Source organism: Pongo pygmaeus, chromosome 5, assembly GCF_028885625.2.
Source record: "Pongo pygmaeus isolate AG05252 chromosome 5, NHGRI_mPonPyg2-v2.0_pri, whole genome shotgun sequence".
In the NCBI taxonomy this organism is placed as follows: Eukaryota; Metazoa; Chordata; class Mammalia; order Primates; family Hominidae; genus Pongo; species Pongo pygmaeus.
The window spans coordinates 76,253,435-76,541,792 of record NC_072378.2 but is presented as its reverse complement, the minus strand read 5'-3'; positions in this window follow the sequence as shown (position 1 = coordinate 76,541,792).

The window sequence follows — 288,358 nt, the reverse complement described above, 5'->3', positions numbered from 1 at the left end:
TACCCTTTCTGTCTGGTAAAATTGTATTCATAAAGGCATGCTTGGCCCTAATTTTCTCTGTGAAGCTTTCACCAACATTTACCTAAGAATAACACTGTTTTCAATTAACATAAGTCCAAATTCAGAAAAATAATATTGCCTCGAATGTGCAACCTTAGTACCACTGACCAAGACAGCTTTAATTTCCCTTCAGCTTGCCTGAACTTCAGAGAGATTTCTTCCTGACACTAGTCCCCGATTTCCCTTTTGTTAGAGCTACTTTAGAAAACTTGTAATTTGAATTTTTTTCTCCATCTCTTTTGTAATGTACATAAATCTTCCAGCCTCTTGTTAATTTTAGAACCCAAGAGTGTCTTTCTCAAGGACCTGGGAGTCATCTTGTTGAAACATAATCATGAAGGCAAACGTGCTTCTGTTGCCTAGTCTCTGTGGGAAGGTATGAACATAACTTCCATGGACACAAATTAGCAAACACAGATGGTTTAATTACAGAATGAAATATTCACAAACTCAGAGATAATTCCATATACTCCACATATCCTATTGATCAACCTCACCACACCCAATATCCTTCAGCACTTTTCCACTAGCTCACTCCAGAGCTTAAAAAGCCTTCTGCCTTTTGTTTCAGTGGAGTTATATTTAATCTCTCTCCTCTATTGTAATGTTGTAATAGTCTTGAATAAGTCTTTCTTGTCTAACTTTGTCCAGTGCAATTGTTCTTTGACACTGAAAGAGAATAACATAGAGGAGAGTAATGGTATTATCCTGGGTTATCATTGAAGAGGGACTTATTACTTGAGCACCTATTATGTACAAAGAGCTACACTAAATACTTTTATTCATAATCTTATTTAGCTGTTATACTATTTAATCCTGTTAGGAAGCTGTAGTCATCCTATTTTTTTGCAAATGAGAAATGAGCTGAAGATAAATTAATTTATTAGGTAGATAGGTACAGATATAGATTAATATGTAGGAGGTTTAGGATTCTAATCCTGGTTTCTTCCCCAAAAACATGTTCTTTTGTACATTTTTGCATACTACTTTGCAAAGTATTTTTGCATATCTTAACTAAATATTCCTTTTCTAAATCTTATAAAATAGATGTTATCACTCTCATTTCATAGAAAAATATATCAGAGATAAACTGGTAAATATTTTGTGCATGGTACATGGTGATGGTCAAAACAGAAACTTATAAGCTATATTTTGAAAAATTTATATCTTGGGGATAAATGAGAATGAAACAGAAGTTACAGGTCTCAGCCAAGCGAAAGAAAATATGAGTATGTAGGCTTAGGAGCATTGAAAAGACAAGCACTTAGCTAAGCATTGAATCTTGCCAGAGATAGTAAGTTAGCAAATATTTACATGCCTATTACCATAAAGTTAAATATATACTATTGTCTACTTTATTATCATAAAGTTGTGTTTCTAAGCCTGTTTGAGTAACAGATAAGAGAGCTATTCTTTACTATTAAGTGATTGTTTTACCTGTTTTAAGGCTTACTGACTTGTAATCTTAAACTGGAAAATATTCGGTGTAGAAAACTGCATTTGTATGAATGTTTGCTGAAGGAATCTATTCACTTAAAGTTGTAAACTATCTTTGTCACAGAGGTTAAGTTTGCCTACCAATCTTGATAATGAGCTCATTATGACCTAACTAAAATTGTTCCAATTAACTATATTGATATAAAAGAACTGTGCAGAAACTGTTAACATTAGGGATATTAGCTGAAGGAAAATTCTTCCTGATAAAAATGTATTTTACAAGTAAAAATAATGTGATTAACTGTTCCAGTAAAAAAAACATGGTGAATTCAAGGGAGGAAATTTGAGAAATTTGAATGGAACCAAGAAGTGAACAGGATTAGGGAAAACTAACCAAGGGTGGTGAAGCTCTCTGGTGCTGGAAAGGGGCACTTACTCGACTATTTCAGAATGATTAAGAAATAGGAACAGTTACAAGCATTCAGAAAGTAGTTGTAGCTGTGTGTGGTGCTACTCATAGGAGCTAAGGTTTTTAGTAGATACATTCAGCTTATCATGTAGGCTTATCATGAAAAAAGATGGTGAAATAAATATCCTAACACTCTTCCAGCTCTCTGATCTTCTGCTGGTGACTTCCATAAACCCAATCCAACAAGAAGCTAGAGGGCAAGGTATCATATTGATTCATCAGGAAAGGTCTGCATCCCAGGGCACAGACTTGGCACAGGAGGTGGAGAGTAGATATGGAGCAGCAGTTCAAAGTCTTTTACTCCTGTCCCTCCATAGCCACACTTATCCGTTGCCCAGATTAAAAATCTCACTTCAGGAAGTATGCAAGTCTTATCAGCTACAATTTCATCATGAGGTGAAGTCAATTCAGTAAAAAAAGTCACACCTAAAATGTAGTCAATGAACAAAAATGGATGGAGGAACTAATTAACACAATTCATTGTTGCTATAGGTCCCACTTATGTAGATAGTCAAAATGCTTTAACAAGCACAGCTTCACTCTTCCACACCCATGCCATGTTCTCTTTATGTTCTGTTTGCTAGTATCATAGTTGGACAAGCTGGGGAGACCAAATATTTTATTGCTGTATGATCTGAGTCCTTGCTGCTCTTTCTTTATTGGCTCACTGCAGTTCTTCACTAAGAAAAAGAGTCCTAAGAAAGTCATTCAAGTTAATTTCCATGGCTGGTGACCCTCTCTCTGCCTGTTGGTTCAGTGGCAGGAACATCCTACTCACAAATTACCAAGAGAAATCATCAAATTTCAAATTAATACAATAAGTATGATTCCTGGTGGAAACAATTCCTTCCTCGTGCACCCTCCAAATGAACCAAGCCCCAAATTTCAGGAAAGGGAAGTTTCAAAAAATGAATCTCTTATATGGGATCTACTGCTACCTATAACAGAGGCTGCTAGTTTAAGAAATACATCCTTTTCTATAGGATAGTGCCCCAACTGTACAGTGTTCTCTCCCATCTGGTTCTTTAAGTGAACATTCATTATATTATTCCACCACTCTATCTGGTAACTTCTTTTGGGTGATGGCACACATATAAGTCTTTATTTCACAGGTGGGAACCCTCTAAACACTTTATTTGCCATAAATGAGTTCTCTGTTCGGGGCAATTTTGTATTGGTATAAAACTTTTCCATGGAAATAAAAAAGAATGTTGTAAATTGTATTAGTCAGGGTTCTCTAGGGGGACAGAGGGGAGTTTATTTAGTATTAACTTACACGATCACAAGGTCCCACAATAGGCTGTCTGAAAGCTGAGGAGCAAGAAGAGCCAGTCTGGGGAGCATCCATCACGAGAGAAAGATGTAGGCTGGGAGGCTAGGCCGGTCTCTCCTTTTCACATTTTTCTGTCTGCTTTATATTCACTGGCAGCTGATTAGATTGTGCCCACCAGATTAAGGGTGGATCTGCCTTCCCCAGCCCAATGACTCAAATGTTGATCTTTTTTTGGCAACACCCTCATAGACACACCCAGGATCAATACTTTGTATTCCTCAGTCCAATCAAGTTGACACTCAATATTAACCATCACATAAGTCAATAAATTCTGACATTAGCAGAAGTGTTGTGAGCAGTGAAGGCAAGTCAGTATCTACTTCTTTAATTCTTTTAGCTCATAAGCTATCTGCTTCTGGGCCAAGTCTTGTACCTCTACATCTGCCTATATTTAACTCTTCCCAGTTCTCACTATAAGCCTGGGAGCAATGAGGTCCTAAGGAAAAAACCATCTCTTTGTGAGGCAGTTGTGAAATCATTGAAAGGCCTTCATCTGGTAGAAAACATGTTCTCTCAGCTTAGGGCAGCAGGAACGAGACTTCACTCACAGTAAGAAAGAATTTTGGAATACAGCATTCTTAACTTTCTTGGGTATATTCATCTATCCCTGTCTCACACTTCAGGCTCAATTTCTTCCCCACTAGTGTCTTTGCCTTATTATGAAAGACTCGGCATTGTTCTTCAGGCAATTGTAGCTGAAATTAAAACTTAAAGTATAATTTAAAAAAAAAAGAAACACATAAAAAAAAAAAGAAATTATACCTTTACAATCAGACCCTAAACTTCAACCTCAACTATGTCTATCCTTGGGCTATAGGAAATAAATCATTCCTTCAAACCTAGCATAAATATATATATTTGCTATTCTACTCATGGTCTGAATTGGGCATTCAGGTTATTAGTTTGTCATTTTATTCTCCATATAATTTCTAGAGCCATCAAAAGCAGCAATCCATTGCAATAATTTGTTTTAGTGACTGCTGTTGCAATAGTGACTAAGAATCACAGCTACTTGCTCTACCAATGTCTGCCCTTCCACTTGTACATCATATCATACTACTACCTGTGATAATCCATGATCATCTGTGATATCTCACTTTATGCTAAGTATTAACACTTTCTTATTTTCCCCTGGCAAGGGAGTTATCCATGTACTTCTCAAATATGTGCACAGTCAAAGCTGGGCTTCCAATCTTTGCAAGGGAAAGCCTTGCCAGTGCCAACCCAAGACCTGGAAGGAAGGAAATTTAGCCTCTTTTTCTGAACCTGCTCTTTTCCTGACTTCCAAATTTATGCTTGTGATTTTAATGGCCCAGGTCCAAATTGAAGTTGTGTGGCAAGGAGCCTGTTGATGTAGTTTACATGTCTGGAACATATAGCAAAGTAAGATCGACTACAGCAGATATAAGAACTAGGCAAAGAGAATATTCAGCACATTTACAGAATACTTTAAAAAACAATGCAAAATCTTCCTTAGAAATGATGGTTATAGGAATTAAACTCAGGTTGTTTGACCATGTCAATCTTTTTCTCATTGCCTATGTTATAAATACCCATTTTGATAACTTTCTTACCTCATTCTCAAATCTCTCTGCAGACCTTTAAAATGAAATAATTAAATAACCACTAAGCAGGACAAGATGAGCTAGAAGTCAGCAATATCATAGCTTTCTCTAGTTCTCAGCATTCACTATCAAATCCATCTTGTATATTTTGCATACCATATTTAACTCAGGAATATAAATGGAGATAAAAATAAAAGAGTGTGAGTAGCTTCTTAAAAAGGAGATGGTATAGGAAAGTAGATAGACTTCTATTCTCATTAGCACTTTTCTGATCCTGTGAGATTTGGGAATTATCATCCATTTGAAGCTATTAAAATTGTCAAATAATACCTTGCTAAATAAATAACTCAGTGTTTTTCTCTCCAACCCCCTGGAATGCCTGATGCATCCAATTCCCCTGAGAAGCCTGAGTTGGCATCCAGGCCTCCACATGGGATTTGTAGGCCTTGATGGAACAGGTGTGGGCAGAATTGAATCTTTAAACATGTTAACTGTTTATGCTCATCTCCTTTGTCCCTTCATAGTGGAAATTTGAGAAATGGTGATTCACCATTTCTCTATGTGTCCCACTTCTCTGTGTTCTCGACTCTTCCTTTATTATCACTAGACAGATGTTTTTAAATGATCCGCATTAAAACTTTGATGAACTTCTCTGAAATGCTACTTTAGGGATATATACTGAATATATTATTAGTATTATATACCACTAGACGATGAAAAAAATCTAGAATCTCCATTGCTCTGTTATTAAGAGCAACAAAAAAACATGAGTTCTTTCCAAATAAAGTCCTCAGCAAAATAATTTTGTAGCTCTTCATGAACTTATACTGTTAAATTATTAAAAGCCTTCTTGAGGATTTTGTACTTGAATTCACTAATAAAAAAGGGCTTGCAAGCAATAGAGTGACAGCACTATTTTGTACTTTAACTAATATACACAAATATATATGTATGTATATATACATATATGTATATCTATATTTAAAATAAAGTCCATTTTACCTCTTGAAGATTTCTTTTTCTACTTAGTATGGAAATTGTCCAAGAACCTTATCATTGACCCATGTCAACCCTACAAAGCCTATCCACTGATTTCATGCTCACTCCCAGCTGTGTGGCTGTGCTATTATTTTTGTTTTCCTCTCCTGCCTACACATTTAGATTGTACTCATCCTTGTCTTTGTGTATCAAAATATTCCATTTCTTTCAAAATACCTCAAATCCTTCCCCATGAAACTTTTCCAAAGGCTTCATCTCCTTCTGAAGTGGAAGTTTTTATATTATTGTTGCAGAACTTTCTCCTTAGTTCAGCAAAAACCGGGCTCCTGTCACACAGCTAGGAAAGATTAGGCTAACAGACACCTAGAAGTGTGAGGAAAATAGAAGTTATTGGGTGTGAAGAAAATAGAAAAAATAACTCACAGCAAAGTGAAAGAGAGGTCTGCTAGCAGATTTCCAGCCTCATAGACTGAAGCCCAGGTCATCACACAGGAACAGGAGAGGTTAGGCTTCTCCCCACTGCAAACAGCATGAACTCCCCAAGCTCCACCCCTTCCAGTGCACAGGTGGGCATTATTCAGAAAGAATCAGTCAGAAAAGGGCAGGCATCATCTGGGACCAGAAATCCAGCTTTTCAGCCTTCAGGGTGTTTTAGGCTTGAAGGCAGGGTTTCACCAGGGACCCTTGGCTGTCTCCTGTCTCTATCATTTCCCCCTCTAAAAAGTACACCTGATGCCATTAGAATAAAGATAAGGAAAAGGATGAAGACTGATCTTAACTGCTTCCTGCTGACAGGTAGCACTGTTTTGGGAAAAGAGCAATCAGATCTCTCTTAGAGGCCTATCTAAGGTTTCCCAGCAAAAGGAACCATTGTCCCAGGCTCCAGTTGCATGACCATTTGGAGTTTGATGGCCAGAAGGCAAGAAGAGACAAACTGGGTTATTAGAAAACAAGTCTTAAGACAAAACAAAGTGGTGGGGTAGGTTAATGACAGCTCAAAAATCCCAAGACTTTTTACTAATTTGCACGGGTAGAGGAAGTCCAAAAGTGTGGTTGGAAAAAAAAAACAACAACAAAAAAACTTTTACTGTTCTTTCGGCATGCCAGTCTTCTGGTTTCCCTTTCCTTGAGCCCAATCCTAAGCCAACCAGTCTAAGGTTTGGCAAATTAACTCTTTCCAGTTTGAAGGATGCATCCTAGGGGAGTGTGCTGTAGTATAAAGACATAATTACCTATCCATGAAAGGAGGACAGAGGAGAAAAAAGGGGGAAAAAGGCATTTTTTTTTCAAAGGAGTCCTGGGGTGCAGGATGAATTCAAAAGGTGTACATACTGAAGACAAATGGTTACTCATCTAGAAAGAGAGGAGCAGGCCTCCCTGGTTCCCTTCTTTTCCTAGCAAATACCCGGCGTACATGAGGGAGAGAAATCAAGGCATCTCTCATTCTTTACTCCGTCCTTATATCACCGAGTCCTAATGACTGTGACAAGGTGCCACCCAGTAGTGTCAAAATGACGTTAACGGGGGCTTAGGTGGTAAGAATATCTGCTCTTACCCACATATGTCCTATCTTCCCTGCTCAGTACCTTTGAATTCCCTGGACCTCATTTATGCCATGGTTACTAGCATGATCTTTATCCATGAAATGGGAAACTTGGCTTAATTGAGAGGAATCAGTCATGCTCACCTGCACTATGCCTTTTAACTCTCATTATCATCTACCTCTGAATCTCTCAGATCCAGTTTTTTTGGATGCAAAGCATGGAATTAAGTTTGAGACAAAAAAATGTGTCTCAGGGATTGCAAGAACTCCTTATCATAAACCAAACGCTAAGGTGAAGCTGTGGAATTGAGTCCTCCTCCAACAGGAGAGAGAAAAGGATGTCTTGTGATATGCCCAGATAACTGGTGGCTATAGTCATACTTGCTAAGATTTTGGTGCATGGGGCTTGGCTTTCGTTGGGTCCCTTGGTCTTACTTTTGCAAAAAGGCATCCTCCAGGTGATGGGCATCCTATTTATTCCCATTACCCAGCAGGATTTGCAGGACAATTGCTCAGAACTAGAATAATTGATCCAGAGTTTTATATCACCCATCCCTGTTTTTCCTTCTGAGCTGCAGTCAGAGATTGCTGGTTGGTTCACAGGAAAAAGCAGGGTTAGTCTAATGTGTGCAAAAGCTTAAAAACAGCTAATGAGTCTAGAATCAAATGGCAAATGTATAATACATTTTGAAACAAAATTTCTCTCTTTCCAGTCCTCATTTTTGTTAAAAAAATCATAATAGGACTGAATGTTTGCAAAATAAATTTTAGTCTTATAATTGACCTGATTATTTGCATAAAATGCAGCAGAAATAATTATTTACACATAAGCCTTTTAGATTGGCTTTGATGAAACTGTGTTCCACAAGGAATCTCAGATAAGACCATTTAAATCCAAGCCCAGCCATGGGTTTGTAGCCTCAAATACCTATGAGTTGCATAATCCTCTCCTATTAAGGTCCCAAAATAAACTTGGAGCTCCTGTGCCTGTCAGAAAGTGACACTCTTTACTAACCATAGGTCAGGAACCCTGTACAAGACCACATAGACAAGAGTATGAGGCCAGTTTTCTCAAGAACCTTTTATTGGCTCTGCAAGTCAAAATTGACTCCTTAAAGGGAGGCACCCCCTTCTAGTCAAAGCCCTGATAAAACAACCAGTTTCTCCAATTGTGCCCTGTTGCAAAACAAAATGGATCTTATTTCACTGATGCAAACAACTATATTGCTATAAGTTAAGAATACTCACTAGTTTCCAAATTCTGGAAAAGCCAGGCAGAGACAAATATGCTTCAAATTTTGTTCACAGGAGTATACATTACTCAATAATTAAAGGCCATAAATAGTTCAAAATAAATTTTATTGACTCTAAAAAACAAAACAAGAATCAGCAATATTCCAAACAAAAGTAAAAAAGATGGCTTCATTTTTCTGTGAGTTTAGTCATTTAGTTAACCCTTGTTTAGCTTGATAGTCATGAACATTTAAGCTCTTCATGAGTCCTATACATTTTTCCTTTATTCCAATGTCCCAATCTCCAAAGTTGTCAGAAACCTGTATTTGAGAGCACCTGTCAGAGTTCTGTGGCTGATTATAAACCATCTTTTGAAAAGGATCAAAACAAGGCAACAATTGTCTGTGAACAACAAAATGTCCAAGGCAGTTACTGTTAGAAACACAATTGACAAATAAGTTTGGTTATCTTTGTGGTTTACAATAACTTAGCATAACAGTCTTAATTGTGATTGATACCATATATTTTAGACATTAAAATTCTAGAAATCTCCTACAGTTTTAGAACATATATTAATATTATTCACCAAAATATAACCTAAAGAATATTGAACACCACTTTGGCAAGTCTATGTAACTAAACATGTCAAATAATCCTGTTTACCTCTCTTGTGAATACTACAGGGGCCCTCTGTAGCATCCAAAGCTAGGCATCAGGAAAGACAATTTTGAAACTGAAGTTTGATTTTGGGAAGCCTGATAGATGTGTTAGAGGTTTAAAACACTTCATGTTATTAAATAGAATTTCAGATTACCGTAAGTTATTTATTTTGCCAAAATGATGACTCAGAAATTTTAAAAAGCAAAAACCTTTTATAACCCCTTACAAATTTTGCTGAAAAGCAGATTAGCACCTTAAGAATACCTTGTTGTGCTTTTATTTCAATGCTCAATGTACAGAAAAACCCTATTGAATTTAGTCAATATGCTCATACATGGAATTTATTTTGCAATATTAATTTTTACAATGTTTCCACCAGTTGTTTGAATTTATAGCTTTATCTTATCTAATTTAAAACAATTATTTAACTCTAGGCAAGAATTTATTTTTTTGCCTTTTGATAATCTTTCATTAAAAACAAATTTTACTGTTTTTACACACCTTGTATGTAAATATATTTCCAGTAGTTTCTATTACATGTTATAATGGCAACTGTTAGCAATTTGTAACTTTAATGTAAAGCCTGGTAAGTTGTTTTAATTGTGTGCTAGGTGCAGCCACGTTTTGAAGGTTTGACTCCTTTCAGCATAATTAGGGGTGTTATTAGTTCCATATGTTCCCAGGCCTTACCAATTGTTAGGCAGGAAGTCAAACAGTTCTCAAAAACCAAAAAAGCAGTTTATAACCCCAAAACATTTAGCAAACCTAGTACCTGACCTGCATAATTTAGTTCACCTATTTACATTGATGACCTCTGCATTTTACTAATAATTTTTAAGGCTGTTTTTATTTTTCAAAGATTAAAGTCACATGAACTATAAGGCACCACGGCTTTTATCTTCCCTTAAAAAATATTTGATCCAAGCACTTATTTTTCTTTATGCCAATTAATTAGAGATCTCTTTTATAGACATCACACACAACCCATATATAACTACATAGACTGGCAGAAGAAAATCCAATGGCTATAAGATTTGTCATTTGCTAATCTCCTAATTGGATTATTATCCTCTCATCCACACATTAAGAGTGGCAAGACAAGGCGGAGAAAAAGAATTCAGTCAACTGAAAAAGAATCAGTCAACTGGAAAAAACTTGTTCCAACAAAACAAGATCCCAGAAGTGAAAAACAAAAAGGCCTTTTAAATATACCTATAACTTGAATATTTACTTGCAATTAAGCTGAACACTGTCTAAGAAAATCCTTTTAACTCTCTTACTACCCAACTTTAACTGCACCTGGAAGCCAATATTTGTGTCTTTTAAACTTTACTAATGGTAACCTCACAGGTAAAACCAACAAGCCTCAATTAAGGTTATGATTTAACTGTGAGTATATGAGGTATTTCCAAAGGGTGTAAGCAGTTCTTACAAAATTTAGAACCTTTCAAGATAACCCAGAGAAAAGAAGATTTATGAAAAAGGCTAGAAGTTGTTCATAGAGGTGAAGAGAATCAGCAAATGGCAATAGTTATACAGATATCAACCTAAAGTACTCATTCTCTAAGCCGGAATTGAACCTAGGTGCCATTGTAAAATGGTGGAGGCTAGAACAAAACATTGCTATGTGGTTACAGATCACAGTAAAATAAGATGGAGGCCTGCAGGAAAGTTTGCTACTGAACATACAGAAAGTTAGGCAAAGCACACTGGATTTTCTACAGCTGAAGACCAACCCTACAAATCCTTTTTCATAATTAAAATTTTACAGAAAATATAAACAGTGATAGCTGGGGTCCTGCAGTGTAAAATGTTTTCTAAAAAGAAGAAAAAAAAGCCTCTCACATAAAAGTTAACTTCTGACAGGTAGAGAAAAGGAAAAAATAGTTAAAGTGCAGGGTTGGAAAGATGCTTGGAGGAAGAACCTCTAATTCTTATGCCAATGGGTTCCTAAAGTTAAGAGGGGTTGCTGGGGAACCAGCAGTTCACCAGTCCATCCTGAAAAGAGAAAGAAACGGCCAACATTTCTGACCCCCAGGAGTAATGTGGTCTGGTGAGGCATAATTTCCTCTACCCTTGGAAGAAAGGTGAGGACAAAAACAGCTTAGAAGTCAAAGAAAAAAAGATGTTTTCGTTTATATGTTACCATCCTTCTTCAAGCCCCATGTCTGGATGCCAAAAGTATTGCAGAACTTTCTCCTTAGTTCAGCTAAACTAGGGCTCTTGTCACATGACCAGGAAAGGTTAGGCTCACAGACACATAGAAAGGTGAGGAAAATGGAATTTACTGCATGAAAAGGGAAAAGAAAAAATAACTCTCAGCAAAGCAAGAGAGAGTCCTGTTAGAAGGTTTCTGCCTCACAGATTGAATCCCAGGTCACCGCACAGGAACAGGAGAGGCCAGGCTCCTCTCCACTCCCCTGCCCCGCAAAACGGTGCAAACTTCCTGAACTCTACCCCATCCTCCTAGTGTACAGTTGGGCATTATTCAGAAAGAATCAATTGGGAAAGGGCAGGCTTCATTTGCGACCAGCAGTCCAGTTTTTCGGCCTTCAGACTGTTTTAGGCTTGAAGGCAGGGTTTCACTGGGGACCCTTGGCTGTCTGCTGTCTCTCTCATTATCATTAGTATTTCATTGTACATTGGAAATTTTTCTGTGATTTAATTATCTGAGCCACACAGTGTAGTATTTTATTAAATAACGATGCAAAGTAGTTTCATAAAATTTAGCAATTTTAAAAATCAGACTACAATTTAATGCTTAATTTAGTGTTTCCCAGGCTGGGAAGCCTTGAAAAAGAAAAAATAAAATAAAGTTGGAGATATTATTGCATGTGATTGGGACTACAGGGACTACAGCACATTACAATGAGCATCTCTGAAATGCATAAACTTTCTAAAGCATCTAAATCATCAATATAGAGCTACAGAGAAATACGCAGGATAATCTAAAAATGACCCTGGGAACTTACTAGGGTTTTCTGGACAAGATAGCTTGGACTGTAAGGTCCAATTTTCCTCAGAGACAGGATATACCCCCAGGTTCAGGCTTTCATCAAACTAATGACTCTATCCCTATGACAGAGCCTTGCAATATTCCATAGGCCTTCAGGTCTTTGGATGCTGGGTAGCCTATATTGCAGATAATGCCTACAAAGAGCTGGCACACTGATCCAGGCTCTTTTGCTTTGACAGCCTCTAATCTCCTCATTGGCAAGTCTACTTTCCCCCAGCTGACCTTTATAAAGGGGGAAAAGCTGGGAGGAGGAAATAGGTGTCCACACTGTAGGCGCTGTAGCATCTGGGTCGCAGCACTCACCTCTGGGGGACAATAAGGGAATTAAAGATTGTGTAACTGTATCATCCCTACACTTGCTTATCCTTGGGTTTTGTAAAATTTCCAAACAAGGTCTACCCCTAAATCTTGCTATATGACTTTGTGGCATTTGTCTAGAATTCCTTTTCGTGACAGGAAATCTAGAGGGAATCCACCATTTAGGACAGAAAATTTAAAAAAAAATGTTAAATGTAGAGTTTATGTCGTAAAACCTGGAAAAGCCTTACTCTGAGAGGAGCATCCTACAAATACCTTGTGTTTGTATGACAGAATGTTCTAAAAAGAAACTGATCCTCCAAACAAATTTATGGGGAAGTAGAGTAGATGATCACCTTTTTCCTGTCCTGGGCAGTATAACTTGTTCAGTGTTGCTGGACAAAGGGGTCTTGATCCAGACCCTGAGATAGGGTTCTTTGATCTTGCACAGGAAGGAATGCAAGGCAAGTCACAGAGTTCAGTGAGAAAGATAGTTTATTGAAAGCTACTCAGCTACAGAGCAGGGTGTTCTCAGAAAGCCAGAGGAGGAACACGTCATCTTTGTTTTAAACTCTTCTTACATAGGGGCCTCATCTGTGTAAAAGCTAAGCTAAATTAGCTCTACTTGTGGGTGAGCTGACAACATGACAAAATTTAGTACTTTGTTAATTTAAAGAAAGTTATATTTGGTATTATAGTGCCTAAGTACATCAAACATGACTATTACTATCTTAAAAGCATGAGTTGTTATGTGATATCAGGACATCTGAACATTCCACTGTCGTAGGAATTTGTCCTTGTGGGAAAGCATTACTAAACTGCTTCAGTAGTTGTGAACATCTCATGACCATTGCTCATGACTATCAAGGAATATGCTTTGCTAGTTTTAAGATGATGTTGATTTTAAAATGATGTTGCTCTGGCTCTCCTATGGTCCTGTTTCCCTAACAAAAGCATATGTATGCTCAGGTCACCACACTGCTGAAACCCTGTAAACTTCCCTCCTGCCTGGGTAAAATAAGTTCGAGTTTCTTAGCTTATGAGTGAGAGTTTCCATGATGTGGCCTTTGCCTATCATGGAAAAATCCATGATACCCATGGTTTCCAAAACTTGCCATACTCTTCCTCATTACCATACCTTTGCAGAGGCTGATTCTCCTGCCTTAGCTAAGTTCCTTTTCAATGCCCTGACACTAATTACAGAATGCCAATTTCTTAGTAACAACTCTGTTACATTTGTATTTTGGTCCATATTTTTTCTCACTATTTTATGTTGTCTTTTTAAAAATTATGTTTATTTCCCCCTACTAGATTGCTGCAAACTTTGGAGTTCATTGTTTTATGTACCTGCCATGTAGCATAAGGCCTGGACCATTGTAAATTCTCAGTAATGAATATTGAGTGTCATTAAATTGTATTACTATTATTTTTCCTTTGAAGGATGACATAGAAACTCTGCTGGACCAATATCCTAGCCGATAAAAGTCATAGTTGACACTTGAATTTGCCTTTTTACCTTAGCTCAAAGTTCTGTCTACTATAATGATAATATGAATAGTAATAATAAAGTTATTCTTTAAAATTTTACTTTTAAAAGATGGAATTAGAACAAAAAAATTAGGAAAGGGTTTCCTTTTTAGCTTGAGTCAGTCAATTTAACAGGTTTAACATTGAAAATCTTATCAAAATTCAATTTGTTCTCTGGTGGATATTTTAAACTTCCATTTTTTTTAACAACAAAGGATAGTAGTACTGACATCTGAATGTACTTATGTACCCTTCCTAATGTTGTAAACAAATTTTTCTTAGAATTCTGACATTTTAATTATCATTTAATCGGGAAATTAAAAAAACTAAAGGTATATTTTAAAAGGAATATTTATATTACTGGTCCTTTAAGATAGAATTTTTTAAATTATTCTTTCATAGTAGTCTAAAATACTCACTAGTTTAAATAATTCTGGAAATTATACTATATCACCTTTTATAGATTCATCAAGCATATGAATAAAACAAAACAAAATAGAAGACTGAAATTAAACCATTAATTTGACTTAAGCCAAGATTTCCCAAACATGTTTGTCCACAGAACTTACTGTGGCATTACATCTATTAAAATCCTATTTGTATTTTTGAAAAAAAATTTGTTTAACACTGATCAGGGAGTTTGTGACTTAAAAATAATGGCAAGAGCAAATTGTGGGTTGCTGATTAATCCAAATAAAATATTTCTGCCAAATTACTACTCAAGAGACAGATTCTAAAATTCTAATGTGAAATAGAATCAGTCTATGTCACAAATAAAGTGAAACATTCCTGTCAATAAATCCTAAAAGAAGAAACCTAAAATTAAATTGAGCTAAATTGAAAGAAATTGTATCTCAGGGAAAAATCCTGATGGAGTAAACTCTGGAGGATTCCAGTAGGGAGAGGAGTGGAATGGATGGGGAGGGAGCCTACCCAAGAATCCCCAAGCCTAGCCCCCTAATGGTTGACATCAGAGTGGGGATGAAGATGACGGTGATGAGGGATGGGAAGAGAACAATCAATATCAAACTGCATTGACCTGACTGAAATCTATTAATTGCACTGATGATTGTTCAGTTGGTCACTCTAATTCTCCCCTTATGAAAGTAATTACTTAGGACTCATTTTATGGCTGTGACAAAGAGTTTGTGCAATTTTGTGGAGTTCGCTATACTATACTTTACTGTAAAAGCCTAGTTGGGCTGCAGTGACTAGATAAACATATTTAGTGTAGAAGTTTTCCCTGATTAGCTTCAAATCTAAAGGAACTAAATTTAAGTCTGTGAGAGAAGTAACCATATACTTGAAGTGTTTCTCATGTAATCACAAACTTGTTATCAGAGACACTATCTTACAATGTTGAGGCCTGCTTAGAAAGCACCCACTGATAAGAGCTCATCTATTGCTATACAGAATGAAAATGTAGTCTCATAGAATAAAAGCTACCTGATCCTCTTCATTTTTGTTAACACTTAATTTTTTCACTAAACCTTGTGAAGCTTCTAGAACTCCTGAAAACAACCAGAACAAGTTTGTTTCATTTACATTCTCAGATAAAATATTTTGGCCTCTTTAAAAAATTTTCCCTCTCAGTCAAGAGGATTTTGAACAAATCCACAAAGCAATGATATATTTTCAATGCCTACAGAATTCCTAAGCGTTAAAATATTTTCTTTTTCTGATTCTCAGAGACTATTTTGAAAGTGCTATTATCTTAGTGGTGAATCAATATACTCAGTTATGAGAATCTCTTACATTTCCACAAGAATGCTCTGAAATAAAAATGAATTTGTTGGATGGAAAATTGGTGTTTTTTAATGAAGAATGAGACCACTGGCTTCTCAATGGTAGTATAAGGAACAATTCCACTTGGGGTGCTGTTTTTCAAAGGGAATGCTTCCCTGCTATAGCCAAAAAATGTAGCAGAACAGGGGATATGGCTGGGTTGATCTGGTTTACATCTCTCTAAAAATGCTTGAAGTATGCTCTTGGATCTCTGTAAAAATTTCCTTTAGAGATCCGAGATTGAAAAAGAAAAAGTAACTACAGCATAATAAGGAGGATGTTAACTAAAGGATGTTGTCATTTTAAATAGGGTGGGGAGGGTAAAACTTATTGAAAAGGTGACATTTGAACAAAAGTTGGAAGAAGGTACAGGAGGCAACCACATTGACTCTGGGGGAAGAAAATTCCAGGCAGAGGAAACAGCTCTTACAAAGTCTCCAAGGAAGGACCATGACTCAGGTATTAAGAAATAGCAAGGACGACTGGAACAGAATGAGCAAAGATGAGAATAATTGGAGATGGGGCTGGAGAGCAAAGGGAGTGGAGGTGGAGATCAAGTCAGGCCTTGTAATTCTCATAAGAACTTTGAATTTTATCCTGAGTGAAATAGAATGCCAATGGAGGATTTTGAACTGAGGAGCAAATGAGTTGGATTCTCTGTGAAGAACAGTAGGTAAGGGCAAGAATGTAAGCAAATGACCATTAGGAGGCTATTGAAACATTCAAGTGAGAAATAATGGTGGCTTAAAACACAGTGGTAGCTGTGAAGATGATGTGAAAAGGCAAGACTCTGGATATATTTTGAAGGTAGAGACAAAATGATTTCCAGAGAAATTGAACAAAAGGTGTGAGAGAAAGAGAATTGTCGATCATAATTCCAAGGTCTGTGGCCTGAGAAACTGAAATACTATTTGCATGGTGGAGTTTTGTATTCCTGAATTCCCAGTTAATGTGATATCCAATTAAGGAGGTTGTGCTTTGGTGACAACTAGCATGAACTGCTTTAATCCAATTTTGTAACAGTTTAGAAAACCTGATTCAAGTTGTATAATCTTTTGGTTAAATTTCACCCAAAGACCCAAAGCCATTCTATAGCACCTAGAAAAATGACCCACTAACATCCTAATGTGACACCTGTAACTATAATATAGGTGTGCATATTTGCCAGAATCCATCTACATTAACACTGGGCTGAGGACACCATCCAGGAACGGCTAGAGCAGCATCTTGCTCTGACTGGTGTGCAGAGGCAGATAATTCTAAAAGCCAAACACTGGCTTTGGAATGAGGCCCAGGTAAGTTTCAATTTTAGTTCTGGCCCTTCTAAACTCATCTTGAGGCTTTCATCTGTAAGATAAGAAATATAATATTACTCCCTCTGTTTTTTAAAAATTATAATTTAATGAAATACATACACACTTTAATAACTGCTGGTTCTCATTCTCTCCTCTTCTTTCTCCTAACTTCTGATCCCTGATCATGTGCTAGTACTGGTAGTCTGGATGGTTACCATGTTTCACTGTCTACCAAAAAACTCATTAAAGCCTGCATCCCTTTGTATTCCACTTAAACTGTCCTTTTTTGGATACCTTTTGTGACGTACAAAAAGTCTTCTTACTCAGGCTTAGTAAAAATCCTATTTTAAAAAAGTAGGTTTTCTAGTTATGTTACCAAAGCTTTTCATTTTTGATTTTACTACCTTTATGGTTTATATAGTTGTTCCTGTATGGCTCATGGCAAGAACTTACTAAATATTATCTGTTTTTAATAATAGTAACATTATTATTTGACAATTACAGGTGATGGAAATCAAAGTCTCTGGTGTGGCTCCCTTTAAAAAAGCTTATGGCTACCCATGAGTTTATGGAAACCTTTTTTTCACAAAAAGCCTCCATTCCCATTGTTGTTTTCTACTGTCAATTGGAAATGCCCTTGTTGCCTGTCTCAGGTCTAAGCCAACCCAACTTGGGATTTGCTGCTTACCTGCTTTGTGTTCTTCTTCATGGGCTCCACAGAGGTGTGGATCTGAGAATTTTTCAGGTGAATAAAATAAAACAGAGAAGGATCTGGTAAAGATAATAAGAGAAGAAACTGAGTATGGGAATGGAATTCAGGTTCTGTGTAAAACCAGCAGTTGAAAGACGTACATTAAAAAATCAATTCAGATTTTTCTTCTCTCAAGGGACAATTTGCTGAGGAAAATGTTTTATTTAGATATGCGAAGTCAGCCTTGTTCACGATAAACTCACTAAGTAAATTAAATTAAATGCTAATTTCAAAAGCATTAATTAAAACTTTTGATTAAACCCTTCTGCCCTAAAGAGAAAAAAAATTGTTTTTTTTTTCATAAAAATGCTTTTTTTGTGCATTTTTCATGGTTGAATCTAGTACTCATCACTGTCTATATTCACACAAGGCTTCTGTGGATTTCAACAAGTAACTGTAATGTTTTAAAAATTAATTAATAAATGATAGATACACATATCTTCTGGGTACAGGTGATAATTTAATACACTCTTAAAATGTATAAAGATCAAATTAGTGTAATTTGGATTCTACCACTTAAATATTTGTCTTTTATTTATGCTACATCCATTCAAATTATTCTCCTCTAGCTCTTTTAAAATAGACAAGAGATTATTGTAAACTGTAGTCACCCTATTGATCTATCAAATTCTAGGTCTTATTTCTTCAGTCAAACTGTGTATTTATAGCCATTAATCAGCCTCTCCTCATCATCCCTCACCATTGTCCTTCACAGCCTCTGGTAATCACCACTAGTCTCTGTTTTTATTAGATAACTTCTTTAACTTTTGCATGTGAATGAGAACATATGATATTTGTCTTTCTGTGCTTGGCCTGTTTTATTTAATGACTTCCATTTCTATCCATGTTGCTGGAAATGACAGAATTTCATTCTTTTTATGGCTAAAAAATATTCCATTGTGTATATATACCACATTTTATTTACCCATTCATACATTCACGGACACTTAGGTTGATTACATATGTTGGCCATTGTGAAAAGTGCTGAAATAAACATGAGAGAGCAGGTATCTCCTTGATATACAATTTTCTTTTTCTTTTTGTATATATACCCAGTGGTGGAATTACTGGATCATATGGGAGTTCTATTTTTAGTTTTTTGAGGAAGCTTCATATGATTTTCCTTAATGGCTGTACTAATTTACATTTCCATCAACAGTATGCAAGGGTTTTCCTTTCTCCGCATCCTCACCAGCATCCGTTATTACTTGTATTTTTTAAGCCATTTTAACCAATATGAGATGACATTTTATGTGGTAATCATTTCTCTGATGACTGGTGATATTGAACATTTTTTCATATATTTGATGGTTACTTGTGTGTCTTCTATTGAGAACTGTCTACTCAGATTCTTAGCCTAATTTTAATTGGATTTTTTTTTCCCAAATAGAGTTGTTTTTGCTCCTTATATATTCTGGTTACTAATCCTTTGTCAGATGAATAATTTGCAAATATTTTCTCCCATTCTGTGGGTTGTCACTTCACTTTGTTGACTGTTTTCTTTGCTGTGAAGAAGCTTGTTAACTTGATATAATATTATTTATCTTTTTTGCTTTGGTGGCCTATGCTTATAGGGTCTTATATAAAAATTCCTTGCCCAGACCAATCTCATAAGCATTTCTCAATGTTTTATTCTAAGAGTTACATAGATTTGGGTCATAGATTTAAGTTTTTAATTCATCTTGATTCAATTTTTGTATATGGTGAGAGATAAGAGTATAGTTTCATTCTTCTGTACATGATTATTCAGTTTTCCCAGCACCATTTATTAAAGAAACTGTCTTTTCCCCAATGTTTGTTTTTGGTTCTTTTCTCAAAAAAATGAGTTGGCCATAAGTGCATAGGTTTATATCTGGGCTCTCTATCCTTTACCATTGGTTTGTGTGTCTATTTTTATGCTTGCACCATGCTGATTTAGTTACTATAGCTTTGTAGTGTATTTTGAAGTCAGGCAGTATGATGTCTCCAGCTTTGTTCTTTTTATTTAGCATTGTCTATATGAGGTGTTTTGTGGTTCTATATAATTTTTAGAATTGTTTTCATATTTCTATGAGGAAGGACATTGGTATTTTGATAGAAATTGTATTGAATCTATAAATTGCTTAGGGCAGTGTTTTCTTTTTAATAATATTAATTCTTTCAATCCACGGGCATGGAATATTTTTTCAATTTTTTGTGTCCTCTTCAATGTCTTTCATTAGTGTTTTATTGTTTTTCTTACATAGCTCTTTCACTTCTTTGGTTAAATTGATTCATAAATATTTTATATTCTTTGTAGCTATTGCAAATAGGATTGCTTTTCTGATTTCTTGTTCAGATTGTTTGCTGTTGATGTATATAAATTGTACTGATTTCTGGATGTTCATTTTGTATCCTGAACTTTACTGAATTTGCTTATCATATTTAACAGTATTTTTGGTGGAAGGTATTTCTAAGTATTACATTTTGTTATCTGAGTAAAAGGCTAATCTGACTCCTTCCTTTTCAATTTGTATGCCTTTTCTTTCTTTCTCTTGTCTAATTGCTCTGGCCAGGGCTTCCAGTATCATATTGAATAAAACGATGACAAGGCCATCCTTGTCTTGTTCCTCATCTTTGAGGAAAGACTTTTGTTTTTTACCCTGTTCAGTCCAATGTTCATCATGGGTTTGTCATATATAGCCTGTATTATTTTTAGGTATTTTCCTTCTATACCCAGTTTGTTGAAGGGTTTTAATCATAAAGGAATGTTGAATTTTATTGAATGCCTTCAGCATCTATTGAGATGATAGTATGATTTTTGTTCTTGCTTCTGTTAACATAATGCATCATGTTTATTGATTTGCATGTGTTGCATTCATCACTTGCTTTCCTGGGATGAATCCCACTGTTTCATGGTGAATGATCTTTTTAATGTGTTGTTAAATCATGTTTGCTCCTATTTTGTTGAGGATTTTGGAACTATAGTCATCAAGGATATTGGCCTGTAGTTTTCTTTTTTGGTTATGTCTTTGTCTGGTTTTGGATCAGGAAAATGCTAACTTTGCATATCAAGTTTGAAAGCATTTCCTTCTCTTAATTTTTTGAAGAGTTTGAGAAGAATTGTTGTTAATTCTCCTTTAAATGTTTGGTAGAATTAAACAGTGAAGCCATCATGTCTTGGGTTTTTCTTTGATGAGAGATTTTTATTACAGCTTTAATCTTATTACACATTATTTATTTGCTGAGGTTTTCTATTTTGTCATGGTTCAATCTTGGTAGGTTGTACATGTCCAGCAATTTACCCATCTCTTCAGGTTTTCCGATTTGTTGACATGCAGATGTTCATAATGGTATCTACCGATCTTTGTGTTCTGTGGTCTGAGTTATCTTCTTTTTCATTATTGATTTTATTTATTTGGATTTTCCCTCTTTTTTCCTTAGTCTAGCTAAAGGTTTATTGATTTTGTTTATCTTTTCAAAAAACCAAGTTACTTAGTTGGTCTTGTTTCTGTTTTATTTTCTAAGGTACCACTTTTAGCTATTTCTGCTCTTATCTTTATTATTTGTCTCCTTCTGCTAATGTTTAATTTGCTTTGTTCTTGCTTTTCTAGTTTCTTGAGGTGAGTCATTCAGTTGTTTATTTGAAGTCTTTTCACTTTTTTCTTGTAAACTCTGATATAAACTTTTTTGAAGTGTGTTTCTATAAACTTGTCTCTTAGTACTGTCTTTGCTCTATTGTGTACACTTTGCTATATTGTATTTCCATTTCGATTTGTTTAATTTTTTTTTAATTACCTTATTAATGTCTTCAATGACCCATTGTTAGTTTTGGAGCATGTTGTTTAACTTCTAGGTGTTTGTATATTTTCCAAGTTCCTCTTGTTAATGATTTCTAAATTTATTCACTTGTGGTCAGAAAAGATAATCGACATGATTTCTACCTTTTTAAATTTGTCAAGACTTATTTTGTGGCTGACAATATGGTCTATTCAAGAAAATGTTTCATGTCCTGATTAAAAGAATGTGTATTGTGCAGCAGTTGACTGAAATGTTCTATATATGTCCACTAGGCCTATTTGATCTAGTGTGTAGTTTAATTCTGATGTTTCTTTGTTGATTTTTTGTCTGCGTTACCTTCCCATTACTGAGAGTGGAGTGTTGAAGTTTCCTATAATTATAATATTGTAATCTATCTCTTCTTTTAGATTTATTAATGTTTGCTTTATATACTTGGGCACTCTGGTTTTGGGCATATGAATGCTTAAAATTCTTGTGTCCTCTTGATAAACTGAGCCCTTTATCATTTTATAGTGATCTTTTTGTGTGTTTTTAAAGTTATTGATTTGTATTCTATATTATGTGATATAAGAATACACTTATAGTAGCTACTCCTACTATTTTTTGGTTTCCGGATGCATGGAATATTTTTTCCACCCCTTCAATTTCAGTCTAAATGTATCTTTATATGTGAAGTGTTGCTTTGTTTCTTTTTTTTTTTTTTTTGGAATATGCATCATATAGTTGAGTCTTGTTTCTTTATTCATTCAGCCACTTTATGCCTTTTAATTGAAGAATTGAATCCATTTACATTCAGTGTTATTAATGATAAGTAAGGGCTTACTACTGCCATATTGTTTTTTGTTTACTGGTTGTTTTGTAACTCCTCTCTTCCTTTCTTCTTTGCTTACTGTGTTCCTGTGGCTAGGTGATTTTCTCTGGTAGTATGTCTTAATGTGTTGCTTTTGATTTTTAATGAATCTATTACAAGTTTTGCACTGCAGTTACCATGTGGCTTACAAGAAACATCGTATAGATATTATAGGTATGACAAGTTATTTTAAATAAAGATGCCATCTTAGATCACAAAAAGAAAAATAATGGAAAGAAATACGCTACACCAACTTTATTTTTAACTACACCTTGACTTTACATTGTCTCAATTCACGTCTTTTAATGTTGCCTATCTCTTCACAGGTTGCTACTGCTATTATTATTCTTGATAGAGTTGTCTTTGGGCTTTATACTACAGTTACAAGTGAATTGCACAACACAATTACAATATTACAGTATTCTGGGTTAGTTCATGTACTTAGTTTTACCAATGTGTTTTATACCTTCTAATGTTTTCTTTTCAATGTTGGTGGGGTTTTTTTTCTTCAGATTTTTTTTCAGATGGAAGAACTCCCTTTTGCAATTCTTATAAAAGGGTCTGGTGTTGGCAGTTTTTTTCAGCTTTTGTTTGTCCAGGAAAGACTTTCTCTTTCATATGTAAAAGATAGCTTTGTGGGATAAAATATTCTTAAATGGCAGTTACTTCCTTCAGTACATTGAAAATGCCTTCCCACACCTTGTTGGTCTTTGTGGTATTCATTAAGATGTCAGCTCCCTGATGAATTGGAGCTCTTTTACAACTTGTTTTCTTCTTTCTCTTACTCCTTTTAGAACCCTCTCCTTGTTTTGACCTTTGAAAGTTGATTAATTCCTGCCTTGAGGTAGTCTTATTTGGGTCAAGTTATGTAGTGTTCTCTAACCTTCCTGTACTTAAATATTTGTCCGTTTTTCAAAGTTTGGAAAGTTTTCTGTTTGAGTAAGTTTTCTACCCCTTGTTTTTGCTCAGCTCCTTCTTAAAAAGCAATAATTCTTAGATTTGATCTTTTGAGGTAGTTTCCTATATCTTGTAGGTAAGCTTTCCTTTTAATTTTTTTCTCATCTTATATATATTATTGAATAGCTCACCGATCATTTTCACACTTGATCCATTCTGCTCGTGAGAGCCTGTAATGTATTTCTCAGTTCAACAAATGTTTTTCTTAGTTAGAAGATTTTTGTTTGATTTTTAAAATTATTTCAATCTCTTTGTTAAATGTGTCTAATAAATGTCTGGACTGCTTTTCTGTGTTATCTTGGAAATCACTGAGGTTCCTTAAAACTACTATTTAGAATTTTATTAAGAGCATTCACATGTCATCGTCCCAGTGGAGTCAGTCACTGGTTCCTTGCTTTGTTCATTTGAGGAGTTCATGATTCCATTTTTTTTTCCTTGTAGATGTATGTCTATATATTTGCATTGAAGAATTAGTTACTTATTCTAGTGTTTGCCATCTGTTTTGTTTTTTATAGGATATGTTTGCTTAGACTTTTTTTTTTTTTGTAATTTGCCTGTTGATGTTTTTATTTTTACCCCAACAAGGTCACTGTCTCCTTTTCAGCACTTGATGGCCTTTAAGCCTAGGTTTGGCTCAGTTCTAGTAAACAATCAGAATGCTGAAGATCAGAATGGGAAGGTCCCTAAGCGGGTATTCCATTAGTGTGGGAAGGCTGGCTACAGATGTGTGTTCAGGGGACCTGTGGAACAAACTTTCTACAATGTGATGCTTCTGAACAGCCACTCTGATTTGGCAAGTCCTTTAGCAGAGTTATAGAGCAGAGTTTCCAGAGCAGGGGATGGTAGTCCTACCTCCCTCCTTTGTTTAGGGTGATTCTCAGGGATATTCCTCCCTTCAGACACTGTTGGTGATTTTTGTGGGTTGAAGTAAGGACAGGTCTCCTGCCAGGGAATCTAAAATGATGGGGAAGCTGGTAGTCCATCTTAATTTCATTTTTCCCTCTCTAGAAATCATGAGTCATAAAATTCTCATGCACTTGATGTGGGGCATTTTCGGGGCAGGGGCATCATGGATATAGAGGTTTGATTCTCTTTACATGTGCTTCGAGGCTTTTCACTTCCCTTTGGCTCTGGGAACTGTCTTATCCTCTTATTTGAATTCTGGGATATTGCTGGTGATAATCTCAGTGCTACAAATTTGTTTTTGGTTTTCTGTGGGGGAGAGTTAAGCCAGCTTGCTTCTTTGTCACTATTTTGGAACCAGAAGTCTTTCCAACAAGTAACTGTTTGATGTCATTTTTATATGCCTATTAGGTCAAGTTCTGATTTGAGTTAAATGTGGGATATGCAGTAAATATATAGTTTTCTAGAGAAAGTAAGTTAATTTATAACTTCGAATGGAGAACAAGAATGCTCAATTCAGTGTTATTGCCAAATGTGTTCATATTCTATCTATAGTTTTCTCAGTGAATAATGATAATGCAGTTCTGAGGCCTGAAAAATTCTTACAGTCTCTTACCAAGTCTTTGATCTATCTTGGGATTTCATTTGTTTCCTTACTGCTAGGAGAAAGGTGTTACTATATACCTTGAAGAGATGCTATAAGAATCTGTCTCAAATCATTATTTAAACACTTAGAAAACATGCCCATTTGTTGTTCTACAAGAGACAAGTAAGATGATAAATGCTGTGTGTTATATAAATTCTGTCCTAAAATAGAGGTTCATGAATACATTGAATACGTATCTGCGAAATTGTGTTAGGATAGTTGTGACTCATGCAATACTAAGGAAAATTTTATCCTGTGATTTTAACTTTTGGAATAATTTAAAACAGAATGTAATCCATACTTATAATTACTTAGGTAGGAATATTTCTCAAAACTGTAAATGCATATTTGCTTACATAATTAGAAGTGAGAAAATTACTAGTGATTTCTGTGTTACTCTCCTCCAGACAACGATGGAGGATGAAGATAGTCATTAATACTTTTGGGAATCAAAGTAAATTAATTACACATTTATTTTCGAGTACCTGAAGAAACAGTTAAACTTCAGTGGCTAGCCAGTCGGTTCTTTTGGTAATTCTGCTCTTTGTTAATGATCTTTTAAATGAGTATTTTCTACACAGTTTCTTTAACAGGGTGAAAGTAAAAGAAAGCTCCTTCATAGTAAATACACTTTCACTTCCCTAAAGTAAATAGTAGCTTTCATCAAAATGCTTGAGACAGGACGGTGCAGACATTTTTCACTGAATATTTAAGCAAAAGACAATAGATTTGTCATTATCAGTAGTGTATTAGTCTCTTTTCACACTGCTGATAAAGACATACATGAAACTGGGAACAAAAAAAGGTTTTATTGGACTTACAGTTCCGCATGTCAGGGGAGGCCTCAGAATCATGGTAGGAAGTGAAAGACACTTAGATGGCAAAGGCAAAAGAAAATGAGAAAGAAGCAAAAGCAGAAAAGCAGAAAACCCTGATAAACCCATTAGAGACTTACTATCATGAAAATAGCACGAGAAAGACAGGCCCCCATGATTCAATTACTTCCCCATAGGTCCCTCCTGAAACACGTGGGAACTCTGGGAAGTATAATTCAAGTTGAGATTTTGGTGAGGACACAGCCAAATCATATCGACTATCACCATATTTTTTTTTTGGCCATAGTCATTTTCTCTTAGCTTTTGTGCTTATTTCACTATCGTTATTTTTTCCAAGTGAGTTTTAGAAAAATAACTTAAGAAAAGAGGAATAAAAGCTCTGGTTACTTAACTTTAGGTTAATATAATTTGGTAATTTACTAGTAGTTAACCCTCATGCAATCCGTGAAGATTATCTGATGTGAACATATAAATGGCATACTTGCAAGAGTTCTTGTAAAACAAAGTGAACAAGATCTACCCCACTCTTATCCCTGAAGAAGCGAGTCTATCTAGGAAACATAAATCCAACCTTGAAAGTGGAAAATGTATTTACTGATTGTTACCAAATAAATTTGTCACTCTTTTCCTTTTTTTAACATCCCATTTAGTGTACAATTTGAAGGTCATTTAACTGATGAGTTTCACTAAAAATACGAATTATGTTTGGTTTAAAATATTGGACTTGGAAAGTTACTGGTGTCCAGGTATTCTGATTTTTCATCTTTCAGTTCCCAGTTCTGAGTGATTATCTAATCAGTGAATTTCATGAAGCCTAAAATTCTCATCTCATAAAGTCTAAAATGCTCACAAAACAGGAAAAGAACCTAGGATTACCTCTTTCCTGCCTTAGCTGCCACTCAGCTCCTCCATTTCTTAACAATGGCTCAGCATATATTCATTTTATAAATTGAAATTCTTGTGAAGAAGTAATTCTGCTGATTCCAAAATTCTGAAAACTGCAGTTATAAACTATTGGGAGATTACTTACTCAGCAGTTTTGATGTTCTGCCAGAATCCAAAGGCCAGAACTTGCGGACCTTGTTGACAGGTGTGACTACCAGGTCGGAACAGAAGGGGATCAGGAACTCACATAGGAAATCCTTTGCTACAGAGAAAGCAGGCATAAAATGTTAGAGCGGAATAAAGTTCTACATTCTAGGCAGAGAGGTAAAGTTTCATTAGTTGGAACACCATGAAATGGATTGACTTTGTTCTGTATGTTCCAATTAGATTGGTCCCAGGGTGTGGGTTTTTTGATTTTGTAAGCACAAACTGATTAAGGTCTGTTCTTGGTTGCAGAGCTGATGAGAATGTGCTCTTATTTGACAAACAAGTTCTCCTAATGTGCTTTGCCGTTTTGTTAAGTATTTAAACATATTATGAGTTGCAGCGTATGGTTTAGATTGGTGGTACTCCAACTGTTGTGTACATTGGAATCAGCTGGAGGACTTGTTAAAAGGCAGACTGCTGGTTTCCACCTCCAGTTTCTGATTCAGAGACTGGCTTTGGAAGTGTGGTCCAAGACTGCATTTCTGAGTTACCAGTGATGCTTCTGTTGCTGTTCTAGGAAACACACTTTAAGAATGCATCTCTGGTTTAGAAATGACTATAGTTCACTTTTTAGTTAAATGATTTCTATATACCAGGGTAAAGTATTTTTCTTTCCTAAATGACTTTTTTTTTCTGCCTTAATTCCCATTCCCCCATCCTTTTTCTGTGGAAATTCTTAACACAATATGTGAAATTTTTGCCAAGAAGATCAAAATTTAATCTTATAAAAAGGTATCTAAAAAACCCTACAACTAACAATGATGATACAATGAATTATTTTTCTCTAAAGTCAGAATAAGGCAAGTCTGTCCACTGTCACCACTCCTATTTACACTATACTGGAAGTCTTAGCCACCAAAATCGGCTATGAAAAATAAAAATGAAAGATGAAGATTGGTGAAAAATCAACATATTTTCTCTTTTTGCAGGAAACATGGCTGTATAAGTAGAAAACTTTGAAGAATTTGCTGTAGGTAACAAATATGTTTAGAAAGGTTACAGACTACAATATCTAATTTAAAAGTCCTTTGTATTTCTACATATTAGTAATAAATAATTAGAATTTAAATTTTATAAAAAGTACTATTATAATAGTACTATCTAAAATGAAATACTTCAATATAATCTAACAAACATTTTAAGGATCTATATAATGAAAAGGAAAAAATATTGATTAAAAAATGAAAGTCATATATAAAAGGAGATATTATTCAATTACCAGATTGGAAGTCTTATATTGTCAGTACTCCTCAAAAGAATTCATAGATTTTGGTACCAGTACCACGCTGTTTTTGTTACTGTAGCCTTGTAGTATAGTTTGAAGTCAGGTAGCGTGATGCCTCCAGCTTTGTTCTTTTGGCTTAGGATTGACTTGGCGATGTGGGCTCTTTTTTGGTTCCATATGAACTTTAAAGTAGTTTTTTCCAATTCTGTGAAGAAAGTCATTGGTAGCTTGATGAGGATGGCATTGAATCTATAAGTTACCTTGGGCAGTATGAGCATTTTCACGATATTGATTCTTCCTACCCATGAGCATGGAATGTTCTTCCATTTGTTTGTATCCTCTTTTATTTCATTGAGCAGTGGTTTGTAGTTCTCCTTGAAGAGGTCCTTCACATCCCTTATAAGCTGGATTCCTAGGTGTTTTACTCTCTTTGAAGCAATTGTGAATGGGAGTTCACTCATGATTTGGCTCTCTGTTTGTCTCTTATTGGTGTATAAGAATGCTTGTGATTTTCGTACATTGATTTTGTATCCTGAGACTTTGCTGAAGTTGCTTATCAGCTTAAGGAGATTTTGGGCTGAGACAATGGGGTTTTCTAGACATACAATCATGTCATCTGCAAACAGGGACAATTTGACTTCCTCTTTTCCTAAAGAGATGTAGATCAATGGAACAGAACCGAGCCCCTCAGAAATAACATCGCATATCTACAACTATCTGATCTTTGACAAACCTGAGAAAAACAAGCAATGGGGAAAGGATTCCCTATTTAATAAATGGTGCTGGTAAAACTGGCTAGCCATATGGAGAAAGCTGAAACTGGATCCCTTCCTTACACCTTATACAAAAATTAATTCAAGATGGATTAAAGACTTAAACATTAGACCTAAAACCATAAAAACCCTAGAAGAAAACCTAGGCATTACCATTCAGGACATAGGCATGGGTAAGGACCTCATGTCTAAAACACCAAAAGCAATGGCAACAAAAGCCAAAATTGACAAATGAGATCTAATTAAACTAAAGAGCTTCTGCACAGCAAAAGAAACTACCATCAGAGTGAACAGGCAACCTACAAAATGGGAGAAAATTTTTGCAACCTACTCATCTGACAAAGGGCTAATATCCAGAATCTACAATGAACTCCAACAAATTTACAAGAAAAAAACAACCCCATCAAAAAGTGGGCGAAGGACATGAACAGACACCTCTCAAAAGAAGACATTTATGCAGCCAAAAACACATGAAAAAATGCTCACCATCACTGGCCATCAGAGAAATGCAAATCAAAACCGCAATGAGATACCATCTCACACCAGTTAGAATGGCAATCATTAAAAAGTCAGGAAACAACAGATGCTGGAGAGGATATGGAGAAATGGGAACACTTTTACACTGTTGGTGGGACTGTAAACTAGTTCAACCATTGTGGAAGTCAGTGTGGCGATTCCTCAGGAATCTAGAACTAGAAATACCATTTGACCCAGCCATCCCATTACTGGGTATATACCTAAAGGACTATAAATCATGCTGCTATAAAGACACATGCACACGTATGTTTATTGCGGCACTATTCACAATAGCAAAGACTTGGAACCAACCCAAATGTCCAACAATGATGGACTGGATTAAGAAAATGTGGCACATATACACCATGGAATACTATGCAGCCATAAAAAATGATGAGTTCATGTCCTTTGTAGGAACATGGATGAAATTGGAAATCATCATTCTCAGTAAACTATCACAAGGACAAAAAACCAAACACCGTGTGTTCTCACTCATAGGTGGGAATTGAACAATGAGAACACATGGACACAGGAAGGGGAACATCACACTCTGGGGACTGTTATGGGGTAGCAGGGGGAGGGATAGCATTAGGAGATATACCTAATGCTAAATGACGAGTTAATGGGTGCAGCACACCAGCATGGCATGTGTATACATATGTAACTAACCTGCACATTGTGAACATGTACCCTAAAACTTAAAGTATAATAAAATAAAATAAAATAAAAAAATAAAAAAAAGAATTCATAGATTTAACGCAATCACAATCAAATTTCTAGAATTATTTTAGTAGATGTTGATAAACTATTTCTAATACATATGTATATATAGAAAGAGCAAGGGGATTAGAAAAATGACAAGGAATGAGAGTAGAAAAAATAATTTTGAGAAAAAACCCACAAAATTGGAGGACTCACATTACCCAATTTCATGACTTATCATAAAAATATAGTAATCATGGCAGTAGATATTGGCTAAAGCATGTACGCACTGAGCCAAACATGGTGGCTTGAACATATAATCCCAGCTACTCAGGATGCTGAGGTTAGAGAATCCCTTGAGCCCAGGAGTTTAAGACTGGCCTGGACAACATAGCACTATCCCATATGAAAAAATAGTAAATAAAAACTAAAAAGAATAGACACATCAGTCAGTGGAACTGAATACAGAAACAAAAACCTGCCGTATACCAATATAGCAAGCTCACATGAACAAACATGAAAAGGCAATTCAATGAAGAAAAAATGAATAATTCATAATCTCAATGCCAATAAAGAGAATCTTAGCCTATACCTGTCATCTTAGAAAAAAGCCTTAAAATAGATTATAAAACTAAATATAAAATCTAAAACTATAAAACTTCTAGAAAAAAAGATAGAAATATATGTGTGTGACTTCGGGCCAGGCATGGTGGCTTGCGCCTGTAATCCTAGCACTTTGGGAGGCCGAGGCGAGTGGATCACGAGGTCAGGAGATCAAGACTGTCTTGGCCAACATGGTAAAACCCTGTCTCTACTAAAATACAAAAAAATTAGCCAGGTGTGGTGGCTCATGCCTGTAATCCCAGCTACTTGGGAGGCTGAGGCAGTGGAATCACATGAAGTCGGGAGGCGGCGGTTGCTGTGAGCTGAGATTGTGCCACTGCACTCCAGCCTGGTGACAGAGCAAGACTCCATCTCAAAAAATATCTATATCTATATCTGTATCTAGATACAGATATATCTGTGTGACTTTAGTTGGGCAAAGAGTTTTAGATATGACACCAAAAGCATGATGAATAAAAGAAAAAAACTGATTGGATTTCATTAAAATTACAAATTTTGGCATAGTGAAAGATAACTGTTGAGAGAAAGAAAAGGCAAAACACACTCTGATAAAAATATTTGGAAATTATAGTTGATATGGTTAGGCTTTGTGTCCCCACCCAAATCTCATCTTGATAAATTGTTATCCCCGGTTGTTGAGGGAGAGACCTGGTGGGAGGTGATTGGAACATGAAAGTGGTTTTTCCCATGCTGTTCTCATGATAGTGCGTGAATTCTCATGAGATCTGATGGTTTTATCCGTGGCAATTTTTCCTCCCTTGCTCTCATTCTCTCCTGTGGCCTTTTGAAGAAGGTGCCTGCTTCCCCCTCAGCTTCTGCCATGATTCTAATTTTCCTGAGGCTTCCCCCAGCCATTCAGAACTGGGAGTTAATTAAACCTCTTTCCTTTATAAATTGCACAGTCTCAGGTATTTCTTTATAGCAGTGCAAAAGCTAATTAATACATTAAATTGGTACTACAGAGAGTGGGGTATTGCTATAAAGATACACAAAAATGTGAAAGTGATTTTGGCTCTGAGTAGTGGGCAGAGGTTGGAACAGTTTGGAAGGCTCAGAAGGCAAGAAAATTTGGGAAAGCTTGGAACTTCCTAGAGATTTGTTGAATGCTTTTGACCAAGATGCTGATAGCATGGACAATGAAGTCTGGGGTGAGGTGGTCTCAGATGGAGATGAGAAACTTATTGGAAATTGGAGCAAAGGACACTCTTGCTATGCTTTAGCAAGGAGACTGGTGACATTTTGCCCCTGCCCTAGAGATCTGTGTAACTTTAAATTTGAGAGAGATCATTTAGGGTATCTGGCAGAAGAAATACCTCAGTGGCAAAGCATTCAAGAGGAAGCAGAGAATAGAAGTTTGGAAAATATGCAGTCCAATCATGATGTTTTAAAGAAAAACCCATTTTCTAGGGAGAAATTCAAGTTGGCTGCAAAAATTTCAATAAGTAATAAGGAGCCAAATGTTAATTTTCAAGGCAATGTGAAAAATATCTCCAGGGTATGTCAGAGACCTTCACAGCATCCCTCCTCTCATCACAGGCCCGGAGGCCTAGGAGGGAAGAAAGATTTCATGGGCCAGGCCCAGGGACTTCCACTTTGTGCAGCCTCAGGACTTGGTGCTCTCTGTCCAAGCTGCTCCACGTCCAGCCATGGCTAAAAGAGGCCAAGGTACAGCTCTTGCCATTGCTGCAGAGCGTGCAAGCCCCAAGTCTTTGTGGCTTCCACATGGTGTTGGGCCTGTGGGTGCACAGAACTCAAGAATAGAGATTGGGAAACTTCAGCCTAGATTTCAGAGGATGTGTGGAAATGCCTAGATGTCCAGGCAGAAGTCTACTGCTGATATGATCGTGGATAACCTCTGTCAGGGCAGTGCAGAAAATGAATGTGGGGTTGGAGCACCCATATACAGTTCCCATTGAGGCACTGCCTAGTGGAACAGTGAGAAGAGGGCCACCATCCTCCAGACCCCAGAATGGTAGATCCACTGACAGCTTGCACTGTGCATCTGGAAAAGCCACAGGCACTCAATGCCAGCCTGTGAAGAAATTGCACAAGGCCATGGGAGCCCAACACTTGCATCAGCATGCCCCTGAATTTCTGAAGTGGAGTCAAAGGAGATCATTTTGGAGCTTTAAATTTTAATGATTGCCCCACTGGATTTTGGATTTGCATGGGGCCTGTAGCTCCTTTGTTTGGTCAATTTCTCCTATTTGGAATAGAAGAATTTACCCGGTGCCCGTACCCCCATTGTATGTAGGAAGCAACTAACTTGTTTTTGATTTTACATCCTCATAGGTGGCAAGGACTTGCCTTCTCTCAGATGAGACTTTGGACTGTGGACTTTTGTGTTAATGCTGGAATGAATTGAGACGTTGGGGGACTGTTGGGAAGGCATGATTGGTTTTGAAATGTTAAAGGGACATGAGATTTTGGGAGGGCCCAGGGGTGAAATGATATTGTTAGGCTTTGTGTTGCCACCCAAATCTCACCTTAAATTATAATCCCCAGGTATTGAGGGAGAGAACTGGTGGGAGGTAATTGGATCATGTGGGTGATTTTCCTCATGCTTTTCTCATGAGAGTGAGTGAGTTCTCACGAGATCTGATAGTTTTCTACATGGCAGTTTTTATTCCTTTGCTCTCACTCCCTCCTGCCACCTTTTGAAAAAGGTGCCTGCTTCCCCTTCACCTTCCTCCATGATTGTAAGTTTCCTGAGGCCTCCCAGCCATGTGGAACTGTGAGTCAATTAAATCTCTTCCCTTTATAAATTACCCAGTCTCAGGTATTTCGTTATAGCAGTGCAAAAATGTACTAATACAATATTTCTGACAAAGGACTTGTATCTAAACTATAGAAATAATTATCAAAGCACATCAATAAGAAAAATAAACAATGGACCAAATATGTGAACAGACACTGCATCAGGAAGATATGTGATGGCAAATAATTACATGAGTAGATGATCTACATTATAATCTATTAGAGAAATGCAAATCAAAACCACAATGAGATACCAAAGTATACATTTCAGACTGCCTTGAAAAGCTAGAACAGAGGTAAAGAAATTGAGTTAGTAACCAAAAAACTTCCGACCAAGAAAAACTCAGGCCAAGGTGGTTTCACTAGCAAACTTTAGCAAACATCTAAAGAAGAAATAATGCAATACTCCACACATTGCAATACTTCACAATCTCTTTCAGAATAAAAATGAGATACACTTCTCAGTTAATTCAATGACAACAGTATTACCCTTATACAAAAAGCAGATAAACGTTACAATAAAAAAAGACAAATAACTCCATCAAATGTAGACAAAAAAAATTCAACAAAATTTCTGTGAACAAAATTTAATGATATACAAAAAGGATTATCAGTATGACTAAGTAGAACTTATCCCAGAAATGTAAGATTAGTTTAACATCAGAAAATGAGTTATGTAGTATACCATATTAATATAGTAAAGAAAAAAATGGCTTTAATCATCTCAATAGATACAGAGAAAGCATTTGACAAAATGAAATATCAATTCTTGATTTAAAAACAAACAAAATTTTTTTAAAAACATTCTTGACAAAGTTGGAATAGAAGAGAACTTCCTTGACATAAACGGCTCTTACAAAAAAAAAAAAAAAAAAAAGCAAATATACTCAATGGTGAAAGATTGAATGCCTTTCCCATAAATCAGAATAAAGGTGAAGATATTTGCTGTCTGCATTCCTATTAAACTTTGTACTGGAAGACTCACTGCATGCAATAAGAGAAGCAAAAGAGGCCAGGCGCGGTGACTCATGCCTGTAATCCCAGCACTTTGAGAGGCTGAGGCAGGCGGATCATGAGGTCAGGAGATCGAGAGAATCCTGGCTAACACGGTGAAACCCCGTCTCTACTAAAAATACAAAAAATTAGCCGGGCGTGGTGGCGAGTGCCTGTAGTCCCAGCTACTCGGGCGGCTGAGGCGGGAGAATGGTGTGAACCCGGGAGGCGGAGCTTGCAGTGAGCCAGATAGCGCCACTGCACTCCAACCAGCCTGGGCGACAGAGCGAGACTCCGTCTCAAAAAAAAAAAAAAAAAGAAAGAAAGAAGCAAAAGAGATAAAAGGCACCCAGAATGAATGAGAATTAAGAAGTAAAACAGTATTCACTGGCAAATGACATGATCTTGTTTGTAACTATTTTTTAAAAATCCACAAAAAGTTATTAGGATTAATAAGCAACTACAACAAGGTGGCAGAAGATAAGTAAACAAAACAATTATCTTTTACAAATGAGCAATGAATAATCTGAAAATGAAATAAAGAATATAATTCATAATGAAAATGGGAATAAGATTCAATTAGAAATACATATTAAAATTTGTGAACTTCAACTGAAGCAGTGCCAAGAGATAAATTTATAGAAACAAATACATTAGATAAGAAGAAAAGTATAAAATCAATAACGTAAGCTTCTTCCTCCTAGAACTAAAATTAGAGTGGCAAAGCAATATTAAGATAAGCAGAAGTAAAATTAAAAGAGCAGAAATTTAAAAAATTAAAAACCAGAACACAACAGAAAATAACAAAAACTTCATTCTTTGAAAAGAATAACATAAACTTCCAAGTCACCTGAGAAATAAAAATACATAAAATATAGATTACCAACAACAAGAATAAAATGAGGACAATACTATAGGCCCAGCAGACATCAAAATAATATGAAAATACTACAGATGACACTACACATGAATTTTAAATGACCAATTTTCAAAACCACAAACCACCAAAACTCATCCATTACAAAATAAATATCTATTTACAAAACTTCAAATAGTTTTATAACCAATAAGGACATTGAATTTTTAACTTTAAATCTCTTAAATGATAAATATCTGGGCACTGTTGATTTTACTGGAAAATTCTACTATATATTTAAAGAAGAATTAACATTTCTACACAATCTCCTGAAGAAAACAAAAGAGGAAGAAAGATTTCTCAATAGGTTTTATGAAGTAAATATTACCCTGATACTAAAACCACATAAAGATGGTATGAAAAAAATGTAGATACATACCTGTCATAAATATAATTTCAAGATTCTCAAAAGAAGACTAGCAAATGGAATTTAGTAATATATAACAATAATTATACACCACGAGTAAGTGGTGTTTATTACAAGGATGCAACATTGGTTTGACATTTGAAAATCAATCAAAGTAATCTACCATTTGACAGTTGAAAGAAACAATATATGATTATATTAATGCAGAAAAATTTGAATTAATTCATCATTGCTTTATTTAAAAAACTCAGATAAACATATACAAACTGATTTTATTACTATATACTAGCTTTAAACACACATATACAAAACATTAAAAATAGAGTTTACAATCACTGAAAAAAATATGTATAAATCTAACAAAAAATGTACATAACTGACCTTCAGAAAAGAAAAATACTACAAAAAGCTGGTGAAATAAATCAAGGAAAGTCACACTGTATTTATATTTTCGAAAACTCGACATAGTAAAGACTTCAATTCTCCCCTAGCTGGTATACCTATTTAAAAAAATCCAAGAAAAATCGCTGTCAAAATGACAGCATTATTTTTAGGTATAAATAAGATTATTCTAAAATTCATATAAAAAAGATAACAAGAAAAACTCCTAGAATAGTCAAACAATTTTGAAAATGAAGAATGCAGTGGGAGAAATGATTCTCCAGTTTTAAAAAATTTATTATATAACGACAGTAGTCAATATTGTATGGTATTGGTGGAAATTTAGATATAATAGATCAATGAAACAGTTTCAAATTCTGACACGTAGGAATTCATTGAGTGAAACACAAAATATATTTATAAACTTCAACAATAGACTAGATCAAACGGTGTAAAGAATCTCAGAGCTTGAATACCAATACTTTTGAAAGAAGAAGCCAAAAATTGTCCCATGCAGGTATAGCAAGATGAAAAAGCAACTCAGTGGAACTTTGAAAAGTTGCTTTTTCATCAGATTGTGAGGGAACAATTGGACATTCATAAGCAACAACAATAACAACAAAAATTAAACTTGACCTACATCTCACACCTTGAATAAAAATTAATGCAAAATGAATTGAACACGTAAATTTAAACTAAAAATCTTTTAGAAAAAATTAGAACACTTTCAGAATCTAGGACTAAGCAAAGAATTGTTGACTTGACACCAAAAGCAAAATTCATAAAAGGAAAAAATTGATTAATTGAACTTCATCAAAATTAAAAATTTTGCTCTGTAAAAGATCTTGTTAAGAGAATGAAAACATAAGCTACAGACTTGGAGAGAGTATTTGCAAACCAGATATATGAAGAACTACGATCTATCTCTCTATCTTCTATCTATCTATCTGTCTATCTATCTATCTATCTACCTATCCATCTATCTTCTAATCTATCTATCTTGTAAAGACATAAAATGATGGCACAATACCATTATTAGAGAAATCCAAACCAAAACCATAATGAGATATCATTGTACACCTATCAGAATGGCTAAAGCAAAAAATACTGGCAATACCAAGTGCTGGTGGAGATGAAGAGAAACTGGATCATCTATACATTGCTGTGAGGAAGTCAAATACATCTATTCTGGAAAACAATTTGGCAAATTCAAATTCTAAAGAAAAACATGCAATTATCCTTTGATACAGTCATTGAACTCCCGAGCTTAATCTGGAGAAACAAAGATTATGTTTATACAAAAACCTGTAATAGTCAAAAACTAAAAACAAATAAGAAATGCTTAAACAAATTATAGTACATCTATAACATTAAATACAATTCAGCAACAAGAAGGAAGAAACTATTGATAAACACAAAAAAATAGGTTGAATCTCCAGAGAATTATGATGAATAATAAAAGTCAATAACAACAAATTATGTATAATCCAATTCAATTTATATAATATAATTGAAATAAAAAAACTATGAAAATGATAAGGTCTTTAAGATGGCTGACTAAATGTATCTGGTACTTGCCTCTTCCAGAGAGGAACCAAAACAGTAAGTAGATAATCACACTTCAAATAGATCATCTAAGAGAGAACATTGAAATTCAACAGAGAAATGATGGGAAGCACCACAAACAAGGAAGGAGAGGGAAGGGAGGAAGGCTGTTTGGCTAGGATTGACTGGAACTCTGGACAGGATCCCTAATGCAGGAAAAGGGTGAGTGAAAGACACCCAGTGATCCACATTCCAACTATGAGTCCTACAATCCTAGCCATGAGAGAGCCCCTCGACCTTCATGGGACCTGAGACTAACATAGCAAGCTGCCTGGAGACCAAAAGAAGGTATTGCTGCAGAGGTAGCTCATACTGGGTCCCACAAACTCCCAAGTCCTAAGCGGTATGGTGCCACTTTGAAAGCCCATCCTACACTAGACTGCATCCTGCCCTGGGGTACAACAGCCTCTGAATCTCTACATCCCTAGAGCCCCATTGACATTCCCTTACCACAGCTGCCACCACTGGGGCCAACTGCCAGTAACCTAGCCCACCTACAGCATAAGGGCAGCTATGCATTTTCAAATGCCTTGAGGACAAATTCCACTGCCTATGACATCCACTGCTACAGACTTCTGTGAAGCTGAGGCATGAATGAAGCATGTGCCCCATTGACATCTGCTGATGGCTGCTCCCACTGCAAGCAACTCTGCCTTCCTCAGTAATAGAACCACAGAACAGTGGCTGCTGCCCCCAACTGAGCACTCCACTGGGGGCCTGGCACTACCCTGTTCCTGCCTATAAAAGCCAGTCCCTACACGCACCACTGGGAGGCTTGAGGGTAAGTCTCTTCAGCCCAGCTCCACCCCCACCAGGTACCTGAACATGCCAACTAAGGAACTGGGGATCACCTAGCCCAGCCCACAATTTGCACCTGAGCATTCCTTTCAGCATTTGAGGTCAGGTCCACGCCACCTTTCGCTACCACCACAGCTTGCAAACCACTCACATGCAGCACCTGTGGGCCTGAGGACTGGTGCACCTAGCCCTCTGTAGACACCACCACCACCAGTGCAGACCACCTGGGTCTCAGAGGGTTTTCTTGTCACTGCTACTACTGTTGTCCACACCATGCCTGCTGACCAGGGGCTGGAGAACTTGCCCACCTGCCTGGCCCAAGAATTAGCCTGGCTGTACCCACTAAAACCAGTGCCATCATATGCTACCCTGGGACCCAAGAACAGGCACTCTCAGCTCACTGCTGACACCACTGGGGCCTGAAGACTGGTCCACCAGGCATCAAAGTCCTCAGCAAAACTTCAACACACCCTCCACTAAAAATGACACCCTAAGCCACTGAGGAAATTACAGACACCACCGATTAAATTTACAGGTGAAGAAATCATACAAAGACTACAGCACTGCATGCGCTAAGAATCAAAGCCAAAATGCCCTACCTAATCAAAACCATATATATATATATCTTCAAGAAAACATCCTCCTCTACAAAAGCAAATTCAGAAAACTGGAAAACCTGACCATTTTACCAGATATACGTATATCAACATAAGCACACAAGAAATATTAATAAGCAAGGAAATATGACACCTTCAAAGGAACATAATAATTCTCAAGAAACAGATCTCAGAAAAAGAATTTAAAATATTGATTTTAAAGAAGCTCAGTGAGATACAAAAGAATCCTGAAAAAAGTACAAAGAAAACATAAAAACAATTCAGTTTATGAATAATAAATTTACCAAGGAGATCGACATCATAAAAAAGAAGCAAACAGAAATTCAGAAACTGAAGAATTCATTGAATTAAAAAAATATATATTTAAAAGCTTCAACAATAGACTAGATCAAGGACAATAAAGAATCTCCGAACTTGAAGACCGAGCCTTTTGAAATAACCCAATCAGAAAAAAAATTTAACAAGGAACAAAAGTAAAAAAGAATGAGCAAGACTCTGTAACATATGACACACCATAAAGTCACCAAATATTAAAATTTTTACCCTCCCAGAAGGCAAAAAAAATAAAATTATTAGAAGAATCATTTAAAATAGTAATACACAAAACACTTTCAAGTATAGCAAAAGATTTAGGCATCCAGATATAGGAGTTTCAAAGATATCTAATGAGATACAATTCAAAAAAAATATTGTTAACAGCACATTTTAGCTAAACTGTCAGAAACTAAAGACGAGATAATTTTAAACACAACAAGCAAGATGCATATAGTCACTTATGAAGAAAAACCAATCAGATTAACACTGAATTCCTCAGCAGAAACCCTATAGGCCAGGAAGGAATTGAATGACATACTCAAATACTGAAAGAAAACAACTACCTGTCAAGAATGTTAAAAATTATTCTTCATAAATGAAGGGAAAACAAAACTTTCCCAGACAAAAGCTGAGGGAGTTTATTACTAATAGACTGACCCTACCAGAAATGCTTAAGAGAACACTACTCCCAGAAATAAAAAAAACAATAACTACCATCATATTAAAAAAAACCCATGAAAACATAAAAGCCAGTGGTTGGTCAAACACACAAGTAAGAAAGAAAAAAAAAAAAAGTCATGTTACCACTATAGAATACCACAAAACCACAATGATAAGCAATGACAGAAAGAAAAGAACAAATGATATGCAAAACAACCAGAAATCATTTTTTAATGGCGGAAGTAAGCCCTCACATACTAATAATAACCTTGAATGTAAATGGTTTTGACTTTCCGCTTAAAAGAGACAGACTAACTGAATAGATTGTTAAAAAGTGCCCAGCCTATGCTATCAACAAGAAACTCATCTCATCTGTAAAGACACATACAGGCTGAAAGTAAAGGGATAGAAAAAAATATTCTACACAAATGGAAACCAAAAGTGAGCAGGAGTAGCCATATTTATAACAGATACAACAGCTTTTAAGTCAAAAACAGTAAAAGGATGAGAGAATGTCACTATATAATGATAAAAGGATCAATTCAGTAAGAGGATATAACAATTTTAAACATATATGTATCCAACACTAGAGCACTCCTATATGTAAAGCAAATATATCGAAAGAGAGAAATATACTGCAATAAAATAACAGTTGAGGAGTTCAACATCCCCACTCATAGCATTAGACAGATCATCTAGATAGAAAGTTAACAAAGAAAAAAATGGATTTAAACTGAACATTAGATCAAATGGACCTAATAGATATTTATAGAACATTTAATCTAACAGCTACAGAATTCGCATTCACATTCTTCTCATCAACACATAAAAAATTCTCCAGGATAAACCATATGTTACGTTACAAAACAAGTCTCACAAATTTTTATTTTTATTATTTTTAACTTTTAAGTTCAGGGGTACATGTGCAGGTTTGTTACATAGGTAAACTTGTGTTATCAGGGTTTGTTATACAGATTATTTTTGTCACCCAGGTATTAAGCCTAGTAACTATTGGCTGTTTTTCCTGATCCTCTCCCCTCCGGCCACCCTGTAGCCTCCACCCTTTGATAGGCCCTAGTGTCTGATGTTTACCTCTATGTGTTCTCATCATTTAGTTCTAACTTATAAATGAGAGCATGCAGTATTTTGTTTTTGGTTCCTGCACTTAGTTTGCTAAAAATAGTGGCCTTCAGCTCCATCCGTGCTCATGCAAAGCACATGATCTCATTCTTTTTTATGGATGCATAGTATTCACATGACTTTATACAGTCTGTCATTGATGGGCATTTAGGATAATTTCATGCCTTTGCTATTGTGAATTGTGCTGCAATGAACATATGTGTGCATGTGTCTTTATGGTAGAACAGTTCATATTCTTTTGGGTATATACTCAGTAATGGGATTGCTGGAACGAATGGTAGTTCTGTTTTTAGGTCTTTGAGGAATCACCACACCGTTTTCCACAGTGACTGAAATAATTTACATTCCCATCAACAGTGTATAAGCCATCCTTTTTCTCTGCAGTCTCACCAGAACATGTTATTTTTTGACTTTTTAGTAATAGCGATTTTAACTGATGTGAGATGGTATCTCATTATGGCTTTGATTTGCATTTCTCTAATGATCGGTGATATTAAACTTTTTTATATGATTATTGGCTGCATGTATGTCTTTTTTGATCCAGAATTTATAAACGACTTACACCAATTTACAAGAAAAAAAAAATCTCCATTTAAAAGTGGGCAAGGGACATGGACAAATACTTAAAAATTGAAATCATATTAAATATCTTCTCAAACTACAATGGAATAAAGCTAGAGATCAATAACAAGAACTTTGCAAACTGTACAAGTACATGGAAATTAAACAACATGCTGTTGAATATCCATTAGGTCAAGGAAAAAAATTAAGAAGTAAATAAAAAATTTTCTTGAAAAAAACTAAAATAAAAACACAACATACAGAAAACCTATGGGATATTGCAAAGCAGTACAAAGAGGGAAGTTTATAGCAATAAACACCTACATCAAAAAAGTAGAAATATTTCAAATACACAATTTAATGATGCACCTCAAGGAACTAGCAAAGCAAGAACAAATCAAAGCCAAAATTAGTAGATAGAAGGAAATAATAAAAATCAGAGTAGAACTAAATAAAATACAGACAAAACACAAAATAAAGGATCAATGAAATTAAATGTTGGTGTTTGAAAAAAATGAAAAAAATGGATAAATCATTTGCTAAACTAACAAAAAAGAGAGAGAAAAGACCCACATAAAATCAGAAATGAAGTAGGAGGTGTTACAACTGATAACACAGACTGATACATCTGAGACTGTGATGAACAATTATATACTTAACAAACTGGAAAACCTAGAATAAATTTATAAATTCCTGGAAATATACAATCTGCTAAGATTGAATCAGAAAGGAGCAGAAAACCTGCACAGATCAATAATGAGTAATGTGATTGAATCAGTAATTAAAAGTCTTCCAACAAATAAAAATCCAGGATCAGAGAGCTTCACTACTGATTTGTGCCAAACTTTCAATGTAGGACTAACACAAAATGTCCTCAAATTGTTCCAAAAAAAAATGAAGAGGAGAGAATTATCCCTAACTCAATTTATGAGGCCGGAATTACCTTAACACCAAAACAAAATAAAGACGTAACAAAAACAAAAACTGCAAGCCAATATCCTTGATGAATATAGATGCAAAATTCTCAACAAAATACTAGAAAAATGAATCCAGCAGCACACTAAAACATAATACCCCATGATCAAATGGGATTTATTCAAGTTTCATACTCTAATCAATAAATGTGATACATAACATCAACAGAATGAAGAAAAAAAACACGAGCATCTCAGCAGACATGTAAAAAGCACTTGATAAAATTTAACATCCCTTCATTATAAAACTCTCAACAAACTAGTCAAAGAAGCAACATAGCTCAACATAATGAAGTCTATATGGGACAAATCCACTGTTAACATGATACCAAATGAGGAAGAGCTGAAAGTCTTTATCCTGAGAATGGAACAAGACAGGATACCCACTTTCAGTACTTTAATTCAACAAAGTACTGGAAGTCCTAGCCAAAGCAATCAGGCAAAAGAAAGAAAATAAATGGCATTGTATTTAGAAAATAAGTCAAACTTTCCCTTTTTACTGATAATATGGTCTTATATCTGCAAAAAAACCTAATGACTCAGTAAAGTTGCAATAGATGCAAAGTCAACATACAAAAATTGTTGATATAGAGAGTAAATAGATATCTGAGGCAGGTAAGAGTATGTGCCAGGGTGAGGGTATGAAGGAAGGTTTATCGATAGGTACAAACATACAGTTAGATAGAAGAAAAAAGTTTCAATGTGCGGTAGCAGAGTTGGGTGACTATAGTTAGCAACAACATATTATGTGTTTCAAAGTAGCTGGAGAAGATAACTTGAAATGTTCTGAACATATAAAAATAAAAAGTACTGAAGGTGATGCATACCCCAAATACCCTGATTTGATCATTCCAATGCTATGCATGTAACAAAAATCACATGTAGCACATAAACATGCAAAATATTATGTATTTAAAAATCTTCCAAAAAGTTACAGCAATAGAAAACAATTAGTAGTTGCTAGTGGCTAAGGAGGAAGAGAAGGGAAGTGGACGTGGCTAAAATTGGGCAACATGAGTTACCTTTTGGTGATGAAACTCTTCTGTACCTTTACTGTATCAGTGTATGTTGATGGTAATAGTATAGTATAATTTGCAAAATGAAACCATTTGGGAAACGATTTGGGGCAAAACAACTCTCTGTACTACATCTTACAATCGTATGTGAATATGCAATTATCTCAAAATGAAACGATTAATTGAAGCTAGCAGTTGTGTTTCTATACACAATTAACAATCCCAAAACAATACAAAATACAATTTAATTCACAACAGAATGAAAAGAGTAAAATATGTAGCAACAAAATTAACACAAAGTACAAATGAAATTTATTGCTTATACACTGAAAGTGACAGAATATTGTCATGGTAAATAAATGAATGCTTACATAAATGAAGGAATATTTTGTATTCATGGGTTGGAGGACTCGTTACTGTCAAGAATGCAATTGTCCCCAAATTTATCTATAAATTCAACATAATACCTATCAAAATTCCAGCAGACATTTTTATAGAAATTACAAGCTGATCCAAATACTTATATGAAGATACATAATAATCTAGAATAACCAATTTTTAAAAATTAAAGTTGGAGGGCTTCCACTCCACACCAAACACTTTAAAACTGTAGTTATCTAGACAGTATGGTACTAGCATAAGACTAGACATGTAGATCAAGATATCTATACTGATTAAATTGAGAGTCCAAAAATAAATCACCATATTTAAGGTCTACTGATTTTCAACATAGGATATATGTCAACTTATTGGGAAATCATACACTTTTCAAGTAAAGTTGCTGGAACAATTAGATATTCATGCACAAATAATAAATGGTATACAACAACTGTGTAATTTACAATGTTTTCAATCATACAGATAACTTTTAAAAATTGATTTTGTATTGAATAATAAAAATACATTTCAATAGCTTTGTATCATAAATATATTTTTTGGCTGTAACATAATTAAAATAGAACAAAATTTATGTATGTTTACATGTTAAGAAACATTATTTCCAAATAATCTCTGAATAAATTAGAAAGGGAAAATGATCAAAACTGAGTGATAAAAATGCTACTTATAGAAAATTGGATCCAGTTAAGTTAGTATCTTGAGTGGAAGGCTGGAGACTTAAAATCTTATTTAAAAAAAGAAAATCAGTGACTGAATTATCTATTTTGAGTCAGAAAAAGACCAAAAGAAACATGGATAAAATAGAAGGAATAAAATGTTTAAAACTGAAAAGGTTAATTACATAGAAAACAAATGTATAACAGTGAAAATTTTAAAAAAGTAGGTTGGTTAAAAAGCTTCATAAATTATCAATTTTCCTAAAAATTGACTAAGAAAATAAAAGAGAGGGCTTGAGATAAAATACAATTAAAAATTATACATGAATACAGATGTGGCAAACATTAAAAAAATAGTAAAAAATTGCTTCAATAGATTTGAATATTTATGTGGAATTAACAAATAAAAGAGATACAACTAACATATATAACAAAGAACTACCATAAGAAAACAAAATATGGATAGACATAGTTATTGAAAAAATTAAATTATTAAACTCTTTCCACAAAGAGAACTCTAGGCACAGAGTAATATTAAACAATTATTAGTAAATTCCATTCTGGCAAATGATTCTACTCTCATAAAACTACTCTTGAATGTAGAAAAAGAATGAAAACTCATTAACTCATTAACTCATTTTTTTTAAGACTTGCATAACTTTTATTCCAAAAACTTGATGAGGAGAATTCTAAAAGGAAATTCACTGGGAAATCTCACTCATGGATTCAGATACAAATATACTGAACAACATTTTAATCAACTGAATGCAACAATATATAACAAACATAATTTACCATTATCAATATATTAATAGTATAACATGAAAGTTATTTAATGATAAATTGAGTAAAACTATAATTTATATATCTTATTAGCTTCAGTAAAAGCAATTGAAAAAAGTTCTATATCCTCTTATAATAAAATCTGTAGCAAAATATTAATAAAATATTTATAAAAACATTATTAACCTATTTAAAGGTACTCACAAAAACCTGCAGCAAATATCTTGTTTAAAGATTAAATGTGAAAAAATAATTCTGAAATCAGAAATGAAACAAAGGGTGCCTCCTTTAACCACTTTTCTCTATAATTATACTGAAGGTCCTAGGCAGCTTTGTTGGGCAAGGAGTATAAAAAAAAGTCATTGCTTACAGATTCTTAGTTCAAAATAATTGTAAAACATGCTCTAAAATATTCCAGAATATGTTAATATACTGATAATATTAACAAAACAATGAAAATTAACAGTAACCTTTGAGATAGATTAATGTATCAAACCCACCATGTATTTGTATGGTGGTAGAATCAGACCATCTTTGATTGCAGACCTGGCTTTAATACTCACTGGCTCTACAGGCTCGCTCTCGTATCTTTCCCTTCCTCAGCTGTAAATTATAGATAACATGTTTGCCTTGAAAATTTGTTTCAAGGATAAAATAATATAATGCATACTATGCACCTTATTCATAATATGTAATTATTTATTTTACTAATATTATTAGTATTAATTGCAGGTTTTTCTCGGTTTCCTTTGCCACAGTTCAACCACCTGCGTAAAATATTTTATTTAAATGTAAATGTCCATATTGTAATTTTCATGTTTGTAAATCTCAGAAATAAAACCAATTTTAAAGTAAAATAAATATTTGTTTTTCTTCATCTATGAATTTAATTCAGCAAGTTATGATTGAGTTTTACCATTTCAGAAAACTTGTAATTGGCTACAAAAATGCTAATTTTTATATTGCTTCAATATTGGGTGGAAAGTGCAACTGTAAATGTAAAAAGATAGATGGCTTATTTCCTATCCTGTCTGCCCTTCTTCGTGCCTACCTAAGAGATTGGTCTAGTTTCAGTCTGCTAGTGCAGCTGTGCAGCTCTTCAGCTGGCCAAATTCCTTAGTTTACAGATGGGCATTTGGAACCTAATCCAGGCATCCCTTAAACTGCCACCAGTACATATTTTTCTTTTGCAGCCAAGTTTCTAAACAGCTCAACTCGCACCCCCTCCTTCACTCTCATCTGTCTTCATCATTGCATTTGCTATAATAGCCCTGCTGTATCATCTTTTAACCTCCACACTGCTCATAGCTGATTATCTTCTGCGTTCACTCCATCACAGTTATATATACCCCTGTCCTATGGCCATAACCTCCAACCATACTTGGAGTGTTCCTCCTGGCTTGACAAAGACTCTGGGACCTTTTCTGCCTTCTTCTGTAGGAGAGACTCTCACTTGGCTTTATAATCCAAGGTAATACTGGAGAGATGAAATCAATTTTGCAAAATTTACAGTGAACTAAATCATACCAAAGTGTCTTGTTCTTGGGCATAAATGTAGGTTATGGATGGCCCTCAATCAAATGTATGCACAGGTTGGTGCATCCCAGAATCAGCGTCCCTAAAAATCTAACCAAGACTTCCCCCTACAGCCATCGTCATTGTAGTCTGTAACTGACTTTGACATCTTCTCCCTTACCTTACCCTTTAGGGAAAGGGAGGTAAGATGAATAAATAAAGATGGCCAATTAAATGACTCATTTATTCTAAAGCCTATATTCCTGTGCTACTTTAGGAGATGGTTGCATGTGCAGTGCCAGATCTATTTTTGAAGAGAAATCTGCTACTATATGTGAAATATCCTAATATTTTAATATTTACAAGTAATTAAGAGTCTTTGAGTCTTGCTGCAAGCCCAACAAAAAGACAGAGAAGGACTATGTCTGATCAGTGGACCACCAATTTGAAGCCTGTATTTCACGAGTTGACCTAGAGGCAAAGTCTGTTTTCTACCCTCCCATCTCAAGGGACATTTAAGCTTCCATGATTGAGTTTTTGTTTTTATTTGAAGTGCAGAAATACAAAAATGTAACAGTTATAGCTCCATATTTCCTGTAAAAGGTTTAAGAATGGGTGAGATTACTTTTGTTTAGGCTGGTGTATGACTCCTTAAGATTTATCAGTAGTTTATACTAAAAATCCTTGGAATGCTGTTTGCAGCATTAACATTTTATATATGTTTGAAAAATGATCCATTTCTGGTTGCTAGGTTTTACCACTAGTATTGTTGTTTTCTGGTATAACTCAGTTTGTCCCTGAAACATAGCTCCTTTTGCTAAGCACTTGGAGATGTGACAGCAGTACAAATTATATTATTATCATGCTTTAAGGCATTCCAAACCTGTGTAATGAGAAAAAATGTCCTGGCAAGAAGGAACAAATATAAAGGAAGCAGTATATATTCACTGATTTCACAGATTCATACATATTTCCTCACTGCACAAAAGAAGGGCTCACAGTTTCTAAATTCAAATATATTCTAAATCAAACTGTTATACCTAAGGCAAAATAGCAGCTACTGATAAAATTCATGAAAAAGACATTGAGGAAATTCATTGATTGGCAGATGTAGAACTTTTGATGGGTCTCCCAATTCATTGAGTTCAAAAAAGAAGGAACTCAGTGTGACTAAATAAAAACCTAATATTAGTCAATCGTGGGAGTTTGAAATATGCGGTGAATTAGAATAAGCCAAGTCTGATAGGCCACTTTTATTATTATTTTTTAAAATTCAAGAAAGATTTTATTCTTTAGAATATAATAACCAAAATAAAATCTTAGACGAAGATGTTAACTTTATGGTTAATGCCTTTGGGGGGTTTTTATGCTACTTTCTTATGACCACCATTCATGTAGACTTACAATTTAAAAAGTCCATTATCATCTCTACCTCTAAGACTTTGACTAGTACAAAACCTTCATAGCAATTCTTCTCTGAAAGCTTCGTTTTTTTTTATTATACTTTAAGTTATAGGGTACATGTGGACAACGTGCAGGTTTGTTACATATGTATACATGTGCCATGTTTGTGTGTGCACCCATTAACTCATCATTTACATTAGGTGTATCTCCTAATGCTATCCCTGCCCCCGCCCCTCACCCCATGACAGGCCCTGGTGTGTGATATTCCCCTTCCTGTGTCCAAGTGTTCTCATTGTTCAATTCCCACCTATGAGTGACAACATATGGTGCTTGGTTTTTTGTACCTGTGATAGTTTGCTGAGAACGATGGTTTCCAGCTTCATCCATGTCCCTACAAAGGACATGAACTCATCCTTTTTTATGGCTGCATAGTATCCCATGGTGTATATGTGCCACATTTTCTTAATCCAGTCTATCATTGATGGACATTTGGGTTGGTTCCATGTCTTTGCTATTGTGAATAGTGCCACAATAACAATCCTAAGCCAAAAGAACAAAGCTGAGGGCATCACACTACCTGACTTCAAACTATACTACAAGGCTACAGTAACCAAAACAGCATGGCACTGCTACCAAAATAGAGATGTAGACCAATGGAACAGAACAGAGCCCTTAGAAATAATACCGCACCTCTACAACCATCTGATCTTTGACAAACCTGACAAAATCAAGAAACGGGGAAAGGATTCCCTATTTAATAAATGGTGCTGGGAAAACTGGCTAGCCAAATGTAGAAAGCTGAAACTGGATCCCTTCCTTACACCTTATACAAAAATTAATTCAAGATGGATTAAAGATTTAAATTTTAGACCTAAAACCATAAAAACCCTAGATGACAGCTTCTTATTGAAATGTTCACTTTTGAAGTTTTAGAGGATTCTGAGTTCAGTGCACATCTCCCATTTCTTTATTTTGAATAATTACACTGAAGACCTGGAATACATATCAAATGTTGTCTGTAGATTACGGATCTGAGCTGCACATAAACAATTAAATTCCACAAAATAAATCCAGTTCAGCCAACAGCTTTCATACATGTATAACAATAATAAATTATAATGCACTCCCTTCTTTACTTCCAAAATACATATATTGAATAATAGACAAAATGAAAATGAATGCAATGAAGTTTTAATGCTATAGAAATATGTCAATCTCAGGCTGGGGGCAGTGGCTCACGCCTGTAATCCCAACACTTTGGGAGGCCGAGGTGGGCAGATCACGAGGTCAGGAGTTCGAGACCAGTCTGGTCAGCATGATGAAACTCCGTCTCTACTAAAAATACAAAAAATTATCCAGGCATGGTGGAGCACGCATGTAATCACAGCTAGCTACATGGGAGGCTGAGGCAGGAGAATTGCTTGAACCCAAGAGGTGGAGGTTGCAGTGAGCCGAGATCACGTCACTGCAATCCAACCTGGGTGATAGAGTGAGACTCAAAAAAAAAAAAAAAAAGAAAAGAAAGAAAAAAATATGTCAATCTCATGTTCAGTTAAAATGTTCAAGAGAACATAATGTTGGGTTCAATGTTCTACTCAGCCTGGGAATGGTTCTATATTTAGAAAACAAACCAACGAAGTAAAATTTGTTGCCCAACATGGAGAAGGGTACAGAAGGCATGTTCTTTGGTGGAAGGTTCTAGCAGTGAGTGACTGGGAGGAGAGAAGGTTTCCCTCTTCAGAACATTACAGCTGTCTTCAAATATTGATATGATGCTTGCGATGGGATACACCTGATTCTTAATTGCTCTAGCAAGCAGAACTAGTACCAAAGAATACCAGGAAACATACCTTGACTTCTTTAAGGGAAAAATTTCTAATAATTAGAAGTGGTTAGCAACAAAATGGACCATTTTATGAAAAGGCAATTTCTTTTTATTTTATTTATTTATTTATTTATTTTATTATACTTTAAGTTCTGGGATACATGTGCAGAACATGCAGTTTTGTTACATAGATATACACGTGCCATGGTGGTTTGCTGCACCCATCAAACTGTCACCTACATTAGGTATTTCTCCTAATGCTATCCCTCTCCTAGCCCCCCACCCCACAACAGGCCCCAGTGTGTGATGTTCCCCTCTCTATGTCCACGTGTTCTCATTGTTCAACTTCCACTTATGAGTGAGAACATGTGGTGTTTTGTTGTCTTTTCTTGTGATAGTTTGATGAGAGCAATGGTTTCCAGCTTCATCCATGTCCCTACAAAGGACATGAACTCATCCCTTTTTCATGGCTGCATAGTATTCCATGGTGTATATGTGCCACATTTTCTTTATCTAGTCTATTATTGATGGATATTTGGGTTGGTTCCAAGTCTTTGATATTGTGAATAGTGCCACAATAAACATATGTGTGCATGTGTCTTTATAGTAGAATGATTTATAATCCTTTAGGTATATATCCAGTAATGGGATAGTTGGGTCAAATAGTATTTTTAGCTCTAGATCCTTGAGGAATCTCCACACTGTCTTCCACAATGGTTGAATTGATTTACACTCCCATCAATAGTCTAAAAGCATTCCTATTTCTTCACATCCTCTCCAGCATCTGTTGTTTCCTGAGTTTTTAAGGATCGCCATTCTAACTGATGTGAGATGGCATCGCATTGTGGTTTTGATTTGCATTTCTCTAATGACCAGTGATGATGAGCATTTTTTCATATGTCTGTTGGCTGCTTAAATGTCTTCTTTTGAGAAGTGTCTGTTCATATCCTTTGCTCACTTTTTGATGGGGTTGCTTGTTTTTTTTCTTGTAAATTTTTTTAAGTTCTTTGTAGATTCTGCATATTAGCCCTTTGTCAGATGGATAGATTGCAAAAAATTTCTCCCGTTCTGTAGGTTGCCTGTTCACTCTGATGATAGTTTCTTTTGCTGTGCAGAAGCTCTTTAGTTTAATTAGATCCTATTTGTCAATTATGACTTTTGTTGCCATTGCTTTTGGTGTTTTAGACATGAAGTCTTTGCCCATGCCTATGTCCTGAATGGTATTGCCCAGGTTTTCTTCTAGGATTTTTATGGTCCTAGGTCTTACGTTTAAGTCTTTGATCTATCTTGAGTTTATTTTTGTATAAGGTGTAAGGAAGGGGTCCAGTCTCAGTTTTCTGCATATGGCTAGCCAGTTTTCCCAACATTTATTAAATAGGGAAACTTTTACCCATTGCTTGTTTGTGTCAGGTTTGTCAAAGATCAGATGGTTGTAGATGTATGGTGTTATTTCTGAGGTCTCTGTTCTGTTCCATTGGTCTACACATCTGTTTTGGTACAAGTACCATGCTGTTTTGGCTACTGTAGCCTTGTAGTATAATTTGAAGTCAGGTAGTGTGATGCCTCCAGCTTTATTCTTCTTGCCCAGGTTTTTCTTGGCTATGCAGGCTCCTTTTTTTTTGGGGGGGGGGGGCTCCATATGAATGTTAAAGTAATTTTTTTCTAATTCAGTGAAGAAAGTCAGTGGTAGCTTGATGGGGATAACACTGAATCTATAAATTACTTTGGTCAGTATGGCCATTTTCATGATATTGATTCTCCCTATCAATGAGCATGGAATATTTTTCCATTTGTTTGTGTCCTCTCTTATTTCCTCCAGCAGTGGTTTGTAGTTCTCTTTGAAGAGGTCCTTCACATCCATTGTAAGTTGTATTCCTAGGCATTTTAAGGCATTTTATTCTGTTTGTAGCAATTGTGGATGGGAGTTCACTCATGATTTGGCTGTTTGTCTGTTATTTGTGTATAGGAATGCTTGTGATTTTCGCACATTGATTTTGTATCCTGAGACTTTGCTGAAGTTGCTTATCAGCTTAAGGAGATTTTGGGCTGAGACGATGGGGTTTTCTAAATATACAATCATGTCATCTGCAAACAGAGACAATTTGACATCCTCTCTTCCTATTTGAATACACTTTATTTCTTTCTCTTGCCTGATTGCCCTGGCCAGAACTTCCAATACTATGTTGAATAGGAATGGTGAGAGATGGCATCCTTGTCTTTTGCCAGTTTTCAAAGGGAATGCTTCCAGTTTTTGCCTATTCAGTATACCAGGAAGAAGTGGAATCCCTGAATAGACCAATAACAAGTTCTGAAATTGAGGCAATAATTAATAGCCTACCAACCAAAAAAGTCCAGGACCAGATGAATTAACAGCCGAATTCTACCAGAGGTACAAAGAGGAGCTGGTATCATTCCTTCAAAAACTACTCCAAACAATAGAAAAAGAGGGAATCCTCCCTAACTCATTTTATGAGACCAGCATCATCCTGATACCAAAATCTTGCAGAGACAGAACAACAACAAAAAAATTTCAGGCCAATATCCCTGATGAACATCTATGTGAAAATCCTCAATAAAATACTGGCAAACCAAATCCAGCAGCACATCAAAAAGCTTATCCACCACGATCAAGTCAGCTTCATCCCTGGGATGCAAGGCTGGTTCAACATACACAAATCAATAAACATAATCCATCACATAAACAGACCCAATGACAAGAACTACCTAATTATCTCAATAGATGCAGAAAAGGCCTTCGACAAAATTCAACACCCCTCCATGCTAAAACTCTCAATAAACTTGGTATCGATGGAACGTATCTCAAAATAATAAGAGCTACTTATGAAATAGGCAATTTCAAATTTCAAAATGTTCTGAAAAACTGGACAATCATCTGGATTGCAGGTATTATTCTATCAAAAAAGAAAAAATATACAGTGCCTTTCTCTTCTAACTTACTGTGAAATTTTTCTTCTAAAGTCATGTTTACTAGTATCTAGTCTCTCTGTCATCTTTTCTAAGAGAAGTATCCTTTGCCCATGGCCATATCCTTCCAACCTGGTAACCATCACTAATAAATTTCAGTGCAAATTAGGTACAACTATAATTCCCTGGAGTCCATTATGCTAATGTACTTACTCCCTAAGATTACCAACATCTGAGTACTTTACAGAACACCGATTCCTTAGACTAGAATGATTCAAAACTTAGCTTGGCAAAGTGGCTCACTCCTATAATACCAGCACTTTGGGAGTCTGAGGCAGGCTGATCACTTGAGGTCAGGAGTTCGAGACCAGCCTGACCAACAGGGTGAAACCCCATCTCTACCAAAAAATTCAAACAAACAAAATTAGCTGGGTATGGTGGTGTGTGCCTGTATTTACAGCTACTCGGGGGGCTGAGGCAGGAGAATCACTTGAACCTGGAAGGTGGAGGTTGCAGTGAGCCGAGATTGCACTACTGCATTCCAGCCTGTGTGACAAAGCAAGACTCTGTCTCCAAAAAACACACACACGAACAAACAAAACTCATTGAATAGCTATTTAACTACCTTTAAAAGCTTAGTTATTGAACGTTTATAATTTTCCAGGCACCAGGCCCAATGTCTTGATAAATAGGATGAACACCATCTTCACAGACTATTAAAGAGGTGTTAAGTGACTTCTTATCCCTTTTAAAGTATACAAACTCCAAAGTGACTGATTTCCTTATACTAACTGTCTAGGCAAATATTTAGATGCAATTTATTTAATTGTACTTTGTATAGGTTTCTACAGATGAATGCTTAAATTCTAAGCATCCCTAAATTTTGGGATTTTGTGTAGTTGCCACAATTGTACTTGATTGAAGTAAAGTTGATAAAAGTCACAGATAAATTATATTAATTCTTATAATTAGCTTTTACAACCATAAAGTCAGCATTATTCTTATTTGAAATAGATCCCCAATCTCTATAACCACTTCATTAGAGTAATAGTACTGTTCAGTTTTTTTTGAGAAGTTTAATCTATTTTGTTTTATGGAGGAGTGGTTATTTTTTATATTTCTGAGGCCATTCTTGGGTGTTTGGAGAGGTACTTGGCAATCCCGTTCATGTATATTTCTGTGGGCCTGGTTCAGAAAGGTACAAACAATTAATCCACTGGATTAGGTTATTAGTGCATTTTGCCATGGTATTATTCATACCTATGCCTCTTATTAACATACGGCTTCTGGAAGCCATTATAACACATCTTTGAACTTGTTCATTTGCCAGGTTGAAGCAGAAGCCAATGCTAGCTGTTGCTAGATTCTGACAATCTCTCTTGAGATCAGATTTCAAATATATGTAAAACCCTATCCCTATAAATTGGACAGTTCTTTCTCAATATATCATTGTTTATGTATTTTGGAATCTTATTTCAATCTATATGTATTAGGTTTGATGGATTATGCCAAGCAAATTATTGACATGTATAAGCAAATGATGCTGGCTATAGGCGGTGGCTCATGTCTATAATCCCAGCATTTCGGGAGGCCAAGGTGGGCAGATCACTTGAGCCCAGGAGTTCAAGACCAGCCTAGGCAAAATAGTGAAACCTGTGTCTCTACAAAAAAATAGAAAAAATTAGTTTGGCATGGTGGCATGTGCCTGTAGTCCCAGTTACTTGGGAGGCTGAAGTAAAAGGATCCCTTAATCTCAGGAAGTTAAGGCTGCAGTGAGCCTAATGTGCCACTGCACTCCAGGCTGGGAGACAAAGTGAGATCCCATCTCAAAAAAAAAAAAAAAATAGAGCCGGGCTCGGTGGCTCATGCCTGTAATCTCAGCACTTTGGGAGTTCAAGGAGGGTGGATCACGAGGTCAGGAGTTCAAGACTAGCCTGGGCAACATGGGGAAACCGCGCCTCTACTAAAAATACAAAAATTAGTTGGGCATGGTGGCGGGTGCCTGTAATCTCAGCTACTGGGGAGGCTGAGGCAGGAGAATCACTTGAAACTGAAAGATGGAGGTTGCAGTAGGCCGAGATTGCGCCACTGCACTCCAGCCTGGGCAACAAGAGTGAAACTTCCATCAAAAAAAAAAAAAAAAAAGAAAGAAAAGAAAAAGAAAGAAAGAAAGTAAATGCTGCTGATGTTTCAAATCATTGTTGTATCAAATGTAGCAGGTTAAGACAGGCAGTCAGTGGATTTTTTTTTTTTTCAGTTTTCAAATTATATCCTTTCCTAAAACACTCATCCACTCACCAACACATTCCAACCAGAACATAAAAAGCAAGTGTTAGGTCAGAATGACTCCTGTTTCTCAGTTGGTATGGATTTATCTTAAAATATGAAGATGTTCCTCAAGGTGCCCATATTGTTCTCATGACAGGGTATCTGTACGGAGAATAGCTATTTCATTTAAAGCATTTATTAGTATTACATCTTTAATTAATCTCTTCATTTACAAATGTTCAGTGTTCACATGTACCATTTGAATTATATGAAAATACCATATATTAAAAATTTTCACAAGTCTCCCTGCCATTCTACTTCATCAGATTGTGACACATGGACCAACAATATCAGCATCACCTGGGAGCTTTTTAGACATTCAGAATATCAAGGCCCTTCCCACATCTCCACCAGTCAACGTCCAGTCAGGAAGAAAAAGATAAAACTGTCATTTTAACAGATAAAATGTAAGATTAAGAATTAGGTAGAATTAAAGATGCTACATAGATACATTTTTAAGGGCAAAAAGAAAATGCTAGGGTATTATAGATGTAACAACTGTAAGAAGTGGCTCCACTCCAAGGGCTAAATTATTAAATCTTAGGAGCATGAAGAGAGTCCATGGAGATAACCAGACCAATAGAAGAGGGATGCTGGTAGCTGATATTGGTGACACTGAACATAGAGAACGGACTCCACTGGCCTGGGACCCTTCATAAGAGCCAACTGGCACTGGCATCTCAGCTCAAAGAAGCAGCCTCCATGAATCTGATGATCAAGTTTTTGAGTGGGGAACTCTTATGGACTAGTGCTGGTTTGCTGTGATGGAGGGGAAATGCAGTGAGACTAGTTCCACAAATGTTAGAAAATATAAACCAAATTCATCTGTTGCTACAGGAAGGAACTGTACTGTCAGTATGAAACAATATTGTTAAAATGACATTCACAGGCACATGAAGCAGGCAGGAAGCCCAGAGAAAACAAACAGGAAGGAACAGATTTCCTCTTCCTTCATCTAGTGCTCAACTGTTAGAGTCTAACACAGATCAACTTGGCAAAATGGAAATGTTAACTGAAAAGTCCTAGCTTCAACCATCAAAGCAGACTATAGAAGGGAGGCTATGGAGACAAAAGTGATGCCATCTTGGATGCTAGTCTGCTATTTGGACTTCTGATTAACTTCAGTCCCATGAATGCCTCCTGATTCCTATTTTATTTACTGTCTTTAGTGTAATAACATGTATTTACTATAAATCCTGCCTTTAGATAGAAGAAATCTTGATGATATCACAGAAAATATAGGCTATGAATCACATAGTTTTCTTACCTGTTCTGGAGGGTTGCCTTTAATTGTCTCACGTATAGACCCCATAGATTCATGGTATATAGGCCCTGGGTCTAGAGAGTAACGGTACTGAGACCTACCTGTCTTGCTACTGCCCGAGACCATGCTTCTGTCTGTAAATTCCCCCAATAAATCACCCTTTGTCAATAAACAATTTTTCTGACTTATTATTTGGTTTCTAGACTCCTTCTGTGTTTGGGGATCAGTTTGCATATTATGGCCTTTTGACAAAACAGTGGCTTTGGAGCTCACAGTCTCTAGCTCACCCACAGAATAAAAATCTTCAATTTGATGACATTCTTCCCCTCATCCTCCATACCCCACAATTCACAAGCACATTCAAATATTAGCAGCTCTCTTTCAGAGTTTTTTTGTAAGTGATAGAATATCTGATTTGTAATGTTTACTTTAAATTCTTCCAAAAAGATTAGCAATTATTCTAACCTAATGCTGTTGGTCTTTACTTACGTGTCTGAAGCAACATTAGTTTTTAGTAAATATTAATCTTAGTTTCCATTTTTTGAAACAATAAAGCTGATAGAATATTATCTATCTGTGACATCACATAGCAAATTTATGAGGATCTGGTTGGTTTGTACAGATAGCCCGATACTTCAATAATAAGAATAATTGTTAACTTGTGATCTCTGACTCTCTGAAGAATTTAAGCAGAATTTCATGCATGAGTACTTGCAGCTTCTGTTGTAAGAATCCGGCATATTTTGTAGACGTATATTGAGGCTGTGTTTGTGGTTTCATCATTACCTTTATTATCCTTTTTGCAGTGAGTTCTTTAACTTGTGCCACCACATAAATGGAAATGTGACTTGCCAGCTCTGTTCCTCAAAATTGTATAAATATATGTTGGGCTTTCAAGTTATGCACCTCAGGAGAAATAATGCATGTATGAAAGTGAAGTGCAGGTATAAAGAAGTAGTATTTGCTTGGGGCAAAAATTCTATCATTTACCTACTAATTTCAAAATTATCACCCTGGAGGGCTATAATGTTTGTATATTCCTAACTGGAACTTCTTCCTGGGATTATACTTACAGAATTAGATTTAGTTTTAGAGATAAATGTTTCTGAATATTCTGTGTTGTAGCACATAATCCTTTTGAGTGGGATTTATTTTAGAAATACACCCTTTCAACACTCTTATTAGCCCATCCCACTAAGGAAAAAAAAAATCTCTATCTTGATTTTTATAATTCTAGTGCTAAATTTGGGCATGACATGTAGAAGACTGCACCAAGGTTTGTTGAATAAGAGAACAAATGAATGGCTAAGTAAAAGAATACGGGCGAACAATGTAATTTAACTTTTTGCTGAGCTATAACAGTAAAATTGTTATAAATACAGCTAGAAAATAGATATAAAAAGTATTTACCAAAAGGAAAATCCAAAAAGAAAAGTATATTAAGCAATGAAATAAGCATAGAATTGCAAATGAAAGAGAACATATTGACCTTACAAGATAATTTCTTGTTAGGTTTACACTACTCTAATTATAATAATACATATATTTTATAATATGCTTCTATATTTACAAAGATGATTAAAAGTTATGTTTATTATATTTGTAAGTGTATCTCTCCATGAATTATTTTCCAAAACTCCCCCAGTGCTGAGAATCAACTCAGATACACTAAATCCTCAGTAGTAATATTAGCCTTTTTAGTGTAAATTGCTAATATTTGTGTAAAGCCAGGATTGGTCAAGTCAATAACTGAGTTTCTGATCAGCAGCTGAGAATTCTATTTAACTGCAGTGATCCACAAAATGTCATGCCACTCCACGATGCAATAGCTCTCGAGATCTTTGCAGCTGCAGGCTGACCTATTCAGAAAAGATGACATTTGGCTGGCTAAGACTGTATGTCTGGAAATGGTTTAGGTTGGAAGAAAGGTCTACCATTAGATTGAAATATTGAAGCATTCTACATGGAAACCCTAGAGAGTAGTAGCGAGTAGTACTAGACCCATATGGCAAAGACAGAGCAGTGGCTGGAAGCTCTGGAGCCAGGGCCCTTCCTTGTATGTCTCTTATCCACACAAGGCCTAGAATGCCAGTACGGTTATTTTGACACAAAATGATCAACAAATGGTGCAAATTCCCTGAGAGAACACAAATATAAACAAATCTGAAGATGTAGAAATTGTAATATTTCTTTATCTGGTGACTTAAAAAATGTATAATGTATTAGTGTTCATTTGATAGATGCCCAGAACCACTTGTCATCAGACTCATGATCAATTATTATGTGACAAAACATTTCCCATTTTGATTAAATGTACAATAGAGCAGCAAAAATTTTAAAATAACTGTGACAATTGTTGTCATAATTATTATCATCTTTCAGGGAAAAAAAAAAAAAAACATTCTTTCCAGGCCGGCCTTAGGCAATATTGTGAAATGAGATTACTCTTCCTTCTGCTTTTCTCTGTCTTCAAAGAATAAATTCAATGGCATAAAGTTGTGTGAATTATGATAGAACAGCTATAGAGCAGTTACTGGGTACCAGGCACTCTACTTTCAGTGTATGACACCTTTAATACTTAATCAACCCTGACTGACACATTCTATCTTTTCTGTATTTTACAGATGAAGTACTCAGACAGAAACAAGTTAAACAACTTGCCCAAATGCCCTAGGCCACAAAAAAAAAAATAACTCCAGAGTCAACGTGCACAAGCACTAGCATTTATAGGAAAATATCCTTGAATAAAGGCATTTGCAGTTTAAGAGATTTAGTTCAAAGAAATATCTTAGTAAACAGCCTAAGCGGTTTCATCAGTGGAGTTCATGAACTGAGTCTGAACTGAGTCACAGGCTGTATTCATTGAGAAAAAGACTTGTTAATGTTCCTGGAACAGACACTTATGGGGAGCTAACCCCTCTGACTAATTCAGGTTTTGCCAAATTTGGGGCCATATAAAGGGAATCAGGGATGCAGGCTGTGAATGTGATGAAAATGTAATCTTCTATGCAGTCTGTTAAACCTTTTATTTTGTGGACCTTCATATGTCCTTGACTTGGGACAGATGTTTGCTCTTGCTGCAGCATCCCAGGACTTCCTCCTCTACCTTCTAGAAAAAGTTAATTGCTTCTTCTCTGAGTCCCCAAGACATTTTCCCTCATTCTGTCCAGCACTCCCTATGCTGTAATGATGCCATGTGTTTGGTGCCTGCTTCTTATTAGAGGTGAATGAGTTCCTGCAGTAGAGGGACCATGCCACTCTTCCCTAGATTCTCAACCCCTAACACAGTCCCATAAATGCCAGGTTTTAGGACTCAAGATCTTTATGATGCTGGTGTTTGTCAACAAAATTTAAACAAAACATGCTCCTGATTTGAGGTCTCAAATACAACTGAGTTCACAAGTGGAACTGAGCTTAGAGGAGAAGAATAGCATTAGATACATTGTGCCAGTGCAGGTCAGTCAAGATCTCTCTAGCTTGGGACTCTAAGAAACCCTATGTAAGGGTGATAATGAAGGTGAAGACTGAAGAAGTTAAAGGAAGAATATTGCAATAAACAATGGCATGCTTCCTTTTGAGGTTTAAGTCTATCTCAGTAAGTATCCCCCGGAGGCGATAATTTTTATTTCTGTCATTGTCTTTTGTAAGGAAATATTGTAATGTTCTTTATACAGTAGATATCAAATAAATTATTGGACTTTACATTTTTTCACCCTGAAATTGTACAAAATCTGGTGTAGAATGTCAACGTAGTCTCTCCTATCTAAAGTACTCATACATTTGTAGATTTAGGCTTTGTGCTGCTGATATTCCATGTTTCTGGTTCCTTCATCTATGGCAAGGTTACATATTTTGTCTCTCAAACCCATGAGAGCATCATATATTCATATTTAAATGTTATCACTCACAAGTCACCTAAATATGTAATAATAGAAGTTAACATTTATTGCAGGCTAATTACATATTGCAGGCCTTTAGCCTAGCACTATATGATGACTAATTTTGTCCTCGCAAGAATCCCGTAAAGCAGTTTTACAAATAGAGAAACAGAGATGAGGTAACTTGCCTGAAGTTGCTCATCTAATAAATGATGGAGCCAGCATTTATTCTTGGGCACTCTGAACTCAGGGAAGTTACACTACACATCTTTATTATAAACTGATGAGGACACCCAGGAAGAGCAATCTCACATACTGGGAAAACATTTAGCTATAACTAAAACATATAAACCCACATGAATACAGCTCAGAAAGCAGGACTGTGCCACAACCCTTCCTTTCTTATGCTGACTCCAAAGCAGACAGCCCGGTGGCATGCTACATGATGTCAATCAGGATCAAGCCTTGAGGTGACACATGGGAAATGGTGTGAAGCCAGATTTAAGGCTACATGTTCCATTTTCCTGAATCTCATTTGAAGGCAGTGTGTTACCATAAGAAAACTGTGAAAGAATGACTAGCCCATTCCTCCAAGTTCTGATTGGCCTTATAACTTTAAGTATAAAGAAACAAGGTATTTGAAAAGAGTATTTCAATATTTCACATAATTCATGGAATTTGGCCTATTCTAGAGTCTGTGGAGTGTCAGATTTCTCTGTATCCAGTGAAATACTGTGACTCACACTCACAAAATCCTACAAACTCAAGCTGAAGCATCCAAATCCGAGAGAGGAAGGGCTGTGACACAGTCCTGCTTTCTGAGTGGCATTGAGTGCCTGTGGCTTTTCTAGGTGCCTGGTGCAAGCTGTCTACCATCCTGGGGTCTGGAGGATGGTGGCCTCTTCTCATAGCTCCTCTAGGCAGTGCCCCAGTGGGGACTCCATGTAGGGGCTCCAACCTCATATTTCCCATCCAGACTGCTCTGGAAGTTCTCTATGAGAGCTCTGTCCCCACCTCAGACTTCTGCCTGGACATCCAGGCATTTCTATATATCTTCTGAAATCTAGGTGGAGGCTCTCAAGCTTTAACTCTTGCCTTCTGTATACCTGCAGGCCCAACACCACATGGAAGCTTCCAAGGCTTCTTATAGCTTGCATCCTCTGGAGCAGTGGACTGAGATGTATCTGTGGACTTTTAATCATGGCTGGAAATGGAGTGGCTGAGATTTGGGGTGCCATAACCTGAGGCTGCACAGAGAAGTGAGGCCCTGGGCCTGGCCCATGAAACCACTTTTTTCCTCCTAGGTCTCCAGGCCTGTGATGGGAGAAGCTGCCACAAAGGTCTCTGAAATGCACTGGAGGCATTTTCCCCATCATCCTGGCTATTAACATTTGACTCTTCTTTACTTATGCAAAGTTCTGCAGCCCTGAATTCCTCCCCAGAAAATGTGTTTTTCTTTTCTACCACATGGTCAGGCTGAAAATTTTCCAAACTTTTATGCTCTCCTTCCCTTTTAAATATAAATTCTAGTTTCAGGTCATTTATTTGCTTTTGCAAATGAGAATAGGCTTTTAGAAGAAGCCAGGCCACATCTTGAATGCTTTGCTGCTTAGAAACTTCTTCCACCAGATACCCTAAATCATCAATCTCAAGTTCAAAGTTCTACAGATGTCTAGAGCAGGGGCACAATGCTTCCAGTCTCTTTGTTAAAGTATAGAAAGAGTGACATTTACTCCAGTTCCCAATAAGTTTCTCATCTCCATCTGAGACCAGCTCAGCCTGGACTTCACTGTCCATATCACTATCAGTATTTTCTTACATTCGGTATATAAAACCATTCAACAAGTCTCTAGGAGTTCCAAATTTTCCCACATCTTCCTGTCTTCTTTTGAGCCCTTCAAGCTGTTCCAAACTCTGCCTGTTACCCAGTTCCAAAGTCACTTCCACATTTTCAGTATCTTTGTAGTAATGTCTTACCTCTCTGGTACCAATTTTCTATATTAGTCCATTCTCAAACTGCTACAAAGAACTACCTGAGACTGAGTAAGCTATGAAGAAAAGAGGTTTCATTGACTCACATTTCTGCATGCTTAACAGGAAGCATGACTGGGCAAGCCTCAGGACATTTACCATCATGGCAGAAGGGTGAAGGGGAAGTAAGGACCTTCTTCATATGACATAGTGGGAATGAGAGAGAGTGAAGGAGGTAGTGCTATTCACTTTTAAACAACCATATCTCATGAGAACTCACTCACTATCAAGAGAACAGCAAGGGGGATAGATATCTGCATGATCCGATCACCTCCCACCAGGTCCCTCCCCCAACATTGGGAATTACAATTCAACATGAGATTTGGGTGGGGTCACAGAGCCAAACCATATCACTGGATAATTTATGAAGAAAAGAGGTTTAATTGACTCACAGTTCCATGGTCTGTACAGGAAGCATGGCTGGGAGGCCTCAGGAAACTTATAATCATGGCTGAAGGCCGAAGGGGAAGCAAGCATGTCTTCACATCATGGCAGGAGAGAGGGGGAGAGAGAGGAGGAGGTGCTGCACACTTTAAACAACCAGATCTCTTGAAAACTCTATCATGAGAAAAGCAAGGAGCAAGTCTGTTCCCCTGAGTTTCAATCACATTCCACCAGGCTCCTCCTTCAACACTGAGAATTGTAATTCAATTTCAGATTTGAGTGGGGACACAGAGCCAAACTATATCAGGAAGTATGGTAGCACTTGCTTCTGAGAAAACCTCAGGGAGCTTCCACTCATGGCAGAAGGCAAAGGGGAAGCAGACACCTCACATGGCAAATGAAAGAGCAGGAGAGAGTGTGGCAGGAAGTGCTACACACTTTTAAACAACTAGATCTCATGAGAACCCACTTGCTATCATGAGAACAGCACCAAGGGGATGGTGCTAAACCATACATGAGAAATCCTCTCTTATGATCAAATTACCTCCTACTAGGACCTACCTCCAACACTGGGGATTACAATTCAACATGAGATTTGGGCAGGGACACGAATCCAACCTATTTCAGTCAGCTAGGCTGGTTCTCTTTTGAAGGCCTTCTATGGTAACCCATCCCTTTACCTTTTCTAGTTTCTAGAGTCTGCTTGCTTTCTTTGGGTCCTGACCCACTTTCAGTTTCAAAGCCAGGAATGGTGAGGTGAATCATCATATTGCTTCACTTCAATCTTGCTACCATTGTCACATCTTTTTCTCTCTCTTTTGACAGAGCCAGACCCTGTCCCTGTTAGAGACAGGGTCTAGGGCTATCATCCAGGCTGGAGGGTAGTAGTGCTATTAAAGATGACTGCAGCCTTGACTTCCCAGGCTCAAGTGATCCTCTCCCCTCAGCCTCCCTGGTAGCTGGGACTACAGGCATGTGCCACCATGCCTGGCTAGTAGAAATGGAATCTTTCTGTGTTGCCCAGGCTGGTCTTGATCTCCTGGGTTCAAGCAATCTCCCCACCTCAGCCTCCCAAAGTGCTGCAATTACAGTCATAAAACATTGCACCAGGCGCTTCCACTTTTAAAGATCCTGTGAGCATTGAGCTTATCTGAGATTATCCTAGATTGCTAGGATAATCTTCCTATTTTAAGGTTGATTAATTATCAATCTTAATTCCATCTACAATCTTAATTCCTCCTTGCCATATAAAATAACATACTCTCAGGTTCCACAAATTAGGACATAGACATCTTTGGGAAGCACTGTTCTGCTGACCACCAATAGGAATTATTTTACACCCCCATTTCACAAATAAAGAAACAGAGATAGAGAGTTTAAAAATTTTCACAGAGTCACATAAGTAATAATTGACAGAGTTAAGAATTTGACTCTCACTCAGACCCCAAACTCATGGATTATTTTTAGAAGACAGAAAACTTGTTCTCAAATAGCTTTCTGAAGAATGCTGTATTTTCATTGTTTAATGTGACAAATTCACATCACATCACATTTAAATATGAAATAGAACATTCTGAAACTATAGTGGGAAAATAATCTTTTTGCTGGATACATAAATATTAAGTTGATCATAAGCTTCTTTGAATGAATGTAAAGAAAAATAATTTCTCATCATTGGGTCCTCAACTCAAAGTTATCTTAGGGAGGCTGTCTGTGATCCCCAGTTTAAACAGTAGCCCACCCTCACCTCCATGCTGTTCCTTTGTCACATTATCCTTTATTTTCCTCATGGTACTAAAAGCTATATAAAATAATCATGTCAAGGGATTTTTTAAGCTCTCTCCTCTCACAAACACACAGCAATTTAAGTTTTCTGAGAATAGTGAATATATCTCTTTTGCTTATTTATTTATCACCACAATTAATGTAGGATCTGGTATTTATTAGAAAATTGATAAATAGCTATTCAATGAATGATAGACAAAATCATCCAGGTCGAAGAGGGCTAGACCAGGTTGGGGTAGAAGAGGGTCTTTGACCAATTCTATTCTATACCATAGATAATGAAGAAGCAACAACATTTTCATGCAACAAAGTTTATGTCATCATCCCCTTATGATTTAATTTTCAAGGAATTTATTGTTTCCCTTTTTTTCTGTTAAAACTAACAGTGTGATTAACATCATTTTACAAGATTATTTTTCTTTGTCTTGATTTTATCATTGGATTAAACTCTGACCTAACTGTTGAGTAGAAGTATCAATATATTTTTAAGATTCTTGATAAATATTGTCTATTTTTTTTAGAAAATTTGTATTATGAATATTTACTACTAAAACATTTGCTAATTTGAGAAGCAAAATAAAGAAAATCTCATTGCTTTTTTGTGGGGGCTGTTTTACTTTATTAATGAGCTGCACAATTTTCATGCTCACTATGTTTTATAAATCTATTTATGATTTCATATGTTACAAATTATTTGTTTATATCTTTGTCCCTTTTTAAAATTAAATTATTCTATTTTTTAATTTAACCTTTTTTAATGTTAATTATATTAAATCCTGTCACATTTGTGGTATTTCTCTACTTTGTCATTTATATTTTTATTTTCTTTGACATATAGAGATTTTTTTTTCAGATCACTACACATATGTTGACTACAACCCTAAGTTTATTACATGCTGTGTTTATCAAGCTATAAAATGTTCTCCTTTTTCTTCCTTAATATGTATTTGGTACGCATAGCTTAAAACATACAGTGTTTTATAGTCCTTTGGGTATATACCCAGTAATGGGATGGCCGGGTCAAATGGTATTTCTAGTCCTAGATCCCTGAAGAATCGCCACACTGACTTCCACAATGGTTGAACTAGTTTACAGTCCCACCAACAGTGTAAAAGTGTTCCCATTTCTCCACATCCTCTCCAGCACCTGTTGTTTCCTGACTTTTTAATAATTGCCATTCTAACTGGTGTGAGATGGTATCTCATTGTGGTTTTGATTTGCATTTCTCTGATGGCCAGTGATTATGAGCATTTTTTCATGTGTCTTTTGGCTGAATAAATGTCTTCTTTTGAGAAGTGTCTGTTCATATCCTTTGCCCACTTTTTGATGGGGTTTTTTTTTCTTGTAAATTTGTTTGAGTTCATTGTAGATTCTGGATATTAGCCCTTTGTCAGATGAGTAGGTTGCGAAAATTTTCTCCCATTTTGTAGGTTGCCTGTTCACTCTGATGGTAGTTTGTTTTGCTGTGCAGAAGCTCTTTAGTTTAATTGGATCCCATTTGTCAATTTTGGCTTTTGTTGCCATTGCTTTTGGTGTTTTAGACATGAACTCCTTGCCCATGCCTATGTCAAAAGAAAAAAAATACAGTGTTTTATTTCACATATATGTTTTATTTAAAATATTATTTTTATTAATTTTGATTCTATCTTGATTTTGAAATCTACATATGATGCCATGTGCAAATAGGTAATGGCAATGTAGCACTAAATTGCATGTTTTAATCACCGTAGCAGATGTTGTTGGTCTGCCCATCCCCTCAGATTTCCTTGCTATTTCTGTGTTTATCAGATTGATTTCCAATGACTAGTACTTGAGGTCTGTCCGTGGTTTGCCATTGACCTGCAGGAATTCACTTTGCTGAAATGCATAGCATTCCAGAGTGCTTGGAAATTCACATCCACTGGGAAGCTCTTCACAATTGCTACTTGGTGGGAGTGTATAAATACCTTTGCTCCTCCATTGGCTGAGATTGTTCTGAGATGTGTGTTTTTCACAATTTTTCACAGCCTGCCTGCTGATTAAGTTTCAGTTGCCCACTGTAGTAGCTGGCTTAAGAACAAAACTCTTATTGGCTACTTTCCCTTGCTGTTTTAACTTCCCACTTCCCTGAGGAAGTCTGGGAATACTTGCCCTTCTAGACATTATAAAAAAGAATTGATTAAAACTGTGCTGACACCCTTTTGGTATCCTTGGTGCTTGTCTCAAAATCTGCCTCTGGAGAAAACCCTAGTAAGCAGCCCCAGCAAGGCAGTCACTCTTTTCTTATCCATATTCTTTGTGGTTGGTTGACAGATTGTTTCCAATACTTTGTTACCATTAACAAAACATATTGTGATAAACATAATTGTACATTTTCTCATGAACTTATGCAGGAATTTTTGTAGGTTATATTACCCATGAGTCAATTATAGAGATATCAGGTGTATTATCCAAAGCCATGTAGTATATAAATATGCAATTTTATTTTGTGCTTCAGATTACTTTTGAGAATTGCTTCCCAATTACAATATATTCTCTTTCTCCCCCACACCCTTAGTAGGAATTAATATCATGCAGCTTTCCAGTTTTTGTCATAATGTGGGTACCAAGTGGTTTTTTATTGCTATTTGATTTGTGTAAATCTAATTACAGGTAAAGTTAGCTGTATTTTCTTTCTACTCTTCTTAGCTGAATGAATTTCTATTCTGTGAAATGTGTGTTTTTACCCTTAATCCCATGTTTCCTGTGAGCTTCCTATTTTTCTTGCTGATTTACAAAAACTCCTGTATATTCTAGGTGATAATTATTTCTTGTCTTTTTTTTTTGATATTACAAGCACATCTTACGTGTCACCATTTTATTCATGTTGTGTGTAGTGTCATCCATGGAACAAACACTTTTTGACTTTGATGCAGTGAAATCCACCAAACTTTCTCATTGTAGCTTATGCTTTTGGGGTCTTAAAAACTTCTTCCCTACCCCAAGGTCACAAATATATTTTCTTTCATTTTGTTTTTTTCTAGTATTATTCCATTTACATTTACAATTTTAATACATTTAAAGGTTTTATTTTTATCTATTGCGTGATGTAGAAACACAACTTTTGTCTTTCTTCAGATCATAATCTAACTTTCCTTACACCATCAGGCATATGGTCAATTCACACTGCACTGATTTGCGATGTTATTCTATACTTTTGTAGGCTTACTACTTTGTTGGACAGCTCCATTTGTAAGCGCACGTGTTAATACAACACAGTTTTAATCAATTCTGCTTTATAATGTCTAGAAGGGCAAGCATTCCCAAACTTTACCTCTCCATTTGCAAAACTGCCTTAGATCTTCACAGATTGTTTTTTCCACGTTTTTAATCAGTCTGCTAAATTTCTCAAGAAAAATTCTTCTGAGCAATTGATCAAATTGCATTAAATTTATAGGATAATTAGTAATGAATTTAATTCATGGAAATTGTGCTTACAATGTATTTTCTTATCCTCAAGACATATATTCACATACACTTTTAATTTTTAATAAGTTTACTTTTAAACATTTAACTCAATCATTACATCTGAAATTCATATTTTAAGTTATAAGGGTAAAGTTTTGATTATATTTTTGCAATGAGTTAATCTTTGTTTAGCTGCTTCTTCACTAATTTGGGATATAAATCCTATTTCAACTTCTTACAGAGCTAGGATTATTTGTTTTCTGCTATATGTTCTGTGGCAAAGTTTGTTGATTACATTTTATAATTATAAGAGGTTTAATATATGTAATTCTTGGAAGGGTAATAGCCCCACTAATTATTCTTATTTCCCATCATTTTGAGAGACCCTTCTTGTTTCTTTATTCTTATATATGAACAACTGGAATACCTTATCAATTTTAATAAAATACCAAATTGAGACTTTTTTTTTTTTTTGGTGGGACAGAGTCTTGCTCTGTCACCCAGGCTGGAGTGCAGTGGCCCGATCTCGGCTCACTGCAAGCTCTGCCCCCTAGGTTCATGCCATTCTCCTGCCTCAACTTCCTGAGTAGCTAGGACTACAGGTGCCAACCACCAGGCCCGGCTAATTTTTTGTATTTTTAGTAGAGATGGGGTTTCATCGTGTTAGCCAGGATGGTCTCAATCTCCTGACCTTGTGAACCGCCACTTCACATTATTTTGTGAAATTACATACTCATAACTATATATTTTTAATATGTAGTCTTATTCATCCAAGTCTTCTTCTATATCATTCATATGTGTCTTTCATATACAACTTGCCTTAGAGATCATCTTTCTAAGTAGTCTCAGGTCTCTCTCTCTTCTGGTGGCAGGAACTGATAAGATTGGGAATTATTTGGAAATATTTCATCAAATTAATTACACTGTATAAGAATAACTTTGAATGTTAGTAGGATTGACGCAGAGCTGTATCTCTCCTGAGATCAATTGTGATGTGTAACAAAGAAATACCACAATATCCAAAATCAACAGATAAATATTCCATGTATTAACTAGGACAGGACTACATACAAAGAAGTTTAGAGAATTGAATGACTGAATGCTGTAATTCTAACTTTAAGGTAATTTTTCTAAATATTATATACTTGAATAATTTATTTAATAATTTAACAGGACTGAGCTATCACAATTTAAAAGTGGATCCTGTCATATCAATTCCAATAGTCATACTTCTGAGCTTTGCAAACCACACATTGTTTGCATTCACTTTGATTTAGCAACAGCTTCAGAAATTTTGCATGCTGCAGATATTTTCTACACATGACTTCACTAATCATTACAGAGCTGGGAAAGAAGCCAGAACATTTGACACTCATGCCACTTTTTGTTGAAAATCTGCATTTGCAGTGTGCCCCTTTATTTCTTGCTGGTATTTTTTCAATGATTTTAATTGCATTGTGGCAGAGGTCTGTAAGGATTGAGTCAGGAAAACAAGATTCAGGATATCCCTGAGGATCAACTCTCCAGGCAGCTTATTAATCTTTACCTAGGCATCTCATGTTGCAGTGGTGTTTCCAATCATAGACTGGTGCAAAACATAATTAAAAGTTCAGAGTAGTCACAAAGTTATCAGGTGGACCATTCATATGCCTGTATCCTGACAGCAACACTCATCCTCAGCTGTGGGAGAGCAATGTTCCCTTTCATTTTCAACTACTGAAGTCCCAGAAGATTCACCATAAGAATCTCTCGAGTAGCCATTGGCTATGGTAGAGAAGTTATTGTAATACACACAAAAAAAATTCAAGTTCAGATTATTAAAAACCCAGACCTACAGAAAGCTGTGACTTTTTCAGTACCAAACCTGTAGGTGCCTGAAGTGAATGAAAACACCTGCTAAATTCCAAATCATATTCCATTCTAAGGCTTGGTTCATGAAGCCTCACTTTGTCTTAGCCTTGAATCCAGCTGTAGGGTTCACCTTAGTATCTACAAATGTACCCCAAATATCTTGCTCACATTCATCACCTACTGCTATTATTTGTCTCCATACAGCTACTAGGTTCTTACCTATAAAAAAGATACTGCATCACTTCCATATTCAAAATTGTCTAATGTCAAAATAAAATCCATTCGTCATCATCACCAAAAAGGTGTTGCATAATCTCACCCCTGACTTCTTTTTTGAAGTCATTTCTTTTCCCTTTCTTTTTGGCTCTCTCCATTCCAACCATACTAGCCTATCTATACGCTGTTCCATGGACTCACCAAGTTTATTCCTGCCTCAATGCTTTGCTCAATCTGTTCCCTCTGCTTAATGTGATCTTTCCCAATGTTATCACAAATTAGTTTACTTAATACAAGTCTCTGTTTAGGTGAAATATTGTCTAGGATTCTTTCCTAAACAATCTCTATAGAACACCACTCATCATTTTCTTGATCTGCCTGTTTTTACCTTTATCTTCATAGTTTGTCTTCTATACTAAAATTTCAGCCACACAAAACAAAAATTATTTTATGTTGTTTCTCATTGGGTACTCCATTCTATGTTTCACAGATATTTGTTCATGAGCACCAAACATATGTGAGAATCAAACTCACATTGGCTGCAACTTAACTGATCCCAGTTGTGGAGGAGCTTAAAAGAATATGGCTTCTAGACTTATTCAGTTATGGGGATATTTGATCTTCAGTTGTTCAATAGTAAACAATTATCAATTGAGTACTTGCTATGAGTTGGGCATTGTTCAGGGCACTGAGAATACAGTAGTGAAAAAACAAACATGGTCTCTGATGTCCAGAGTTTACATCTTAGTGACGGTGTTCATATTGCAATTATAGCAAGCTTTCACTCATAGGTAAATCTGTGATAATCTTGGATCTCCATAAGAAGAAATCCTTCCCACTTAAAAGACTAGGCTTTCTTATTTCAAGAGTGTCTGAAGAATGTAGGGACAGAAAAAGCACCCAATAGCATGTCCAGTGACAGGGCAGTCTCAGCACTCAGTAAACACTTTTATCAGCTAATTCTGGAGAAGTAAGAGATCTATAGAAGTTATTCAGTAGCACATATTTCAAAGGAAATGACCACTTCCTTAAAAATACTCTTTTTTAAAATTATTATTATACTTTAAGTTTTAGAGTACATGACTAGAAATACCATTTGACCCAGCCATCCCATTACTGGGTATATACCCAAAGGATTATAAATCATGCTGCTGTAAAGACACATGCACACGTATGTTTATTGCGGCACTATTCACAGTAGCAAAGACTTGGAACCAAGCCAAATGTCCAACAATGATAGACTGGATTAAGAAAATGTGGCACATATACACCATGGAATACCATGCAGCCATAAAAATGATGAGTTCATGTCCTTTGTAGGGACATGGATGAAGCTGGAAACCATTATTCTCAGCAAACTATCGCAACGATAAAAATACTCTTAAGGAAGACTGTGTTAAGGAAGATATGTTACAAAGGGAAGGGGAAGTAGCTCTAAATCAGCTCACTGAATGTTTCTCCAATTTTAAAATTCTTTAACATCCAAATGAACTTCTTGATTCTATATCTAATCATCAGGAAAACATGAACTGGAGAATTCAGTTTGAATCACACACACAATCTCAATGGCAAATGTTATCAGTGTCAGAACTCTGTTGTTCTACTATTTTATTTTCCTTATGTACCAAATAGGAAATATCTATATCTTAAATATTAAGATATACCCATAGTGTGAGGTCTAGTATTGTTGACTTTACCAACATGATTACTTAAGCTTTCCATCCCAGAGCATATTGCTGTTCTAAGTACGTTGGATCAAATCTCTTTTTTTAGTGAAAGCCTACACCTCCAATATGGAGGGCTAATAGTGTCCTTTGTCACCAGTTCTACCCATAAAATTTCTGAGGGCTGAACAGGGAGCTTTGCCTAATTTCCCTATTAATGAATTAACATGATTAATTAATCCCTTAAATGTACTCTTAATGGGCAGACTTTATTTAATTTTAAATTATGTGTCTCCTTTATTCATGGATGTTTGTCCATGTGTTTGACTTTGCAGTGAGTTTCAAGGCATAGAGTATGTCTCATTCTTTTTTCCCTCCCCATGACTTACCTAGTTTCTAATACATACATAAAAGGTGCTCAATAAAAACAAAACAAAATAAAAACCCACACTACTAAATGAATGAAGTAATGCTCTGGAATCAGTAAACAGAAAAATTTGCTTATAAGGGAGAGTGTTATTGTAAAATATTACAGTAGTTCAGAAGATAAAATGTTTTTGGAAAAATATTCATAATTTCATTTTCTGTTTATTTAATATACAGCCATAATTTTTATCATCAAGAAGTACTACCAAAAATTCTATCTCTGATCTGATTGCTTCATAAAACAGTGCCCTGTATTAGAACCTTAACTGATGAAAGGGATTTTATATAAATATATATGCACACCTATATACATATATAAAATATATGTACCAATTTTATAGTGTGTATATAATATATATAACACATATAGTTATATATATATAAATTTGTAGTGTATGTATAATATATATCGCATATATAATATATACCAATTTTGTAGTGTATATATATTACACACTACATATATAACATATTATATATACACACTACAAAATTGGTGTATATATATATATAATATAGATATGAGAGAGTGAGAGAGAAAACTGATATGTATTTACTACAAAATTTATAAGATAATATGACCTTAAAAGTACCTGTTGGCTATTTTGGATATTTCTTTCTTTTTTTTATTTATAGCAGTTTATAAACAGTGTAAGGAAAACTTTTGAAGGCTATAATTGGAAGTGTAATCAGATAAAATACATTGCCGAATAAATAGCTGAATACAAGATGCTAGATGGTCCATTCATTTTTTTTTTTTTTAAAGGTTTCTTTTCTCCTTAGACCCAATCACTTGACCTAGCAGAAGGATTGTAGAAATTTGGAATACAAAGACACTGAGTTTTTTCTTTTTTGGTCTGTTTTGAGACAACAAACTTCAAGGGGAACTGAGTGGAGAGATTTGTCAATCTAAAACAAAGGCTTAAAATACCATCAGAAAATATGAAATCTGCAATTTTTGAATGATAATGGAGGCTAACTTTTGGGAGTTGGTATATGTTTTCATAAAAATACTTAGTTTTTTATTCAAAAAGTCTTTCATAATAATTGATTTGCACAGTGTTCTCTTTAGAGTAGCTTGATATTTTTCCCATAGCATGAGAAAATTTGTCATAGAGATGTTTAAGAAAACAGCCAAAGTCTTAAGTGTTTAACTTCAAGATTTTTTAAGTGTCTACCTCCACAACTCTTTCTTGGACTTCCTTTCATTAATTAAGGTTTTAATATAGGGCACTGCTTTCTGAAGCAATCAGATCAGTGATAGGACTTTGGGAATACTACTTGATAAAAAAAAAAAATGCTCTCGGCTTGCAGAAAAGCCACGTTTCTTTGCCAGCCACTGAGCCATCTAGGTTTGACATTCCAGCCATGATGTGGTCGGCCTTTGGATGTATGACCATGACTGTCACCAGTTTTGCATCTTGCTTCCTAAGAAGGAAAGATTTCTTTAAGAAATGTCATCTCCCTTAGGTAAGTGGGATCAAAAAAGGGGGAGTAAAAATGAGACACAGAACCATGAACTTCATTTATGTGACCCAGGGTGTGAAAAGCACTGGAAGCAAAATTGAATTCGATTGAGCAGAAGATAATAAAATCTGTGAGTTTCCAGATGAGAAGGGATTTGCTCTGGCCTTTCATTTATAGCTGCAATTATGGAAGCATTATCACAAACAAAACAAAATGATTTTCAGTAATCAGACCTTCTGTAGAAAAGTATCAGAACTGGCTAGCCAGAGTTCAGGAAGTACAGAGGCAGTTGCAATAGGATATTACAGGGGTAACAGACCCATGCACATTGCTAAAAAGAACGAAATTGAGATAAGTGTTTGGGTGATTTAAAACACAAAGCAAAAGTGAAATTATTTCTGATAATAGGGAAAATTCAAGGTAAAATAAAGCAATTAGACACGTATTACCATTTTAAAACAAATAAATTCTGAAAAATATTTGGTGGCATATGTTGCAGTTTCTGAAGTAAAGGTGGTAGGTAGAACAGCTCTTCAAATAACTAATGGGGTGAGACATGACATCTTGTGTAGTGACGTAAGCTTAGTCTCTGAGATTTTGTTATAGATAAGATACCAAATTCTTCCACTGGAATAAACCAATTTTCTAAGCCAGTAGTGAGCAAAATACAGCCTGCAGGCCAAATATGGCCCACTGACGGTTTTCATAAATAAAGTTTTATTGTAGAGGTAGGAGCCAAGATGGCCGAATAGGAACAGCTCCGGTCTACAGTTCCCAGTGTGAGCCACACAGAAGACAGGTGACTTCTGCATTTCCATCTGAGGTACTGGGTTCATCTCACTAGGGAGTGCCAGACAGTGGGCGCAGGACAGTGGGTGCAGAGCACCGTGCACAATCCGAAGCAGGGTGAGGCATTGCCTCACTCGGGAAGCGCAAGAGGTCAGGGAGTTCCCTTTCCTAGTCAAAGAAAGGGGAGACAGACGGCACCTGGAAAATCAGGTCGCTCCCAGCCTAATACTGCATTTTTCTGACAGGCTTAAAAAATGGCGCACCAGGAGATTATATCCTGCACCTGGCTCAGAGGGTCCTACACCCATGGAGTCTTGCTGATTGCTAGCACAGCAGTCTGAGATCAAACTGCAAGGCGGCAGCGAGGCTGGGGGACAGGTGCCCGCCATTGCCCAGGCTTGTGTAGGTAAACAAAACAACTGGGAAGCTCGAACTGGGTGGAGCCCACCACAGCTCAAGGAGGCCTACCTGCCTCTGTAGGCTCCACCTCTGGGGGCACAGCACAGACAAACAAAAAGACAGCAGTAACCTCTGCAGACTTAAATGTCCCTGTCTGACAGCTTTGAAGAGAGCAGTGGTTCTCCCAGCACGCAGCTGGAGATCTGAGAAATGGCAGACTGCCTCCTCAAGTGGGTCCCTGACCCTGACCCCCAATCCCCGACCAGCCTAACTGGGAGGCATCTCCCAGTAGGGGCAGACTGACACCTCACACAGCCGGTACTCCTCTGAGACAAAACTTCCAGAGGAATGATCAGACAACAGCATTCGCGGTTCACAAAAATCCGCTGTTCTGCAGCCACTTCTGCTGATACCCAGGCAAACAGGGTCTGGGGTGGACCTCTAGCAAACTCCAACAGATCTGCAGCTGAGGGTCCTGTCTGTTAGAAGGAAAACTAACAAACAGAAAGGACACCCACACCAAAAACCCATCTGTACAGCACCATCATCAAAGACCAAAAGTAGATAAAACCACAAAGATGGGGAAAAAACAGAGCAGAAAAACAGGAAACTCTAAAAAGCAGAGCGCTTCTCCTCCTCCAAAGGAACGCAGTTCCTCACCAGCAATGGAACAAAGCTGGACGGAGAATGACTTTGAGGAGTTGAGAGAAGAAGGCTTCAGATGATCAAACTACTCCGAACTACAGGAGGAAATTCAAACCAAAGGCAAAGAAGTTAAAAACTTTGAAAAAAATTTAGACAAATGTATAACTAGAATAACCAATACAGAGAAGTGCTTAAAGGAGCTGATGGAGCTGAAAGCCAAGGCTCAAGAACTACGTGAAGAATGCAGAAGCCTCAGGAGCCAATGCAATCAACTGGAAGAAAGGGTATCAGTGATGGAAGATGAAATGAATGAAATGAAGCTAGAGGGGAAGTTTAGAGAAAAAAGAATAAAAAGAAATGAACAAAGCCTCCAAGAAATATGGCACTATGTGAAAAGATCAAATCTACGTCTGATTGGTGTACCTGAAAGTGACGGGAGAATGGAACCAAGTTGGAAAACACTCTGCAGGATATTATCCAGGAGAACTTCCCCAATCTAGAAAGGCAGGCCAACATTCAGATTCAGGAAATACAGAGAATGCCACAAAGATACTCCTTGAGAAGAGCAACTCCAAGACACATAATTGTCAGATTCACCAAAGTTGAAATGAAGGAAAAAATGTTAAGGGCAGCCAGAGAGAAAGGTCGGGTTACCCACAAAGGGAAGCCCCTCAGACTAACAACTGATCTCTTGGTAGAAACTCTACAAGCCAGAAGAGAGTGGGGGCCAATATTCAACATTCTTAAAGAAAAGAATTTTCAACCCAGAATTTCATATCCAGCCAAACTAAGCTTCATAAGTGAAGGAGAAATAAAATCCTTTACAGACAAGCAAATGCTGAGAGATTTATGTCACCACCAGGCCTGCCCTAAAAGAGCTCCTGAAGGAAGCACTAAACATGGAAAGGAACAACTGGTACCAGCCACTGCAAAATCATGCCAAATTGTAAAGACCATCAAGGCTAGGAAGAAACTGCATCAACTAACAATGATGTTAGCTGGACATCGTAATGACAGGATCAAATTCACACATAACAATATTAACTAAAACTGTAAATGGACTAAATGCTCCAATTAAAGACACAGACTGGAAAACTGAAAAAAGAGTCAAGACCCATCAGTGTGCTGTATTCAAGAAACCCATCTCACATGCACAGACACATATAAGCTCAAAATAAAAGGATGGAGGAAGATCTACCAAGCAAATGGAAAACAAAAAAAGGCAGGGGTTGCAATCCTAGTCTCTGATAAAACAGACTTTAAACCAACAAAGATCAAAAGAGACAAAGAAGGCCATTACATAATGGTAAAGGGATCAATTCAACAAGAAGAGCTAACTATCCTAAATATATATACACCCAATACAGGAGCAAGCAGATTCATAAAGCAAGTCCTGAGTGACCTACAAAGAGACTTAGACTCCCACACAATAATAATGGGAGACTTTAACACCCCACTGTCAACATTAGACAGATCAACAAGACAGAAAGTTAACAAGGATATCCAGGAATTGAACTCAGCTCTGCACCAAGTGGACCTAATAGACATCTACAGAACTCTCCACCCCAAATCAACAGAATATACATTTTTTTCAGCACCACACCACACCTATTCCAAAATTGACCACATAGTTGGAAGTAAAGCAATCCTCAGCAAATGTAAAAGAACAGAAATTATAACAAACTGTCTCTCAGACCACAGTGCAATCAAACTAGAACTCAGGATTAAGAAACTCACTCAAAACTGCTCAACTACATGGAAACTGAACAACCTGCTCCTGAATGACTACTGGGTACATAAGGAAATGAAGGCAGAAATAAAGATGTTCTTTGAAACCAATGAGAACAAAGACACAACATACCAGTATCTCTGGGACACATTCAAAGCAGTGTGTACAGGGAAACTTATAGCACTAAATGTCCACAAGAGAAAGCAGGAAAGATCCAAAATTGACACCCTAACATCACAATTAAAAGAACTAGAAAAGCAAGAGCAAACACATTCAAAAGCTAGCAGAAGGCAAGAAATAACTAAAATCAGAGGAGAACTGAAGGAAATAGAGACACAAAAAACCCTTCAAAAAATTAATGAACCCAGGGCCTGGTTTTTTGAAAGGATCAACAAAATTGATAGACCACTAGCAAGACCAATAAAGAAAAGAGAGAAGAATCAAATAGACACAATAAAAAATGATAAAGGGGATATCACCACCAATCCCACAGAAATACAAACTACCATCAGAGATACTACAAACACCTCTACGCAAATAAACTAGAAAATCCAGAAGAAATGGATAAATTCCTCAACACATACACCCTCCCAAGACTAAACCAGGAAGAAGTTGAATCTCTGAATAGACCAATAACAGGCTCTGAAATTGTGGCAATAATCAATAGCTTACCAACCAAAAAGAGTCCAGGACCAGATGGATTCACAGCCGAATTCTACCAGAGGTCCAAGGAGGAACTGGTACCATTCCTTCTGAAACTATTCCAATCAATAGAAAAAGAGGGAATCCTCCTTAACTCATTTTGTGAGGCCAGCATCATCCTGATACCAAAGCCAGGCAGAGACACAACCAAAAAAGAGAATTTTAGACCAATATGCCTGATGAACATTGATGCAAATATCCTCAATAAAATACTGGCAAACCGAATCCAGCAGCACATCAAAAAGCTTATCCACCATGATCAAGTGGGCTTCATCCCTGGGATGCAAGGCTGGTTCAATATACACAAATCAATAAATGTAATCCAGCATATAAACAGAACCAAAGACAAAAACCACATGATTATCTCAATAGATGCAGAAAAGGCCTTTGACAAAATTCAACAACCCTTCATGCTAAAAACTCTCAATAAATTAAGTATTGATGGGACATATCTCAAAATAATAAGAGCTATCTATGACAAACCCACAGCCAATATCATACTGAATGGGCAAAAACTGGAAGCATTCCCTTTGAAAACTGGCACAAGACAGGGATGCCCTCTCTCATCGCTCCTATTCAACATCGTGTTGGAAGTTCTGGCCAGGGCAATTAGGCAGGAGAAGGAAATAAAGGGTATTCAATTAAGAAAATAGGAAGTCAAATTGTCCCTGTTTGCAGATGACATGAATTGTTTATTTAGAAAACCCCATTGTCTCAGCCCAAAATCTCCTTAAGCTGATAAGCAACTTCAGCAAAGTCTCAGGATACAAAATCAATGTACAAAAATCACAAGCATTCTTATACACCAAGAACAGACAAACAGAGAGCGAAATCATGAGTGAACTCCCATTCACAATTGCTTCAAATAGAATAAAATACCTAGGAATCCAACTTACAAGGGACATGAAGGACCTCTTCAAGGAGAACTACAAACCACTGCTCAATGAAATAAAAGACAATACAAACAAATGGAAGAACATTATGCTCATGGGCAGGAAGAATCAATATCGTGAAAATAGCCATACTGCCCAAGGTAATTTATAGATTCAATGACATCCCCATCAAGCTACCAGTGACTTTCTTCACAGAATTGTAAAAAACTACTTTAAAGTTAATATGGAATCAAAAAAGAGCCCACATCGCTAAGTAAATCCGAAGCCAAAAGAACAAAGCTGGAGGCATCACACTACCTGACTTCAAACTATACTACAAGGCTACAGTAACCCAAACAGCATGGTACTGGTACCAAAACAGAGATATAGATCAATGGAACAGAACAGAGCCCTCAGAAATAACACTGCATATCTACAACTATCTGATCTTTGACAAACCTGAGAAAAACAAGCAATGGGGAAAGGATTCCCTATTTAATAAATGGTGCTGGGAAAACTGGCTAGCCATAAGTAGAAAGCTGAAACTGGATCCCTTCCTTACACCTTACACAAAAATTAATTCAAGATGGATTAAAGACTTACATGTTAGACCTAAAACCATAAAAACCCTAGAAGAAAACCTAGGCATTACCATTCAGGACACAGACATGGGCAAGGACTTCATGTCTAAAACACCAAAAGCAATGGCAACAAAAGCCAAAATTGACAAATGGGATCTAATTAAACTAAAGAGCTTCTGCACAGCAAAACAAGCTACCATCAGAGTGAACAGGCAACCTACAAAATGGGAGAAAATGTTTGCAATCTACTCATCTGACAAAGGGCTAATATCCAGAATCTACAATGAACTCAAACAAATTTACAAGAAAAAAACAACCCCATCAAAAAGTGGGCAAAGGACATGAACAGACACTTCTCAAAAGAAGACATTTATGCAGCCAACAGACACAGAAAAAATGCTCACCATTACTGGCCATCAGAGAAATGCAAATCAAAACCACAATGAGATACCATCTCACACCAGTTAGAATGACGATCATTAAAAAGTCAGGAAACAACAGGTGCTGGAGAGGATGTGGAGAAATAGGAACACTTTTACACTGTTGGTGGGACTGTAAACTAGTTCAACCATTGTGGAAGTCAGTGTGGCGATTCTTCAGGGATCTAGGACTAGAAATACCATTTGACCCGGCCATCCCATTACTGGGTATATACCCAAAGGACTATAAATCATGCTGCTATAAAGACACATGCACACTTATGTTTACTGCGGCACTATTCACAATAGCAAAGACTTGGAACCAACCCAAATTTCCGACAATGATAGACTGGATTAAGAAAATGTGGCACATATACACCATGGAATACTATGCAGCCATAAAAAATGATGAGTTCATGTCCTTTATAGGGACATGGATGAAATTGGAAATCATCATTCTCAGTAAACTATCGCAAGGACAAAAAACCAAACACCGCATGTTCTCACTCATAGGTGGGATTGAACAATGAGAACACATGGACACAGGAAGGGGAACATCACACTCTGGGGACTGTTGTGGTGTGGGTGGAGGGGGGAGGGATAGCATTAGGAGATGTACCTAATGCTAAATGATGAGTTAATGGGTGCAGCACACCAGCATGGCACATGTATACATATGTAACTAACCTGCACATTGTGCACATGTACCCTAAAACTTAAAGTATAATAATAATAAAATAAAAAAAGAAAATTTCCAAAAAAAAATAAAATATAAAATAAAAATAAAAATAAAGTTTTATTGTAATAGAGCTACGCTCATTGTTTATGAATTGTCTGTGACTGCTTTTGGAAAGCAACACAATAGCAGAGTTGAGTTGTTGCAACACAATTGTATACTCTGCAAAGCTGAAAATATTTACTATCTGACCTTTACAGAAAAACGTTTGCCAATTTCTACTCTATGCCAAAGTATATTTTGATTTTTTTCATCATTATATTAGATAGAAATATTAGGACACAAAAAGATAGAAACCACTAACAGGGTTTCACAAAATCTTTCTCTTATTGTCACAAGGTCCCCCCCCCCCCCCAAAACTCAGATATTACTCCTTCCTGAAGGTAGAAAAGAAAAGAAATCCAGGCAGTCGTGAGTCTCTGAGTTGCCTTGCTCGTGTTAAGGACAGACAGATAGAGTCAGTGCACACAGTTTATGGCTGAATTCTGCAGGGAAGTACCAGATCCTAAGAACCTGACAACTGGGATAAGTGCCCTAACAGCCTATTTTTGAGCCTGAGGGGATAGATGTTGTGGTTTAAGAACCAGATTTGTTCACAGTCTCCTGGGATTTAATCCCATTATTTCTTGCTGGGAAAAATACTTGCTCAGGCTATGTTACAGCAACAGCAATGACAACAAAAGCATTTTCCTAAGGAGAGAAGAGCAAATAGAGGCAGGACTCCTGAACAAAGGCATGGCATTTGCAAATGCGCTTGATACGTCCTTAACACAAACCTGCAAACATCTTTTTCCTTTGCATGTTTTTTGGGGTATTTCATGTCATCTTTTTAGAATACCCAAAAGACAGATAGGACTAGCCAGCAAGTTTGCCTAAGCTGGAGAAAGTAAGACTCCTATATTGTTGCTCACATAATATTCATTGTATTACTTTTCTTGGAAACAAAACTACAATTTCATTCAGGGTGGCAATATACATAGCTGAAACACAACTTTTCGCAGATACCTTTGTGTTCTGGGCCAGGAGCTATAAGGTAAGATTAATAGATAGGACTCTGAGGGAAATTCATTAGTGGGAAGACAAGATACCTGATAAGCACTCTTTTTAGCCTTTACTCCCTTACAGTAATTCTTGCTTTAAATGTAAGTGTAATAGTTGTATTTCCAGAAACCATCTTGGACCATGAGGTGCCTTTTAGTGGGAGGAGGATAATAATATTTTAAGGTTGACAAACTGGATATATAGAAGAGACCTGAACTCCCAGGGGTAACCTGGTGTTGCCGTACTTTATGCTGCTTGAGAGAAAAGTAACTCTCTAAACCTTATTTAGGCCATTGTTATTTGTGTTTTGTCTTATATGCAGCCCCCCAATCATATTCTGAATATTAGAAATAAAAAAGTCCTAGAGAATTGTCCACAATAACTCCTACCAATCCCTTTTAAAAGAGAATGACCAGCAAAATGTATCTCAGCAAGAAATACATACACACATGCGCACACACACACACACACACACACACACACATTTGTCTACCTAGAAATACAAAACACAATTTAAAAAAAGACATTATTAAATACAAACAAATATTTATTGTAAAATAAATGTGGATGAAGAGAAGTAATGGATGACAATAGGAATAGATACTACTTTTAGTCTTTAATATTAAAAAAAGTAAGTTTAATGGAACCACTAGAAAAATACAAATAAAACATGTGACTTTCAAACATTTTTAAACTTTTATGTTAAAAGTCTACATGATAATTAATGCTATTTTGAATGTATAAAAAAATTAATGCTTGAATTAAAACATAAAACATGCCCCAGTATCTAAAATACATATTGATTTAACTTTTCTTATCATTCATACATTTGGTTGATATACCACTACATTATAATCACAGTCACATAGCAGAAAATAATAACATTTTCACATGTAATAAATATAAACCTTTTTTTCCCAAATGAAGGAAGTCAACTGTATGAGAAAATGGAGTAGTGCCTTTTAAGCACTTTATGAGACTTAATGTTCTGGTTAGAGTGATCTTAAATTTGAGAATAAGGCAAAGTAAGACAGAACTGAGCATTTAGAATGCTACAGAAAAATAATAGGAAATCATTTATGTTTAAGCTCAATGACTTATTATTGATCAGTGATATTCTTATTTGAACACTGTGTTTTTACTATAGAAGAAATACTTTTAAAAGAATATGTTTATCCCCAATATTATTTGCTTACCATGTGGTACAGTTCATGTAGGAAACACAAGATAAATCTTGCTACTTTTCCTTTATTTACCAAGTTTTCAAGAGAATGTATTGATTTTTTATCATCTTCAAAAGGTAAGAAGTGTGTATACATAGGTAAACGTAAATACACACACACACGGCATGTATATACAATTATATACATAATTATATATATATAGTCATTTGTTTAAACATATTTACTGAGTTCCAACCTATTATAATTTCCTATTCACGTGAAAACTTAAATTGGTCTATATGTGGCCACTGGACCCTCTTCAAATTGGCTAGACTTGGTAACCCTTTGATATTTTGATATGGCTATAGTAGTTTTCAATAAGTTCCTTGTCATTTGGGATAGATCTTCCAGGTTCATCTTTTACATTTCCTGCTACAGACCAGGCTCAGACAGTTCTCAGAAATGTCCTGATATTTCATGATATTCAATAGGAAACATTATTTTAGAAACTCAACCAGAGTGGTCACACTGATTTTTTTTTAAGTAACTGATTTAATGTAGAGTTTCCACTTGGTTTAAACCATAAAATGGTGTTATTATTCCTAATAATTGCTACTAATTGTGCTTTATTTTCCCAAAAAAAATCACTATAAAATTTGTCAAGCATACAAAAAATGATAAAATATATAGGGACCATTCATAATCCCTTTACCTAGATTCTGCCACCAACATTTTACTATGCTTATTTTACTGCATATATCATCATCTAACCATACCATTATCTATCCTTCAACACTCCCCAAATATCCGTTCTTATAATTTTATTTACATGTAACTTGCATAACATAAAATTCTTTCACTATAACTGTACAGTTTGCTGAAATTTAGCAAATTTATACAATTATGTAGCTATCACTACAATCTGGTTTTAATTATTATTATTTTTAATTGCCAAAAAATTGTACATTTTATCATGTACAAAATGTCTGAGATATGCATATATTGTGGAATGGCTAAATCGAGCTAAATAATGTATTCATAACCTCACATACTTATCATAATTTTTTTCTGATAAGAACACTTAAATTCTACTGTGCTAATGATTTTTAAGACTGCAATAAATCGTGTTAACTATTGTTACCATGTTATATACTAGATCTCTTGAACTTAGTCCTCTTATCTATCAAAAATTTTGTATCCTTTGACCAACAACTAATCCAGCCCCTGGTAACCACCATTCTAATCTCTGTTTCTGGGAGTTCAATTTTTTTCAGATTTCTCATGTAAGTGAGATCATGAGGTATTTGTTTTTCTGTGCCTGGGTATTTTGCTTAATGTAACATCTTCTACGTTGTCACAAATAACAAATTTTGCCCACTTTAAAGGCTGAATAGCATTTCATCGTGTATACAGTCAATCTTCTGTATCTTCAGGTTCCATGTCCATAATTGAACCAACCCCAGATCAAAAATATTAGGAAAAAGCATTTAAAAGTAACAATAAAACAATACAAAATACAAATTAAAACAAATATAACAACTATTTACATAGTATTTATATTATGTTAGGTATTATAAATAATATACACATAATTTAAAGGAGAATGTCCCTAGGTATTATGCAAATATTACACCATTTTTATTGATAGGTAATATTTACATGTGATACAGGGTACATGTGATATTTTGTGACATGCAAAGACAGTGTAATGTTGAAGTCAGGGCATTGGGGTGTCCATCTCCTCAAGTATCTATCATTTCTATGACCGTACTCTCTTATATGAGAGACTTGAACATCCACAGATTTTGATATTCCAGGGGGTCCTGAAACAAATCCCTTTTGTATGCCAATGACAATTGTATTTACCACGTTTTCTTTATCCATTAATCTATCGATGTACACTTGGGTTGATTCCATATCTTAACTGTTGTGAATGCTGAAATAAACATGGAAATCTAGATATATCTTTGACAGACTGATACTATTTTCTTTGAATATGTGCTCAGTAGTGACACTGCTGGATCACATGGACTTCTATTTTCAATTTTTTGAGGAAGCTTTATACTTCTTTTCATGATGGCTGTACCACTTTTTATCCCCACCAACAGTGTACAAGGGTTGACTTTTCTTACACCCCCAGAGACAATTATCTTTTTAATAATAGCCATTAATTTTTAATAATAGCCATTAATATCTTTTTAATAATAGCCATTCTAACACGTGTGAGGACGTCTAATTGTTGTTTTAATGTGCATTTTCCTGATGATTAGTGATGCTGAGCATTTTTCGTACATTTTCATTTTATATTGGCCATTTGAATATCTTCTTTTGAAAAATGTCTACTCAGGTTATTTGCCAACATTTAAAAATTAGGTTATTTGCTTTCATACTATGAGTTGAATTCCTTACATATTTTGGACATTAACCCCTTATCACATGTATGTTTGTAAAATTTTCTCCTGTTTTGTAAATTTTCTCTCCGCTCTGTCAATTGTTTCCTTTGCTATACAGAAGCTTTTTATTTTTATGCAATCCCATTTGCCCATTTTCACTTCTGTTGCCTGTGCTTTTTGGGTCATATCCAAAATAATTATTGCCCTTAAAAGTGTCATGAAGTTTTTTTCCTATGTTTCCTTCTAGTAATTTTATAGTTTCAGATCTTACATTTAAGTATTTAATCCATTTTGAACCACAATCTAATTTAGAACACTTCCATCATTCCAGAAAGTTTTCTTATATATGCATAAATTCTACATAAAATAAATATGTTGAATGAACAGTATCTATAACAATAATCTTTTCCTAAACAGCAGCATCTAGTTAGCTGTTTCCAATCTGCAATGAATTGAAGATCTGTCTAATAAATCATGTTGTAGTTTTGTCTAATGATAGAAATGCTTAGATTTGTGTTGACTATAGTATATGAAGTTCAGTGAAGGTGCTGACTTTTTATTTTCTGGTTAGCTATAATCTTAATGAAGTTACTGAAGAAGAAACTTCTTGCAAAGTGAGATATTACCATATTTATTTCATGAATTTGAATCATATCATTCCCCAAACTACCAAATACTGTTTAACACCCAATCAATTTTCCAAAAATATTCGTTAAGGGATAGGAAGTATTTTCTCTCATAGTTGTAATTTTTGGGCTTTTAGTTTCAAAGGAATATAAGAGCTATGTTTTTCATCACCATGTATACTCTCCATCAAGCCAGTAGGCTGAGTGCAATAGCTGTCCAAAAACAATCACTTGAGTAGTAATATGAATATTTAGTTTAGATTGTAGATATATAGTTGATATTCTATAGGATGTCTTCTTGAACACTTTCTGTTAACTTAAAAGAGATTTCAAAATCTGATATATTGCATCCACTGTTCTCAATTTAATATTGTAAATAATTTTTCTGAAATGAAATTGTTTTTGACATATGTCAAAGAGCAATTTTGAAGATTAATTTGGACTATAAAAATGTCTAAGGTGTCTTTCAACTTCCTTGAAGTTCATATAGGAAATGCACTTAAGCCATATGGCTCTGCTCATTACCTTGTGCGTATTCGTTTATCTCGTAAGGTGTTATAAAAGTGGACAGATAAACTTGAATAAACAGCTGCGCTGTTTTCAAATACTTTTATTATTTAAAGTTACATAATTCAAAAAGTGAATCTAATTACCATAAATAAATGTATTTAATTTATCCTAGGTTATAGTACTCAAATTATTTAACACTTTTCATAGGTAACCAAAAAGTAAAACCTCACCATTCCCTCTTAAACTCTTCAACTCCCCTCCCTCTTAAACTTACAAGTGAGGTTACTTTTAAGGCCAGTTTTATTTTTTTATTCAAAAGTTGTCCTAGTGAAAGGAAAATCAAGCTCTTTCCATCATAACATGACCTGACCTGAGAATATGTTTTATCCATGTCATATATTCTACAATAATCTGTCATCTTGAACTTCACAAGTAATAGGACAAGTATATTTTTCTATTATTTTATCTCAAATCTTATTTGTGGTGATAGCTCAGCCTCTATTTCAACTCCTACTCTTTCCAGTCAGGTACAGAATGGCAGCAAATCTTCCAAAGCAATGTCATAGCTTCCCTTCTGTAGTCTTTGTATATATTATTTGATGATAATGGCTTCAAAAGAAAATAATTAGCTAAAAAAGAGTAAGTGGATAGCAATTACCACTAAATACATTATATTTTAATAAGAAAAATGACATTCATCAGCAAAATGTAGATTAACTGGTTTCTTTTAATACATTTCTTTGTAATCATGATCTTCAAATTTTAATGTTGAAGATAAGGTTATTATAAAGTTTATACATTCTAAGTTTGAAATATGGGAGTCAAATCAATAACATAAATTCTGTGTATATTTTGCGTTTTTGTTTGTTTTCGACTGTCAACTCAACCAAATTGAAAAAATTTACCTATCACTATCTACAGAAGAAAATTGTGAATAGTATTACAGTTTTAGCACCTTTTAACTAACCAGGATGGACATTTCAATAATAAATATATCACAGTTAAATTAAAATGCCTGAACAAGAGTAAAACATTTTAGTAAACAGTATCAATTAATTTGCATTTGTGACAGTAGATGCTATTAACTAATTGGATTAGGTATTTGAAATTTCACATTTCCATTCTGGAAATGCCTACTTTTCAAAGGCATCTTATAAAGTAGAAGATGATAAGTAGTAGATTCGGTTAATAAATTTTTAGATCTATATTTTCAGTGCACTTTGCACTTAGACTATGCAACCACAGATCTAATAAATTATGTAAACAAAACATTGCATCACTTCTTAAAAAATTATTTTCCTCAACTAGAAATTTGAGAATTTAATGACATGATCAACTTTAGACAGGAAGTTATGATACATTAAAAGATGACCATTAAAAAACAAAGTAGACACATTTAAAATCTCCTGTGTTATCTTTCATAAATTATGAATGCACACTACAGCTGTCATTTTTTGTTTACGTCTAGAAATTTTTCCAGTGTCTACTGTGGCCAGAAATTGTTGTCAGTCCTGAAAACCAAGACCTCAAGCTTGATACGAAGACTTCTTCAGCTTTCCAATTTTAAATAGATTTCTTTTTCTACCAGATACTTGAGATTTTCTCAGTGATTTATAATGATTTTCTTTATTCATAGTATCCCATGTATTTAGTATTTAAATCTATTTATTTCTCAAAATAATTTGGATTCTTTTTTTAAAGTTATACTCTACAGATCTCTGGACTATATCCAATATCTGTGTTTTGAATCCTGCTTATGTTCTTTCATATTTCCAGCTTTAATTTGATTGTCTTACATTTCAAAAAAGCTCCTGGATAATCTTGCAGAGAATATAATTTGTATTTTTTATATTCACATTCTATAAATCCCCAAATAATTAACTAAAATATATTTTTCTTTCAAGAATAATATGAAACTTCACATTTCTAAAGAATTTTTAAAAGTTTATAATAGCCTAACTTTATTTTTTAATTATTAGGTTTAAATTTTTCTATAGTACAGCTCAAATCATTGATTAATAAGTTGCCAGTGACAAAATATATTTAGAAAACCTTTCTAAACTATTTTTTCCAAGTAAAATCATAAAATTGATATTTTTATACGTATTAATTTTTTTGTCAAGACAAAACCTAAGAGGAAATAAAATGTTAGTGAAATCAGTTTCAGAAATTGCCAAAACAATATTGCTCAAACAATGAGTGACAGATTGCTAAAGGACATTAAATGCACATTTTACTGGGCTATTAGTATACATAGCTATCAAATATATAGCCTAATATTTAGGAGAAACATTAACATTTTCATTACACAACTCTTACTTTGAAGTATGAAGAGGATAGGTTAATGCCATTAACTATGATATGCACCATTTTGTCGTGTTGTGTTTTGTTTTGTTTGAAGCCAATATGTATGACAAGAATATCTAATATCTCTCCCTCATTTTATAGGAGCAACATTGATGCAGATCTGTTTGAATAAATTAGATTCTATTTTGTATTGTCTTATTTTATTGGAAGTGTCAAGATTACATGGCCATGATCTAGCTGGTTACATCTATATTTCCATCTATAATAGTGGCCTTATATATTCACATATCCCATTTGTTTAGATAATTTCTACTACCTATTGCCTATTACTGAACAAATTCTAAATTAGCTAGGAAAAGTTGAATTCCTAATCTCTGCCACACATCACTCACTTGTTCACTCAGCCCCTAGGATGCTGTGATTCTCCAGGGGTGTGCCTTCTCCCTCATTGCCTACCCATCACTAAAGTTTTAATAAACATTATGGGGTCTTTTATAATAGTCATGGAAAAAAACTAGCCACATGTATTGCAGTCCTCAAGCAATCCTTACCAACTAGGTCATTAAATGGGACAGCTGACAGATTTCTGGGAGCTGATCTCTCCAGCAGGAGTTCATGTAGTTTTTGACCTCTATGCCTGTTTCCAAATGTTGACCAAAGTTCAGGACCTAAAATTAGAGAATTCAACCTCATGGCATTGCCACATTCTATTGATATTTCTTGCTTTTCTCTTGAGGCCCATATTTTTTTTCTGACCTGTACATATTGCCCAATCCATGTGTTTGAAGCCTGACAAAGACATTTTAGCCAACTAACCTTGCTGATCCTCAAGCAAACTATTTTGGAATATTAATAGAATCACAAAGATCTCTGTAGTGTGTAGTTTATTTGCCATAAGAAAATACCAAAAGAATGGAAGAGAACAAGATTCCCATTAAAGAGTTGCTTCTTCCACTTTCCTAACAAAGAAACTTCAACTTTGTAAAGCTTCCAAGCAGAGGTAGCCTATGGTAGAAAACACCCCTGAATGTCCCTTGTCTAATTTTTATTATGTTATTATGAACATTTTTCTAACAATAGTTCCACTTAGAGTATGCACTAAACCTCATTATTATGTGAATCAAATTCACTCTAGCTTCATGGCCCCTTCTCTTGCTGTTTCCTCTGCCTACCTCGTGCTATCCCAAAATATTCACAGGAGAGGTCTCTTCTCATCTTTCAGCTCTTAGTTCATTGCTCATTCTCTTCATCAAGCTCTCCCTATCCATCCTAGAGCACACTCCATCTTTTATTATCTTTTTCACTGTCTCATTTAAAAAATTAGAAATTAATAACATTGGATTTATCTTATATATTTGCTTTCATTTTCATTGCCAGTTTCTCCTCACCAGAATGGAAGCTGTATTAGGGCAGAAAATGTGTCTGTCTGAATATGTCAGAAGGTTCTCTGCCAAATTCCCAGATATTAATAAATACTTCTTGAATCAATGAAATTAAATTACAGTGAAACTATAAAGCTATGAAAATGGATGCTCTATTGAAAATAAATGTCACACTTAAAAATATTTTTGTTCCATTTCCCGTGCTTCTAAAGAACATCCTCTTTAATTGTTATGGCCCTGTTCATATTGAATTTAATTGCTCATGAATTTATCATTCCCCTAGAATGACAGCATTACAAGTGTCGTGGCTTTGCATCAACTGTGGCACCCTGTCATGGTTCCTGGAAACAAAGAGAAATTCAGTCTATTTGTTGAATTATTAAATAGGTAGATTAATTCATTTAGTATTTATAAGAAAGTGTTACAAGTGTGCTATTCACTTTTCTAAATATCTGTGTCATATTTACAAAAATAAGCATTAGGAGATTCTGGTTTGAATAAAATGTATCTCCAAGTAAATGTTTTAAATGTCTCAGAACATTCTTACTTAATACCTAGTACAAGATTCACATTTGTGTATCTTCAATTTTGTAGGAGAGTGCATAAAATAGATACAAATTTGGTCAATTTATTGCATAGCCAAATTATTCACGGAATGCCTGTCACTAGTTTAGAAAGTGATATTCAAGATCTTCATGAGATTCTAGGGTTCCCTCAACCAAGCCAACATTCTTGTTTTTTTGAAGCCCACCTCACACCTTGTCTTATGGAGCCTAGTTCATCCTGCCTGTCATTAAACAACTGTACTCCTGGGTCCCTTTACTTCACCTAAGATCTTCCCAAAGCAATCATGTTTCCTCTTTGGTACTCTGTTTGATGATGGCCTTCCTGCTGTAAGCATCATTCTTGTACACAATGTGTCCTTAATAACTATTGCATGAGGATGATGGTTGAATCACAGGACGTGAATTCAGGTGCAAACTATTGTCATTATCTTCACATCATCAATTAGGAGAATTTGCTTTTCACTTCTTGATATGCTGCATTTTCTCGTGGTCAACATTTTTCTTCTGTTTTCATTATTTTCTCATCATTCTCTGATAATTCTGTAGGCAGATTGTTATTTTTTCTTAATTCTGAAAGTTAATACATGTTCCTAGGATTATTAATAATAATCCTGTTATTATTATTCTTTTCTTTGTTGAGAATAAAACTCTAAATAAGCCATGTTTTCCTACATGAATGTCTTCCCTCAATTGCTTTTTGAGCTATTAAATGAAGATCATCTTTACCTGACATTACAAATGCAGTGCTAAGGACACTGGAAGTGGGAGCACTTATTTCTAAAAGCCTTTGGAATAGACAGCTTCCAGATTAGGATCTTTCCTCTTCAAATCCACTTTCAGACATGTGAGAAAGTAGAACTTAGGAAAGTAAGCTACAGGGAGATTTCTGCTGGTGAGTCATACAACTGCCACCAGTCCAAGCTCTTTCAGAATGCTCTGTATGTAACTGGGTCGAACTGAAGAAACTGGAAGCTGCAAAAGAACAGATTGACTATGTAAAAGTTGGTAGGTTTAAACAAATAATAAGTGGCTGTTAAAAGAAATCAATTTTCATGAATGAGCTAAAAGGGGTGACTATGGAAACAAATAATTAGAATGGCAATTCTAATCAGCTGCTTCCAGCAGGTCTTTAAAATAATTACATTCCTGTATTTTGACTGCCAGAGAAAAGCCACATGCTGTAGATTACTAATGAAGTTTAATACTTTTGAAATAAGTCTGTTATTTGCTTCTTCCCTTTCTTCCTTTTTTCCTTTCTCTTTCTTTCTTTGGGACAAAAAGAGGATGTAGAGAAAAAAACAAATCCAAAGCAGGGAAATGAGAAAAATCTCTTTTACTGCGCATGAGATTATACCTCAAATTAGAGTGTAGTTAAAATATAAAATCCTGAATAACACATTCTAATTAATGAGTAGCTGTTATTATTTTTAACTGTTCTGTGTCAATGTTATTTAATAAATATGCCTTTTAAGGTCCCATGGCTGCAATCCCTAGTTTTACTTGCTTAGATAGAAGCGTATCCTCTCTAATTGTAGTGTTTCATGGGGCTTTGACAGGAACTTTTTCTTGACAGAAATTATGTGGGTGATATTTCATATTTGTCTGCCATAAAAATTATTTTTGGCAATTGTAATATGAACATATCATTCTAACAAATTAGCTTTGAATAAAGCTTTTTGTTTTCTTTTTCTTTTCTCTCCCCAACAATCTGAAGGAGTTATGGACCAATGTTTTCTGGAATTTTTCATTCACTCATCTGTTAAGCCAACCAGCCACCATTTGAGTCTGACAAAAACTCTGTCCTTGGCCAAACTTTGGTAAAACTCCTCTGAGCTCTCTTCTCAATGAGGACTCAACCTCGGCCTCTGTTTTGTCTTTGGCCTACCCAGCTCAGTTTTAGCAAAGAGTCCTGCTAAGTCAATTTAGTGAGAATCACCCAATCCTTGATATTTGATTACTCTTAATATCTGATCAGTTTCTTTATCATCCACCTTTGATGTCTAAGTCCTTGACCTGTCTTTAGCAAAAATCCATTTAAGATACTTGATGTCTCCGCTTAGTAATTTTCCATCCACTGACCTCCACACCCTGTTCCTTGGTTAGAAATCTGCAACTGGACCGGGCATGCAGGGGCTCATGCCTGTAATCCCAACACTTTTGGAGGCCAAGGTGGGTGGATCACCTGAGGTCGGGAGTTCGAGACAGCCTGACGACCAACATGGAGAAACCCCATCTCTACTAAAAATACAAAATTAGCCAAGCATGGTGGCACATGCCTGTAATCCCAGCTACTCGTGAGGCTGAGGCAGGAGAATCGCTTGAACCTGGGAGGTGGAGGTTGTGGTGAGCAAAGATTGTGCCATTGCACTCCAGCCTGGGTGACAAGAGCGAAACTCTGACTCAAAAAAAGAAAAAAAAAAAAATCTGCAATTGGACAATTGTGTATTGTCCTTGTTGTGTTCAGAAAGGAACCCAATCACTCCCTTATTGCAATATCTCTATTGCAATACTCTTGAATAAACATTTCCTTACCATTTAAAAAAAGTTTCAGGATAATTTTTTCTTTAACAGCATGGTTGCCATGCAGAATCAGATTCATTATTGTCCCCTGGACCTCTCATCAAGGCCCCCAAGTGCACATCTTTGATGCCTTTGTCTTTACTCCTTAGCAATTGATTAGGGATCTGTTGGTGAGTCTTGCTTTGGATCCAGTCCAGTGCTCTGGAAAATATTTTGCTGAAGCACCGCAATAACAGATTTAGGGTTTCTGAGCATACACTCTGAGGCTGGTTTAGAGTCTTGAGCTTCTTTGTTTGGGACACACCATTAGTTAAAAACATGGGAGCTTCTCAGTTCACTGACATCACCGATCTCTAACCCCTGCTGACCATATCGTCCACTACTGTGGCACTTGTCCACCCCCTTTCTTGTTGGCATGATTTTACTAATGATAATATGGAATACCATTGCCTTCTTGGGAAACTTAAGATCATCCCAAACTAGCTTATCTAAGACTCCTCCCTTTCCCTTGCCTCAATTTTTTACCTCCATATCTCCTTCCTCCTTTTAACCACTTTCAGTCCTTTCAGTTCCTTTCAATACATTGATATATCTCTCTTCAAATCTTTTCCTCTACCATCCCTCTGTTTACTCCTAAAAGACATTTCTTTTTCCATTGCAGCCCCTGAACTTCCTACAAGATATCAGGGCAAATGAAAATTTTAAAAGTCTCCTCCACAAATAAAGTCTTATTTGAATTTCATCACAAAAGTTACTGTACATATATGACATTATAACTATTTATTGGGCTATATGCTCACAATCTGTGCACTTTTCTCTTTTCAGAAAACTGATAGCAAATTTTGCTATGTTTCACAGAATAGTCATTTTAGTTGGCATATTTGCAATTCTTGAAATATGTTACCTTTCCTGGCAAATGGCAATTTGAAGCTAGATAGTTAAGAATCTTGAGATAGGGAAATTATCCTGAATTGTTCCTATCTCAACGGATATGGAATACCCCTTGAGATATGGGCCTACTATATCACAAGGACATGGGCCTACTATAATCGCAGGATCTTCATAGGTAAAAAAGGGAGGCAGGGAATTCAGAGAGGATGTGATGATGGAAGCAGAGTCATACTATGTGAGTATGTGAACACAGTAATATCATGTGAGAAAGATTAAACCAGCTATCGCTGACTTTGAAGATAAAAGAAAAATAAGAGACAAGTTATGCAGTTAGCCTCTAGAAGTTGGAAAAGGCAAGAAAATGGTTTTCCACAGAGCCTATAGAAAAAAAATAGCCTCACCAATACCTTGATTTTAGCTTATTGAGACCCATTTGGACTTCTGACCTCCAAGAATCTGGGATAGTACATTTGTATTGTCTTAAGCTACTAAATGTGTGATAATTTGTTAGAGCAGCAATACTAAGCTAATACATTTTGGTTTAAAGTAAACCCAATGTTTCATTATTTTATTTCCTCTTTTGTTAATTTGTTAGTGAGATTATTCTAATATTCTTCTAGGACATATGCTAAAGATTACAACATATGCATCCATAAGTATAAATTACTGAATTTAAACACAATCACATGTACTACCTTCTGGGCAATGCATGAACTTTAAGGTACTTGAAATCACATTATATTACTTATATTTTGTGTAACATATTTTAATCTTTTATATTTTATAAGCCCTAGTAAGCATTATCTTTTAATTATACAATATTCCAATGTCTTATTCACATTAATATCATTGCTTAATCTCCATAATCTATGATCATTTATTCTTTTTCTTAAAGATGTTTTTGTTACTTATCTCAGTGCAGATTTGCTGTTAACACAGTACTGTATTTTGTATTTGAAACTGTCTTTATTTCTTCTTCATTTTTGAAGAATATTTTTACTGGATATTTTTATAAAATTCTGGAATGGTATAATTTGCTTTCATTGTCTTAGATGAGAATTCAGTTGTCTATTACAGTCACTTTGTTGAAGGAAATGTGTCTTTTTTCTTACTGCTTTCAATTTTTTTGGTTCGTTGTTTATTTTTACCAGATTTGTTACATTGCCCAGACCTAGTTTTCTTTATGTTTACTCTGTTGTCTGTTTGTAGAACTTCTTGAGTTTGTCGCTTGATACTTTTGGTCAATTGTAAAAAGTTCTTAGCTTTCAACTTTTAAATATTGCTTCTGCCTATTCTTCCTTTCTCCCACTCTTGGATTACAATTACATATATGATAGTGTCACAGGATCCTTGGGGTATTACCAGCCTAAAATCTTTGTGGCTGGCGGTGCCTTCTGCCTGAGTATTGCTTGTGCCTGATGGGCACGTTCTGCCCACTTGGCCTGGCAGGCTGTGCTCAGTTTGCACTATTGGCCTGGATCCCACACCTGCCAAGGGTGAACCAGGTATGGAGTGGCGAGAGGTGCATGGGTGAGTGAGCAAAGGTCCAGCCACTGTGCACAGCCAGGCATGCTGGCTGCTGTGGCAGGGCCAGCAGCTCCAGATGCTGGCTCTGTGTGAGGCTGCAGCTAGACCAGATGTACTGCATGCAGCTTCCACTGCAGGCATCCATCCCTGGATGAAGGTAACGCAGTGGTGCCCAGAGGGTGTCACAGCAGTGGTTCAGGGAGATCCTAGTTTGGGGCTTCCTGAAGGGCGGCAGCTCTTCTCTCCTCATTGACTGCAACATGGATAGCAGGCGGGGCTTGTTTCAGCCCTGTTTATGTTACAGCTCTTCCAGTCCCGCCATTTGGCAGGTCGCAAGTTCTTGTCCCATGTTCAGGAAGAATGAGGCAGGCAGACAACTGGAGGGTAAGCAAGGTGGAGAGCAGCTTCACTGAGCAACAAAACAGCTCTCAGGAGCACGAAGTGGGTAGTTCCTTTCCACAGGCTTCCTTCCAATGAGTGTCCAGCTCTCAGTGGAGAGGGGACCCACAGTGGGTGGCTCCTTTCCAAAAGGCAGATCATCCCAATGAGTCGGGGAGACCAAAGCAGATAGCTCCTTCCTGCAGCTGGTAGTCTCAACATCTGCTTGAGTCTGACTGATTCCAGGGTTTGTATGGGCTCAGAAAGAAGGAAGCATGTGCTAAGTGGTCCATGGGCAGCCATGAGTGGACCCAGAAAAAGCCCCATATGTTCTCACTTTGGGCTACAAACTCTACCTGGCACTGGCAGTCTGGCCCCTAGGCCTCATGCTGTCCTTGGCTTGAAGGTGAGGTTTCACCAGGGACCTGCCCCTTTACACCCAGGAACCTGTCTGCCTCCCGCCATCAACATGTCATCCAGACACCTAGGCTGTTCGTGCCAAGGAGCGTCTGCAGGCCCCTGCTGAGCTGCCTTCAGCGCCCCCCGCCCCATCCTGCCAGCCTTCCTCCCATGCTCCTTGGCGCCTAAAGTCCAGAAGGGGCTGAGGAGGCTGGGGCTAGTATGTCAGCACTCCCCCAAGCACGTACACACCCAGCCAGGTTGCGGCAGCACCCAGGCTTGGCCACAACTTTGCTTTGAAATAGGAGTGGGTGCCAGGAGAGGGAAGAGGGGGAGCAGGAACTTCTGTGCCTGTAGGTGAAGGGAAACATCCTGGGCCCTGGAGAGCACAGGGATGCCCGGGTTCGGAGCCATTGCTGAGAGGCTGCACACTGGAAGAGCAGGGCTCCCACCACTTTAACTCAGCAGTGGGCAGGGATCTCACCTGTTTCCAGCCCCTGCCGGCTTCACGGAGCACATAGTCCCTTCGTTGCAGTGACCACTCCAGACTGGCTTCCACCCACTGCCATCAATAGTCATTTAAAATATGTATCACGTAACTCTTACGCTTTTTTCCATATTTTTCATTCTTTTTCTTTCTTTTTACTATGGCTCATCATTTTCTACTGACCTATATTCCAGTTCACAAATCATTTCTTCAATTATACTGACCTATATTCCAGTTCACAAATCATTCCTTCAATTATTTAATCTGATATTAAACTTAACTATTGAGTTCTCAATTACAATTATCATATTTGTTGGTTCCATACATTATATTTGACTTCTCTTTTAGACATTCAAATTTTCTGCTGAAATTATCTATCTTGATTTCCATCTCTTGAGCATATTGATTTAAATTCCATGTTTGATTAATATCAAGATCGGTATCTCATTTTCCTGCGTTTTCAATGTTACTTAATGTTTTGCATTTAGTCTTTTTTGTATGCTAGATAACTTTAATTAAATGCTGAATATAATGTTTGAAAGTCTGTAGGAATATTTTGAGAATCTAGATGTTCTGTTTTGCTACCAAGAATTCTTTTGTAAATGGAAAGTTGTTAGACTTAGAAAATCTCACATCCAACCAGTTTGAGACTGTGGTAATTTGTGACAAGTCTTCAGACTTTGTAATGGTGGATCTAGTTCTAGACTCAACCTGTTTCTATTGAAAACCTAGGGTGTTTATAAGATTCTTTTTACTACGATTGGCTCAATTCTGAAAATTCAACTCCAAATTCCTATAAAATGGCTCACTTCTCAGCCTCCTGACCTCTGATTGCTGTATGGCTCTGCTGCCACCTAAATCCTCTGCTACTAGATTTATTCAACAGTTCACTTTTAGCCTTTAGGTTGTAATTGTTTAAAATTTGGCAAACATCTCAAGAGAAATAATGGCTCTGAATCTCAGTATCACTCCTAAACTTTGCTTTGGAATCTTGACCCCTCAAAATCTTGAGGTCTTGGTGATGCTCAAATAGAATTTAATTTGCAATAGTTTTATATATATTTTCTTGTTATTCACAGAAAGGTCTGATGTGAGCTAGAACACCACAATAAAAAACAGGAATTCTAGTTACCTTTTAACATGATTAATATTTTAATCAGAGTTTTAGAAGTAATGACTTCATATAATGATTTATTTCAAAGTAACTTAATAACATTCTACATGGAGACTTAGTAATAGCTCTTATTACATAATAACCAGAAGACCCTGATTCACCATATATATATGTGTGTATATATATATGTGTATATATATGTGTGTATATATATGTGTATATATATGTGTGTATATATATATGTGTATATATACGTGTGTATATATATGTGTATATATATGTGTGTATATATATGTGTATATATATATGTAGACAGAGCTTTACAATAATTTAAAAAAGAAGTGATAAAAGTTGTATTTCATATCACTATTTGAATCTTTATTTTTAATTCAGATAAAATAACTGTTTCCCTTAACTAATTTCACATATTTTTTATTCCAAGAATTTTTGTACATGCATATCATGGGAAGCAATAGCTTTAATTCTTTGATTCCATTAGCAGAAGAACATTTCAAAAATTTCTCTTTGCTACCTGCCACGAATATGATTTTTAAAAATAATTGAACCTTTGAATAACTGCTTTGAAAATGTTACAAAATTAAATACAGTACCAGTGTCTTCAATGTTTTGAAAAATTTGATCATGGTTCAAAACTCACTTAAAAATCTGTAATCAGCAATTAAAATGTCCAAACTCCAACTTTTCAAGTTTTTAAAAAATTGCAATTACTGAAAGAAAGGTTGCAAATGGCTGAGTAACTGAATAAAATACGTGAAAATATAATAATAATGTCTATTCTGCTGTGCTATTTTCTTAAAGTTCCAATAATCAAATAAAAGAAGCTTTAATTTGTTTGTTTTAATACATGATAAGTTCTTATTATTTTAGAAATGTTTTTTGAAATTAACCTCTAAAAATATCAATACTGTCTAATAAACTGGTCTGTCATTAAATAAATAAAATAAATTTCAATAATTATCTCATTTTAATTATTTTATCACCTCTGATTATTTTTATTTTGGTAAAACACACATAATATATGTCTTTTTAACAAAATTTTAAGTATACCGAACAGCATTGTTAACTATAAATGCAATATTGTTCCACAGATCTCTAGAACTTTTCATCTTGCGTTACTGAAATTCTACAAATATTGAACAGCAGCCTCAAATTTATTCCTTTTCCCAGCCGCTGGCAACAACCATTCTACCTGCAATGAGTCAGACTACTTTAGATACTTGATATAGGTGGTTTCATGCAGTGTTTGTACATCTGTCCCAAGTTTTTTCACTTAGTATCATGTGCTCAAAGTTCATTCATGTTGTAGCATACAACAGAATTTTCTCTTTTTTATGGCTGAATAATATTTCATTGTATGTATACACCACATTTCCTTTATTCATTAATCTATCCATGGACGTTTAAATTGTTTTCATAACTAAGATATTGTGAATGATGGAGCAATGAGCAGCAGAATGCAAATATCTCTTTAAGATACTGTTTTCAATTTGTTAATATACATACCCAGAAGTAGGATTTCTAGGTCATACAGTAGTTCTACATTTAATTTTTTGAGGAATATTTATACTGTTTTTTATAGCAGCTGCACCTTCATCATTTTACATTACCACTAGTAATACACAAGTATTCCAATTTCTTCATATCCCTGGCAACACTTGTTATATTCTGGGGTTTTGTTTTGTTTTTTTGTTTTTCTGAGATGGAGTCTTGCTCTGTCACCCAGGCTGGAGTGCAATGGTACGATCTCAGCTCACTGCAACCTCTGCCTCCCAGGTTCAAGCCATTCTCCTGCCTCAGCTTCCTAGGTAGCTGGAACTCCAGGCATGCGCCACCACACCCGGCTAATTTTTGTATTTTTAATAGAGATGGGGTTTCACCATGTTGGCTAGGCTGGTTTCAAACACCTGACCTCAAGTGATCCACCTGCCTTGGCCTCCTAAAGTGCTGGGATTACAGACGTGAACCACTGTGCCTGCCTGTTTTTGTTTTTTGTAATGGTAATCTGAATCGTTGTGAAGTGATACCTCATTATAGTTTTTCTTTGCATTTTGCTGATGATTAATAATGTGCACTACCTTTCCATTTACCTGTCTGTCATTTGAATGTCTTCTTTGAAGAAGTGTCTGTTAAAGTCCTTTATCTATGTTGTAATAGGGTTGTTTGATTTTCTGCTATTGAGTTTTAAGGGTTGTTATATATTTTGGTTGTTAACCTTTTAACAAATAGATGGTTTGCAAATATTTTCCCCTATTCTATTAGGTTGCCTTTTCATGCTGTCAATTATTTCCTTTGCTTTGCAGAAACTTTTTAGTTTCATGTGGTCTTACTTGTCTATTTTTCCTATTATTGCCTCTGTTTTTGGTGTCATGGCTGAGAAATCATTGCCACGACCAATGTCAAAAAGATTTTCCCCTGTATTTTCTTCAATGTGTTTTATAGTTTCAGGTCTTATGCTTAAATTTTTAATCCATTTTAGTAGATATTTGTGTATTGGTGTAATACAGGTGCCCAATTACATACTTTTGTGTGGGGGTGCAGTTTCTTTACACCATTTGTTGAAGACACTATCCTTTCTGCACTGGGTAGTCTTGGTACCCTTATTGAAAACTAGTTGACCATGTATGAATGGATTTATTTTTAGATTCTGTATTCTGTTCCATTGGTCTATATGCCTTTCTTATGCCAGTACCATACTGTTTTGATTATTATAGCTGTGTAATAGGTTTTGAAATTAGGCTATATGTGGTATTTATCTTTTACTAATTTCTCAAGATGGTTTTGGCTATTTTAGGTCCTTTTTGACTACAAATAAATTTTAATATTTTTTTCTATTTCTGTAGAATAAAAATGTTATTGAAGTTTTGGCAGGTGCTGCATTGAATCTATAGATCACTTCGAGTATTATGGATATTTCAACAATAGTAAGTATTCTAATCCATGAACATGAGATGTCTTTTCTTCATTTTTGTCTTCTTTAATTTCTTTCAGCATTTTTGTTTGTTTGTTTTTTAGGGTACAACTCTTTTACCTCCTTGATTGAGTCCTATCTATTTTTATTCTTTTTGCACTATTGCAAATGAAATTGTTTTCTCAATTCCCTTTTCAGTGTGTTTGCTATAAGTTTATACAAATACAACTAATTTTTGTATGTTGATTTTGTATCCTGCAACTTTGCTGAATTTATTAGTTCCAACAGTATTTTTGCAGAATATTCAGTGTTTTCTACATTTGAGATTATATATTCTGCAAATAGAGATAATTTCTCTTCTTCTTTCCAATTTAAATATCTTTTATTTATTTTTTATTACCTAGTTGCTGTGAGTAGTATTTCTATAACTATTTTGAATGGAGTAATACTGTTTTGAATAGAGTAATACTGTTTTCAGAGTAGAAGCTTTGTTCCTGATTTCAGAGTAAAAGCTTTCAGATTTTTATCATCGAATATGTTAAGTGGTGGGCTTTTCATATATAGCCTTTATTATGTTCATATAATTTCCTCCTAAGGCTAGTTTCTTGAGTGTCTTTTATCATGAAAGGATGTTGCATTTTGTAACATGCTTTTCTGTATCTATTGAGATGATCATGTGATTCTTTTGATTCTTTATTTTTATTGTGATGTATCAAATTAATTGATTTTCATATGTTGAACTACTCTTGTATCTCAGGAATAAACCCCACATGGTCATGGTGTATGATTTTTTTAATTTGATATTAAATTCTGTTTGCTACTATTTTGCTGAGTATTTTTTTGTATTCATCAAGGATTTTGACTTGTAGTTTTTGTTTCATTTTTAAAACTTTTTTTATTGAAAAAAAATTTTTTTCTTCCCTTTGTGAAATGGCGTACTTTTTTTTCTCATTTTCATATCTTACGACTTTGGTATTAAGGTTATATTTGCTTCATAAAATGAGTTCAGATGTGTTCTCTCCTCTTAAATATTTTTTGAAATAATTTAAGAAAAATTTCATTAATTCTTTTTAAATGTTTAGTAGAATTCACCAGTGAAGCCATCTGGCCCTAGGCTTTACATTTTGGGGATTTTTTTATTACTGATTTAATATTCTTGCTAAGTAGAGGTCTACTCAGACTTTCTGTTTCTTCATAATTCAATTTTATTAGTTTGTTTCTGGAAATTTATTCATGTCTTTTATGTTATCCAATTTGCTGACATACATTTATAACAGTTTCTAATAATCTTTTCATTTCTGTGGCATCAGTTCTAACTTCTCCTTTTTCACTTCTGAATTTATTACTCTTTTTTTCTTTATTTAATTTAACTAAAAGTTTGTCAGTTATGTTGTTCTTTTCAAAATAGCAACTCAGCTTTATTGATCTTTTTTATTATTTTTCTATACTCTATCGTGTTAATTTCTGCCCTAAACTCAATTATTGCCTTCATTTTGATAACTTTGGGTTTAGTTTGTTCTTTCTCTAGTTGCTTAAAGTACAAAGTTAAGTTGTTTATTTAATATTGTTCTTTTTTGTAAATGCAGGTATATAACTCTAAACATCTCTCTTGTTACTTTCTTTGTTTTATACCATAAGTTTTTGGTAGTATCTCTTTGAATTACAGTTTAAATAATAAATTGTATGACAGTTTTACTGGTAGGTTATCATTATATTGGAAAGACTCCTGAAGAAAGAGTCAGAATATCAAATATATTTCTGATTACTGATTATGTTGGAACCTTAGATATTCTTATTATTTTCAGCAGGCTTAGGTTTCCTTACTAATTTTACTAGTCAAAATAACTAATGCCTGGTGATGCATAAAACTACAAGTTTAAAAGCTTAACAAACTAGAAGAGTTCTTTTTCTGTTCACTGAAAGTCAATACTGAGTTAGTTGACTCTTCTAGGTAACACTCCTACTGAAAGAGAGTGCAATAATTGGGCTTCTTCCACTTTGTGCTCTGCCATCTTGAATTACCTCTCTTTTAGCTACATGAGCAGGGAAAAGAATGTGTCAATGTGTTAGACCATATGCTTTATGTGTTGTCTCCAAAGTGACACCTATTATTTATGTTCACCTTATATTATCACTAAAATACAGCAGGAAACCTAATAACTAAAAGAAAGGATTTGGGTACTTATGAGCACAGCAGTCTTTACCACTAAGAGTGATACAAATTAATTTTTAAAGTTTATATCTCAAATTTTTTGTTATTATAAGCCTTTAATTTCATTTGTATGGTTATTTTAGGAACCATTTACGTACAAACAATTTTTAGCTTCACAATTTTCTTCTCTCCTTCAAGCACTTCTCAAAATCTTCAACTCTGTCACATCTGTATTAGTCTGAGTTCTTCAGAGAAACAGAAAAAAATAGGATGTGCACATATATAGAAAAGGATTTACAAGGAATTGACTCATGTGACTATGGAGGTTAGCAATTCCAAAATCTGTGGGGTTGGCCAGCAGGCTAATGACCCTGGAACACCAATGTTGCAGCTGTATGAATGTGTGAAGGCTGGCAGGCTGGAGACCCAGGAGAACTAATGTTCCAGTTTGAGTCTAAAGGCAGTCTTCTATAGAACCAGTACAGGCCTATGTTGCAAATGACATCTGAAAGAAGCATGCTAAACAATTCTCTCTTCCTCAGGGGAGGCTGGTCTTCTTGTTTCACTCAGGTCTTCAACTGTTTGAATGAGGCCCATGCACGTTATGGAGGGCAATGTACTTTATTCGAAGTCCATGAAATTTAAATGTTCATTTCATCCAAAATACCCTTACAAAGGCTACCAAAATAAGATTTGGTCACACATGTGGACAACCTGTGACCCAGCCAAGTTGACACATAAAATTAACTATCACAACATCCAAACTCCTCTTTTCATAATTTTCTTAGATTGAATTAAAATTATTTAATATGTGTCTGTCTTTCTTCACAGATAGTGAGCTCCTTGTAATAAGTTTTCTCAACTTTGTCACTGTTGTCATTTTACACTAGATAATTATTGTGAGAGGCTGTTCTGTTCATTGTAGCAGGTTGACAGTATCGTAGCCTTTACCTACTCCATGCTAGTAGCATCTTCTGTCCTTCAGTTATAGGGATAAAAAATGTCCTCAGACACTGTTCAAAAGTGCTCTTGGGCAAATTGACCCCATTAAGAGCCACCACTTGAATAGGGGTTCTGGGTTTTCATCTTGGAATGATAAGCCCTGAACATAGGAGTGAAATGTTGAAATATTTGCTATAGTAATCAATATATCAGTAAATGAATAAATAAAATGTCAAAAATAAATAATGCCATTGAAGTTTAGTGGGATTTTTTTTTAACAGAGTCTCTCTCTGTGGCCTAGGCTGGAGTGCAATGGTGTGACTTTGGCTCATTGCAACCTCTGCCTCCTGGGTTCAAGCAATTCTTGTGTCTCAGCCTCCTGATGTAGCTGGGATTACAGGCGTGTGCCACCATACCTGGCTAATTTTTGTACTTTTAGTAGAGATGGGGTTTTACCATGTTGGCCAGGCTGGTCTCAAACTCCTGGCCTCAAGCAATCTGCCCAACTAAGCTTCCCAAAGTGCTGGAATTATAGATGTGAGCCACAGTGCCCAGCTGGGAAAAAGTATTAATGTTTCACTTTTACTCAACAACACCCTCACTTAGTTCTAAGGAAAAGCATTGCCTGGTCTCTCTTTAGACTGTTAGCACCCTGAGGGTAAGTACTTTTTAAAACAAATCAATACATGCTAAATCCCAGCACATAAAAGGAGTTTGATAAAAAACATGGTTGACTAAGTGAACAATAAACTCTTCTAAAAATAAAAGCAAAATTATGGGCTTGGCTCTTGCTCTGCTGTGTGCTTTTATCTGTGTTGACATCTCTCCTAACCTCCATAAGACTATCTCTTAGTAACTTGTCATTCCAACTGGCTTTACATGTTACCCTACTAGGTACCAAGGCATTCAGGCACAAATGATAGTGATGGTTACAGAATGTACTGAATTTATAAGTCATTTTATTACTTCTAAGTAGTTTAGGGAGTGATAATTTTTTCTAAGTGGTATTCTTTTGGAGTAATGACACAAGCACAAAAAATACAAAATGTTTGCTTTTTAAAGCCATTTTCTCTCTTTAGTTATATGACAGTTTATTTAACAATGGCTTAAATAAATCAATTTTATCTTTCTACTACAGAAAGCTTTTACTTTTAACTATTGTTACATCTTAATATTGCACCTACTGCAATGAACTGAATGTTCATATTCCAGTTTAGATGTTGAAATTCTAATCCCCAAGGTAACGATATTAGGAAAAGGGGTTAGGCCTTTGGGAGGTGATTAGATCATGAGGCAGAGCCCCCATAAATTGGGTTAATGCTCATGGAAAAGAAGCCCCAGAGATATCCCTCGCCTCTTCCACCACATCAGGTTAGAGCAAAAAGATTGCAATCTATAAACTGTCGGAGCTCTCACCAGACAATGAAATTGTTGGTGCTTTGATCTTGAACTCCCAGCCTCCACAGCTGTGAGAAACAAATTTATGTTTATAAGTGACCTGGTTTATGGTGTTTTGTTATAGCAGCCTGAACAGACTAATACAACATACTGTTTGCCACTTAAAAATTGATGCTGATAATCTCTTCTATGTTTCACTTCTAGTTTCATTCTTATTCATTGAAGATACAAATTAATTTTATGCAAATATTCTTTCCCATTTAAAATAATAATTTAAAATCAACTATATTGAGGTAAAATGTACAGATAATAAAATTTACAAAGTTTAATTGTACAGTTGGGTGGGTTTGACAAATCAACTCACCTGTGTAGCCCCACACTAATCAAGATACAGAATAAAAGCTCCCTCATTTCCCTTTACAATTAATATCTCCCCGCTTCCTAAGCTGTAAGTTTTACCTGTTCTAAAACCTTACACGAATAAATTCATAGAGTAAGCAATTTTTTTCTTTCAGGTTTACTTATTCTGTTGGATATATTGGCAATTTAATCATTTTTATCCTGATTAGCATTCCATTGTGTGAATCTGCCACAATTTGTTTTTTAATACATCTGCTGATGGACATTTGAGATGTTTCCATTTTTATTCTATTATAAATACAGCTTTTCTAAACAGTGTGCATAATTTCTTGAAGGCTTGTGTTTTCATTTCTCTAGGATAAGTAGTTAGAAATAGAACTGTTGAAGATTAGGCTAGGCATACATTTAACTCTTAAAACATTACCAAAGTGGCAGTACCATTTGACACTGGCTATAATAATATGAGTTAACAGCTGCTCCACATCCTAGCTAGCATTTGATATTGCCAATATTTTTACTGGTATTCATTCAAATGAGTGTGAAATTGAATCTCATTGTAGTTTTAATTTGCATTTTCTTGATGGCTACAAACGTTAAACATCTTTACATTTACTTATTGTCCATTCAAATGTCTTCTTTTGTGTCAATTTAAGATTTTTGCCCATTTTTAAAGTAGTTCTGTTTCTCTTATTGAGTTAAAAAGTTTTTTTATGTAGTCTGGATACAAGCCCTTTCTCAGATGTGTATACCGGATATATTTTTTTTTCCAATTTATAGAATACCATTTCATCTTTTAATGGTGGTTTTCAAATAGTAGAATTTTAAAATTTTGATAAAGTTTAATTTATTACTTTTTCCATTTGCATATGAGTTAAGAAATCTTTGCCTAATCCAAGGTCATGATGATTTCTTCTAACTTTTTTCTTAAAAATTTAACAGATTGTGATTTATGTTGTCTATTATCCACTTAAAATTAATTTTTGTGTATGACATTATTTTAGGGTTAAGTTATAGTTAATCAACCATACCTAGCTGATTCAGCACCATTTGTTGAAAACATTATCTCTTTTCTTTGTAATCATTTTGGCTATTGGTATAAATAAAATTATTATACATACGTTTATTTACTGCTTGATTCTATAAACTGTTCCATTACTTTCTTTTTCTATCTTTATACCACTATCACACAGTCTTGAGTATTACCAAATTATAAGAAGCCTTGAAATCAAATAAGGTGAGTTTGCAAACTTTGTTATTTTTTTTTTTTTTGCAACACTGATTTTGCTGCTTAAGGTCTCTTGAAATTCTCAATAATTTTAAAATCAGTTTGTCAAATTCTATGCATTAAAACCATGCTAGGTGTTAGGTTTGTGATTATGTTAATCTATTTAACAATATTGGGAAAATTAGTATCTCTAGTACATAAATTTGTCATATTTCTTCATTTATTTGACACATTTTAGTTTATCTCAATGATGTTTTGTAGCTTGCAGTCTAGAGTCCCTCTACACTATTGTAAATAAAAATTTGTTAAGTTTTATTTACCAACTGTTTGTGTGAGCTTATCAAAATAGAAATTATTTTTTATATGAAGCTTATATTCTTCAACCTTGTTGTGTAACAAATTTAATGAGCTTTTATTGATTTCTTGATATGTCCTATGTAGACAATATGTCATATAACAATAAAGCAGTTTTGATTTCAGCTTTCCAACATTTTAAACATTATCAAATAATTTATTGTATTTATTGAGTTAATCGTATAATTTATTGTATATATTGAGTTAATCATATCATTTATATCCCTAATTAGATTAATATGGTTGAATAACTTAATTGATTTTCAAATATTGAACTAATGTCGCATTTTAGGGACAAATCTTATTTGGTCGTGACACATTAAGCTCCTTATATATTGCTAAGTTCTAATTTCTAATATTTGTGATGATAGTTACATCTATGTTTATTAGGATTATTGGCTTGTAATTAATTTTTTATTGTTATTAGAATTATTGTAATTAATTACTTTTCAGATTTTATTATCAGGGTTATGCTAACCTCATAAGACAAGCTGAGAAGTATTTTCTCCTCTTCTGTATTGTGAAAGTGTCTGCAAAATTGATTTTTTTTTAATATTTGATAGAACTCATCTTGTAAAATGACTTGGGCATGGTGTTTTCTTTTTGGTATTCATATTATAAATTCAATTTTTAACAGCTATTGAACTAGTCACATGTTATTACCTCTCCAGTATTATTAAATTGCCTTTTAGAACAAATTATCAATTGTTCATATTTGGCCCTTATTATCCTCTCAATAGCTGAGGTTTTGACAATATTTCTGTCTTTTATAGCCAATATTGATAATTTGTGTTTCATCTCTTTTTCCGCATTCGATTTTGCTAAGAATTTATTCATGTAAGGTTAATTCAAAGAAGAATATTTTGGCTTTGTTAAATTTATTTATTGTTTGGTATTTCATTTACAACTGCTCTTATATATGTTGTCTTCTTTCTCTTATTAATTTGATTTAATTTGTTTTTCCTTTCAAACCTGAGAAAACTTAGATAACGATTTTAAACTTTTGTTCTTTTCTAATAGCATTTGATGATATATATTTCCTTCTAAGCACTACTTTGCATTCAACAAATTTTGATGTATTGTCTTTTTATTTTCATTGCTTTAAAATGTTTTCTAATTTTCACTGTAATTTTTTCTTGAATTTTTAAGATATTTAAGTGTGTGTTTAATTTCCATTATTTATGGATTTTTCAGATATCTTATTAGTACTGAATTTCATTTTCATTATAGTCAGAAGACATATTTTATAAAACTTCCATTTTTTGAAATTTATTGACATTTCTAGACATCCAGCACATGGCTCTTCTTGGTGAATTTTCCATGTGTACTTAAAAAAAATGTGTATTGAATAGTGTTGGGCTTAATATTTGGTAAATATTAATGTGACCAATTTGATTAACAGGGTTATTTAAATCTATATCCTTACTAATTTTTTCCTACTTATTACATCAATTACTAAGACATGGTTGTTAAAATCTCCACTTATGATTGTGAATTTATCTATTTATTCCTTCTAGTTCTGTCAGTTTTTAATTCACATATTTTTAAACTCTTTTATCAGGTACATTTTTATATCTTCCTATTGAATTTATCATTTTTATCAGCATGCATTATACTTCTTTATCTCTATTAATATATTTGGCTTGTAAGTCTACTTTTTCTGATATTAATATGACCACATCAGCTTTGTAATTTTTAGTATTTGCAAGTTATGGCATATATGATTTTCTATACTTTTAGTTTCAATTGGATTTTGTTTTTATAATTAAAGTGTAATTTTTACAAATATCCTATGTAGGCTAAAATGCTATTAAGATAATCATTGCATTTTATTATTTAATTTATACATAGTGTAATCATTTGTTTATTTTTAAGTCTACTGTACTGTTATTTGTTCTCTATTTTTGCCATAAAAGTGAGTAGCCAATTTTTATTAAGTTCTTACATTTCAATTTGACATCCACAAATATTAATGAACAACAACACATCTAACACCACTGGAAAACTGGGCTTAAATAACACAAGGCCATTATTAAATGATCAATTCAGAAGAGTTAATTGTGAAGTAGTACTATGCTGAATCTAGCAGACTGTGGTAAGTTAAGAATTTTTCTTGTAATTTCTAACATAATATAGAATTTTATAAAATATTATAAAATTAATGTAGGAAACAAAATAAAATATTAAAATTATTAAATTTTTACTTAAAACTTTTAAATAAATTTTTTTAAATTAAATTATCCCAAAAGAAAGGAGAGAAAAAGGAACAGAAAAAGTATAGGACTTTCTTGTTCCTACTGGTGCAATATTCCTAGAAAATTTGTTTACAGTTTTGTTTCATTATGTTTTGAAACATTAATCTTAGAAGTTTATGACCTGTGCATCTGTCAGTCCTTTTTCTCAATAAGATTCTTCCTTGGAAGTCTTAAAGTCTTTTGGAAAATAAAATTCCTGGAGACTTGCTCTAATTTCCTAAAGGTCCTATGCAAAGTACATATATAAAACCCCCATTGTTACCCTTGCCATAACCAGATGAAAAATAGTAATAATAACTATTAGAAAAACATTATTTGTTTATTTCTTACTGTGCACCACATGTGAGCTAAGCACTTTATATATGGAATCTCATTTAAAATGCACAAAAATTCTGGAAAGTAACCTCATTGCACAAGTAAGTAATTTGTCCAAGGCAATTTGGAACGATGGAATAATGATGCTTCAAATCTAGATTGGTTTGGCTCCAAAGAATTTTCTCTAACCTTACCCTACATTGCTGTAGAAAATGACAGTAGCCTTAAATCTCATTATTCTATCCACATTTTGAAGACGTACACATTCTACTTCCTGATGATTCTACACATAATACACTGCTGCTGCACATTCCTTCAGTCTGTCTTGATTGTCTTAGAGCTGGGCCATGAAATCATTTTGTTGATCAGCTGTCCATTTTGTGTTTCTATTAAGTTGTAACCATTCTAATCCAAGCTCTTAAAAGTCTTCTGAGGGTCTGGGTTTTTATTTCTGTATCTTGACATAGATTAACGTTCGAAACACATCTGTTTTTCTGTGATTACAAATCAGTATTTTAATAATTTTAGACATTTTGCAGCATCCATAGTTGCCCACAGATCTCTACAATACCTTGTACTTTAAAAATAGGCTTGGAACTTTCACTCTCTTTTTAATCCCTTATTGTTTCTTTCTACAAGGTATCTTTGGGCAAATTTTTGTTGTTAATCTAAGCTTCCAAAGCAATGTACTGGTGTTCATAAGCATGGTCTGTCTGATTATAGCTTCATTACATATGATTTATTAATTCTTGCAAGGACTAAGCTGAATTTAGAGACCAATCTTCTGGAAGCATGTAGAGAACCAAAACCTGTGATCGACAACCATCAGTTACTTTAATTCTTTTGACCATTTACTTTATTATAATTAAATAAGACTGAAATACCTTTAGCACATTCAAATTACAGGCATTGCTGCCGCAGAGATCTTACTGTATTAAAAACAAATTTAAAGGGTCATTACTTCTGTTAAGTTGAGAACTCATTAAGAAAGTCTACCTTGCATCTAATTGAGCTTTCCCTTAAGACAATATGTCACAACCTTCTCCTCATCTTCACACAGTGAAACCTTTAGACACGTTATGCCTTTACTAAAACTGATACTGATTCTCAGAAATCCTCACCCTTGCCTTGGTTATAGCCCTACTTATCCAAAAAAGGGATGTGGGAAAATTGCTCATGCTATGAGAGGAAAGAAGGAGAAAAAACTCTAATTATCTGGTAAAGGGACTTAAAAATTGAATATCAAAAGCTTAATTCTGACATGACGCCATTTCTTAAAGAGGGAGTCTTCTAAAAAGAACATGTATTTTAGTACTTAGGATTGGCATAGTGTAAGTTAAGTATGCCCTTGGCAATTTTATTAATAATGATTTGACTAAATAGTCTTTACAAATAGAAATTATTCAAGCAATCAAGATAATTATATCAATTAATGGTCCAATGGCAATGCCCTAATCCTTTACCAGTGCTAGAAACCATGGAGGTGGTGATAATACTGCCATTTATTGAGTGCTTATTTTATAGCAGAAAGAAAATATACATTTTTTTCATTTAATTTTATGAACAACCATGAGAACTAGGTACTTTATTTCTTATTTTCAGATAAAGGGATTAAGTCTCTGTCCCAAATGTCAAAACTGGTAAATTGAGCCAAGATTGGACTGTAAGTTCTGTTTGGTTCTATATGCCTGCATTAATATTAAAAAGCTAAATGACAGGTTTATGCCACTAGACTACTTAAAAAATTAAAATTAAAATTTTGGAAAAATTGCTGGTAGACTATGGAACAAAATTTGTGCACCTTTGTTTTTTGGTTTAAGTCTCCAAACAAGAGTGTATTCCAAAAAAGAGTTTCAATAGAACTCTTTATTAAAAGATATGAAGCTTTTGAATGCACTGTCAGGACAGCCAAAGATCATTCTTTATCAGCTGGGAACCATCTTCTATTTTAGGACTTTTCCTTAATGTCTAATATGCTAAGTCTGGACAATATGATTTTAAGCAGCGGGTTTTCCAGATTGCCAAAGAAGGGGAGAGTTAGCAGGCTTTTCAAGATTATGGTTAAAAACTCTCTAAAAATAACAATTCTCAGAGCCATTCAATCAACAGAGCCATTCATATAGGAAGCATTCTTTGTTTGTTTGTTTGTTTGTTTGTTTTGACACGGAGTCTCGCTCTGTCGCGCAGGTTGGATGGAGTGCAGTGGCGCGATCTCCGCTCACTGCAAGCTCCGCCTCCCAGGTTCACGCCATTCTCCTGCCTCAGCCTCTCAAGTAGCTGGGATTACAGGCACCCGCCACCACGCCCGTCTAATTTTTTGTATTTTCAGTAGAGACGGGGTTTCACCGTGCTAGCCACGATGGTCTCCAATCTCCTGACCTCATGATCCACCCACCTCGGCCTCCCAAAGTGCTGAGATTACAGGTGTGAGCCACCGCGCCCAGCTAGTATTCTTTCTTTTACTTAAAGTGGCCACCTTGTGTTGCTCCACATACTGCAATATGTTAGGCAGATATAAATATCCACTATATCAGGCTTTTGACGACCCTAATCTAGGCCCCGTGCATTAGAGTCCCACTTAGTTTCACTCTAATTGCATTCCACCCCAAGGTGAAGGAGTCCCTGGAATCACTAAGATATATCCATCAGGATCCATCTAAAGTTCACATCCCAGCTTGAACTTCAGAAATATCTGTTTAAACAAACTTGCTAACCTGTAAACAAAGTCTGCATTCTCTCTCCCAAGTCACATTTCTTGAGGATGTTTTGAGCTGCCAGTTGTTCAGGGAGGGTGAGTAAAAAGATTTTGGATGTGTGACTGGATAGCCACATACATGTAAAAAAGGCAACCTGCAATGTATGGTAGTGTTAGAGGTAGGAAGGGAAGGCATATGGCCCACACATGTATTAAATATTAATAATAGAAGTGGTTGAGAGTATGTGCATTAATTAACAGGGGTAAATGCATATGTATTTGCTAGGATGATCAATGAAAAAGATGAAACTATACTTCATGAACCTTCAATTTCAACTTGGTATATAATCTATATAATGTCTGTTGTTACTGATCCACCCATGCTTCACCTCACTGAGATCTTAAATTATATCAGTCTTTTTTTATTGTTAAAATAACTTCCATGAAAAATCTGGAGTAGCTGGGCTGTAATGATCATAAAGAACTGTTTCTCAAATATAATCCTCAAATTTGCAATTCATAAATAACTTTAGAGAGGCCTCAATTTGTCATTCCTTTTCACTATTACAAATTTGTATGATAAACCTAATTAGGATTACATCATTTTACATATTCATGTGAAAAAGATAGCGTGTCAAATAATGTGTGGACAAAAAGTATAATAATGTTACGGATGCTTTTCTTAATATTCTGAAAGAACGCCTTTATGATGCCACAAAGAAGTTCAAGTGGTTTGATTATGACCACAGTCTGTCAAAATAACAAAATCAATTTGGTCAAACTTCAACCAAAAGGGGAAAAGGTTGAAACTGTTATTGAATCTTAATTGATTTGAGGGTAAATTGAACTTACCAGTTAATTATTTCAAGAAAGCTGATGTAGTAGTTCTACATGAAATATTTATCTTCCTTCTTAATAGTCCCTTGTCCTTTTATATAAATATTTTAAAATTTCTATAAAAGCCTGTGTTAAGCTTAGTTGTAAGGAAACAAAAATAAATCTAAATAATACCTTTGTTTTATGGAAGATTGAACCCCAAATCTTATAATCTAAAGAATTATTGCTATTTTCTGTTTCTCAGAGGATTGCGCTTAATTGCATATTTGTTATTCTAGCTTTTCACATTTCCACAAACTTCTTAAGTTTTGGTTCAAAGAGGAGAAAAAACTATTAAATTTGTTTTTTTTAGTTTGATGATACAAAACCTAGTGCTGAGCTAAGGCATATCAGTTTAAATAGTAAATAATGGAATATATCATTACAACTAAAAAGCACAATCAAAGAAAATCATCTTTTTTAACCTTCTTTGTCAAGTGAGATGTGTCACTAAAGAAATGGCTAATTATCAACTAAACCTCTGCTTAGAATGCCTACTGACAGCAAATAAAATATCTCAAGAAGAAAAACAACATAGTTGGGGATTAAATAAAAATGTAGTAAAAAGGATTCAAACTGAACTTTACTAAAACAATGAATCTTCTTGAGGAAAACATCTGAGTCCTAGAAATGACTTAAAAGAATAAAAAGAAGAGGCGACACCTGAAAAAAACTAGATCTTCAAAATGACTTAGGAGGCACAAGGGAATTAATTAGTAATCTAACATTGTTGGGAGATCCAATGATAAACTCATCAATTTGGGAAATTATTCTAGAAAGAATCTTAAAACTAAGTATACAAGAATCATTCAAATTGGCTTTGAAGAGCTAGGGAATTTTGTAATGTAACTGACTTTCCAACATGGTACAACATGAACTAATTGAAAATTCTCTTTTGGAGGAATTGGAGTTCTCGCACACAGTCTTATTGAGACATATCTCATTTGGTCTATTAGCTTAGGAAAATCTCTTAATTCTGGGCAGGATGTAGCAACATGGAACCAAGACAGGAACAGGCCACTAGGGTCAGGCAGGTGATGAGGATGCCCTAGGCTTTATGTCCTACCAGCAGGACTTCACAAGAGAAAAGCAAAAGGATAGACATCAAGGGTCTGAAATAGGATATATTTTGAACACTGTTGATCCAAAATGTTATGGTGGGACATATAAACATATGTCAAGAAGTCTAGGCTGCTTTGTAATTGATGCAGGCAAACCCTGTGCATTTAGGAGACAATCCTAAACGTCTGGGTTGGTCCCACTCTTGGGGAATTCATTCAAGGCTGGATCTCCAAAAACAAGAAAATTAACTGGGCGGAGTGGAGGGGGAAACTAAACACTGTCTTCGAATATGTTTCTGTCTCACCTGGGGAGGTTTTTAAAAATATAGATCATAACCCCTACTCAAAATCTCTCGGATAAAAATTTACTGGGGCAAAGACCATGAATCTGCATTTTAGATAAATACCCAAGTCATCCTGTGTTGTGAAATGAAAATCAAACAGTGGAGGATATGATAAACTTGATGGTTTACTTGAATAAGACTTCATGATGGAGTTCAAAGAGCAACTAAGTATTAGAATGAGAGACGTTAAAGGTGGAAGTGGGATGAGATATAGGTATGAGAATTGTATGTACTAGTTTTATTGAGATGGGAAAAGTTCTTTTTTTCCCCTGGAAGGGTGTGCAACAGGGGTATGACTCGCTTCTTCAGTGCCCCTCTGCTCAAACCCCTAGCGGCAGCATGCGGTCGGGCATGTTGTGGAGAATGTTTTGGGTTCTGGCCCCAAGGCAGCGTCTAGGGTTGTGTTTACAGCTCCCGAAGCCCCAGTCGGCATGTGGTTACAGTGTGCTCTTTCAGTTTTGCCTTCTGCAGGCAGCTTGTGTTAATCAGCTCAATTGGATGTTCTGCCTTATCACAAGGACAGAGGGCTTTCTGTGCCCTAGTGTACTGGAAAAATCAGATCACATGTGGGCTTGGAAGATGGGTGCAGGTTCTATGGAGTGGAGGTACCTCTCAGTGAGGTGGATGGGGAGGCAGGAAGGGGGAAGAAGTGGGAAGATGGTCCTCCCTTGGGGTCAGCTGCCCAGCAGCCGAACTCTCCACCAACCATCCCCCAGCTGACTTCCACATTTTCCCACTGTCGATGGACGATGGACCGCCAGTGTCTGCTGGCATCTGCCCTTCTGCTCCTCTGCTCCTTTTGACATCTACCCACTTGTGTGTGTGCCCACTAGGGTCTCAGGATTTTTATAAGCACAGAATGAGGGGTGGGGGGATCCCTGGTGGGCCAGAGTGGTCTTGAAAAATGCAACATTTGGGCACAAAAAACAGGAGTGTCTGTCCTCACTTAGGTCCGTGGGCACATGTCCAAGAGTGGAGCCCTTGCCAGGGACCCTGCCCTTCTCTATCCAGCACTTCCCTGCCCCTCTCCTGTATCATTTCTCTCCTCTGAAGAGACATATCTAACTGCTGTTAGAATATGGATGACAACCAGTCTTAGCTATTTCCTGCTGACAGGGGGGTCTTGTTTTGGGGAAAATGGCAGTGAGATTCCTCCCAGAGGTCTATCTAAAGGTTCCTGGCAAAGGACAGCCATCGTCTGAGGCACCAGTTGCCTGTCTGGAGTTTGATGACGTGTAAGTGAGAGAAAAGAAACAAATTTTATGAGGTTTAGTATGCATGGGTTAAACATGTTTATTATACCAGGAAAGAATCTAGTGCCAAGGATTACAGAGATAAGAAGTGAAATATATTAACAACAACATTGTACCCTGAGCTGTTTCACCCTGGTGAAAGAAATTAAACTTTGTGTGTGAGCAGTTAAACTTTAGAAGAGAGATAACGGTTCTTGCCATATCTTTAGCAGTTAACAGGTGTACCATGAGGCTTCTGGGGTTGGTGGGCTTGCACGGTGATTATTAAAGCTTCTGCCTCTTTCTTGTGTCTCCCTTTCTCCATTGTAAAAGACCAAGGTAGCCACTTTCAGGAGGTCCCCTAATGTACTATCTGGTCCCGAGGCCCGTTTCTGCAACTTCCTCCTGATATCAGGAGCTGCCTGAGTAATAAATTTATTCTTTAGGATTAGCTGTCCCTCGACCGAATCAGGAGATAAAGAGGGGTGCTTTACCAAGGCCTCTCTTAGCCTTTCCAGGAATACAGTGGGATTTTTATTAAACCACTGGTCAGTTATGGACAACTTAGTATAATTGAGAGTCGTGGTCCTAGTTCTACATAAGCCTTCAATTATGCACATTTGAAAGTGTCTCCTCTTCCAGTCTTCCGTCCTGTCATTGTGATCCCATTTAGAGTCATTTACAGTACTTCTTCTCTTCTAGTTGGATAATATTTGACCCCTTCTCTGGTGCTATATATGATGCAAAGCTCATCCCCAAATCTCTCTGCTGCTTGCAGAGTGGCCTGCTTCTCATTGTCCATCAGGGTCTGATCCAAAAGTAACATAACGACTCTAGGGGAGAGTTCAAATATTTGGGTGAAATTCTGGAAAGCCTCTATGTATTTTTCAGGGTCATCTGAAAGCTTGCCAAGATCTCCTTTAATTTGCTTTTAAGTCTTGTAGGGAGAAGGGGACCTAGACCTTACTGAGCCCAAATTCACTGGACATCTGCTGGAGGGACAAGAGTAAGACTGGGACTTGTTTAGGATGAGGATTTCTAGCAGTGGTTAAGTGAGAGGCTGAAACTGGATAGGGAAGTCAGGGTGGACCTGGAGGAGCAAGGCTTGATGGGGCTGGCTTCTCTGCTGGGAATGCCTCTTGGATTCATATCTTTAATTCTCTGGGCTTGCCCCTTGCAGCATTCCCTGAGACAGCAAACAGGAGGGCTGGATCAATTCTACACTCTTGGCAAAGGTCTGAATTGCCTTGTGAGGTATAGAAAGCCTGAACATATGGGGCCTCAGACCATCTGTGCTTAGATCTACGGAAGAGTTCCAACTACTGGATGGTATTGAAATGAATGGCTCCTTCCTGGGGCTAAACCAGTCCTTTATAATTTGGTCACACCTTTGTACAGAGGGCTGTGAGGCATTTTTCCTCCAGATTCTGAGGGTCAAAGCAGACCCAATGTTTCAGGATACACTCCAGAGGAGTACAAGCTGGGGGTAGTGAAGTGAGCTGGTTGCCCATTCTGAAAGACAGGGAATAGAGGCATCCCCCATTTCCCTTCTTTCTTTCAGTGAAAACTCAGGGTGTGACAGATAGAGAAAGTGAGTGCCCTCCTTTCCCTCCCACATTTTTATCCCTGAGTCCCAGGGGTATTGGCAGGTGCCAGCCATAGGTACAACGCAGTGTGTACCCATGAAGCAGGGAAAACCTAGAGAATGGGAATTAACCACCCTCACCTACACCTCCATTTTCCCCTGCTGTCGACAACCTTTGAGTTCCCTAGGCCTGTCAATGCCGTGGAGCATGGCCTCCTTCCATAGGGTGGGGATTTCAGTCAGCAGGAATTGGTCCTGCCCATTTATATTCTGCCTGTTGCCTAGCTTTAGATCCATCAGACCTAGCTTTCCTTTCTCGGGCCTCAGCCTGAAAGTTGGAATCTAGTTTGGGACTGAAAAGGTATTTCAGAAGTTGTTTGTATCTGTCTGGAGTGTCTCAAATGACCCCTGCCAAATTTGCTGTTATCAGCCAGTGGGGCCATTCCTGCATTAACTTCTCTATCAGAAACAGAGTGCTGGGAAGGGGAGCCCTCTAGAAAAGGAAAAAAGATAAAAACAGCTTATGGAGAAAAATGGGGAGGCCCTGGGGGAAGAACCCCTTGCTCAGTGCAAATGAGTCTCTTTAATCCTTCTATCCGTCCCCAGGTTTGGACTGGCTTGAATTTCTTGGCCAGGTGAGAAAAGTTCCATTGGCCCAGTGGGCGAGAAGCACCCGCTCATCGGCCCTGTGGGGTCCTGACTGCCAGCTGTGGTTTTCTCCTGCCCCCACCTCGTGGCTGTTGGACTTTGCATGCAGTGAATGTGCCCACATGCTCAAGCTGGGAGAGGAGAGGGGAAGGGAGGTGCCCTGAGCAGCACATGCCTGCCACAGTCCGTGTGGAGGTAGAGATGGTACCTCTAGGGACCGTTGGTCTAATTTGCACCTTTGGCAGCCTGTAGCAAAACTCTTAACATTATAAAGAAAGATATAAGAGCCATTTCCCTAAACAGTGAAAGAGAGAAAAAAATACGAAGTCTGGGGATTTTGACCAGCCCAGTTAGGGCAGTTAAAACTCCATGAAGGGAAACAGAGCTTTTTACCCACAGGAAAGAGAGGTGGCCGGGTTTTGGAAAAGAGGCAGATCCGACAGTTTCACATTTGCACTCATCTTCGGGGATTCCGGACAAGCTCTCAGTTGAAACAAGAAAAGTTCCCTTATCCCCTTCATAGGGACTGCAACAGGGGTGTGACTGGCTTCTTTGGTGCCCCTCTGCTCAAACCCCAAGCGGGGGGGCATGCAGTCAGGGAGGTTGTGAAAAGCATTTTGGGCTCCTATCCCATGGTAGTATCTAGGCTTGAGTGTTTATAGCTCCTGAGGCCCCAGTGGGCATGTGTTACAGTGTGCACTTTCAGTTTTGCCATCTGCAGGTGGCTTTTGCTAATTAGCTCAACAAGGACAGAGGGCTTTCTGTATCCTGGGTTCTTGCCTTCATGTACCGGAAAAATTGGATCACACATAGGCTTTGAGGATGGGTGCAAGATTCTATTGAGTGGAGGTAGCTCTCAGCAACATGGATGGGGAGAAAAGAAGGCGGATTAAGTGGGAATGTGGAGTCGGCTGCCCAGCGGCCAGACTCTCCTCTGATCATCCCCTGCCAAATTCCAAGTCATCCTCATCCTGCCCTCGATGGCCTACGAGCGTTTGCTGGTGTCTGTCAGTGTGCTGTTCTGCTCCTCTGCTCCTCTCAACGTCCAGCTGCTTCTGTGTGTGCCTGCCAGGGTCTCGGGATTTTTATAAGCACAGGATGGAGCACGTGTTGGGTCACAGTGGTCTTGGAAAATGCAACATTTGGGTGCAAAAACAGGGGTGCTTGTCCATACTTAGGTCCATGGGCACAGGCCTGAGGGTGGAGCCCTCACCAGGGACCCCATCCTTCTCTACCCAGAACTTCCCTGCCCCCCTCCTGTATCATTATTAGCAAAATGAGGTTGATGTAGCATATTGAGAAATATAAATCCAGAGTTTAGAAGATTGGAGTCTTCCTTGGAGACAAGTTTTGTACAGAAATACATCTGGATACAAACAAAACCTAGAGGTCAAAATAACAGAAAGATTGCTCTTGATGCAAAAATCACCTAACAGAAAAACAACCCTAATAAAATACACTCCTGAAAGTCTTAGTGTTAGAGCAACAAGACCAAAGATAAAAAATTGACTGTGGATTTAAAAAAATAAAAGTAAAGTTAGATAACACAAGTTATTTTCTGTAATAAGCAACACCCAAATCCCAGTGGCTCACATTTATTACATATCACAATCTAATCCTCTTGTGGAAAATCATTATGTGTCTAGGATCCTGTCCCAGTGCCAAACAAGCATCTGTATCTCTAGCTGAAAAGCAGGAAAACTTTCTTGCCAAAGATGAGCCAACTGCAGATTATAGGCATGATTTGCAGCAATGGATAGAGTTGCAGAAAAGCTAAGGGAAAAAACAACACACAAAACTAGAACCAGGACATAGTGCTCTAAGTCTGAGGCTGGATCTAAACCACATAGAAATTTTCTGCCTCCTTCAAAAGCCTAGCACCAAGTAACAAGCTAGAGTAGTCCACTGCTGGGAGAAGGGTAAGACCATGAAGCAAGACTCCCTTTGTGGCACATGTGTAGGATAACCAAATTACAGAGTCAACCCATAACAATGCCATACCAGAACAACAACAAAAATATATATAATAATATAATGTATAGTCGATTATTATATATTTTAACATAAGAATATGACAAACAGGTATTTATTTGAAATTATGTATTGCTCCATATTTTTTCCTTTTCTGATACATAAATACTACTGATTAATCAAAACCATTATAGAACTATCCTACAGTGACAATTAGTAATTAATAGTAAAACTAATAGAATAATTCTAAAAGAACAGAACATTTAGGTATGAGAAAAATATAATATTTTTATGATGTTTATGTCATATGATACAGCAATTCATTTAAACTTGTGAAACTATGGGATATTTAAATTTTGCAGACTATGTTATTTTGTAATAGCAATTTTGTAGGCACACGTCTAAGGGAACTATTCCCTTCCATTTCAATAAAGTAAGAAATTAAATTATAATATATAAGTGTGTTTAAAAAGAGTATAAATTACACAAATATTGTGTTTCTTTAATAAAAATAGCAGTGATACATTTCTTTTATCATGTAGTACAATAAGATAATTCTACTTATGTTTCCTTTTCTAATAATACTTTCCCAAACAGCCTGCAGCCTTTAAAAACATCTTTCTTTTCTTTTATATAGTGGCAAAGTTGAAATAATAATAAACTTTATTCTGACTTGCAGCTCTGTTTTGATCAAGTGTACATCATACGCTCTTCTGATATGAAGTCCAATATGATGACATTAAACAAAATGTCCTCGCAACAAAAGCATTTGAATGTTGGACACTAAAAATTTTCATTAACTAACTTTTAGACATATAGGCATTAGTTTCCAGCTCTCCAGAAATGGTCACCCACTTTGCATCTACAAGATTGTTTCGGTAGACCAGCTATTTGTCAATTAGGTCCTTTGGATCTATAAATTCGTCATATAAGTGGCCCATGCCAAAAATTTTCAATAGTTTTTAAATACTCTGAAGCACATTGAATATTATCATTAGTTAAACCTTTCTTTCTCAGGGAAATGTTTTAAAACACAAAGTTAATTCAAAAATGTAAAAGTTGCATTCTAAAAAAGTCATGGTTTTAGTAAAGAAGTGTGAAAGTTGTGCTTAATTTGGCTGCTCTTATCTGGTGACATGTTTTTGAGTTCTGAAGCAATCTTATCTCCAAAAATGTTGTCTTTGTGTGTGTGTGTTTGTGAGTTTCTATTACAACCTAAACATAACATTAAACAACACAAGCATAGTCAGTTCATCCTTTTCTTGGCAAGTAATGGCCTCCTTAAAATCATCCATTTGGAGAAACAAAATGTAAATTTCTATTTTTCTGTAATCATTTACTTAATTCTTATATCCATTAATTTTTAAATTGGAAGACACTATTCTTGTCCCACAGTTTAAAAATGTCATTTTATGGCAGAACAATATTTTGACATATTTTCTATGGCAGAAAATAATAAGCATTTTGTAAACATATATCTAAGGAGACTATCTCTTTCCATTTTAATAAAGTTAAAAAATCTCATTAAGTGCTCCTGTGCATTTTGAGGAACCTAAAAACTAAACAAAAAATTTTATGAAAACCTCAAAATCACAGGTAAACAAGTCATACTCCCTTTTGGAGTGTTGTGTACAAGGTGTATAGGACGTTTAGTAGATAAGACCTTTCAGGTTTCCTTGATGAAGAAGTATATAGACTTAATTACATTTGCCAAAATTTACATTTTTACTATTTGCCAAATATGCAGATAGAGAAGAAAAGTATACTGTGTATTTGGACAAAAATATCCATAATCTTTAGTTTTATATTTTCTTACATTTCATTTAAACCTTTATAGAAATCAAAAAGGTGATTTGAGACTCTACCATTCAAATAAATGTTCCTTCTAATTGTTTGAAACGAATATTCTTGTTGTTGCCATGATTCAAAAAAACTAATGCAGTAACAGAAAACCAAATACTGCATGTTCTCAGTTATAAGTGGGTACTAAATGATGAGAACACATGGACACATAGAGGAGAACAACACACACTGGGGCATTTTGGAGGGTAGATGGTGGAAGGAGGAAGAGGATTAGGAAAAATCACTAATGGGTACTAGGCTTAGTACCTGGAGATGAAATAATCTCTAAAAAAATCCCCATGGCACACGTTACATATGTAATAACAAACCTGCATATGTAACCCTGAACTTATTAAAATAAAAGTTTTAAAAAATCACTTTATATACTCTGGAAAGCATGATTGTCATTAAGATTTTAAGGAATCTCCATACTGAAGGGAGCACCACATCTGATATTAAAATTTTCTCTTCTGTACTTCCACAGAACGTTTTAATTGCCAGTTTTGAATAAGAAAATGTATATTTATTGAGTTTCATAGAGCAATCAAAGGAACAGTACTTTAATGTATGTTTGATTATGTAGTATCCCCAAACAAATTCAGTCACCCTTATTTTTATCTGAGCATTGGTTTCTTTTGGGGAGGCTAAAAACTTTTTCCTGGCTTGAAGTATTTGCCTATTGCGTATTGGACTTGAAAGCTTCCATCTTCCTGTGTGCTTTCATATCCTCTTCTCCCTTGTGTTTAAGCCCAAATTCTTTTTTATGTATTGTACATTATGCTCTGTTTTGATTATTTACCTCGTTATTCCAGTCGTGTGTGTCGTTTCATTTGTTATTCAAATTGCCCAGTAATTTATCCTACTTTTTCAGTGATGTCTTCTGCATGCTTGTTTTGATATTGCAATTGCTTCATAACTTTAACACTTAGAAAACATGGTCACAATATTCACAGTGTTAAAAGCTAAAGTAGCACTAAGCATAACAGTCAATCCCTGGGCAAAATCAAAGATGAACTGCTAAAGGTCATAATTATTAAATTGCACATTTAAGTCACATCAATCAGTGTGATGAATCACATAAGATATATTGTCATAAACTGCAAATCATGGTTGCCAACATTAGTGGAAAGGGCAAAACACAATGAATAACTACAGAAGGTGTATTATCTAGTATCCACTTGAAATTAAAAACATGGGTGCTTTCAGCCACTATTTTGGGAAATACAGCATGAGTTTTTTACATTTCCATCAATTTTTTGCCCCATCACCAAAAAGCCAAAATTTTCTGTCTCCTGGGGAGGGGTTTCTGGAAAGTAGGAGTGTTAAAACTAGAACAGACCCGGCCGGGCTCTGTGGCTCACACCTGTAATCCCAGCACTTTGGGAGGCCGAGGCAGGTGGATCACCTGAGGTCGGAAGTTCAAGACCAGCCTGACCAACATGGAGAAACCCCATCTCCACTAAAAATACAAAATTAGCTGGGTGTGGTTGCGCATGCCTGTAATCCCAGCTACTCGGGATGCTGAGACAGGAGAATTGCTTGAACCCGGGAGGCGGAGGTTCCAGTGAGCCGAGATCGCACCATTGGACTCCAGCCTGGGCAACAAGAGTGAAACTCCGTCTCAAAAACAAACAAACAAACAAACAAACAAAAAACTGGACAGACCCAGGCAAAGTGGGACAGTTGATGACCCAATCAGCTGGGCAGGGACTACTGAAAATTGAGTATGGAGTAGAACATTGAGAAAAACCTCCAAAGTTAAATTAATCTTGCATTTTTAGTATAAACCACCATTGTACATAGTATAGACTTTTTATATGTTTCCAGATTGTATTTGCTGATAATTTGTTAAGAATTGTGTTAAAGGGTTTTGAATGTATGTTGATAGGGGATATTGGTCTATAGTTTTATTTTCTTATGATATTTTTGTCTGGTTTTTATACCGCATTAATTCTGCCTTCATAATATTAATTGGGAAGTGAATGGATCTAAGACAACCAAAATGTCCTCTTCCTTTCCATTCAGATTCTATCATCCTATTCTAGGTTTATTTCACCAGACTGGTCTTTTACAACACTTTTAATTTCCTGTTAGGCATCTAGTCATCTCCCTTATCCAGTCCTACTTGCATACCACTGTCAATCCAATCTTAAAGATGCACAAATTTTATGTCTTTATTATTGTATTTAAAGGACTCCTGGTTTCCTATGCAACAAAATATAAATCTTTTTTTAACATCACATCTGAAGTCCTTCACCATCTGTAATTTTCCTTTGGATCTTCAAATTCTTTATCCCAGCCATTCTCAAACTGAGCTGTATATTAAAACCACTTGTGGAACATTTTAAAAATAGGTTACATCATGTGGGAAATTATGTTGTTGCAGTTGTGGCCTCCAAGTATGCACTGAGCAAGCTATTTAAGAGGTCACAGAATTGAAAAGTTCACAGACCAAACCAAAATGCTTGAATGGGTTGGTTATTAAATCAATTTAAACATACAGTGAGAAGCAAAGAGAAAAAGATGTATGGATTATCGCATCCATAATAACATACAAGCAGGAAGGACTCAGAACTGAATCCTGACGTGTTCAAGGATTACATGTGTTGTATCTCTCTCTGCCACATCAGGCTTCTCCACTGATGGTATGGTCATAAGGACCAGAATTGTTTTAAGCAATGGACCCCACATATGGAAGGTGACTTGGTCTTGCTTTTTTGGATAAACGCAAGAATAATTACTTCTGTCAGCAGCTATACCTTGCCAATTTGCCTGACAAGCTCCCATGGATTTTATTAGTGTTTTTTCAGCAAAGAACACATGGGGCTGAAAAGTTATCCAGATGGTTCCACCATACATCTGTGGCTGAGATTTCCTACTGTATTCCACTGAGGCTGGCTAAGAAACCACCCCTAGCAATATGCACCACACCAAGAGTCCTTACCTCCTCTACTTTCTTATGCATGCCATTGCATCTCACACTCTTTGGGATCTCCCTTTCTAGCAAAATTTTATCTAAGATCCATTTCCCAGTAAAGCTTTCTGTAATCATTCATCTATGTTACAAATTCAGTGTCTCAGATGTTAACTTGCAATGAATTTAGAACAATCCGCAATTCAAATTTTTTTCTGAATATCCACTATCATTTGCTACTTATTCCTACATATGCTGGACTATTACTCTTATAGTGTTTCTATTTATTTATGTACGGTACTTGATTTATTGTTACTGAACTCCTAACTTGTGTATATTTACACTGTGCAATGATAAGAATTTGGGCAGCAGCTGAAGAAAGAGTGAATATAAAACAAACTCAAGCAACCTCAGGGTAGTTAAACTTATGAAAATAATTATGATACAGCCAAACAGACTTGACCTATTGTTGCTAGGAGAGAAAGAGGGAGAGGGAGAAAGAAAGACAGGGAGCTTTTAAATTTTAAAAATGAAAATTCCTGTAAGTAAAACAAGAGTCTTCCCTGACCACCTCAGTGGATCCAAAGACATCATCATCTAGTGAAAAATTGCACTTCATTTCAAATTACCCTACTTATCCCTTTTATAGACTATAGTTTTCTAAAAAAATAATCTTGAAGACATATTTGTGTTGTTAGTTATTGCATATCCCATCTTTGTTCACATTCTCAGCAGTAAGTGGCACCTAATTTACGTAGACAACATCACACACTAGAAGATATAATAAAAAGCCCAATAAATAAAACTCTGTTTTTGCTGACACCAAGTAGGATAGCATTTAGAAAACCTGTATCTTTGGTTGGTTTTCTAATAACTTTGTTTTGTTTTCTTATAATTTATAACACCATTTAGTAAGTTACCTGTACTTGCTATTAAAGAAAAAATTTCTTATGCAAACTTTAAAATCATCTATTTGGGCCGGGAGCAGTGGCTCATGCCTGTAATCCCAGCACTTTGGGAGGCTGAGACGGGAGGATCACGAGGTCAGGAAATCGAGACCATCCTGGCTAACACAGTGAAACCCCATCTCTACTAAAAAATACAAAAAATTAGCTGGGCGTGGTGGCAGACGCCTGTAGTCCCAGCTACTTGGGAGGCTGAGGCAGGAGAATGGCGTGAACCTGGGAGGCGGAGCTTGCAGTGAGCCAAGATAGCGCTGCTGCACTCCCGCCTGGGCAACAGAGTGAGACTCCGTCTCAAAAAAAAAAAAAAAAAAAAAAAATCATCTATTTGATTTGATGATATAGTTGTTTTAATTAATTCAAAAATATTATCTTAAAAGTTGATTTTAAACACGTATCTGACTGAATTGATCCTGTTTATTAAAATTATGCAAATAAAACTTTAATCTAATGTCAGGTTTGTTATGTGTGTAAAGAGAAATACACTCCCAGTAGAATTATTGGGGGATAGAATTTTCTATTAGGTTGTTAGAATTATTGATTGAAACTACTGCTATTACATTACACATGACAAAAAGTATTAAGGAACTGTTGCTCACAAAGTGTTATGAAACACTGTCTCCTAATCCATCAGTAAGCAGCTGGGAAATACCTGAAGGTATGCTGTGGCCTTGGTTAGATATTAGGTAAATTATTAATTTATCTTGTCAAAAGTCGCTATATATTATAGATGGTTAGAATTAAAAGTGCCACTTTCATTACTGATATCTTTAAGCAATTAACTTCATTTGATTTTTTTTAATGTCTTCAGTTCCTGCAGCAAGTGGAATACTTTAAATCTCCTTCTATGCTTGAATGATTATTATTATTACATTATAAATGCTAATAAATACAAAATGTTATCAGGATTATAACTTATTTTATATTTATTTTATTGTTTGTTTGGGCTAGACTGAACTACCAGTAAAAGTTAAAGGTTTTGAAAAGTTTAATGCCAAGACAAAGACAAATTATGTGTGTGCCTTAGTCTGTTTGTATTTCTATAAAGGAATATCTGAGGCTGGGTAATTTATTTATTTTTATTTTTATTTTATTATTTTTTATTATACTTTAAGTTCTGGGATACATGTGCAGAACGTGCAGGTTTATTACATAGGTATACACGTGCCATGATGGTTTTCTGCACCCATAAACCCGTCATCTACAATAAGTATTTCTCCTAATTCTATCCTTCCCCTAGCCCCCCAACCCCCGAGAGGCTTCCGTGTGTGACGTTCCACTCCCTGTGACCATATGTTCTCATTGTTCTACTCCCAAATTGACCACATTATTGGAAGTAAAACATTCCTCAGCAAATGCAAAAGAATGGAAATCATAACAAATAGTCTGTCAGGCCACAGTGCAATCAAATTAGAACTCAGGATAAAGAAACTCACCCAAAACTGCACAACTACATGGAAACTGAACAACCTGCCACTGAATGACTGCTGGGTAAATAACAAAATTAAGCCAGAAATGCACAAGTTCTTTGAAGCCAATGAGAACAAAGACACAACGTACCAGAACCTCTGGGACACAGCTAAAGCAGTATTTACAGGGAACTTTATAGCACTAAATGCCCACAGGAGAAAGTGGGAAAGATCTAAAATTGACAATCTAACATTACAATTAAAAGAACTAGAGAAGCAAGGGCAAACAAATTCAAAAGCTAGCAGAAGACAAGAAAGAACTAAGATTAGAGCAGAACTGAAGGAGATAGAGACACGAAAAACCCTTCAAAAAATCAATGAATGCAGGAGCTGGTTTTTCGAAAAAATTAAAATAGGTAGACCACTAGGCCAGACTAATAAAGAAGAAACGAGAGAAGAATCAAATAGACACAACAAAAATGATAAAGGAGATATTACCACTGATCCCACAGAAACACAAACTATCATCAGAAAATACTATAAACACCTCTACACAAATAAACTAGAAAATCTAGAGGAAATGTATAAATTCTTGGACACATACACCCTCCCAAGACTAGACAAGGAAGAAGGCGAATCCCTGAATAGACCAATAACAGGTTCTGAAATTGAGGCAGTAATTAATAGCCTACCCACCAAAAAGAGCCCAGGACCAGATGGATTCACAGCTGAATTCTACCAGAGGTACAAAGAGGACCTGGTACCATTCCTTCTGAAACTATTCCAAACAACAGAAAAAGAGGGACTCCTCCCTAACTCATTTTATGAGGTCAGCATTATCTTGATAACAAAACCTGGTAGAGACACAACACAAAAAGAAAATTTCAGGCCAATATCCCCGATGAACATCAATGTGAAAATCCTCAATAAAATACTGGCAAATCGAATCCAGCAGCACATCAAAAAGCTTATCCACCATATCAAGTCGGCTTCATCCCTGGGATGCAAGGCTTGTTCAACATACGCAAATCAATAAATGTAATCCATCACATAAACAGAACCAATGACAAAAACCACGTGATTATCTCAATAGATGCAGAAAAGGGCTTTGATAAAATTCAACACCCCTTTATGCTAAAAACTCTCAGTAAGCTAGGTATTGATGGAATGTATCTCAAAATAATAAGAGCTATTTATGACAAATCCACACCCAATATCTTACTGAATGGGCAAAAGCTGGAAGCATTCCCTTTGAAAACCAGCACAAGACAAGGATGTCCTCTCTCACCACTCCTATTCAACATAGTGTTGGAAGTTCTGGCCAGGGCAATCAGGCAAGAGAAATAAATAAAGGGGATTCAAACAGGAAGAGAGGAAGTCAAATTGTCTCTGTTTGCAGATGACATGATTGTATATTTAGAAAACCCCATCTTCTCAGCCCAAAATCTCCTTAAGCTGATAAGCAACTTTAGCAAAGTCTCAGGATACAAAATCAATGTGCAAAAATCAGAAGCATTCCTATACACGAATAACAGACAAACAGAGAACCAAATCATGAGTGAACTCCCATTCACAAATGCTACAAAGAGAATAAAATATCTAGGAATCCAACTTACAAGGGATGTGAAGGAACTGTTCAAGGAGAACTACAAACCACTGCTCAAGGAAATAAAAGAGGACACAAACAAATGGAAAAACATTCCATGCTCATGGATAGGAAGAGTCAATATCAAGAAAATGGCCATAGTGCCCAAAGTAATTTATAGATTTAATGCTATCCCCATCAAGATACCATTGACTTTCTTCACAGAATTAGAAAAACTACTTAAATTTCATATGAAACAAACTATATGTATAGTTTATATATATATATTTATATATTTTTATATATATAGTTTATATATATATTTTTATATATATAGTTTATATATATATTTTTATATATATAGTTTATATATTTTTTTATATATATAGTTTATATATATATTTATATATATAGTTTATATATATATGGTTTATATATATATAGTTTATATATATATGTGTACCTATATATATATAAAAGGTTTATTTGGCTCATGGTTATGTAGGCTGTACAAGAAGCATGGCACCACATCTGAATTTGGTGAGGGTCCCAGGCTGCTTCCACTTATGGCAGCGGGTGAAGGGGAGACTGTGTGTAGAGATCACATGGCCAGAGAGGAAGCAAGAGGCAGTGGGCAGATGTCAGGCTCTTTTCAACACCAAGTTCTCATGGAAACTAAAAGGGAGAACTTATTACCAAAGAGAATGGCACCAAGCTATTCATGAGAGATTTGCCCCAATGACTCAAAACACCTTCTACCAGGCCCCATCTTCAAAACTGGGGAACAAATTTTAACATGAAACTTGGTGGGGGCCAAACAAACCATACTCAAACCATAGCTGTGGGCCTTTAGGTAAATTAGACAATTATATAAGAAACAGTAACTGGCTTCCAATCCTGGAAATTTGAATTTTTGGCAAAAATATAACATTTCAAGTTTTTGAAAGTTCAAATTGATTTGTAGTAATGAAAATCATATTCATTTATTTATCATTTAAAATATAGCAATATAGAGTATACTTACCTTTTATATAAAACATTTAAAAAGGAACTTCTTGTGGAAAGTTAAAAACTTATATAAAATGCTAGATTTCTTTATTTGAATAGCATCTATCCTAATATAAGTACCTCCTTTGCAAAGATGATATGAAAAACTCACCACTTAAGGATTCCCTGTTTAATAAATGGTGCTGGGAAAACTGGCTAGCCATATATAGAAAGCTGAAACTGGATCCCTTCCTTACACCTTACACAAAAATTAATTCAAGCTGGATTAAAGACTTAAATGTTAGACCTAAAACCATAAAAACCCTAGAAGAAAACCTAGGCAATGCCATTCAGGACACAGGCATGGGTAAGTACTTCATGTCTAAAACACCAAAAGCAATGGCAACAAAAGCCAAAATTGACAAATTGGACCTAATTAAACTAAAGAGCTTCTGCACAGCAAAAGAAACTACCAGCAGAGTGAACAGGCAACCTACAGAATGGGAGAAAATGTTTGCAACCAACTCATCTGACAAAGGGCTAATATCCAGAATCTACAATGAACTCAAACAAATTTACAAGAAAAAAAAAACAACTCCATCAAAAAGTGGGCGAAGGATATGAACAGACACTTCTCAAAAGAAGACATTTATGCAGCCAAAAGACACATGAAAAAATGCTCATCATCACTGGCCATCAGAGAAATGCAAATCAAAACCACAATGAGATACCATCTCACACCAGTTAGAATGGCAATCATTAAAAAGTCAGGAAACAACAGGTGCTGGAAAGGATGTGGAGAAATAGGAACACTTTTACACTGTTGGTGGGACTGTAAACTAGTTCAACCATTGTGGAAGTCAGTGTGACAATACCTCAGGGATCTAAAACTAGAAATACCATTTGATCCAGCCATCCCATTACTGGGTATATACCCAAACGACTATAAATCACACTGCTATAAAGACACATGCACACGTATGTTTACTGCGGCACTATTCACAATAGCAAAGACTTGGAACCAACCCAAATGTCCAACAATGATAGACTGGATTAAGAAAATGTGGCACATATACATCATGGAATACTATGCAGCCATAAAAAATGATGAGTTCATGTCCTTTGTAGGGACATGGATGAAGCTGGAAACCATCATTCTCAGCAAACTATCGCAGGGACAAAAAACCAAACACTGCATGTTCTCACTCATAGGTGGGAATTGAACAATGAGAACACATGGACACAGGAATGAGAACATCACACACTGGGGACGGTTGTGGGGTGGGGGGAGGGGGGAGGGATAGCATTAGGAGATATACCTAATGCTAAATGACGAGTTAATGGGTGCAGCACACCAACATGGCACATGTATACACATGTAACAAAACTGCACGTTGTGCACATGTACCCTAAAACTTAAAGTATAATAACAATAAAATAAAAAATAAAATAAATAAATAAATAAATAAAATAAAAAGAAGATTGAGGGGAGTAACTAACTCATCTCCTTGTTTCTGTTCAGTCTGGGCCTTTTAATACAAGGTGTTTTCTGAAAGCTTGTTTTATAAAACAATGTTTTACATTACATTATTATGGAATCATATACAAGCTTATAATCCATTAGGGGAACAATATTTAACCTAAATCCTTATTATTGCAGTTTTTCAAAAGCTAGAAAAGCAGATGTAGTATTTTATATTTCTCTTAATTTATGAATGCCAACTATTAATAGTTTAGATGTAGTATTAATAAGTATAAATTTATCAATTTGGGCAAAAAATAAATAAAGTAACTCCTCCTGAAGAAGGCATTCAGAATAAAAACTACTTTTCTAATCTAACTATTTGCTAATCTAACTATATGACCTGCTAGCAGTAGGTATATTAGCAAATAATAAGAGGAAATACCGAGAAAATCAATCTTGCTCGGCATGGTTCAAAGGGAACCATCAAGAAAATGAAAAGACAACACACACAATGGGAGAAAATACTTGAAAGTCATGTATGTTCGTAGGGGACTTATACCTAGAACAGCTAAAGAACTTTTACAACTCAATCATAAAAAGACAAATAGCTCAATTAAAAATGGACAATATATTTGTTTGTTTGAAAAATTCACTGTGAATATTTGGAGTATATAACATGATGTTATAAGATATATATATATACCATAAAATCATTGCTATAATGAAAAAATTAACATATCCATTATTTCACAAAGTTACCCATTTCCCCCACCATGTTAAGAGCAACTACAATCTACTCATTTAACAAAAATTCTCAATGCAATACACTATTATTAACTATAATCCTCATGTTGCACATTAAATCTTTTGACTTATTCATCCTACATATTTTCTTTTTCTAATTTGAAAGTTAGAGTTTTAGGACACGAATATTCCTCCAAAGAATACACACATATCATTAGCAAATACATAAAAAGTTGCTCAACATCGTTAGTCATTAGCAAAATGCAAATAAAGACTAAAGTTGCATGTTACTTTACACCCACTTGGATAACTAAAATAAAAGACAGAAAAAAGTGCTGACAAGAATGCCGACAAATTAGAACCCACATACAACACTGGTAGGATTGAAAAACATGGGAAAACCACTTTGGAAAACATATTGGCAATTCCTCACAATGTTAAACAAAAAGTTACTATATGACCCTGAAATTTCCTTCATGAATATATATCCAAAAGAAATAAAAATTTGTGTCCATGTAAAACCTTGTATGTGAATGTTCATAGCATCATGATTCCTAATAGCTCAAAAGTAGAAAACATCAAAAGTTTCCATGAACCTATGATTGGATAAACAAAATGTGGTATATTTATACTATGTAATACTATTCAGCCTTATAAAGAAAGGAAGTACTGATACATACCACAACATGGGTGAACTCCGAAAATCTTATTCTAAGTGAAGCAAACTAGACACAAAGGCAACATATTGTATAACTCCATTTATGCAAAATTTCTAGAATACTAGTAGGATTGGAATAGAGTAGAATGGGGAGTGACTGCTAATGGTTATGGGCTTTCTATTTTGGTGATAAAGTGTTAAAAATACATAAAGGTGATGGTTGCACAACTATGTGAATGCGTACTTCAAAATGATGAACTTATAGTATGTGAGTTTTATCTCCAAAAAGCTGTTATAAGAACAAAGACTTAAAACATTTTATAAAGCTTACAGAATCTGTGTGCTTTGGGCCAGGCATTGTAAGAATGGCTTTTCTTTGTCTCATATTGTCTGGATCCTCTGCTGGAAAGACTCAAAGGACTGCATGTGGCTCTATGGCTGGAGGCTGGGATCATCTGGAAGCATCATCACTTTTGTGTCAGTCAGTTGATGTTGATTGTTTTCTGAGACTTTCAGCTGGGACTATTGGTAGCATTTACTCATCACCTCTTCATGTGCTCTGGGCTTTCTCACCACAGCATGGTGACCACACAGCAATCAGACTTCTTATATGGCAATTCAGTGCTCCACAAGCAAGTGTTGCAGCAAGGAACACAAAATTATATTGTCTTCTCCACATAGCATCAGAATTTATGCATCACACTTCAGCCTCTTTCTGTTGGTTTCAAGCAAGTCAGGAGCTCATCTTAGATTCAAAGGGAGAAGATGCAGAGTCTGCCTCTAAAACAATGTCAAATAATTTATGCTTGTGTTTTTTATTATTGTGGTAAAATAAATACAAGATTTGCTATCTTAACCATTTCTAAGTGCACACTTCAGTTGCATTAAGTACATTCACATTGTTAATCTCCAGAATTCATATCATATTAAAAAACTAAAACTGTACCCATTAAATAACAACTTCACATTGCCTCCTTCCAGCTGCTAGCAAACATCATTCTACTTTATGCCTTTATGCATTTGCCTACTTCTAGGTATCTCATTTAAGTAGAATAATATAGTATTTGTCCTTTTGTGACTAGCTTGTTATACTTAGTATTATGACCTCACGATCTGCCATGTTGTAGCACATGTCAAAATCTCCTTCTTTGTTAAGGCTGAATAATATTTAATTGCACGTACATACCACATATTTTTATCCATTCATACATTGATGGACATGGTTTGCTTGTATGTTTTTGTTATTGTAAATAATGTTGCTATGAACACGGGTGTACAAGTAATCTCTGTGAGACACTGTTTTCAATTCTTTTGGGTATATACCCCAAAGTGGAATCACTGGATCATATAATAACTCTACTTTTAATATTTTGAAGAACTATTATACCATTTTATACAGTGACTGTACAATTTCATATTCATACCACCAGTGTATAAAACTTCGAATTTCTCCACACCCCCACCAACACTTATATTTTCTGTTTTCTCATTTTGTTTTAGATAGTAGCCAACCCATTGAGTGTAAGATGCCATAGCTCTGCTTAAATACAAATAGGATGATAGATGCAAGAGGGAAATATCACCATTAAACTGCTCTCTTGTTTCATCAAAATGTTTTATTGTGTTAAATTTCAGATAGCCTTGTGCCTTCGCTAATAGGATGGAAAAGAAATTGAATATTAGGGAACTTCAGAGCAGAGTGTCAATAGGTGTTAAAGTTGTTTCTATTACCTTCTTAGAAATCTTCCCTGGAGTTGCCAAGTAAAAAAACACCACACTAGCCTGCTACAGTATGAGAGTTCATGTGGAGATTTAAGGTATCCCAGCCTACAGTGAGCACCAATTGCCAGACATGTGAGTGAGGTCATCTTAGTCCATCCAGGCCCTGCTGAGATTTCAACTGACTACCACCACATGAATGAGCAATCCCAGAAAAAAAAAAAAACCAGCATAGGAACCACCCAGTGATGCCACCCAACAAGTGTAAGCAAATAATCAGTTGTTTAAAGTTGATAAGATGGGGTAGTTCATTACATCACAACAAAAAACTGATACTGTCAAGTTCGTGGTGTGTTGGATGCAGCTCCTAACAGGTCAAAAAAGTCATGTGTGTGCAACTCTTCTTAACTTCACATTTAGTGAACTCACATTGCAATTAATAGCATCAAATTGTTCATGCTGGGAGTATTTATGCATGGAAATTAGTAAACAAACTGGAGCTATTTTGTTTGCTTTAGAGAGTCAAACATTTACAACACATCAGTAGATACAGCCATTTAGATGCTAAGAAGATAACACTTAGCTATCTGGTGGCAAAGAAACAAACTTGAAAAATCCTGTGAAACTGCTGACAGAAGCAACTGTTGGGAACTAGTGGAGCTGCTGGCTCTGGCTGTAAAGTTATTTCGAGCTCCTATTACTGTTTGGAGTTGTGCTGCCACTGTTATTGGCTTGGGTTGCTGGTTCTGTGGCTCATTGTGTGCTAATGGAGCTGCTGCAACTAGAGAGAGGATGTGACAATATCCATCAGAACTGAAAGTTGCTAAATATATCTGCAATGGGACCAACTGACCTGCACAGAGTTGGTAGATTACAGGGGATATTGGATATAGGCTTAGCTTCTCTAACAGACATCTCAGAGATGGAATCTCAAATGGTATAGAAGTTTATTTCTCTCTCATCACAGACCAAAAGGATATGGATTGTGTGTAGGGGGCTTTGTTTCATGAGGTCTTCTAGGTGCCCAGATTATTGCTATCTTGTTGCTCCTCCATCTCTCAGGGTGTAGCCCTTGTCTGCATGCCAAAGCTGCCTTGTCAGGTTTTCAGGTAATGACAATAAACAGAAGGAACATAATGTTTTTTTCCATGAAAGTGACTCAGAATTTGCACACATCACATTTGCTCACATACCTTTTATACACATGTATTCACATTATTCCCCCGAGTACATGGGAAAATTTGTTTCTAACCAAGCAGCCATATGCCCAGCTGAAACTCAGGGAGCAATGTCTATTGGTAAAGGAAGAGGGAAGAATGATGTTGAGGAATAATTAGCAGTCTTTGCCACATACAAAATCATTATTTATAGAATCATCCATTGATCTGACAAACATGAATTGAATTATATCATGAGGCTGGTACTATTTTACGTACCATCCCACCATAGAGAAGAAAAACTTAGTAATTACCCACAAAGATCTCACAGTATAAGATGGAGTGTAATAACATGTGAAGTTATAGGAGTGCTGTGAACAAAATACTGTGGAACCACTGAAGAAAGATCAGTTAATTTTGCCCTAGGATGTTAGGAAAGGTTTTGGTGAGTTGGAATGTAAGTAGAATCTTGAAGAATAAATAAATAGGCATCATGAGACAGAAAAAGGAAGGCTTTCTAAACATAACAAGTCCCTTGATATCCATGACATGTCCTAGATTTGTTGAGCCCTATGGTAAAACCTAAGGAAACTGGAAGCTCAGAAACACATCACTCAGAATTGTGGAAGAAAATGTGGTTCAAAGAATTAAAAAAAAGGGGTATCATAAAATTATAGATGGAGCTACCTAGTTTAATATGCATAAAACTTGCATGTATTTATAAAGGTCATGTAAAATGCCTTTCCAAATTTTAGCCCTAAAATGTAAATATTTAAATTTTAAATGTATCTGTGTGAGAGAATCAAGAGGATATTGTCACCTGATGCATTTTTCTTATTTTATTTTTTTTCAACTTTTATGTTAGTTTCAGGGGGTACATGTGCAAGTTTGCTACATGAGCAAACTGCATGTCACTAGGGATTGGTGTACAAATGATTTCATCACCCAGGTAGTGAGCATTGTGCCTGATAGGAAGTTTTCCAATACTTACCCTCCTCCCACTCTCCACCCTCAAGTTGGCCCTGGTATCTATTATTCTCCTGTTTGTGTTCATGTAAACTCAGTGTTTAGCTCCCACTTATAAGTGACAATACGCAGTATTTGGTTTTCTGTTCCTGTATTAATTCACTTAGGATAATCGCCACCAGTTGCATCCATGTTGCTGCAAAGGAAATGACTTAATTATGGCTGCATGCTAGTCCATGTTATATGTATACCACATTTTCTGTATCCAGTCCACCAGTGATGGACAATCCAGGTTGATTCTATGTCTTTGCTATTGTGAATAGTGCTGCAATAAACACACAAGAGCATGTGCCTTTTTGGTGGAAATACTTATATTTCTTTGGGTATATACCCAGTAATGAGATTACTCGGTCAAAAGGTAGATCTGTTTTAAGTTCACTGAGAGATCTCCAAACTGCTTTTCACTGTGGCTGAACTAATTTCCATTCACAGTATCAGCATTTCCTTTTCTCTGCAACCTCACCAATATCTGTATTCTCTGACTCTTTAATAATAGACATTCTGACTGATATGAGATGATATTTTATTATTATTTTGATTTGCAGTCATGTGGTAATCAGTGATAATGAGCATTTTTTTATGCCTGTTGGCTGCATGTATGTCTTCTTTCGAGAAATTCCTTTTCATGTCCTTTGCCCATTGGTGAATGGGGTTGTTTTTTGTTTCTTGGTTTGTTTAAGTTCCTCATAGATTCAGGATATTAGACCTTTATCAGATGCATAGCTTGCAAATATTTTCTCTCATTCTGTAGGTAAATATTTTCTCTCATTCTATAGGTTGTCTGATTACTCTGCTGATAGACACATTTTTGATGCAGAAGTTCTTTAATTAGTCCAACTTCTCTATTTTTGTTTTTGTTGCAATTGCTCTTGGGGACCTCATCATGAAATCTTTTCCAAGACCACTGTCCAAAATGGTATATCCTAGGTTTTCTTCTAGGGTTTATATAGTTTTAGATCTTACATTTAAGTATTTAATCCATCTTGAGTTTATTTTGGTATATTTTGAAGGGGAATGGTCAGTTTCAATCTTCTGCATATGGCTAGCCAGTTATCCCAGCACCATTTATTGAATAGAGAGTTCTTTCCCTATTGCTCATTTTTGTTGACTTTGTCAAAGATCAGATGGTTGTAGGTGTGCAGCTTTATTACTGGATTCTCTATTCTGTTCCATTGGTCCATGTTTCTATGTTGTACCAGTACCATGCTTTTTTGGTTACTGTAGACATGTAGTATAGTTTGAAGTCAGGTAATGTGATGCCTCCAGCTTTGTTCTTTTTTCTTAGGTTTGCTTTGACCATTTGGGCTCTTTTTTGGTTCCATATGCACGTTAGAATAGTTTTTTTTTTTCTAATTCTGTGAAGAATGTCATTGGTAGTTTTATAGGAATACCATTGAATCTGTAAATGGCTTTGGGCAATATTGCCATTTAGACAACATTGATTCTTCCTATCCATAAGCATGGAATGTTCTTTTATTTGTTTGTTTCATCTCTGATTTGTTTCAGCAGTGTTTTATAATTCCCATTGTAGAGATTTTTCACCTCCTTGGTTAACTGCATTCCTAAATATTTTATTTTTTGTGGCTATTGTGAATAGAATTGCATTCTTGATTTGGCTCTCATCTTGAATGTTGTAGGTGTATAGAAATGCTACTCATTTTTGTAAATTGACTTTCCATCCTGAAACTTTTCTAATGTTTATCAGATCTAGAAGCTTTGGGGCAGAAACTATGGGTTTTTCTATGTATAGAATCATATTATCTGCAAACAGAGATATTTTGATAGGTAAATACGTTTGTTAGTTCTCTGCCTCAGTGATCTATCTCACACTGTCACTGGGGTGTTGAAGTCTAGCAGTATGTATGATTATCAGTTTATTCATAGGTCTCTAAGAACTTGTCTTATGATGTTCTCTCTTCCTATTTGGATACCTTTCATTTATTTCTCTTGCCTGATTGCTCTGGCTGGGACTTCCAGTATTATGTTTAATAGGAGTTTTGTGTACTCCAGTATTACGTTCCACTTGTCAAGGGGAATGCTTCCAGCTTTTGGCCATTCATTATGATGTTGGCTGTGAGTTTGTCATAGACGGCACTTATTATTTTGAGGTATGCTGCTTTGATATATAGTTTGTTGAGGAATTTAATGTTAATGGGATATTGAATTTTATCAAAAACCTTTCTGCATCTATTGAGATAATCACGCAGTTTTTGTTTTTAATTCTGTTCCTGTGATAAATCATACTTCTTTGTTTGTGTTGGACCAACATTTTGTCTCAGGAATGAAGCTTACTTGATCATGGTGAATTCACTTTTTAATCTGCTGGATTTGATTTGCTAGCATTTTGTTGAGGATTTTTACATCTATGTTCATCAAGGATAATCACCTAAAGTTTTCTTTTCTCATTGTGTCTGCCAAGTTTTGGTATCAGAATGATGCTGGTCTCATAAAATGAGTTAAAGAAGAGTCTCTCATTCTCAATTTTTTGGAATAGTTTCACTAGGATTGGTACCAGCTTTTCTTTGCACATCTGGTAAAATTTAGCTGTGAATCCATCTGGTCCAGGGCTTTTTCTGGTTGATAGGTTTTTTATATACTGATTACATTTTGGAACCTATTCTTGGTCTTTTTAGAGTTTCAGTTCCTTCCTCGTTCAATCTTGAGAGGTTGTTCCTTTCCAGGAATTTATCTTTTTCTTCTAGTTTATCTAGTTTCTGTACATATAGGTGTTTGTACTAGTCTCTGAGGGTTGTCTGTATTTCTGTGGTGTTGGTGGTAATGTTCCCTTTGCAGTTTCTAATTATGTTTATTTGGATCTTTTCTCTTTAATAATCTAGCTACTGATCTATCATCTTATTTATTGTTTCAAGTAATGAACTTTTGATTTCATTAATCTTTTGTATGAATTTTTGGATATCAATTTCATTCCCTTCAGCTTTGATATTGGTTTTTTATTTTCTTATAGATTTGGGGTTAGTTTGCTCTTGTTTTTCTAGTTTCTGTAAGTGTGATGTTAGATGTTAATTTGAGATTTTTCTGATTTTTTTATTTAGGCATTTAGCGTTACAAAACTTCCTTTCACTGCTCTCATTGTGTCCCAGAGATAGTGTTAAGTTATATCCTTGTTTTCATTTGTTTCAACTAGAGTTTTATTTTTGCTTTAATTTCATTATTTACCCAAAAGTCATACAGTTCAATTTCCATGTAATTGCATGGTTTTGAGAGAACTTCCTGTTATTGGTTTCTATTTTTATTGTGCTGTGGTCTGAGACTGTGTTTGGTATGTGTATTAGGCCATTTTCATGCTGCCAATAAAGACATACCCAAGACTGGGCAATTTAGAAAAGAAAGAGGTTCAATTGGACTCACAGTTCCACATGGCTAAGGAGGACTCATAATCATGGCAGAAGGCAAGGAGGAGCAATTCACGTCTTACATGGATGGCAGCAGGCAAAAAGAGAGATTTTGCGGGGAAACTCCCCTTTTTTAAAACCACCAGATCTCATGAGACTTAGTCCCTATCACTAGAAAAGCATGGGAAAGACATGCCACCATGATTTAGTTACCACCCATTGGGTTCTTCCTGCAACATGTGAGAATTCAAGATGAGATTCAGGCAGGGACACAACCAAACCACATCATTCTGCTCCTGGCCCCTCCCAAATCTCATATCCTCACATTTCAAGACAAATCATGCCTTCCCAACATTCTCCCAAAGCCTTAACTCATTTCAGAGTTATCTCAAAAGTCCACAGTCCAATGTCCAAAGTCTCATTCAAGACAATGCAAGTCCCTTCTGCCTATGAGCCTGTAAAATCAAAAGCAAGTTAGTTACTTCCTAGATACAGTGAAGGTATAGGCATTGGGTAAATACAGCCACTCCAAATGGGAGAAATTGGCCAAAACAAAGGGGCTACAGGCCCCATGCAAGTCCAAAATCCAGCAGGGTAGTCAAATCTTAAAGGTCCAAAATGATCTCCTTTGACTCCGTGTCTCACATCCAGGTTATGCTGATGCAAGAGGTGGGTCCCTATGGTTTTGGGAAGCTCCACCCTTGTAGCTTTGCAGGGCACAGGCTCCATCTCAGCTGCCTTTAAGGGACTGGGATTGAGTGCAGCTTTTCCAGGTGCACAGTGCAAGCTGTCAGTCAATCTCTCATTCTGGGGTCTAGAGAACAATAGCCCTCTTCTCACAGCTCCACTAGGCAGTGCCCTCATAGGGACTCTGTGTGGGGGCTTCAACCCCACATTTCCCTTTAGCACTGCCCTAGCAGAGGTTCTCCATGAGGGCCACGCCCTTGAAGCAAACTTCTGCTTGGGCATTTAGGAGTTTCCATACATCTTCTGAAATCTGGGAAGAGTTTCCCCAACCCCAATTCTTGACTTTCATGCACTTGCAGGCTCAACACCATGTGAAAGAGCTGCTGAGGCTTAGGGCTTGTACCCACTGAAGCCATGGCCAGAGCTCCATGTTGGCCACTTTCAGTCATGGCCAGAATGGCTGGGATGCAGGGCATCAAGTCCCTAGGCTGCACACAGCATGGAGACCCTGGGCCCGGACCACAAAACCACTTTTTCCTACTAGGCATCCATGCCTATAATGAGAGAAGCTGCCGTGCAGACTTCTGACATGGCCTGGAGAAATTTTCCCCATTGTCTTGAAGATTAATATTTGTTCCATGTTTCTTATGAAAATTTCTGCAACAAGCTTAAATTTCTCCTCAGAAAATGGAATTTCTTTTCTATAGCATTGTCAGGCTGCAAATTTTCTGAAACTTTATGCTCTGCTTCCCTTATGAAACTAAATGCCTTTAACAGCACCCAAGTCACATCTTGAATGCTTTGCTGCTTAGAAATTTCTTCCACCATATACTCCAAATTATCTCTTCCAAGTTTAAAGTTCCACAAATCTCTAGGGCAGGGGGAAAATGCCATGAGTCCCTTTGCTAAAACATAACAAGAATCATCTTTCCTTCTGTTTCTCATCTCCATCTGAGATCACCTGAGCCTGCACCTTATTGTTAACATCACTACCAGCACTTTTTTAAAGCCATTCAACAAGTCTCTAGTAAGTTCCAAACTTTCCTACATTTTCTTGTCTTCTTCTGAGCCCTCCAAACAGTTCCAACCTCTGCCTGTTACCCAGTTCCAAAGTCATTTCCACATTTTCAGGTATCTTTTCAGCAACACCCTATTCTACTGGTACCAATTTGCTGCATTAATCTGTTTTCATGCTGCTGGTAAAAACATACCTGAGACTGGGCAATTTACAAAAGAAAGAGGTTTAGTATGACTCACAATTCCACATGGCTGGGGAGGACTCACAATCATGGAGGAAGGCAAGGAGGAGCAAGTCACATCTTATGTGGATGGCAGCAGGCAAAGAGAGAGCTTGTGCAGGGAAATTCCCCTTTTTTAAAACCATTAGATTTCATGAGACTTATTCACTATCAGAGAACAGCACAAGAAAGACCTCTTCCCATGACTCAATTACCTCCCACCGGGTTCCTCCCCCAACACATGGGAATTCAGGATGAGATTTGGGTGGGGATACAGCCAAACCATATTAGTATAATTTTTTTAAAAAATTTTGGTTTGAGAATTGCTTTATGGGTGAGTACGTGGTTGACCTTAGAGTATGTGCCTTGTGAAGATGGGAATAAAGTATATTCTGTAGTTGTTGGGAGAAGTATTCTGTAGATATGTGTTAAGTCCATTTGGTCAAGTGTTTATTTATGTCCTGAATCTGTTTGCTAGTTCTCTGCCTCAGTATTCTGTTTAACACTATCAGTGGATCTTGAAGTCCAGTATTCTTATTGCGTGTGATTATCTAAGTTTATTCATAGGTTTCTGAGAACTTGTTTTATGAATCTGGGTGCTCCAATGTTGGACGTAAATATATTTAGGATAGTTAATTCTTCTTGTTGAATTAAACTCTTTATCATCATGTGATGTCCTTCTTTGTCCTTTTGGATCTTTGTTGGTTTAAAATCTGTTTTCTCTCACACAAGTATAGCAACCTCTGCTCTTTTTTGTTTTCTGTTTGCTTGGTATGTCTTTCTCCATTTCTTTAAGTTCATGGTTTCCATTGTATGTAAGATGGCTGTCTTGAAGACAGCATTCAGTTGATTGCTGCTTCTTTATCCAACTTACATTCTGTGTCTATAAGTGGGGCATTTAGGCCATTTACATTCAATGTTAATATTGAAATGTGAGAATTTCATCTTGTCATTGTGTTGTTAGCTGGTTATTATGTAGACGTTATCATATACTTGCGTTATAGTGTCAGTGTGCTATGTACTTACCTGTGAGTTTTTATGGTGACAAGTATTGGTCATTTGCTTTTATGTTGAACACTTCCTTTAATGATATCTTATAAGGCAGGTCTGGTGGTAACAAATTCCCTTAGCAGTTGCTTACCTGAAAAGTATTTTATTTCTCTTTCTTTTATGAAGCTTAGTTTGGTTGGATGTGAAATTCTTGCTTGTATTTTTTTAAGGATGCTAAATATAAGCCACAAATGTCTTGTGGCTTGAATGGTTTCTGCTGAAAAGTCTGCTATTGGTCTGATGGGGTTCCCTTTGTATGTGACCCCACCCTCCTGCCTTTAAGATTTTTTTCTTTCACATTGACTTTGGAGAATCTGATGACCATATTGCTTTCTACAGTGGTTGAACTAATTTACACTACCACCAACAGTGTATAAGTGTTCCCTTTTCTCAACAAGCTTGCCAGCATCTGCTATTTTTGACTTTTTATTAATAGCAATTCTGACTGATGTGAGATGGTGTCTCATTCTGGTTTTGATTTACATCTTTCTAATGATAAGTGAAATTGAGCTTTTCTTCATATGCTTGTTGGTTGCATGTTTGCCTTCTTTTGAAAAGTGTCTCTTCAAGTTCTTTGCCAACTTTTTAATGAAGTTGTTGGTGTTTGTATTGTAAATTTGTTTAAGTTCCTTATAAATGCTTGCTATTATACCTTTGTCAGATGGATAGATTGCAAATATTTTCTCCCATTCTGTAGGTGTCTGTTCACTCTGATGATAGTTTCTTTTGCTGTGCAAATGCTCTTAAGTTTAATTAGATCCTACTCGTCAGTTTTCGTTTTTGTTGCAATTGCTTTTGGTGTCTTCATTATGAAATCTTTGCCAGTTCCTATGTCCAAAATGGTTATGCCTATGTTGCCTTTAGGAATTTTACAGTTTTAAGTTTAACGTTTAAGTCTTTAATCCATCCTGAGTTGATTTTTGTATCTAGTGTAAGGAAGGGGTCCAGCTTCAGTCTTCTGCATATGGCTAGCCAGTTATCCCAGCACCACTGATTAAATAGAAAGTCTTTTCGTATTGCTTGTTTTTGTCAGCTTTGTCAAGATCAGGTAGTCATAGGTCTGTGGCCTTATCTCTGGGCTCTCTATTCTGTTCCATTAGTCTATGTGCCTGTTTTTGTACCAGTACCATGATGTTTTGGTTACTGTAACCCTGTAATATAGTTTGAAATAGGGTAACGTGATGCCTCCAACTTTGTTCTTTTTGCTTAGGATTGCCTTGGCTATTTGGGCTTTTTTTTGGTTCCATATGAATTTTAAAATAGTTTCTTTCTAGTTCTGTGAAGAATGCTCTTGGTAGTTTGATAGGAATAGCACTGAATCTGTAAATGGCTTTGGGCAGCATGGTCATTTTAATTATATTGAGTTTTCCTATCCATGAGCATGGGATATTTGTCATTTGTTTGTGTCTTCTCTGATTTCTTTGAGCAGTGTTTTATAATTCTCATTGTAGGATCTTTTGAATCCCCAATTAGCTGTATTCCTAGGTATTTTAAACATTTTTTGTGTCAATTATCTACTTAATTCTAGTAAACTCTATGTACTATAGCGAAATTCATAATCCTTTTAGTCATATGCCTACCTTTCTAGACTTAATTGTGTGTATCCTGAACCTCTCAGGTTTCCAGAAGTTAGCTAAAGCATTAGCTGATTCTCTCTGGGCATCACTGAACACCACCTTAATACACAGAGAATGTAACTAGATTAATGCAACATCCCTGATTTGATCAATTCTATAGAGATCAGGTTTTAATCCATGTTGAGAAGTTTCCTTTCCAGACCAACCAATACTACATTTCTGGACTCTCTCTATCCTTTTAATTTCTGCTTGAGAAATGGCTACTATTTTTCTGAACACACCTTTTTTCAAATGTAGCTAATGGTACTTAACCTATGCTACTAATATTCTGTTTTATAACCTCTTCACCTAAAGTCACAGACTCATTAGAGACACCATTTTCCTTTTACGTTATTTAAGGTAAGCATTTTATCATGTTTTGACACTTCATAATCTCAATGATGATCATTCTATCCTCCAATAATACTATAACAGGTATTAAAAGCCAGTGTATATAAAAAATAGAGTCAGTCAATACAGAGTAGAGAACAGTGATATATTTATATTGAAATTGACCATCCACAGAATAAAGTAATTTGTAGTCATTCAGTAAGTTCTTACTAAAGGATAAAACAGTTTTATGTCTGAGAGTAAAATAGGTGAACCATATGTGATACTCATGATAAACTCTTATTTGGCATTTACAGTATGACAGGCACTTTTTAAATTACTTACAGGTTGAGCATCCTTAATCCAAAAATCTGAAATGCTCCAAAATCTGAAATGCTCCAAAATCTGAAATTTTTTGAGTGCCAATGTAATGCCACAAGTGGAAAATTCCACACCCTATCTCATTTGACAGGTTTCAGTCAAAATGCAGTGACACAACACACATTTTATTCAGTATCCTCAAAAGGAAAAAAAAAAAAAAAAAGACCTTCCAGCTCTCTCAGTTGCAATGTAACTTTTCTACACATGTCCAGAATTTTCCATATAAGCACCCTATCCAAAAAGGGCTATTATATGGTACATGTCCAAGATGGACATATCAAAGGCAGATTTTCAACAATGCCCCACATGAAGCCAAGATCTACGAGCTTTACTCACTGTGATTTTTTTTTTTTTTTTTTGCTTATTACCTGCTTTGTGGTGTAAAGATATTGCTGAAAATGTCAAAAAGGTCTGCAGACACCACATGGGGAGCAGTCATTAGAAAAAGGGGAAGGATTATGTCTATTTACAGCTAAAAAGTCAAGCTGTTGGAGAAACTGAACAGTGGTATGAGTCTTAAAAGAAGAGTAGGGTAGTAGAATGATCACCATACGTGACCTGAAGAAACAGAAGAATAAACTCTTGAAGTTGTATTCTGAAAATAATGAACATAAGTTTATAAAACATTTTGTAAACTTAAAGTTAAAAATGAAGATCCCTATTGTGTATTGCTAGAATTGACTTGTTAACATCACAGTGAACACATGCCACTCAATGGTGTGCTAATCATAAAACAAAAAAAGATCTGTTGCAATGAACTGAAAATTAATGGAAATTGTGAAAATTCAATGGGCTAGTTGCAGAAACTTCTGAAAAGACACAACATTAAGTTTTTAAATATTTGTGGTATAAATCATCTGCTGATCATGAAGCAGTGGGGAAATTCATTGACAAGTTTGCCAAGGTTATCACTGATGAAAATCTGATGCCAGAACAAATCTGTAATGCTGATTACACATCTCTGTTCTGGCATTATTGTCCCAGAAAGACATTAACTACAGCTAATTAGACAGCCCCTACAGTAATTAAGCATGCCAAAGACAGGATAACTGTGCTGGGATGTGCTAATGCAGTAGGCATGCATAAATGTAAATTTGCTCTGATAGGCAAAAGCTTGTATTCTCTCTATTTTCAAGGGGTGAACTTTTTACCAGTCCATTATTATGGTAACAAAGAGGCATAGACCACCAGCAACATCTTTTCTGATTGGTTTCACGAATATTTTGTACCATTGTCTCATGCTCATTGCAGGGAAGCTGGACTAGGTGACAACTGTAAGACTTTGTTATTCCTTGAAAACACTCTGCTCATTCTCCAGCTAAAATTCTCATTTAAAAAACGTTTATTTCATGTACTTTCCCCAAAATGTGATTTTATTAATTCATCCATGTAACCAGGGTATCCTCATAGCAACAAAGAGAAATATAAAAACAATTTTTGAACAGCATGCTAGCAGCAGTGAATAGATGATGGGTAGGGAAGGTTTTCAAAAGGAGTTTATCATGAAATTTAGCATATTTTTGCCAAATATGCTGTTGCCAACACTTAGAACACAGTGACTGGAGACACAGTTGTGCATGCCTGGCACAACCTCCAGCCTGTGTCTATGTTCAGTGATGATGATGAACAAGGTGGTGACTTTGAAGGATTCTGCATATCAAGTGAAAAGAAATGATATCTGACCTCCTTACATATCTAAAACATATACCTTCAAAATCCATCAGTAAGCTGAAAGAAATAGATATCAAAGAGTATTTTAACATCAATAATGAGGCTCCAGTTATTCATTCATTGATCAATGGTGATATAGCTGAAATGGTTCTGAATCAAGCTGATTATGATAATAGTGATGATGAAGATGATGTTAGTACTGCAGAAAAAGTGCCTATAAATGACACAGTGAAAATGTGTGGTTGAACAGCATGCATTTGTAACAACAAGAAATTATGTCAGTTTATACAATCAAAGAGAGACCACTAAGTGAAAGCCATTGTTAATGAGGCAGATGACTCTACAGGAAACATTTTAAAAATCCATGCAACAAAACGCCTTCTTAGTCCTAAAGGACTCACTTCCTCTATGCTTTGGATGTTTCTTCTCATCAAAAAAAAAAAAAAAGTAAAATGTAGCAGATAGCATATAGTTAACCTTAAGTCAAAACACAGCATTGTAAGTGGCGACTGAAAGACTACCATTGTTTGTTGTTGCTGTTATTTAACAGCTGATACAGGTATTCTGATGATGCTACTGTGCTGCTTCATTGCCCTGAAAATACTGTTTTCCACTATATTAATGGTATGTCATATTTTTACCACCAATTATAAAAAATTGATTGAGGCCAGGCGCAGTGGCCCACGCCTGTAATCCCAGCACTTTGGGAGGCCGAGGCGGGTGGATCATGAGGTCAGGAGATCAAGACCATCCTGGCTAAGACGGTGAAACCCCGTCTCTACTAAAAATACAAAAAAAAAAAAAAAAATTAGCTGGGTGTGGTGGCGGGCTCCTGTAGTCCCAGCTACTCAGGAGGCTGAGGCAGGAGAATGGCATAGCCAAGATCGTGCCACTGCACTCCAGCCTGAGCAACAGAGCAAGACCCTGTCTCAAAAAAAAAAAAAATTGATTGCTTATTGGTAGCATGTCAATTCAGAGTCAGGAATGATGGTGATGCCAGACAGCCACAGATTATCAACATATATTGATGGGGTAGTGACACTTTTGCTTCCTAATGGTTCAGTGTACCCATACTTTGTTTCATCCACAAAATTATTACAAATGTTGTATAATATCAGCTTCAGACTATGCATACAAGGTGTATATAAGACATAATGAGTTTCCTGTGTATACTTGGATATCATCCTCAAGATATCCTATTTTATATATATGCAAGTATTTCAAAATCTGAAAAAAAAAAGTCCAAAATTCAAAACACTTCTGGTCCTAAGCATGTTGAATAAGGGATACTCAATCTGTAATATGCACTAACTAATTTAACCATCACAATGACCCCTGAAAGTACATCCAATATGTACCTTATTTGCAATATGAAGAAACTGAGACAGAGTTTAAGAATTTGCCCAAAGTTATCCATTTAACAAGTGTCAAAGCTAATATTTAAACATACACACAAAAAAACTGACTCCATAGTTAGCATTCTAAGCAAGTGCATTTCAATCTTTAATATACATGATTCAGCTGGGGATCTGTTAAAATGGAGATCCACATTCAGGAACCTGATGAGGGTTGAGTTTGTATTTCTAACAACCTCTTTGGCAGATTGCTCATGTGAACTCCCACTGTTGAAATGGTACCGCTACCAAATACTGTGGCTCTAGATATTTTTCGGATCCCTTAGTCATCAAAAGTTTTCAGATGGATTTATTGATGGATTTTTCCACATTAACACTTTCTGACTTAATTCAGTGAGATAATAGAATCCAATTAAGGAAACTGGTTACATGAATTATGTAGTATTACTAGGACATTGATGACTCTCCAGCATCTAACTTGTTGTATAACTTGTATGTGTGATACCCTTCTTATACTGCAAATTAGAACACATCTCTCACCTGCTATCAACCTCTGAAAATAATGATGCTTAACATCAGGGTAGAGAATAGATGTTGCCTATCTGCCTTGGCAGCAGTGGTCAGAAATTGAGATGCAATGTTTAAGCTTTCCTTCACCAGACTCTTATCTATTCTCTCTTTCCTCATTTTAAGCCTATCCCACATCCCCTTTTACACATTCTATTGTCACATTTTTTTTCTTCCTGACAGATGCTGCTATGTTTGGACATCACTTAAACTTCTGTCATGTTATTGCTTTTGTATTTATAACAAACATGATAAAAGGCCCAGTGAGATGAATAACATAGAAGGGTTTGACGGCTATTCACTGTGAAAGTGGACATATGATAATTAATTGTATGCATCATCTTTACTGGGCCAAAGGGATGCCCAGAAACTTGGTAAAACAGTATTTCTGGATATGTCTGTGAAGATATTTTCAGAAGAGATAAGCGTTTAAATTGGTGGACTGAGGAAAGAAGATTGCCCTCCCAAGTGTGAGCGGACATCATCCAACACCTTCAGAGCTCAAATAGAACAAAAACACAGAGGAGGGTCGAATTCCCTCTCTGTGTGACTGCCTGAACTGAGATATCAGTCTGCTCTTGCCCTTTGACTGGTACTTATACCGATGGTTCTCCAGGTTGTCAGGCATTTGGACTTGGACTAGAATTTACACTATCAGCTTTCCTGGATCTCCAACTTCAGATGGAAGATTGTGAGGCTTCTCTGCCTTCATAATCACATGAGTCAATTTCTTATATAGTTGACCCTTGAACATGGCTTTGAACTGTCCACATCCACTTATACACATACTTTTTTTGAACCAAAAGAAGATCGGAAATACAGTATTCAAGGGATGCAAAAACTGTGTATTCAAAGGGACAATTTTTTTATATACATGAGTTCTGCAGGATCACTGTGGGACTTGAGTATGTGCAGATTTTTGTATACTCAGGAAGTCCTGGAATCAATCTCCCATGTGTATACTGAGAGATGATGATAATACATACCACTCTAAATATATATCCATCATTTCTGTTTCTCTGGAGAACCCTGACTAATATAGAATGCCTGCATATGGATACAGGTTCTATTCACACCTCACCTAACCCTCATTTTAATAGCTGTGGACATTTTTGAGCTGTGGACATTTCTGGTATAACTTTAAGGAATTGAAACTGTTACTGACTGGAAGAATCTTTAGAGATTTTATGAGGAACACATGCATTCAAATTATTCACTCAGATTTATAAGCAATAATATTAGAATTTTTCCACTTCTGCAAAAACCTTTCCCTTTTCTACACCATGGCAATGAGAATAATGAAAGGGTCAATAATAGGATAGCTTGATGCTGACTTGTCCAGGAGACTTGGTTTTTCTGTATGATTTTCCAAAGTTTTTACCACCATCAGCAAATTAGTCTTTATGCTTTAAGGAAGCAAATTTCCTTAAATTTATTTATCATTAGTATTGTTTCCCTTGAGGGTGTTTGGGAGAGAGTGTTTTAAATAACAGTGCATTCTGAAGCAATCAACTACTTAATTAAATCCAAAGGAAAATCACAAGGCAATTTTCTATGGAAATCTATGTCCATCCAGTGTCATTCCAAAGAGAGGAAGATTCTAAATTTAAAAGTGCTTATTTATTATAAGTATCTGTCTTTTGTAGGCTGCTTAGTATTAGTCCTCAATAGATTGATGTGAGCCAGTCCAAAATTAGAAAAGCTGGGACAAAATTAAGATCTAGCAGCAAGATACCTTGTAATTAGAACTGAGCAGATTACGAAAAAACTTTAGCCTAGGACATAAATGAAGATATAAAACTTCAGATAGGCTGAAGTAGGAGAAGAAAGGTTATAGAAGCATAAAAAAGTTTAGACCACAAATATACATTGAATTGTACCAGGAATTAACTGGCACAGCAGCAAGTGTGGGGTTAGATTCAATTCAGGGAGTCAGAAATTAGACTAGATCATATGAAGTCATAGACACATGAGAGGTAGAGAGAGAGAAACAAAATTCTGCTAGGTCCAAGCAGAATTCTTTTGGACTTCTGTAGCTGTTAAATATTTGTCTTGTTTCACTTTAGACACCATTGTTACTCTCCCTATCTCCTCTCATTGTTGTAATAATACATATACAAGTATATATTGACATAAAATATGCACAAACCTTACCTAGAGACACGAAGTAGTTCTTGATACCAACCTGTGCCCTTTCTGTATTTCCTGTCTAATAGAATTCAAGCTTTCTGAAGGTAACGATTTTGTCCGATTACCTCACCACTGAATCCTCAGTGCCTAGTGTAATCAATGTCTTGCATAAAGCTGAGTGAATTAATTTATACAAAAGCAGTTCTATTTTCTTTCTTTACAGTGTCATTACTCAAAGCAGTCCTCAAGAAACCACCGTCTAATAAACTGCCAAAACCTTGGAGTAGCTGAGTTAATAGTACAAAATACACCTGCTATTTATTCCCCACCATACTTTGATCATGGCTGTTGATCTCGGTTATCCTAAGAAGCTTCACCTCCCTGGTCATCATTATTACATAGATTTATAAAACTCTGCTTCCTTTGCCATTCCATACATCTGCCACATGCTATGAAACTTGAGTTATATTTTCCAGTAAAATAAAAATATCCTCGTCTTCATTAACTTTTCCTTAAAAACACCACTTTCTTTGCAGACCTTTCAAATTCAAGCTCTTTTATTCTATCAGGCACTGTATTTCTCAAAGGCCAGAAAGTGGCGTTAGTGACATTCTTGCTACCAGTTTCCACTTCAAGACTATCACTGTCATCTCCTGACAAATTTCCTTAAAGGCTTGCTGGTCTCGTGAAGGGCCTGACCAGACACCTTGGTTCTGGGAACTCACTTGAGGTTTTTGTAAGTATTTTTTCACTGAGAACAGATCTCCTGGTTTGAGATCAATTTTCAGACTTACTTCCTATTGGGACATCCCTTAAATGTTTAATCAAAAGCCTTGTTTCAACTTGACATCAGTTCTCATCCTACGCTGTTTTTTCTTGAACTCTTGTGTTTTTGTGACCTTTTCCCCAGCAACAGAGCCTGAGTTCTGACAATTAATTAATGTGGCTGGTAGTCTTGGTTAATTTTCAATTGCTTTTTCCATAGTAACAACCAATCATTGCCATGGTCAGCACGTATAGAGATTGTTTCACCTAAAAGGAGTCTCCTAGTTTGGATCAAGGAGTGGACAACAGCATATTCTAAAATAAAATTCGAACTTGCTAGCAAAGCCAATTAAATTGCTGAAATGTGTTAGAGTTTATTTACTATAACAATGTTTATGTATTCAAGATGGTCTAGAAATGGATATCATTGACTAAAAGAGAGATGATTCGATTTAAGTGTTTTCAAGTAATTATATTATAAAAAGCAATATATTCATTATTCTAATCTTATCATACCTTATTTTATTCTCTATTTGTTGATCAGATTCTAGTGGAGTTCAGAGTCATTGAAATGAAGGCCAATTTTTGTTGTAAAATATATGTCTTGTAAATTTAGAAAGTGTTCAGATAGGGCTAAATAAAATTTGATGGTTCGAGCAACCCAGGAATTTATGTGCTGTTTATTTATTTATTTATTTTTGTGAGTATATAGTAGGTATATATATTTATGGTGTAAATGAGATGTTTTGATACAGGCATGCAATGGAGAAAGGCGTAATCATCCCCTCCAGCATTTATCCTTTGAGTTACAACGAACAATCCAATTACACTCTTTAAATTATTTTTAAATATACGATTAAGCTATTATTGACAATAATCACCCAATTGTGTTATCAAATAGCATGCTTTATATATTATTTCTATTTTTTTTTTAACCCATTAGCTATTCCCACCTCCCCTGTGAGCCCTCCAACTACCCTTCCCAGCCTCTGGAAGCTATCGTTTTACTCTCTGTGTCCATGAGTTTAATTGTTTTGATTTTTAGGTCTCACAAATAAGTGATAATATGTGATATTTGTTTTTCTGTGCTTGGCTTATTTCACTTAATATAAGTATCTCTAGTTCCATCCATGTTGTTGCAAATGACTGGATCTTACTCATTTTTGTGGCTGAATAGTACTTAATTGTGTGTATCTACCACAGTTTCTTTAATCATTCATCTATTCATGAACACTTAGGTTGCTTCTAAATCTTAGCTATTGTAAACAATGCTGTAACAAACATAAGAGTACAGATAACTCTTCAGTATACTGATTTCCTTTCTTTGGGGTATATGCCCAGAAGTGGGATTGCTGGATCACTGAGCATAAGAATTGGTACCTCAATTCTTCGTTTTTTGAGGACCCTCCAAACTGTTTTCCAAAGTGATTATGCTAATTTACATTCCTACAAACAGTGTAGAAGGGCTCCCTTTTCTCCATATCCTCACCATCATTTCTAATTGCCTGTTTTTTGGATAAAAGCCATTTTAACTGGAGTGATATGATGTTTCATTATAGTTTTGATTTACATTTTTCTAATGATCAATGACATTGAGTACCTTTTCATATGCCTGCTTGCCATTAGTTTGTCTTCTTTTAAGAAATGTCTATTCAGATTTTTTGCCCATTTTTCTGATTGGATTGTTTTTCTTATAGAGTTGTTCGAGCGTCTTATGTATTTCAGTTATTAATCCCTTGTCAGATGAGTACTTTGTAAATATTTCCTCCCATTTTATGGGTTGTCTCTTCACTTTGTTGATTGTATCTTTTGCTATGCAGATGCATTTTAAGTTGATGGGATTCTTCTCCTTTGTCCATTTTTACTTTGATTTGCCTATGCTTGTGGGGTCTTGCTCAAGAAATTTTTGCCCAGACCAATGTCCTGGAGATTTTCCCCAAAGTTTTTTTGTAGTAATTTTATAGTTTGAGGTCTTAGGTTTAGGTCTTTAATCCATTTTGATTTGATTTTTGTATACAGTAAGAGATAGGGCTCAAGTTTTATTCTACTGCATATGGATATCCAGTTTTCCCAGAAATCATTTATGAAGAGACTATCTTTTCCCCAGTGTATGTTCTCGGCACCTTTGTCAAAAATGAGTTCACTGTAGGTGTGTGAATTTTTTTCTGGGTTCTCTATTCCTTTCTATTGGTCTACATGCCTGTTTTTGACAGTATCATGTATTTTGATTACTATAACTCCGTTATGTAATTCAAAGTCAGGTAATGTAATTCCTCCAATTTTATTCTTTTTGCTTAGGAAATGTTTGGCTATCCTGAGTCTTTCGTGGTTTCATACAAATTTTAGTATTTTTTCCTATTTCTGTGAAGATTGCCATTGGTATTTTGACAAGGATTGCATTGGATAGTATGGACATTTTAACAATTTGATTCTTCCAATTCATAAATATAAAATACCTTTCCATTTTTTGTGTTCTCTTCAATTTCTTTCATCAGAGTTTTATAATTTCCATTATACAGATCTTTCACTTCTTTTATTAAGTTAATTCCTAAGTATTTAATTTTATGTGTGGCTATTGTAAATAGCATTACTTTTTTATTTCTTTTTCACATGGTACACTATTGGCATGTAGAAATGCTACTAATTTTTGTATGTTGATTTTGTATCCTTTAACTTTACTGAATTTATTGGTTCTAATAGTTTTCTTGTGCAGCCTAGGTTTTTCCAAATATGAGATCATATCATCTGCAAACAAGGATAATTGTACTTCTTTTTCAATTTGGATGCTTTTTATATCCTTCTCTTGTCTGATTGCTCTAGCTAGGATTTCCAGTGCTATGTTAAATAACAGTGGTGACAGTGGGTATTCTTGTTGTGCTCCTGATCTTAGAAGAAACCTTTTCAGTTTGTCCCCATTCAGTATGATACTAGCTGTGGGTCTGGTGTATATGACTTTTATCATGTTGAGGTATGTTCCTTCTGTCACCAGGTTTTTTGAGGGTTTTTATCATGAAGAAATGTAGAATTTCATTGAATGCTTTTTTAGCATCAATTTAAATGATCGTACGGTTTCTAACCTTCATTCTATTGATAAGATGGATCACATTGATTGATTTATGTTGAAACATCCTCACATCTCAGGCATAAATCCTACTTGGTCATAATAAATACTTTTTCTAATATAATGTTGAATTTGTTTGGCTCATATCTCATTGAGGCTTTCTGCATCAATATTCATCAGAGATATTGGCTTGTTGAACTGTCCTTGTATCCCAGACATAAATACCATTTGGTCATAAAGGATGTAATGCTGAATTTGTTTTGCTCATATCTCGTTGAGGATTTTTGCATCAATATTCATCAGAGATATTGGTCTGTAGTTTTCTTTTTTTTTTTAATGTATCTTTGTCTGGTTTTGGTATCAAGGTAATACTGGCCTCATAGAATAAGTTTTGAAGTATTCCCTCATGGTCTGTTTTTCAGAATAGTTTGAGTAGGGCTGGTGTTAGTTTTTTGAATGTTTGGTAGAATTCAGCAGTGAAGCCATTGGGTTCTAGGCGTTTCTTTACTAGGAGAGTTTTTATTACAGCTTTGATCTCATTACTTGTTACTGGTCTGTTCAGGTCTTGGATTTCTTTCTTGTTCAATCTTGGTAGTTTGTATGAGTCTAGGAATTTATTCATTTATTCTAGATTATCCAACTTATTGGCATATAGTTGCCCATAGTAGTCATTAATGATCCTTTGAATTTCTGCAGTGCCAGTTGTAATGTCTTTTTTTTCATTTCTGATTTTATGTATTTGTATGTCCTCTCTTTTTTTCTTTTTTTTTAATTATACTTTAAGTTCTAGGGTACATGTGCACAACATGCAGGTTTGTTACATAGGTATACATGTGCCATGTTGGTTTACTGCACCCATCAACTTGTCATTTATATTAGGTATTTCTCCTAATGCTGTCCCTCCCCCAGCCCCCTACCCCCTGACAGGCCCCGGTATGTGATGTTCCCCTCCCTCTGTCCATGTATTCTCATTGTTCAACTCCCACCTATGAGTGAGAACATGTGGTGTTTGGTTTTCTGTCCGTGTGATAGTTTGCTTAGAATGCTGGTTTCCAGCTTCATCCATGTCCCTGCTGTCCTCTCTTTTTTTCTTATGGCTAAAGTTTTGTCAATTTTATTTAACTTTACAAGAAACCAACTTTTTCTTTAGTTGAGTTTTTTTTAAATTTTATTCATTTCTGCTCTGATCTTTATTATTTATCTTTTCTACTAATTTGGGGTTTGGCTTGTTGTTTCTTTTCTCGTTCTTTAAGATGCCTCATTATTGTTCATTTGAAGGTTTTCCTCTTTTTTGATGTGGGCACTTACAGCTGTAAACTTCCCTCTTATACTGCTTTTGCTGTATCCCATAGGTTTTGGTATGTTGTGTTTTCATTATCATTTGTTTCGAGAAATTTTTCAATTTTTCTCTTAGTTTTTTCATTGACTCACTCATCATTCAGGAACATATTGTTTAATTTCCATGTATTTGTATAGTTTCCAAAATTCCTCTTGTTATTAATTTCTAGTTTCATTCCATTGTGGTGAGAGAAGTTGCTTGATACTGTTTCAATTTTTTCAGTATTTTAAGACTTGTTTTGTGACCTAATATATGGTCTATCTTTGAAAATGATCCATGTGCTGAGGAAAAGAATGTGTATCCTGTAGCTTCTGTATGAAACCTTCTGTAAATGTCTACTGGATACATTTGGTCTATAGTGCAGATTAAGTATGGCATTTCTTTGTTGATTTTCTGCCTGGAAGATTTGTCCAGTGGTGAAAGTGGGTTGTTGAATTCTCCAGTTATTATTTTATTGAGGCCTATCTCTCTCTTTAGCTCCAATTATATTCACTTTATATATCTGAATGTTCTAGTGTTGGGTGCATATATATTTAAAATTGTTATATCCTCTTGCTGAATTGACCCCTTTATCATTATATAGTGACCTTCTTTGTGTCTTCTTGTAGTTTTTGTTTTGAAATCTATTTTGTTTGATATAAGCATGATGGCTTCTTCTCTTTTTTGGTTTCCATTATCATGGAATATCTTTTCCCATCCCTTTATTGTCAGTATATATGTGTCTTTATAGGTGAAGTGTGTTTCTTGTTGACAACAGATTAGGGTCTTGTTTTTGCATCCATTCAGCCAGTCTATGTCTTTTGGAGAGTTTAGCTCATTTACATTCAGTGTTATTATTAATAAGTTAGGACTTACTCCTGGCATTTTGTGATTTTTTTCTGGCTGTTTTATGTCTTCTCTTTCTTCCTTTTTTTCTTCCTGTCTTCTTGTAGTTAAGGTGATTTTCTCTGGTAAGATGATTTAGTTTATTACTTATTTTTATGTATGCATAGTATGTTTTTTGCTTTGAGGTTACCATGAGGTTTCTAAATACTATCTCATAATCCATAATTTTAACCTGATAATACTATTTGCATAAACAAGCAAGCAAGCAAAACCAAAAAAGATTAAAAACTTTATGTCTTGACTTTATCCCCCTACTCTTTAACTTTTTGTTGTTTCTATTTGTATCTTATTGTACTATGTCTTGAAAAGTTATTGTAGTTATTATTTTTGATTGATTCATCATTCAGTCTTTCTACTTAGGACAACAGTAGTTTACACACCACAGTTACAGTAACATTTTGTGGTTTTCTGTGTACTTAATAGAACCAGTGAGATTTTTACCTTCAGGTGGTCACTTATTGTTCATTAATGTCCTTTTCTTTCTGATTGAAGTACTCCCTTTAGCAGTTTTTGTAGGGCAACTCTGGTGTAGAGGAAATCATTCTGATTTTCTTTGGGAGAGTCTTTGCTTCTCCTTCATGCTTGAGAGATATTTTCAGCAGATATGCTCTTCTAGAGTAAAAGTGTTTTTCTTTCAGCACTTTAAATATTGCATGCCATTCTCTCCTACCCTGTAAGGTTGCCACTGAAAAGTCTGTTCCAGACTTATTGAAGCTCCATTGTACATTATTTGTTTCTTTTCTCTTGTTGTTTTTGGGATCCTTTCTTTGATTATTAAAGGCCTTGAGGTAGTCTTCTTTGGGCAACATCTGCTTGGTGTTCTGTAATCTTCTTATACTTAGATACTGGTATTGTTCTCTAGGTTTGGGAAATTATCTGTTACTATATCTTTGAATGAACTTTCTACCTCTATCTCTTTCTCTACCTCCATGTTAAGGCCAATAACTCTTAGATTTGCCCTTTTGAGGCTGTTTCCAGATCCTATAAGCATGCTTCATTTTTATTATTTTTTCTTCTGTCTCTTCTGTGTATTTTCAAATAGCCTGTCTTCAAGCTCACTATTTCTTTCTTCTGCTTCATTAATTCTGCTATTAAAGGACTCTAATGCATTCTTCAGTATGCGTCTTACATTTTTCAGCTCTAAAATTTCTACTTGATTCACTTTCATTATTTTAATCTCTTCAGGAAATTTATCTGGTAGAATTCTGAATTTCTTCAAGACATTATCTCGAATTTCTTTGAGTTTCCTTAACACTGCTATTTTGAATTCTCTGTCTGAAAGGTCATGTATCTCTTTCTCCAGGATTGGTTCCTGATGCCTTATTTAGTTCATTTGGTGAGGTCATGATTTCCTGGATGGTCTTGGTGATTGTGGATATTCGTCAGTGCCTGGGCACTGAAGAGTTAGGTATTTACTGTAGTCTTCACTGTCTGGGCTTACTTGTACCCATCCTTCTTGGGATGGCTTTCCAGATATTTGAAAGGACTTGGGTGTGGTGATCTAAGCTGTATGTGCTTTAGGGGGCACCCTAAGTCCAGTAACTCTGTTTATTGCTGACTCATAGAGGGATTGCCTTGATGGTCTTGGACAAGATCTGAGAGAATTCACTGGATTACCAGGCAGAAACTTTTATTCTGTTCCCTTACTTTCTCCCAGAGTGTCTTTCTCTGTTCTGAGCCATGTAAAGCTGGGGGTGGAGTGACACAAGCACCCCTGTGGCCACCGCCACTATGACTGCACTGAGTCAGACCTGAGGCCAGCACAGCACTGGGTCTCACCCAAGGCCTGCTGTAACCACTTCCTAGCTACAGCTTATGTTTGTTCAGGACCCTGGGGCTCTACAATCAGCCTCAGCTGGTGGCAAAGTCAACCAGGCCTATGTCCTTCCCTTTAGGGCAGCAAGGTCCCCAGGTCCTGGGTGGGTCCAGAGATGCCTCTCTAGAGCCAGAAACTATAGTCAAGAACCTTAGAAGTCTCCCTGCTGTTCTATTGTACTGCAGCTGAGTGGTACTCAAACCACAAAACATAGTCCTTCCCATTCTTCCCACCCCTTTCCAAAGGCAGAGGAGGCTTACCCCAGTATAATCTTCTTATACTTAGATACTGGTATCGTTCATACAAGTGGCTATGGCCACTGCCACCCCAGGCCACTGTGAGTTCAACGACTCACAATTACTGTGTTCTCCCTCCTCTAGTGCCCAGAGAGGCGCTCTGCATTACTGCCAGACGGGCTAGCCAATGTTCCCATAAGGGCCAAAGTCTCTTAACTCAGCATGTGGTAAATACTGCGTGGCCTGGGACACACCCTTCAGGACAGTGGGCTCCCCTTTGGCCCAGGGCAGGTCCATAAATGCTAAGACTCAAGTCCTGGAATTAGCGACCCCCAAAAGCCTGCTTGTTGCTCTTCACCCCTGTAGCTGTGCTGTTACCTAAGATGCAAGACAAAGTCCCGTTTACTCTTCCCTCTGCTTTTCTCAAGCAGAAGAAATTTTGCCCCATAGGCACCACATCTGGTAATGTCCTGAGTCTCATCTGAAGCCAATAAGTCTCAGATACTCACCCAAGGCCATTAATGTAGTTCCTGGGTATCACTGCTGGTTATTCAGGGCCTAAGGGCTCTTCAGTTAGCAGATGATGAAGGCTGTCAGGACTAGGGTCTTTCCTTCAAGACAGTGTGTTCCCTTCTGGCCCAGAGTGTGCCTAGAAATGTTGTCTGGAAGCTAGGCTTTGGAATGGAGGCCTCATGAGTCTGACAGGTACCCTATCTTGCTGTGGGTGAGCTGGTATCCAAGATGCAAGAAAATGTCCTCCCTACTCTTCCCTCTTCTTTCCTCAAGCAGAAGGAAGCAGTCTCTTTTGGAGCCACAAGCTGGTCAGCCTTGCCTTAGGGGAGAGGTGATGCCAGCACTCCCTTAGCTGCCTTAGCTTGTGTCACAGTAGATCACGTGCCCCTCCCTTCCATCCAAGTTCGCTGTCTCTGTGCCTAGTTCAGCACTAGGAGTTGCCTAAGATTTGCAGATTCTAAGGCCTAGACTGCCTTTCAAGTTTACTTGGAGACACAGAGTACTGTAGACCTTGACAGCAAGGATTGACAGAACTCAAGTATCAACTACTAGGATCAGTGATTCCCATCTGGCTAAGGCTGGTTTAAATGCTCCCTTTCTGGGAAGGCATCAGCTAAATTTGATCTGGTTTTCCTTTCTGCTCTAACAGAACAGCACTGAGTTCAATGCCTCAGAAAGCCTGTGTTCTCCCTCTCACAGCACCCAGAGAGGTTTTCTGCACCACAGGGCCACTGCCGGGGTGGGGGAGGGGTAGCATCAGTGATTCTGGACTGTTCTATGTCTTCAGTGCCCCTTTCAGTGATATGAAGTTAAAACTGGGTACTAAGAGCGCTCATCTGATTTTCTGTTCTTACGAAGGTTTTTTTTCTGCATAGCTAGTTGTTAACTTGGTGTTCTTGTAGTGGGAACAATCAGTAGAGCCTTCTATTCTGTCATCTTGCTCCACCTCTCTATGCTGTTTTTTTAAATATAACTATAAAGCAAAGTACTCCTAAATTAAGAGTCAGTGCCTTGAAAATAAGTACATAATAATTATTGTATTTTAATGTTTTAAATGTTTTACAGACTAACTGAAAATAGTAGAAAATGACAAAAATATCCTTTCTCCGTTTCTTTCCTACAATCAAATTCCTCTTGTTCTGTCTTGCAGTGTTTTAGTTCTGTGAACTTTTACTTCCTTTCCTTTTTAATAAGCAGGATCTTTTTCAATTAAACTTATTATTTTTTAATAATTACAGATTATCATGGTGTTGTCACAGATAGTACAAAAATATTTCATGTACACTTTGCCCAGTTTCCACAGTGGTAAAACTTTCAAAACAATAGTAAAGTATCACAATCACGGTATTTACTTTGATACAGTCAAAAGACAGAACATTATCATCACCATATGGATTACTCATTTTTTTCTTCTTTTTATAGCCACGCTAATTTTCCTTTTTCCTCTCCTTCATTTTACTTACTCAAAGCTTGAAAACCAATAATCTGTTCTCCATTCACTAATTTTTTTTTAATTTCAAGCATATCATTTAAATGCACTCATGTAGTATATAATATTTGGAGATTGGCTTTTTTTCACTCGGCATTTTATTTAGGGATTTATCCAAATTTCTGTGCATTGCAACATTTTGGTCTTTTTTATTGTTGATTAGTATTGCATCGTATGGCTGTTTCAAAGTTTGTCTAATTATTCACCCACTGGAAGACATTTGGATTGTTTCCACTTTGGGGCTATTATGAATAAAACTGCTATCAACATTTACGTATAGGTTTTTCTGTCAAGATAAAATTTTATTTCTCCATTGTATATTTAATTTTTTAAGAAACTGACAAACAGTTTTTCAGAGTAGCTGTAACATTTCACATGTGCCAGTTTCACCACTTCCTTATCAGCCTTTGGTGTTGTTACTACTTTTTACTATAATTTTTCTGATAGGTGTGTAGTGATAAACAATTGTGATTTTTATTCGTATTTCTGTAATGGTTAATGATGTTGAACACCTTTTTGTGTGCTTATTTGTCATCTGTATGACCTCTTCAGTGAAATAACTGTTCATTATTTTGCCATTTTCTAATGGGATTTTTAAAAATGTGTTGTTTATTTTTGCTTCTTAGTGTTGACTTTTGATAGTTTCTTATATATTATAAACACTAGGCCTTTGTCAGCTATGTAATTTGCAACTATTTTCTTTCAGTCTGTAGTTTGGCTTTTCATTTTCTTAACAGGGTCTTTCATGGAGCAAAAGTACTTTGGTGAAGTCCAATTTATAAGAAATTTGATTATGTGAATTGTACTTTTTATGTTAAGAACTCTTTGCCTAGCCATAGATTCTGAGGATTTTCTGTTTCTTTCTAAAAGCTTTATAGTTTTGTATACTACATTAAGTCTGTGATCCATGTTGAGTGAGTTTTTTCTATGAAGTGTGAGATTTAAGTCTTAAGCCAAGGTTTTGTTGTATTTTTCTTTTGCCTAGCAATGACCCATGGCTGAAATGGCTTTCAATATTCTAAGAAATTGCTTTTGCACATTTAACAAAAATCAGATACTTACGTGGAGTTATTTCTGAGTTTGCTATTTCTTTTGATCTACCTGTCTATTTATCTGCCAATACCACTAGAATCTTGATAGCTATAGATATATAATAAATCTGGATATTGGCTAAACTATTTATCTCACTTTATTTTTTCAAAATTGTTTTAGCTATTTGAATCATTTGATTTTCCATATAAATTTAAACAATCTTGTCTATATCTACAAAAAATCTTGCTGAGATTTTTACAGGTATTGTAGTAAACCTGTTTATGAATTTGAAGATATTTGACATCTTTATTATTTTGAGCCTTCCAATCCATGAACACTGTACATCTTTCCATTTGTTTACATCTTCCTTGTCTTCTTTCATCAGTGCATTCTAATTTTCAGTATGCGAGACCTATACATATTTTGATATAATTGCACCTTGATATTTCATTTTATTTTTAGTTATTTTACATGGTATTGTACCCTTAATTTCAGTGACCATGTTTTCTAATACACATAAATTAAACTGATTTTTTATGCCTATCTATTTTATGTTCTGTATGTCCTCTAATGTTAGTGGATGCATCTATTTATTCTCAAATGATATTTGTAGATTCCTTGCAATCTAAAAAATCTATGTTTGCCTGCAAACAGGAAGTTTTCTATTCAATTTTTTATAAAATTATTATTATTTACTTGATTATATTATCCCAGAACTTTAGTGAAATGTTGAACAAGAGTGGAGAGAGCATGTATTTTTGCCTTATTGTTTATCCTAAAGAAGGCCTATTTTCTGTTTTTATTGTTGTTGCTTGTGTTTCTGCTGTCTTAATTTAAAAAGCAATTACCTAATGTAAGGTTATAAATATTTATTTCTGCATTTTCTTCTAAAAATTGTATGGTTTTATTGTTTACATTTTGGTCTCTGATCCATTTTGAGTTAAGTTTTGTATAATACATTTGATAGAGATTCAGTTGTGTTGTTTTCCATGTGAATATCCATTTCATTTGTCCCAGCATCATTTTGGAAAAGGCTGTGTTTCCCCAATTGTGTTGTCTTGGCATCTTTCTCAAAAATCAATTGACTGTTAATGTCAGGTTTTATTTCTGAATTTTCAGTCATATTTCATAGATTTTTATGTCTATCTTTACGTCAGAAAAAGTTATTTTCATTATTGTAGCTTTGTAGTAGGTTTTGAAATCAGAAAATGTAAGACTTTCAACTTTTATTTATCAAGGTTGTTTTGGTTATTCTGGATCCTTTGCATTTCCATGTGAATTCTAGGATTAGCCTATACATTTCTGGGGGGAAAAGGCAGCTAGAATTTTGATTGGGTTTGTGTTGAATCTGTAGTTCAATTTGAAGAGTATTTTAATCGCAGGAACATTAAGTTTTTCAATTCATGGAATAGGATGTCCCTCCAGTTATTTAGATATTTCTTAATTACTTTAAGTAATATTTTGTGGTTTTTAATGCTAAAATTTTATACTTTGTCAAATTTATTCTTAAATATATTATCATTTTGATACTTCTGTGAATAAGTTGCTTTCTTAATTTTAGTTTTCAATTGTTAATTGCTAATATGTGTCTGCAAAATTGACTTTTTATAGTGATCTTGAACCTGCAACCTTGATTAGCTATTTTTTAATTTTAACTTTTTAAATGTGTGAATTACTTAAGGTTTTTTTAATATAAATAATCATTTCATCTGTGGAGAAAAAAATTTACTTTTTCCTTTTTTATCAGAATGCCAATTATAATTTTTTATCTTAACTAATTTCTCTGGCTAGAACTCCTAGTGCAATGTTGAATAGAAATAAAAAACAGTAGATGTATTTGTTTAGTTCCTCATATAAGGAGAAAAGCATTGTCTTCATTAAATATGATGTTAGCTGTAAGTTTTTCATAGATATACTTAAGATGATGAGATCATTTCTTTCTACTTCTAGTATGTTGAGTGTTTTTATCATAAACACATAATGGATTTTATTACATAATTTCTTTCTACATCTATTCAGATGATCATGTGCTTTTGCCCTTTATTCCGTTAACATGCTATTTTGCAATAGCTGATTTTCATATACTAATCCAACCATAGATTATTTTGATAAATCAAACCAGGTCATGATGTATAATCTGACTTTCTATTTATATTTTTGTCCTTCATTTGTTTCTCAGACTAAATAATCTCCACTGACCTATCTTCTAGTGCGTTGCGCCTTTCTTTTCGCAGTTTAACTCTGGTTGTGATTCCCTCTAGTGAACTGTTTTTCATTTCAATAATTATACTTTTCAATTTCTGAATTTTAACTAGGTTCTTTTTTAATAATTTCTATCTCATTGATGTTTGGTGGCACATTATTCTAATACTTGTGTTTAATTACATGTGTTTTTCTTTACTGTTTTCAGAATATTTATTATGGTTGATTTAAAGTCTATTTCAGATAAGTCTAACATCTGGATTTCCTCAGATACACGATCTATTGCTTCTTTTTTGTCTGTGTATGAGCCATACTAATTTCCTATTTTTTACATGCATCATAATTTTGTGTTAAAAACTAGACATTCAAATATGAATATCTAGTGGCAAATTCAGAATAATTTTCCACCAAACCAAGATGTGCTGTTTTTATTTGTTGTTGTTACTGTTGTTGCTGTTTGTTTGTATAATGACTTTCTTGATTAATTTTGTAAAGTATGTTGTATTCTTTTTCATGTGTGAACACTTATGTCTTTCTTGGCCACTTTATTCATCACCTAATGATTGGACAAAGATTTCCTTAAGTGCCTTGAACAAATAAATCTCCCAACCTTTGTCAAAGGACCCCTGTTTATATTGGGAGAATCTTTCAACACTCCAGTGGACAGTTTACATCTCTAGTTTTGCCTTCACTCCCTGGTTACATCAAGCCTTATCCTCACCCAGCTGTGAGAGATTAGGGCCCTCTCAGGTCTTTCCTAAGTGTATTCACAACCCTAATCATATGCATAATTTTCTAGGTTTCCATGAATGTATTAGTTTTTATTTTTAAGGGTATTTTATTTTTCTAAAACAGCTTCTTGTTAGTCCCAACTGGAATCTCCACTGAAGGCAGCTGCAATATTAAGCAATTGCCTCTGATGGGTTGTGCTATTTGCACAAAGCAAGCTCTGAATCAGCTCAAATAAAGACAAATGTCGACAGTAGAGCTTTTTATGCAACTTTCAAATGGGCTCAATAGTGACAATTTTCTGGGAATGGGACTTTCTCCAAACACATTCTGCACTTACAATGACTTCTAAGATGCTGGTTTTCACAACTCTTGTATTTTCAAAGTTATTGGTTTTTAAGGCTACATGGAACTGGAAAGAAGGGAATAAGAATAGGACAAGGAAAAACACCACACAACTCACTGTTCTTACTAAGATACACACATTTGTCTTGAATAATTATTCCCCAGATTGTTTCAACCCTTGGCTTATTCCTAGAATTCTTTATTTTGGAATTGAATTCTAAAAAAAAATTGATTTTAACAAGTTTTGCAAGTGCCCTCATTTTTTTTTATTTTGGAGGAGTAGATATTGGAGGTTTTCATTTTTTTTATTTCAGATGTGCTTTTGTATTTAGATTATTTTTAATAACAGTCTTAAATATTTGTCAATATTTTCTTAATTAAATCTTGCTTTAAGTTGCTCAACTGCTGCCTATAGAGTAGAACAAAATACCTTAGTTAAGTATTCAAAATTTTCAATATTCTGACCCCAACCAATCTTAAAAACTTAATTCTAAATATTTCTTTCTTATATTATACCTAATCCTCTCAGTCAGTCTGCTAAAAATTCACTTATTTACTTCAAACTTAAAAGAAAACTTTTCTTTAGAAAAGTAAAGATATATATATCTGGGATGGACTTTGTATCTGCCATCTCTGTATGGCCAAGCAAAGATGCTGTCTATTCTATGGTCATTTTATTTAATAACTCAGAAAGAAATATTATCTTTTTAAAATTCTTAAAGCAATTATTTTTTAACAAATATAATATTTTCAATTATATTCTTTGTCTTTATATGAATTAGTATTTTGTTATATTTCTTCTATTATAAAAAAAGCTCTTAGGAAATACGATAATAATAATATATGTAGCCTTGGAAATATGTCAGGCATTAAATAACTACTTCCTGAATGATTAAACTGATAATGAATGAATGAATAAAATATAAATAAATACTATTCTCTTATCACCATTAAATAAATAATTATTTCTAATTTTTATTTTTCATCAGTATTTCCTAATGGCATCTTTTGCATGTAATAACAGGATATTAAATTACTAATCAAAAAAGAAACTATTTTATAATGTGTGAGTTGAAAGTTACATTTGTTGGTTATTTCCAAATCTTTGAAAACATTTTTAATGTTTCAAGGGGTGACTGTACAAGGGTACTGACACTGAAATAATTTGGACCAATTTTCTTCCAATATCAAATGCTTATATTTGGTATACAATAGCTAGCATAATAAAAACCTCAGCTTATAATTTGTGTACCTAATTTATACTGACTATATCAGTGTTACGGATTCCTAACAACAAACATTCATAATCTATAGGCTGAAATAGATTAGCTACTTTATTTGTTGATTGCAAATATGCATTAAAAAGTCAAAAACAACTATTTTGACAGAATTTTTCTGTATGAAGTAGCAGAAAAAGAATATGAATAATACAAATGCATCATCTGTTAAATACATAGCCAGATATCACCTAAAAGCACTTGCATTCTGCTAAAAATACACTATTGTCCCTCTACTACGAGAATGAAATCCCGCTTTGGAAAATCCTCTTATCTTTCTCAAGAACTATTTAGTAATTTACTTTTAAGTAATGGAAAGGATATGCTTTAAAGTTTCACTCCAATTTTTATTGGAAAATATAGATAAAGAAATAATATCTTGGCTGGATTGGTAATAAAAATTAATAAAATTGGCTGAATTATTGCTTTGGTGTGACTGATATTAACTTGGGATTTATTGATATACCCTTGTAATATAATTTAAATTAAAGCAATATAGCTTATTTTGTCAGTTATACTGTCTTCTTTCCTTGAATTTTTCCTTTGAGTAAAAATTTGTTAAGTTTACAGCACAGCTTTTCTATATTTTTCCTCATGATAGGCATTTTCTGAAATGCTTAACATTTTATGAAAAGCAGCCTCATAGCAATATTTGTTTTCATAGCCAGTCTCTATAACTGGATGAAAATGCATCAAATCCTTCTGTTCCCCTCATTTGAAGATGTCTGGACATGAACACATGCTCCCAAGAGAATGAACTGAGGATTTGTCTTTATAATCACTGTCTTGATTCCATGCTTCCTATTTCTTCATAAAAGTAGAGAGAGACATTTAAGAGAGAGACATGGAGTTGTAAATATTATTCAAGAAGAAGAACCAATTCCAAAGTCATCCGGAAAACAGTGGGAGTTTCCCAGTCAAAATTGATAAGCCACAACACAAAGATAATCAAACATCTTCTATCCTTAGAATAACATTATAGATGTATCATATAAAAAAGTAAATCATACTCTAATTCTCTCCATAAAAGGTGTATTGAAAATATGTTTAATTTGTTATGTATTTTAAAATAAATATTATATAGTAACAATGATTTTTGGCTTAGTTGTAAAAGCATTTGTTAAATTATATATTAGAATTAAATGGAATCATGTACCTAGAGATGTTAAGATATATTTTCAAATGTATATTTGGATCACAGTCAAAATGGAGTTAAATCAAATTAGTAGGCTTCTTGTCTTTGGATTTTAAAATAATACATTTTATTTTTTAGTATATGTTATGAATTCCTGAAAAAGAATTTCCCACACCACACTTATTTTGCTAGAGTCATACTCCTATTGTACTCTTTTTTTTTTTTTGACTAGAATGCAGTGACATAATCGTAGTTCACTGCAGTATCATACTCCCAGGCTCAAACAATCCTCTTGTTTCAGTCTCTTAAGTAGCTAGGACTACAGGCATGCACTACCATGCTCAGCTAATTTTTCAAATCTTTTTGTAAAGATATGGTCTCACTGTGTTGCTCAGGCTGGTGTTGAACTCCTGGCCTCAAGTGCTCCTCTAACCTTAGTCTCTCAAAGCACTGGGATTACAGGTGTGTGCCATGACAACCAGCCTCCTATTGTATTCTTATTGTTATCTCATGTATGCTCTTTGGAAAGTAATTTAGAATACATATTTTCAGAATTTTATACCATTTTGCACTGTCCAAAATCTGATGAAGTTAATTATCCTTGTTTTGTTGCATAACCCAATGCAGATGACCATCTCTAAACTTTCTAGAATAGTCCTAAGGAGAGCTGATAAAGAAATAAGAAGACCAATGCAAAGGCAGGTTCCACAATTAAGAAAATAGCTACAACATGGCATGCTTTATGATTCTAAAAAAATTAAATTTTATAGTAAAAAAACATTTAAACTGATTTATCTTTTAATTTCTTTTGTTTTCTTTTACGTTTTTATTATAGAAAGAAAGTTACACAGAAAAGTGGAAAATAATGAACCCCTCCAATGCATGTACCTATTATCATATGCCACTTTTAAAGCTTATGGGGAAGTCAGCTTTACCCAAACCACCTAGACTGAGAGTAAGACAGTGGTGGCCCATTGAGGACAAGGGGATGCTGTTATACCCACGAAGAAGAAATTATGATTAGGAAAAATAAGATATTTTCATGGTAATTATGGTGCACAGTTATAACAAATAGAAGTATAAAAAATTACAACTCTTCCAAATTTCCTGAATTAAAACACACATACACTTACATATGCATACACATCCAAAAACATAGGAAAGAAGAGCCAAATCATTTTTATAGTATAAAAACTCTCAGAAAATAAAAACATAATAATAACAACAATAGAGCAAATGGCCCCTTTAAAAATTGGGTAAAGGATATGTATAGACATTTTTCAAAGAAGACATACAAATAACCAAAGAGCATATGAAAAAAGGTTTAACATCACTAATAATCAGAGAAATGCAAATTAAAAACAAAATGAGTTATCATATTATACAAGTCAAAATGGCTATTATAAAAATAAAATAACAGATGATACTTATACACTGTTAGTAGAAATGTACAATAGTACAACCTACATGAAAAATATGGAGATTTCTACCACTCGAATCAGCAACATCACCATTGAGTATTTACTCAAATGAAAATAAATCATTATATCAAAAAGACCTGTGCTTGTATATTTATTGCAGCACTATTCACAATAGCAATGATATAGAAGCAACCTAATTTTCTATCAACAGTTTGGATAAAGAAAATGTGGTACACGTACACAATGGAATACTACTTAGCCATAAAAAAGAATAAAAGCATGTCTTTTGCAGCAACATTTAATGAAACTCTAGGCCATTATCTCAAGTGAAACATCTCAGAAGCAGAGAAACAAATACCACATGTTCTCACCTAAAAGTGGGAGCTTAATACTTAATGGGTACAATGTACATTTTCAGTGATGAACACTCTAAAAGCCCAGACTTCACCACTATGCAATATATTCAAGTAATAAAATTGCACTTTTGCCCCTTAAATTTATACAAGTATAAAGAACTGCACAATTAAAGCAAAATAATACAGTATAACAACAAATATAAATGGTGACAACTCATCTACTTAAATTTTAAAAAAAGAAAAAGCTAAGATGTATTAATCGAAGGCTGTGGTTGTCATACTCGAACCAGATAAAGATAATTTATTATATAAATATGCTGAAAGGTTAATTCCATTAAAGGTATCAAAAGAAAATTCCACAATGAGGTCTACTGCAGCTAATTAATAAATTAGGAAATATTAATAACAAAATTTGTGAAGTATAAATTTTGTGAACTGAGAGGAGATGTCAACAGATAATAATAGTAGGTAATTTTTATTCATATAATCATAACAAATCATATAGACAAATCATATAAAAATGTAGGGAATCTGAAATATGTAACTGATAAATCTCAGTAAATATAACTTAATTTTAATAACTTTATAGATAGCAAATTTTTCATGTGTTCACTTTACATATACAAAGTGATTATGTATTAGAACACAAAAAATACATTTTAAATTTTAAATACAGATAATATTTTGACAAAATTGGTAGTAGAGATTAGTGAAAATATAGAAATAAAAATACCTTAAGCAACTGGAATTTGAAAACACTTTCTTTAAAATTCTTAGGTGAGGAAAGGAAATCAAATTCAACCAGAGATAGCCAAAAATAATATTAATGGAAAGGCAACATATCCAAATATGGAATGCTGCTAGAGATTACTATAGAAAATTTGTTATTAAACTTATTTAAACATGTATTAGTAAATATAAAGAAATGAAATTAAATTACTCAGAATTCAATTCACAAAGTTTAGACTAGACAACATAAAACAAAGGATCATGGGGAGAACAAATAAAGATAATATCAACAAAAACAAAATTTGTAAATTAATCCAAAAAAAATCCACCAGAAGTGAAACATGATACTTTTTTTGCCAACCTATGCAAGAAAAAAGTAAATTGCAAAAAAAAAAGTTTAGAAATAAGATTTACAGAGGAAAATCATATAGAAGATATTCTGAAAAGTTTAATTTTTAAGCAACTTTTAACAATTCTAAAAATGTGTTTGCAAACAAAGGTCTATTCAAATACACCCAAAAATGAGAATTAATTAAACAATTTTAGAGAGAATGTAAATACCAATAATGTTCTTGTCATCCCAGGATGCTCTTTAATTTGTTTTACATCTGTTTTAAGAAGGCTAAAAATGCTTTTAAAGAATTTCTTCTCTCTGAAAACACACAGATACAGATACACACACACACACAGACACACACACACAGACACACACACACACAAATCCCTGTTGATTAATAGATAAATAATTTTTAAAATTTTTTTCCAATTTTCAAAATTATAGAAATCAAATACTAATGTAATGTCTCCCAAAAAATTAAGCAGAAACTCTTCTCAATTTATCACACATTTAGGTGGTACATGTGAATATATTTCACATGCATAGAATGTATAATGATCAAGTCAGAGAATTTGAGGTGTGCATCACCCTCAGTATTTATCATTTCCATGTTCTGGTAACAATTCAAGTCCTCTCTTCTAGTTGCTTTGAAATATACAATATATTGTTGCTAACTATAGTCAACCTAGTCTGCAATCTAACATTAGAACTTATTTCTTCTCTCTATTGGTAAGTTTGTACCCATTCACTAACCTCTCTTTATTTTCCCCTCTTACCTTCATACACTTTCCAGTCTCATTCCACTGTATCTCCATGAGGTGAAATGTTTTAACTGTAAGATTGGAATTTTTAAGTGTTTGAAAAGCTAAAGAAGCCAGTGTCAAGGGAAGCTGCCACTAACCATCACTGTTTAGCTAGTTAACACATTGCAGAAACTACAGAAAAACACCAGGGATGAGCACACCTGCTGGGATCTTTGAAACAAGTGATTTTTGGGGAATTTTCTGGAGACAGCTATAGAAGATCAATAGTCCAAATCGTTTGTTTAAAAGTTTATATTTTTCCAAAAATGGTTGCAGTAATATCCCATTTTCTCCATACTCTTCTGCCATGCTGCTTTCCACTACTACAATAAGACATGGAGTTCTCTATTACCATTGTTACGGACTGAATATTTGTTTCCCTGCAAAATTTAAACGCTGAAGCTCTAAACCCCATTGCTATGGTATTTGGAAGCAATTATCTTTGAATTAGGTTTGGATGTGGTTTCTCTGATGGATGTGTTGATATTGACATCTATGATTAAGATGAAATATATTAATGTAGAGAGAATTCAGAATAAAGTTAATTACATTTCAAGAAGTAAAAAGAAACAAAACACCTCCCATTTGTTATTCATTATTAGGCCTATATTATTCAAATGATTTTCACAAATGTTCTGAAAATAAATGTACCATAAAGAAAAGCTTTTTCATCCACAGTGATCTCCTACACTATCTTGTTTCCCCTGTTCTCTCTCTGAACTACCTGTTTCTGTAAGTCTAAACTGGAATAGTTAGTGCCATTATTATGACTGGCCTTCCTTTTTAATATTCATTCAGCTTTTTTGAATGAATTTTAACATTCATTCATTGATAAGGATGCAATGTTTCTAGAACTTATTTTAAGAGAAATAAGCATTATTTAATAATTTAGAAATGTATCTGTAATTTGCGTATGTTAATAAAGACAGACTTTGTAAATGTAAGATACTAAGCTTTGTTTGTGACCCAAATGTCTCTTAGTTGATATATATAATATGTATAATGTAACATATAGTATATACATAATATATATACTATATATACTATAATATATAATATATTATATATCATATATTATAATATATGATATATAATATAATATATAATATAATATATAATATATTATATATAATATAATATATAATATATAATATATAATATAATATAATATATATAATATAATATAATATAATATATATTATATATAATATAATATAATATATATTATATATAATATAATATAATATATATTATATATAATATAATATATAATATGTTATATATAATATAATAGAATATATAATATAATACTATATATAATGTAATATATAGTATATATATTATATATATACTATATATAAATATATATATAAATATATACTATATACTATATATATATAAACACTATATATATATATAAACACTATATATATATATAAACACTATATATATATATATAAACACTATATATATATATATATATATATATATAAACACTATATATATATATTTTCTTTTTTTCTTTTTTCCAAGATGGAGTCTTGCTCTGTCACCCAGGCTGGAGGGCTGGAGTGCAGTGGCATGATCTCGGCTCACTGCAACCTCTGCTTCCCGGGTTCAAGACATTCTCCTGCCTCAGCCTCCCAAGTAGCTGAGATTACAGGTGTGTGCCACCACGCTCAGCTAAGTTTTTTGTTTTTTAGTACAGATTGGTTTCACCATGTTGGCCAGGTTAGTCTCAAACTCCTGACCTCGTGATCCACCCACCTCGGCCTCCCAAAGTGCTGGGATTACAGACATGAGCCACCGCGTCCAGCCAGTTGATAAATATATTACAACTTATATTCATGTTTAAGTTGAGATCAGTCCTGACATGTTTTCTGAGAGAATGTTTATTCCTATATATAACATATTTTTTATCCTTCTCTTAGACTATGAATCTCCTCTACTTGATTTATTCTCAATGTTATTTTGAGTTTTTAAAAAACAAAATTAACAAAGTTTGTTTGCCAGTGGGTGCGTTTAGATAGTCAATTGTTTTACTATTTGGAATCCCTAGCTTACCTGCCTTTAGGTCTCTGGTCCTATAAAGAATTAAAACAGAAGGCTCCTGATTAATTTGAAAGGCAAATGCTTGTCATTGATATATGGCTACAGACACTTTTTTAGCTCCTGAAGATATCTCTTACTTTCTTTTGAGTTTGGCTATGTATGTAAACAACATACATGCTATAGTACCTCTAGCATTTCGAAGTTTTGAGTTGAGAGGATTTTCAGGACATTTGATCTGTCATAGGGCTAGAAATACAGTCTTCAATTAATGCTTTATTAATTTGTTCAAACACATCAAATTGAGTTGCTATTGTGTTAGGAATACCTTTAGCACTATGATTCAGCCATGATGAAAACAGACAAAAATCTCTGCCCTCTTAAAATCTGCAATCCAGTGGGGGTGATAAATATGAAAAAAAAAACATGTACACATAAGAATAATTGGGCATTCTGGTGGGACTTCTGGGTGGAGGGATCAGAATGTGCAAAGGCCCTGCGAACAGAGTGTGTCTGGCATGTTTAAGGCCCATCTAGTTTTCTAGAGCAAGCAAGAGATGAGTTCAGAAAGGACCTGGGGTGAATAGGGTTATGACCATGCATAACCTTAGAGATTATTTTAATAACTTGGACTTTTACTCTATGATGCAGAGCTTTTCAGGGGATTTATGCAGAGAAATGACATGATCTGACTTCAGTTTTAGCAAGATCACTTTTATGAATAGCTATGATATGACATTGCCTTATGTATTAGTGAACTTAAGACCATTTGACATGAATACCAAAGTATAGGTTTGGAGGTCACATTAATTGACTACTGTTGACGACTAAATTGGATAATTTGAGTTCCAACATAAAAATTTTGGCTTCAGTTTTTCTAAATTAGACATACATTTTTATTAATTTAATTTTGTTTCTCCAAGCTTCTAATGTACATTTTGTGATTACTATCTGAGTCCTTGGTCTCTCCAGTTCTCCAAAATTGAGTGTAGGTCAAGTAAGAAGCAATAAAAATGCAGATCTCTGTGTAAAAGTAAATCTGTACTAGATTTCAAGGATGGATTCTATAAGCAAAACCAATTAACATTGTGTTTTACAAATCAGGATTCAAAATGTTTTAGTAACTCTATCTTTCATAAAATCTTTATTGCTAAATTCTGTCAAAGTACAATTCAAAATACAGTAATTCAATTTCTGGAATAAAAGCTAAATGAGGGAAAATGGCATACAAAGGAACTAGAAAATGCTGCATCATTTTAATTTGCTTTCACAACCTTCCACAATGACCTCTCCTTGAATATGGCAGCATATTCTAGCAAACAGCTAAATTTTACTAAAATCAGTAAAATGACCTACCTCTAACTTTTAAAGCAGCAAGACAAATGTCATATTTTATATTTATATTCAATTACCTGTACCTAAAAATATAAGATGTGGAGTTTAAATTTGACCATTATGACCTCAATAATGCAATTCGCACAACTCCATCTTAAGATATTATCTCAGATTTCTTGCTGGAAACCAAAGGATTATCAGAAAGAAGCTTAAATAATTATAGGAATTGGAAGAAAAAAATTAATAAAAAACTATAAAAGTAGCACTTGAAAGCAGAAAATTCAGAGTCTGGAAGAAAATAGGTGCTCAAAAATTATTTGAACATAATTTTAACTAATTTCTCTAAGAATCAGATAAACATCTATAGGGTAATCTATTAATATATTAATTTTGTGTATTACATATATCACCCATGTTCTAAGACATTTTATAACTCATTGTCCTAGAGAATTTTGCTGTTCAAAAAGCAGAATTTATTTCAAAATATTTTCATTTCTGAGTTTCATTTTTCTAGAGCTTGAGTCCTTGCATGGATTGTGTAGGAGTACCACAAAGGAAGACAAAGGGCAGAGTACCTCTAAGAAGCAGAGAGGTAGAGGTAAGATTCATTCAGCCTCAAGAGGGTAGATCTGTCTGTCCCATCTTGAGACCAGCACCTGCAAAGGTAGGATACCAAGAAGCCTAGACATTAGTTTAGGGGTTTCCAGGGTCACTAAAGATGGGGCGTTCCTTGTAGTGGTCCAGAAAAAGCAAACACATTGTATTGAATATTCTTGGCAATTGAGCCCCCACTAGAGGAGTTTCCTTCATACCTTATTAATTTTTATACAGCTGTAGGGTAGCAGAAATCCCAACGATAACTAAAATTTAATGCCCATTGATTTATATAAGATGTTAACTTCGGATTCCTTTCAAGTAGATGAACTAACTTGAACTGATTTTTTCACAATTAATTCTAAAAAATTTGGAAAGGAGAGTAAAGGATGGAACCCAGTAACTACCACAGTCAACTAGATAAAACAGAAAGAAATCTTTTCAGGTGACCGAAGGTGCCTTACAATAATGGTGGAAGAAGAAGCAAACTCATCCTTCTTTACATGGTGACGGGAGAGAGAAGTGCAGAGTGAAGGAGGGGAAAAGCCCCTTATAAAGTGATCAGATCTTGTGAGAACTCACTCACTGTCATGAGAACAGCATGGAGGTAATTGCCCCCATGATTCAATTACCTTCCACTAGGTCCTCCTGTGACACGTGGGGATTATGGGAACTACAGTTCAACATGAGATGTGGGTGGGAACACAGCAAACCATGTAACACTCATAATGTCCAGGCTGATAGTCAAATCAAGAACACAATCCCCTTTACAATAGCCACAAATAAAATGAAATACCTAGGAATACAGCTAACCAAGAAGGTAAAAAGTCTCAACAAGAGATCAGTATCATTAAAATGATCATACTATCCAAAGCAATCTACAAATTTAACAGTATGCCTATCAAACTACCAACATCATACTTCACAGAATTAGAAAAAAAATTCTAAAATTCACATCAAACTAAAAAAAAGAGCCCAAATATTCAAAGCAATCTGTGTTAGTCCATTTTCTCATTGCTATAAATGAATACTTGAGACTGGGTAATTTATAATGAAAATAAATGTAATTAATTCATGGTTCCACAGGCTATACAGAAAGCACGATGCTGGCATCTGCTTGACTTCTAGGGAGGCCTCAGGAAACTTACAATCATGGTGGAAAGCAAAGTGGGGGCAGGTACTTCATGTAGCAGGAGCAAGAGTAAGGGGACGAGGTGCTACACACTTTTAAACAACCAGATCTCATGATAACTCACTATCGCAATCATGACACAGTACCAAAGAGATGGTGCTAAACCACTCATTAGCAATCTGCCCCCATGATCTAATTACCCTCCACCAGGCCCCACCTCCAACTTTGGGGATTACAATTTGATGTGAGGTTTGGTAGGAACACAAATCCAAACCAGATTTTTCCACCCCTGGTCCCTTAAATCTTACGTTTCACTCACATTGCAAAATACAATCGTGCCTTCTCAATAGTCCTCTAATCTTAATACATCTCAACATTAACTCAAAAGTCCAAATTCAAGTCTCATCTTAGACAAGCCTAGTTTATTCAACCTATGAGCCTGTAAAAATCCAAAAAAAAATGTTTGTTACTTTCAAGATACAATGGGGGTACAAGTGCTAGGTATACATTCTCATTCCAAAAGGGAGAAATTGGCCCCAAGAAAGGAGCTATAGACCCCATGCAAATGCAAAACCCAGCAGGGCAGTTATTAAATTTTAAAGCTCCAAAATACTCTCCTATGACTCTGTGTCCCACATCTAAGCCATACTGGTGCAAAGGTTTTGCTCCCAAAAACTTGGGCAACTCCACCTCTGGGCTCTGCAGGATTCTGTCCCCTCAGCCACTATCAAGGGCTGGTGTTGAGTGCCTGCAGCTTTTCCAAGCTCAGTGTGCAAGCTGCCAGTGGATCTACCATTCTGTGGTCTGGAGGAAAGTGGTCCTCTTCCTACAGCTCCACTAGGCAGTGCCCCAGAGGGGACTCTAAAGCAGCTCCAACTTCACATTTCCCCTCCATGCTGCCCTAGTAGAGGTTCTCCATCAGGGCTTTGCCCTTGTAGCCGGCTTCTGCCTGGACATACAAGCTTTCCCATATATCCTCTGAAATCTAGGCAGTGGCTCTCAAGCCTCAACTCTTGCACTCTGTATACCTACAGGCTTAACACCATGTGGAAGCAGCCAAGGCTTACAGCTTGCATCTGAACCAGCAACCTGAAGTGTACCTGGTGACCTTTTTAGCTACAGCTGATGCTAGAGCAGCTGGGATGCTATGAGCAGTGTCTTTGGGCTTTGTAGGGTAGCAGGGCTCTGGGCCTGGCCCAGGAAACCATTCTTCTTTCCTAGGCCTCTGGGCCTGTGATGGGAGGCGCTGCCTCAAAGGTCTCTGAAATGCCCTCAAGGCCTTTTCTTCATTATCTTGGCTATTAGTACTTGGTTCCTTTTTACTTATAGAAATTTCTGCAGCCTGCTTGAATTTCTCCCCAGAAAATGGGCTTTCTTTTCTACCACACAGCCAGGCTGAAAATTTTCCAAACTTTTACACTCTGCTTCCCCTTTAATTATAAGCTTCAACTTTAGGTCATTTCTCTTCTCATGCATATGAGCATAGGTTGTTAGAAGCATCCAGCTCAATATTGAGCACTTTGCTGCTTAGAAATTTCTTCTGCCAGATTCTCTTAACCATCACTCTCAAGTTCAAGGTTCCACAGGTCCCTAGGGTAGTGGCACAATACAGCCAAGCCCTTTCCTAAAGCATAACAAAAGTGACCTTTGCTGCCATTCTCAATAATTGCCTCATTTCACTCTGAGACCTCCTCGGCCTGGACTTCACTCTCCACATCACTATCAGCATTTTGGTCATAATCATTTAACTACTCTCTAAGACGTTCCAAATTTTCCCTTATCTTCCCATGTCTTCTTCTGAACTCTTCAAACTCTTCCAATCCTCCCTGTTACCCAATTCCAAAGCTGCTTCCACATTTTCAGGTATCTTTATAGCAATACCCATCCCTGGTACCAATTTTCTATATTAGTCTGCTCTCTCATTGCTATCAAAAAATACTTGAGACTGGGCAATTTATAATGATCCTCCTTTGGATCCTCAAAGACCTTTGAAAGTTTGATTTCTGTGTGTCTTTGTGTAGTCTTATTTGGTTTGGATCTATTTGGTATTCTCTGACACCCATTTACCTTGGTATTTTTATCTTTCTTAAGTTGGGGGAAGGTTCCTATTATTATATCTGTGAATAAGCTTTGTACCCCTTGTTCTTGCCTAAGTCCATCTTGAATACTAAGAATTCTTAGATCTGGTCTTTTGAGGTAATTTTCTGTATCTTTTAGGAGATTCTTGTTCCTTTTTCTTTTTTCTCCTCTGTATAATTTCAAATAGCCTGTTTCAAGCTCACTGAGTCTTCTTTCTGCTTGATTTGTTCTGCTATTGAGAGTCTCTAATAAATTTTTCAATTCAGTAAATGTATTTTTCAGTTCTGGGATTTTTGTTTAATATTTAAAATTATTTTAATCTATTTTTTAAATTTCATAGATAAATTTATGAATTGGTTTTCTGTGTTATCTTGGAGATACTGTGTTTCCTTAAGACTTCTATTTAGAATTCTTGGTGAGAGAGTTTACATACCTCTGTCTTGTTTGGGTCTATCACTGGTTTCTTGCTTTGTCCATTTGGGGAGGTCATGGTTCCCTGTTCCCTACTATGAATGTATATATTTCATATGAATGTATCTGTATGACTTTGCATTGAATGATTATTTATTCCATTCTTCTCTGTCTTGTTTTGGTTTTTATTGGGTATGTTTGCTTAGATATTGATTGTAATTTACCTGTTGATTTTCTTTCTTTTTTTAAAATTCCATTGGTTCACTGCCTCTTTTTTGGCACTAGATGGCTACTGAAGCCTTGCCTCTAGCAAATGATTAGAGCACTGCTCATATTGAATAAGGGTGTTCCCAAGGTGGATATTCCTAGCAGTGTGGGGAGGCTAGCTAAAGATTTGTGCCAAAAGGACCTGTGGAACATACCTCCTATAGCAAATAGCTGCTGAACCGTCAATGAAATTTGGCATCTCCTTTGGAAGAGTTGCAGAGCACAGTTTCTAGGACTAGGGTTGGTAGTGCCACTTGACTCCTTTGTCTTAGGCTGTCCTCAGGAACATTACTCCATTCAGGCACTGGCAATTCTTCCCATAGAGTCAGGCAGGATCAGGGCTCCTGCCAGGGAACCCATGATGGTGGGGAAGCTAGTTTTCCACCTCAATTGTGCTTTTTCCAGTGCAGAAACCATGAGTTGGGAGACATTTTTCTATGTACTTTGTGCTGGGCTGGTTGAGAAAAGGGTTGTTGTGGATAGGAAAATCTTGTTTTCTGACAAGCTATTTGAAGATTGTTTACTTCTCTGTAGCTCTGGGAAATGGTGCACTCTCCTATTCGAATTCTGGGATATTTCTGGTGATAATTCCATCATTGTACATTTGGTTTTGGATTTATGTGTGAGAGAGTAGAGCCAGCTTTCTTCTAAGCTCTGATTGTGGAACCAGACTTCCCACCTTTTTTGGCTACTCTGCATAATGCTGCTATGAACATGAATGTACAAATACTTCTCTGAGTTCCTGCTTTCAGTTCCTTAAAGCATATACCCAGAAGTTGAATTCCTAGATTATATGGTAATTGTATTTTTGATTTTACAAGGAATTGCCACATTGTTTTCCACAGTGACTGCAATATTTTACATTCCCACCAGCAATGTGTATGGTTCCAATTTCTCCATATCCTTGCCAAAAATTGCATCCTGTTTTGTTTTAACACTAGCCATTCTAATAGGTATGAGGTGGCAGCATTACTTTTAAAAAGTAAATTTTTATCTCTCTCTTTTGGTATACTTATCTATCATATTTTGAATTTCTGTAGGATTTGAGTCCATTTCTGAACTTTCCTTTTTTTTCTATTGATCTGTCTATTCATTGGCCAGTTACCACTTTATTTATTGAGGCTGGTAGTATGGGTCATTGTTTGATAGGGCTAGTGTTTTCTCACTAATGTTCTTTTCCCAAGTTTTCCTGATTATTTAACTTTTAATATAAACTTCAGAATCAGCTTTTATAATTTAAAAATGTTGGCATTTTTACTGGATTTTAAAAAGAAATTATCTTGGGAAGAATATGCACTTTGCAGAAGCTGATTGTTCTTAAGGTAATGATATAGCTTTCTATTGATTTATATCTACCATTATGTCCAACATAAATATTATAAAGATTTTTTTCAAAGAAGTCTAACATATTTCTTGTAAATTCACTCCTAGGTGTTTTGACTTCTTGGATTGCCATTGTAAATATTGGAATGCCTTCTGTTATATCTTCTGACTGGTTTTTGAGTGTATACAAATATATATATACACATATATATTATATGTATTATATAAACGTACACACATATACATTCATACACCTATATAAAATTATGTTAACAAATGCATATGTAATTTATGTATACATATTAAGGAAATATTTATTAATATTTTAAATGTTTTTTTCTCTAGAATGGGTATTGAGTTTTTATTCAGTGCATTTTTATTCAGTATGAGGCAAATTATAAAATTTTCTATTTCACTGCATTAAATATAAAAATTATATTATTAAGCATTTCAATTATGAAACATCTTCGCATTTCTAAAAAATCCACATACCATGGTATTTTACTATACAATGTGATGTTGAATTCTATTAATATATACAAATATCTAACAGAATTTTTGCATAAATTGATCTATAGTTTATTTTAGAAATTTTGATATCAATGTATTTGTATTATAAAAGCAATCTCGGAGTTGAGATTTTAATTTATTTTTTACTTCCTTATACTCTGAGAAAGCTTAGCAAACATCAAAATCTTCTCTTTATAAGTTTAGTAGAAGTGGCTGTGGAAGCATGAGAACCCAGTTCTTTGGAAGAAAGGGATTTAGCTCTTTTGCAACTTTCCCTTTCTCTATTGCATAAATTATAACTTTTAATCTGTTTTATAAAACAAAGTCTGTTTTAATGATTCCATTTTTTCTCAAAAGTTATCCATTTCATTCAGGATATTTTTACAGATTTGTGCAAAGTGGTGTTTTATTATTTTAAATTTTTATCTCAGTTTCTGTGATTGTTTTCCCCATTGGTCACTTCTATTGTGCTGTGAGTTCCTTTATTTATTCCTTAGTTAAATTAGCTAATGATTTAACTATTTTACTGACTTCCAAAGAATAAAGCTTTAAAAATTTGTTCTATCATTTTTCTAATAATATTTTTATAAAATATTTTGTTTATTTTGTTTTCAACATTTCAGAATCAGATGCTTAATTTACATATGTATGGATAACATCAAGTTTAATTCATAACAATACATAAGAAAATTTAATATTATGAATGTTCCCATTAGTATTATTTCATCTGTACTTTCATTTGTACTTACATGCCAATCTTATGATATTAACTGAAGCTCCCCTGTATCAAGAATTTCTTAAGATGAAGTTTTAAAATCCCTTGTTAGGGAAACTATTTTTTCTAACTTTTAAAACTTTAATTTCTATTTTTATTAAGCTGTGATCCAAGAATATTGTATTTATTATTTATATTTATTTGGAATTTGTTAAAGTTGGCTTGTTTTTTTTTTTTTTTCGTAGTTGATCCATTTTGTGTACGTTTTATGGGCAGATAAAAAGAAGTTATAGGCTCTGCGCCTGTAATCCCAGCACTTTGGGAGGCCGAGGCCGGTGGATCACGAGGTCAGGAGATCAAGACCATCCTGGCTAACACGGTGAAACCCCATCTCTACTAAAAATACAAAAAAATTAGCCGGGCGCATTGTCAGGCGCCTGTAGTCCCAGCTACTCGGGAGGCTGAGGCAGGAGAATGGCGTGAATCTGGGAGGCAGAGCTTGAAGTGAGCCGAGATCGCGCCACTGCACTCCAGCCTGGGAGACAGAGCGAGACTCCATCTCAAAAAAAAAAAAAAAAAAAAGGTAAAATATTAAATATATATTCCTCAGATTTATCATATTTATTTGAATGTATAAGTCTTTGATAATCTTTTTTTGTTCACTTGATCTGTCTTGGAACGTGACAGACTCAAACCTTCTAATATTAGTGTTGTGTAATTTTTTTTATCTCTTGTAATTTCTGCTTAATAAAAATTATTGTTAAATTACTTGGCATAAAGATAATTACAAATGTTACATTTATATTATGAATCTTACCTTTTGGTGTAATAATTTGTGTTTTTCTTATGTAATGAGTTTGAGCCAAAATTTTAGTGTCTGGTAGAGAAAGACCTCTGCTTTGTTTTACTCCATTTTACTGACATACAGCTGTCCAAAATTTTATTTTAGCATTTTGAAATACCTTTGTTTACTGTGACACTTGTATAAACAACACAGTTGTCACTTGCTTTGTGATACAATATGAAATATTTTTATTTTAATAGGTTAATTAAACCTAATTCCAGGTATTGAATCACATTTCATTGGCTTTCTCTCTCTCTCACATTATATAATTTATAATTTTTTTACAGTTTTAAGATTTTCATTGTCTTGTCTGCTTACATTGCTTTGTGTGTTGTGTGTATGCTTGGCTTCTTTCTTAGTGGTAACCATAATATTTTTATTGAATGGAACCTTAGCATCTTTTTAATTTAGACAAGTAATTTAGATAATTAGATATTTAATTTAGATAATTCTTATTTATTCCCCACTACAAGCAAAAATAAAATTTTTATCTCCTCTTCCTTTATTACCCAATTTTATTCAATAATGTTATTCATTCTATTGCACTCTAAACTTCTACTGCTGTATTTATTAGGTTTAATTGATGCTGTTTGACTGCTATTAAAGATTTAGAAATTAACTGCACAATTTGACTTAACCAGTCTTCCTTTGTTTTTATTTCTTCTTTGTGGAAATATATAACATTAGGGTGGGGCAAAAGTAATTGCAGCTTTAGCAATTACTTTTATTTTATTTTGTCACTCTTAATCAAGCTTTACTTGTTCTTGTATTTCAGCTTAAATACTCAATGCTCTGCAGCATTTTTACATTTTTTGCTGAGGTTTCCTCAAAACATCTGTTCAGCTGAATTTTGTTTGAAACCTTTTCCAGAAGAACCTATATGAACAATATTTCCTTAGTCCTCCCTCTCCTCCTCCTTTTGGACTTTATACCTGGAGTACATTAAATAAGTTGAGGAAGAAAGAAGAGCAATGGAAGTGAGAATGTGAATAAGAATACTTATAATAATAATGTGACATAAGCTGTAGTTAGAAAAGTGTTAAATGCTACACTTGATAAACACCTGAATTTTGGACATGAAATTCATACGCACTAAATATCATCATTCTAGACAATCTTTTAGGATCCAGGGATGAAGTAAAACTGTCTATGTTAATCTATTTTAAATGATGCTACTCTATGAGTTGTAATTACAGGCTGTTTATTCATTCAACTATTTACTCTGCAACAACATATGCCAACCACGGTTCTTTGTGCAAAGAAAATAGACAATTTTCGTCCATCTGGAGCTTATAGTTTCGTTAGTTTGAAGTATTTGTGCTTCAGAATATATCTTAACCTAATCTTTGGACACTGTTTTTCTGAGTCTGTGATAGGCACTGAATTTTAACAAAATTTGTTTATATTTCTGAAACATCTTTTAGTTATAGAGAACTACATATGTCATTATTTGGCTCATTAAGTATTGTGTTTAAAAGAACAATAATGTCAATTGTGTTTATCAGGAAATATATCAGTCAATAACTAAAATATATTTTACAAATAATGATTAAGATTCATAAGAACCATAAATATTGGAGCTAGCTTACCTGAATTAGCCAAGAATTTAATTAACTCTAATTCCTTACAGCTCTTAGGTATTTTATGTAGTAACATGTTTTTTTGGCTTCAAAACGCAAAGGAACATTGTTTTTAAGTTGAATTGGAGATTAAACAGACTTGCTTTACATGAAAATGTTCAAATTCTATTTATATATTCTACAACAGCACTTTATGTACATCTGTATCATAGTTCTTGCTATATGATACTGAAATTGTCTATTTCTGAGCCCAATTCCCCATCTGGAATATAAACTCTTTCATGGATACAGATGCAGTATCCCGTCATCTTTATATCTACTATGCTCATTAAAGGATCTGCACATCATAAGACCTTTAGAATATGTTTTCTGCCTTGAATTACACCTTGCCCTGCAGGATAGGAGCTGTGATCATACTCGACTTGCTATTCGAATGCCTATATAAATAATAGAATACTTCCTGCCTGTGTCTGCCTCAGTTTTTTTCTCCAAGAAAATAGGAGTGCTTTGCTTATATTTCCAGCTGTGGATGGCCAGATTTACATGGTAGAGAGGGAACTAGGTCACAGAAACCACTTAGGTTATCTACAGGGAGACCTGCATCTCAGCACCGATAAATGTTGCTCCTTGGTGAGATGCTTTCTAGCACCCTACTCAGTGTGTTGCACATAAGGAGTGGATTCAGTGGCTACTCTCTCCTGATTCTCAGCCCTCTGGTTTTTCTGTGTGTCAGCCTCATACAGAATGCTTTCCTTAAATTCTCTCCCCTGAGCTTCATACAATTTAGTCATGTCCTAAATAACTAAGAAGTGGAAAATGGATGCACAGGAATTGGCATTTTCTGCCAGGCGACTGGAAACAGTGTGCCATCAAGTTGTGAAACCAAATTGAAAGTCGGTGTAGATAATGTAAAATCACAGGAAGCTAGAGGTCAAGGAGAGAACAAGTCCAAATGTGCTCACTCCTGAAGGCCAGAAGCCCACAAACCTACAGAATTCTAGGATCCGAAGGTAGAAAGGACTTCAAAAGTCAGCTAGTAACTTCTAGTTTCCATAGAACAATCCCTTCTGCACTGCCAGAGCAAAAGGCCATGCAGGCCTTTCTGGAGCACATTCACTGAAGGAAGAAAATGTAGGCTGTAGTATCTCTTATCTTTAGAATATAACTCACTGAATCTATGTGTAATAACTGAAGCCAAAGAGATCATATGTGTATTAACATTACATTTTGAGGGGTAGACAAAAATGAAATCTATTTCAATATACAGAGGCAAAACTTAATTATTGAGGCAATGACCAAATTAGATGAATTAAAATATACAGCTTTACCTGAAATACATGTACTATTTAATACCTAATACTGGGAGAATTAATCACACTTTCTGTTTGCTTTCTAAAACAACATTAGAAATAAAAACAATTCTTCCTTACTTCTAAAACTCCATCTTGCATTATACTTTTTTTTTAAACTGACACACAGTAAGAAATACATTTTTCATCACATCCTGATACAATACACACATACAGCTGAGATGAAAACAGAAGCATCCCAGAATAATATTTGCCCCAAATATTGACATCACCTGATGTTTTCCATTATTTTCTATTCTATTCTACTTTTTGTTGTTCTTTCACATCTTCAAAACCTTAATTCTTGTTCACATTAAGTGTACATTCTAAGTCAGCTGTGATTCTGCTACATACTGTCTTCAATAAGAACCTAGCTAATGGAATAGGTTCTATGTTAAACATCATTCTTTCTTGCGGCACAAAAAAATGAGAGGTCATGGAAAGACTATATGCCGATAACTTAAGTCTTTTGTTCAGAAATGAAACACATCATTCTACTTACATACCATTAGCCAAAGCAAACCACATGTCTAAATGTGATGTTATTGAGTTGGAGAATCATAATTCATCTTCAGTGACGAATCACAAATATTTGTGAAAAATGATGCAGCCTAACTCAGTGCTTTAACATACATACATAATTTAATATAAGTATTAAAGCCATGCTGATATTAAGTTTGATTCTCCCTATTTAAATGATAAAAAATGAGGCTCATTGACCATAGAACTATTAAATGACATAGCCTATATTCAGAGCAGGTCTAAGATATATATAGCCCATTTTCATAACCTGTATCCCGCATATTTTTTTAATCAGATCCCAATAGACTAAGTTTTTTTTTTTTTCCAAAGATCTCTTAAAAACTAATTGTGGTACTAAAAACACAAACATGATTTTCTTATCCTGTCATTTAAAAACATTTATTGTAACAATCACTTGTAGAGGACTCAGGTCTACAATTTGGAAAACACCATTCTATGGAAGTTCGAAGAGATTCAGAATATAGAGAAACATCCTTGTTTTTCATAATGACTGATTCTAAGAAAAATAATATTGAATTAAGAAACTAATATTACAGAGCCATGAGATACTAGGAGTGCTGGAACTAACACTGAAATAAATTCTACAGACAAATGGTAGTTAAATCTTATCTCAGAAAAAGACTTGTCTAAATTAAAGCCAATTTTTGTGTAAGATACCTGTCTGTAAATATTCATAACGGAAAGGTAGAATTAAAAAATCCCTGCTAAAATAAATTGAATTGTTAGCAATTTTCTGTTTTCCTGCATTTTTATTAGAAGATACCTTTGAATAATAATAATTCGTAGCCCTCTCTGAGCACTTAAAATGGGTGAAGCCCTGTTCTGACTGCTTTCCATATTTTATCACAATTAATCTACACAACAACTTATGAGGCAAAGGCTGTTATCTCCATTTGACAAATAGAAGAACAGAAAGGGAAAGATTAATGTGCTTATGATCACACTCGGCCACTGAATAGGAGAGCCAGGGTCACACCCACACACTCAGGCTCTAGAGATTATGTTCTTTTTAAAAATATTGTGATAATACACCACATAATATAAAATTTACTGTTTTAACCATTTTGAAGTGTACAGTCAGTGGCATTAAGTACACTCACATTATTGTGCAACCATAACCATCTATCTCCAGAACTCTTTTCACCTTACAAAACTGAAATTCTCTATCTGTTAAATGACTCCTTATTCTCCCCTACCTCCAAACCCTTTCTGCTGAAATACCATTCTACTTTCTATGTCTATGAACTGGATTAGTCTAGATACCTCATGTAAGAGGAATTATACAAAATTTGTTCTTTTGTGGCGAGCTACTTTCACATAGCATAATGTCTTCAAGGTTCATCCATGTTGTAGTATATTTCAGAACTGCCTTCCTTTAGAAGGTTGCATAATATTCATCATATATATATTCATATGTCTATATATATACATATATATACACCACATTTTGTTCATCTATTTATCCATCAATAATACTTGAGTTCCTTCCAATTTTGGCTATTGTAAATAATGTTTCTATGAACATGGGTGTACAAATATCTCTTAAGATTGCTGCTTTCAATTCTTTTGGGTATCAGAAGTGGAATTGCTGGATCATACGGTCATTCTGCTTTTAATTTTTGAGGAACTGCCATACTGTTTTCTATAGCAGATGCACAATTTGACATCTCTACAATAGTGTCCAAGGTTGTCAAATTCTCCTAATCCTCACCAAAACTGCTTATATTTTGTTTGCTTTTTAAACTAATAGTCATTCTAATGTATATAAATTGGTATCTCATTATGGTTTTGATTGCATTTCCCTAATGATTATTGATGTTGAGTATCTTTTTTATGTATCTGATGTGTTCATGAATTTGCTTTGCATCTGTGCTTAATGGCCATTTGCATATCTTCATTAGAGAAACTCCTATTTAAGTTCTATGCCCATTTTTAATAGGTTATTAGCTTTTTGTTGTTGAGTTTCATGAATTCTTCTTGTACTGTGGATATTAATTCCTTATCAGATATGTGATTTGTAAATATTTTCTCCCATTCTATGGGTTGTCTTTTTACTCTGTCGATAATGTCTTTTGGCATACAAAATCTCTAAATTTTGGTGTCCAATTTGTCTATTTTTCCATTTGTTGCAACCTGTGTTTTAGGTGTTATATATCGAAACATTGCCAGATCCAGTGTCACGAAACTTTTTTATTATTTTGCCTTAAGCCTTTCTTCTATGAGTTGTTATAAATTTGGCCCTTACATTTAGGTTTTTGTTCAATTTTGAGTTAATTTTTGTATGTGGTGTTAGGTAAGGGACCAACTTTATTCTTTTGCATGTTGATGTCCAGATATCCCAAAACCATTTGTTGAAAAGATTGTCTGCTCTCCATTGTGTGGACTTGGTACCTTTATCAAAAATAATTTGATCACACATACAAGAGTTTATTTCTGGATTTTCCATTCTATTCCATTGGTCTATATGTCTGTCTTTATGCCAGTACCACATTATTTTGTTTACTGTAGCTTTGTAGTAAGTTTTGTAACCAGAAGTCTGAGACTTCCAACTTTATGCTTCGTTTTCAAGATTGTTTTGACTATTTTGGTTTTCCTGAGATTCCACATGAACTTTAAGATTGATTGGTTTATTTCTGAAAACAAAAACAAAAACACTCTGTCTTAGTCCATTTTGTATTGCTTAAACAGAATATTTGAGACTAGGTAATTTATAAAGAAAAGAGGTTTACTTAGCTCACGTTCTGAAGACTGACAAAGACTGGGCAGCTTATCTGGTAAGGGCCTGGTGCTGCTTAAATTCATAGTGGAAAGCAGAAGGGGAAGACTTTTACAAAAAGAAAAATCACGACGGAGAACTTTGCCTTATAGCAATTAGCTCCCAGGGTAACTCGTCAAATACCTTGAGAAGAAGAACTCACTTCCACAAGAGGGCATTAATCCATTCATTAGAAATCTGCCATCATGACGAAAATGTCTCCCACTAGGCCCCACCTCCCAATACCTTATTGAAAATTGAGACCAGGCCTGGCAGGGTGGTTTATGCTTGCAATCCCAGCAATTTTGGAGGACAAGATGGCAGATCACACTTGAGCTCAGGAGTTTGAGATTAGCCTGGACAACATAGCAAAACCCTGTCTCTACCAATAAATACAAAAATAAGCCAGGGAGGTGGTGCATGCCTGTCCTCCCTGCTACTGGGAGGAGCGGAGGCATAAGGATCACTTGAGCCTGGGAGGCAGAGGTTGCTGTGAGCCATAATTGAGGCACTGTACTCCAGTTTGGGCATCAGAGCTGCACCCTGTCTAAAATTAAAAATAAAAAAAGAAAGAAAAGAAAAAGAAAATTGAATTTCAACATAAGTTTCAGAGAAGACAAACCATATTTAAATCACAGCAACATCATTGGGATTTGATAGGACTTCCATTAAATTTGTAAAACATTGAGGGAATTAATATAATAACAATATTAAGTCTTTCTATTCATAAATAGGAGATATATTTTTCCATTTATTTGTGTCTTCTTTAATTTCTTTCAGCAATGTTTTGTTGTTTCCAATGTATAAGTCTCTCACCTCCCTGGTAAATTCTTAGGTATTTCTATTCTTTTGGATGTTACGGTAAGTGGAACTGTTTTCTAATTTTCTTTTCAGATTGTTCTTTGTTGGTGTATAGAAGCATATTAGCTGATTTTTCTGTGTTGATTTTGCATCATGATACTTTGCTAAATTTATTTTTGTAACATTTATTTTTGTGGAATTTTTAGGGGGTTCTATGTATAATATTATATTATCTGTTAACACAGATAATTTTATTCCATTTGCAATTTAAATAAATTTAATTTCTCATTTCTAATTTATCTGGCTAATATTTTCAATATTGTGTTGAATAGAAATGGCAAAAGCAGGCATCCTTGTGTTTTTTCTTATCTTAAAGGAAAAGCTTTCATACTTACACCATTGAGAATGATGCTATCTGTGTGTTTGTTTGTTTTCATAATGGCTTCTATTATGTTGAGGTAGTTTCATTTTATTCCTAGTTTATTGAGTGTTCATATCATGAAAAAGTGTTAAATTTTGTCAAATTTTTTCTGTATCTATTGAGATAATCATGTCATTGTTATGTTTTATTTTTTTCATTCTCTCAATGTGGTATATTAAATAGACTGAATTTGGAAATTGAACCATTCTTGCATTCCAGGAACAAACTCCAGTTGGTCATGTTGTATAATCCTTTAAATATGCTGTTGATTTTGGTTTGCTAGTATTTTTTTGAATCTTTCCATCAATATTCATCAGTAATATTCGTCTATGGCATTTTTTTCTTGTAGTTCTTTATCTGGCTTTGGTATCAGCATAATGCTGTCCTCATTTAATAAGTCTGAAAATGCCCCCTCCTCTTCAGTTTTTTGGGAAGACTTTCAGAAAAACTAGTATGTTGGTGCTTCCTTGAATGTTTGCTAGAATTGGCCGGGGATGGTGGCTCACGCCTGTAATCCTAGCACTTTGGGAGGCTGAGGCAGGTGGATCACGAGGTCAGGAGATCGAGACCATCTTGGCTAACACAGTGAGATCCCATCTCTACTAAAAATACAAAAAATTAGCCGGGCGTAGTGGCAGACACCTATAGTCCCAGCTACTCAAGAGGCTAAGGCAGGAGAATTGCATCAACCCGGGAGGCAGAGCTTTCAGTGAGCCGAGATCGTGCCACTGCACTCCAGCCGGGCGACAGGGCGAGACTCCGTCTCAAAAAAAAAAAAAAAAAATGTTTGCTAGAATTTACCAGTGAACTCAACAGGTCCAGGGATTTTGTTTGTCAGATTTTTAAATTATTGATTCTGTTACCTTACTAGTTTTAGATTGATTCAGATTTTCTATTTCTTTATGATTCATATTTTTATGTTTAATGTTGCTAAGAATTTGTTCATTTTATCTAGGTTATGCAATTTTTTGGCATACAGTTATTCATAATACTGTCTTATAACCCTTTTGACCTCTGTAGAATAAGTGTAATGTCCTAACATTTATTCTTGATTTTGACAATTTAAGTTTTCTCTCTTTCTCTTAGTCAATCTAGGTAAAGATTTTCCATTTTTCTAATCATTTTTAAAGAATCAAATTTGGGTTTCTTGAATTTTCTCTATTGTTTTCTGTTCTTTATAAAACTCAGCTCTAATCATTATTTTCTTCATTCTGCTAGCTGTGGATTTTATGTTATTTATTTTTATTATTAACATTATTAATAATATAATTATTCCTTTTGTATTTCCCTAAGTTGCAAAGTCAGGTTGTTAATTTGGGATTTATTTTTCTTTTTAAATGTGCTTATTACTATAAATTTTCTCCTTGATATCACTGTTGTTTCATCCCACAAGTTTTGGTATATTGTGTTTTTATTTCATTGTGATTTATTACTTGGCCCTATTATTATTTAAGCATGCTTTGTTTAATTTCCACAAATTTATAATTTTTTTCAGTTTTTCTTAGTTATTGATTTCTAATTTCATTTAATTGTGGTTGGAAAACATACTTTACTTAGTATATATCTTTTTATACCCATTAAGACTTAATTTGTGACCTAACATGTCTATTCTGAAAAATATCTCATGTACACTTGAGAAGAATATGTGTTCTGTTGTTGAGTACAGTATTCTGTGTATATCTGTCACACATAGTTAATTTTATTGTGCTATTCAAGCCTCTCCCTACCCTTTTTGTTTTAATTTACCTCTGTGTGGTTGTCCTATACATTAATGAGAATAAGGTACTGAATTCTAATACTATTATGGTAGAACTGCCTATCTCTCCCTTCAATTATATCATTTTTTGCTTCAGAAAATTTTTGACTGTCAATGCTTCAAATATTTTGATTGTCTATTATTATGTGCACAAATGTTTATAATTGTTATAAACATTTATTGCTGCATTGAGCCTTTTGTTGTAATGCCCATTTTTAATTGTAAACATTTTTGATTTAAAGTCTATTTTGTCTGATATTAATACTGTCATACCAGTTCTCTTTTGGTTACTATTTGCATGAATGTCTTTTTATATCTTTCACTTTCAACCCATTTGTGTCTTTGGATCTAAAATGAGTGGAGAGCATATAATTGAAACATTTTTTTAAAATGTATTCTTCCAGTATCTCTTGATTGGATAATTGAATTCATTTACATGTAAAATAATTACTAATGAGAAGGGCCTTACTTCTATCATTATGTTATTTGTTTTCTGTATGTCCTATTGGGATTCCCCCTACCCAACTTTCTTCTGCATATTACTTTCTTTTGCGTTTAGCTGACTTTTTGTACTAAAACTTTTTAATTCCCTTTTTGTTTCCTTTATTTATATTCTATAGCTACTTTCTTTGTAGTTACCATGGGATATTTAAGTTATAACAATTTAATTTGAACTCATATCAGCTTAGTTTCAATAAAATACTGAAGCTCTGTTTCAATATAGCTTCTTTATAACATTTTTCAGTTATTGATATCATAAAATTACTTATAATAGTTCTTATGCATTAGTATTTTAAATACTGAAAAAAAGATGAAATTATAAACCTAAGTTGAAGCAATATTTACCTTTATAATTATCCATGAATTTATTTTGACCAGAAATCTTATTATTTCACACAGCTTTGAGTTACTGTCTCAGTCCTTTTATTTCAACCTGAAAGAATGCCTTATTATTTTTTAAAGGGCATGCCTAGTTGTAATGAATTCCCTCAGCTTTTGTTTGTCTGGAAAAGTATTAATTTCTCCCTCACTTTTAAAAGATAGTTTTTTGAGATGCAGAGTTCTCATTCTTTGGGTTTTTTTTTTTTCTTCAGCACTTTAAATATATCAACCCACTGCATTCTGGCTTCCAGGGCTTCTCATCAAAAATGTCCTGATCATATTATTGTGGATCCCTTCTATGTAATGAGTCACTTCTTTCTTGCTGTTTTCAAGATTCTCTCTTTGTCTTTGGCTATGACTGATTATAATGTGTCTTGGTGTGGAGTTCTTTGAGTTTATCTTACTTGGAATTTGTTGAACTTATTGGATATTTATATTTTGTCTTTTATTACATTTGGGAACTTTTCAACCATTATTTCTTCAAATAATCTCTTTGCCCCTTTCTCTTTTCTTCTAGTATTCTCACAATGTGTATGCTGCTTCTTTTGACAGTGTCCCACAGACCCCTAAGCTTTGTTCACTTTTCTTTTTTTAAAAAATGCTTCCTAAAACTTGGTAATTTTAATTGTCCTGTCTTCAAATTCACTGATGCTTTCTCCTGCCTGCTATGTTTCTGAGACTCCTAAGTGAATTATTAATAACAATTGTTATAATTTTCAACTGGAGAATTTGGAATGGTAGGTCCTTTTCACATTTTCTTTTTATTTAGATTTTTATTTTGTCAATCTATTATTTTCTTGACTTTGTTAAAAATCGTCTTTTAACTCTTGACTGTTTTTAGATCTTTTTCTAGTAAGGCTGCCATCTGGTATTTCTCAGGGATGATTTTTACTGACCTTTTAAATCCTTTTTGAATTGGTCTACTTTAATGTTTCCTGGTAATTTTTGTTGAAAATTGGATATATTAATCTTTTAATGTAGTAACCTCAGATATGAGAGTAATCCCCTTTCCCAAGGCTTATTGGTAGTTGTCATTTGATTTGTTGTAGGGGTTTTTGGTGCCAAGCCTGAGTGTAAACTTATGGTCTTCTCAGTTCTCTGATTGTGTATCTCTCCCCAGACATGTGATGTGACTTTCTAAATTATCCTTTATCTATGGTTGCTTTTGAATATTCTAGTCCTTAATTGTCTGTCTCCCATAAGGAGAAAAAAAGAAAATGAAGGAGGAAAAAAATGCTGGACCATTAAATCTCCCAGATAACACTTCAACCATAAAGAGAAAGAGAGAGGCTTGCAACATTTGTGGTAGGGGATGCAATGATGGCTGCCCACTTTTGTGTCTGCACCTCCACAATCAGAACCATCAATAAATTATCAGAAAACAAGTCCCTAGTATTTAAAGGGTAGGGTCTTTATTGCCCATCCTGACTCCCACAAGCTACTTGTAAGTTCTTCTAAAAACACATGCACAGTCAGCTCCCATAAAGCTGTAAAGTGGAGGATAGGTAGCTGCTACTGCACTAAGAGTTATACCTGGCTGACATTAACTGCAATTTAACATCCAAGCCTTCCTCTAGAAGTCACGAACTTTTAATATATTCCACAGTACCAATACTGTTATATTGGAGAGATGCTGCCATTATAATTGCTGACTAAATGGGGAGTTGGATTCCTGGTGCTTCCTACATTGCCATCTTCCCTAAAATTACTCTTTAGAGAATATGTTCTTGACCACTACACCATAATTTCCCATCAATGTATTTTTTCCTCTCCTGAACAAAATTTGCAGTTGGCTTTCTTATAATTGGATATATGAGGTACACAGGATAAAAATATTGTCTTGACTTTTCAAAATAAATCAAATCAGCAAGTACTCTGTGGCCCACACTCAAGGCTCGAGCTGCTCTGTCAACCTAGGAAGGATTTCAATTTCCCAGTTCTCTGTTCATGCTACTCTACTGCCTTGCCATGATCATTCTTTTCTCTTAGAGTTAAAATAGGTCTAACTATGTAAATAATTAATAAAGTTTACTTTGTATTCTCATTTTTCCTGAAATTCTATTAACAATATTCATTTCCCTTTCAACATCACAAAGGGATCTGGATGTTATGGGAAAGGGAATGTTCTTTAACAAATGTCAATAAACTTTAAGTATAATTCTATTGATTCTGTCTCCTGGATGTCCATCTGCCCTGCTCTTTACCATGACAAGTACTAGTGGTATCCTAAACCAGCCTTTCCTCGTTTCTCTTTTAAATTTTGTTATTTATCTTCTAATTGCCTTTCTGTCTCCACTTTCTCCTCCTTTAATTGGTCTTCTATACTAGCACAGTGTAATCTTTCAAAAACACATGTCTGATCACATCACTAGTCTGTTCAAAAATTATGTTCTTGGTATATGAGCACAAATGTTCACATAGTGTTGTCGTTGGTCACCATTAGTTTGATGCAGTGTAAGTCTCCATCTCTGGAGCTATGAACAGGTGATATGTGGGAAGCTACAGCCCGCTGAAGATTATTGTCCTGTGGTTAGAAATAGAGAAACCAAGGTATAGAGAGTGGTAATGGTAGATTTAATAAATACTATGTTGAAAGGGACAAGTGAGAAACAGAACAAGAGATATATATATATAAAATATGTATGTATGTATATTACATATAAAACAATATTAGCTATATAATATTCTTGGAAAATGTTTAACTTTAATCATGAGGAAACAATTTAAAAAATTAAGTATGTGAACTTTCAAGAAGGCAGCTGGCCTGTGTTCTTCAAAGATTTGATTTTATAAAAAACAAAACTAAAGTGTGAAGATAGTTCTGGATTTCAAGAGTAGAATATGAGGATGCATTGCATGAACTTTAAAGGGCCTCTGAATCAGAAAACACACACACATTTACATAGCTATACAAGTTTTTATGGTGTAACTGGAGAAATTAAAATATGGCTACATTCTAGTTAATAATACTACATTACTATTGATATCTTTAGGTGGGATCTTGCTCTGGGAGAAAGTTAGAAGTGCTGCCTGAAGACGAAGGCATCTTGATTTGACAAGAATAATTATCCCAACACCCTGTACCTCAAATTCAGCTAGAAAGCATACAAACAGATAGGAAAAAAATCTCCTGTTACTACTGAGATAAACTCTAATTCCCTTAGTATTATCCATGAGTCTACTTGTCTACCACTTCTGACAAACTGCTTCATTATCTTCCCTCTATCCTACACAGGCACCAGGCAAAAGTACAGTGATTCTTGTAGACTGCTATGCTCTTTCATATTTCTATTGTTTTGTTCATGCTGATTTCCCTGCAAGAAAAAAAAGACATTATTTTTTCCTTTCTATATCTAGCAAAGATCTACTTAGTTTTTCAGATGCATGAATTTGTTAAAAACTTCTCTACTCCACTCTTGTCATTTTTTGAACTCTAACCTCCCTCTTTCTCGCTGTCTCTCTCTCTCTCTTCCACTTTATCTCTCTCTCTCTCTGTCTCTTTCTTTCCCCTTTCACTTCTATTTCCCATTACATATTGAACTCTTCTTAAGGTAGAATTCATGTTTTATTCAGGTTCGCTTTTCCAAAACTGAGCATAATTATTGATATATGGATTGTCTTTATCTATTTTGCATTGCTATAATAGAATGTCACAAACTGGGTAATTTATAAGCAGAAGAATTTTATTTCTCACAGTTCTAGAGGCTGGGAAGTCTAATATCAAGGTACCAACATCTAGTGAAGGCCTTCTTGCTGCATCATCCCATAGCAAGAGGCTTCTGCCTCTGATCCAACTGAGAGACTGAAACTCTTTTATTACTGACATTCATTCATTCATGAAGGTGAAGCCCTCATGGCCTAATCACCTGTCAAAGGTCCTACCTCTTAACATTGTTGCATTAGAGATTAAGCTTCCAACATATACTGTTGGGGAACACATTGATTGAAAGCATGGAAGTTCAACAAATATCTGGTATATGAATTTAGGAAAGAAGAACAGCATGGTCTTTGATATGGTTTGGCAGTATTCCCCGCCCAACCCACCCCCCGCCAATTTTCACTTGAATTGTATCTCCCAGAATTCCTAGATGTTGTGGGAGGGACCCAGGGGGATCCAACTGAATCATGGGGTTTGGTCTTTCCCATGTTATTCTTGTGATGGTGAATAAGTCTTATGAGATCTGATGGGTTTATCAGGGGTTTCTGCTTTTGCTTCTTCCTGATTTTTCTCTGCCACCACCATGTAAGAAGTGCCTTTCCCCTCTCACCATGATTCTGAGGCCTCCCCAGCCATGTGGAACTGTAAGTCCAGTTAAACCTTTTTGTCCCAGTTTCTGGTGTGTCTTTAACAGCAGTGTGAAAACAGACTAATACAGTCTTCTTATATTCTCAGGTTGCTGACCAGAAGGTGAATTGTTTGGCAAGGTCAACAAGCAAACAAATGAATCAGCAATAGCTAAATCTTAGAACAGAGCTCCCTGATACAGTACCTTATGCAATCATGCTGTCTTCAATCATTTGCAAACATTTATTGACTACCCACAATCTTCTTGAAATCATTTATGGATCTGGGGAAATAGATGAGTAAGACACTATTTTTCTGCTCAAATATCTTATAATCTAGTGGAAACACTAAAACATATCACATATTTGTAATGTTGTAAATTATATCTTAAAAAATAAAATGAGAGGTTTATAAGAGAGATTCGTCCAAATTTAGTGTAGAAAATGAAAATTTTTGAGAAAAAATGGTTGCACTGATCTTAAAAGATGCATAAAATTCAGACAGGTAGGGGGAAAGTAGAAGAAAAATAGGAACAGTAAAGGGGATACCACAGAGATAAGATAAACTGTGGTATGAGATAGGTGGGGAATAAGACGGAGTGAATACCTCAATCCTTTCTCTCCTACTCATGAAACTTACATTCTATGAAACACCTTGAATTATCTTTGCTAAAAAAAAAATGGATACGATAAGTCACTGACTCAATATCTAATCCTCTGCTTCACCTCATTAACAGAAATCTGTTTTGAGTGTGTCAATTTACTCACCTAAAAACTATTTTTCCATTTCTCTTGAAGATTTGGATGACCAATATTATGTAAAGTAAAGATGTTAAGAGAAGCCTCCAAGAAAGCTCCTTAAAGGGATTAATTTTGTTAACCCATATTGCCATTTATCTTCCCCCATTTCCCCTTTTTTCTTCTTGGAAATCAAATATAATGTCTAGAGCTGTAGCCACCATCTTGCTGCCAGGAGGATAAAAATCATGCTCTAAGGTTAGTGGCACAGGAGGAGCAAAGGAGATTAGATCAGTGACAACATCATGGAACCACTGCTCTCCCTGTAAACTGCCTGCTTCCAGACTTAAGACACAAGGAAATACCTTTTCATCTTGTTTAAGACACTGTTCCTCATGTTGTAGCAGCTAAATTTAATTACTAACAAATATAGTAGAAAATAGGGATCCATGAAAATATCTGAGAAGCAATGACAGAGGGATCAGATGGGAGACTAGAATGATATTTTAAAAAAAGGTAACTTGATTTTGTTAGGGTGCTGTGGTAGAAAGTAGAGAATAAAGCATGTAGAAAGTACATTCCATATTTTATCTGAGGAAGAGGCCAAGGGATAAATCAAAGGGAAAATCAAAGATGGAGCTAAAGAGGTTGAAAGGAAGTTGGAAACATTGTCAGACATGGGAAAGTTGAGGACAATTTAATCAGGTACAACAGGGAACAAGTCATTTTATGTAAACTGGTGGTGGTAAGCCAATGAGATACCCGTGTGGTGATGTCTATGAGGCTCTCAGACATTTAGGAATGAAGTTAGCAGACAGGTCTGGATTTGAGCTTAACATTTAACACTCATACACACAGACTTAGAGCAACACTCAAACATTACCAAGGGAGAGTGAAAGACAGGAAAAAGAGAGTACTGGTCTTTGAGGAGCAACACCATAAAGAGGCAGCAAGGATGTCCTTTTTCATAGTAAAACCAGAAGAGGTCAGTGTCATGTAACTAAATAAAAAAAGAAAAACAAGTGGTGTTATGTGTCAGTGTATACTTCAGTAAACTTTGATCATATTTAGATTGCAGGCTCTTTGAAAGTAAAGGCTATAGCTTAAAGAATATTTTTAATTACCAAATTTCTTAGCAAAATCCAGTAGATAGTTGGCTCTGAAAAAAATGTTTGCAGTTTTGATTTTTCTTGATCCATTTAGGTCAGGGGAAGGCTTCATGCTGTGCAGACAATGAGGCGCTTTTGGGTATTTCCAGACTGCTGATGCTGAACTTTACATGTAACTTGCTCTGTTCTTTGGGATACTTTAGAAGTGAAGTATAAATATTTAAAAAGGAAAGGGTTATTCTGTGTTCACTTTGATTGATATAAGTGAGGAAGTAAACCTGAAAATTTAAAGATATTCTATATGTTCTCTCTTTGAATCAACTGAAATAACGTCAACTCTAATCACCTCCAGGTTGCTCTGGTAATGTCTTTTCTAAGGTAAAATATAAAGTAACATGGATACTACGTTATTATTTTAATATATGACAAGATTCCAAGAAAAAAATAGCTTATCCTTGCGTACATGTAAGAAATCAGTAAATGTTAAAATAAGCAGATTGCTATAAAAATGAACCTGACTTTTAGCCATAGCAAGTTGCCTCAATTTGTAAATAGCAGAAATCTTTTGGTAAAATGATATGTATTGAAAGTGAGAATTCTCCAGCCTTTTATGAGGAAGACTAACAATGGCACAACCTAAAGTACATATATTTTTATCAGTTTTAGCAAAATTGCACTTAACAGAAGTTTGCATTATTTCTACATCACAACTTAGTCCTCTTTACAACACTAATCTGTTTTTGCACAAGGCTGCTATGCTGAACCTCTTGGTGCTTCCTGACATTATTATTAACTACCATGTTATTCCATCATTTTTTTATATCTGTCTTCTCCAGTGTGCCTGACAGTTTGTGTTAGGCCATTGTCGCATTGCTATAAAAAATACCCGAGGCTGGGTAAATTATAAAGAAAAGAGCTTTAATTGGCTCATGGTTCTGCAGTCTGTGTAGAAAGAATGGTGCTGGCATCTGCTTCTGGTGAAGCCTCAGGGAGTTTACAATCATGGCAGAGGTGAAGAGGAAGCTGCTGACATCTCACATGGAGGTAGTGGCAGTGAGACAGGAAGGGGAAATGCCACACTTTTAAACAACCAGATCTCATGAGACCTCATTCACTAACTTGAGAACAGCACCAAGCCATGAGGGATCCACCCCCATGACCAACCAGGCCCCATCTCCAACACTGGGGATGACATTTCAACATTAGATTTGGGAGAGGACAAATATCCAAACTGTATCAGCATAATTTCTACTATAATTTCTAGTATAGACAATTGATATGACTTGGCTGTCTTCATTCAAATCTCATCCTGAATTGTGGTTCCCATAATCCCCATGTGTTGTGGGAGGGACCAGGTGGAAATAATTGAATCATGAGGTGGTTCCCCCATCCTGTTCCTGTGTAAAACCCTTTATAACGGTTTCCCATTTTGCTGGGCACTCATTCTTCTCTCTTCTGCTACCTTGTGAAGCAGGACATCTTTGCTTCCCCAACTGCCATGATTGAAAGTTTCCAGAGGCCTCCCCAGCCATGCCAACAGTGAGTTAATTAAACATCTTTCCTTTATAAATTACCCAGTCTCAGATATGTCCTTTATAGCAGCATGAGAATGCACTAATACAGTAAATTGGTACCACAAAGAGTGGGGTGCTGTTGTAAAGATACCCAGAAATGTGGAAGCAACCTTGGAACTGGGTAACAGGCTGAGGTTGGAACAGTTTGGAGGGCTCAGAAGAAGGCAGAAAAATGTGGAAAATTTGAATCTTCCTAGAGACTTGGAGGGCTCAGAAGACAGAAGATGTGGAAAAGTTTGGAACTTCCTAGAGACTTTTTTAATGGCTTTGACTAAAATGCTGATAGTGATATGAACAATAAAGTCCAGGCTGAGGTGGTCTCAGATGGAGATGAGCGACTTATTGGGAACAGGAGTAAAGGTCACGCTTGCTATGCAAAACACTGGTGGCATTTTGCCCCTGTCCTAGAGACCTGGGGAACCTTGAACTTGAGAAAGATTATTTAGAGTATGTGGCAGAAGAAATTTCTAAGCGGGCAAGTGTTCAAGAGGAAGAAGAGCATAAATGTTTGGAAAATTTGCAGCCTGACAATGCAATAGAAAACAAAACCCCATTTTCTGGGGAGAATTCAAGCCAGCTGCAGAAATTTGCAGAAGTAACAAGAAGCCAAATGTTAGTCAGCAAGACAATAGAGAAAATGTCTCCAGGGCATGTCAGAGACTTTCAGAGCAGCCCTTCTTATCATAGGCCTGGAGGCCTAGGAAGGAAAAATGGTATCCTGGGCTGAGTCCAGGGAAGCCTGCTCTATGCAGACTCAGGACATGGTGCCCTGCATTCCAGCTGCTTCAGTTCCAGCCATGGCTAAAAGAGGCCAATGTACAGCTCAGGCCATTGCTTCAGTGGATGCAAGCCCCAAACCTTGGTGGCTTACATGTAGTATTGGGCCAGTGGGCACATGGAAGTCAAGAACTGAGGTTTAGGAACCTCCACTCAGATTTCAGAGGATGTATGGAAACGCCTGGATGACCAGGCATAAATTTGCTACAGGAGTAGAGCCTTCATGGAAAAACTCTGCTAGGGCACTGCAGAAGAGAAATATGGGATTGAAGCCCCCGTACAGAGTTGCCACTGGGGCACTGCCTGGTGGAGTCATGAGAAAAGGCCTATTGTCCTTCTGACCCCGGAATGGTAAATTCACTGACAGCTTACATTGTGTGCCTGGAAAAGCCACAGACACTCAATGCCAACCCACGTAAGCAGCCAGAGGGAGGGCTATGCCCTGGAAAGCCACAGGGGTGGAGCTTCCCAAAGCTGTGGGTGCCCACCTCTTGCATCAGCATAACCTGGATATGAGACATGGAGTCAAAGGAGATAATTTTGGAACTTTAACAACGGCCCTATTGGATTTCATACTTGCATGGGCCCTGTAGCCCTTTGTTTTTGCCAACTTCTCCTATTTGGAATGGTTGTATTTACCCAATGCCTGTATTACCATTGTATTAAGAAGTAACTAACTTGCTTGTGATTTTACAGGCTCATAGGTGGAAGGAACTTGCCTTGTCTAAGATGAGAATTTGGACTTGGTCTTTTGAGTTAATGCCGGAATGAGTTAAGATATTTGGGGGACTGTTGGAAGGGCATGATTGTGTTTTGAATTTTGAGGACATGAGATTTGGGAGGGGACAAGGGAGGAATTATGTGGTTAGGCTTAGTGTCCCCACCCAAATCTCATCTTGAATTATAGTTCCTATAATCTCCATGTGTTGTGGGAGGGAACAGGTGGAGACAATTAAATTATGGGGGTGGTTTCCCCATTTTCTTCATGTGATAGTGAGTTAGTTCTCATGATATCTGATGGTTTTATAAGGGGCTTCCCCCTTCACTGGGCACTCATTCTTCTCTGTCCTGCTGCCTTGTGAAAAAGAATGTGTTTGCTTCCCCTTCCACCATGATTGTAAATTTCCTGAGGCCTTCCCATCTCTGTGGAACTATAAGTCAGTTAAACCTCTTTCCTTTATAAATTACCCAGTCTCAGGTATGTTCTTTATAGCGGCTTGAGAACAAATTAATACAATACATAAAAATATAAAGATTTTATGTATACCATGAAAAAAGTGTTAAAAATATATATTACTTTGCTTAACCTCAGAGAAATATTTTGATCTTAAAATTTCCTGAAAGTATTTAGTAATTATGTGAGGTTCACCCATTCCTGCAAAATAGAATTAAGAACCCAGAGCTATATTCAAATTTTTGTTCTGATTACTGACTGTATGACCTTAGGCAAGCTGCTTTATCATCTTGTAGCTCAGTTTTCTTATTCACACAATATGGACAAAGCAATACTTACACAGGATTTTTGCAAGAATAATTAAATGGAAAGTCCTTCACTAAGACAGTTCCTGAATCACAGTAAGCCATCACAAAATATTAGCAATTGTTCTTTAAACATATCTTAAGAAATTTCTACTCATGAAAGTCTACGTATATTTTGCTGTGGGAAATGGAAAGAAAAGACCAAACTTTCTGCTGGTCAGTCCCCAGGCATCACTGACAAGCAGACAGGGATGATGGTAGTAATGCCTCCTTGGAATTACTTCATTTCCAAAATTCCTAAGTATATACTACCAATTATTTGCAATGCAAAACAAATGCTGATGCAGAGAAAAATGCTGAAACTATTATGTTAATCTTCAAGTAGAATAAATCTCAAGCCCGAATATATATTTCACTTGCATTTTTATTAAAAGTGTTTATATTTCTTTTGCCTTGCTTTTGATAGTTCCATAAGAAGATATTGCCAGTAAATGAGAACACACATGGAGAGTATGCAGAATGTCACTTTTATCAGCAGTTAAGAGAGGAAAAACTTTATATGTTTTGTACAATTATTTAAGTGTGAATCACCAGTTCTTTCTCAGTCTATTCAGTGTTCTCTCTAGAGGGATTCTCAGCAGATCTCTTGATGGTTCCAATGCACTATTCTGAAGAAAAAATGGTTTCCACTGGAATTTTATTAAGTCAAACTGGGACAAGCCGAATATAAGTAGAAAATGCTAGAAAATGGGACAAGCTGAATATAAGTAGAAAATGCTAAAATAAAAATGGCATGAAGAATAAAGTCTCAACATGCTCAGTCAGTATTTTTTTAATTATATCTACTTTAAGTACACAATTTCCTGTACTCTTTAGGAAGATTTCAAAGAGGATATTTAAGTGTATGATCTTTTTGATCTGAAAATTAGCCTGCCATGCAGTAGGCAAAAAAATCATTTTCTTTCTTCACATATAGTATATTCATACTGCTTTTGTTTGAAATCGAAATTAGGATGAATACTTATCTTTCTATGTTTTAACTCAAATAATTTTCAATATATGATGGTAAATTCAGTATCCGTGGGCTGTGCCCACCAGATAACGGACTAGGTTTGCCTTCATTTATCAAATGTATAGACATAATGTTTCAAAGTCGGGAAAACCTTGAAATTTAATGTTTTTTGTCCACAGGGGTTAGATATCCCTTTAGGAAATAAGTCTATTAATGAATATCAGGACTTCAGAAGTAAAAATAAATGGCCCTTTGAACTATGTAATACATAAACTTGTAAACCAAACAAATAAAATATGCAAAAAATGATAACACAAAGCATAAATGAAAAATTATACATTTATTCATTTTTAAAAGACTTACAATATGCCAGGAGGTTTTAGTTGCTGAAGATAAAGTGTTAAATATGAAAAGAACTTGTCCTCCTAGAAATTAGCACTGTAATAACAGTGACGCCTAAAAATGTATATGTACGCAGACTTACATCAGTTAAGATGCCTAACTGTACCTTCATGCTCAAAGAAATAATTACTTTGGGATCCTTTCTGTTTTACTATTTCAGTACTTTGAAAAAGCTGTAGGTGTATCTGTGTAAAAATAAAAATCAACTAATAGCACTATCTTTAGAATTATGATGTCCAGCATTTAGAAAGTATAAACGACAAAATGTTATAAAGTTGTCGGACATTTTTATGCCTGTTTATGTAGAAATGATTTTAATCTGAGAAGGGTAAGGTCTGGCATAATGACAGAAATAATGCCATGAAATAAATGATATGAAATAAATGGCTATTTAGAACTAAAAATAAAGAAATGAGGTGAGTTCTACGAAGATAGTGGGTAATTACATAAGGGCTAGTGATTAAAACATAGATGTGATGTCCAAAACTGTAGCAGCCATTTGGGACTATGACGCATCCTGTGAAAGAGGAGCACGCATGGTGAAAATAGTGGAAATCAACAAACTCATTATTTGTTTAAGCTACTGTTACAGGTTTTTTTCTTATTTGCAGCTGAAGGTATTTTTCATATGACAACTAGCATGAGTGAAAAGCAAAGTTTGGATCAAGAATTTTTCATACCATGACATGAAGGCTGTTTAACATGATGGTAACAAACCTACACTAGGGCCATGATTTGACTGAAAGAGTAACCTCGCTACTAATCCTGCAGGACAGAATAAGAACAGATGCAGAGATGTGCAGAAGGAACAGAAAGCAATAAGCAAGCTTTGCATATATGAGTGAAAGCAGTAATTTGCTAAGGTAAAATAATTCAAGAGAAGGCTTTGTCTGTGCTAACTTTGTAAGCATAAGGGGAAAGGGCAACTCTTAGTGCAGTGGTAACTCCTAAATCCTCATTTCATCTCTGTGCTCCGCATATCCATCTGCGTAGTTAATCAAGTTTTGTTTCCCTTATGTGTATTCATTTTTTCCTGGTATTAATTCCTATGTAGCACTAATTTGTATCAAGCAATGAACCTTCAAGCAGTAAGCATTATTTTCTATCTTGGAAAGAGTAAAATTAATTAACACCTTTGACATTTGAAAAGTATAAAACTTGCCTATCGTCACCAAAATAAGCACTCTTGGGTCTTTATTATCAACATTTTGCTTAGTCCACTGGGTACCTGTAGGTCTATTTTTGTCAGAATGTTTAAATAAATAAATTATTTATGTCCTAATTATGAAGAGGTATTATTTCACCAGGTTATTAAAAATGGCCAGAGGAAATACATCAACCTGTGAAGTAAAGTCATATTCATTGACTATAGAAAGATAAAAAGCAGTTTTTGAAAGGAATAAAAGGGAATGGTACAGTTTAGGGAAGTAACATACAGATATAGATAAAAGACATAATTAAAACTAAAACAGAAAAACTAGGAAAGATCCTTTAAAAACAGTATGCTGTATTCTAGAGAGAATTTTAGAAAAAAATACAGCAGCATAAAAAAGAAAGCATAACAAATATCTCTTCAGTTCATCCTTACAAAGCAAACATTGAATGAATTTAGATTTTGTAAATTGCTTCAAGCCTTTACATTGAATTATTTTATAAGAATTAAGAATATTGCAAATATTATATAATTTTAGTAGGATACATATTTTAATGTAAAGTCCCTCTGCTATGGTTTAGTTTGTTTGACTCCCCCAAATCTCATGTTGTAATTGGATCCCTAGTGTTAGAGGTGGGGCCCAATGGGAGGTGTTTTCGTCATGGGGGTGGATTCTTATGAATGGGTTGGTGCCATCCCAATGGTAATGAATGAGTTCTCACTCTCTTAGTTCTTGCGAGAGCTATTTATTAAAAACAGTGTGGCACCTCCCTTCTCTCCTTCTTGGCTTTCTTTCTTGCTATGTGGTCTGTGCATGCACTGGCTTCCCTTCATGAGTGGAAGCAGCCTGACACCCTCACCAGAAACAGATGCTGGCACTATGCTTCTTGCACAGCCTTCAGAATCATGAGCCAAAAAAACCTCTTTTCCTTATAAATTACCCAGCCTCAGGCATTCCTTTGCAGCAACACAAAGGAGCTAAGACACTCTCTTTCAGGACTATTGCCAATGATTTTGCTTTTTCCTAGAAATGTAGCAAAGTAAAATCAATTCCAAGTCCCCAGTTTATTGATTTTTTCCTTGTGCTACATATATACTTTCCTGTTACGCACCCACAAGATTGGCCAGGATTTAGTGAAGAGGACAGAAATGTAATATATCTGTTCAAAAAAAAGCTTTCCATTTTAGATTCAATGCCATTTGAGAATAATACTAAATTCCTAGACACTACATCTTCTCTTTTCAGTACATTTAGCTAAAAGGGATAGTGGTGGTATTAAATATAAGGTAACATGGGGTTCTGAAAAATATATAACTCATAGACAATTAATTAGAAGGTAAAGTAAATAGTCTTCCCTTTTATAGCATCTGCCAACCCGAAATGGGTTGGTACTATTGGCCTTCATGTGTGTCCCTTAGTCATTAAAAAAGAATTTCATTTTACTTGATAAGGACCAAATTATGAAATTATGTTTTATGATTTGGGGAAAACAAATTAAACCACTTACAACTTACAAAAATGTGCAAGATTATTTTCTTTTAAAAAATGTTCATCCTACTGTTATTTGTAAACTGCAGGAAAATGCAGATAGAAAACAAAGTTTAAAAACAGCAAATAAATAGTTTTTTCACCACATGAAATTCTATGCATTATTTAAATTATTTGATGTGGAGCTCATTTGTTGATCAAGAAAGACGTACATTATATTTTAAGTAAAAAATTCGGTTTAATGTCATAAAAATCCATTTTTACTGAAAAGAGTTTTTGCATGTGGAGTTTCTACATCAGTGAAATGCACAGGGGGAAAAGTGTAGAATGATACACAACAATTGTAACATTACTATTTTTTGAGGGATGTGATTTTTTAAGGACATTTTTCATTTTCTTCCTTGTCCTTTGTTTTTGACTTTGATAATGGGAGATAAAAATATTATTTTTAAAAAATGATATCGTAGAACTTTAAATTTAGAACTTTATCAGTCCCATCTTCTACCTAATAAATTAGAAGTTTATCCAGTTCCATCTTCTACCTAGTATTAAAATGCCTTCTGTAGTATTCCTATCATATGATAACTCAGATCCTAGTTCAATACCTCTAGGCAAATGTGGTTTACTTAAGTTCTAGGTGGGCTAAATAGAAAGCTTCTATCATGGGAAATGTCTATTTTTTTTAATTTAAATTCAGGTCTCCCTGTTTATAACTCCTCTTTGCCTGTCCTTGTCTTCTACAAGTGGGTCTAACAGGCTTATTCCTTCTTTTAGAAAGCAGGCTCCCCAATACTTAGGACAACTTTACACTCCAACTCCTTCTTTTTTCATGATTCTTGGATCTCTTGGCAGAGGCAGATGGTGTAAGGGTGTAATGAAGGGCAAGGAGATCGATCAAGCTTTTTGCTGCTTGAACAGATTATCTGTTTCCCTGAACAAGTTGCCAGTTGGCCCCTCTTCAAGGACTGCATTCTCTACAAGCAGGTCTCCCATGGGTTCCTTCAGGAGGCTGGGGATGAGGGCGGGTGGCGAAGCACCTAACACAAGATAACGTAAAGACACATGCACTTCTTCCTGGCCTAATAACGTGAAATTCTGCCTCATCTTCTGCTTATGTGATCTTGCTAATATCTGGAAGTGGTCAGATATTCAATGGACTCAAGGTGAAAGGAGAAGAATGGAAAGATGAACTAAACATAACAAAGTTGAATACATGAAGAAAATCTTAAAATGATATTTTAAAACCCACAACTAATCACATGTATTTTAAATATTTCTATTATTAGATTGTCCGTTACTTGAGCACTTTAAGGCTGGAGTGTTTCTTTGAGTCACTGCTAGTACCTGATTTAGGCTTTGTATTTAGTAACACTTAATGATATTTCTTATGCTTAACTGCATTTTGACCTTCAAACATATCCATAGTCAGGCAAGCATAGACCCTCATGATTAGAATCACGTGTGCCTAGGCTCTCTTGAAACCAGCCTATCAATAATTCTACATATTTTTAAAAATCCACATTGAAAAATAAGCAACTTAACAATTGTACTGGTCAGTTAAACTACACACAGAGCATGAATAAAAAAATTGACAAATTATTCTACCCTTTTTGGATATGGGCTGGCTTTATTATAGCATTATTAGTAAATTAGCTTAGAAATTAATTGAAAAAAATCCCATACTATCTTCAAGGGATTAAATGGGCATCTGCTGGTTAAAGTCAGGTTTCTTAAATACTTGGTGGTCTTAGTCTGGTCTCCAGATGTAAGCATTGGTTTCAAATTGCCCCCAGAATCTTTCTGGCCAAAGAAAATATGACAATGCAAGAACGGATTCCAACTTAGCAGAAAATATGTATTGAGAAACATTTAGGTCCTTTGGGAAACATCAACTCATGAACATTATAAAAGTAGGTAATAATTCAAAATGCTATTTTCTAGGATCCTAAAATCTCCCACAGAGGCCCTATTTATTCAGATTTTCAAAATAGCTCAGCACAGAATAGAGCATGAAATGCATTTGGGCCACTGTGTACATAAAAACATCACAGTGAGTCAGCAGTCAGTCACAGTTCTCTGTCCCATGGGTCATGGATCAGTCTGTTCAAAACCCTGTGAGGGAAAATTCCTGTCAGGTTATATAGGGTGAAAATTCTTCTCTCACTTAAGCAGGAGAAGAGGGCAGCTCTCCACAGAACTCGTTTAGTTCTGCTACTCAGTTGTCACCCAGGGACACCAATGGCTCAGGTTCTTGATGGTAACCAGAGACTGGTAGCACTCACCCATGCACCTCAAAGCAAAGCAGAACTGTGGCAGAACCACCCCTACTTCAACAACTCAGCCTGAGTGCAAAAGTAGCCTCCTCAGCCCAAGGAAAAGCCAATGCCAAACAGGATAGAACCATGCAAAACTAGGTCAAGGGCAAGAGAGACAAACATGTAAAGATGGAGAGAGACAGATATACCTATGTCAAACTGTGTAGCAACACTTTCGCCTGCCTCTCCTCCCTCCTTTAGGTGGGTCTATTTACTGGTTTAATTTGTCCATGTGGTTTTCAATTTCAATTACCATATGCATCATTTCCAGTAGTGCTGTGCTGTTCCTTTCTCAAATCTGATTGGTCATTTTTGTTTATCTCTGTGGTCCCTTGTTCTCTGGTAACATTTTCATTCTTTTTAGTTCTCTAAGAATATTTAGCATAATAATTTTATATTTCATGTCTGGTAATTCTAATATCTGAAGTCTCCGTGGGTCTGTTTCAGCCCTGTGTTGTTTCTGCTGGTTCTCACTCTTAGGAACTTGTTTTGTGATTTTTTTTTTTTTTTTTTTTTGAGGTGGAGTTTCGCTCTTTTTGCCCAGGCTGGAGTGCAATGGCATGATCTCAGCTCACCGCAACCTCCGCTTCCTGTCTCAGGCTCCCTAGTAGCTGGGATTACAGGTATGCACCACCATGCCTGGCTAATTTTGCATTTCTAGTAGAGATGGGGTTTCTCCACGTTGGTCAGGCTGGTCTTGAACTCCTGACCTTAGGTAATCCATCTGCCTCGGCCTCCCAAAGTGCTGGGATTACAGGTGTGAGCCATGGTGCCCAGCCTGTTTTGTGATTTTTGACTATAAGTGAAGCATTTTTCTTTCAACCTCGTTTATGAGAATTTGTTGAGATGTGACTTGAAGTTGAGTTCCTCAGAAAGACTCTGGGCTTCCTTCAGTCAGTCTCTGGAGCAACCTCTGATTCAGAACAATTTGCAATTAAATTATTAGCTTGAGGCTGATCAGTCTACTCTGGGTGTATGAATTCAGAACACAGCTCTTGAAAGATATCAGTGTTATTGATTCTCAATACAGATCTCCTCAGCACAACTCAAAGCCATATCAGGCTCTATTTCTCTACTTGGCAGGGGTTACATCATCTTACACTGATGGTATAGCCTGCTAGCACCTATGCAGGAGTTTGTTTTTAGATCCCCAACTCCGAATCATGCCAGCATCCTAGTCTTTATTTATGTCTTTACCCCATGAAGCCATCAAAATGAAAGACTAATTTATCTTCCGAGGTTGTTTCTGATATTTTTTTTCAATTTTGAGTTTTTCTTATTTTGTTGTGCCAGGTCAGCTCAGTATTTTAATTGTTTCACACAAGAGGGTAATTCAGCATATCTATTCCACCAAACTGCCAGAAATAGAAGTTATTGCTGTCTTAAAAATGATTTATGTTTTGACATATTTCCACCATGGACTATGTTAATAATCAGTCTATTTCTAGGACCTCGTGCAGAGCTGACCCAGAGTGGAACTAAGTTAAGCCTTAGATTAGCAAAACAAATGCATTTTCATGCCATCCTCCCCATGTGGACTCTGACCTCAGCCACACTGGCTTTGTTTGGTTCTTCATATTTATCATGTTTATCCCCACATCAAGACTATTGCTTCTTCACCTCTCACCTTCATTAATTCCAGCTCAAAGGTCTCTTCAAACAAGGTCGAGTCTGCCTAATTTACATTTATGTAGCACTCTTCAGATTCTCTTACATGGCGTTATCACAATCACAATGAAATGAGGATTGTTTAATGCCAATCTCCCTAGCCAGAAAAGAAGCTCATGAGGAAAAAAAGTGTGTCTTGCTCATGGCAAGGTCTGCAGTGCCTGGCAGAGCGCCTGGCAGATAATAGGTGTTTGTTAATTCTTTGTTGAATGAGTATGTAAATAAATAATTGAGAGGCATTATGTAGAAATAGTTGTTTTTTTTTTAAGTAGGAATTGCACAGAAATCTCTTTCTTACCTTTTACCTTAAATGTATAACAAATGTGTGAATTTAGTAAGGTAGCCAGGAAGTCATTCCTTTCTTTAGGCCTTGGAAGTTGCATTATTTAAACCCTCAGTGGTTTAAAATCGAGAATAACATTTATTTTAACCTACTTACATGATTTAAACTTTTTATCCTCTCAAATTGACTTGAAATTAGACATTGCATGCTTAAAATATATAATTATTCATGATTCAACTTCAATATTTCCTATGGGGCATTTTAAAATAAAGATAACATAAAAGACAACTGCTGTATGTATAAACGAGGGAACACTCCAAAATACTACCATCAAAAATCAAATGTATATTTTCCCCTTTACTGCGTTATATCGTTTTGAGTGTCAAATGAACCTTTATGACAGTCTTATTTGATAAATTTCCATTTTATTCTAACATGAAATGAAACTGTAAGAATAGAAAACTCATAAAATAATGTTGTCGAGAAATATCATATTTATTCTAGATTCCCTTAGTAGCATTCTCTTTATGATATGACAAGAATGGGAAACTCATCTTAAAGATATAAGAAATAAATTTATGCTAGAACCCTAAGACAATGCTGAATATTTCATAATAATGTTAGTATATTCACTTCAATTGGAATATTCTATAATTATACTTCATATATCTGCATGACAAAAGGGATTTTTGTTTCTCATATTTCCTATGAATAACTAAACAAAAACAAAGCAAATCATCTACACGAAACATATATAGGTTTACATTATAAAGAGAATTAAAAAGAGAATTTCAATTAAGTCAGAAATGAATCGGCAAAATTGTTTTGTAACATTTCATATTCAGGAATTGTTAACATTTCTGTAAATAAAACTGAAAATGAACAAATAGCACCTCTTAGTTGTTTAAAAAAATCACTTTTTATACCCAGACGATTCAGAATGTGTGTGGTATATAATGATAGCAGCCAAAAAATCAATTCACAGGGTCAGCAAATTACTTTGTTTCACTAAAGGAAAGGTAGAAGAGGGAGGTTTTTTTTTGTTTGTTTTTTTAAGGCAAGCAGGAGTGTTAGCTAAATCAAATAGGGGAGATTTAACCAGGAAAAATAAGGAAAATTGGAAATATTTGTGACTCACTTCACAATTTATAAACCACTTACAAAACATGTTATCATTTCATTCATACAACAATTACATATGGTGACTCAAGGAAGGCACCAGATAACCTTTTAAAAATGAGGCGTCTCATAGAGCAATTCTCTCTTTTTTGTTTTTTTTGAAGATCAAAAGCCTATATACAGCAGAGTCAAAACTGGAGGCCAGGTCTTCTTACTACAAGTTAGATGTTTTCTCCATTATACTAGGTTACTGAATTCTAACCGAGAAAATGAACTGTTCCAGCAGAGTATGGGAAGATATGGTGCTGCTAGAGAAATGAAAAAATAGCATGGCACAACATGAAAGTATAGTGTTCATTAAACAGTGGGCCAGATTAATAGAAACATAGATGAGTGTAAAGGAGGTGATCTCTGCTTTTAATCTGTGTTGTACAGACCATAATAAGAATATTGTGTCAAGTTTTGAGACTTTGGCTTTAGAAAAATTATATCAAAAATTATTATTAGATAGCAGGCCCAGTCAAATCCAGCCCACACTGGATTTACTCAGCCAAAAGAGTAATGAAAAAGTGGAAACATCCATAACTTTAGGCAATACAGGCATTCAATTTCCCATGAACTTGACCACTCCCTAGTGTCTCATTTACAACCATTGTACACATTTCTTATATTTCCCTACCCCTTGCAGGGATTTGATTTTCCAGACTATTTATATAAAGACTTTTTTTTTTCCAAAAAGAGTGGCTAAATGGTGAAAGGACAAACTGTGTCATTTGGGAAGTGGTTAAAGAACTGGGTATATCTAATCCAAGAAAGATAAGGCATGACTATGCGACCAAACTAAATGAAACTTAAAGGCAGATTTCATTGTGTCACTTCTCTCTGCTTTTAACCATCTAAAGACTGCTCATACCTATAGAGAAAAGTCAAGTTATTGCTTTCTCCTATAATCAGACCTTTCCCTAAACTTATTTTCTCTCAATGAGGAAAGCTACAATTAACCACTTTAATCCAGATGTTCTTGTGACTGCCTGTTCTTGCTCAGAGTAGCTTATCTGGCATTAACATTTTTGTCCAAATAGATCTTCTGCTTTCTGCAATTCCACTCAAGCATTCCTTCTTCTTAGAAGCCCTCTGACAACCGACACTTGCTCAGGCCCAGGCTGTATTTTTACTGTGGGTCACTTTTCCCACTCCTACCTTACCCCATGATATCTTTCAGGAAAGGATTGTGTTTTTTTTTTTTTTATTTTTAAGCTCTTAGTCCTTAGTGCAAGTGTCTGGCACATAGAAGGTTCTCAATTAATGCTTATCAAATGATACTAATATCTCCTTTTCAATATTTGAACACCTGGTGAATGGAAGAAAAATTAGGATTACCTTATGTAGCTGAGGACTAAACTAGGACTGCTGAGTGAAACTCACGGAGTACAGATTTCCATGTAATGAGAGAAAATCTTTCTAAGAAATCAGAGCTCTCCCAAAGATGAAAAGTCCTCCCTCAGTTCAGGAGTGAGCAAGACAGCCAAGACATGTCAAGACAGCCTTTAGCATGGGCCAGGGACCGAGTATGGTACTTAAAAGTGAGTTGGTTCAGTGGGACTTTAAAATTCGCTTCAATTCTGAGTCCAGTAATTCTCCAAATGTGTGACTGCCCCTTTGGAGAAGCTGCTGTGCACAGAAGTACCATGCTAAAAGTTTTTGGGGAAGTAGTCTCCTCCCTGAGGCTGGGAGTAGGAGGGTATTCTACTGCAATAAGTTGGATCTTAAGGCAAAAGAAAATAAGAAGGGTCAATCTGGTAATTAGTGTGGTTCTGATGACTCTTGCTGAGGTTTTCAGAATGTTTCTAAATCACTAGTTTTCACACAGAAACACGGCCAGCAATGTAACTTCCTCAGGTTCACAAACAGAAATAGAAACCACATGCTTTCTCTTATTGAAGGAAAGACATTATGCTCTTTAAAGGCTCCAGGAATCTGGGCACCTTGAATTAAAATTAATGAATAAAGACCAAAAATAAATATGTTCAGCAATCTGGAGAGAAAAAATTTTAGAACACAAATACTTTGTTCCCCTTTTTGACTTGCCATAAACCACCCTCCACCTTCTATTCTCCTTTCTTTGTGCCTAAATACTTATCAAACTTGTGTCCTCTCTCTCTCTCAACTTCCATTTATCTATCTGCCTACCTATCTATTTATCTATCTGCCTACCTATCTATTTATCCATCTGAATCCATTTAGGTTGTTGTTCTGTTTTTTAATGGTATCTTTCTTTCTTCTGCTTAAGTGTAGAAATATTCTCTGCATTCATTTCAAATTTCACTGAATTACACAGACAGGACGTTGCTTAAAACTGTTTCTTCTGGCTGGGAGCGGTGGCTCACACCTGTAATCCCAGCACTTTGGGAGGCCGAGGCGGGCAGATCACTGGAGGTCAGGAGTTCGAGACCAGCCTGACCAACATGGAGAAAGCCCGTCTCTACTAAAAATACAAAATTAGCCAGGCGTGGTGGTGCATGCCTGTAATCCTGAGGCAGGAGAATCACTTGAACCCGGGATGCAGAGGTTGCGGTGAGCCAAGATCATGCCATTGCACTCCAGCCTGGGCAACAAGAGTGAAACTCCATCTCAAAAAAAAAAAGAAAAAAGAAAAAAGAAAACTGTTTCTTCTAATAATCCAGTCACAAAGATTCTACCTTCTACCTAGAGTTCACCCATATAGGAATGGAGAGGTTTTAATTCTTGCTTCACACAAAACATTGAGTTTCTAAAAGTCCGCAAGAGTGTTACATGGCTACAATTTATGGAATCCGAAGTTTTAAAAGATGAGTGAATACAGTTGAAAGGTAGAGAGATAACCTAATTGTTATTAAAATCCACAAATGTCGACATATGGCACTTTATGAGGCAATTCTTTTCAGAAGAGGGCACATGGCCTGTTCTCTGACGCAATCTCCAAGAAGGCAATACCACGGAGTATTTAATGTGCAGATGCTGGAGTCAGACCATTCAGTTCATATACAGGATTCACCACAATACCAGCTGTGTTGTTGTCAAAAGCTTCTTCAATTTTGTACATTTGTTTTTATGTGTATAATAATAATAGTACTTACATCATTTTTTTGGTATGGATTAATGAAATTAATCCTTGTGAAATGCCTAGATATCCTGAGTGTTTAAAAAGTGCCTTTAAAAATCTTGTTTAAGTTTGTTACTGAGGTCAAATGGCCCCCAAGATATTGAATTCACTGCAATCCAGATAATAGAATAAATCTCAAACCTTGCTGTATATTTAGGTGTAAACAATTGGTCACAAGACATGTGTGACATTGTAAGTGAATCAGTATAAAATTATCCCTACTGGTATGGAGAAAGAAGTCAAATATGATTCAAAAGAGATATTCATTCATTCATTCATAACTCATACATATTTATTGATGTCCATCTAGGTACAGCATTTATAAGAACAGCACTTTCCCAGAATAACTGATGGGATGCAAAGTTAGCGTTTCCTTCGTCAACTGCGAGACAAAATGAGCAAACAAACCCAGCTTATGCCTTTATTTTAAACCTATGTTTCCAGGTATGGTGCCCCCAAACAGTTGCCCCTTGCATTACTCAGTATTTTTATTTCCTTCAATAAAAGCAAGTAGATTTCATATCACATAAACCAAGTGTCTTTTGAATTGTCAAATCTTAAGTGATATAAGCAAATGACACACAAAAAAGTGCCTGAAGGAGTATTTTTTATTATCCATATGTGGCTAAATAATTAATTGTGATCTAATGTGATTACAGTGCCCAATAGGGCACTGGATTTCTAAATGGTGTGCACACAGGATGGACAGTGATGTTCCTGCTAAGATTTCATAGCCCAAAACCACACAAGTCACACAACAGCAGGATCATCAGTAAATGTTACACATAAGATATAATATCCCTCTCTCTCTCTCTCTCTCTCTCTCACACACACACACACACACAAATAGAACAAGTAAAAACTATTTGCTATAAGAAAGCAGCACTTACTTATTAGATCTTACATTCCTGAAGAATTACTAGATTTACAGTAGAAATAGTCTGTTGAAAAATTCCATTCATCTCAATGAACATTTCCATTGAAAGGAATTTGCTTAAGGTGGTCAATGTTAAGAAACTTTCATTCTATGACTACAGGGAGTAATTTCAGTTATTTCCAGTAATGCCAGTGATTATGTTTTACTTACATTTTCTTTAGGTTTAGGAAAAGTCTTCAAATCTAATTTTAATTTGATAAATTAAAATTTCTAGCAGTTTTTCACTCTCCAGATCCATTTTCATCAGACCTGCTCTTCATCCCTAATTCTGCCCCATTTCTTACAAATTTTCACTTCCCTTTGGCTTGGATGGTTGATAAATTATCCTAATAATGCTATCTGTGTTGAAGCTAATGACCTGTCTAAAGGAATTAGAGATTTATGTTACAAGTGAGAAATGTAACTACCAAAACAGAAGGTAAAAGAAGTCCAGTCTGGAATGACAGTTTTGGGGCTGTAAGAGTGACTTTTCTTTTAATTTGCTAGAATTTTATATCATCTGAGCAATGGTTATAGTATATATCAAACATGAGCTTCAGTATGTTGAATTAAACTCTTGGTAGAAATAGTACATAAAGAACACATATTTAAGCAATGTCAAATGAAATACAGATTTCAAGTAATTTTATACAAAATGTAAAATTGTATGTTTTATACAGAAGATACAGATACTTAAGCATGACTCACAGTTTACATGTACCAAATAATGCCTTTCTTTTTTTAACACTATTTTATCTGTTGCATAAAAAATTATTTCCTATTCTGAGGAGTTCCTTATGATTCTTTATATTACCTGTTTCAAAACTGGACCACCTTATTCTTTGTCTTTGGCGAATCCTACTTAAATGGATCTTGGGCAAAGGCTCAAAAGGCAACTTGAGGCATCGACATGAAAAATAATATTCCTTTCTCATGATCCTCAATTTTTTTTGAAAAAGCAAATTAATTTTGGGCCCCACAAACATAATTATTGAATTCTATGAAATTTTGGAAATTGATTTGTTTATTATAGTGTGAGAAAAGTTTAAGCTAATAAAAAAAAGAACTGAAACACACACACACACACAAACACTACTCTAATGAATTTAACAGAAAAAAAATCTATGTTGAAATTTTATAGCTGCTGTTTAAAGGATTATATAGTTTAAAAGATCATATGCTATAACCTAATTTGTAATAGAAACTTGATAAATATGAAATGATAGCCTTCTGGTGGGTAAATGTAGGTCTCGTTTTTAATGTGTAACCTGAACACCACCAGTGAAGGCCATAGATCTCACAATTTATTTTGGTATGAAAAGAGTGTATTTTTGACCTACATATACAATAAATAGCCAGGTATTTCAGTTATAAGTGTATTGACTCTCAGATCCCAATTTACCTTTCAATATTTGTTCTGCAATAATAGAAGAAACTCAAACATTTCTTTACCGTACGCGCGATGTTAAACTTTCTCAGTAGGGGTCGCTGGTGGGATACGGCAGGAAGAAGGGACGCTCCTGCTCTTTTTGTCTACAGCTTCATGGGTTAGCCCTGTGGGTGTAAGAACATTCAGTGGAGTTCTGCGCCAGAGCGACGTGCCGAAGTGCATGGTTCGTCAGTAACCTTGACATTTAACTTGGCAATAACCTTTCAGCTGCCCTCTCATTCCAAAACCATCACCCAAAGGCTTCCTATCCAAACCATTAACAAACCTACTCCCCACTACACACTCAAGGACATCTCGCCCATGATGGCACCCATATTCCTAGGGCAAACCCACTCACTGTCGGCCCTTTCTTCCCTTCAGGAGGTGACCAATGAGACTTTGCTCCCTCTGTAGAGCCTGCACATCTTGCCTGTGTTCTGGAAAGGCTCCAACCCCTCTCCTCCCTAGCTGCGCTTACTTTCTGCTCAGCCAATGACTGGAAACCAACTCTAGCCTGGCCAAACCGGCAAAACTGTTAGCTACCCAGTGCGTGGAATCACACCTTCTCCAGCAAGTTCTGAATATCTTCGAAGTTTGTCCTTCCTAAGGTACTCTCCCTTATCCCTAGGGTACCATATTGAGTTTTCTTCTATCATATAGTTAATTTTTTATTATAGTTAAGTAATTATTTATATTAACTTTTCCCTGTGTAATCTACTATGGAGATTCTACCTCCTGAAGGAACTCAGACTGATATATCATATATCAGAATATGTAGCTCTCAATCTGCATATGTCCATATTAGGAATAAAAATAAAATTATATGTAAAATTTCAGGGCTCTCCATTTAGGCTTCATAAAGTCTCTTCTCACTTTTCAAGATCTTTATACTGAAAAAAATGAGTCAATTTTTCTTGCCATAAAAAAACGGATTAACAATGTTACACTAATGAGATAAGAAGCAAGCACATTGCTAATAGCTTTAATAATTAGTATTTAATCTTATTTTAATTAAAATAACCTCTGAAATTCTGCATATGGCCATATATTAGATTTGGTATTAGATTCTTCTTCCATAAACAACTAGAATACTAAGCCAAATATATAAAAATATTTTTTTCAGGCTTTGGACAGCATGCAACACTGGAGTATCCTACCTGAGAGAAGTAAAACAATGTAAATCCTAAAATAACACTGATTTTATCCTTTGAAGCAATTTCAGACCTCAACATAGAGAGAGGCAATCTAAGCAGAGAATGCTAGCCTCACTAATTTGAGAAAACAAAGATGAAGTGTTTGAAGGCTAAGATGATGTATGTAGCACAACACCAGAAGGGAGGGATATATGCTGAGAAAAAGCTCTAGAAATCTGCCTAAGGGTTACAGGGAGTCTATTACGGATCCTGAGCCACATATATGTTGAATGAAAGTTTATAAGGACAGACAAGATGTGACTGGGGACCTGTGAGCTAAATAGGCCCTACAGCTCATACAAGACTGGTGCATATTTAATTTCTAGTGGACCAAGGTGGAAACATGTAGTTTAATGCTTGTAACACCTAATAATACCAGAGGTTCACACTCTGGTAAGTAGGGCTAACCTACTCAAAAGCAAAGGTTACCCTGGGCCTGCTCTATTAAATCTCACAAATGAGGCTTGATGAGATGAAGATAATCTACAAGTAGTTTAACACCTTCTTAAAATGAATTTCAACACTGTCTACACAGAGAAAACAGAACCAAGATACTCATCAATGTAATATTAACAATGTCCCATAGCTAATAAAAAATTACTAGACATTCAAAGAAACAGTAAAGTATGATCATTAGTTACAAAATAGTTAGTTAATAGAATAGACCCCAAATGGCAGAGATGTGAAAATACCAGATAAAAATTTTAAAACATCAATTATAAGTGTACTCAAAGATTTACTGTAAAATAAACATAATGAGTAGACAAATAATTCTTTAGAGAGATACTACTGAAGAAAATACCAGAAAAATTAAATATAAGTAGAAACTATACAAAATGAGAAATGTTGAAAATTTGAAAACATTAATTTAAAAAGTAAATACTTAATATATTACACAGTCTGTTTGAATTTGGGCACAAGAAAAAATATTTGTTTGTATTTTGTTAGAAAAACAATTATGTTAAATATCAAGAAATAATTATTTCTAGTTTATTTGAATTTGTAAATTTTGGCTTTGGCACATTCTCTTTGCATCAAGCATTTAGCAATATAAAACTTAAAAAGACATAAGTCTATGACGTAAATATTCCTAAAATAAAACTAGCAATATAAAAAAATGAAGACTAAGAAAATAAGAGAAATTACACGAATAAAAACTTGACAAAAGGGAACAGATGAAAACAGGATAGAAATTTTTAAAATCATAAATTAAAAAAATTTGTGTAAACACATTTTAAAATTATATAAAGAGAAATGTATTAGAAAATGCAAATTTCTGAAATGGACTCCAGAAGTAATAGAAAAGCCGAATGAACCAATAAAATTCATCTAAGAAGTTGTGTTTCTTTGGGACTTATCTCTTTTCTTCTTTATTAATCTAGCTAGTAGTCTATTTTATTAATTTTTTTTAAAAACCAACTCCTGAATCCATTGATCTTTTGAATTTTTTGTGGGTCTTGATTTCCTCCAGTTCAGGTCTGATTTTTGTTATTTATTGTCTTCTGCTAGCCTTGGAGTTGATTTGTTCTTATTTCTCTAATTCTTTCCATTTTGAAGTTAGGTTGTTAATTTGAGCTGTTTCTAATTTTTTGATGTGGGCATTTAGTGCTATGAATTTCCTTCTTAACAATACCTTAGCTGTGTCCAAGAGATTCTGTACAGTAAAAGAAACTATCATCAGAGTGAACAGACAACCTACAGAATGGGAGAAAATTTTTGCAAACTATGCATCTGACAAAGATCTAATATCCAACATCTATAAGGAACTTAGACAAATTTACAAGAGAAAAACTAACAACCCCATTGAAACATGGGCAAAGAACATGAACAGACATTTTTCAAAAGAAAACATACATTCAGCCAATAAGCATATGAAAAAAGCTCAATATCACTGATCATTACAGAAATGCAAATCAAAACCACAATGAGATATTATCCCGCACCAATCAGAATGGCTATTAAAATGTCAAAAAATAACAGATGCTGACAAGATTGCAGAGAAAAGGGAACACTCACACACTGTTGGTGGGAGTGTAAATTAGTTCAACCATTGAAAAGCAGTATGATGATTCCTCAAAGAGCTAAAAACAGAACTACCATTCTATCCAACATTCCCTTTATTGGGTATATACCCAGAGGAATATAAATCATTCTACCATAAAGATACATGTACGCAAATGTTCATTGAAGCACTTTTCACAATAGCAAAGACGTGGCATCAACCTAAGTGTCCATCGATGACAGATGAGATAAAGAAAAGATACATATACACCATGGAATACTGTGCAGCCATAAAAAAAGAACCAGATCATGTCTTTTGTGGGAATACGGATGGAGCTGGAGGCTATTATGCTCAGCAAACTAATGCAAGAACAGAAAACCAAACACCGCACATTCTCACTTATGAGTGGGAGCTAAATAGTAAGAACTTATGAACACAAAGAAGGAAACAATGGACACTGGGTTCTACTTTCAGGTGGAGGGTGGAAGGGGGGAAAGGAACAGAAAAGATAACTATTTGGTACTGGGCTTTATACCTGGGTGATAAAATAGTATGTATAACAAACCCCCCGTGACACATGTTTACCTATGTAGCACACCTTCAATTGTACCCCCAAACCTAAAACAAAAGTTAAAAAAATATTGAATCTAATGTCAAGTTTCTCTCTCTTCAAAAATACATCAATCTCAATTTATTTTTATGAGTTAATTTTATTTTTAAGATTGTAAATGCTATTTTTATTTTTAAATTCACTGTCCACATGTTCATTGCTAGAATATAGAAATACTATTAATTTTTGTATTTTTACCTTGTGTTCCTGAAGTCTTGCTGAACCTAGTTATTAGCTCTAGGAAATATTTTAAAGATTTCTTGGGATTTTCTACCTAAACAATCATGTCATCTGCAAGTAGAGATCATTTTTTCTTCATTTTAAATCTATTGATATATGCATTTTATTTTATTTTATTGCCTTATTTCCTGTGCTTGAATTTCCAGTACTATGTTGAATAAGGTAGTGAGAACAGATACTTTTCCTGGCTTCTCATCTTAGAAGTAAAACATACATTCTTTCACCATTAAATACAATGTTAGCTGTAATATTTTTTACATATTTTTATCAAGTTGAAGAGGTTTTCTCTATTCTTATTTTTCTGAGAGTTTTGTTTCTATTTTGTTTCCAAGAGTATTGAATTAAGTGAAATGTATTGTTTCTGCAAGAATTGATACAATTATGTGATTTTCAAAAAAAAATATTTAGCCTATTAATATGGTGGCTTATATTGATTGATTTTCAAATATCAAAGCATTTTTGCATCCCTAAAATAAGATCTACTCAATCTTGGTGTATAATTCTTTTTATATATTGCTGAATTCTATTTCTTCTATTTTTGTTAGTTTTGAGTCTATATTTATGAAGGACATTGGTCTGCAATTTTCTTCTTCTGTACTGACTTTGTCTGCTTTGGAATTAGTGCATTAATAGCTTCATAAAATGAATTGGAAAATGCTCCCTCCTTTTCTTTTTTCTGAAAGAAATTGTACAGAAATTCTTCTTTAAGCTGTTGGTTGAATTTTCCAATGAAATATCTTGGCTATATTTCCTTTGGGAGTGCTTTTAAATTATAAATGTAACATTTGTGGGTCTTTAATAGTTTTAGAACTATTCAAATTGCTATATTGGGAGAATTGTAGCTATTTGTGTTTTTAAAGAACTAATTGATGCTTATCTAAGTGGTCTAATTTTAGGTGTAGAGGTTTTTTTTGGTAGTATCATTTCTTGTCGTAATGTCTGCAGGCTCTAGATATCCCGTTTCATTTCTAATATTGGCAATTTGTGTCTTATCTCTTATTTGTCAGTCTTTCTAGAAGTTGTCAATCTTACTTTACTTTCAAATAACCAACTTGTTTTATTGATTTTCTCTATTATTTATCTGTTTTCAATTTTATTGATTTCTGCTTTTATTTTTATTACCTTTCTTCTTCTTTCTTTGCCGTTATTTTGATCTTTTTTTCTAAGTTTTTAATATGGAGTCTTAGATCCTTGATTTAAGGTTTTTTTTTCTTTTTTCTAATCTGTGCATTTAATTCTATACATTTTCCTCTCAGCACTGCCATAACTTTGCCACACAAATTTGGTATATTGCATTAATAATTTCATTTTCAATGTATTTTAAAATTGATTTCCCTTGGGAGTTCTTTGACATGTGGATTATTTTTAAGTGTATTGTTTAGTTTCCAGTTTTTACATATTTTTCTGTTTTTTTGTTGTTGTTGCTATTGATATCTAGTTTATTTTTATTCCAGTCGCAAATACATGAAAAAAATACAATTCTAAATGATTTCAATTATTTTAAATTTTTTGAGCCTTTTTTTATACACCAGAATGTGGTGGTTTTTCTGACACATTGTGTGGACACTAGAAAGGCTCTATTCCGCTGTTGTTGGGTGAAGTGTTCTATAAATATCAATTAGATCCTGTTGGTTGATAGTGTTGTTGAGTTGTCTTATATCTATATCTTCTATATATATATATCTTATATGTCATATATATCTCATAGGTATCATAAATATACATGATATATGACATATTATATATTATATTTTTATGAGATAAATGTCATATATGATATATATGACATATTATATGAAAAATACATATTATATATGAGAGATATATAAGACAAATAAATATATCTACATCTGCTATAAGTATATTAGTAAGATTTACTGTCTACTAGTTCTATCAATTACAAAGTAAGGTGTTGAAGTCTTGAAATGTAATTGTTGGTTTCCTCTACTTTTTCCTTCAGTTCATTCAGTTTTTTCTTCACATATTTTCAAGTTCTGTTAATTGGTGCATTAACATTTTGAATTTCTATGGGAGGATTGACTCTTTTATCATTATATAACATCCTTCTCTGTCTTTTGTTATTTTCTTTGTTCTGAAGTCTAGTTAATCTGACATTGATATAGTCGCTTTGTTTTTGTTTAATGTTTGTGCAGTATATCTTTTTTCATTTTTTTGAGACAGGGTCTGGCTGTCTCACCCAGACTAGAGTACAGTGGTGTGATCTCGGCTCACTTCAACCTCCACCTCCCACGTTCAAGTGATTCTCGTGCCTCAGCCTTCCAAGTAGCTGGGATTACAGGCATCTGCCACCAAGCTCAGCTAATTGTTGTATTTTTAGTAAAGACAAGGTTTCACCATGTTGGCCAGGCTGGTCTCGAACTCCTGACCTCAAGCAATCCTCCTGCCTTGGCCTCCCAAAATACTGAGATTACAGGCAAGAGCTACCGCATTGGGTCGCAATATTTTTTTTTCATTATTTTACTTTTAACTTATATATTTCATTATATTCAACAGAACTTCTAATAGACAGTACATATTTAGATCATATTTTGTAATTAACTTCATCTTTTATTTGGTGTTATTTAGACTATTCATATGTAATATACTTCTTGATATGTTATGGCTTAACCCCATCCTTTTTTTTTTTCTTTTGGATGTTTTCTGTTCTCACTGGTTTTTATTTCTCTGTTGTTGTTTTTCCCTGCCTCCCCACTGATCCCTTGAACTTTTTTTTGGAATTGCCTTTTGACTTATTTATAGTACACTTAAGCTATTCCTTTTTATGGCATTTTTGTCTTTTTGGGGTATTACATAACATTCTTGTTGACTGGTTTTATCATTTTATCGGTTCAAATGAATTGTGAAAACCTTTTATAACCCTTGAAGCTTTTATAAATCTCCATTTGCGTCTCTTTTCCCTCCACCCTTTATAATGTAATTGGCTTAAATATTTTTCTACATACATTTAGAACCACATCAGACAGTGTTATAGATTTTGTTTCAACTGCCAAACATAAGACTCAGAAAAAAAGGATAATGTATTTGTTCATATTTTTTCTCCTTCCATTGGTCGCTCTTCTTTCTTAATGTTTCAAAATGTCTTCTATTATAATGTTTTTTTCATTTTTAAAACTTCATTTAATCATTTCTTTATAGTAAGTCTGATTGATTACAAATTATCTAGTTTTTCTAATCTGAGAATGTCTTGATATCCCCTTTATTCCTAAATATAATTTTACTAGACATAAGATTCTGGGTTAGTTGTTTACTTTCAGCACTTGAAAAATGTTGTGCCACTTCATTCTGGCCTCCAGGATTCCTGATAGGAAATCTGATGCTATTGAAATTATTTTTTTATTATAGGTAAGATTGTGTCTCTTTGGCTGCTTTTAAGATTTTTCTTTGTTATTTTCACAAGTTTGTCTGTGATGTGCATGAGTATGAAATTCTTGCATTTGTATTATTTGAGGTTCACTTAGTCTCTTGAATCTCTGGGTTTATTTCCTTTGCTAAATTTGGGAACTTTAAAACCATTAATTATTTGAATGATTTTTCAGCCTTAACCTCCTTTTTCTTTCCTTTCATTTTAGTATTCCACTGACACAAATGTTAAATATTTGCTATATACCCATAGGTCCCTGAGACTTTGTTTTTTATTCCACTCTACTTTCTGTGTTGTTCGAATTGGATAATTTGTATTATTTTGTTTTCAAGTTTACTGATTCTCTCCTTTGTTCCCTCCATTCTGCTCTTGAGCCCATCCATTGACTTTATAAATTTAATTTATTGTATTTTTCAGTTGCAAAATTTCCCATTTAATTTGACTTTCTATCTTTTATATATTTGCTGTGACCTTCTATTTTTTTTTGAATGATGATATGTATGTTTTTATTATTATTATTATTATTATTATTATTATTATTATACTTTAGGCTCTATGGTACATGTGCGCAACGTGCAGGTAAGTTTCAGTTTTTTAAAATGTGTTAGTTGCTCATTAAAGCATTTTTATGACAGCTTCTTTAAAATACTTTTCAGGTAATTCTAATGTCTTTGTCATCTCAGTGTTAGCTTCAGTTGATTTTTTTTCTCATTCAGATTTAGGTTTTCCTCATTCTTAGTATAATAAAGGATTTTCAGTGGTAACCTCAACATTATTGGTAGCATATTGTGAAACTCTTGGTCATTTTAAAACCTATTTTAACTGGCTTTTCTGATACCATTATGGCAGAGGATTGTCATTGCCCCTTGTTATTGCCATGTGAAGTTAGAAGTCCAGATTCAACACTTGACCTCTATTTACACCCAAGTTGGGGGCTTTAAATTGCTACCAGGAGAGAGAGAGAGACTGGTGGGGAGTCTTTTAGCTTCCTACTAGGCCTCCACAATGCCATCCTGGTTGGGATAGCTGAGGGTGTCTTGTTGCTCCTTCTCATAAGACCTAAACTGACTCTGTGGAAGTGGAGTGAGTGGCAGTCTTATTATCGTTGAATAGTGGAGAGATACCTGATTCTCTATTCGACCACCTCTGACCTCATCCCAACAGTGTTTGTGTTGTGGGGCATTAGGGAAAGAGGCAGTTGTTGCTGCCTTTTGGAGATGGACATTCAAGAACTCCATGTGGTCTTCACTGACACCAAAGTGAGGAGGGTTTTCATCCTTGTGAGGATAAATACAGGCCCTCTATTCAGGCTTCTCTGACCCACCCCAATATTGTCGTTGGACGACCTTATTTTAATCTGATGCTGGTGGAAATGTGGCTACCCACTTAGCCTTTGCTAATGTGTTTGATAATGAGGCTACAGTTTTTCCTGTGATGTTTGGCTGGAATAGAGTGGCTGTTTTTACAAGTTTTGGTCCTCAGCTAGAGAGCAAAATTTTGTTCAGGCTTTTTTTGTCTGTATCCATTGGCCTATGCTTTTCCAGCACCCAGTCTGGGATATATGGGGCAAACATAAAACTGAGAAAATTCACCATCATGTCGTTCTTTGAATCCAAAGATCCCTAGCTGATCAGCCTTCTCTCCAAATTTCAGAGGATTCTTAACATTTGTTTTATATATAACGTCCATAGTTTTTAGTTGTGTTTAGCTAGAAGAATAGGAAACATACATGTACTTCATCTTCACAGAAATAGAAATATGCCATGGAATCTTTTCAAATAAATAAAATGAACAGTGACTACAATGGTCAAGAATGTCAATGTGGGATCAGACTGTGTTTGTTTGACTTCCAGCTCCAAAACATTTTAGCTTTGTGATCATGTGAGAAGTAATGAATCATTACAAGTATCAGCTTCTTCATCTCCAATAGAGATAAATACTAGCACCTCCACCACAGGATTATTATGAGTGGTAAATGAGAGTCTATATATGAAATACTTATTACAGTGCCTATCACTGGAAAAAATTTTAAATAATTATTTGTATTGTAGAAAGAGTTTGTAGCAGGCATGCAATCTATTCCTGTCCTTTACTGGTGAATGTCTCATAAAACAAATAAAAGAAAACCAGAAGAATCTCCTTGTAAGCAAGCCAACTAAAAATCTTTTGGCAAACACACTAATGTCATAGTTACTAGGAGATTGTCCACATTTATGGAATGGTTTCAGCAGGATGTGCCAGGTCTGCGTAATATTAATTATAGGAAAAATCCTGGAATCTATTGACTTATGAAGTATGGCTCCCTGGAAAATGTCACATAAGCTTTGTAAATATTGGAGCACAAAATGGAGACGTTTTCATGATTAAACCAGTTCCCTTTTGTGTAAGTGATGGCCATATATAGCCTTTAAATGCCTCAGATATTAAATCTACATTAGAGCACCTACTAGAACAGCAAGATAAAAGGGATCTGTGTTGACAATCCTGGACTTTTCATGTTGGTCTGTGCTTCACAACCGTCTGAGTTTGACATTGGGTAAAACTTCTGATTTTATGTTCCTCTGACTTCACAATGCAACTCTTTGTATTATCTCTATAGTATATACAAAATTATCCATAAATCCATATCATCACTCATAGAAAACTGTATGTAATGTTTCAGTCTTTTCTTTTTCTGTCTCTTCGAATAAACACCCCTAAAATTGAATCATACCATACATAGTAATGTTTGCTTTTTTATTTTTTTCACTTTTTATCATGTTGTGAATATTTTCCACACATGTCTTAAAACAATGTTTTTATTGATTAAATAAATCTATCAAATCATTATTATATTTTATTTAATACCCATGTCTTAAAAACCAGGAAAGTTGGTACATTTTTGTAGTTAATGAAAATGTGTCTAGGTTGATTCTTGTATGTTTTTCTAATTACCTTTTTAAAATAAAATCGTAGGGTTTTATCTGTTGGGCAATGTTTATGATCACTTTTAAGTCTTTTGATAGTTTGCCTAGTTTTCCTTCCAAAAACCATGATCAATTTATACTACAGTTCAAGAATGACAATTCATCACATCCCCACAATACTGGGTACAAATTTTTAAAATTTTGAAAATAATTTTTGAAAAATAATAAATAATACATCACTTTATTTTAATTAGCATTGTATTGTACCTGAGGTTGAAAATATACCCATTTATAGTTGTTATTTCCCAATGAAGTCCTATTTTTTATACAGTTTTGAATAAGGTATCCATGCTTTTTGATGATTTGTTCTAATATTTTTATGTATTAACAATATGAGTATATTGGTTCCATCTAATTGGTTGCAATTATTTTCTCCACTTCCTAATGATTTTTAAATCCATGTCTTAGCATTAAGAGGACTTGTCTTATTTTTATGAAAGTAGAAAATTTTCAAAATAAAAGGGAGATTAAACTCACAATAATCTCACCCTAGAGAGATAAATGCCTTTAAGATTTTGAGTATTTCTTATAATTTTAATATATTTTCTGTTTATTCAAATTTTGCTAGAAATTTTCATAGGAATCTAGAAGGCAGAATATTAAGCACTTGTGCTTACAAAATCATCTCAACCAGAAAAATTTCAATACTTTACATATTTTTAGGAAGGATGATATTTCAAAATAAGAGCACAATAAAACATACTCTCACTAAAAAAGAATGGCTTTCCATTCCTTATACGCTAGGACTTTTATATAGAGAGCAGGTAATTTTGATCAATAAGAAAGATAATTATAGAAGAAGAAGCCTTCCTCAGTTGATTAGCATGGTTCAATGAGCTTCTATCTCATGTTCCAGTGCTGTAGCTGCTGCTAACAGAAATGGAAAAGAATCAAAACATCCTTCTCTGTCATTTCTTTCAATATGACCTCCACTGTTGGCTGCAGTAATATAAGAAACTTGAAAAAGTCTTAAAAACACATGAAGAATTTTAAATATAACACATACAGCTTACTGTTTAAGAAGGACATTCATACCTGCTCTCTTCCGGGTAGGCAGGGCAGAAATTTGGGAAGTGGGATTTGGACACAGCAAATTCTTATACCAAGTTAACAGAAAATACTCTGAAACAGAGCTCAAGGTCAGGAAGGGCTTCAGTACTCTTTGAACATAATGAGGCCAATTTTAAAATAGCAAGGGGATTATGAGTCTTATTTGAAAAGCCGGTAGAGACTAATCAGATCTAAGTAAGATATATTTGATCTATCTAGACATTCAGGGTAACCAAAATTTTTTTTAAAAGAACATAAAATGCAGTGCATAGTTCAGGATTACAAACACTGTCTTTTCTCTTTGCCTCCTTTCCTGGCATTCAAAGTTTGTCATGAACTCCTTCTCCCAGAGATATAGGTCATAGGAAGATAAAATATCTCTGACTAACAACACAAGTTGGGATGCTGCAAGTTGTAAACTGTAAGGGCTCCAAATAGAAGCTGGATAGTGTTAACCTTTAACTGGAAGAATAGTGGGCCTGAAAAGCAGGAGATTTTGTGATGTGAGAGGAAGTTAAAAAGTCAAAGGCAAGGGATGAGAGGTAATGTAGGCAGACAGAAGCAATCCTAAGAAAGAATTATTCAAGTGGAAGACACTCCCCTGGCCTAGAAAACATCTGTGTATAGACATCATGATAGTGTAACCAGTGAAGCCATACAATCATTTACAGATCGAGGGTTAGAGTAATTATTCAATAGTAGGCTTTCATATCTGAGATCCTTCACAGAGTGCCATTTTAATTTTACTACTGGAAACCTAAAATAAACAGATGCTTAAAACTTCTTTGAAATATATGTATATGAGTATTTACTAAAGGGATCAAGATTGTAACTGGCAAATAGAGGGATGCATTTTCTCCAGTCCTTTGCAGTCAATGTCAAGGATGGAGAATCCTTTAATGGAGAAAGCGTGGCAAAAGATCAATTAAGAGAAGAGAATAAACCAAAGATAAAGTTATAGCTTTCCCCCCAAAAATCATTGCCTCTCCCACACACCAAAAAATCTCCTCAAAAAAGCTACAAAGACACCCTGTAAGCCAAAACTGATCCCCTGGTCTTGGGTACATTTCCAAATGAAAGTCAAATTATAAAACTTTTCTCTTGGCTAAATTACTTGTATTAAGGAAATGAGGACAAAGCATAACATTTAAAAATTTTAAATTCTGGGGTGGCAGTTGGATAACATAAAGCTAAGTAAGTACATATATCTGCTAGTGTGTTAGATATTAGATGATAATTCACAATGACACTATGCCCACCCACTTGAATTTTATAACACAATTAAAAACAGACCTAAATACATAGATGATCCTCTCACCACAATTATGCATATTTAGTAATGCAGAAATGTATGACAACAGTGAGTACTGACATCAGCTTGAGCATTGTGTGTCTCTGCAGTGGGGAAGCAGTCCAAAAATACCTTTTTATCTTACTTTTAAAAAACTCTGGCAGAACTACCAGAGAAATGGCCTTGCAGAGAATGAATGCACAAGGAAAAAGGGATTTTTCTGCATCACCTCTAAGGGACAACAAGTAGAAACAGCCTACTTCTTAATCTCTTAAATCAATAAGTACATTTAAACAATTCTCAAATTGCAATGAAATATGATACCATATTAAGGTAGGAAAATTTAGTAAATAAAATAAAAGAATGAATTTTTTTCTTACAAATCATTGCATTTTGCTCTACTAAACTTGATCAAATTACATTTGCTTCCATTTCCAAGTGATTTCTTTGATTATAGAGAAATCTTAGCTTTTGTGGATACAAAAGTAAAAGGTTGAATCATTTTTCAATCATTGCTTTTAATTGAGCCCTCTGAGCCTCATGACGCAGCTAAATAATGTTTCCTTTAATGACATCTCAACATATTTCATGACTTTTTCATCTCTTTCAGTATTTAAACAAACTCATTTTAGTTGCTGAGAGTTGGTCCTCCTCATTTTAAACATCATTACCTTGTCTGATTTAATATGCTTTCATTCCTTCCCCAAAATTCATTCACCATCTTGGAATGGAGTGAAAGAGACATGAGCTTCTACCATGCACTTTTTTTTTCTCTTTTACTAACTTTATCCTCTGAAGTTGGGGCAGTGCTCAAGGTCAAGTCCATTGAAATTAATTTCCTGAAGTCAGTTCACCAAAAAACAATTATTCTAATGGTCAGATTGCCAAATGGTTGATTTGATGAAAAACCTATTTGTTTCTTTTAACTATACATAAATTCTACAGCAATTTCATATTGCATGCTGTTTCTGTGGGTTTTAAGTTTTTTATGAGGGTTATTTTAATGACTTTCATTTTATCTTCTTTTACAGCATTTTATACTTGCCTGCCACATATGGTTGTGTGGGATTTTACTGTAGCAAGATTCTCAGGAAGAAAGGAGGGTTGCTGAACTTCAACCCATGTTCTGATTGTGAAGTTATGAATTGATGGAGCTCTTTCAAACTAGAAGAAATTATTTATTTAATATAATGTAAAAAAAAAAGATGTGCTATAAGGAATTAATAGAGAATGAGGCACTGAGAGGAAGGAACAAGAAAAAGGATCCTTTACTGGGAATAAGGTGTAAAAGAGCATAAAAAGGTAACATTTCTTAGGCTGCTAAAATGCAGGATTAATGATGGGGAAAAGAAAAGGTCAACTGAGGGGGCAAAGATAGGAGATAGTAAAGATATTAACACCGAAAGCCTAAAAGAGGGTTGAAGCAGTAGGAAGTAGAGGTCTCTGATAAAATTAGCATTACTTTTCCGGTATTTGACTTGGACAGGTGAAGGGCCAACTTGTCCTACTGCAAAGGAGGTTCATTTATGTGTAGTTTGTTTAAGCTCAAGGTGTTCCCTTGGTCTCAAATGGATGACATCCCACTGGCTCCCTCTGGTGTGTATGACTATTTGTAACCACATGGTGGCAGTACTGGTAATACTGTAGTCTCCATCCCCCTTCCACCCTTCCACCTCCCTCCCCCACCAGAGGTGTCCAATTTTTTTAGCTTCCCTGGGCCACATTGCAAGAAGAATTGTCTTGGGCTAGACATAAAATACACTAACATTAATGATAGCTGATGAGCTACAAAAAAAAATCTCATAATGTTTTAAGAAAATGTATGATTTTGTGTTGGGCTGCATTCAAAGCCGTCCTGGGCCGCATGTGACCCACAGGTCACGGGTTGGACAAGCTTGCTAGACCCTTGGCAGATCTTGGACATATGAGAAGGTGAAAAATCTATCTCCTGTTTCTCTTAGTGATCTGTAAATTAAGGAGGAACAGTACCTGTCCCCTTTCTACAGGCAGTCTACCTTTCTTTCTGATGTTCCTCCAATAGCACAAGGGAAGATTACGATGTTTCCAAGACAATGGGCATATCATTGCCAATCTTCCATTTGTGAAAGCAACCTCCCTGATGAGAAGGAACTGCATTTTACAGAGCTGCTCTCCTGGTCTTCTGACATTATCAGAGGGTAAAAGTGAAAACAGTATTAGCTTTTAGGGCCACATTGGTTTTCTACAATTGGCATCCATTTGAATTAGTCAGTGTTGTGCCAAACTGGTTAGTAAATATTTTGAATATCATACATGGTTGAATTTATTCTCTGAGCTGGACCCTCTCAATAATTCTTTTTGAAGGGGTGGCTTGCCCTAATCTCAAGTAATTCTCAGAACCTACTAATTGTAATACTTCCTTTTGTCTCCAGCTTTGGGCCTTGGTAATAATTCTAGGGCAAAGAAAAATCCAGCTGGTCATTTTATACCAGTCTCCTAAAGAGTTTAATAATGCTGCCATGACAATAGGTAGTTCATTCCTTTTTTATTTAATAAGAATCTCTTTTATTATCCTATGCTTGCTTTGATTAATAGTAGAGTACATTATGATGTTTATCCATTTACTCATATAGGTATTCAACACATAAATACATAGTTTGTATTATGTTTTAAGCAATTTAAGTAAAACAAAAATAAATATAAATAAAATTATAGCCATAAAACCAAGATGCTTAAGTTTTGAGAAGAGAAGAAAAAAAAAAGGTCTTAGTATGTTTAGATAAAGCAGAGTGACAGTTGAACCAAAGAGATTATGTATATATTTGGAGCAGATTAATTTTACCTGGCTCTTGAAGGAAAGATAGGAATTGAAGCCTCAGAAATAGAAAGGATGTAAGATGGAATGGAGATATCATCAGAGCATTTATCTTCTCATCTGACTTTTTTTCTTAAAAGTAGTTAATAATTTTTTCTGCTTTGAATTATATTTCTCTATTCTTATGAAATCTTGTCTATATCTTGATTAATTTAGACATTCTTAACGACCACATCATAAACTTTTAAGAAAATAATTTCTCTATCTAAATTTTAGTTACATTTTGAGTGCCTACTTATTTGCCTTTCAGAAATAAAAGATACTGTCTTTGTCAAGGAACTCACAATCTAGTAATAAGGAAATATGATGGGTAATTAATACTATTCCATTCAATGTTTCAATTTTGATAGAGAAGCAGGCAACTTACAGTCAAGGTTATTCTTTGTGTGTCAAAGAATTATTGAGAGGGGCAATAATGTGTGTCAAATAATAATCTGCATTTTGCCATCCCTGAATTAGTCTTTCCCCATCTCTCAGTAAGTAAAAATTACTTATTGATGGTCAGGGAAGGTGTCATCTTCATTTCACCCTAGGAGTTCTGAACTGGCATATACATGTCTTTACTTCTTAAAATCGACAGAATTTGAGTAGCTTGTGTTCACTGAATTCTCAGCAATGTGTGATTCACCTTGCACCAACTTCGTACCAGGAATTATTTAGAAAAACCTTTCTACTGAACTCATCATTTTTTTCTGATGTAGAATATATATACACAATGTGAACAAAATAACACAGCAGACACTCTTGTTGTGAATTAAAAACAGAATATTTATAAACTTAACAAAAAGATAGGTAGATTTTTAAATGTCATGAACAACTTTAAAATGTTACTTATAAAACCTGAAATTTAAAATATGTTTATATATAATATGATTAGTCTTAATATTAAATGAATTTTATGATACTCTTTTAGAAAGGAGTTAAAACACAAAAGAAAAATGAAAGAATCAAGACATCATTATATAATTCACCATATATATTTACTATGATTAAAACTAAATAATAATAAAAATTCTCTATCAATAGCTTCTAGAACATAAATATCTCAAACCTTTAAGATAAGTTATTTCTGATGGTAGAACCATAGCTGAATTTTATTTTACTTATAATTTACTGTATTTTCCAAAATTTCTAAAACATATGTATATTATTTTTATCATCATAAAATATTAACATTTCTATAACGAAAAATTTCAAACATACATTGAGAGAAAAGTCCAATCAACTTTCACACATGCAAGTTCCTATTAATAATTAAGATTTGCCCTAGATTGGTTCATCTATCCCTTATTTTATTTTCTTTTTTCAATGTTGAATTTATTTTAAAGCAAATCACAGCTATCATCATTTGCCTCTACATACTTCAGTGTGTATCTCCAAAAGGTATGAACGATTTCTTGTATAAAAACAATGTTGTTATCATTCATAACAAAATTAGCAATAATTCCTTGATACTAAATAATATCAAGCACATAAGCAATTTCCCCCAATTTTTAAAGAACTCTTGTACTATTTGTTTTGTCTGAATCAAGATCTCCCAAATTTCCACACATTGTTAACACTTGTGTGGAACACTTATGTCTCTGTATGTCTTTCAATATGTAACTGTTCTCACTAATTTTTCTAAGCCACTGATTTGTTTCAGAAAAAAAAATTTTAACTTCTGGAGTGGTCCTATGCTTAACTTCCTATATCTTATACTAGTCATAATTATAATCTTTCTTTTTCATTCCATTTAGTCTACGCTTCTGTCTATGTATCTGTCTATGAAGATTTTCTTCATGTCCTTGCTTTCATTTTAGAAGAAATTCCTTCAATCAAGGATTTCTTTCTATTTTACCATTTTCTCTGACATATTTAGAGGAGCGGGATTTCCAATATATTTAGAAAGAAAGAAAAATATTTTCCTTTCTGTGGGAACGGTTTTTGTTTATAAGTTAGAGAAATCCTGCCAGAGGATGATAATTTGAAATATTTGTTCAATGCTTCTGCTCTTTAAGATGTAGAAAAATCCAGCACTCCAAATTGTTAAAAAATTTGTTTGTAAGAATTTCCCTTTTGTCATTTTTGATTAATTAAAATGTTTCTCTCTTTCTCAAGACTTTCCCTATAATAATTTTAGATCATATTCATCATATACTTGATTACTTTTTGCCTTTTTTCTTAATTTTTCTTTTGTATTATTTCATATTTATTAATCTGTGATTAATATAGGAATACAAAACAGTATACTTAATATACACAAATTCAAAAAACAGATGCTGGTGAGGATGCAGAGAAAAAGGAATGCTTACACACTGTTGGTGGGAACATAAATTAGTACAACCTCTATGAAAAACAGGATGTAGATTTCTCAAAGAACTAAAAATAGAGCTATTATTTGATCCACTAACCTCACAACTGGGTATCCATCCAAAGGAAAAGAAATCATTATATCGAAAAGATACCTGCACTTTTATGTTTATTGACAGCACTGTTCACAATAGCAAAGATATGTAATCACTCTAAGTGTTCATCAATGGATGATTGGATAAAGAAAATATGGTATATATACCCATGTAATACTATGCAGCCATAAAAAGAATGAAATAATGTCATTTGCAGCAACATGGATGGAACTGAAGGCCATTATCTTAAGTGAAACAACTCAGACACAGAAAAACAAATACCACATGTTTTCACTTATAAGTAGGAGCTAAATGATATGTACACATTAATGTAAAGTATGGAATGATAATGAATACTCAAAGGGTGAGAGGATAGGAGGAGTTGGATGATGAGAAATTACCTAATGAATTCAAAGTAGGTTATTCTGGTGATGAATACACTTGAATCCCTGACTTCACCACTACACATTATATCCATGAAACAAAAGCACACCTGTACCTCATAAATTTATACAAATAAAAAGCAGTGTTAACCTAATTTTTTGAAACATTGAACCTTTTGCTAAATATTTTTTAAAATATTAAATATGCCACTATGTCAACTTTATATTCCAAAATAGCTTTATTTAATAAGGACATTGAGTACATTTTTTTAGAAGTCTGATCTTTTATACATTTGAAAGATAATTTTTTTGTTGTTCTGAAAAAAAAATCTCATTCAGACTTCAGTGTTTTCTTTAAACCGGATAAATAAAATCCTGCCAGTTATTTCAGCAGTGCTTGCAACCTAGCTTCATTTTCTCTCTTCTAGAATCAGATTTGGCTTCCATGAAGAAAATAGGGCACAGTAGAGCAGATTCAATAGCTCCCCACGGTCATCACAACTCAGTCACCTTAAACACTGTGTACCATGCCACAGTGTCCTCCCCCTAGTCAAAATGTATATATTTATTTAGATTTATCTGAACATATGCTTGTTTTCCTCAACCACGTAGAATTACATTGTTTGGGAAAAAGATGTACTACAACCAAACAAAAGCAAAGCACATAAATTCTTGTTGTTTTCTTATAAAGACTATTTTCAACAAAGAACAAAGTAAATATTACAAATATTCCTTTACTCTAAGATCATGATAAATTTTTCTGATCCCAGCAACAGAAACTAGGAATTACTGATCAGGTTGCTGGAGTAATTCACCCCTTTTACATTCAATTCATGGAGGTTTTTGTTTCTCTTTTACTATTTTAGTGAATTATTTCAAGCACATGACACACAGGAGTGAACTGAGAGAAGATCAATACTTGCTTTAAATATTCCTTCTATTTGGATCCAAAGAGCAAATTCACATTCCTAGTCCAATTTTTGACACTGAGACACATTGAGCCAATTCCTTTTCTTTCTTGAAATTTCCCACCGTTTTTGTTTTTTTTTTTTTTTTTGCTCTTTTCTGTGGTTCTACCAGCCAAGCATGCAACTTCATTGACCAGTCTTTATTATGCCGTTGTACCTTCATATACGTTCCTGTGACACAAGTATTGAGACTAGTGAGTTATTTGAAAGAAAACATATTCGAAGTATCAGAGCACAAATTATTGCATTTAGAGTTATTTATTATTACTACATTTAAATTCACCTATTTATCTATCTGTTTAATGCTGATTTCTTTGCCTGAATTGCCTTGGCAGCACCTGTGTCAGCATTATCAGTGTTGGATTGTAAATTCCTCAGGGACAGATTATGTCTGTCTAACTTGCTGTGCACAACGACTAATAAAGCATGTTACAAAGATAGATTCTCAATGTGTTCTGATGGTGATAAATTTTACTGAGTATATTCTAATATCTTATTCTGGTTAAATTTTAAAGGAAAAACATTACTATCAGTAGATCACACAATTAGCCCTAGTGCATTTGAAAAAGAAAACTAAGATATGAAATGTATTTCAAGTTTAGATCTGAATTATCTGAACTGTATTAATTTTGCATAAATAAAGTGTGTAAGATACAATCCAAACATCATTCCGTGGCCAGTAATTTTAAAATAACTTGAAGATTAGGCTCCTGTTAATATCCAATTAATGATGCAATGGTTTAATTTTTAAAAATATGTTTAATTTAGTCTTTAGTCTTTTAAAATTGTAAAGTTAGGTTTGGCTGAAATTATTATACTTCATTAGAGACTAATACCATAGTTACATAAGTCTTCAGTAATTAACATGCTGTTAGTATTCTCAGTTTATTTTAAGGTTGCAGTTTTAAGTGGAAGGGAGTGAAAATAAATCACTTATAAAACAAGCAAAGATTTGTCACAACATTTTTATTTGACGTTAGTAATAATAAATTATACTCCAATGAATTTAGCAACTACTTTTTTCTGTCAAAATTTTAAAGTGAATTTTATTATAGAAAAGTTTTTTTTAACTTATTGCCCGATGTATTTTCATCCAATGTAAGCAACAGGATTCTTTGTGGACTTGTTTTTAGACATAGCCATCTTAGAATATGCCTAATTTACACTAGCTTCAGAAGAATGTCTACTCTAGAAATTTTAAGAGAAACAATGTGATTTGGATTTTGCAATATTCATACCTAGGAAGCATTGTTCATCTTTTAGATGGAGATGAACCAACAGTCAGAGAATCCTCCATAGCCCTTCCATAATCCAATCTGCACAATGACACATCAAACAAATTCTATTTGAATTTCAGTACAAAGTACATTCCAAAGGAAATTAAATATTTCACTATTTTAAATAAGGAATGTTTCTTATCTATTCAATTAATTTAGAAATAGGAATATATGTAGATTGTTTTAATGTTAGGCTCTTTCATACTTTGTAAATTAAAGCTACTCTGGTGACACTCTTGCATTGCCTGTTTGATCCCTCTAATACTGCCAAGAGAATTAGTGCATTAAGAAGCATTTACCCTCTGGTACCTACCATGGGATTTTTGCTTAGGTCCCTTTCTTGGAATATTCTTTTTTCTCTTAAAATTGATTTCTTAGCCGGGCACGGTGGCTCATGCCTGTAATCCCAACACTTTGGGAGGCCGAGGCGGGCGGATCACGAGGTCAGGAGATCGAGACCACGGTGAAACCCCGTCTCTACTAAAAATACAAAAAATTAGCCCGGCACGGTGGTGGGCGCCTGTAGTCCCAGCTACTCAGGAGGCTGAGGCAGGAGAATGGCATGAACCCGGGAAGCGGAGCTTGCAGTGAGCAGAGATCACGCCACTGCACTCCAGCCTGGGCGACAGAGTGAGACTCTGTCTCAAAAAAAAAAAAAAAAATTGATATCTTGCACCTGTTACAAGTTTCCAGTTCAAGTTGTACCTTTAATTTGAGGGCTTCCTTGACCATTCTCATTCACAATCCTCTAAGAATATGCCAAAATGTATCAGACACATATAAAAAATTGTCATGTGACAATTGCCATCTTTGTTATTTAAGTGTTATGTTTTTGTTAAACTTTGAATGTTTACAAACTTTTCTGTAGAAAATTCTACGTATTTATTTCTTTGCCAAGTGGAATACAAAAGGTTCAATAAGTATATACTAAAAAGAGTGAACAAAGAAAATGAATGGAAGAAACGGTATTCAGGGCATTCTCAAACTGAGTAAACATTGTATGGCTCTATGAAGTTGTTTCATTTGGGTAATACCAAATCAGCACTTCGATGGCAAGCAAAAACAGGCTTGTCTATTAATGCTGGGAACGTCGAACTCATGTTATAAAGATAGTTGATTTAATGCTATGAATAATATGGTTTGCGACTAGATATTATGTTTTTGATGGATCAGAACTAGTCATATGTTCAGAAGTCTTGGCAACAAACACACTTTTACAAATTGGAAAAATAATTTAAAGTACTATTTCTTTCATAAGGAGAAGATAGATGAGTAATGAAAAAATATAGCAGTCACAAGTGGCTATTTGAGATAAGTTGAATTCAACACACTCTAATTGGCAAGCACTATCTTTCTTTATTCTTTTTTCACCCATTAAAAATAAACAGGAATGGATATTTTCATAACTTTTGAAGGGCAAGGAAGTTATTAAGAAATAATTTTGCCTTGAAGGGTAAATATTTGTCAGTGTAGGACAAGGGCTTTTCACATTTTGTTCACTTTATTTGCTTGTTTTTTATTTGATTGTTTTTAACTGAAATATTATATATACATAGATGCACACAAACAAAAAAACAAACAAAATTGAGGTTCTTGCAGAAAAAAAGATGAACCATAAAGAGAAATCATTTGGTATTTAAAATTTTTGTTTTTGTTTTTTATATTTACAGTGATAGGAAGCAGAGAAAATATGAGAAGAAAAAATATATCATATTAGGAGAGAGAAAAATCTTTTTAAAGAATAGATCATTTTTATTCATCACGCTAGACATTGACCTTTTATTTCTGAAGACTTATCTTACAACCATACTTCCACTTATGTTTGGAATTCAGAGCCCCTGTGTTTCTGAGAACCCTAACTCACTAAGGAAGGCTACTTCCCTACCTCTTCTATTTTTCATGCAGACTTTACAGAAAAATATAAGGTGCCTTGTGAAATAACAAAAAAAATTAAGCAAAATGCATTAACATTTTATGGGAGAACTGTACTTTTTTCCTTCAACAGTTTTCATATTTCACAAAGTCAGGCCTAAGTTAGCTATGGCATGGGCACTGAGTGTGAAAGTCCATAAACTTCTCAAACTGGGGTTAGCAAATATATTTTCAGGATTTATAGATTATCTACCAGAATTTTATGTTAATATTGTATTTTCATTTAAATAATTACCCCAAAAAGACAACAAAATAAAAGCAACCTAAAAATAAGCTGAGACTTTTTATATTTCACCTTCCATGAGATGTTGCATTTAGCATAACAAACATAGTGACTGAAAGAATTTAAAATACATTTAACCTTTTTGACATGTCAAAAGGACCTTGAAATCAATCTCATTTGTAATCCAAAATAATGCTTTCTGAAAACTCTCTCCAGTTTCTCTAGCTTTCAATATTGCTCACATCCTTCAGCCTCTGTCTCTAAATTTTTACTATTAAACATTCTCTAAGCTCCTGCCCATATAATGTTTGTTTTCTTTTTTCCCCTTTCCCTTTCCTCTTTTCTTTATTTCCTCTTCTTTATTTTTTCTCAGATAACTGAATCTTAACCATTTCACAGGCAAATAATTCCTCCTCCCATTTAGTATCTCTTGCCCACATCCCCAAACTAACCAAATGTGAAAGTACTTTGACACATGTAAATAAACATTATAATCTGCAAAGTAAGCACTAAGAAAAGAAGAGAGAATGCTCAGCTGGTGAGTCATGCAAAAGTAAGAAAGAGAAGAGGCTGTGAATATCCATAAACCAATAACTTTTTCAATTGTTAAATAGCATAACCTTTTTTGGATGGCCAAATAATTTCCATTCTGTTTTTGAGCAACAGTCCCGTTAGTGCTATGTGACCACATAAATTAAGAGTACTTGCACTTTACCATTACATTAAAAAATTTTCAACCTAAGGACTAAAGTTTAGGAGAGACCATAGTTACTTTCTCAACAGTCCTCACATTTTCACATTTGAGAATAAATATAATGAAGTGGAAGGAGAATGAACCCACTAAAGCGAGGGTAGATGATTGGATAGAATTGCACAGTACGCTTGGGATGAAAAAAAATGGCAGAATAGTAGGGAATGAAAAAATGAAGACATCTAGGTGTCACTGAGCACAAAATAGCAAATATAGGAAGGAAAGGGAAATAGGGAAATGCCAAGTGTGTTCTACAGCCATCTAAGTCGGCTGGCTTGAACAAAAAAAAGATGGAAATTCATTGTTAAAGGGGCCAGTTTAATCAACATTCTTTCAATAATATATATTCACTTATTTTTACTTTTTAATTGACACATAATTGTACATATTTATAGGGTATAATGTGATGTTTCAACACATGTATATATTGTGTAATGATCAAATCAGGATAATTAGCATATCCATCACCTCAAATATTTATTATTTCTTTGTGGTAGGAGCATAAAAAAATCTTTTCTAGTTGTTTTGAGATATACAATACTTTCTGTTGACTGTAGTCACGCAACTGTGCAATAGGGCCCCAGAATTTATTCCTTTTTTCTATTGTAACTTTTACTACTTGACCATTCTTTTCATATACACCCCTTCAGCCTCCCCTCTCCAGTCTCTGGTAATCACTCTTCTACTCTCTACTTCTATGAGATCAACTCCTTTAGAATCCACAAGTGAGTGAGAACATGCAGTATTATCTTTCTGTGTCTGGCTTATTTTACTTAACATAATGATCTTCAGATTTATCTAAGTTGTTGCAAATGACAGGATTTTACTCTTTTTTAAGGCCGAATGGTATTCTGTTGTATATATGCCATATATTTTTATTCATTCATTCATTGTTGGACACAAGTTGAGTCCACATTTTGACTGTTGTTAACAGTGCTGAAATAAACATGAGAGTGCAGATATCTCTTCAACATACTGGTTTCATTTCCCTTGGATATATACTCAGTAGTGAAATTTTTAGATTATATGGAAGTTCTATTTTTAATTATTTGAGGAAACTCCATACTGTTTTCCACAACGGCTATAATCTTTTTAAAAAGAGGGAAAAGGACTAAGTATTGTCAAGGATGTGAAGAATTTTGAACCCTCAGACATTGCTGGTTGGAAAGCAAAATGATCTAGTTGTCATGGAAAACAGTTTGGCATTTCCTCAAAAAGCTAAACATTGAATTACTTTATGATTCAGCAATTTCACTCCTACATGTATAACCTAAAAATTGAAAACAGGTACTCAAATACTTATACACAAATGTCTGTAGCAGCAAAAGTTCATAATAGGCAAAAGGTGAACAAAATCCAATTTTTCATAAATGAATCAATGCATAAATTGTGGTATATACATAAAATGGGATGTTAAGCAGTCATAAAAAGGAATGAAATACTGATATATGCTACAATGTGGATGAACCTCAAAACATTTCGCTAAGTGTAGAAAGCCAAACAAAAACTATTTTGTATAATTCCATTTATAGGAAATATCTAGATTGGATAGATCCATGGGACTGAAAGCAGACTGATGATTGCTAGGAGCTGAGGAGGGGAAAATGATAATTGACTGATTAATAAGTATGAAGTTTTCTTTTGGGGTGATAAAAATGTTTGAAACTTAATAAAAGTAGTGATTCTACAACATTGTAAATGTATTAAATTTCACTTTATTTTTCATCCTAAAATGTTTAATTTTATGTTATGCTAATTTTATTAATTATATATATATACACAAATATATGTATATATGTGTGTATATGTGTATATATGTATGAGTATATATGTGGTTATATATATGTATATACATATGTGTATATATACACATATATATATAAACTATGCTGGGATACCATTTTTAATTTATTAGATTAATACAAAAGCTTGATAATGAACAAAGTGGACTAAATTGTGAAGAAACTGTTACATTCATACATTGCTGTTAGAAATGTTGGTTAGGACAAATGTCAGGGAAGAGCAATGCATTTTAATATGGCAACTCCAAAATATAATTGCAGCATCGTGTATAATAATACAAGATATACCCCAAATAGCTAAAGTGTAATAGAGTCACACAATGGAATGCTGCACTATGCAGCTGAAAAAACAACAACAACAAAACTCTGTATAAGCTAATATAAAAAACTTTCGAGCTATATTGCTAAGTATAAAATAATCAAAATTCAAGTGCCTTAGTGTAAAAGAAGATAAACTAGATTTTACATTTATGTATGTGTATGCATATAAAATCTTTGATGATCCTGTGGCAAGATGGCCAAACAGGGACAGCTCCGGTCTGCAGCTCCCAGTGAGATCAGTGCAGAAGGTGGGTGATTTCTGCATTTCCAACTGAAGTACCCGGTTCATCTCATTAGGACTGCTATGACAGTAGGTGAAGCCCACGGAGGGCGAGCTGAAGCAGGGCGGGGCATCGCCTCTCCCGGGAAGCGCAAGGGGTTGGGGGATTTTTCTCCCCTACCTAGGGGAAGCCATGAGGGACTGAGCCTGAGGAACTCCAGCACAGACACTGCGCTTATCCCATGGTCTTCACAACTCGCAAACCAGGAGATTCCCTCCAGTGCCTCCCCCACCAGGGCCCTGGGTTTCAAGCATAAAACTGGGCGGCCATTTGGGCAGACACTGAACTAGCTGCTGGAGTTCTTTTTTTCCATAACCCAGTGGCACCTGGATCGCCAGTGAGACAGAACCGTTCACTCCCCTGGAAAGGGGAGCTGAAGCCAGGGAGCCAAGTGGTCTGGCTTGGCAGGTCCCAACCCCACGGAGCCCAGGAAACTAAGATCCACTGGCTTGAAATTCTCACTGCCAGCACAGCAGCAGTCTGAGATCTACCCAGGACATTTGAGCTTGGTGCGGGGAGGGGCGTCCACCATTGCTGAGGCTTGAGTAGGCAGTTTTACACTCACAGTGTAAACAAAGCCGCTGGGAAGTTCCCAACTGGTCAGATCCCACTGCAGCTCAGCAGAGCTGCTGTGGCCAGACTGCCAGATTTCTCTTCTATGGGTAGGGCATCTCTGAAAAAAAGGCAGCAGCCCCAGTTAGGAACTTACAGATAAAACCTCCATCTCCCTGGAGCAGAGCACCTGGGGAAAGGGGCCGCTGTGGGCACAGCTTCAGCAGACTTAAACGTCCCTGCCTGACAGCTCTGAAGAGAGCAGTGGACCTCCCAGCACAGCGTTTGAGCTCTGCTAAAGGTCAGACTGCTTGCTCAAGTGGGTCCCTGACCCCCATGTATCCTGACTGGGAGACATCTCCCAGTAGGGGCCGACAGACATCTCATACAGGAGAGCTCTGGCTGGCATCTGGCAGGTGCCCCTCTGGGACGAAGCTTCCAGAGGAAAGATCAGGCAGCAATCTTTGCTGTTCTGCAGCCTCTGCTGGTGATACCCAGGCAAACAGGGTCAGGAGTGGACCTACAGCAAATTCCAGCAGACCTTCAGCAGAGGGGGCTGTCAGAAGGAAAACTAACAAACAGAAAGGAATAGCACATCCACTCAAAGACCCCATCCGAAGGTCACCAACATCAAAGATCAAAGGTAGATACATCCACAAAGATGAGGAGAAAGCAGCACAAAAAGGCTGAAAATTCCAAAAACCAGATTGCCTCTTCTCCAAAGGACCAGAACTCCTCACCAGAAAGGGAACAAAACTGGACAGAGAATGAGTTTGACGAATTGACAGAAGTAGGCTTCAGAAGGTGGGTAATAACAAACTCCTCCAAGCTAAAGGAGCATGTTCTAACCCAATGTAAGGAAGTTAAGAACCTTGAAAAAAGGTTCAAAGGGAAGCCCATCAGACTAACAGCAGATCTCTCTGTAGAAACCCTGCAAGCCAGAAGAGAGTGGGGGCCAATATTCAACATTCTTAAAGAAAAGAATTTTCAACCCAGAATTTCATATCCAGTCAAACTAGGCTTCATCAGTGAAGGAGAAATAAAATCCTTTACAGACAAGCAAATGCTGAGAGATTTTGTCACCACCAGGCCTGCCTTACAAGAGATCCTGAAGGAAGCACTAAACATAGAAAGGAACAACCAGTACTAGGTATTGCAAAAACATACCAAATTGTAAAGAACATCAACACTGTGAAGAAACTGCATCAACTAATGGGCGAAACAACCATTATGACAGTTCCTGTCATAATGACAGGAATAAATTCACACATAACAATATTACCCTTAAATGTAAAAGGACTAAATGCCTCAATTAAAAGACACAGACTGGCAAATTGGATAAAGAGTAAAGACCCATTAGCATGCTGTATTCAGGAGACACATCTCACGTGCAAAGACACACATAGGCTCAAAATAAAGGGATGGAGGAATATTTACCAAGAAAATGGAAAGCATAAAAAGCAGGAGCTGCAATCCTAATCTCTGATAAAACAGACTTCAAACCAACAAAGATCAAAAGAGACAAAGAAGGGCATTATATAATGGTAAAGGGATCAATGCAACAAAAAGAGCTAACTATCATAAATACATATGCATCCAATACAGGAGCACCCAGATTCATAAAGCCAGTTCTTAGAGACCTACAAAGAGACATAGACTCCCACACAATAATAGTGGGAGACTTTAACACCCATTGTCAATATTAGACAGATCAAACAGACAGAAAATTAACAAGGATATTCAGTACTTGAAGTCAGCTCTGGACCAAGCGGACCCAATAGACTTCTATAGGACTCTCCACCCCAAATCAACAGAATATACAGTCTTCTCAGCACCTCATTGCACTTATTCTAAAATCAACAACATAATTGGAAGTGAAACACTCCTCAGCAAATGTAAAAGAATGGAAATCATAACAAACAGTCTCTCACACCACAGTGCAATCAAATTAGAACTCAGGATTAAGAAACTCACTCAAAGCTGCACAACGATATGTAAACTGAACAATCTGCTCCTGAATGACTACTGGGTAAACAATTAAATGAAAGCAGAAATAAAGATGTTCTTTGAAACCAATAAGAACAAAGACACAATGTGCCAGAATCTCTAGGACACATTTAAAGCAGTGTGTAGAGGGAAATTTATAGCACTAAATGCCCACAAGAGAAAGCAGGAAAGATCTAAAATTGACACCCTAACATCAAAACTGAACTAGAGAAGCAACAGCCAACAAATTCAAAATCTAGCAAAACACTAGAAATAACTAATATCAGAGCAGAACTGAAGGAGATAAAGACACGAAAAACCCTTCAAAAAATTAATGAATCCAGGAGCTGGGTTTTTGAAAAGATCAACGAAATACACAGACCACTAGCCAGATGAATAAAGAAGAAAAGAAAGAAGAATCAAATAGACATAAAAAAAATGATATAGGGGATATCACCACTGATCCCACAGAAATACGAACTACCATCAGAGAATACTATAGACATCTCTATGTAAATAAACTAGAAAATCTAGAAGAAATGGATAAATTCCTGGACACATACACCCTCCCAAGTCTAAACCAGAAAGAAGTCAAATCCCTGAATAAACCAATAACAAATCCTGAAATTGAGGCAGCAATTAATAGCCTACCAACCAAAAAATGTCCAGGACCAGACGGATTCACAGGCGAATTCTACCAGAGGTACAAAGAGGAGCTGGTACCATTCCTTCTGAAACTATTCCAAACAATAGAAGAAGAGGGAATCCTTCCTAACTCATTTTATGAGGCCAACATCATCCCGATACCAAACCTAGCAGAGACGCAACAAAAAAAGAAAATTTCAGGCCAACATCCCTGAAGAACATCGATGTAAAAATCCTGAATAAAATACTGGCAAACCGAATCCAGCAGCACATCAAAAAGCTTATCCATCACGATCAAGTTGGCTTCATCCTTGGGATACAAGTCTGGTTCAACATATGCAAATCAATAAAAGTAATCCATCACATAATCAGAACCAATGACAAAAACCACATGATTATTTCAATAGACGCAGAAAAGGCCTTCAACAAAATTCAATACCCCTTCGTGCTAAAAACTCTCAATAAACTAGGTATCAATGGAACGTATCTCAAAATAATAAGAGCTATTTATGAAAAACCCACAGCCAATATCATACTGCATGGGCAAAAAGTGGAAGCATTCCCTTTGAAAACCAGCACAAGACAAGGATGGCCTCTTTCACTACTCCTGTTCAACATAGTATTGGAAGTTCTGGCCAGGGCAATCAGTCAAGAGAAAGAAATAAAGGTATTCAAATAGGAAGAGAGGAAGTCAAATTGTCTCTGTGCAGATGACATGATTGTATATTTAGAAAACCCCATCGTCTCAGCCCAAAATCTCCTTACACTGATAAGCAACTTCAGCAGAGTCTCAGGATACAAAATCAATGTGCAAAAATCGCATTTCTATACACCAATAACAGACAAAGAAAGAGCTAAATCATGAGTGAACTCACATTCACAATTGCTACAAAGAGAATAAAATACCTAGGAATACAACTTACAAGGGATGTGAAGGACCTCTTCAAAGAGAACTACAAACTGCTGCTCAAGGAAATAAGACACAAACAAATGGAAAAACATTCCATGCTCATGTATAGGAAGCATCAATATCGTGAAAATGGCCATACTGCCCAAAGTAATTTACAGATTCAATGCTATCCCTATCAAGCTACCAATGGCTTTCTTCACAGAATTGGAAAAAAAAATAGTTTAAACTTCATATGGAACCAAAACACAGCCTGCATAGCCAAGACAATCCTGGGCAAGAGGAACAAAGCTGGAGGCATAACACTATGTGACTTCAAACTATAATATAAAGCTACAGTAACCAAAACAGCATGGTACTGGTACCAAAACTGATACACAGACGAATGGAATAGAACAGAGGCCTCAGAAATAACACCACACTTCTACAGCCATCTGATCTTTGACAAACTTAACACAAACAAGCAATGGGGAAAAGATTCCCTATTTAATAAATGTTGTTGGGAAAACTGGCTAGCCATATGCAGAAAACTGAAACTGGACCCCTTCCTTACACCTTATACAGAAATCAACTCAAGATGGATCAAAGACTTAAATGTAAGACCCAGGACCATAGAAATCTTAGAAGAAAACCTGGGCAATACCATTCAGGACATAGGCAAGGGCAAAGACTTCATGTCTAAAACACCAAAAGCAATGGTGACAAAAGTCAAAATTGACAAATGGGATCTAATTACACTAAAGAGCTTCTGCACAGCAAAATAAACTACCATCAGAGTGAACAGGCAACCTACAGAATGGGCAAAAATTTTTGCAATCTACCCATCTGGCAAAGGGCTAATATCCAGAATCTAAAAAGAACTCAAACAAATTTTCAAGAAAAAAACAAACAACCCCATCAAAAAGTGGGCAAAGGATATGAACAGACACTTCTCAAAAGAAGACATTTATGCAGCCAACAGACACATGAAAAAATGCTCATCATCACTGGTCATCAGAGAAATGCAAATCAAAACCACAATGAGATACCATCTCACACCAGTTAGAATGGCAATCATTAAAAAGTCAGGAAACAACAGATGCTAGAGAGGATGTGGAGAAATAGGGAAGCTTTTACACTGTTGGCGGGAGTGTAAATTAGCTCAACCATTGTGAAAGACAGTGTGGCAATTCCTCAAGGATCTAGAACTAGAAATACCATTTGACCCACCAATCCCATTACTGGGTATATACCCGAAGTATTATAAATCATTCTACTATAAAGACATGTGCACACATATGTTTATTGTGTCACTATTCGCAATAGCAGAGACTTGATACCAATCCAAATGTCCATCAGTAATAGACTGGATAAAGAAAATGTGGCACATATACACCATGGAATACTATGCAGCCATAAAAAGGATGAGTTCATGTCCTTTGCATGAGTTCATGTCATGAATGAATCTGGAAACCATCATTCTCAGCAAACTATCACAAGAACAGAAAACCAAACACCGCATGTTCTCACTTGTTAAGTGTGAGCTGAAATATGAGAACACATGGACATAGGAAGGGGAACATCACACACCAGGACTTGTTGGGGGGTGTGGGGCTAGGGGAGGGATAACAGTAGGAGAAATACCTAATGTAGGTAATGGGTTGATGGGTGTAGGCAGCCGTGTCACGTCTATGCCTATGTAGCAAAACTGCATGTTCTGCACATGTACCTCAGAACTCAAAGTATAATAAAGAAAAAAATAAATAAAAAGTTGTTAAACCACATGATTCTTTCTGATTTTAAAACAATATAACTGTTTGGAATCCATTTTTATTGAAATATTGAAGTTATCTTACAGCGTTTTAAAACATAATTTTCTTTGGGTCTTGTATGAAATCACAATAAATGACATCAACAAATAAAAACAAATCTTTGGAAGAAAAGCGAAGACAGCAATAACAAAAAGGATGTTTATATATAGGTGTTCACTTCCTCCCTTCTCTACTCCTATTATCCCTTTCCCATCTGCACTTTCCAATGCATTATTGCATCTACTGTCAAAGACACCTCTATTTCACCAAAATTGTATATACGTCTATATCCCTTTCCCATCTGCATTTTCCAATGCATTATTGCATCTACTGTCAAAGACACCTCTATTTAACCAAAATTGTATATACGTCCTTGTCTGCATCTCCCAGGAACTCTCTCTCCAACTCTTAACCAAATAAAAGCATATTCCTTCTTGAAGCTCTCCAATTCACAGCATCTAGAGCACCACACTATTCTGATTCGCTGTTAAGTTTCTGATTGCTCCTTCTCAGTTGTGTTTGTTTGTTTTGGCTTCTCTTTGTCTTAACTTCTAAATCCTCTTTGCCTCAAAGCTTAGCCTTAAGCCTTCCTCTCTTTTCATCTAGAATCTTGGTCCCCAGGGAATCTCATCAATGCATATGGATAAGATTCAAATATTATGCATATGCTGTGGATTCCTTGTGTTTCCTCTTTCACAAATTCCAGGTTTGTATGTCCAAGTGATTACTGGATATCTCTTGGCTATCACATAAATACCTCAAATTTGGTACATCAAAAAGGAACCCTTGTTATTCTCCTACGTATTTCTCCCTCAGTGTGTCCTACATTAGTGAAAGGCACTATGTCTATCTTAGTCCTCCAGGCAAAAGCTGAGGAATTATCTTACTCCTCCCTAATTCATTCTCAAGTCCTATTTATTCTACCTCAAAAATATATCTACTTTCACTCCCTCCAAATCACTGTCATCTCTCCCATGGGCAGTCATAAAAGTGTCGTAACTCTTCTCATTACTTCCTCTCTTGCCTTTTCAAAACCATTCTCCACAAAACAGCCAGAATGACATTTTAAAAGCATAAATTATTCCCACTTACAAGTTTTTAATTGGCTTCTGATTGCATTTAGAATAAAATTCATATTTCTCTTCATCCTACAAAGCATGACACAATCTGACCACGGTCTGGCTACCCTTTCATTTCCTGTTTCTAATAAACTTTTTCCAGCCACACTGACTTCTTGCATTTCTTGGAACCATCCATCTTGCCTTGGCTTCTTTCCATTTACTTTGAAATGGATGCATATGCTTCCAGTTTTTCACATGGCTAACTTCTCCTGTTTCATATCTCAGCTTAAAGATCTCCTGCCCAGAAAAGCCTTTTCTGACAACACTATCTGAAATAAGGCCCTCCTCCATTATTCTCTATATAGCTTGTCCTACAGATTTTCATCTTTAGCAATTCCAAATTCGGTATTTGTTTGTGTGCTGTTATTTTCCATTTGCTATATTGGACTGTACGTGCCAACAAAAGAGGCTTTTTCCCTCTTTTTCATCATGCCTTTTAGTTACCCTCCAAGAAATAAAAGAGAAATTGGGGAACTGTCAGACTATTCCCACATCTAGTATATTTTCTGCTGCATATCATTTTTCTAATAAGTATTTTTAATTTAATCAATTATTTACTGATTATCTATTACCTCCCTGACACTCTAATAGGAGCTAAGCAATCAACAGGGAGCATCAGTTTACAGTCTTAGGTGGACTACTGTAGGTGAAAGGACAATACTAATCATATGTGCTCCAACAGGAGGCAGCACACAGCAATGTATGAAGCGTATGTCTTTACTTCCTTGAAAATGCATGAACCCTGGACCCGATTCCAGGCACAGTCCTTAACAAGTGTGACAGCTGCTTCTTTCCTTTCTTTCCTTTTTTCAAACCCCAGTTGTTGTGCAGTGAGACACGTAAACCTCATGGAGAGTCCCTATGTAAGTGCTCCAGTTCACTGCCAGCTGTGTGAAACTGTCTTGAATATCCAGGTGAAGCCAAGGCTTCCGATGACTCAAATCCCAACCACCACTTGTCTGACTGCAACTGCAGGAGAGATTCCCAAGGAAGATCACAGTTGAGCCTGACCCAAAGCCAACCCAAATATCTGTAAGAAATATTAATAAATTGTTGTAAGCCACTAACTTTTAAAGTGGTGTGTTATATAGCAATGGGTAACTAAAACAGCAATGAAATTTTTGTTTTTGCTCTGGTGTTGCTAGATTGTGTTTGTTAATACATGACAAGAAAAGAAGAAGGAATGCAATTGTTTAGCTAAGAGCAAATAAGGCAAAAGCAAACATTCAGATCAGCTTCACATTGCTTTGTGGAAACTCAGGCAGTCGCTTAATGCTTCTGAAGCCCCCTTCCCATACATGGATCCACTCATCCATCCATCCATCCATTCATCTCCCCACCCATCATTCATTTAACATTTATGGAGGGAGCTCCTACTCTGAGGCAGGCTCTTCGTTAAGCAATGAGATGCAAAATGGAATGAAACAGGATTTTGCTCTCAAAGAAAATCTGTCCAATTAGGAAAATTTATCATTCTAAAAAAAAGTACAGGTAGGTTGGGAGAGTTATGAAAATAGAAGATAACATTTTTGTTTGTTTATTTTCCTCTATGGCATTTTTGAAAACAACTATTTATCCTAAAAGTCTCAGATAGTTCTGTTAAATCAAAATCTCAAACCCACTTCTCTGTTCTCCCTATGCATTGGTTAAAACAAGTCTTGACTCAAAATAGTTGAGAATCTACTGAGGAAGATGTGTTGCTGTGGGGGATAGGTCTGGAAACAGAGAAGAGACAGAGCAATTGAAAAAACAAGTATGTGCATCGTGTGCACTAGCCACTCACCAAGAAACACCAATAGATGCAGAAGTATGGGAGTCAGAGAAATAAGAATAATCAAGTAGTCAGCTTTAGAAACATCAGGTTTGCTAGTCACATCAATTGCAATTTCTTAATTTTATCTACATTTATTTATTCACTTTGATTCATAAGTACACAGCTATATTCACACAATATCAAATATTAAAGCAGATGAGATGCCTGGCAACATTTATATCCATTTAATTGATGTAGGCTATATAATATGGTTGATGCTAATTTGAAAGCCGTATTAGATTATTTACAGTTTTATTATCCAGGTGATTCTGCATTTCTTATATATTTTTATCAAGTATCTGCCCTGCTACAATGACACTGGGAGTAACTTAAAGTGTTCTGAACTGATTATAAATATCTATGCACTTTATTTTTTGTTTCCCTTCCATCTACCTAGTGTTTTTTCTACAAGTATGTTTACCTTTGGTAGTCAGACCATGTTGCATGCAGTTAACCATAAAAAATTCATAAGTTTCTCAAGTTCACTTCAAAAGCAATACCTGATCTGTCAAAACACATTTTAAAATGTCAAAATGCTTTTCCATTATGGCCTTATTTGGTGCTGTGGTGCTTTATAACCCCAACGTACTGGGAAAAAAGAGGTGAAAAGACTCACGTGGAGATGTTCTGCTGCAAAAAGTCAAAAAGCAATGCATTGATGTTTGGCTGAACATCCATAACCAGCAATGATTTAATAATTTATATTTGTAAATTATGTAAATACCCATTTAGACCTTGAGGAAAAAACATGTCTTTAAAAATGAAAATAAAAATCTATCATCAGGATTTTTAGATTATTTAAGATAAAACTAGCAACATTAGCCCCCTCACAGTTTACACTCTTAATTTTAAGGTATATATGAACCAGTAAAATTTTTTGGACAACTAGGTATGAAGATACTGACAGTTTCAGTCTTAACACGTACTTTTATATGCAGTGTCAATTGGGGGCATAAAGCATAGTAGAATTATTATAAAAAACTTAATAACTGCTGAACTGTAATTCTGAAACTCATTAGTCACTGCATTTCAGTATTTACTACTTATCTTGCTATATAGTTCAAAATACTTCATTGTATTGCTGCTAAGGTCCACTTGCTCAAAAAACAAGCTTATTGGTTCCTGTATCAGCAAGGCCAGTTAGCTTTGTTCAAATTCCTGATCTTAGGTGACCCTAGCACCTCAGCCTCACTCCTTCACAATATATTAGTAAATCTGTGTGATAAAGAATATATATTAAATACATTGATGCAACTTCATCATTATAAGAGAAAAAAATCTCAAATAGAGGGCATACTCATAGTAAAACCATAACCACAAGTACATCTGTGAGAGTTCATAATCATTACATAAATGTCTGTCTTACTTTTATACAGACATGAACAAAAGTATTCTACTATGTGACAGACACTGTGCTGAGAATTGAGGATACTCATAGCTGGGAAGCAATATAGACATTGTGCCTGTCCTCCTTGACCTACATTCCCATAAGGAACATGATGTAGAGGCAAGTACAAGTACCTTAGCCTCAACCTAGGGCCTCAGCATAAGGTGACTTCAGCACCAAGCCATCTTGGTTCAGCCTATGCCAACAGATGACTTACTTTATATGATCTTGCTTATCTTATGAGGAAAAAAAAGAGTTCTAGAAAATAAACTGAAAGAAAACAAACGTAATATAAAACAATACATAATATACATTAAGTCAGTTTAAGAATCTGATACTTATAATTTTATGGAAGATAAAAAAGTAATTATTCCTTTGATTTGTTTTTTCTGTGAACACAGTCATTTTCTTCTATTCTGTGAATCATTTTGAGGTAGAGAAAAGGAAGATTGACATTAGGCAGAATCCAGTCTCCCCTGGGATCTTACGTCTGACTGTCAAGTTTTCTGTGTTCATATTTCTCTACAATACTGTAACCCTAACACTAGTTGGGCTGCCTATTCTCTGAAAGATTTAAATTATATTTGTTCAAGTTCTTATCCCACACTCTAAAGCAAGTCCAGTGACCTAATCAAGAGTTCTGTGATGCACTAGGCACTTAAATATACCAGATGCCTTCTGACCCGGAACCACTACCCTTGCTGAACCCATGACTTCAGTCATTTTTCAACTCCTACTGCTGTTTCTCACCTTCTCTTCCTTGGCCACCACAAATTTCTATGCCTATTCCTTTTCTTTGATTTCTCCTATGTCTTAGTTTGTCTTGTGCTACCATAACAGAGTACCTGAGACTGGGTAATTTATAGGCAACAGAAATTTATTTCTTACAGTTCTGGAAGCTAAGAAGTCCAGGACCAAGACTCCACCATCTAGTGAGGGCATACTTGCTGTGTCCTCACATGGCAGAAGGCAGAAAGGGAAAAGAGGATAAATGCTGTGCCCATACATGGCAGAGGAGCAGAGGAGTGAGAAAACTCCCTCCTGAAAGCCATTTTTTTATATTGATATTACTCTATTAATGAAGGCAGAGTTCTCATGACCTAAACATCTCTTGAAAGTCCCCACCACCTCCCAACACCGTTGGCATGGGTGATTAAGTTTTCAACGCATGCATTTTGGGGGACATGTTCAGATCATAGCACCCCAAGATGACTTCATTTGTATTTATCTTTGAATATGTAGCAGCCTTCATTAAGTACTGAAGTAAAAGAGAAGCTTTAAAGTTACTAAAATATGAGGCTTTAAGACTTAACCATCTTTCTTTAAAAATACAGCTCTCATTTTCTGCCAAGCTGTGCAGGAATCTTTCCTCTGCAAAATTTCTGCATTTCAATGCTTTTCACATTATTATGCAGAACATTAGCTCCTGCTACCCAGTTCACTCTTGCCTGCTAAAATAAAGGACCATCCACTCCAGACATGAGTCTTTGCTAGCAAAGGGGACCTACTCAAACATTTCTTTTCCTTTTAGTCTTTATTTATCAATCTTTGTTGCAAGATAGATGAGAATCATATACTAAAGTGATTTAACTTCCCACTACTTAACTACTCTGCTTCAACTAGAAGACAGTGGAGAACAAAGGCACTTTGGGTTTTAAATAATGTTTTTTTCACTCTGTTAAAAAAACCTTGCTCTGATTCTGAGTTAGGTGCCTCCTCCTCACTCCCACAGTACTCATCACAGTACAGATTACCCTCTATTGTCATTATCTATTTAATCATCTATGGCTCTCACTAGGTTAGATTTCCACAAGGAAAGAAACTCTGTACATTTTTATCTATTTTTTGTAATACCTAGCATTGCCTAAAAGTAGCTACTCAAGAAATATTTGTTATGTGAATGGATGAAAAATATTATATTCCTGACAATGACAAAACCTGGATTTTCTACATTTTCTATATTTATAATGTTTACAGTATAGAAGATACTATGATCAAATGATTATAATAAACACTACAAACAAAAAACCCAAAACATACTGCTAGACAAGTCTCTCACTCAAAAGCTGAGGACCTTGTGGTGAGAGAAGAGAAATGAGAGCTTAGTCTTCTCACTCTGTAAGGACTTTCCTGGGGTTAGAAATCAGGCTTCCTCTCTTTCTGGGTCCTGCATCTTTCCATTATACCACATCTTAGCCTGAGGAGTCAGATAGCCTGCCACCCTGAATTATGGAAGAAGCTAGTAAACAGCTTTCCAGAGGCAAGCATTGATTGTTTTTTCATCTCCTTACAAGCAGTGTAGAATAAGAAGCAGCTTCCAACTCCCAGAAGCTTGAGATGGCTTTTCAAGTGTGGAAAAATAACCAAGCGGGAGCACAAGCGCCTTGAGCCTCCAAGGTTGCCTTATATCCTTGGCAAAAGTACACTGGTTGTTCAAGGGCATTTTACATTTTCAAAAGCTGTTTTTGGACACTGGGAAGCTTTAGTTTCATGAAGGTGATTTAAACTGCTTCCTTTGGGTGTGGAAGGATTAGGATTTAAGAATTGTTAAGTGAAATTCATTTAAGAATAATAAGGATTAACAGTCAAATACTGCTTGCTTGCTTGCTTGCTTGCTTATTTGTTCTGCAGATATATCTTCCAAGAAATATTTGCATTGCACATCAAAAATGAAAATAGTTTGAAAATAACCGATAATCCATAGATTAGAAAAACCTCATTGAGGATAACCATTGGATATTTAATTTCTACTGTGTCCCTCTCCTCACTCTTAAAGTTTTTCCGCATCCTATCTCTTTGGCCTCATTTCCAACCTGTCCTTCATTCAATCCTTCATGCAGCTACAGATAAGTTGCTAGAGTATATTGTGAGAGAGGTAATATATCAAAAATTGCCTCAATTCAAATCCCTGCCCCATCACTTTCTAGCTATGTGACCTTCTAGCTGTATTGACTTAGTGGTCTTGTTACTCGTCCATTGTTAAAACATGTAAGGCACTTGCATAGCACATAATAATTTATCAATAAATGTTACATAAGGCTGACAACACCTTCTCTACAATTCCAAAGCTACAAATTTGAATGTTTCTTTGTAGTTTCTTTTATAACAAACCCTGACCTGACCTGAACACATTTGACAGCAAAGCCTGACTTGGACTGACTTTAGAGCGTATCTAGTCTATATTTATTCCACATGGTGTAAATATTTATTTATTTTATTGGAAAAATTAATTCATTTGATTACAGGGTACATTATCAGATCCCATTGAGTGTTATAAAGTATGTGTGCCTTACTGTGTTTCTGAAATCTAAAAAAGATCTGAATTCTGAAACACACCTGTATCCAAGAGCTTGTATAAGTCACGATGGACTCCAGGTTATAATTACTTTAATACAAGCTTTTAATAGACTATGTTTGCTTTCAATATCATTGCCTCCCTCACAATGTTTGAGCTACTCTCATCCTACCCTGTACCCCTGACTCAGTAAGTCCCAGATCACGTGTGTATAGCTCTGTAGAAGTCCCTTTACTATTCCAAACATTTGAGCTTTTCCTCTTTTTGTCCCTCTAGTTCTTAACACCGTGCTCCATACAGTTTTCTTTGCTTTACTTTGTAAATTGTATTTTTTAAAAAGTAAGTGTCACTTCAGTGAACATATAAAATTGTTCCCAATGATGATTTATGCTAACACTGTTTACTTCAGAAAAACAATCTTGAATTTTCTAAAATCTGGTTTAAACTGATACCAAAGTGTCAGTCATTTTTAGTAACATAATTAAATTATGTATATAATAAAAATACATTCTTTTTGTGATTTTAAAACATAAAATGTGTTATTGTGAGGAAACATGTACTGATATGTACTTATGTATAATTTCATGAAAAGTACATGTAAACAACAACAACAAAACAGCAGTCTGCTCATTGCCAAAAGAGAAAGTATTCCCATTGAGTACTAAACAACCACAAATGTTTCCATAATCTGCTATTTCAGATAGTTTCATGGGACCAATTCCAGCAAGATACTAGAGGATATTTTAAAGCTTCTTGAATCTGTAAAGTTATGATGCACTATATTTATTTGAAGACTTTAGGCCAAAATAATTTGAGAAATTGTTCTTTTTTTCGCATTTATTTTTTCTCAGTACAAAAATAACATGGTTGTAGTAGAAAAATTAGAAAATACCTATAAGCAAAAAGTTAAAAAAAATGTTGCTAGTAATCTCACTATTCAGAAATGTTATTTATATAGTTACAAAATTATTTGCCTATGTATGCATATTTAAATAGTATGTGGAGGTATGTTTATGTGTCCTTATATACATGCATATATCAAAAGAAGATTATCATGGATCTACTATGTTTTCGTTATAATAAAGTTGTTATGAGGCCAAGAAAACAGTCATACTTCAGAATTTTTAAATATAATTAGATGTAGAGGAGGAAAAATTAATGAGTCACAAACACTTAAGTATACAGTTACAAATTGTGATTTGCTATTAAGGGAACAAACAAGGCACCGAAGTATAGGAAAATGGTGGCAGTGGATAGGGTAGTTAGAGGAGATGTCCCTGAGGAGAAAATTGTAAAGGGCTTTGTGTCTGAAATACTGAGCAAAGCAGAGAGTGACAAAGGATGAAGTGGAGAGGTCAATAGAGACTAGATCATGCAGTGGCTTGCATTGCATTGCATGAATAACAATTTACTTTGATGAACAATGGGAAAACATCATCACTCTCTATAGAGAGACTGGTGTGATTTGTATAACCTAGTTTCTTAGCTTCAGCACTAGTGATATTTTGAATCAGATAATTCTTTGTTATAGGGAGATATCCTTCACATTTTAAGATTTTTAGAAGGACCGCTGGCCTCTATACACCAAATGTCATTAAGACCTTCCTCAGATATAACAAACGAAATGTTCCCAAAGACTTCCAAATGCTCCCTGTTGGTTAAGAGCACAATCATCCTGCTTAACATCACTAGTTTAAGTGACTGAAAACTCTTCTGCCTACTAAGCAAAGAATAAATTTGCTTCTTCTTTTATTGGAGCATACCTGATCAAAACAAGCAGCCACCTTATGACCACAAAGAGAATCAGCCTTAAAAATGACACTCAGTGGATTTCAGAGCAACATTAAATAAACTGGATCCTTGATGCATTCATTAGCAGCTGGACCAACCAGCCTTGAATCTAACATTATGTTTATCTTATTATTATATGATAAATATTGAAACTGTAATGTAATAGAATGTGGGAGTGAAAATGAGAAAGCAAGTCAAAATGCAAAATGGAAGACAAGCAAGTGAGGTAGCTCATTGTTCATGTAGAAGATGATATCTTGGACAATGGAGACATGCCTTCAATTTGTGTACATGCTTTCTAGAGTGTCTTGGCATTGTGGCCATGGAGAAGTTACAATAGTCAAGATTTTTTTGGAGCTAGAATAGGCATGGCTTGGCTCTATACTTCAGTCCAGGTATTTCCTCATTCCTTTGCTCCATCTCACAGCAAAACCTTTCACAGGGGTTTTTCATTTTCTAGAAAAAGAGGAAAATACATTGTGTGTATTATCTTGGCATATAGCCAAGATTACCATCTATATCAAATCAGATAAAATGGAATGTTTGATAAATGTTGTTGGAACAAATGACATTCTGAATTATACAAAAAAAAATCCCTATACTTGGAAAATAAAATTCAAATAGGTTAAACACTTAAATTGGAAAACAAGATTTTAAAACTATGAGAAATAATACAGGAGAAGTTTTTCTTGATATTGGGATAGAAAGGGATATTTATTGATGATGATAAACAAATCACATGAAAGAAAAAAATAAAATATGTGACATCATTAGAACAAAATTTTTCTATCTTGTAAAAGACTCCATAAACCAAGTATAAAGGCAAGACAGTCTTAGAAAATATATTTATATGTATAATACGCAGAATGTACATACAAAATACATGAAGAACTTTTTCACATCCAAAAGAAAACAGTAATCCAATTGAGATATGTGTTAAGTGATTCCTAACAGAGATACACCACATGCCCCTTCCCTCACCAAAAATAATATATATATTCAGCTACTCAACTTTACTAATAATTAGGAAAACACAAGTTAAAGCAAGAACAGTAAATTTCACTCACAGAATATATTATACTTACAAAAGCAATCCTGACAATTCCCAATGTTATTAAACATGTAGAATGCAAGAATTCTGACAGTGTCTGATAAAAACAAATCAGGATAAACTGTTTTTCAGAGTGATTTGTGAATATTCAAGACTATTTCAACTGTGCTAATTTAAAAACATCAAGACATTTAGCTTCTGTGTATATGTATACCTTAGAGAAATTCTGTACAAGTGTATCATGAGACATTGCAATATTGTTTATAGTAACAACAAAATCTTAATAGTCACACAATGAAAATATCTAAAGCAGTTAAAATGAAAGAACTGTATCCATGTATCAACAGCCTAGAACTGAAAAAATATATAATGTTAGCTATTATAAATAATGTGCTATTGAACATTCTTGTGCACATACTTTTGGTACTCATGTATACACATTTATGTTGGGTGTTCGCCTGAAAGTGAAATTCCTGGTTTAGAGAGTATAATGTGTTTTGCTTTAGTAGATTAGTTTAGCAGATTATATTACAGCCCAGCAGTTTTCAAAGCGATTATGCCAATTTACATTCCCATCAATAGTAGAAAACTGGAAATAACCCAAATATAACCAGCAATAGAATGGATCAATAAATTGCAATACATTAATACAATGAAATGCTACGGACAGAACAAATGTTTCATACTAAAGAAAGAGATAAATATCATATGCATAATGCTAAGTTGAAGTGTGTGTATACACGTACACGCACACATAACGCATATATATGTGTGTACGTTGTGTTAAAACTTTTAAAAATAGATGGGAAAAATTGAGATGAAACTCAGAATAGTGTTTGTTTCTAGGGAAGAAGAAAAGAAGCCAGAGAATGAACCTGGGAAGTTGAAAATAAAGAACTTCATTTATTTGTAGTATTGAATTTATCTTATTAAACACCTCAGCACTAAAATTGACAAATGTGGTAGGGGTGTGGATGTTTAACATCTTATTACCTCTATATTTCAGTTACTTTTAAATGTATAAAAATATTTTAGACATTAAAATGTAGAACTTTCTTATTCCCAGGAAATTGCAATCTAGTAGCAGTGATGACCGGGAGGGTTATGATAAGTAATCTGAGAGAGGCACAAAGTGCCTTGGGAAAGCAGTAAGAAGAGGTCATTTGGGAAGGCGGGATATGGCAGAGTCATGTTCAGTGATCTGGTAGAAAAGAGTAATGGACTTGGAGCCACCTGCCTGGATTCGAATCTTGGCTTCACTGCTTTCTTATTTTGTGATCTTGGATAAATTATTTCACCTCTTCACTCCTCCGTTTCTTCAGGCTGTTAAGTAGAGATAATGATAACACCTACTTCACAAGCTGTGAAATTATGAGTTAACGTATATGAAACAGAACCTTACTGAGCACAAAGGGACACTGATACACACCATGATGATTGTTTTCACCATAGAGGGATAAAAATTCATCAAGAAGTATAATCAGCCTTTTAGCAGTAGAACTTTGGAAGTGTCGCTTTGTCATCTGCTATATAACTGAGTTTAGTAAATTGACAGTTTTTACTCTTCCAAAATATATGTTTAATAGACGTGTGTATGGATTGTGTATATATATCTCTCTGTATATGCATGCATAAATATTCTCTGAAACTTATCTCTTGCTGCAGATGTGAATATAATTAAGTGAATGAAACTTGCTATATTCAGTAGCCTCAAAAAGGAATGACAAATGTCTTAAGTTAGATTAAACTCTAATCTTTAATCATGGAGCAATGTCATTACCCTGTCTCCACAGAAAAACTCCGTTATAGTAGAAGATTTAATTATTCAACTTTAATGGCTAATTACAAGCTTCAAAATTTACATTTTTTATTTCAAGAATAACAAATGAGACAATCAGCATAGAGGACAAGTTTGGGTTCGTTACAATGCATATAAATGTTACTTAACTGTCTATTTATCTATCAGTTTAATTGCTCTGTTTATTCAATACACGATGTGGTATGCTTTTTAGCCCAAATCATTACGACCCTTGTCTTTACTCCAATTCTGCTTTATAATTATCACAACAACATGGTAAAAGGTCTCAGATATGCACTGGTTTTAAAAATAAATAAACCAGAAGGCCAAAGACTTTGTGATTTAAAGATAAGTTTAAATACTGGCTTTTATTCATTAGAAATGGCTATAGGGAAGTAAAAACATACAGGATATATAATAATTTATGTGAACTTTAGCTAACAACTCTCTTTCAGACAAATACAGATTTTCTGATATAGGAGAGCCAGTGCATTTATTGATTCATTCAAGCACTTGCTTTAAAAAATAATTGTATTACAATTTATTGAGCACATACCATATGCTGACACTTGACTGGTCCTGAGGATAAGTGGCAGTCAAATAAGATTAGGTTTCCATTCTCTTAATGTTTAATGTCTTTTGGAAAAGACAGCACATAATTATGCAGAGCAGCTGCAATTGTGATAAGTGCCCTGAAGGATAAATATTACCTGATATGAAAGCACTGAACAAGTCGGGCAGGACAAGACCTGCCAGGAAAAGTTAGTGAGACTGTGCTTTCATTAAATGCATTCTTAGTGTGGGAGGAAAAAAAAAAATGCTTCTGCTACATTGTCTCAAGAAACTCTAACCTAGCTTAAGGGGATTGACATACGATGTGAGTAAAATTCATACATTTATTTTTGTTCTTTTACTGTGTTTCCCTAAACCTGATTTGAAAACCATGATCAGCTTTTAAGGTAATAAGAAGTAGGACTTAAGCCAAAAATAAATACATTCTTAATGAACACACTATCATTTTTATGCTCTTGTATTTAAAATGTGTACATAGGAATGTTGTTTATAGAATTCAAATTTGATCAAGTAATTCCTTGTGGGGTTTTATTTTTGTAGAGCATGGGAAGAAGTAAGTAATTCATTCAAGGCCTTTTTCATACTACAAAGTTAAATGGAAGACCCTAATCAGAATAAATTTTTCCCACATTTTGACACTGAAGTGAAAATAATTTAAACATAGAGGTTTAAAATACTAAACTACGATAGCATGAGAATGACAATACACTATCTTCTCAACAAAAAAGTATGTGTATTTTGCTTCTAAAAATAACTGGTATCTAAACTTCAAAACAATATAAGTCATAATGGATTAAAGTAGGAAGGCAGCTTGATTTAGCAGAATGGAAACAATATTTATTAGAGTTCAATTCTTGAAAACTCTTCCAGATTTAATACATCTTAATGTCCTCAATGACCTGCTCCCAGACTGATTTTCAGAAAATCACTCACAGGATCCTGACATAGCTGAAGAAGTGTTTTGCAATCACTGAATTGAAATGTCCCCTCTAACTCTAACTCTAGCATTATATGATTTTATATATAACAGAAAGGAAAAACCATTGGAATATATATACACATATACATACACATATACATATATATGTGCTATATAGATATGTGTATATATTGGAATATATATATACATAGGTATACATTATATAAAATATACATATGTTTACATTATATATATATATTCCAATATATACACATATCTATATAGCATTACATATAATGCTATTATATATCTAATAGCATACACACACATTTACATTATATATGTATATATATTCCAATATATACACATATCTATATAGCATTATATATATTGTTATTTTATATATATCTAATAGCATACACACACACACACACACACACATATGTATCTATATGTTCAGGTGTAGTACCAGCCATAAAAATTCCAGCCATTTTGTTGACTTTTAGAAAAAGGTCTTTGTGAGTCTTTTTTTGGTTATGGAAGGCAAGATTTAGTTACAAAACTTTGAAAGAAGCTTGGCCAAAAAAAGAAATATTAAGAAGGAAAGATGCATAAAATAACATGTTTCAGTCATCACAGATCAAGCATTAATTTTATAATATTCTGTGGTACTTTAAGTCATATAAGTCAAACGGTTTTTAATGCTTCATAAATATTAATATTAATAAATGAAATACAGTTTTTTCCCTTCTTTACAGATGAGGAAATTGAAGCATAGAGAGATGAAGTTATTTCTCAAGTCCAAAGAGCCAGGAAGTCTCAGAGTACGATTTGAACCCAGGCAATCAAGATCCACAGGCTATAATCTTAACTTCAGTTCTATGCCCCTTCTCTAATAGATAATTGAGACATATAGATATCTAGGTTGAATTATAAAATATATAAGACACTGACTTAAGATTACAGAAAACTTAGATAATTTGGACCAAAATAGCTAATAATGAAAATTAGAAAATCTAGACATTTAATAGAATTTGCCAGAAGTTGTCAAAGAACTGACACTGTGGTGAGAAACAGGAGACCAAGAAAGAGGCCTGACATTTTTACTTATTGACATGAGAAACCAAGTGATAAATTGGGCAGCATTTTTGAATTTCATGGATCTAAGCCACAAAAGTTGAAGCACAGGGCCCATGAAGAGTGGAATGTCTAGCAACCCACCCTCTATGTGTAGTTATAATGGCAAAAGGCTGCACTCAGGAAATAAACAAAAATTTAATATGCAACAGTCCTTGCACAGACCATAGCTAAACTTCAAATCATCTGGCTATGCCCCAAAATGTTAACTATTGAAATTGAATTATAATACCACATTGTTAGTGGTGTCAGAGCCAAATAAAATCCTTCCTGGAGCAAAATGATATTGTTTTTATCTAGAAAATCTTCCTAATTCTATTCAAACAAACTATTCAGTACAAAATGAAAAATTAAAAGAGACATAAATATAATAAGCAACATGATATAAAATCAGCAAAACAACTAACAGTGGAATCAGTAGCTCCAGAAACTAAAATAATCAGATACAGATTGTAACATAAGGTTATCACTACATTAGGGAGATAAAAATTAGAACAGAAAATTAAAGCACACAGCTGGAATTAGAGCACTGTGGAAAAGAGCCAAAAATATAGAAATGAAAAATATAGTAACTGAAATTAGGAAGGTTGATGTGAGATCATAGCATTGATGAGTTAATTATGAAACTAAAAAATAAACTTAGAAAAAAAATAAGTAGAAGTAAAAGCACAAAGAAGCAGAAAAGATGAAATAAAGAAAGAGGCACATGGTAAAAAGATATAACATACATATAATTGGCATCCCAGAAAAAAGAGGAAAGAAAGAAGTACAGTAGAATCAACGTACAGAGTTGTGGCTAAAATTTTTCTCAATTTAATAAAAGACATCAAGCTACACATTTGGCAAGCATATTTGAGAAATTCAAGTTAACCTCCAGGTTCAAGAAATTCACACTTAGAAATACGATAATAAAAGTACAGGAAAACAAAGACAAAGACAAAGTAGTCAAACTAACCAGAAAAAAAGACATAGTCTACAAAGAGTAACTTACAAGTCACTTCTATATGAAAAAATGGAAGCCAAAGACAGTGGTATGACACATTCCTAGTGGTGAAAGAAAACATTACCGGAAAAAAAAGCTATACTAATAAAAATAAGTTTTAAAAAAGAAAGTGAAAGAAATGTTCTGTTCAAAAACTAAAAAAAAAATTATACTGCAGACATTGCACTGAAAGAAATATTATAATAAAGATATTTTTCATCTGAAACAAATCATAAATGTTATGGAAGGTTAAAGACTCAGGAAAGAATAAAAAGAAACCAAAAAATGGTAAATGTATGATAAATATGAATAAATACTGGCCAGATAAAATAATCATAATATTTATAATAGCATATTAATAACAAAGAGCATACATAAGTATTATTAAAAATAAATTAAAAATCATAAAAGCAGTAAAAGAACTAAAACATTATCAGGTTTTAGTGTTGGCTGAAAAGGGGAAAGTATTGACAATGAACATTAGATTTTAATTAACCAAGGGCATGTAATCTGAATTAGCACTAAAATAATAATAAAGTAACTTATAGTTTACAGATGACAAAGCAAAGCAAGTTAATAATAAAAAATACAGAATCATCCTAAAGAAAGTTAAGAACTTTATGAACATGGATTATAGAACTGTCAGGAGAAGTAGAAAGTATTTACTAACATGGTAAACATTAGTATTTCACTAATTACTAATATTAGCAATCACATTGAAAGTAATTGGACAATTAGGTGAATTTTACAAATAATGTTATATTCTGGAAATGAAGCTCCATTCTATGTTTAAGAAACACACGTAAAACATAAGTAAACTGAAGAATAAAGAAGACATACCATGCAAATATTAACTAAAATAAAGGTGGTTCAGCTATAGTAATATTTGAAAAAAAAGGCACTTTAAGGAAAAGGAATATCAGTGGTAAACAGAGACAATTAAAATCATTACAGATTCCATTCACAGTGAAAATACAGGAGCTTTAAATTCTAAATTTCTATACATGAATTAAATGACACAAATATAATATATATATATATGGTTTTATGTGTGTGAGTTTGTGTGTGTGTGGTGTGTAATTCACAACTGAAAATTGGCAGACTGAAAGGTAAAAACTAAATCAACAATCTAACTGGGAATTTTTAATATGCTTCTATCTGTAACTCATAAAATGAAAAGACTATAACTCAGTAAATCTTCAGAATATTTGAACAAAAGATTTATAAAACTGCTTAAAGGCTATACAGAACATAGTTGGAAAATTACAGAATCCGCATTATTTTCAAACACATATGAAATATATTTAAATGTTGAACATTTGTTGAGACTTAAAGCAAGTCTTTGAGAATGTTCAAAGGATTGGAATCACAGTTTATGTCCTCACAACAATAAAATTAAATTAGAAATTAATAATAAAATTATTAGATGATACCAATCTTTTGGAAAATTAAGAACTATAGTTTAATCATGAGTCATAGATATAATAATAATGAAAACTAGAAAAAATAAATCTAATGACCAAAATACTTTTACATATTTTATATAAAGTTATTATATAAAAATGTGTAGTTTAAAATACATGTCAGAAAATAAGAAAGCCTTCAAATTAATGACCTTGTCATTCACTTCAAAAAATTTAGTAAAAAGACACATTAAATATAAAAAAGAAGAAAATAATAAAGACAAATACAGAACATAATGAATAGAAAATAAATATAAACTAGAGAATAAATAAAGCCAAAAGACACTTCTTAACAAAATGAATAAACCTATTTTAAGGTTTTTCAAGAAAATATAAATAATATTCTCTCTTGCTTCAAATATAAAGGATAAATGATGGACAAGTAGCTAGATTAACCAAGATAAAAAGAGAAGTTTCAAGTGAGTACAATCAAAAATGATAAAGGTGACATTACAACACATATCACAGAAATTCAAAAGATCATCAGAGTAAAGTTTCAGGATACAAAACTACCGTACAAATACTAGTTGCATTTCTATACGTCAACAATGTTCAAGTTGAGAACCAAATCAAGAATTCATTGTGTTTACAATAGCCACGTACACACACACACACACACACACACACCTAGGAATACATTTAACTAAGGAGGTGAACAGTATCTACACAGTGAACAACAAACTTTAATGAAAGAAATTGCAGATGACAAAAGCAAATGGAAAAATATTCCATTCTCACGAATAGGAAAAATCAATGTTGTTAAAATGACCATACTGCCCAAAGCAATCTACAGATTCAACAAAATTCCTGTCAAATTACTAACATAACTTTTCACATAATTAGAAAAAAAAATTCTAAAATTCATATGTAACCAAAAAAGAGCTTGAATAGCCAAAGTAATCCTAAGGAAAAAGAACAAAGCTAGAAGCCTCACATCGCCTGACTTCAAGCTGTACTACAAGGCTATGGTAACAAAAACAGCATGGTACTGGTACAAAAAATAGACACATAGATAAATGGAACAGACTGCACAGCTGAGAAATAAAGACACATACCTACAACCAACTTATTTTCAAAAACTCAACAAAAAGAAACAATGGGAGAAGGACATCCTGTTCAATGAATGGTGCTGGGAAAACTGGCTACCCTAATGCAGAAGAATGAAACTGGACCTCTGTCTCTCACCATATACCAAAATTAACTCAAGATGGATTAAAGACTTAAGTGTAAGACCTGAAACTATAAAAATCCTAGAAGAAAGCCAAGGAAAAACTCTTGGACATTAGTCCATGGAAAGAATTTCTGACTAAGTCCTCAAAAAGAAACACAACAAAAACAAAAAGGGACAACTAGGATTTAAACCAAAAAGCTTCTGCATAGCAAAATAAATAATCAATAGAGTAAACAGATAACATACAGAAGAGAATAATCTAAAGGGAGAAAGTATTTGCAAACTATGCATCTGACAATGGGATAATATCCAGAATCTGAAAGGAATTCAAACAACTTAGCAACAAAAGCTAAATAACCCTGTTTTAAAGTGGGAAAAAAACATGAATAGACATTTTCCAAAGAAGACATTCAAGCAGCTGACAAACATAAAAAAACTCAACATTACTTATTATCAGATAATTCAAATTAAAACCACAATGAGATACCATCTCACACCAGTTGGAATAAATATTATGAAAAAGTCAAAAAACAACAAATGTTGGAGAGAATGTTGGAAAAATGAAGGCTTATATGCTGCTGGGAAGAATGTAAACTAGTACAACCTCTATTGCAAACAGCTTGGATATTTATCAAAAGAATGAAAATATAACTACCATTTAACCCAGCAATTCCACTACTGAGTGTCTTCTCAAAGGAATAGAATTTTATCAAAAAGTCACATGGACTCCTGTGTTTATCGCAGCAAACAATATTTACAATAGCAAAGTTACAGAATCAAACTAAGTGTCCATCAGAGGATGATAGGTTTTTTAAATGTTGTGTAAATATATACTAATTGATGCATAGTTGAACACTAATCAGTTATAAAAAGAATAAAGCATCAGAAATGATAGGGGTAACATCACCTCTGAGCCCATAGAAATACAAGCAACCATCAGAGAATACTATAAACACCTCTATGCACATAAACTAGAAAAATCTAGAAGAAATGGATAAATTCCTGCAAACCTACACCCTCCCAAGACTGAAAAAGGAAGAAATTATATCCCTGAATAGACCAATAATGAGTTCTGAAATTGAGGCAGTAATTAATAGCCTACCAACCAAAAAAAAAGCTCAGGACCAGATGGATTCACAGCTGAATTCTACCAGAGGTACAAAGAGGAGTAGGTACCATTTCTACTGAAACTAACCAAAAAAATTTAAAAGAATATATTCCCCCCCAACTCATTCTATGAGGGCAGCATCATCCTGATACCAACCCGGCAGAGATACAACAAAAAAAATAAAACTTCAGGCCAAAATTCTTGATGAATATTGATGCAAAAATTCTCAACAAAATACTGGCAGACTGAGTCCAGCAGCACATCAAAAATCTTATCCACCATGATCAAGTTGGCTTCTTCCTCGGTATTCAAAGTTGGTTCAACATTCACAAATCAATAAATGTGATTCATCACATAAACTGAATTAAAGACAAAACCACATGAGTATCTCAATAAATGCAGAAAAGGCCTTCAATAAAATTCAAGATCTCTTCATATTAAAAACTCTCAAAAAACTAGATACTAAAGAAACATATCTTATGAGAAGTCAGGGACCCCGAACAGAGGTACCAGCTGGAGCCACGGCAGAGGGACATGAATTGTGAAGATTTCATGGACATGTATCAGTTCCCAAATAATACTTTTATAATTTCTTATGCCTGTCTTTACTTTAATCTCTTAATCCTGTTATCTTTGTAAGCTGAGGATGTATGTCACATAAGGATCACTGTGATAATTGCGTTAACTGTACAAATTGATTGTAAAACATGTGTGTTTGAACAACATGAAATCAGTGCCCCTTGAAAAAGAACAGTATAACAGCAATTTTTTAGGGAACAAGGGAAGACAACCATAAGGTCTGACTGCCTGTGGAGTTGGGCAAAAAGAGCCATATTTTTCTTCTTGCAGAGAGCCTATAAATGGACGTGCAAGTAGGAGAGATATCACTAAATTCTTTTCCTAGAAAGGAATATTAATATTAATACCCTGGGAAAGGAATGCATTCCTGGGGGGAGGTCTATAAACGGCTGCTCTGGGAATGTCTGTCTTATGCAGTTGAGATAAGGACTGAGATACGCCCTGGTCTCCTGCAGTACTCTCAGGCTTACTAGGGTGGGGAAAAACTCTGCCATGGTAAATTTGCAGTCAGACTGGTTCTCTGCTCTCCAACCCTGTTTTCTGTTATTTAAGATGTTTATCAAGACAATACGTGCACCGCTGAACATAGACCCTTATCAGTAGTTCTGCTTTTGCCCTTTGCCTTTTGATCTTTGTTGGACCCTTATCAGCAGTTCTGCTTTTTGCCCTTTGAAGCATGTGATCTTTGTACCTACTTTCTGTTATTACATCCCCTCCCCTTTTGAAAACCTTAATAAAAAACTTGCTGGTTTGAGGCTTAGGTGGGTATCACGGTCCTACCGATATGTGATATCACCCCCTGTAGCCCAGCCGTAAAATTCCTCTCTTTGTACTGTGTCTCGTTATTTCTCAGCCGGCCGACACTTATGGAAAATAGAAAGAAACTATGTTGAAATATTGGGGGCAGGTTCCCCTGATAAACATACCTCAAAATAATAAGAGCCATGTATGAAAAACCCACAGCCAATATCATATTGAATGAGCAAAAGCTAGAAGCATTCCTCCTTGAAAACCAGCACAAGACAAGGATGTCCTTTCTCACTACTCCTATTCAACATAGCATTGAAAGTTCTGGCCAGGAAGATCAGTTAAATGAAAGAAATAAAGTGTATTTAAATAGGAAGAGAGGAAGTCAAACTCTCCTTGTCTGCAGATGACATGACCCTATATCTAGAAAACCCCATTATCTCAGCTGAACAGCTTCTCTCTCTCTCTTTTTTTTTTCCAGATGGAGTCTCATTCTATCACCCAGGCTGAAGTGCAGTGGCATGAACTTGGCTCATTGCAACCTCTGTCTCCTGAGTTCAAGCAATCCTCCCACATCAGCCTCCCAAGTAGCCGGGATTACAAGCATGACCCATCACACCTGGCTAATTTTTGCAATTTTTGTAGAGACGCACTTTCATCATGTTGGCCAGGCTGAGCTCAAACTCATGACTTCAAGTGATGCACCTACCCCCGCCTCCCAAAGTGCTGGGATTACAGGTGTGAGTTATCACACCAGGTCCCCAAAAGCTCCTTAAGCTGGTAAGAAACTTCAGCAACGTTTCAGGATACAAAATCAATGTGCAAAAATTGCTAGCATTCCTATACACTAACAACAGGCAAGCTGAGAGACAAATTATGAATGAACACCCATTCACAACTGCCATAAAAAGAACAAAATACCTAGGAATACAGCTAACAAGGAAAGTGAAGGATCTTTTCAAGGAGAACTACAAACCACTGCTCAAGGAAATCAGAGAGAATACAAACAAATGAAAAAACATCCCATGCTCATGGATAGGAAGAATCAACGTTGTGAAAATGGCCATAGAGCCCCCCCAAATTTGTAGGTTCAATGCTATTCCCATTAAACTACCATTGGCATTCTTCACAGAATTAGAAAGACACTATTTTAAAATTCATATGGCACCAAAAAACATGCCAAATAGCCAAGGCAATCCTAAGCAAAAAGAACAAAGCTGGAGACATCATGCTACCCAACTTCAAACTATACTACAGGGCTGCAATAATCAAAACAGCATGGCACCCATACAAAAACAGACACATAGACCAATGGGAACAGAATAGAGAACCCAGAAATAAGACTGCATACCTACAACTATCTGATCTTCAACAAACCTAACAAAAACAAGTAATGGGAAAAGGATTCCCTGTTTAATATGTGGTGTTGGGAGAACTGGCTAGCCATATGCAGAAAATTGAAACTGGACCCCTTTCTTATATCATATACAAAAATAAACTCAAAATGGATTAAAGACTTAATATAAAACCAAAAACTATGAAAACCTAGAAGAAATAAATGGCAATACCATTCAGGGCGTAGGCATGGGCAAAGATTTCATGGTGAAGACAGTGGAAGCAATTGCAACAAAAGCAAAAATTGACAAATGAGATCTAATTAAACTAAAGAGCTTCTGCACAGCAAAAGAAACTGTCAACAGAGTAAACAGAAACCCTACAGAATGAGAGAAAATTTTTGCAATTTATCCATCTGTCCAAGGTCTAATAACCAGCCTCTATAAAGAACTTAAACAAATTTACAAGGAAAAAACCATTAGTTCAACCATTATGGAAGACAGTGTTGTGATTCCTCAAAGACCTAGAGGCTGACATACCATTTAACCCAGCAATTCCATTACTGGGTATATACCCAAAGGAATATAAATTATTCTATTATAAAGATACATGCACGCATATATTTATTGTGGCACTACTCACAATAGCGAAGACATGGAATCAACCTAAATGCCCATCAATGGTAGACTGGATAAAGAAAATGTGGTACATATATATACACTACAAAATACTATGCAACCATAAAAGGGAATGTGATCATGTCCTTTGCAGGGACATGGATGGAGCTGGAAGCCATTATCTTCAGCAAACTAACGCAGAAACAAAAAACCAAATACCATGTGTTCTCACTTATAAATGGGAGTTAATGATGAGAACACATGGACACATAGGAGGAACAACGCACACTGGGGCCTATCACAGGGTGGGAATGGGAGAAGGGAGAGCATCAGGAAAAATAGCTAATGGAAGCTGCACTTAATATGTAGGTAATGGAATGACCTGTGCAGCAAACAACAATGGCACACATTTACCTATGTAACAAACCTACACATCCTGCACATGTAACCCACAACTTAAAATAAAAGTTGGAAATTAAAAAAAAACACAATAAAATCATGTCATTTGCAGCAACATGGATGGAGCTGGGCATCATTATCCTTAGAGAAATGACTAAGAAGCAGAAAGTCAAAAGTTGCCTGTTCTCACTTACAAGTTGGATCTAAACAATGGGTGCACACAGATATATAGAGTGGAATAATAGATGCTGAAGATTCCAAATGATGGGAGGATGAGAGGGGGGTGAGAACTGAAATACTATCTATTGGGTACAATGTACATTATTCCATACCTGTTGGGTACAATGTACATTATTCCATACCTGTCGGGTACAATGTACATTAAAAGCCCAGATTTTACCACTACCCAATATATCCTTGTAAAACAATTGCACTTGTACCCCAATTCATGAAAATTAAAAAATAAATAAATTAAAATAAATTAAAAGTCAATGTTTTTTCACATTCTAGTAACGAAAATGTAGAATTTGTGTAGTGTGTATCAATAAAATCATATAGTGCATACATATTATTTTCTGTGTAGTATCTTTCACTCAATGTTAGGTTTATATGATCACACCATGATGTGGCTGCAGTTCATCCATACTACATTCTATAAATATATAAAAATTATTTTCACATTCTACCATTGATTATTTGAGTTGTTTCTATTTTATGACTTGTGAAAAATTCCATTATGAACACTCTTCTATATAGTTCTTAGTATCCTACTGGGTAAATACCAAAAATGGAGAGCTAACCGATGGGTGCATATGGACATAAAGATGGAAATAATAGAACTGGGGACTCCAAAATTAAGGAGTGTAGAAGTGGGGTGAGAGCTGGAAAATTATCTAATATGTACAATGTTCACTGTCTGGATAATGGGTACACTAGAAGCCCAATCCCCACCGGTACGTATTATATCCAGGTAAGAAACATGTACATGTGCTCCCTGAATCAAAAATAAAGTAAAAATTAAATTCAATTTTACAAAGAAAAAATGCTAGAGTAATTAAGTATGGCCATGGATTCAAGAATAAACAAAATTTTAAACCCTAGTGAGAATACCCACACATATAATGATACGTGATTTAAAGCAAAAATGGCACAGCTGAGCAGTGGAGGAAGAACAAGTAGACTGTTTTCAAAAACTTGTGCTTAGACATTTAGAAATCTGTCTAGATAAAAAGAGAATTGGACCCTATATCACATCACTCACTTAACAATAAATTCCACACACATTATAGACTCTTATGTGAAGCATATAGACTCTTATGTGAAGCATAGAACATAATGCTTTTAGAATATAATATAAGCAAATATCTTCTCGTCATCATTCTAGAGAAAGATTTCTTAAATAGGACACAAAGCACACTAACAATCAAGGGAAAACCTTTCCCATTTGGCCACATTCAAATTATGAACTTTTAAAAAGAACACCTGAGAGAATGAAAAGGCAAGCCACATATCAGGAAAAATTTGTAACCCTGTAACTGACAAGGAGTTTGTATCCAGATTTTGTAAAGAAGTACAAATCAATAAGAAAAACAAAAGAGACAGATTTTCCATTAAAAGAGAGAGAGAGAGAAGACTTGAACAGCCACTTTATACAAAGGGATATTAATAGCTCATAAATACAAATATGTAACCATCTCAAGAGAAATAAAAAAATGCACATTAAAACCGCAGGGAGAAGCAACCACTGCCCACTAAATAGATACAATAAAAAAGACCAATAATACCAACTGCTGTCAAGTATTGAAGCTACAGGAACTCATATATACTGATGATGTGACAACTATTGGGGAAAAAACTTGGCATTATTACTAAAGTTTAACAAGTTTAAACTGTGCATTCCCTATGACCAAGCAATTCCACTTCTACACTGCATTGTATAAATATATAAAAATTATATATTTATTTGTTCAGCAGGACATTTAGGCACTATATGATTTCATTTACACACACAACCTAAACTGGCAAAATTAAAATTTCTGTAGAAGCTCTTCCAAAGAACATGTTATGAATTACAAAAATAAAAGAAGTGATTACATAAAAATCAGGATAGTAATTAAGGGGAAGGAAGGAGACATAGGGTTGGGGATGGGGAATATGGGAAGCCAGCCTCTGGAGTACTGATAATGTTCAATCTCTTGACCAGAGTGATGTCACGGGATCCTTGGGGTGTCACTTCTTCAGCCAGACACCTCCCTGGCCAGTGATGCCTTTGCCCAAGTTTTACTTGGGCCCACTGGGCTCATTCCACCCACCCAACCTGGCAGGCTGCACTAGGCTGGCACTACGAGCCCACATCCCATACCTGCCAAGGGCAAGCCGGGTGTGGAGCAGTGAGGGGTGGGTGAGCTAGTGAGCATGGGTTCTGGCCACTGCACAGAGCCGGGCATGTTGGCTGCAGTGGGACAGGCAGCTCCAGGCACTGACATGGGTGCTGGCTCCCTGTGAGGCTATGGCTGGACCAGGTGTACTGCAAGTGGCTTCCACTGCAGGCACCAGGGAAGGCAGTGACAGCTGGAAGCTTGGGGACACCAGGAACCACACAGCCCCAAAGAGGGTGTCACAGCCCTGGCTCAGGGAGCTCCTAGGTCTGGGCTCCCCAAAGGGCCTCAGCTCTTCTTCTCGTCACCTGCAATGTGGCAAGTAGGGGACGTGTTTCACCCCTGTTTGTATTACAGCTTTTACAGCCCCACCATTCAGGAGTCCTGAGTTCTTGTACCAGGTCCAAGAAAAATGAGACATCTGGACAAGTGGAGGGTGTGCAAGGTGAAGAGGTGCTTTATTGAGTGACAGAAGAGACAGAGGAGACCCGCAGTGGGTAGCTCCTCTCCAGAGGCAAGTCATCCGAACAAGTGCAGCTCTCAGCAGAGAGGAGACCCACAGTGGGTAGCTCCTCTCCACAGGCAGTTTGTCCCGTTTTCTGCCCAAGTCTAGGAGACTCTGGAGTCTTTATGGGCTTCAGAGGGGAGGAAGTGCATGCTGATTGGTCCATGAGTGGCCATGGGCAGGCTGGAAAAAGCACCATAAGTTCTCACTCCAGTCCACAAAACTGGCAGCCCAGCCCCCAGGCCTCAGGCCATCACTGGCCTGAAGGTAGGATTTCACAGAGTACCTTCCCCTTTTTGCCCAGGAACCTGTCTGCCTCCTGCTGCCATCAACCTGCCATCCACAGTTCCCACAACACCCAGTCCATGTTAAGGGGTGTCTGCAGGCCCATACTGAGCTGCTCTTAAGCCCCCCATGGGCTCCCTCTTGTGCTTCTAGATGCCCAAAGTCTGGTGGCAGGGAATTGGTGTGTCAGCACTGCCCTCAGCATAGGCACACCTGGATGGGTTGTGACAGTGCCCAGGCTCAGTCACAACTTTGCTCTGAAACTGGAGTGGGCACTGGGAGTGGGTAGAGGCCAGGCAGCAGGAGTAGGTACTTCTGTGTCTGCAGGGGCAGGGAGGCTTCCTGGGCCCCCGAGAATGCAGAGATGCCTAGGTCTGAAGCCATGGCTGGGTGGCTGCAGCTGTGCCTGGGAGGGTGGGGCTCTCGCCCCTCCCACCTGGAAGGGGACAGGGCTTCCACCTGTTCCCAGCTCCTGCTTGCTCCCTGGATCATGCAGCCCCAGCAGAGCCTCCCCCACTGCAGCCAGCATCATGGCAGCCTGCTCTTAGACAGGCCATAGATGCCAACAGTGGTAGTTACACAGATGCTCATTTTATAATAATAAATGTGACCATTTGTTGAGGGGTTGCATTTTTGGCATGTGTGTTAAATTTCGCAATAACAAAGTATAAAAGTTATATATTTGTTTCAAAGTATATTCAGGAGACTATTTTTTATTAACCTGTTTAAATTTATATCACTAAAATAAAATAACACTATATGGATGAAGGATGGGCAACAAGTACAATATTATTATTATTGTTTCTCTTATATCCGCAAGGAGCTCTAATATATTAACCAAAGGAAGAAAATATAGAGAAAAAGATACTCAAATTATTTGAGTCATATGGATGCAAACAGGCACTATCAACTTTTTTATTGCATGATTACAATGAGTAAATATGATACAAGAGATGTTTCTTACTGCTAATATAATTGAGGAATATATAAATCATGTAGTCTCTTGAAGATCTGTTTAAGACTATTAATTTGTAGACTCCTGATATTAAGTGGACCAAGTGTCTCATCACTTGAGAAAAATACTACACAAAATTTGTTGAGGTGTCATACAGATATTTCCTTTGCAAATATAATGAAGGAAAGATTGCCTTTTTGCCTTTGACTTGTTCTGGGTTTTGTTTTTGCTTTTTATCACAGTTCATTATTTTTCAGTTGAATACATCTACATTTTATTCCATAATAATCTACATTTGAGTGATTATGAATCCCACATATGCATATTATGCATATTCTTGACACAATGAATTTAACATAATACAAATGGAGCCTGATATATGAATGACGTTTCAGATATATATCCATGTGTGATACTTCTTGCATGCATCTTATTTATGCTGGTTTGTACAGTCTTCAAAAGAGTGTTCTGATCAACTTTCTGTCAGACCAGTGTGATCCATTTATAAGACTGCATATTAGGCAACGCAAAGAAGCATTAGTTTTTCCATGAATTATAGAAAGTCTTTTCTAACAGATTTGACTAAATGTGATGTGCAAATGCTTCTTGATTATTTGTTAAGTATATAAACCAAACCTTGAACGTAAATTGAGCCTATCCATAAAAGTATCTGACATTTGATGAGCGTGTTACTTATTAAACCTTTCCTGTTTCAAATTGGTATACATGCAATAAAAAGCAACAAATACAATATCACCCATCATGAAAATGTAGGTATATATTATTATTTCTATTTTATTAAAAAAATCCCTCCCCCTCAAAAATTAGGTACACGGCAAAAACATGGCAGATGAACAATGAAAAACAACTCATTTTGTTTACAAAATTGGTTCTTTTTTTTTTTCAGACAAAGATATCCAATTCATTAAAAAGTACTCTTTTGGAAATTTGTAAGTTTGTTGTTGTTTTAATATTTTTTTAAACATTGTTTTAACATTTTATTTTTCTGCTTAGATGTAGACTTCACTTGTCAAATGACATAACCACTAATTCTAAATTGTTTCTCACTCAGGGGAGAATTTAATTCAGTATGTTTTTTACACTGTGTTACACAAATAATACTTTGAAACATAGATTATTGATGCAGAAAAAAAGTAAATATAAACCTAAATCCCTGCATACTTAGTATATAAGAACATAAATGTTTCCTTTCCTGCAAACAGAAATTCAATCTATTTTAAAATACAGAATAACAGATTGATTCATAGTTTTTCACCCAAATGCAAACCCTCTTTTAAGCAGTAATCATTAGAACTGCATATCACAGAAGATTAAAACTATGAAATCATAGAAACATTTTATTCTGAGTAGTTATTAAACATATATTTATTTGGTAAATGTTCTCTACCACTAAGAATATTTTATAATTATGTCTGTGCAAGACAGTGTAGAAGGCATTCTTTTGAATTGTCACTCTGCAAAAGCCTGTTTATAAAATGGAAGCTTGCTGATTATTGTTTCACTACTCTCCCAAATCTATAATTCTGTATTCAATAAATGCTAGTTTTACACTCCTTTGCTTCAGCTACTTAAATAATCACTTAAGCTTTCACTACATGTGGATTGACAAAACTCACCATGTATTTCCAATGTAGTGTGCCTAGCTAAGAACATGCCTGTAGCTGAAAGTAGCTGCAGGTAATTTTCCTTCTGCCAGATAACAGCAGTTGCTTGTATTGCCTTTCAGTAGTTAATGTAGGAACAGCTTGTGTTAGAGGCTAGTGATACTATGGACTTTTTTAAAAATGTATTCTTTCTTTAATCTCATGCTCTATGCTCTTGCTGTTATTCCTAAAATTCCATAACTGACTGCAATAGTTAACAGCAGCCCCTAACCTCAGCTGCTTTCTAGATAGTCACTTTCCCAAGGGAGAAAAACGTTTTGTGATTTTGACCTTATGAAGCATGTTCAATAATGTTGGAAAAAAAAAGAGAGGAGAGTACATCTTATGAAGATGTAAGATGGGAAAGACCAGATGTCAAGACAAATAATAACAATTTGATTACTTAATGTTTCTATAAATGTTTGACTTTCTTAATTAATCCTCCACCCCATTCTCCAAAATTTAAAATAAAGGGCAGATAGATAAAGTTGTTTAGAGGACGAAGTACTACAGAGTGGAAATTTTCATCTGACTCTAGTGTACAAAAATGTCTTCTGGATTTTTCTCTCCGATTTACAAGGTCTATGTTTAGAAATCTGGCTGTGGGATGACTTTGCAAAATAGCACTCTGAAAAATCACATAGTCAGTGCTTAGGCAATTCACACTGGCTCTTATCTAGGACAAGTGTTTAAGGTATTTTTTTCTTAATTCAAAGTCATTTTTCTAGGTTGAAAGCACTCTTTAGTCTCCATAGTAATCTTTTGACTATTCAATAACATAATCTTAAATAACTTCATGTTTGTTCTGAAATAAAAGATCCTGCTGTCTTTCTTATTACTTGAACACTTGGAAGAAGAGGAAAAAATGCTCCAGAATAATTCCATGACTAAAGGATGAAAGCTCTTAACAAAAAATTCCTGCTTCTCATCTGTCAGAGCTCTGTGGGAAAAGAAAAAATCTGGGAACAAGTTCTAATAAATATCATGGCCCCTTTTCTGAAAACAGTTTAACATCCAAAGTATAATAGGGAATAGCCTACTTAATATTAATACTTGATATATAAATAGATTATATACATAGATATTTTATATTCATTTATATATTTGCATATATGATATATACTATATATACACTTTATATTGAGAATATGTAACCACAGAATATAAACAGTATGTAACCACAGTATATAAAATATTTTGCAATTATATTAATTTTACATTTGCAATTATATTAATTATACATTTGCAATTATATTAAGGACTAGGCAGAACTAAACTCTAGAAGCTTACTGAGATAAATTGAAACAAACATGCAGGTGAACATTTTTGTACTCTTATTAATATGAAGAGATTGTTGCCTACCATGCCTAATAATAACAAATGCCGTATGTGTTTGTATTAGACCAAGTTTCATGAAGCCAGAATAATGCATAATAGATATCTTGATTGATAATGTAAAAGGAAAATAAAGTCTCAGGACCCCAAACTTACTATGCCAAAGGGAAAAGTTAATCTTGGTAACTTAGTCACACAAAAAATACCTTCCTTTTGTTCCCAAAGCCATGACTCTTATTTTACATGGTTACTTGTATTAGGTAAAAAAGTCTAGATTTACTGAGAACAAGATTAATGCATAATTGACTTTCCCTCTACCCACTTCTTTTCACTTGTAAAATGTAGATTCACTGAGCACTAATCAGAGCCTTACAAGAAAATAACCACTTGCCTCATTGTCTACCCTCCCTTCCTTTTTTTTCTTTTTTCTTTCTCACATGTTCTTTCCCTTTAAATATCGAAGGTCTCATAACCCTCTTTGAAAAAAGCATGGGACACAGATCCTACATTGACTTGTGTTTCTTTTTCCCGGGCATGTCCTTAATATTGACAAAATAAATCTCTAAATCGATTGAGATCTGCCTCAGTCACTTTTTGGTTTACAATAAAGAGTCTAATGTCTTTAATTAATGATGGGAAGAAAACCACATGGCAGTGGTGAGAGAATAGCAAGATGGTAAATTATAATGGTGTTAGCCTCAATGTAGTAGTGGCTCTTTCTAGCAAAGAAAGAAAAAATAATAGTTTCCAAAAAATGCAGCTTGCAAAGAAGCTGTTGACCCAAGCTGTTATCTTAGAATACTTCATTTTGAGAATGCAGTCTTCATGAGATAGCCAAGTTTAGTTAAGATTTGAAGGTAGAAGAGATATTCAGAAAGGAGACTGAGGATTCAGGGCTGATCACTCATTTGCAATTCTAAGAACACAGACTTGGATAGCACAGGAGGAGTGCACAGATTAGTGCATCGTTAAGGTAGGAGTTCCACTGATAATGGTGACTATGGAACCGCAAAAATGTACCAGTGCCTAAATTAAATGAGCATGGGCCATGCTGGAGTTTGTCCTGATAGTGTCTTAGAGGACAGTGGATGTTCATACTAGTAAGAGTAAGGTAGCATCAGCAAGATGGCTTATGAGACAGCCTTTCCCTGACACAGTGTATCTCACAATGACTGGAAATAGGATGGGAGATAAGAGTCAATAAATAAACTGATGTTACAGATAGACAAGCTCAAGAGAGAACTACTAACAAAGTTATGGGGCATAACAAACCTGGCAACATTCAGAGACTTCAAATAGTTAAGTATGGCTGAAGTGAAGCCGGTAGAGAGGGTTCCTTTGAGAGTGAATGCTAGAGACAGTCAGAAGTGGCTATGAGGGCCTTGCTGGTCACATGAAGACAATTTTCTTGAAACAGTGGTCTAAAGGCCACATGCACCTAAAGCACCTTGAGTTATTGTTAAACATCCAAACTTCCAAATCCCTCTCCATTCCTAATAAATAAGAATTGCTGAAATACAGGGCCTGGGAATCGGCTCCTTAAAAGGAGGCAGGGGATTATTACAAAGACTACCTGAAAGCACATTTCTTGACATTTAATTTCATAGGTAAAGGGAGAAAATGAAAAGTGTTCAGAAGGGGAGTATCATCATCATCATCCTATTTTTATGGCTCCATATAGAAAAGTATTTGGTGTACATACAAAACTACTGCCTTTTAATGTACTTTATAAGTTTTAAGTTAAAATAAAATTTAGAAATGGATACTTTATTTTTATTACATTTTGCTTTTACCAACTATTTCATCTCACTCATCCTGAATATGCCAAATATGAAAATACTAACAGTAGCTGGCTATGAAGTTGAGATTATTAGTGATCTCTTTTTAAATTATATTTGGCATTTTCTCCACTTGGTTATTAAATTAGATTACTTAAATAATAAGAATAAATATTTTATATGTGATAAAAATGAAAGAAAAGGCAAAATGTTATCAATCTAATGTAAGCAAATGCTGGATCAGCTACATTTAAATAAGAGTGAGATATTAAAGATGAAAAACTATTAAACGGAAAAGGGAAGGTCAATTGACATAAATGAAACTAAAGTCTACAAATTTTAAGGGCAATTAAATAACGTTACATAAAAAATAAGAAAGCTATATAAATATATTTGTTATAGGTAACACTTTAATATAACTCTCTATAGATTACAAAAATAAAAATTTAAATAAGAAAAAATTTAACTAGGTAAAATAATTAAGCAATATAGGCCAGGCACGATGGCTCCCACCTGTAATCCCAGCACTTCGAGAGGACGAGGCGGGAAGATCATGAGGTCAACAGATTGAGACCATTCTGGCCAAAATGGTGAAACCCTAAAACACTAAAAGTGCAAAAATTATCTGGGTGTGGTGGCACACGCCTGTAGTCCCAGCTATTCAGGAGGCTGAGGCAGGAGAATCGCTTGAACCCGGGACACAGAGGTTGCAGTGAGCCAAGATCATGCCACTGCCCTCCAGCCTGGTGACAGAGTGAGACTCCATCTCAGAAAAAAAAAAAAAAAAAAATTAATCAATATGATGAACATTTTTTTCTATAAATATTTTCCATTTCCTTAGGCCACCAAGGTATTGATCATTTGTTTGTGAACTCTATCATTTAGAGTCTTGGCAGGAAACAAATTGCACACAAAAGATAGCTAATTTGAGAAGAGTTTTAAAAATAGGCTATTTACAAAGAAAAGGTCAAGATATAGAGAAACCACAGGGAGGATGCAACACCCAGGAGCTAGTTCCAGATTCCTGAAAATGTGAGGGGAGGGAGCCTAAAAACCCTGAAAGAACTATCAGAAAATGTTGTAACCTTCAAAAAAGGGAAGGAGCCGAGGGAATAAATACTTTGTCTTCTTCCCTCTCTTTTATCTCCAGAGGAGCTTACTCCTTCCTCCTCTATGGGTAAAGACAGTCAGCAGCCAGTGGGCTCACAGGACCATGGATTATAGCCATACAATTCAGCCTCCTATGAGACATGTAATGCAGAAAAATGTGCACATCTGATCCGTCAGGTCAAACGGAAGATAGCAAGCATCATCACAAGGACAAATTCCACTACGAAAATAAAATAGATGAACTTCATTCTCTAATCATAATTATTTCAATTTACTCCTAATTTAGCTAGACTCACTGAACAGGATGAAAATCATTGTCACTCTCATACCAGAACCATAAAAAAAAAAATTGGGTGTAGTATGTAGAAAAAGACTGAATGCATGTACATATGAAAGACCGTATCTTGACTGATCTCCTCATTCTCAGTTATTCCGTCAGTGGGAAAATTGAAGGACAAAGCCATCATGCAACTCTCATGACCAGGTTCTGAAAGGAGAGACTTCCCTGATTCCCCTCGTAGGAAGTGCGACAAGGGTGGGTGTCGCCAGCTTGGTCGCCCAGCAGCTCAAACCCCTAGCGGGAGCATGCCGACGGGCAGGCGCAGAGGCCCGCGGGAGCGCTTTTGGGCTCCATTCCCAGACAGTGTCTAGGAGTGGGTGTCTGCGATTCCCTAAGCCCAAGTGGGCGTGTGTTACCAAACTCTTTCAGACTTGCGGTCTGCAGATGGTTTGTGTGTTAACCAGCTCAATGGACCCTTTGCCTTATCGCAAGGGCAGGGGGCCAGTGTGACAGCCTACTATATCCTGAGTCCTTCCCCAGTGTACCAGAAGAATCGGATCACAAGTGGGCTGGAAGGATGAATGCAAAGTTTTATTGAGTGGTAGAGGTGGCTCTCTGTGAGATGGATGCGGAGCTGGAATTGGGGGATGGAGTGGGAAGGTGGTCTTTCCCTGGAGTTGGGCCGCCCAGCGGCAGGACTCTTCTCCACCTGCCCGCTGCTGAACTCCTCTCACGTCCAGTCCCTACTCTTCTCTGTTCTTCTGCTGCGTTGTTCCGCAGTGGCTTGGTCTGCTGGTCCCGACGTTCAGCTGCTTCTGTTTGTGCCCGCTAAGGTTTCAGGTTTATATGGGGGAAGAATGGGGGTGCAGCGGGCCAAAAGGCAACTTTTGGGGCGTGAAAACAGAAATGCCTGTCCTCACTTAGGGCCACAAGTCTTCAGGCTTGAGAGTGGGGCCTTTGCTGGAGAACCGCACTCTTCTACTCAGTATTTTCCTGTCTCCCGTCCGTATCATTTCCAGGCCATCCTTAGAGTTTTCCCCAATTTCTGTCTGTATAAGTGAGACCTCCTAAATTGCTCTATCCCAAAAGTTGGCAAAATATGGCCCATAGGCCAAATCCAACTTAACACTTGTTTTAAAACAACACAAAGCAACAACCACAAAAAAAAAAAAAAAAACGGTTGTATTGGAACACAGCCATGCATGTTAATTTACATATTGTCTACGGCTTCTTTTACACTACAACACAGTTGAGTAGCTGCAATATAGACAATACAACTGGCAAAATTTAAAATATTTACCATTTGGTCCTTTACAGAAAAAGTGTGGCAGCTCCTTCTCTTTCCCCCTATATTAGTTACCTCTGCAGTAGAAGGCATATTTTCTATTGATATATTTACTTCTACAGCTTGCTAATTAGAATATCACTGAATTTATTAGCTCAATTATTTCATCTGGCTTAGTTAGACAAAACTTAGAGGTATTAAAACAATACCAGGGCCAGGCGTGGTGGCTCACTCCTGTAATCCCAGCACTTTGGGAGGCTGAGGCAGGCAGATCACTTAAGGTCAGGAGTTTGAGACCAGCATGGCCAACATGGTGAAACCCTTTTTTTACTAAAACTACAAAAAAAAAAAAAAAAAAAAAAAATTAGCCAGGCACAGTGGCATGTGCCTGTAATCCCAGCAACTCAGGAGGGTGAAGGACAAGAATCTCTTGAACCCGGGAGGTGGAGGTTGCAGTGAGCCAAGATCACACCACTGCACTCCAGCTTGGGCAACAGAGTAAGACTCTGTATCCAAAAAATAAAAATTAAAATAAAATAAAATAAAACAATATCCCTGGTAGAATTTGGCTATTGTTTTATTTTATTTTTATTTTTTGGAGACAGAGTCTACTATAAAGACACATGCACATGTATGTTTATTACAGCACTATTCACAATAGCAAAGACTTGGAACCAACCAAAATGTCCACCAGTGGCAGACTGGATAAAGAAAATGTGGCACATATACACTATGGAATACTATGCAGCCATAAAAACGGATAAGTTCATGTCCTTTGAAGGGACATGGATGAAGCTGGAAACCATCATTCTTAGCAAACTATCACAAGAACGGAAAACCAAACACTGCATGTTCTCACTCATAAGTGGGAGTTGAACAATGAGAACACAGACACAGGGAGGGGAACATCACACACCAGAGCCTGTCGGTGGGTGGGGGGCTAGGTAAGGGATAACATTAGGAGACATACCTAATGTAGGTGACAGGTCGATGGGTGCACCAGACCACCATGGCACGGGTATACCTATGTAACAAAACTGCATCTTCTGCACATGTACCCCAGAACTTAAAGTATAATAATTTTTTAAAAAAAGAAAAAAAAAGTAACAATCATAATTATGATCCAATGCAGTTATTAAAAGAAAACAATATCAGGTTAACTATTTTGTGCTTAGTACATAGTATTTGCCTCTTATCATGCTGCATATAAACAATTTTGAAAATTATTCTTTGATTCTCATGAACAAATTTAAAGTTTTTCTTTCCCCTAAATATGAAATAACCATTAGCCTAAATATGAGATAATCACAAATAAAATTGAATTTCCCAAATTAGAGCTTAAAAGGACAATTATCTGCGTAAGGTGTGTGAAATTGGTCAGGTATAAAATAATAGGTGCTGAATTTCTAGAGTTATAATCAATTCCTGCATAGTTACATTGCATCTTAAAGACTATTCACAGACATAACAAAATTTCTAAACAAAATATGTCCGTGGGTGGAATGCAGCCTTGTGGCCACCAGTGTGAGATACCTACTGAACAGAGTAATTTAAAAATGTAATAATGAAAGTTCAAGCAAGTAATTTCAGTTACTTAAAAAGCAAATGCTGTTCCTATAAATAATGGGTAAAAAAACTAATATAAATAATTGCAGATGATTTATAAAGTTATGAAAATGATTACATTATTCACAGAAATATTTCTTATAAAGTCAGGGTTGCACACAAATATAAAATTGCATACATTACTTCACAAGAAAACTTTTAAACTAAAGTAATAGTGTGAGACAATAGAAAAGAAGCTGTTAATGCTTCCAGAAAAGACAAATAAAAGAAAGCAGAAATTAATGAGGTTGCTTTAGAGTTTCAAAAATAAGAATAGTCATTGTAAAGAGTGAGAAAATTATTTCCCAATACTATTTGTCTTTTTAAGATACAAGAGCAATATTCAGTAAAATTTATTAGAAGGAAAAAATACAGGTAGCTCCCTGGTTACAAAATAAATGTTCACAAAGTAAAATTTATTTATACACTGAACAATCTCAGGAAATTTAATGGAAATAAAATATTGTCTAAAAGGGAGTTTTTTTTTTTTTTTTTTTTTGAGACAGTGTCTCACTCTGTCACCCAGGCTGGAGTGCAGCAGCTCCATCACAGCTCATTGCTCTCCACCACTGGGCTCAGTGATCCTCCCATCTCAGCCTCCCCAGTAGATGGAACTACAGGCATGTACTACCATGCCCAGATAATTTTTTTTATTACTTGTAAAGATAGAGCTTTGCCATGCTGCCCAGGCTGGTCTTAAACTCCCAGGCTCAAGTGATCCAGCCGCCTCCGCCTCCCAAAGTGCTGGGATTACAGCCATGAGCCACTGCACCCAGCCAAATATTGTATTTTAAAAATCTACAAAGTTATTTAAAATAATCTGTAACCATCTTAACAAGAAATATAAGAAACATATATAAATAACTAAAATATTTACTACAAAGTCTTAAAAGGAGACTTATATAAAGTGGGGAACAGAGGCTTATTTTCTTGAAAATAAAATCATGATATTATACAAATTATTCTTAACAAATTTTTATAAATATGTAATGTACTTGCAAATAACATTCCCATACACACATGCTTTTCATTTCTTTGAAGTCTATCAGGAAGGAATAAACAGAAAAGCAAATACTTTTTTTTTTCCTGGAACAGTGAAGAATGAGACAAACTTATATCTGCAAAATATTAAAGTGTAATATAAAGAAAAAATAATCAGGCTTCTGGTTATAAATAGTGAACTAAGCATATGTATTTTCCTCTGCTTCTTTCTAAACTCCTTGAAATAACAGTAAAATATGTTGTGTTTTGTTTTGTTACAAAATTCCAGAAAGAAAAGAGACTGGAAGAGGAGAAAATAGAAACAAAATCTGAGATGTTTAGCAGCAAATGAGCAGTAAATAACTTAGAAGACCCCAGAAAACTGAATTGTAAGAAGGCACTGGAGTAAATTCCATTACACTGCAGAAACTTCTGAAGCCTGAAGATGGATGGCATCATGTAGCTCTGCAAGTATGGATAAAATTAGGGCTAATGAATCAGTTAAAAGTGCAACTAACAAGTTACACCCTTGAGTACTCATGTTGATTCTGAGCAGAATAGTCCCTCCCATTCATCTCTCTTACTATGGATTGAGGATTTTTTCTAGTGAAAATAACAGAATTCTGGCCTGGGAACCACTAGCACAGTTGAGAGTAAGAGTCCAGCACTTACTGCAAACAGGGGCCTCAGTGAACCTTTACTCACTGAAGTATTGAAACATCTGGTATGACTTCCACACGTACAGCTGCCATAATGTTGGCATTTTATACCTCTAGATAACTCATTGAAAAATTATTTTTCAGAAAATCTAACCAGCCCACGAAAAACATTCTATTAATAAAGATACATTGAGGTCAAAGTAATCCTTC